Source organism: Manacus candei, unplaced genomic scaffold, assembly GCF_025592945.1.
Source record: "Manacus candei isolate 608988 ecotype Guabito, Panama unplaced genomic scaffold, ASM2559294v1 h1tg000043l, whole genome shotgun sequence".
NCBI lineage: Eukaryota > Metazoa > Chordata > Aves > Passeriformes > Pipridae > Manacus > Manacus candei.
The window spans coordinates 18,041,065-18,245,900 of NW_026138091.1; the positions used below are offsets into that span (position 1 = coordinate 18,041,065).

Sequence of the window (204,836 nt, forward strand, 5' to 3'; positions counted from 1 at the left end):
ATATTCCGCCGCTCCAGCCCCTTCCCCCGCTGACCCTCCAGTTCCCAGGGATCACGCATCCCCTCCGCTTCCTGGCGCGGGGAGCAGCCAGTGAACGGCATCACCTTCCAGGCGGCTGCGGTCGCAGCCCCGACGATGCCCCGCGCCCGTTCCCACGGCAGCGCCGCGGTGGGGAGCCGCCCCGAGGCCATCGCTCCTGAACGGGGCTTCTTCCCCGGGGGGCTGCTGGGCTCCGCGTCCCCGGGGTCGCACCGACCAGCCCCGCACCTCGCTGACCTCCGAGACCCCAAGAACCCCACACTCCCCCTCCCCGCCTCCGCCTCGAAATAAACTTTTCTTCCCACGCCGAGGGGACGCTGGCGGTGTCCCGGGGGCTGTCCCCGCGCGGAGCCGCTCTCTCCCCGCCAACGCCGGAGCTGTGGTGGGGGTTCTCGATCCCGCGACCACGCTCTGGTCGCGGTGGCGTGAACCCCTCCCGGCCCCCATTCCCTCTCTCCAGCCGGTTGACGGGGCGGGAGGGGTCTGACCCTCCTGCCCTCGGGGCGCGCCGTCGCAGTAGCCCGCGCACAACACCCCTCCCGCACCCGCACACACACATCCGCACGCACACCCGCACACATACACCGCACCCGCACACACACACACCCGCACACACCGACACACACACACTGACACACACACACCGACACCCCGACACACACACACCGACACCCCGACACACACACCCCGACACACCGACACACACACACCCCGACACACACACCCCGACACACACATCCCAACACACACACACCCCGACACACACACCCCGATACACCGACACACACACACCCCGACACACACACCCCGACACACACACCCCGACACACACACACACCGACACACACACACCGACACCCCGATACACACACACACACACACCGACACACCGACACACACACACCGACACCCCGACACACACACACCCCGACACACACACCCCGACACACCGACACACACACCCCGACACACACATCCCGACACACCGACACACACACACACCGACACACACACACCGACACACCGACACACACACCCCGACACACACATCCCGACACACCGACACACACACACACCGACACACACTCCCCCCCTACACCACACACACGCGCGCGCGCGCGCACACGTGCGCGCCCGCCCAGCGCGGTCTCCGCCCCCCCGCGCACACACACACGACATACACACGATACACACACACACACACGCACACGATATACACACACGACATACACACACGCGCGACAGACACATCAAGCGGACACCCGCGCACACGCACCCGCACACCGGGCACACCGCAAGCCCCGCGCGCTCCCCCGCAGCCGCTCGCGGCCCTCGCCATGCGCTGAGGGAGCCGCGGCCCCCGTCAGCTCCCAGTGCCGCCGATCCTGCCAGCTCCCAGTGCCGCTCATCCCGCCCGCCCGCGGCGTGGGGGCGGCCGCCGGGCGCGGCCGCGGCGCGGAGCCGGCTCCCCGCGGGCGAGAGGTGCAGCAGCCCGCGGAGGCAGCGGGCGGGCAGGAGGCTGAGAGGCATCTGGGCAGGCAGACAGGCAGGCAGGCAGGCAGGCAGTCGGGAGGAGACGAGGAACGATTTGGACATGCTCATTCTCGGGCGCTTGGTTGCCTGCATCCACCTCGTCTGTATCCTCAGAGTGGGTGAGTGATCTTTGCATGAATTCATCTTTGGGCTTCGGAACAACTTTTCTCCTTGGGCTCCGGTGGGTTTTGCTCCTTCTCATCCCTTTTGCTTAGAGCTGCAGGCGCAGTCCTTGGCTGTTCAACATCGTGAAAACACGCTGTGGACACCACGGGTGGGAGCGTTTCCCCTACCCCTTTTACATCAGCCGCCGGGCTCCGCGGATGCGCGGTACCCCACGCCACCCCCGGCGGCGGCGGGCTGCTCGGGGGGGGCTCCCCAGCCCGCCCTGCCCCGGCTGCCCCAGCGCGCCCCGCCGAGCCGCTCCCCGCCGAGCCCTCGGCTGGGGTCCGGTCCCGCCAGACTGCCCGCACCGGCGGGGGAGGGAGCGGGTGTGCGCCGGTGACAGGAGAGAGAGAGAGAATCGCTGCCCAGCAGTGCTGACATCGAGCTTCTCCGGGGACGTGGGATGTGAGATGTTACTTTAGGCTCTCTCATGAGCAGTTCCGAAGAGAACCGGGGCTGGTGCAAAATTTCACTCCAAAAAAATACTCGTTCTCCGAGAACAGGCAACGTCGGTGATTGCTCTAAACCATGCGAAATACGAGTCGTTCATTCACGTGGGACCACGCATAGAGAATATGGATTCATATATAGATTTTAGTGGGACTGCTTACATAACCAAATTCATTTTCAGCTCATGCAGATCTGTGCAACTGGAATGCATCCTAAAAATCATGCAGTGCTCTGTTTTACATTATAAGCGGCATGAGTGAGTTGATGCTGTTATAAGTACTTTCTTCAGTACTTTCTCAAATACTAGGAGCTTCAGTGGTGGGGCTTGTATCTTACTGGATGATCGTTTTGAATTTATAAGGTTTTATCGAATAGATCACTAGATAATACTAGTTGGCTGCTTGTATTTCAATATGAGGAACTTGGGAGCTTCAGCTCCTTGTGTACAAAACCAGTCTTACAATAGGTCTGTGATGATAAAGTAGGCACTAACCTACATTTGTCACCCAATAGGTGGTGCTGCATCTGAAACCATGCATCTCTATAAACAAAGATCGGGGTTAGGTTACTCGGAGTGAAAACAATTTCGTACCAAGTTCTGCTAGTTAGCAAAAACTACTTTTTAAAATTTTATCACGTGAAAAATATTTTTACTTCCTTTCAGAAAATACCGTGGAATGGTTCCACTATAAATGCAATGACTGTAACTGACCTTCAGTTAAAATGTATGATCCTTGTAAGGGCATTAATAGCATTTTAATGTTGCTTTTAAACTAACCTATTTCTAAAAACAGGGTACTTAGTCCAATATAATTCTCTTATACTAGTTCGGCAAAGAATGGCCTGTCATAAAACTTTTGATAAGTTTTCATAATGTCTTTCTTACACTACCAACCTGTTTCCTAAAATCAAAGGTATTCCCAAGGCTGTCTAAAGGAAAAAAAATAGCAGGTGGTTTTATATGAGTTTGAGAACAGATCAAGTATACCATGATATGATATAATATCAAATAATATGATACAACTCAATTCAATTTTTAAAAGAACTTCGCTGTTCCAAGCCTATCACACTGGAAGCAATGCAAGATATAAACGTAACTTTTGTAATGAAATCTCTTTTTTAATAATTTCATGTATTAGAAATAAGATGATTTTATATGATGTGCATCTGTAGGTTATATTTATGAATTTAGAAGAATCTGGCAGGGTAGGAAAAGGTCTTTTACTCACACATGAGGTATAAATGTGTGGCTACTTTTTGTTTCTCTAGACTGATACATTATTGTTTTCAAACCTGACCTGAAGAGGACCCCTGTTCTAGATGTGATGGATTAATTGTTCTCAATGGTGCATCATTCTGAAGACTCATGAGCTAGACTGCTCGGTGTGTCCAAGAGCATGATTGTTCCCAAGCATGAATACCCTGTGCAGGTTATTAACTTAATTTGATCAGATTTCATTTTAATATGTTCCTCTTTGAGTATCTCTCCATAACTAAATATGCTATAATGTGATAGTGTTAGCTCATAGAAACAAATATTTTGTTAGAATTCTGATATTGTTTCCTTTTGTGGTTGGGTTCTTTTTCCCAGAAAGTAGAAAATAAATTATTGCATACTACCAGTGGATGGTTCCAGTGGCTTGGTGAGAGAGAAGAACTGGGTTGGACTGGTTTGGCTCTTACCATTAAGTATTTCTGGTAGAGAACAAATCAAACCCAGGGCTCTGTGAATGGATTTTTGCTGGAGAGCATGGCAATATCCCTTTGCATTCTGGAGCCTATACTTACTAGTATGAGGCTGGTCAACGTCTAGATCCTGGCCTCGTTTGCTTGTAGTTTCAAAAAATGTTGTTGAGTCTTCAGCTGGTCACGTTCAGAGCTCTATAGGTGGTCCTTTCTAATGAATCTGTTTGGGAGACTTGCTACTGCCTTTGGAAGATTCATCGGGAGAATCTGTCTCATGTTTGGAAAAGACAAAGCAGTCAAGTCAGCCTCACTGAAGAATGAACTATTAGAGCAGATGGATGCAAAAAGCTCGTGGGAATGACAAGACAGTGACAGTTCGTTCTCTCTTTTACTGAAGAAATGCTCAGGATCTCGATTCTAATATCCCTGCTGAGATATGAACAGCACCTTCCTTCACAGTGCTACTGAAGCCAAGTAACTTGATTACATCAAGTACTGATGTAATTGTTTATGGAACAGGGTATTATCTGAGTATTCTCAGTGAGTGCCATTCAGTGAAGTTCAATGGAGCTACTTGTGGAGTGAGATGCTATTCAATCACAAGTAAGGGCTTGTGAGAAATCCTATGCAATTGTTTGTGAATGCCGCTATAGTTAGAGAATTCTTATTAAGTTCTTTCTCTTATTAAGATTAAAGGGAAAAAGAAACCCTATGTGGACAACTCACTTGGTTTTTTACATTATTATTTTAAATGAGAAATTTATGAAGCTGTAATCTTCAGCCTGCATAAGTTTCAGGCTGGAGATATTCTTTGAAATTCTGCCCTGGCTTACTAATGTGTTCCATATAACCTAAAAGTCAATGGGGTGTGCCATTTTTGTGCCTTTTGTCTCATTGTGCCTACGGAAAAAATATCTGGAGTCTTTTCAGTAAGTAGACTATTTATGAATCTGTGTAGGCAAAAAAATGTTAATAGAAAAAGAAAGATGTTTTAACAAATTACACTGTAATTGTGGCTAAATTTGAGTCAAAGTGGTGTAAATATTTAGGCAAGAGTTAAAAATATTCCCTGCTCTCACTACTAGCAAAATATATGGGTAGTTTCTCCAAATAATCTAAAAATTGTCTCCAAAATTAGCTAGTCTTCATCTTACTGCTATCACTGTCTGACCTCAACCAGGGCTTTGCCTTTCAAAATGCAACTAATTAATGTATGAATTGTTTAATTAGTTGTGTCTCTGTTTAATTTCTCATTATCTAGAAAAGATCTCTCCCTCGTTTTTAGTTTGTTTCTGGCATCCCTGTACCATGACTTTATTTGCACAAAAGTAGTAACATTTCCCTAAATATTCTAATTTTTCTTATACAACTGGCATCAGGACTGTATTTCCAAGCTAGCAGACAGCATGCATCTCACTATCAACGTGAAAGCAACTTCTCTGCGCTCCTTACTGGATGGTCACAACTAATAACAATGAGAATCTAAAGGACAGCACCACTTTAGCTTCCTAAATCCAAACATGCTTTTTGTTCATTCTCAGGTCCACATGTTTAGATTCAGTAAGCCCTTAGACTGTTAAAGGACTATGGAATCAGATCCTTCTTTTTTTCACTAACCTCTTATTTTGACATTATTTTTGTAGGCCAGTTACTTGTCACACTCAAAACTGAATTACATCACAGTAGTATAACTGTATATTATTTCTAATGCTTTAGCACATTTTACACTTAAGATTACATATTCCTGTGAATGATGATACATAGCTCCTTAGGAGAAATTTAGTACTGCAATGTCTAAAACAAAAGAGCTAAAACAAAAAATAAGAATTTTAGGACCAATTAATTTTGTATTTTAACCATCTATATTATGACCATATATATGTTATGCATTTTTATACCACAGAGATTTATATATACCAAAATCTAAATATAAAGTATGGATTTATTTTAGGTTCAAATACTGGCAGGTATGAAAACTTGTGCAGAAATAAATGACATTTTGAAATTAATGTAAGTGAGCCAAATATTTACTCAGCACACTAGTCTGTAGGACATATCTAAAATAGTTAAAGCTGTAGTTTCCAGTGTTGAATCAATACAATTTGTTAGGAGAGTTTTCTCAACTGTATTTGTCCTTACTTCCCCTTTGAATGCACCCTTCTATCTGAATTCTTGGCGAGAAACTAAATAATATATGTAAAAAATAAGATGGCAATTTGAAACTATTATCATTAGAATTTGTATGGTAAATTAGGATGTTAATTTATGAATGTAGGCACTTGTCCATTTCTTAGAGAAGGTGATTTCCTTGATTTTCAGTGCTCATCACTTAAGTGGCCACTTCCCACTATGAGTTCTCTAATTAGGAATTTAAGGGTGAACAGATTCTGTTCTTTTGCTGAGAATTTCAATTCCTCTTCAAATGTGCTGTGGTTCTCAGTATTCCCTGTAAGGTTTGGAAGTCTGTGGCAGTTCCGGAGCCCTCCACTCCTATTTAACAGCTTGATTCTCACAGCTTCGTGCGCCATTTATGTGGCTTTCCTGTACGAGACATCCTTTGGCTATTCAGTAAGCTTCTTTTCCCATAAAGACAAAAGTCACCTTTTTGAATACGTGTCAAGCATTCTGTATTGGAAAGATGAATCTACAGGAAGAAAAGAACTTACAGTATTAAATAAACAGAACCCACTAAATGAAAGATAGCAAATATTTCAAAAAGACTGGGACTATAAATGAAACTTGGCTCCAGCAGGTTGTTGAGGAACTTTTGGCAGCAGAGTGCTTTTGTAGGAAGGTATGGTGCAGGTTGCTTGTTAAGTACAAATTACTAATGTTGGTCAATTCAGTCTTGAGGCTCAGCTGTAAATAAGTGGAGATTTTAGAAACAAGGTTTATTTTACTTATTTTGTATCACTATCTGATAGAGGTGAGATAATAGACTTTTTAAGTAACACAGACATTGTGTGAAAATGTCGCTCAAAAACTCACATTGCCTTCTACTTCTTGCCCATACTTGACTTCAGTTTTCTTTGATCCACCATAAGTCGCTATATTTTACCCTAAAAATCAGTATTTTTCATTAGTAATTGAAGACCCCAGGAGCTACTATTTCAGTTAGCTAATTTCAGAAATCGCTACTGTGGTAAAAGTCCTGTGGATGACAGAAGTACTGTCCTACATCTGATGAGGAAAGCTCAGCAGTGAAAGGAAAATGCCCATGTAACTTAGGTGTCCAAATCCAGAATTTTAGTCAAAAGATTCCCTGTCTCAGCTAATACCTTTCATGGCTTCCAGAGAAGCTTTCAGGCAGCTGTAGTTCCTCTTCTGCGTGTGCCTTACCTGATCTTATTATGTACATCTCAATGCCTCTTTACCACCAAAGTTTTATTGGGGTCCAAACCCAAATATTCTTTCAGATGACTTCACTGATCCTTAAGTCAGTAAGACTTCCCTGAATAGATGCTGACAGAATCAGGTGTCTTAATCTGACTGCTGCTGCTACTTCTGTTTAGGACAAAGGAGGAGGTGATGGCTGTGGCACCTTCTCAGGTTGTCGCCCAATGACTGAAGCGTTTTACCAACACAGTGTAGAGAGAAGACCTGTTCTGGGCTAAAGGGATTTGAAGCTGCATCTCCTGTCTCCAAGCATTAGGTTTTGTCAGATGAGAAAACTTTTCATGCTTTTTGTTTAATATGAAGCATTTTAGCTTAAATTTTTAAAAATTTTCTAAAAAAATATTTTGAGAATATACTGGACAGGATCTTGAAAAAGAAATCTACTGAGGTGCTGCTAAGCAGTCGGAAACCACATCTGTGTCAGGAATATTTGGAGCTGGAAATGGAACCCGAGAGAGTTTGCAAGAAAATTTTCCAGCGTATAAGTTTGCCTTTTTCTCACTGTTCCTTAAGCATCTTGTTCAGGCTTTTGGAGGCAGGACTCTGAATTGGTAGGATATTAAAGCAAGAGAGAAAATATGAGTTCTCATGCCTGCTCCTACTCAGTATTTCATTATCTACTTGCTATTTCATTATCTGTATCTACGTATTTTATTATCCACTGCCTTTTCTCTGGTTGTGCTCTAGAAAGAGCAGGTTTTACCCATTTCTTTAAAAGTCTGAGGTACTTATTTTCAAAAGGGAGTTCTAAGCTGCACTTCTGAAGAATCCAGCTCCCAAAGGTGGGTGAAACTCAAATGTGTTTCCACCAACTCATCATTTTACATCAGCTGTCCTGGGTAGCTGAGTACCATTTGGGCAAGCTGGTTGCTTGTTACTGCACTCAGCTGCCTAGATCATCTAAAGACAGTGGAGCAGCCTGAACTTCAAGCCTCTGGAGCCTAGTGCCTAACAGGTGGGTAATCCAACTAAATGCCATCTTGCACCTGGACTTTTGTCTAGGTCAGGGCTATTGAATACATCATTTGCAAACCACCTTTGAATTCAACCGCTAAAAACCAGACTAGATTTGGTTTGGCTATTTGCCATATAAAAAGCACTGTTTCTTTCTCTAGATTCTGACAGCATCCAATTAGACATACCAGGTAACGGGTTTTTCTCCTACTACCCTTTATGCTTCACTAAACTTAGAGACTGTAGTTACCTTGGAATTTTTCTCTGTGATATTGAAATATCAAAGATTCTACTGTGCAGATAGCATTCAGCAATTTACGTTTCTATATGAAGATATCAGGACAGCTCATCTGACTAGTGAGAGATTTCATTAAGAGTTTTCAGGAACAGTATATCTGTTAGTAATTTGGCTGTGAATTGTCATCCTCATTGCCGAAAGATTTCTGCTAAACATTGGATTGCCTGAAGGCAAAGTATAAAGTTGTTAGCATTTGAAAAGGTATCCATCTTCACTGCCTTAGATATCTGTATGATAAGATAGAATAACAGTAAAGCAGTGAAGAGTTATTTAAATGGTGACATTGAAAGGGCAAAATAAGAGACATCATAAGTACTTTTACTATGTTGAAATTGTGTTACAAAGATTTGTCTTCAAAATTAAGGACGTTGCATAAAAATAAATAAAATGTATTTTAGTGAAAGGAGACATATGTTTCTGTAAATTCCTTAACAGAATGTGACAAAGAATTCTCTACTCATTTAACATTTCCTTGGGAATCATGATAAGTTCTTTGATCAGGGCAGATTTTTTTGTTTTTTTAATAAGCTATCCAGGCCAAATTAGACTTTTCCTAAAGAAAATAGATGGTTTTATTGAATTTGTTGAGATTTAGACTGGTTTGTATCTTAATTCTTCAGAATACATTTTTCGAAAAATAATGCTATCTTTTAAAGCTATCAAATCCCTTGAAAAGATAAATTTGTAATGTTCTGCAGGGGCAGCTTATGCTGAAGAAACTGAAAGATTTTTGAAAGCTAAAGCAAATATTTTGAGGAAAAATTAGGTCTTTAAAATCAGTGTTTAAAAAAATACTTGATTCTTCAATTGCTTTAGATGCTGAACTCCATAATTTTAGCAGAAGTTCCCGAAAACAAAAACAACATCTTGCTCAGACTAAATAGTTAATGATCAGAGCAACAGCTGGATTTATAAAAGGGACCTGGTATAACTCCAGGCAGTTTGTCTTCTAGCTCCATCTGACCAATTACATTTCATGTATTTCTAGCCATTTGGAAAAGTCATTTTGTTCCAAGTGTATGCCAGTTATTTCTGTCATTTCCCTTTGTAACTCTTGTTCTGATAGGCATGTCTATCAAATACCTAACAAATTTGTCAGGCTGGGGCTTCCTGGGAGGCTCAGGAGCCTTCTGCCAGGTTCTTGGAGCACTCCAGTTATGTGTCTGGGAGATTTCATGTTGCATGGTGCATTTGCCACACAACCCATCCACCCATCATCTGCACAGAGATTGGAGTGAGTCTTCTGTGATCTGTGCCTACCTTTTCCACTGTAATCTTTGAGTTTTAGTCACTAGCTTTGCATTTTATGTATATGGCAAAGTTGCAGAAAAGCTTGTTTTGTTGTTTGGTAGTTTGTTTGGGGTTTTTTTTAACACACCTTACGTTTGTGTTAAAAACCCTTGTGTGTCACTGTAGATCCACAGTTCACAGTAGTTACTTCTGCCTCACGTGTGTGGAAATCCGTATGAATAAATCCTGGATAAGCATCAAGGAGAAAAAGTTGCAGAAGATCTGTTTTAAGTTTTAGGATAGCACTGACAAAAACCCAAATGGCTATAAACTGGCAATGTGCAAATTTAAGCTGAAAATTCGAAGAAAGTTCCTGGCCATTACAGCAGTGGAATTTTGAGAAATCTTTCCAATGGTAGTAATAGGAGCAAAAAGCCAACCTGATTTTTTTGTAATCATGGAGTACTATGTTTTTTGTAAGATCCTGTGGCACCTGCAACAGGAGAGTACTGCATCAATGATCTAGTGGTCCCTGTCAGTAAGTACCATGGCACAGTTTCAACTGTGCTGAGTAAGAAAACTGAGAAGTGTGCACCTGGCTGTGCCAGCCAGCTGCCTGCTGAATCAACATAAAACAGTCATTCCTCATGATTTGTAAGCTGAGGTACTGAGGACTGAGTGCTTGCTTAGCATCTCAAGTACCACTCAGCATTTCAAAATGCACCGTGTAGTAAAATTTCATAAACCTATACAGAAAAAGAAATAAATATAAATTATATAAATAGGAGACTGTATGTTGTAAATACAGTATAAAGTAGGGAGACTTAAAAATGTATATTTTGTGTTTAATTATGGTATTTTGAGGCTGTTGACTATGTGACTATTTTAAATAAGATTACTTGTACAAGAACAAGGTAAGAAACCTCCTTTAAAGAAAAGTATTTGAAATCTCCCATGGCATTGTGTGACTTTAGGGGCTAGGGGTATAGTTCAAATACTAGCCATTTGAAAATCTTTGAGAACTGGCAGTGCTCTCACTCTCTCACCTGAGTGACATAAATCTCAATTAATTGTATTTCAGTGTCAAATTTTGCATGGCTGAATTCTGAGAGTATTCTTAGGTTTGTCTGCCCATTTCTTGTTAATCCTTTCCATGTATCCCTCTCACATTCTCCTATAAATGGTTTGGCCTCTCTGACAGCCCCATGAACTCTTTTCTCACCACATGCACATTTCTCCAAAGACACAGGCAGTTACATTTTAGTCTACTCATATAAAATTTCTCCTGCAGCTTTGTAAGGGTTCTCTTTGTGCTTTCTGCACCCCTTTTAATGTGTAATTCTTATGTATCTGATACAATTCCTCTTCACTATTTCTTCCTCCTTCTTCATTTGGGATGAAGAAAAAGAGATTTGTGTTTTGCTTACTGCTTTATTTATATGGTAATAAAAATAAAAATAAAAAATAAATCAATATAATAGGTATTAGAACTAACCAAACAGGAGGTAAAAAATATAAATTCCTTATTTTGTTTCTCTGTGAATTCTGTTTTTTCTGTACTGTTGTCTAATCACTTTCAAAGGTTTAGTTTTTGATATCTCTTGATGAGAGACAGAAAAGAGATTTCTGTATTTACAATATATATATATTTGAGCAGAGATCAAGTCATTATTCAACAGAATTCATTCAGGAATACTTAGACTAGAAATTATTCTTTTAATCCATTAGTGAAAAATGCATCCATGAAGAATTCCCATTGATTATGCAAAACTATCCTTTAAACGGAGTCCTTTTCAGTCTTTTCTGGTTTGTACCATCCACTGTGGGATTTGTAACATGTGAATCAGAAGATAAAACATGTTTCCATGTGGCAGTGGTAATCACTGTCTATATGGGAAGTTCCAACCTTTTTGTGTGAGGTGATAAGACCGTAACACAAAATCTTCTAAAGGTTTGCATGAACAGTGGCTGTACTCATGCAAAAGGAGGTTTAGATTAGATATTAGGAAAAATGTCTTCACTTAAAGTGTGGTCAAGCCTGTGGCTGTCCAAGGAAGTGGCGGAATCATCGTCCCTGGAAGTGTTCAAATGAACATGTGGATGTTGCACTTGGGGACATGATGAAGTGGTGGACTTCATGGTTGGACTCAATACCTTTGAGGTCTAAGAAAAATGACAACAGGAACAGATATGCCCTGTTCATTAGGAATATGTGGACATCTTAAATGATCTGATTAGGTTTAGCAATTATTAGGGTGTTTACTGTAGGAAAGGAGAATCGTCATATTAAAACAAATTGAAAGTGCAATTTAGAGCAGATTAAAAATACTCTTATTGCCCTGGTGGATGGAAGAAAACAGGTTCAGCTAAATCAGGTAAAGCTAATAAGGCAATGATGCATAACAGATAGTTTCAGGCTACATGCAGTCAAGTGAAATACAGGAAAATGTATATGGAGCAGCCAGAAAATGTAGTCCTGATTTTGCTGAATAAGGTAATATCAGTTAATTGGCTTTTTCTAATATGATCTACCCATTCTATCATAATTGTAAATGGTGCATTTGAATAAAACTGTAATCCATGTTTGTTTCATTAGTTAAATAATTCCTTGAATGTGCAAGAACTTTTCTAAATGTGTGTAACTTAAATCTGCTATTCCCTTGAAAGCAACGGGAAATTCAACCAACTCAGGGTATCTTTGTGGTTAAATCAAAGCAGAGGTTTTTTCACCTTGCAGCGGAACTCAAAATGCTGTGTTAGGCGTCCCACTTGGCATGTATAGGCACCTAGATTGGGATTGATAGCAGCCAGCATGCCCTGTGCTGGACATGTGAGCTTGACTGGTAAAATACAGATCAGTGTGGATAATAAAGTGTGAAGAGATAGTTAACTGGGATGTGCCTCTCAGGGTCATGTATTGGGATAACTATGGTGAAACATCTTGTTTAGATGGCTAGACCTGACAAAAAAATGTTGTGGAATTCAGAATTGTTGATCTTACTACGCCTAAACCAACTATAAGATGTTGATACTAGAGATTTATCATCATCATCTAATAAACAACATTTGCCCAAGAAACAGGAGATGGCAATTCTAAACCTTTCCCAAGTACGGGGATTTGAACCACAGATGTGGAGAGCTATATGATCCACAGTCTGACAGAGCACAGCAGCTGAGGATGGGCAACACTGCTGCTCATACCCAGGCTGCAGATGGGAATAGTAGAAAAGTTTGAAAGAGAAAACCTAACTATCCAGTCTAGTGGCTGAGACAAGGTGGTCCAGCACAGCAATTCCAGGTTCTAGACTAGATTTTTGCCCTCCTTTCTTCACTGTGCCCTCACTACGCTGCTCTAGACCAGCAGCTGCCACTGTGTGTGAGCAGCAAATCCCTGGTCTCCTTCTTCTGCTGTTCCTTCCCACCATCTTCCGCCACCAGGCCCCCCCACATCATTGTCACCGTGGTGGCAATAGGGCATCTCTGCAGAGGGCATTTGGCTGCAGAGGCAGCCTATATTGCTGGAAGGGCCACTCTGTCTGTGACAGGCAATAGGAGTCAGGCCAGAAAATACGTTCTGTAAGTTAGTTTAAAGTTTTGGGTCAGCTGTTGGACCATGCTGCATTATGTTTTTCTGGGAAGGGAGTGAGACATGGGATTTCCGTGCCTGCTGGTTTGATTATTTCTTTTATCTAGCTGCTATCCAATGTAAAAAACACCAGGATTTCTATTGTCTCCTGTAGTTTTGAAACCTGCTGAAGGATGCTGCTGTATCTTCTGGAAGGTCAGTCTGGTGCTTATCTAGGTCTTCTGGGCATCTCTGAATAGTCACCTGCTTACCATGCGTCCAGGAAGTCTGTGCATCTTTCAGTCTTGGACCAGTTGCTGGTTTTTTTGTGTTGCAGAAAGTGAACCAGTTAGACACAAAAGTGCGCTTTATCTGTTCGAGAAAAGAACTGTGTTGCTGTATCATTAGTGCGTGTAAGAAATGTATGCATTTGCACCACCCCTGTTGGAATAGCAGGAGGTTTTCTACCACAGGCAGGTATGGCAACCGAGTGAACAAGAGCTGCAGTGTCCTGGAAGAAAATACAGCATGTGCTCCTTTTTGTAGAAAATCAGCTGCTTTAGATGGGATACAGACAACAAATGCATTTCCCCGGTGAGTCACCAAGCTTCCACAAAACCCCATATCTCCAAGGCTTTCAGCTGAGGTGGAGTATATTACGCTGCTTGCAATACAGTCAAAACCTTAAAGGCTTAGTCAAACCTATAATTAATTAATGCTTCTATAAGACTTAGAAGATATAACTCACTTGATGAGCACTAGGTCTGTTGCTAATGATTTTAAATCTACAAAGCAACTTCCTAAAACCCGTTGAAATTGGCAATTATAATGTTCTGTCTTACACAGGAAAGCTTTTATCACTCCAGAGCAGGAAATAAATGCATGACTTAAACTGGAGAGATGCAGTGACAGAACAGCGGCAAACTGTGAAACACACTGCATGGCAGAAGGCCAGAGGAGGATTTGCTGTTGCTTGTTCCAAAACTTGATTTGAAGTAATTTCAGTGTTTCTATGTTGCATAAATGACTGTGAAAGTCCCAGAAAGTCTGTAGTTGCATGTGCTTATGGTCTGAAGATAAGACTTAATTAAAAAATTTTACTTTGATGCCCTTCATTTTTTTTTAATCCTGTGCAATTACAAGGCTACATTCTGACAGACCACTAGAAGTGAACTGAATGAAAATATTCTGACTTGTTCTGTCACAGATACTTAAATATGATTTAAAAAAAAGAAAAAAGATAAGATTAAAAAAAGTTATTAAAATATGTCTGAAAACCTATTGTTTTTTGTTCAAGTGTAGGAATATTTTGTGGAGAAACTAATCAACTGCAGTCTAGAAGTTTGATTTTTGCCATGGTGCTTTCTGAGAGAAAAATGTGCGAAGCTATCTTCTGTGTTCGACTAGTGCTTGTTGTGAGTTCAGCAATGACAGCCACCAAACTGTTTCCCTAACTTATTCAATTTTTCATAAGGTCATTAAAATTTAAGAGGTTCTTTGGTATAAAGCAGTGTGGTGTTTGCTTGTAAACTTTCTAAACTTCCTCAAATAACTTCCAGTTATTAATGTGTAGAAAAAGGGAAATAAGAGCATTTTAAGAAAATAAAAAGGCATTAAAGAAAGACTCTGCTTTTAAGGATGTATGGATATTTTTAAGCAAGTGTAGTGCTGCCAGATGTAAATAATGTTGAAGACATTTTCAGAAACATTTTATTTACTTTGATTAATTGCATAATGAATTCTCCCTAGTAGATGTTTGATTAAGTGAAAAATACTTCAAGTTGCTTCTTGAAAGAGCAAATTTTATTGTAATGGTTTTATATCATAATAACAAAGTTACATCCAAGCAAAATGAGGGGAAAAAGGTCTATCTTACTACTTGTCCATAAGCTTTCCACTGAGTGATTAAAGTTAGCATTGTGCCCATTGGTGCAATGCTGATATACTTCAGAAATTTTACAGACATTTGGGAAATTTATAACTATTTATGGGAAATACAGCCATTTAAATTACACAATATACTTATTTCAATACATAGATAGATTAATCCTCTAAACAGGTTTTTACATGTCAGATATTTAAACAGAAATTAAATCGGCAGTTAAACTGTCATATGGAGATGCTGTATAATCAGGAAATTGCTATCATATATTATTTATGTATCGACATCTAAGTGCATCTGTCAGTGACCAGAGTTTCATTGCATAAGGTACTGTATAAACACAGAGCAGGAACATGACACTTGCTCAAAGGAATTTAGAAATAAAATAAAATACAGAAAGAGAAGCTGATAGGACAGTGAAGATGGGAGTTGCAGCTTAGAAAAAGTCATATATTAGTCAGTATGAAGAGCAGTTGAGTTGGTGAAGCAGCAGTTTGTCCCATCTTTTCTAGCTATTCCTGTGAGTGCTGGTTTTCAAAGAGGTATTGAACAGATCTGTCTCAGTTCCTCATCTGTAAACTAGAGGTAGTAATATTTTACTCAAAGGCATTTTGCGTGAACAAGAGCTTGTTCACCTTTCTAACACTCTTTCAAGAGTGGAAAAGTTAGCTCCAAGTCATATGTTATAGGGCAGTGTCCCACTGCAACAAAGTCATGCAGGGAGCCTTTGCAGCCTCTGTAGGACCCAGAGTGTGCGTGCGGACGGCTCCATTTGTAGTCACCTGGAGTCCCTGGTACAGCCCCTTGTGTGCCATATAAGACCTAGGCAAAACTTAGAGGTGAGGAGAAGCATTCACCTGGAGACCTTATGTGTCCTCGTGATTTTCATGATTCAATAGGAAACTGAAAATCATGAGACCTTGGAACTGAACCTGGCAGACAGTATCAACTCAAGCATGTACTTTTACTTTCTTTGCTTCAGTTTTCTGTCTGCAAAACTGAGACAATATACCCATACTTTCTGATGTCAGTTCAGGAACAAAAGTGCTGTGTAAATACTACGTGCACAGATAGTACAGTGTGAGCCCTGGCATGTGAGAAGCCGAGGTTGTGCTGCTCTAGATGACAAGAGAGCCCTTTAATATGAGCACAGCCTTCCTAATGGTGTATGACTTCATTTAGGTGAGACTGCATGTACATTTATTCCTGAAAACATGAGTCAAAACTGCTGATCCAAACATTTATCCTATGGTAGATCCTCTCTGGTCATAATCCTGAGCAGAGGTTCTTACCATCTGTGACCCACTGGTACGAGAAACCACGGGCTGCAATAAGCTTCATGGTCCCAACCTGAATGTCAGAATGGAGAACTGTAGCAAAATCAGGTAGGCATTTGCTGTATAAAACAAAGCTCTAACGTGTCACAAAAGGAACTATTATACTGAATGAGGATACCACTGATGTTATTTTATCTAATTGCTGTAATTTAGTGTTTATATGCTGTTTAGCTAGACGTGTGGTAGGACAGTCATAACATGCTAAAAAGTTAGGTTTTCCTCATGTGTAGCAGTCAGTAAAACTTGGACCCACGTCATGTTTGATGATAATAATAAAAATAATATTATCCTGTGTCATTCTTCTTCTTGCTACAAAGGCGGGCATATGAGCACAGGTATAGGTTTGGTGGGTGTTGGCAGCTATTTTCGATTAGCTGTCATCTCAGTTCTACAAGGTCTTGCAACGCACACTGTGTAGGTGCTGAATCAGTGGGTACGGCTTTTCCCTCTTATGCCCTACATACTGCCAGGTAAAAAGGGACATGGGTCACCATTCATGCTTCACTGTTTGCTGCCAGTTACCACAGTGCAGTGTCCTAATAAATTCTTCGTGTCTCCAGTTCTGACTGCAGGGACGTGGTGCTGTGTATCCGTTACTTGTAATTTAGATGTAAATACTGACTTTTAAGTTGTGACCACAAGGACAGGCAAGTACTGACATGGGCAAAAGCTTTAAATTGCACAAGTGAGCAGTGTATAACAACCTACATTGCTTTAACTTTCTCCTTAAAAAAAAGCATATGTTAAAAATGAGTTGAAGGACCATTCCAGATTTCTGTTGTCTTCTAGCAAATGATGACTTATATGGGCAAAAGCAGTAAAAAAATGATGGGTCCTACTGACAAGAGAAAAAGACTTGATGGTAGTTTCCAGAGTACTTCAGAGTTCATAGAAATCCCAGAGAGATTAAGAAAGAGGAAGAGAGCAAATGGAGGAAAAGAATAGGAAAAAAATAAAAAAAAGAAAGAGAAAGGGAGAAAGAGGAAGGAGGGAGTGAAGAAGGAGGGGAGGAAGGAAGAAGAAAATTTATAAGCGAGACGCATTTGGTGCTTGTGCAGCTTGTTTATCTCTTGTCTTTTAATTTTGGTGCTGCTGCATTCTGCAACTACTTGCCATTTGTAACTACTAGAAAAGGAGGCTGGGGAGTCAAATTACTCCTTCTGTAACTTTTACAGACATCGCATCACCAAACCCAGAGCGAAATGAAATGAAATAACTCAACTCCAAGCTTTCAATATCAGGGTTTTTTTACAACTCTTTTCCCCATAGTGAGGAAAACGAAGAGGGTAATGCTACCAAATGCAGTTAAGTGAAGTTTATTGCAGAACAATTTATGAGATGCTCATTTATCACAACAGAGAAAAAAGTAGCTCAGAACAAGAGTTGAGGAGTCTTAATATATTTTTTTTTAAACAGGAATTGTTTATGTAACTTCCTTGGCATCATCACCACAGTGATCTCTAAAAACACATAGGTATGTAATACTTCTAGCCAATACAAGATGAATCAGTTATAGAGAGATGCTTGTTGACACTTGAAAGGAGAAGTTAAGTGATGCAACAAGAAGAGCAGTGATGGGTTTGGGGAGGGAAGAGACACCACCGCCCTGCCCACTTACCCACACTTGCACACTGCCTTAGCCTTTGAGGCTCTCCCTCAACCCCTCCTTTCTTCTCCTGCTCATAGGGAACCTTATGTGCTCCTCTTCCCCTCCTTCTCTTCCTCAGTTCCACATCTGGATGTGACCCAGATTTCCCTTCAGAAAATCCTGCTCTTCTGGAGACATGGAGAATTCTTGTCTGACAGGGTAGAGGGAATACTGCAAAGCAGATTCTGAGTGATTGTTACTCACTGCCTATGACGAGCATCCATATCTGAGATTATTATATAAATTCTGTTTGTACAACATACAGTCTCCATGCAGCTTGAGTCCTGTGGATATTCTGGCAATATTACAAATAAATCATAATAATAGTTGTTAAAAAGTGAGCGCTGACACTGATATTCAGGCTGTAATGACCATTGTAACCTAAAAAACCCCAAGGAGCTTTATTGTTTTCAAAAGAGAAGTGTGTGTTCTTAGGCTGAAAGGTAATTTGGTTGTAACAGTACACTGAATTTATAGTGAATGCATCCCCACCTAGTGCTGCCTCCTTGCACAATACGCAACCCAGGATTTGATGGTAAAACTCTGCTCTTGAACATGGCACACTGCTGCCTCTCTGGATAGGATATAGGTGTGCATAATAGATCAGACAGGGACTGCTGGTTTTCACCAAAATGTATAGACCTTTGGTAATAACTGTCTTTGTAAGGGAACATCTGAAGGGATGGTAAAAGCCTTGGACTTGTAAGTTGGGAAGAGTTTTAGTGTGCAAAGGGAACAATCAAGCTGGCATGGCATGTAAGTCCTGTACATTTAAAGTTTTTTTTCAGGGAGAGAATATTTAGAAATGAGTTTGAGCTATATTTCACAATCATTTTAATTGGAGAAAACAACTCTAAATTCTTTTTGATGCAATAACTTTATTGAGTGCTATTTTAAGACGCCACCCTAGGCTCTAGTCGTGAAGGAACATGTGCTTGACTGGGCTGCAATCACTCTAGACAATAAAACTGATGTTATACTTGCAGCTCTAAAGAGATCTCTGTTCTTTTTCCTCCATGCCAAAATTCCATGATGACTGTGATGAGTATCCTACTTTTCTGGGGGAAAAAAAGAGAAAAAAGAGAAACAAGCTGTGATTCTCTATGGAAAAAAAAATAAGAAAGAAATTGGCAAGAAAAAAGCCATACTAGTGCAAATCCTGATCAAAACAAATTCTTCTGCTCAGTTCTAAAGCGTGTCCATAAAATTTTTGGTGTACATCTACAAGGCATTACAATTTTCTGACGTATAGTGTACAACAAATAAGTTTCTAAGAGCAAGGTAATATTAGGGTGTTGTGGTTTAACCCCAGCCAGAAACTAAGCACCCCACAGCCACCTACTCACTCCTCCACCAGCAGGATCAGGGAGAAAATTGGAAGGGTAAAAGTTAGAAAACTCATGGGTTTAATAGGGAAAACAAAAGCCACATGTCCGAACAGAGCAAAACAAGGAATTTTTCCTTCCCTTTTCAATGGGCAGGCAAGTGTTCAGCCATCTCCAGGAAAGCAGGGCTCCATCATGTGTAATGGTAACTTGGGAAGACAAATGCCATTGCTCCAAACATCCTCCCCTTCCTTCTTCCTACCACTTTCTATACTAAGAATGATACCATATGGTATGGAATACCCCTTTGGTCAGTTGGGGTCATCTGTCTCAGCTGTGTCTCCTCCCAATCTCTGCACCCCCAATTCCTTGATAGTGTGGCAGTATGAAAAGCATAAAAGGCCTTGGCTCTGTCTAAGTGCTGCTCAGCAATAGCAAAAACATTTCTATATTATCAACCCTGTATTCAGCACAAATCCAAAACACAGCCCCATACCAACCACTGTGAAGAAAATGAACTATACCCTAGCCAAAGCCAGCACATAGGGTAAGAAATAGTATCCAAGAGCTACTCTTGGATTTAAGTGACTCATGCACAGAAATAAGAAAAAAGTTAATTGCTAATGCAAATGACCATATAGCAAATTAAATTTGAAGGAAGGGATTGATTCGATTTATACATGATCCTCTTCCTTCTTTGATGTAGGAAGATGTCCAAAATATGGCCAAAAATGTGGAGTATTCAGTGCCTGCATGAGAACTGCCTATTATCATACATACACCAGTGTAGCCTCTCAAACAACATAAACATAAAAGCAGGTATTAAGATACCAATAAAACCAATAGAACCGTTTTTCCTACTGTTACATTCTTTCATTGCCTTTCCTTCCAGCATAGGAGGTAGTGGGGCTTGTTGACAGAGGTTTAAACTAGCTTGGAAGGGGGAAGGGAACAAAAAAAGGCTCATCAGTGATGAGCAATGGGATGGTGTGCCAAAACTTGAGAAAACGGGCACTCATGGGATCTCTCAATGTGCTTCATAAGGTATTGGCTACAATGTACCCCACCTGAAATGTTTCTATACCAACGCGCACAGCACAAGGAACAAATGAGGAGCTCGAAGCTTTGGCCCAGTCCCAGAGATGTGACATCATTGGCATAAGTGAAACCAGGTGGGATGAGACCTGGGACTGGAGTGCCCTGTTGGATGGTTACATGCTCTTCAGGAGGGATAGGCAGGGCTGAAGAGCAGGAGGGGTGGCACTGTATGTAATAGAAGGATTAGAATATATGGAGCTCACAGCTGGCAATGGCACAGTTGAGAGCCTCTGGGTAAGAATCAAGGGGCAAACAAATAATGTGGATGTCATGGGGGGAGTTTGCTAGACACTGGACAGGACAGGACGATGACACTGACAAACTATTCTTTGAGGAACTAGGGGACAGAAGATTCCTAAAAAACCTGGATGCCAACTTTATGGAACAGGTCCTAAGGGAACTGACTCAGAAAGGTGCTCTCCTTGATCTGCTGCTTGTCGACAGAGTGGATCTCATGAGTGAAGCGGAGATTGGTGGCCATCTTGGCCACAGTGGCCACAAAGCGATCAAGTTTAAAATTTCTGTTGACAGAAACAAAAGTGCCAGCAAAACCTCAATCCTGATATAAGCAGAGCAGACTTCAGGCTGCTCAGAGAATTAGTAAGTAAGGTCCCTTCGGAAAATGTTTTTGCAGCTGCTGGAGTCCATCAGTGCTGGTCTCTTTTCAAACATCACCTCCTAAGGGCACAGGAGCAGGCAATTCCCATTGTTGGAAGTCAAGCAGGTGAGGCAGAAGGCCACCTTGGCTAAGCAAGGATCTTCTCTTGGAGATAAGGCAAAAAAGGAAGGTGTATGGCCAGTGGTAGCAAAGTCAAGTGACATGGGAAGAATTCAGAGATGTTCCTTGCCACTCTAGGGAGAAAGTTCATGTGGCCAAAACTCAGCTGGAGTTGAAGCTGGCCAGAAATGTGGGGAACGATAAAAAGAGTATTTTCAAATACATTAATGGCAGTAGGCAGTATAGAAGTATCATCAACTTATTACAGAATGAGGATGGTCACCTCACAAACAGGGACAGAGACAAAGCAATAAGCCTGCTTTCTTTGCCACTGTGTTCAAAACAGATAACTGACCAAGGGGGTCCCAGTGCCCAGAGCTGGAGGACCATGACTGCAAGAATGATCAACTCCCAGTCAACCCTGAAATTCTGGGAAGCATTGAAAAACACCTGAAAGACAACACAGTCGTTGGTCACAGCCAGCTTGGCTTCATGAGAGGAAAGTCTTGCTTATCCAACCTGATTTCCTTCTATGACGAGGGAACTCACCTAGTTGATCAAGGGAAGCCAGTTGATGTAATCTTCTTGGATTTCAATAAAGCTTTTGATACAGTCTCTCACAGGATCCTTCTGGACAAACTGTCCAGCACACAGCTGGATAAACACATCATGTGGTGGGTGAGCAATTGGCTCACAGGTCAAGCACAGAGGGTAATAGTGAATGGGGTAACATCAGACTGGTGACCTGTCACTAGTGGGGTTCTGCAAGGCTTCGTCTTGGGCCCTGTGCCCTTCAACATCTTCATAAATAACTTAGATGCTGGACTGGAAGGGATACTGAAAAAGTTTGCAGATGACACAAAACTGGGAGGAGTCGTTGACTCCCTCAAAGGCGGGAAGGTCCTGCAGAGAGACCTGGACAAATTAATGAGGGCTGGGCAATCACCAACCATATGAAGTTCGACAAGTGCCAGATTCTGCACCTGGGATGGGGCAACCCTGGATGTAGGTACAGACTGGGGAATGAGATGCTGGAAAGCAGTGCCTGGGGGTCTTGGTTGACGGCAAGTTTGATATGAGTCAGCAGTGCCCTGGCAGCCAGGAGGACCAATTAATACTGATAGGATTTCTATTATTTACTCAAAAAAACTCTGAGTCACGTTAAAGTATTAGTTTGCAGTTACCTGGCATTCAGCATAGATAAGGTCTTCCTTCACCCTTAATCTGATTATGACAAAATGAATAATGACAAGCCTTGAGAAAATAAGTGCATGACAATTAATAAAAACGTAGGTTAGATATGAAGGAGTTTGCTTTGCTGATGATGGCAGGGCTCAGCCTATGAATCAGCAGTATAAGAGGAGTATGCTGAGAAAAGAAAAACGTGCAGATAAAGGTAAATTATGAAAAATAAATGGCACCCTGGGGACTATGAAGATAATGATGTAAATCAAATCTGAGATGTGGGCTGAGGCACAATTGTATAGGTGAGAAGCAGAGCTTCAATTTGATACAAGGAAAAAGAAATGTTTGAGAAATGATCTTTATGTTATATGTGGCCTCAGAGAACAATTCATCCATCATTCAGCCCATTGCTGACAGCTTGTTTTCCCTGGAGAGTTAATTTGATGGCAACAGCCTGCCCTTAGGTGTCATTTTTATGGGGACTGAGAAGCTTATTCCTATTGCAGTCAGGCTTATTGTCCTCACCTGACACCCAGCATGCACATCAATAGATGTTTGCCTGCTCTGGGAGAGAGATAACCACCAGGAGCAGGTCACAGCAATTAATGTGGCCATTAAAAAACTCTTGGTCTATTCCCAAGATGGTCCTAGGAAAAGGATCTGAATGCTTTGACAACTGCAGCCATCCCTCAGCCATTGCCAGTATTGATTCTTCAGTGACACAGGAGCCTGCCCTGGCAGCAGATGAAGTCATGAGACCTTTGCACAGGGTTGGCTTTTGTGTGGTAAAGTGTATGAGAAGAGGTTATTTAGCTCAGTCAAAATATTAGAAATCTAGGAAGAAGTGCATATGGAATGATAGCTGGCAGGAAGGTTAAATAGACAGCTTAAAGTTAGCAAAAACTAGATGAAAAGCCACTATCCCTTCATAATGCTACACTCTCTTATGAAAGCCAAGATACATTTACATGAAATTTGGAATTTAAAGTAGAAGGCTGGACTCTTCTTAGTTTTTTGGTTTTTTCTTTCTAATCTCAACTGTAAGATATATTTGATCAATGCTGCCATAGCTCCTCATCTTGTTGTGCCTCAGAGTACAAGAAATGAGAGAGTTAATGCTGATTCATAATTCTAACCATTAAAGGACGAAATACCTTACCACTTTGGGATGAAGATTAGAATTTCTTTTCTGATGTAGGCTTTGATACAGTTATCTATTTCTTGTTGAATTCAGTTAACTATAATACGTGTCTCCTGAGAACTTTCGAAAGGCACCATTCTCACAGGTTGTATGTAGCCAGCACACCACCAAGACATGTGCCTTACTTTTCCAAAGAGAGCACTTTCTTTCTGGTGCTTTCATATACCAGTCTTTTAGAGTGAGAAAAAAAAGTTTGATTTCTCTTTTTATTCTCTTATTTTACTTTGGTATACCTGTGCAAAAACCTATGCTTTGGAAAGAGGCAGTAGTCTTCATCATTGATTATATGTAACTTCACATAATCAACATTTGAAACTTGGAAAATTTTCATTTCCCTTAAATAAAACCATATGTAATTTATATATTGCTTTTTCCCGGGAAAGCTATTTTCTTTTTTGAAGAGACTTACTTTGATGTAAGTCCCTTGAACCTGATAGTAAAACTGAAGTAACAAGTTAATGATATGGATTACCAGAGAATATTATGTGAATTGCAGAAAGCTATGTGGATATATGAAATATAGTTGCTTTAGTGATAGGTATTTATGGTCTAAAGAAGGATTTTCCCAGTTTTTTCTCCCAACTATCATCTATTCTGTGCATGTCTTTGGTCAAAGATCACTTAGGAATGCAGGATTCATATCTTTTTCAGATGAGGGTTAAGATGCTCGATTTGTTTTCAGATTCCTTTTAAGAGTAGAATTTAAGGTACAACCTCAAGATTAGCTTTGAAGTCCCAGAGAGAGATTACTGCATATATGCATGCATGATTATTGATGCCAGCTTAAGGATTTTTACTTACTAGAATTCTCTCACTGAATAAAGGGTTGAATAATTTACTCAGCATAACTAGTGCTTTTTACTAAACTCCCTATTTTCCTTTTCTAAGATATGTATTTTGACTGGAAATAATTCTTAAACCCTGTATTAGGATGAGCAGATAACTTAAAGCATAAGGGCTACTTTGCTTTAAAGGAAAATAAGGTAAGGGAAAAATTTCTTCCAGTATATTTGTAGAAATTGTGTTCAAGCTAATGAATTGAGGACATTTTAGGTAATAATTTTCTTGTACTCTCAGATCATACCTGAATTTAATGATCTCAGCAAAATCACTGGCAAAACTTCCTGTTCCTTTAATGGAGCTACAGTTTCTCATGGAGAGGCTTGGGTGGGTAAGGGACACAAGAAGGAGCTTTGTTATTAAAATTGTTACATGATAGTTTGACTTAAAAGTAATTCCAGGCTTGTCAAAGAAACTAGTAATTAACTCTGAACCCTGTAAAATTTCCATCCTTGAATATAAAAGAGAAATATGTTCAATTTGTAATTATCTTTATGGACTATAAAAATAGGCTGCAGATAAAGAAAAGTATTTCATTAAACCCCATGAGGACTCTTAGATGGAAGGGGCTTTACTATGAAAAAATTGGTCAACGTAAAACCTCAGTGTGATTCTGTTAGGAAAAAAACCCCACAAATATATATTTCATTATTGAAAATTCCTTCACTTGTGCACAGCAGAGTCACAGGAAGGTTTTTGTAGGAGCAGAAGCTGCTGAAAAAGGCGTGGAAACCATCAGAGGAAGGGTTTTGTGGAGGGAAGCCCTAGATGAGCTGAGAGGGCTGGAAGACTAAAGATTAGATTGCAATAAACTGAGAAATATAAACTGAAACATTTGGGACATGCTGTGTATCCCTTGGTGCCTTTGGAGTAAGAGATTGTTCAAGTAAAGCACTGATCTTCATGCTATAACATACCTTTCACCAGAAGGTTAGCCTAACAGGACCAATCCAAATTCCTTAGAAAGATCTGTTTTTCTCCTCAAGAGGCATATTGTAACAGCAGGTGTATTGTTGCTTTTCAGGGAAACATTTTGAAAAGAATTCATGTCATTTAGGTACACAATATCCTACAGCAGAAGCATTTGAATTTGGGAGACTGGAATCTCCCAAGGTCTTTTTTTTTTAATTAATTCCTAATAATGATATATAAACATAGTTACAGTAAATCCAGTAGCCGGGAGACCTCATCCTGGCCTCTCCTCTTTCAGAGTCCTTGAATGCAAAATTGCAGGGATGTCTTATGGACCAAAACTGATTTCAGTGACATTAAAAAAAAAAAAAATGGGTCTGAGGAGAATAGATGTACCTTCCTTAGATTTGTAGGAGTCTAGTTACGTCAAAGTCAGCAAAGCCAGACTGCATTGAGTACATCTTATTGGTCAAGTGAAGGTGTTATAACTTTGTTTTGATTTATATGTGAGAGATGCACTGATGTAACTTGCAGAGGGATTTTTTCGCCATAAAAAAGTTCACTATTATGGCACAACTGAGAAGCATTTTTATTGTACATAGGATATTTCCAAAGTATTTTGATTTTGCAGCATTTGATTTTGATTTTGCAGCTAATTAACCTAAGGTAGTTAGGTAGTGTTTATTTACTTTGAAAGACTATTTTAAACAGTTATCTAAAATATTCTTTCCTTTCTGTTTAACTAATTTGCAGTTTTTTACTGTAAACTGTATTTTAGGAGACAAGAGTATGTATTGTTTGAAAGTTTCATCACAATATTCATGAAAGTGAAAGCTTGACTGCCTGTTTTCTCTGCGGATTTATGTAAATTTTCAGGGACCTTGTGAATGGAAGGAGTCTGAATTGTGTCCATGGTAATCTGTTCAATGTGTAGAGGAAGTTACAATGGCCTTAACCCATGAAAAGGATCAGTTGTTTTCATGGAAAGCAGTCAAGACATGCTTTGAATTCAGATAGTCGACTTAATCAGAGCTGGACTTTGTTTTTTAAGGGTTTCTCTTTGAAAGAACTGAATGCTGGTCACCTGCTACAATCAAAATACATCATTCATCTGTAAAGGGGCATAAAAATTTAACAGTTAGATGAAGAATGGATACATCCCTGAAACAAAGGGGAAAAAAAAGTCCTTCAGTTATTTACAATCTCTACTTGGACATGTAGAAGCATGAAAACACCATAGTCATCTCGGCTCATTACCTGCCTACAGCACTGGGAGCCGAGTGAATTCATACCAAGCTTCTATAGGACTGGGAATTTAGCAGCATCAGTCCTCACTGCCTTCCTGGGTATGATGGGAGTCTTGCCTGGGCAGGAATGGCCAGCACACCTGAAAGGCAAGACACAGAGCGGCTTGAGCAAGCATGGTAAGTCAGAGTTGTACATCTGCCATCACTGGACACAAAAAGAATTCAAGTCTAGTCCTCCAACTCATTTTTCCTCAGGCAAAATTATTCTGCTGGTGCAGCTCACAACCCTGATAAGAATAAAGTAATTGAAACAATATTCCTCTTTTACCTTTACCAAAATAAATCATACATAGCGTCTTCATTTGGATTTTTTTCCTGCATTTAAATGAAATTACAGTGCAAACATTAGGAGGAGTAGCAATAGGCAAACCGTGTTTATTTGGCTATTCAGTAGAAGTTTAATTTGCAAGATTGAATAATACCTGTCTCAGCTTTGTCTGTTTCAGCTAGGGAAAGTAAAAGATCCTTCCGCTCCATATCTTAATTAATTTGCTGCAGGATATTTCCACAGTTTAATGGTAGATTTGTATTAGGGATGGCTTGCTTTTGATGATGATGAGTATGACAAGGTTAAAAATAATAAATACAATAATGTAAGAAATTAAACAGTTCACTGGCTATAGCTTAAGCACGGGTTTTTTGCAGTATCCATCTAGTGCTAGTTGAACATTTTATACCACTGTTAGCTAAATGAATTTGCTAAATTGCCGCACAAAGCTGCATTTAGAGAGCATTGTAACTACATTTCCTGACCTTCCTTGAAAATGGCATTACCCAACAACTTTCCAGTGGGAAGAGGCAGATCTTTCAATGCAGAGCTCTGAATTAACATGGCAAGAATAGCTGGTATTCGCCCCTAACTGAATTTAAGTAAGACCTACTGTGCCCTGTGTATGTTCACTAGTGGAGATGTTTGGACATTAAAACTATGATGGGAAATATGGTAACTGCTCAAGGCGTAAGGAAGAGGAACATTGACGGATGGATGATCACAGTGCAAGCAACAACATAATCTCATCCAGATGGAGGAAAAACAGTCAAGTACTGTAATGTCTGGGAGTTTTACCGGGCATTTAAGTTGTCTTTCTCCATGGGAGTGGACAATTACAGCAAGGATTTCCTTACAAGTTGCAACAAAAGATAAGAGCATAGGCAAAGGTGTATCTCAAGTGTCTTTACAGGAGGCAAAAGGACCAATGGCGAGATGAGACTATTCTCCTGGTTCTCTAGGTCAAAGACAGTTGGATAAAGCAGAATGTCTAGAAACTGTCTGGAGGAATAAAGCAGTATTAATGATAGCAGTAGTCACCTAAATAAGCCTTTCTAGAGTAGTTGGGATTTGAGGGTGAAATGTGCAGTGAGGAGTCACAGAACTGGGCCATTTGAAAATACCATTGCTCACAACATAAAGTGTACTCTGCAGTGTTGGTTAGGCCAAAATCTGCTCAATCCTATTCTCTTACAAACGCAATAAAATCATCATCATGGCTAGGCTTCACGAATGAAGATTTGAGAAGGATTCTATCCACGCTTGCTACAAGCACGCTGGTGGCTAAAAAGGCCAATACGAGATAGACAAGTCTGGTTGCAAAAGGCACAGCGGAATGTTTCCTTGGGTGGTATCGGCAGGACACGGTTCTTTCTGCGTTGTCTTTTCTCCTCAAGAATGATTCTGCGTGTGTTCTCAAAAGCAGCAGCGTTATGTATAGTGTGTCTCCATGTCTCCCATTTGGAGGCCAGAGTAGACCAAGGATGATGATCAATATGGCCAAAGCCGAGATGTTGTTTCAGGTAGTCCTTGTATCTCCTCTTCAGGGCTCCTCTCTTGCAGCAGCCGGTGGCAAGTTCACCATAGAGCACGATCTTAGGGAGGCAGTGGTCCTTCATCCTTGAGACGTGCCCTGTCCAACACAGCTGTGTTCTCAGCAACATGACCTCAATACTTGAAACTGCTGCCTGTTCAAGAACAGACACATTAGTCACACAATGAGTCCAGTGGATGTTTAGGATCGTATGGAGGCAGCGCTGATGGATGCATTCTAAGAGTCGCAAGTGGTGGCGGTAAATGACCCATGATTCAGACCCATATAAGAGAGCAGACAGCACAATGGCTCTGTAAACACTGATCTTTTTACTTTTCTTCAGGTGTTTATTACACCAAACTCTTTTATGGAGTTTTCCGAAAGCTCTATATGCTTTTGCTAACCTGTTGGCAGTAAAATACAGTACTGGCTAAAACCTGCATTTACTCTTTGAACGAGATGGATATTGCAACACAAAAGTAAGAGTAATGTAATCCCCAGTTCTATGAGGTAGCTGCAAATGATAGATCTGAGATTTTTCCATTTATTAGATATATTAGTTCTCAGTCATGTTTTGCTTCCCTGACAGAATTTCAGAGTCTTAAGGGAGACATTGCTATAAAAAGCATCTATAGACACATTCTCGTCAAATGAAGCAAGGGAAGAGTCAGTCATATCACTTGCTCCAGCGAACTTCTCGAAGTTAACTTTTTTGTTTGCCTGGATGCAAGTAGAGTGTCTATCACAGAACAGGAAGTAACATTTATTTTTAGTTTTAATAGAAGTTACATTTCATCTAGGACAAGTACTGCCACTGTTTTAAACACCGTGGTATGGTATGCAAATAGTGGGAATAGCCATGTTGGGTCATCCCTAAATTTAGTATTGTCCAACAGAGGCCAGTGCAGATGTTTCAGAAGAATGGGCATGAAATCCCACAGCAGGTAGAAGTGAAATATTCCCCAGTCTTTTCTCATTCATCTCATCTATGCCAGGTACCTTTCTACATGTATTGTGATAACTCTAAATAGTCTTGATATCTTTATAGCTATTTCAATCTTCATTTAGCTGTTTTCCTGAGCAGTTTCTTGCAGTGATAATTGCCTAGGCAGATGTGAAAAAAGTGTATCCTTTTACTGATTTTCTTCCTTTCAGCTTTCACATTCATGCCCCCGGGTGTTCTTGTTCTTCCAAAGAGAGGGGAACAAAAGTTCCCAGTCTTCATCTTAGCAACATTCATTATTCTTTATGTTTGTTTTCTTTACAAAATAAGCATTCTTAACGTTTTCTGTCTCGCTTTACTTGGAACTTTTCCCAGATCACTTTCATCAGTGTTCCTTCTCACCCATGTTATTGTGCTTAATTGTTTTCGAAAAGGCAAGATCAGCACAGAATGCAGTTTTCCAGATGAAACCACACTGGTGATTTGTGTTAAGGGGCAATAATATTTTTTCTTCACTATTTCTCACACATTTCCAAATTTCTGCTTGAACTCCAACTGTACACTGAATTAAGAACTTGATTTAGATGTCCAGGGATGCCCTGGTCTTTTCTATCAGCTACTAAAGTTAATTGAAAACCTGACAAAGTAAAAGTAGGAGTTTTTTTCAGTGCCTTTTTTTTTCAATTAGTTTTTGCTGCTATGCCTGTCAAAGCTAAACATCATTTGGCATTGTTACATGTTTGCCTTGATTGTTATAGCTCTTCAAACTTCCTTGAAACCATAGTTTTACCCAATCTAATTAAGTGAGTCATCAATGCATTGCAACATTTTGCCATATTCTCTTGGATCTTTTAACCAACCGTTTCCTTTTCTGGAAAACTACTAGACATTTTGAAGACTTCTGAAAAGTGGCATTGCTATCTAAACTGGGAGTATTTTTATTTTAGGGAACTTTAAAAAAAAATTGTGCATTTTAATTGCTAAAAGTTGGTGTCAGTGTACTAATTTGCCACCCTTGCTGTCCCTTGAATGTCAGTTTGAATTATGGTGCAGTCATCACTCTTTAATGGCTCATCTGCTGTTCACTGGGTGACCTGTCAGCTGTGCATGTTGGAAGAAAGGCTTTGGCTTGTTTGTGTTCAAGAGGTGCTTTTCAGATTTGCACCTGCAGTATTTCTCTAAGCTTTGTCCTCTTGGGCCATTTGGCCATTTTAGATGTGGTCATTAAAGTGTTACTGGTTTGTTTCATTGTGCTGGTTATTTCATCTTGCCACCCCTTAGGAATTCAATTTGCTTTTCTTTGCATTTGCTTTTCAATTTGCTTCTCTGTGACATAGCCAGATATAAATACATATGCATATAGTATTTATGTATGTATATTTATATGTATAAAACTCTCCAGTTTATTAAGACCCTCTGATTACTATCTGCTATTGGTTGTTCAAACTGGCAGCGAAGAAATAACAAAGAGAAGTCTGAGGGCAACCAAAAGAAACTTCAGAACCCTGTGAGGATTGGTAGACGGTTCGGAAGCACGGATAGTGATTTCCTCAATTCTTCTGGTAATGAGGAATAAAATTTATAGGAATAGGCAGATCCATCAGGTCAATGAGTGGCTCCAAGGTTGGCGTAATTGGAAACTTTTTTGCAGGTGCTGGGGTCCATCAGTGCTGGTCAGAGAGGCCTCACAGAGAGACCTCAACAAATTAGAGGACTGGGCAATCACTAACCATATAAAGTTCAGCAAGGGAAGGAGCCAGATTCTGCACCTGGGGTGGGACAACCCTGGATGTCTGTACAAACTGGGCAATGAGATGCTGGACAGCAGTGCTGTAGAAAGAGACCTGGGGGTCCTGGTCAGTGGCAAGTTGAATATGAGTCAGCAGTGCCCTGGCAACCAGGAGGGCCAGCTGTGTCCTGGGGGGTATCAGGCAAAGTATTGCCAGCCAGTTGAGGGAGGGGATTGCCCTACTCTTCTCTGCACTGGGGTAGCCTCACCTTGAATATTGTGTGCAGTGTTGAGCACCACAATGTGAGAAAGATATTAAGCTATTAGAGAGCATCCAAAGGAGATGGTGAAAGGCCTTGAGGAGAAGCTGTATGAGTAGCGGCTGAGATCACTTGGTCTGTTCATCCTGGAGGAGACTGAGTGGAGACCTCATTGCAGTTGTCCTGAGGGAAGGAGGAGGGGCAGGTACTGATCTCTTCTCTGTGGTGACCACTGACAGGACCTGAGGGAATGGCCTGAAGTTGTGTCAGGGAAGGTTTAGGTTGGATAATAGAAAGAGGTTCTTCACCCGGAGGGTGGTTTGGTGCTGGAACAGTCTCCCCAGGGAAGTGGTCGCAGCACCAACAAAGTTGGTGTTGAACAATACTCTCAGACATATGGTGTGACTCTTGGGTATGGTCCTGTGCAGGGCCAGGAATTGGACTCAATGATCCTTGTGAGTCTCTTCCAACTCAGCATATTCTGGGATTCTGTGCTGTATATTATTGGGACTCACACCTTGTTCTGGTATAAAGTAAGTTGTATGTTCCTTTCAGCAGTTTTATTTTCCCCAACGCAGTCCCCAGTGCCTTTAAGTTTAAACTCTCCTTGCTTACTTAAAGAAGGGAGTTTTAGTACTCTGTTCATTTTGTCTGTTTGGGCCTGCACCCTTAATTGGAAGCATTTATAAGAGAACAGGCAGTGAGAGGCTGCTTTTAAGTCTATATGGAAACTTTCTGGCCATCCCCTGTTCATAACTCTGCAATACTAGGCATGATATGTAAGTCAGGCTTCCTCCTTAACACAATGGCAGAAGTGTCTAAATGGCCCTAGGACAAAATGCCCCAATTATGTGCCCAAAGGATATTCACAGAAGACACTCTGGATCCCACCTATTGAACTTTTTCCCCATACCATAAAACCTTTATATAAATATTCATAAGAGAGAAGGAGACAGGCAGACACACTTCACAAGCTGCTAATTAATGCCTTTACCCAGGGTTTTATTGCTCTACAGCTAGACTGAGGACAGGATGTGTGTATCAAGGGCTTTGAGGATTTTGGGAGCCTGGAGTATGAGTTCAGTGTTAAAATCTCTTTCTGGAATTAATTCTTCATCACTGAAGAGTCCAAATCCCTTAGTTCTGCTGGGAGTTAAGATCTGAACCAGCAAAGAGTTTAGGTAGGTGGATTCCCAATGTAGGAATGACTTCACAAGATGCTTTAGGTGCCTTGAAATCTAATTACAAGATTCAGGCATGCTTATGCCATTAACTCACTATGCATTTTTAGATAATGTTTTTCTGATTCTGGTTGCTCTTAATTGATGGAACAATTCATTACTTTATTAATTGGCTATAAAAATAATTCAATCTTAGTATATGAGTCATTACAAATAAATGAAAACAAATTTAATAGTTAGGTACATAGTAATTAATTTCTTCATGTTGCAGTGTTTAGTACAAATTTGCCTATGAATCATGGTGACATTCTCAGGCTTCCAGATTTTCATTTCAAAGATTTAATTTCTTACTATTAGAAAGTCACAGTCAATTTGCAGTTCGTTATGCAGTGTTGACAGCTGACTGCCACCATGTATGACCTTTCAGTTGTATTGAACTAATCTGATCCTAGGAGGATTGATGCAATAAGGTTCTCAGTTCAAACTGTGTTAAACATTCAGTGTAGGATTGGAAGTAACAAGAGGTCAGAACCTCCATTTTGTGGTTCAGTGCACAAATTAAGGCTTTTTATGGAGTGCCACCACCACCTGAGACCTGGGAAAAGGCTTTTTACTGCCTTAGTGAAAGGTTGGATTACATGAGGAAATAATTATTGCAGTAAGGTGAAATTTCATGTTTGCAGTGATTGATTAAACCATGTATCTATCATCTTATGGGGTTGTTATTTCCACATTTTGGGTCAAACCTTGTTCAACTTAGTTTATGTCTGCTGATAGAATTCAACAGAGGTTAGAGCTGAAAGAATATGAACTAACAAAACAATGTTGTAGAGTTTTTTTTGTTTGGTTTTTTGGTTTTTTTTTCTGAAATCACAAATCTATATCCTGTCTCCTATTACTGTTATGTAAAATGTACATAAGGTAGGCATTAGGAGGATGGGTAGGTGACGTTTCTATACCTATATGGTGGGTTTGTATTTTGTCTGCCTTCACATGGGCCTTATATGGCTTCCCAGTCAGATTTACCTTCTCCCTCCAAGATGAAGAGCATATTCATTGAATACAAAGGAGCAAGATACATGACTATATAGATCATGCAAAATATCTGATCAAAAAGTCTCGGTCTGTACTTCCAAATATTATTAGTATTTGAATTCCAAAATTGTCTGTGAAGTTTCAGTTTTGTGGATAATTGGCTCAGGACTAGGATGAGATTCCCATTTCCCTCATGTTACTCTCTTGGGCATACATAAACCATGAAACCGAATTTGACATTAAAACTATATGAAATGGTAGATACAGTATAGATAACAAGCTACTGAAAAGAATTAAAGTCAAGAAAGGCAATGTGAAGAAAATAGTAGTGACCTTATTTTATTTGATATCCTTTTTTTTATGAAATCTGCATAAGAAAAAAAAAAAGTGTCAATAAACAATCACCTCCAAGAGCGATCAGTACACCGTGTAGTTTTCAGCAGTCTGTAAAAGTAACAATATTGTTCTATAGAATAATATACCATATTTTTATATATTGATGAAGCAGGGGACAAGATACTGAGCATTTGATTTTCAAAACGAGTAAAACATGCTGGTCAGCAAGAGTCTAGTGTGAGCACTAGGTACCTGAATTGTATGAAAATACAGCTGTGGTGTGGCAATCTACTTACATGGCACAGCAGTTGGCAAAATATGGAGGAAAGCCCAGATCTTCCACTGGAACTTCAAACCATCTCCCTTTTTCGTTACTCTTTTATTTTTATGTGACTTTTTTCCCAAACTAATAATAGGAAGCTGAAACAATGTCATTCATTCTGTTCATATTGACTTAAAAATTTTTGAAATCGACTTCAAAATAATTGGACTGAAATGCTGAAATGATATCCCACCAAAAGCGGAGGCCTTACTAATTAAACTTGGGGTGCTGTTTGTCTTTGGTAGCTGTAAGATCTGGATAAGGATTATGGGAACCTCAGCTCCATCCAACAGCACCAGACTCCCAACTAACAGACAGCCCCTTCCCACTGCCACTGTCTCTGAGTAAAGCTCAAAGACCTGGGAAAAACTCTGGCTGAGTGCATTAGAATTTATTTTTTATTGAACCTATGTGACACATACTTCTTTTTCCAATAATTTCTGGTTTTAGGTTGTGCCATAAAGGTTAAATTAGATATACATTCCAAATATATCATGGTGAGATCTCTATTAGTATTAAGCTGTATTTAGAACCAACAGGTATGATTCAGCCTATTCAACAATTTCCAAAGGCTTTTGTCATTTTATACGGCAAGAGTCAGAGTGAAAAGTGACACTTAGGCAGAAGTCAGACACCCAAGCCCAAAATTACTCAAGTCCTGAAAATGCTGAGAAATAATTGCCTGACTTCACAGATACCTCAGTTCTTCACCTGAAAGTCTCTTGAATGCTTAAAATTCTGCTTTAGGGTTTGCTGAGAATTTCTTGGTCTGGATATCATGAAGCAGCCTGGAGCCTATTTCATATCTAAGAAGTGTTTCTAATTTAAAAAATAATTGATCTTTCAGGCACCCTTTCAAAATTAAACGTTGTCAGAACAGTTTAAAATATACGTTTGTAATGTTAGCTCCATGTAAGGTATTACTGACACTAATTCTCCCTTTCACTACATCCTGCTGGTTTGAAAACTTCATGAACATCAGGAGACAGGTTCACTTCTTCCTCTGCCTGGGGAGATGTGTATCTATGGGGCAGTTGGTCCTTGAGAGCACCTTGAGAGAGGCAAATACAAGCCATCTGCAACGACAGGAGGGAAGGTACTGCCTTGTGCTCGTGGTGAAGAGAACCTGAGTGGAGTGGGAAAAAACATAAGTGGCCCCATGACTCTCTAGTCCCACAGTCAGATGACCTGTAGGATAGCAGGTAGCATAGATTTTGGCTCCTCACCTCAGTGTATTGTGAAATACTGTATGATGAATTAATTTTAAAGTAATTGCATTATTCTGATTATTTTTTCTGTGATCTCCCTTATGGCACTATATTAATAATTCTACTCTTCTATTAAAAAAGAAAACTATTTTAAAAAATCAAAAATGAACACAAAAGCATAAATTAGATGTGTTTGTTTTGACTTTGGTTTGTGTTTCTGCTATGCCAGTGCCATTTTTCTCTGCAGTCGTGAGCCACTGTTTTCTTTTCCAAATGATATATTTATGTGATGAGTTGCAATAAAGAAATGGCTAAAGGAAGAGAGTAAACATGAGATTTAAAACATGTTGTAATCATAAGAATTTGCAATATATATGTGTATATATATTTTTATACCTCTTTTTGACAAATCCTTATAGATAGACATTTATCTGGACATACTGATGCATATATATAATATTGTTAGTATTTGTCAAAAAATACCAGGTTCTAGCTATGTTTACAAGTTTTTAGTTGTATTGTTTTTATTATGTTCATATATTTTGTATGAAACAGAGGAGATAATTTTATAGATGTGCAGTTGTTACTGAGTGTTCATGATGAGCTTTGGAATTTTTCAGTCTTGATGTTGTGAGTATAGTTTCCTCAAGGGAGTAGAATGATGTTGGTATGGTTCTATAAAAGGTGTGTGGCATAATCCCTAGATTTATTTGAATACTTATAAGAAAATCATCCAGGGCAACCTCTCTCTTCCCCTCTGTTATTGAAAAATAATTTCACTGAGACATTTCAAGTAAATACCACCCTGAAGCAAAAGGAGATATTGTTATTTAAAGAGCCACCTTTCAGGAAACTTGCTGTAACATGACTGGAGGAGTAGTGGTTGAGTAGAATTTGCAATTCCAGCATCAAATAAACGGGAAAGGAAAAAATAATTAAAGACTTCCACCTTTAAAGAATATATTTCTCTTAATACCCCTCTGCCAACACCTTCATAGGACCCAGTATAAGGCTGTTCATTAGGGCCAACAAGATTATTTAAACTATTTAAATAGTTTGCAAAAGGGAAAGTTTCTGACAACTTGACTTCACAGTCCGTACTGTGCTAAAAAAGCATTTATTTCAGTAAATGCTCCTTTGAGATTACTTGCATAAGGTCTATTCTCTAGAGTTTTAGATAGATGTTACCAAAGCTGTAGAGCTTTACTGGTCTGTAGCTTTTAATATTAACAAGCAGAAAAGCATTGAAGAAACATAGTAAAGTTTTGTTAAAAAACTTTCCAAAAGCCAGTTAAATGTGAACCTTTCCTATTACTTTGCTTGTAGTCAGTGAAGGTGACAGTAGATAACTTAAGCACATTGAATCGTACCCCATAGTATCCCTCCCAATTTCCGCTTGGCATGCTCAGACATTTAAAATTCCAGAGGGGTGTAACTTAAATTGTTCAAACTGGAGTCCTTGTTACATTTGCATATACAAATGCACTAGAAAATCGTGGTTAAATGTGATTTATAAGCTTTAGCTGATGCTATGGGGATTACACTTTTAATTCATGGCACTATTCACTGTAGAGTTGTGATAGGTGAAGTAAACAGAGTGCCTATTAATACTCTGGTGCTTATTAATAACTACTTTTAAATTAAAAAAATCAATCTTCTTCTTTTTTCTTTTTTTTTTAATAAGATTTCAACACAATTTATGTTAGTGAATACACACAACAACTGCCAAATTGTAAGAACAGGGTTTTTTGGCTTTATATTTAGTGCAGGAAAAGTCTCACTTGTCAATCTGTACTGGAAAGAGCAGCCTACACTCAAGCATAATGAAGGGAATTGACTCTCTTTATATACACCTGAGCACATACCATTGTCTGAAATAAGGCTACACAGAAGAAACTGTGGGAAAAAAAAAAAAGGATTTTTAAATTTCCCTAAGAGTGTGAGTTCTCAGACACATCTGGACAAAAGATTTAGACACTTCAACTTTCAGGGAGAAAGAATATATGAAATTGTAGAGGTGGGTTATTAAAGCATTTTTGTGTTTTTAAAGAATTTTACAGATGGCATTACAAAATTAAATAAATTTGTAAAAGAGAGACCTTACTCAGGCAAATGTAGATCATTCGGTTAAAGGGATAGCTACTGTCTGTTAGAACTTTAAGGCTACTAGCAGGTTGTGCTCTGAATCTTTTCATTACCTCCATTGGTATAAACCAAGAGTTATTTCACTGGAGGCAATGAAGCTACACCATCATAAGATCGATGAAAGGTATAGAAGTGGATCCTGTGATCTTCCTGTCAATGGAAGAGACTAAAATAAGGACATTACAATTGTTGAAGAAACAATTCATTTGTCATCAGAGGTGATTTCGTGCAGTTTTAACTCTTTTTAAGGTTCTCAGAAGCAGAACATGTGTAATGAAACTCTCCCTGATCTATTTAGTTGTATTCTTTTTGTATTTGAAAAGCACCAAGTATCTCTTTTTTTAATCATGTGTAACTTCTTTTTTTGAATTTATTATTATGCCATTTCTATGGTTCGTCTTGCTCTCTTTGACTTCTTTGCAGCAACTTTGTCTGGTGTCCTACTTCTTAGCCACTAGCCATGTGCAGATTTTCTTTCAGGTACTTTGTATAAGCATTGCTACTGTCATACCCTTTCAGTTTGTTCTAAATTCCTAATTCTTTTCCAGTGAAGAGGCGTGTATCTTAAACTACAGATAAGCCTGCCTGATAACCTGTCTCTGAACAGAACCAGTAACAACTGCCTAGGAGAGTGCATTAAAATAGGGCAAATATATTATGAGAATTTCCCAGTATAATCCTTCCAATTTCATCAGTGGACTTAGTGAGCCAAAAGTGGTGTCACTGTGTTTAAGAGGTATTTGTGGATTTCTCCTCCACGGATTTTTAAATCACTTCCAAACTTGTGTAAGCTTCTGATATTCCTTGCTTCCTCTTTCTGCAGTCAGTAATATACACTGCTATATCAGTGTATATAGCAGAGATCTCATGAGACACGGTTTGTTTAAAACAAGAGCTTCTGTATTTCTCAAAGAGAAAATTACCACATTTTTCAGTGACTTCTCACGTCCTTGCTGGTATCTCGAGAGTTCCTGTGCACTTTTGTGGCCTAAGAACCATGAGCTGAATCTTGCCCATGTAAACTGGAATTCCCATTGGTTTTAATACCAACACAGCCTTTATCTCCATGACTGTAACCACTGCCATTATCCACTTAAGGCTTTAGAAACTATCCTCTTTGCTCTCAGTTTAGATTTTAGGACAGGAGGAAAATATTGAATGATACCTGACTTCCCAGGACCAAATGGTGTTTGTAATGTCAATGCGTAGTGCCTACCCATACTGTACATGCAGAACATCAGTGCCCTGTTTGTAGATCCCACAAACGCTGACATTACTTAATGTGTCCCAGTTCCCATAAGGAAGTCATTCTGATGTCAGAATCTCATACATGCCAGCTCCACTGAAGGTGCAACTCACAAGTTCAGGCTGAGTGGAGGTAAAACCGTAAGGATGTTGTCTCCTTTTCCTCTTGAGTCTCGCAGCTGGTATGTCTTGACACTGCTGTGGCACAAAGGACATAAAGGACAAAACAGAATTCAGAGGTTTAAGGTCCCATTCCCTCTTTTCTTACTCATTTTCCTGGCACAGAGTATCAAATCAAGAGGATCTCCCTCATAGACAATTCTTTCTGTTAATCATTAAAGCTATTCATTTTTCACCTTTAGTTACGCATAACTATGCATTGAGAATCAGAATGTTTCATTCACAGGAAAATCAAAAGCAACTCAGTCAAGATCGGTAAGTGCAAAAGGAATATCAGACTCATGTCAGAAGGAAGAAAACCTGAGTATTTATACCTTTTAAACAGGAAAATAAATCTACAAGGATCTTATTACTCCTATTAGTACTATGCTTTAACCAGAGATCATCTTCTCTGTTTGTGGCTGAACATGTGACAGATTCCGTCACAAATCAGTCGGTCCTGCTACCTGTCATGAGCAGGAGAGGATTTGTCACATTATTCCTGACTTTGTGGGCCTTGGGCACTGGGGTGCACAGTCTTTGGACAGAATATAAAAGGAAACAAATCTCACATCCTCAGATAGAAAAGTTTGTCTTTGAATGAGGGTAGAAAAAGGAGAACGAAAGCATTTAATGATATCTTGCATGTTTCTTTAACAGGCATAGAAAGATAACTGTAAAACTGTTTAAAACATGATACTGAAACCCAACTGCCCTATTCTATAAATAAATCAACAATCTATGGAAATGTGTTCAACAACTTCCTGGAAACAAAAGAGAACATTAAGGATTTTTTGCTTTATAAAGCAGCACCTCATTCAATAAAATTCAGACTATTTCGGACACTGGCTGGAGATGTCAGTCAGTATGGCAGGAGTCATGCAGATTCTCAAGCTTATCCAGATTAGTAAGTATCATAGATTTACATAAAAACCCACAAATTTGGCATCAGTTTTGCCTTCTTTTTCATGAAGATGTTCTTACTATTATCGTATTCATTTAATTAAATGCAAGGAATTTAAATACAATATTTAAGCAGGGGTACCTGCTGTCATATACCATCAGCAAAATTTGTAAATATGTCAATTTTTAAACTAAAATAAAATTTAAAAATGAAATAAAATAATTTTCTTTCAGCTGATCTCTGCAGCTGGTTAACACTGACAGTTTACACAGCAATAGAATGCACGATTGAGTTTCCCAGGGCAGTTTACACAAGCAGCTCAAGGGAACAATTGCTGAATGGCTCATCCTCCCACAATCACACAGAACTTTCCTCTGCTACCTCTGCTGCTAGCTTCGTGCTAGCTATGAATCTTCAGTCCATTCCCAGATGAAATTTGCTTTTCTTCCCTGGTTTTGTCACAAATTTATAGTGTAAAGAGACAAGACTGACAGTCCGTGCAGATACAAGAAGGTTCATGCTGTGAGTGTGCTGTGAAGAGGCTATGGGCATATGGTGAACAACAGAGGAAAGAAGGTGCATGAACTCCTGACACCTCGTGGAATTTTTAAAGACTTTCCATGAGATTTACTGAGTCTATAAGTGTGTAATGCACCAAAAAAGTGAACCTTGCCCTTTTTTTTCTTGTTCATTGAAACTATCACTCTGTGTCCATCAGAACTCGTGGAATTAAAAAAGTGGTGGGAAGCTCTCACGCCCAGCCTCTGCTTAGTTTGCATGTGAATGCTCAACTGATTGTGCAAAGTAACAATTGGGACAGTGGATAAAGAAGGAAACTGGAGACATCAACACCTGTGAATCACAACTTACACAGCTTTCTTTTCCATAATTAATTGAAGAAACAGGCATAATGCACATTGACTTGGAAATGTGGGCCAAAGATAACGTTGATGCATGTAAATCCCTTTTCAGTGCCGGTATCTATATGTGAGGTTTGATCTTTGTCACTAAGTGAATGTCGTGAACTGTTGCAAGGGGTATTTTTTTGGCAGGGAGGGAGAATGAAAAGAGAAAAACTTTTAAGGGCAAGTGCATTGAGGAGGCAGAAGTCTGATGAAGTTAATAAAACATGGACTTCAGATAGGTAGCAGAAAGTCATTGTAAGACACATAAACGTGTAACCTTGCAAATAGCAATTATAATTTAACATCCTGTAATCAGGACTACATACTTTCTGCATTAAAGAAAAAGAAGTGGATGTTATGAAACTGTTTCATTAAATTATTTATTGCAGAATGTAAGGAGAACTCTATGGCACATTCTCAAGGAAGCAATCCATATGTGTTCTCAGCATGCTTATATGCAACTATTTCTTAAATAGGTTGTATTGTACTTCTGTAGAACAGTAATGAAGCTAGTTAACATTATGACTCTTGAAGTGACAGTCTCAAAAAACCTATATATCTGCAATTTACATATATTAATAATTATTAGTGAGCATAGTTGTCTATTTGTCCATATCACTGGTGTTGCTAGAATTGTCCTGGCATAAAAATAACAAGGTTATTCAGTAGTCAGAATAAGTTGATGAGTATTTATACAGACAGATTTTTTTCTCTAGAAAAATATAACATGATTTAAAAGTATCTGGTGCCTAACATTCTGTCTCCATAAAGTTTATGGAGATATAAGTAATTTCACATACTTGACCTTCAATAATGCTGATGATAGTCCACAATGAAATTATATTTTAGAACATTTCTTTCATTATCCTTAAATGGTATCAGTACAAAGTCAGAGAAAATATGTAAAGTCATGACCACACTGAAGCAAAAGTTTAACTCATTGAATTCCTAGTTATCTAGAATAGTTCTTTCTAAAGGACAAAGGACATAAAAAAACATAGTTTCTTCATGGGGGAGTTGTATTAGTTTTAAAAGGTGAAGAATGAAAGAATGGTTGTGATGAGATAGGGATGGAAGGAAGGAGGGAGGGAGGGAAGGAAGGAACAAAGGAACGAAGGATGGAAGGATAGAAAAGCACTTCTGTTTGATTTATGTCCTTAATATGCTACAATATTGATGGTATTTATATTCTGTTTAGCCACTACTTAGCATTTGGGGTCCAAGATAAGGACAAAGTAAATTATTCATCAGTAATTAAAACAGTGATTATCTTGTATGTCATCAACACTTCAAGTTCCTGTTAGAGTTCTGGTTTTAATATTGTAAATTCATTACTATTTTGCAGATTTGGTGTATGGATACTACAGACAACAGCGGAAATTGATTGAAGAGATTGATTGGTCATATACAGGTAGGCAAAACTGTCTATTGAGGAACTTATTTGACTTTGATATTTTCATGTTCATTGTTATGACTTTAAGAGCCTCATATGCCTGTATACCACACCATATGCCTAAACAATTGCTAAAGTAAAAATGTAGGAAATGGAATCTGAAAAAATACAGGCACTTTACAATAGGAGAGTGTTTTCATGTCTTACATTTATTACTTTTGGAAAGAGAAAGTCCTCATCCTTAAAACTTTAACTTGAGACCTGACTTATTTCATGAAGGCTGAGCCAATAAATTGTTAGGTCTGAGTATTACTGTTCTAGCAAGTCTGAAAAGCAGACAAAAAGGCTGAAACAAGGCACAGAAAAGAAATTATCTATACACTGCATATGAACTTCTGCACTTAGCTTCTGAGCACTCGAGCATACTTTCCAGGTCCCACCCTGACTCTCCTAAAACCTCAGTCATTTTGGCTCTCTCGTTTGCATAAGTAATAAAGATATACCCTGAAATTTTGCATGGCCATTGCCTCATCAAAGAGGGACTTTGTGAAATTCACAACTAGTCTCTTAGGTTCTTATGTATGTCAAGCACTTTCAATAATACCGAAAAGGTAATTTTGCCCTAAGTGATAGGTATCTTTCACCCAACATGTAGGAAGTGGCTTCTTGAGGATGTGCATAGACTCTTACATTTTAAATTATTTAAATTCCTGTTTCTAAAATACCAATCTATGAAAAATAAGGACTGTCAAATACCAGTTCTTTCATAAATTTGATTCAAAATGTGTTTCCTGTTACAGAAAATTACACCATTCTTTTTATTTCTCTCACTCATTTTCAAGACAGTTTTTATCTTCCAGCATAAAACATATCTAACAAGTTTTAAGTCTAGAGGGAATTGAAACAGGTTAGCCATAAACCCTTCAAAATGAGATTTATAATGAAAACTCACACAGATTGTACAGCAAAATTCAAGCATAAGATCAATCAATACAGTATTTCATGTTCAAAATTGATCCATTTTTTAATATTGCAGTTTGAAGACTGCAGGGATTCCAGGATTCCAGGTGACCAGAGGACAATCTTTAAAGAATAGCAAATGAGGTTTGTTTAGGATATGAGAGGATAGAGCTCTTCCCTAGGCTGCACAGAGCACCCATGTGCTGTGCAGCTGCTGCAGTAGCTGCAGGTCACCCTTGAAGGATATTTTGTGTGGAAAATTAGCACAGACTCTGCAAGCCAGAAGATCCAGACCTGTTGTTTCTCTCCCTTAATGGGTGAGATACCTGTGTGTAGTCATCTCAATTCATATGCTTTGCCCTAGTGACTCCACTGTTGGCAAAGCCTTTCTCCCCGTCCAGACCTATATTCGAGCCCTGCTCAGCACTGTGGGCCTTGCCTACCATCCTGCTGCTCCTGCAGCCTCCTGTCCAAGACACATCCTGCCCCTGCTCCTGCTGCCTCACCAGGCGCCCTTCTGCACAGGCTGTGTGTCCCCAGCATTCTTAACAGAGCTGACTCCATGAGTGGTCAAAAAAGGATTTTTCAAAGCTTTTGGAGAAGGCTTTATGCAAATTAGGTACTCAAGAATCTAGGGCTAGCAATGGTATTGAGAGCTGTGTAATATGTGATGCTTTCCTGAAAAACTAGGTAATTGGTTCATAGCATAAGGGGAATACACAAATTCAGCTTTCACTTATAAAAAGACAGTCTTCTTGAATATGAAGAAAAATTACAGATTTTAACATTGTGTTTTGGAGGCACAGAAATCTAGAGACTGAAGCATATTTGTTTTCATCTCATTCATTTATAATTACTTATTTATTTTATTCCTGCAGCAAGTGATATCAGATACTGTATGTGTAACCACTATACCTAGCTCAGACTTGTGGTTTTGAGGCATAGACCAACATGCACATTTCTGAATGGATGTACTATGCTTTCTCAATACATCTCTTCCTCAGACACCAGTTATATTCTTCTGTCTTATAATCTGCTCACTGAAAGACCTGAAAAATTAGACTTGGTGTGCCAATGAAGTCTTATGAGTGGGCCTGGGGATCCTGCAACCATAGAGTTTAGTCCACCATGGGTAAGAAAAGTGCATGTGGCTTGGTACATTGGCCTGAGTTTGAGCAGATGTTATTCTCTATATCAAATAAATTTCAGATACATTAGCTGCAGTGGGTCAATACACTCCTTTACTGGGATAGTGCTGTGAGATGAAAGTAAAATGGAACTAGAGAATCCAACCTGCTAAAATTATCCAATTTCTGAAGGTGAAGTTTCATAATAAAGCAATTGCACATACTGGAAATTATTGTGAGTCAGCATCAGATTTTGACTTTTGGATAAATGTATAATGAAGTCATAAATGTTACTGAAAAGATTTTGTAGTACTTTCAAGAGCTCTGCTTTAAGCCATAGACAGAGTCTGGATTTGCAAGCATTAATTTAATTTTTTGTGTTTTGACTTTGCCTGTATTTGCATAAACAAATACAGTGTTAAAGAACTGAAAGGTGCAAGTGCTTGTTACAGATGCATCCAATTTGTTAAGGAATAACTGGATCCTGAAGTTAGTCCTATTCCTAAAAATTACTTAACATTTCTTTCTATTTTTCATTAAAACAGTCATGGAAATAAAAAATTTATATAATTAATATTTTCAAATGGTATCATATGCTAAAAGTGAATCCAACCATTTTTGGTGTACAAAAACCAAGTGTACAGCAAAAGTTCAGTTTCCTTAAATCAGTCATATACTGATTGATGAGCAAAGATAATTTAGACAATATTTAACTGCACCACTAAGTTTAGTCATTCACATATTATTTCAAAGCATAAAGCAAGTAAGATGAATTTCAGTTATTTTCTGTCAGCGAGGTGGAAGATTAATTTTTATTGATGCTTTGTCTATCTGCATTGTTTTTGGCAGAAGGAATGACATAATGCTGTTTTCTGTTTTGATTTTTTTTTTTAATGTGGCTGGTTGATAGTAGTCCATGAAAATTCCAAGTCTGAAAGGTCACACGTAAAACTGGCAAATGATACCACAAAGATTTTTTTCCCAGTGAAATTTCTTTCTGTTGAGTTTTACTGTTGGGATTTTCGTTCTTGTTCACAACAAACAAGTTATTTAGTTTAAGGAAAAAAAAAAAAACAGCTGAATTTTTTTAAAAGCAAGAGATTCTAAACAGTCTTCTGGGAATTACAAAAACTGGTTTTGAACATTTTTAAAAAATGAATGTACTATGTAAATGTATGGCACAGTCAGATCAGTGTTCTTTGTCTCACCATTCAGGAGTGTTATGTTCAGCCTATGCTGCCATTTATTATGTGATACGCTGTTACACAATTACCATATAAGTACTTGCAATTCTGATCTTGAGGGAAGTGTGATTTTAATACAAATTGTTAGGTCTCCAGGTATTCGGGATTAGCTCAGGTTAAAACTTGGCGCCAAGGTCATGGGGTCAATCCCCTATATGGGTCATTCACTTAAAAGCTGGACTTGATGATCCTTGTGGATCCCTTCTCACTCAGAATACTCTGTGATTCTGATTTTTGTTGTTTGCAAGCAGAATGTGAATCATATTTCCTTTTTCCTGGGGAGAAGCATCATGAATCACAGAATCACAGTACAATTTAGGTTTAAAGGGGGCCTTGGAGATCAGGTGGTCCCAGCACCAGCTCAAAGCAGAGCAAACTTCAAAGCTGAAGCAGGTTGCTCAGACCTTGTCTAGCAGAGTATTGAAGATCTCCAAAGAAGGAGATGGTGCAGTCTGGGCAGTGTGTTCCAGAAATGTTTTGAAAGCATTTTTTCATTTACCCAACTGCTATATGTTTTATTGCAACTTGTCACCATTGCCTCTTGCCCTTTTCTTGTGCTCTACTCTGTAGATTGCCTTTACAGAGCAAAGACTTCATCTAACCTCACCCTCTCAGCTTCAGTTTCAGCATACTCAAGTGCCTCAGCCTTTCCTTGTACATCATGTGCTCCAACCCCCAGATCATCTCAGTGGCCCTTAGTTTGTAAATACCCATCTCATACTGGGTTGGGGAAGAAATCAAGGCTGGACTCTGCATTCTTGATGTCACCTCATTGGTGTGCAATAGAGGGAAACAGTCACTTCCCTTGTCCTGTTGACTCCTTTTTTTGCTAAGGTAGCCCAGTAGAGTCTTTGTCTTCATGGCTGCAAAGGCACACTGCTGATGCTGACTCACACACCACTCATTGTTCATCAGGATTATTAATTATGACATTTCCAGATAATTTTTAATATCTGGTGTATCTCAGTAGTAATCTACAGTGATGATGCTCCAATACTTCCTTCAATAACAATGGCTAAGTGTAATGATTTCTTTAATTTGCTCCATGTTGAACATTGAACTAATATTATTAAAACTAAAATTGCTACCTTTTTGTGTCCGATTCAACACCCCACTCAAGATAATCCCCTAGTTTATCATTCCCCATTACTATTGCCAAAACTTCAGTTGTCATTTGAAAAGCCATGTCTGCCACCCTGAGTCCTGGAAATTTGCAGTTATTGCTTCAAATGTTCATGCCTCTAGCTTGGCTCAGAAATTAAAATTAAAATGGCCTTGTTTTCAGAGGTAGTGAGAAAATGTAATTCTCTTTCTTGCTCAAACAAGATCTAATGTTTCAATTTCAAATGTTCTGTAATATTTCAGTACTGGGGAGATTGTATTTTCAAAGTCACTGCTCATAAAGTTTATGGGAAATTATGTTGTTGCTTATATCCTTAATAACATACAGGTGTATTTTGCTTTTCACTTTTCACTTACCCTAACAAGTGATCAAGGATCTGCACTATCTCAGCTGTGGCTAAAGAGAATATTTTAACATTGGTAGCTAATTCTGCTTATTCTGTTAAACACCTGCTGCATCTGCTACCCCCCAGTTTGATCCAGGTATACTGGATAATTTGAGGCTTTCCCCTCAACTTCACTCTGTCTCCTTGTTCAGCAGCCATCTGCTGGAAGGATGGACAAGGTCGAGCATGCAGGTGCTCCTCCCTGCCCTGCAGCTACGGTGAAGGAGAAGCTGTGCTGAGGAGTGTTTATGTGAGTGTGGGCATGGTGCATGCTCCCTGTGAGACAGCCCTAGGAGCAGGGCAAAGGGAGTCAGGAGGTAAAAGCAGGGGTCTGGGTCCTAGCCATCACTGCCCAGGATGCAATATGATAGATGAGCCATTTTGTGAGCCAAATACTGACAGTTGGACTGTGTAGAAGAGTGGGAGGCACTAGCAGGAGCCTGCTGGACGTGGAACCCAGGAACTACCTCCTGAACTGACTGCTTTAATGGACAGTTCTACCAGACCAGACTTAAATGTCTCCACGAAAGCCCTGGCAAAAAACTGATGAAATCTCCTGCCTTCATTGGTTTGGTAAAACTGTGTTCTGGGGAGATGATGCATACCAAATTAAGTTGAATTCTTTTGCTTGATAAGTAACTACCATGGCGGTATCAGTATAACTTTGTGAGAAGATCTGGTCTTTTTATCAACTCCTATGAAATAAATCACTTTGTTTTATATTCACCAGGTATAATCATGTCCGATGTATCAATTGTGGGTAATAAAGAAAAGCCTGTACTCTTGGGCTCTGTAGGTTCCTTCAGTAAAGGGTACAGGATAAGAAATGAAAATAACAAACATTCTTTTATTAACTCATAAAAATAGCTCTGCAGAGGGTCTTTTCTTTTTTAGTAGACCTTATGCTTCAGAGGCTGTCGTACCCCTTCTTGCATGATAACTCATTACATGTATTTACGTTCCCCAGATCACACAGTCACTCATGGTTTAGTGTTTTGTCACTAAATTCACAGGCTTACTAATTAAAAAGTCTATTAAATTATTATGGTTTTTTGGAAGGCTGATGATTCAGCAACAGAAATTACATTGTTATGCATCTGTTCATATCAGAGAGACAAGGTATCCTCAAGTGAGAAGCTACATGCTGGCATTTCTGGCCAGAGAGAAATTCTTTTTAAAATATCTCAACAACACAATCAACAACACAAAGCATGTTGCTCAACACAAATAAGATATCTATTCAGTATATTTGTGAATTTTGAATTCATATACAGTGATATGTATAGTCTGTTTCCTACAAGCTTTCTTTTCAATGAGGAAGGCTTATCTTTGAGCTGTAGAAAGCTGTTGGCAGCAAAGTGCAATTTGTTTAACTTTTATTCAGTCAATATTTGCAGGATAAGCTGAGTGGAAAACCATTTCAAGAGGTGTGGGGAGAGGAGGTAAGACAATTGGACCTCAAATTCATGGAATTTTCAAAGTTGGATGCTTTTAGGACAGGTGTGAAGAACCACATGGTATTCATATTTGGCTCATCACTTCTAAATTACAGCATTTTTATTTCAATTAATATTTAAGTGATCTGTTTGCCAAAGTTTCCTTATAAGGAAGTCAGATAAGACCTCTTACTTTCCCCATTTCACTCCTTTAGTGCTATAAACAAAGTAAACCACTGGATCATCTTTAGAAAGTGCACAGCATGTCTTTCTGAGCATCATCTAGATTATTGAAATGATGGAAAGTTGGTTTCTAAAATACAGAAGTCAAAGTGTGAGGTATTTGCATAGTGTGTGACTGCTGTTATGATAAGATCTGTCCAGGGATCAGAAAGATGTAGAAAGCATTGGAACTTAAAAGCTTTGTTAGGAGTGCTGTCTTCAGGTCTTCAGGAGTAACCCAAAGTAAAATGAAAAAAGTAGACTGTGAATATCTCACAGTAAACTGAAGCCTCTGGTCAAGCCTCTTTGCCCTTCAAAACAATTGTAAAAGTGTCCTCATGTGCATACTGCTGAATGATTTCTCATTTACAAGTACATTCAATCTGTACTACAGTAGGAAGGTTATGTTCTTGAGAACTACTGCTTACTAAATGCACAGATGGTTACTTTGAGATCATCATCCCTCCATATCAAGATGATTTATGTATTTGTGAGGTTTAGAGCCCAGCAAATAATTCTCCAATTGCTTATGTTTCCAAAAGGCCTTATTTAATCACCTGTTACATCCTATTTGTTTAGGACTTTGTTACCAACATTTTTTCCCTAATGAATTCAAACCCCACTCATTTCAGTATGCACAGTTTGATAATACCTAATAACTAATTCAATGCAAGAATAGAATTTGAAGCCATTCCTGATCTTGCTGTATCTCAGTAATTCAATAGAAATCAAACCCTTCTAGATAGATTTTCCAAGTTATGTTCTTTAACCCAATAAGCATTAAAGCAGTCCTCCAAAGGTCATGGTTACACAAGGCTGTGAGAGGAGGAAAATGAAGGGTACAAGGAAGGATCCTGAGGAGGAGGGGACAGTAGGGTGTGGCCTCTCTGTTGACAGCAGAAAGCTCTCATGTAGGCTCAGGTGTCCCTGGGCACTGAGATAGGCTCCCAAGGGAAGTGGTCACAGCACCAAGCCTATCTGAGTTCAAGAAGCATTTGGACAATACTGTTGGGCTCATTGTGTGATTCTCGGAGTGTCCTGCACAGGGCCAGGAGTTTGACTCAATGATCCTGATGGGTGCTTTCAACTCGGCATATTCTGTGAAACCACAGGCTTTGCAAGCTTAGGGAGCGATGTGAGCTTAGCATTGTGCTTGACTTAGTTGAGGAGAGCATAGGAGGGGCAGCATCTACTGTTTCAGTTTCTAAATTTTGGATGCTAAGTTACTGCAAATTACTGTAAATGAACCTAACCCACGTTTTTGTGCTGTACTGTGGAATTTCATATTCAAATATTACAATATGACTTTTTCCCACAAATAGTAACTTTTCCAAAACTTTTCAATTTGAGAAACTAGGAAAACCCATCAGAATTTCTACTTTGAAAGAATCAGCATTTGCCACTAGATGTATCAATTGAACTGTTCCCTCAATTACGTGATTACCAGAATCAAAGAATTTCAGCTCTGAGCATCTCTTTCATCTGTGAAAGGTGCACAAAGTCCTTTCTGTCAGAAGCCGAGTCAGGGGATCACTCTGCATACATATTTAGCTAGTTCTTGCTATGCTTCAACAGCTTTGCTTGCAACAAACTCCATATAGGAGCTGTGGCAGCCTCTTTCTGCTCTCTTCCAAGAGCTTTCTATATAAGAGAGTAAACTGTGGCTTGATCTGATATTGCCTGGTGTCAATCCTATTTTAGGAGCCACAGACAAATAACCGTCTTCTTTCATCCTTTATTATAGATGCTGCATTTGAGAGTTAAGCTGTTTTTCCTCTGTCAGGGACTCCTCTGTCAGTGCACTTTAACTGATGAAAACTGTTAACCAGAGAAGTTTTTAAAAAGCAGTTAAGAAAATTAAGATAGTAAAAATGTAAAAGCAGAGAGAAAGACAATGTGCTAGAATAGAGAAAGAATCATTCACATGTAAGGATTTGGAAATTTGTTACCCACCTTCTTGTATTTCCCTAGCTATGTAAGGAGCCAACTCAGGGCGTGGGTGCGTGGTCATCGGCAGACTACAATTATTTTTAGTGGGTTAATGGCATAAACAAGCCCACAACAACAAAAAGCCAGTTTTGAATTACCCTGCCTGAGTAGCTGAAAGGGAAAAACAAAAAAAATATTGTTGCTGGAGTATTTAGGAATACTGGGTAGATGATTCATAAATTCTTTTCTCCTGTTTCAGAACAGAGTGGATTTTCTGCCTGCTTGTACACGTTCTGACCACTTTGCATATACGCAGCACAGTATGATCAATCTCTTTGTTGTTCAGCTACATTTGTTCTGTTGTTTTTCATAAAAGCAAATATTTATGGCTGAAGTTCTAGTCAGTGAAAATTTACAGGGCGAGAGGTTTTTTTATTATTATTATTCAGCTGTATCTTCTTGAAAGCTAGCTTTACAGTAGGGCTGTGGTGTGTGTGAACAGAGCTCTCTAAATACAAGCACTAGCACATTACCTCTTAAATCTGCATTTTACTTGCTTTCTGAATGTCCAAAACAGATGGAAGGTGACCAGCACAGACAGGCAATAGGCAACATGTAATATTTGTTTTTGGGAAGTGGGACCGTACTTAAATAAGGCAAGCATACATTTTTTCGCTTTAAGTGCCTACTTCAAACAGATTCAGTACATTATCATGGCTAATCTTTACGAACACACTTCACCACCAAGAAGAGATCCGTACACCTGCCACTCCCAATGTGACATGTATCTGATCAAAATGAGAACAGTACTTGTTCTTTTCTCTGTTAAAGGGACTGATGATAATCTGTTGCAGTGGCTTGATCACACATCTGAAATACCCTTTGTAATAATTTGTTTTTTTCTTAGAGAAGCTGTGGAGCATGTGCTAAAAAGAGCTTTTCTGAATGACTTCCCTTGTCTCCTCCCTCCATCCCTTTCTCAAGAGAAATCTTCCTACCCTTTCCATTTGACACTTTTTGTCATATTGTTTTATTTCCTCTCTTAGAGTGCAGACATGACTTGTTTCCCTTTTGCATTATAAAATTCCTCTTTTACCCACTATCAAATGATTATGTAGGGTTTTGTTGCCTACTTCTCCCTAACATTTATTAATGGCTGCATGTCAGTTTGCCACTTAATCTCCTGTGTTGCCAGGCAAAAGTCTTTCTCCTCCCAAGTAACTAATGGAGAAAGATCTGGCTGAATGTTTCCTGACTATCTTGCAGTACCTCCCAGCTGCCTTTTCCTCAGTGTCAGAGACAGTCTCCAGTGTGGTTACCATGGTGCATTGAGCTGGCATGCCTGCAAGGGTTCACAAGAGCCAGCACACCCACTGCACGTTTTATAGGAATGTACGAGGAGGGAAAGCTCTTACCTGCTGTGTCACAGTTACATAGAACGTATCAAAAGGTGCTTTTTGGTGCATATTCTGTGTAAGATTGGCCTAATTTAGTAGCATAAAACCCATCTGTCAATTAAGAATATTCTCTTTGTTCCTCCCTATGTGAAGGTGCTAGTGCATCTATAGATGTGTTACAAGTTACATACATAAACCTGCTGATGAGCTTGCCAACTCAACAGGTCAGTACATAAATGTAAATGCTGATGGAAAAGAGAGAGGTTTACAATGTGCTATACTCATTAACTACCTTCTATAAAAAGATTTTAAGGTGTTTTTTCTCATAATTTGTTATTCAATCTGAAACATTGTTATTAGCAAAAAAGCTTTTCATCAATATAGTTTCCTGATGTGAAAGTCAATACAAATAAAGTCCATCCTGTATCCAGCCATTGGAAAACATGATTTTTTTAAAACTTGAGTTTGTAACTAGCAACCCGTAGATTTGTAGCTGAAATAACAAAATCTTTTTTAAGATGCTGACAGATTTAAAAGTTCACTTTGAAATGTCAAGCAACTGAGTCATATTGTTGTCTCTAAAATATGTAATTCACTTCCCTAGTGGATTTCAAACATAAACATGAATAAATGCCTTTGTTCCAAATAATAATTTACCAGTAAGTTTTGTTCCAGTCACTTGTTTCAGGTTAAATTGGTCATATTCTCTTCAACAAATGGTTGGGTAGGCTGGAAACACATTGCAGCAGATTCAGTGATCATAGCGAGAAGAGCTCTGAACTACAGTGTACTTTGATCTCTCTCCTTGATAAATGTTTCATAGAAACAAAATACTCTTCTCTCAGTTGCTCAACTTTAGTCCTTGTGAATGAAGTAGGTGGGATTTTCCAGTCTGATTAAACTCCTTTCACTGAACTTTCAGGTTTTTCTTATTGGTATCATATATGAACCTCCCAACTCAAACACTGCCAGTACAGGCAATCATGCCATCTAAGTCTTGCATAAAATTAATTGAATGCTGTTTTAAAAGTAGGTGTGATATTTTGCTTCATAGTTCCCCTGAAAGTCTGCCTCAGAAACTCATTCTTGACTTTTCAAAGAATCATAGAATTATTTAGATTGGAAAAGACCCTTAATCATTGAGACCAGATGTTAACCTAATACTGCCAAGTCCACCACTAAACCATGTTCTTAAGCAACAAATCTTTTAAATACATCCAGGGATGGTGTGGTGGCACAGCCACTTCCTGGGCAGCCTTTTCTAGTGCTTAATACCCTTTGTGATGAGGCAGTTATTTCTATTATCCAATCTACATCTCCCCTGATGCAACTTGAAGCCATTTCCTCTTGTCCTGTCACTTGTTACCTGGAAGAAGAGACCAACCTCCACCTCACTACAACCTCCTTTCAGATAGTTGCAGAGAATGATAAAGTCTCCTTTCAGCCTCCTTTTCTCCAGGCTAAACAACCCCACCTCCCTCAACTGCTCTTCATAGGACTTGTGCTTCAGACCCTTCACCAACTTCATTGTCCTTCTCTGGACACACTTCAGCACCTCAGTGTACTTCCTCCTGTACTGGGGGACCCAAAACTGGACACAGGATTCAAGGTGCAGCCCCCTCCAGTGGCAAGTCCCTTCCCTAGTCCTTCTGGGCACACTATTTCTGATCCAGGCCAGGATGCCGTTGGCCTTCTTGGCCACCTGGGCACACTGCTGGCTCGCGTTCAGCCATCTGTCAATCAGCACCTCCAGATCCTATTCCACTGGGCCACTTTCCAACCACTCTTCCCCAAGCCTGGAACATTGCATGGGGTTGTCGTGACCCAGGGGCAGGACTCGGCACTTCGCCTTGTTGAACCTCAGCCAATTGGCCTTGACCCATCAATGCAGCTTCTCCAGATTCCTCTGCCCTCCTGCCCTCCTGCAGATCAACAGTCTGGCCCAGTTTGGTATCATCTGCAAACTGACTGAGGGTGCACATGATCCCCTCATCCAGATCATTGGTAAAGATTTTAAACAGAACTGGCCCCAGTACTGAGCCCTGGGGAACACCACTTGTGACCGACTGCCAACTGGGTTTAGCTCCTTTTACCACCACTTGTTGTACTGGGCCAGCCAACCAGACTTATTTGGATTTCCAAGCTAGCAGTATTAGTAGACCATTGAGGTAATCTGGTTCTTCTGATAGAATTGGTTTGTTTGTTCTTTGGAGAGTTTTTTTCTCTTGGCAAAATTTACCTGCACTGACATCCCTCTCCTGTTTGTTTTTCAAGTTAAACCATGACAGTCTAATCTCTTGACCCCCTTTGATCTAGCTTTCTCTGCTCATTCATGGCTCAGCTAAGATTATTTCGTCTTCAACATGGCTGACCAGCATCTGATACACTTATCCTAGATGAGCTGTCTGCAGGGCTTTGTGCAGAGACATTAATACTTTACTGTCTTTACTAGGGGTTGCATGATTAGAGCTTCAGTGCACATCTACCTTTCCATCATACTGTTTACAGCCCTCTGAGATATCAGACATGGTCTGATTCTCCTCCTCCCCTGTGTTTTTCCTATGGTGAGATTCTTATTAGTAACAAAAACTTCCACTAGTAGTCTAAATGTATCTTTTTTTCAAATTGCATTGTTGAATTTCATGCTGTATTCGCTACTGTTGTTCTCAAGGTCAGCTGTTTTTCCCATATGCTATACTGGACCTCCTTGTGATGGCATGTTTTCACATCATGCCATCAGTAGGTGTAATTGTCAGAACTGAGAACGTCCAGAGTCTCCTGCACATACACAACCTAGTACCTCCCATTTACTACTGCTATTTTTCTTGTTTTCTTGTTTTCTCATAGCAAAAAGTACTGGGTTATTAGATACTGCGGTAACAGGAACAAGATACTATGGTAACAACATGCAGCATTTTTTGCACAATTACAGGATTTCTAGTTTTTTAACACTTTTAGTAATCCTTCCTTCCTTTCTTTCTTTCTCTCTCCCTTCCTTTTCTTTTCCTTTCTTCACTTCCTTTCTTTCTTTCCTTTCTTCCAATCTATCTCAACTTGGATACCCCCTAAAGAGCTGTCTATGTTCTCATTCAAATTCTATAGGCAAATTCAACCTCATTTCAACTCCATTGACTTTATGATCATGAGTCCTTATAAGGTAGTTGGCTCATAAAATGTTCTATATCCTAGGCAAAATATCTCTTATGTTGAAAGTTTATTTCCTGATCAAGCATTGTTATGTTGCAATGGTTTATAGTCTTAAAATAAATGCTTGTATGAATATTAAATATTCAATTAGTAGCTCTGTTATGCTATCACCCAGATAAATCCAGTTTGTTAAATTCCTAGTTAAATAATATTTTAATTATTTCTGTGTAAGTACCAAATTTTACAACCACTACTCATTGCCTATATTCAAATTTCAAACTTTAGTCTTATAGCCTGAACTAAAGCTAACTGAAATCAGTGAAAAGATATCCCTTAAAACTGAACTTCAAATCAATCCTACCTTATAGTTATGACCAATTTGTATCACATTAATGATGGAGTATGTTTCTAAACAAAATTTAAATGTATGGATTTTAGCAGTGATGGAATGGGTAACAAAAATACTGAGAAATGAAGTGAGAATATTTATTCTACTTTCAGTGTGTAAAAATTACCAAATTATTTTTAAAATTATCATAGCAAAACTAAGTGTATTTGGCAATTAGGTGAGGAATCACTGTAATAGCTGATAGGCAATTAGCTGTTCCCATGCGGATCCCTCATTATTTTACATTGTAAGAGAAATTACAAGCATATTAGCTTGCTTCTGCAAAGTTGATCATCAGTGAAAATTAAAGCTGACATTTGATTGTCCTGAAACTTCATATTTAATATCTCTCTAAGGTGAATGGCTCAGTTTACAGTTAGCAGAGCTATTGTTTCAGTCTGTGGTAGTACCAGATCTAAATTAATGCAAGCAAGTACAGCTGTTTCTGCACAACAAAATTAATTGTCATGTGAAAATATAAAATAGTTTCATAAAGCCTTTCAAGATATATTCAGGATAGCTTCTCCCTGGATGTGATGTTCTTCACTGTTTTCACTAATACCTCAGATGAAAGAAGAGAGGGCATTTGCAAATTCATGGAAGATGCCATGCTGGAAGTTGCAAGAATTTTGGGTGACATAAGAAGAATTCAAAATGAGCTTGAGGAATTGGAGAAATGTTCTGAAATCTATCAAATAGAATTTGTCGATACAGTGGTAACAGTAAGCACAAATTAATCTCACCAAGAAAGAAAATCAAGCATGTAGATGCAAAATGAGAATTAGCTGGTTAGGTGGCTGTATGGCAGTTAGCTGTAATTACATCTGAATTAACAATATGTAATTGTTACAGAAAACGAAATCCCATTTTGAGATGAATTAGAAGAAATTATGTATCAGGCATGGGAGGCAATTATTCTGCTCTAGTTGTCACTAGGAAGGTCTCAGCTGTAGTTCTGTATTTATCACTGGGCTGCACACTTGTAGAAAAGACAGCGACAGACTGAGAGAAGATCCAGAGAAGAAGCAAAAGGAATAACTGGTGTCTAAGAAAGCCCCAAATCCTTGGAAAATAACTGAAGGAAATAAGTGTAGAAAAGGGAGTTATGATAATAGTTTTCAAATATTTAAAAGTTGTTACTCAATTACTAGTTGCTCTCCATTCCACTGAAGTGATAAGGATGAATCAGTTTAATTTGCAGAAGTAAAGGCCTAGGTGCAGTAATAGGAAAATCTGTGAGAATAGCGCAGTTCAGGTTGCTTCCAAAGACTGTAGAATCCCTCTCATTGAAATTCTTTCAAAAAAATGGGAAAGACAAGCATTAGTGAGGGATAGTCTGATTATACTTGATTCTGTAATGAAGGAAAGGACTCAGATGACCTCTCAGTCTTGCACGTCTGTGAGGCTTTGGGGCAATGTAAGACCCTATTTAATCATCTTTCGAACAGACCTCATGTATATGTTATTGCATAGACGAAGACAATACTACCAACCATTCCTGAAGTTACTCAGATTTTCAGTCCTTTACTACTTTGTTAATCATCAAACATTTGTCTAAGAAAATTATTTTCTATGCTAGGTCATTTCCTAATGTTTGGCTGTTTGAGGCTGTGAGTGGAAGGACTGCAGGGAATATTTCAGGCCAAAATATGTTTTTTATATGGACACTCAGAAAAATGTGTAAGTTCTCCCTTCTGAAAAAAAAGAATAAAGCAGTATTTTCTGTGTAAGCCTAATATGTCCTCATTTTGGATCTGGAACCTGAAAGGATAAGTAGCTTTTATTTTATCAGCTCAATTTCTGTCTAAGGCAAGTGTTTCTTGGTCAAGCTCTTGACACAGTGCCCTGACATAAAATATGTGTTAAATAAATTTAATATTATTTGGGTGATTTAGACTACTGTAATTATTTTCAATGGAATTGTAGTAGGATTCAATGAGACGGAAACCTTTGTGTGAGAACAATAACTTCTTAAGTCACTCAGACTTGTTTCTAGGGCTTGTCTAATGTTAAATTCAAATTTAACATGGAAGATTTCTTGTAACTCTTAAGTTCATAACTTTTTGTGGGTTTTACCAATCACTTACTCTTCCAGAACTCCTGGATTGCATTTTGAAATCCAAATTCATTTACTCTGCATAGACATTAAAAAGTATTTTGCTTTTCTTTGGACATTGCTGCAGATAATGTGAGATTAAATTAATTTCATTTTCTGTTTCTCAGTCTCAGACCTGCAGTCATGCGTGCTTATTGCTTCTGTCTGAGGGAAAAGCTCTTTATGGTAGAGCACTGAGAGCAGGCAGTGTTTTCTTTCTTGTGCTGCTGAGCAGCTCTGATCATCTGGACTGTCAGCAGCTGGAATATTCTGATTTCACTGTAGGAGGAGCCCAAGGGTCGAGTATTCTGCATTTGTACTGCTTTTATCCTGCTCTGTATTAGTGGGCACTGTGGACTAGCAGAGCCTGTTGTTCCATCAAACCTCCTGCAGTCCTGCCGGACCAACGCAGCTACACAGCATCACCCATTAACCCAACTAATGGCTTCTAGTGAATGCTTTGTATTTGTTCTAGCATTCACATTTTATGTTAATGTGATAATATGAGAAATCAGTTTTGCCAACGTGCTGTCTCAGAACACCTCCACAGCTTACTTCAGCAGCACAGTGCATCACTGATGCTCACGCATTTATCGTTGGTGAATCACTTTCCTTCGTGTCACACTCTTTTGCTTTCTGTCTAGCTGATATGTTCTTTATAATATTCCCAGAGATGACTGCACTGTGGTGTATGATGAATCTGTGCCCCTATGAGGATAATGTTAGGTTTCTTTTATGTGTCATGATGATAGTGCATAATGGAGCCAGAACCTATGCCTGGAGATGGAATAGTTACAAACAAAACCAACCCAACAATAGGAAATCTAGAAAAAACAATTTTAATAGCTCTTTAAAGTGTCAGGCTTGCACCTGCATATCCTCAGAAACTTTTTGTGTGTGTTCTTTAAAACACAAACTACTTTCTATTTGCTGAGCAGCCCAGAGCAGTAACACAACTCTAAGTTTTGTGCATGCTTTTATAATAAACTGACACATTATAGGAGTGATTTAGGCAGATGCTCTTTCAACGTAAGATACATTAATACACACATTTAAGCTAAGCAGTCCCTTGTGGTTACTGGGAACTGAAGACACTGCAATTTACAGGCCTATGCACTTGGTTGATTTAAAGACAGAGGTACGGTCAGGAAAAAAATGTCTCTGTCACTTCCTAAACATCTTTCTTCTTTCCTTTGACGTATTTCTATAACCCATGAAGTGGCTATTCTAGTTGTCAGGAATCACCGGGGGTTTTTTTGGCAGCAGAGCACGGAAGTGCTGGCGTATATGAGTAGCAAGGCTGTCTGTCTCTGCATAAGGGCATTATGTTCATCAGGCTCAAGTATCATTAGTCTTTTTTATTTTCAAATTAAGCATCCACTGCTATTAATTAGTTAAAGTGAAATGAAATACACAGTCCAACAATACTTTTCCATTAAAAATTTCCAGTATGTACAGGGATGAGAACCATAAAAATTATAAAGCAGAGGATGGAAATTCTTCATCCTAAATGGCCATTTAAGTAGCACATCTGGAGAAAGGCAACTGCCAAATTTTTAGCAATCAGCAATAGCATTAACAAGGGAACCATTGTGCTATGTGTATTGGGAATGTTTATTTTAAGCAACTAAGAGTTGTTCTAATACCAAATTAAATTATGTACCAAATTAAAGGAAGATCATGATTTACAGTCTTTCAGTGGGCTCTACTTTTTATTGAACAGGGACTTGTCATACCTAATCTAAAGAGGTGAGTTTATGCAGATATACAGCTGCAACCAAGTCAAATGGCACAGGACTGCAGAGTGGGCAAGGGCAAGGAGTAAAGCTCCCTTAGCACCCTGTGCCTGCAAGCTGAGGATTATTTGAACAATGATCAAGTGTTCTCAGGGGACATGTTTTAATTAAATTCTACTCAGCTAAGAAGTTGGACAAGGATACAATACTGTCAACAAAAATCCCTCCCTGATGTGACACTGAATGCCAGCATCATGAGACCCCCTCAGTGTCCCTCAGTATTTTGCTTTGGTGGACTGGCAATAATATTACAGGTTGACAGTGCAGAAGCTGGCAAGAACAGAGCTCTTCAGGCTGTGCTTACTGACACTGATTTTCCAACCTGTGGAATAGTATGCACAACTCATCTCATAAATGAGAGGGGGTGCCCAGGATGGCCATACAGAACACTTGTAATGCATCAGGAGCTCTTAGCCCTGATAAAGTTTATGTAGCTCTGGTGAAGAGATATTCTTTCTGATTTGACTTCGCAAGTTGTCTCAGTTTGAAGAGACTGGAATGTTTGTTAAAGAGGATGAGTTATGAGACAGACCAAACTCCTCTCTTTCAGCAATTATAAATTCAAAAATTAAGGGGCTTTAATCGAGGAAGTGTGGAAGAAAAGAAGAAAATAGCAACCCTTTATTAAAAGATATATGTATATTGGCAAGAACAGTAACAGAACATAAAAACAGCTAAACAATAGTTCTGTACCCAGGAGTTCCCTTCAAACAAAAGAAAAAGTCTGAATACTTCTCTGTCTTCAGTGCAGTTCTAATCGTGGCCTGCAGGGGGCGCTGTTGGATCACTGGAGATGTAGAGCCTGCAGTACCCGTCATGGCCTGCAGGGGGCGCTGTTGGATCACTGGCAGTCACCACACGGGGAGAGGGGTCCGGGGGTTGGTCTCGGGTCACAGGAGGAGCCGAAAAGAAGATGGGGGACCCTTCCCCCAGTGGAAGGAAGGGGAAAATAAAGCAGTTCACCCCCAACAGGACTCACTGTTGTTCTCAGTTGATGGCACCCCAAAAGGTCCTTCTTTTTTCCCAGTGAGCACAGAGACTCTCCGATGAAAAGCAGGTCCAGGCTAGAGACAAAAGACAGCTCGCAGGCAAGTTGAGGCCAGCAGTCAGGGCTGACTAGAACGAGAAGCCAGAAAGACAGGTTTCCAGGCCTTCTCTCCAAACGCACCGAACACAGACCCTGTCTCAGTCCCTGGAAGAGAACCCAGCAGTCTGACCCTCTCCACTTCGAGCAGAGCCAACCACCCCCTCCCAAAACTCCTCCCCTCTCCCCCCAACCTCTGATGGGCCATCAGCGAGGAATGTGGCCTGGCTAGCTAGTTCTTTTGTAAGGCTAATTAACTCCCTTCCCCCTTTCCATTTAAACTCTGTGGGGGGGCAGGGGAAAGAAAAATTCTTCTGAATTTCTAACCTATAACACAAGTCCAAATTATTTTTTTCTTTACAAGGGCAAATAATGGGAAAACAGTAATACTGTATATCTTTGTCAGTGATCTAGATGATGGGGCAGACTATACCCTCAGTAAGTTTACTGATGATATAAAACTAGGAGGAGTGCTGAGGGACCTCAGCTCACTGGAGAAATGGGCTGACAGGGACCTCATGAACCCATGAGGTTAAACATGGGAAAGTGCAAAGTCCTGCACATGGGAATGAACAACCTCAGACACCGGCACATAGTGGGGGTCAACCTGCTGGAAAGCAACTTTGCAGAAAAGGAGCTGGGAGTCATGGTGTACACCAAGCTGAACATGAGCCAACAATGTGTCCTTGCAGCAAAAAAAGAGGTTAATGTTTACCTAAGCTGCATTAGGAGGAGTAATGCAGCAGGCAGAGGGAGGTAATCCTTCCTCTCTACTCAACCCTGGTGTGGGGTTGGAATACCCCTGGAGTACACCTGGAGTACTGCTCTGGGCTCCTCAGTACAGGATTCATGGATGTATTGATGGGGCTCTGAGCAATCTGGTCTAGTGAAAGGTGTTCCAGCCCGTGGCAGGGGCATTGGAACTATGTGATCTTTGAGGTTGCTTCCAACCCAAACCATTCTGATTCTATGATTCTGTGATTCTGTGATTAGAGAGAGTCCAGTGAAGATGGCAGGCACAAAGTGAAACACAGGAGGTTCCCTCTACATATCAGGAAACACTTTTTTTCCTGTGAGGGAGACTGAGCAATGGCTCAGGTTGCTCAGAGAAGTTGTGGAGTGTCCATGCTTGGAGATATTCAAAAGCCATTTGGACATGGTCCTAGGCAACTGGCTGTAGATGACCTAGTTTGAGCAGAGGGGTTATATAAATGAGCCCCAGAGGTCCGTTCCGCCCTCAACCATTCTGTGGTTCTGAGATTCTAGTAAGAGTCTCACACAAAAAAAGGATCATGACCAAACTGGAGAAATAAGGAAATACAAGAACATGGCAAGCTAAGAGGTGACAAGGGTGTGAGTCTCAATAGAAGTTTGCAATGGCAAATCTCCGCAGAATAAGAGTTTCAAAGACAACCATGAGTCAAGGAACTGTTTATGAGAACTGGAGTGTGACAAGATATTAGCAGAAGTACAGGCAATATAGAAAAAAAAAATCTTTTTCAACAGATCTCCTGTGACTCACAGTCACAGACTGGCAGTATTTTCTGGGAAGTCAAAAACATCTTTTCTTTGCAGAAACAATTCCATGGAAACTCCACTCACTGAGTCTTCTAGATTTGATTTTACCCTACAGGGAGGTAGGCTATACTGGAAACAAGAGATTCTGGGTATTATTCCAAGATAAAGCTCATTCTCAAGAACTGAAAAGCTGTTGTTGCCTACAGCAGAGTGAAATTATCTTTAAAGACTTCACAATTATATATGCAAGAATCTGTCTCTTCGTTTTCTCAGACACTTTCATTTACACAGTTCTTTTGCCTTGCTTTCACACCCCTGAGCTCCCACCCTTTTCTAATGTAATACATTACTATTTTAAAATTGATGCAGAAGAATCATATAATTAATCTACAGGGTTTTTTGATGAATGCCTCAGACTGAAATCTTTGTGTAAATGTCATGCAAGTTGTTCAAGAGTGAGACTAACTTTTTCCTGTCTTCAAAACCATGCCAAGAGATAGATTCAGTACTTGGGCCTTAGTATGCCTTGCCTGCAGGATATGCCTTAGCTAGAAACTCAGGCTTGTTATCTGCTCTTTAACATTCATAATCCTTTGCCACACTTTCCACCCCAATTTTAATCAATGCATACATTGGTCATTCACATCCTGATTAGGCAGAAGTCATACACAGGTCCTCAAAGAATCAGAGCACTAGGAGACTGATACATACACTGTGATGTAGAGTGCACATGGTAAGGACGAGAGAAGTTCTTACAGAAAAAAAAAGAGCATTTTAAAACAGTAGCTGCTTGGTTTATACTTCGCATGAATTAGGTGAGGTTTCTTTTCTGATTTCCCTTATTATTTTTCATGAGTCCTGGTTTTGGCTTGGATACAGTTAATCTTCTGCTTAGTACCTGGTACAGTGTCGACTGTGTTTTGAATTTAGTATGAGAATAATGTTAATAACACACTGATGTTTCAGTTGTTGCTAAGTACGGCTTACCCTATGTCAAAGGCTTTTCAGTTTCCCATGCTCTGACAGTGAGGACGTGCACAGTACACAAGAAGCTGTGAAGGAGCACAGCCAGAAAGGTGACCCAAACTAGCCAAAGAGATATTCCATACCATAGAGCATCAGCCTCAGTAATACAGTGATGAGAGTTGGCTGGGAGCCACTGATTGCTGCTGGGGATCAGGGCAGCAGTCAGTGGGTGGATCGGTTGTGTTGTGCATCACTTATTTCTCTTGGGTTTTATTCCTCTCTGTCTCCTTTTCCATTATTATTATTATTAATATTATTAATATTGCTATTGTAATTTACTGTAATTTCCAGTTATTGAACTGTTCATCTCTCAACCCATGAGTTTTACTCTTTTTTTAATTATCCTCCCCATCCCACTGGGATGGTGGGAGTGAGTGGCTGCGTGGTACCTGGTTGCTGGTTAGGGTTTAGTCGTGACAGTGTGCAGTCTGAGCTTCATGTTTGAAAATGCAGGAATTAGACGTCATTGTTTGATGCAGACTTAGGCCAATAGAGGATTTTTTACTTTGGTCACAAGACAAAACTTTTCCACAATGAGAATGATCAGGCATTGAAATAATCTGGGAAGTGGTACATTTTTAAGATTCAGCTGGACAGGGTACTGGGCCACCTTTTCTGGACTGTGCTTTTGGTAAGAAAGGTTGGATCAGATGATCATTGAGGCCTCTTGCAACCTGGTATTTTGTGGTTCTATGATTCAATAGTCATGGAACTATGTCAGAAAACTCTTAATGCATGCCGTGCTACTTGTTGCCAAAAACCATATTACATACATTAGATATTGTGCTGGAATAGCAAGTTTAAAATGACTAGAAATTGATTATGTTTGTCAGTTTATAACAATTGTTTGCTCTAATTGCTTTAATAACAGAGGAGTTTGATTTGCTACAGAAATATGATCTATTTATATGAACAAAGTAATGATACACAAGGGGTTTTGTGGCCATCAGTACATTCTGTGACCAGAATAGCTGACTGTGCATATGGATCTAATTCAAATGAGAACCAAAACGCCAGAGAAATACTGTAGAATAATTCGACCATGATTTAGGGTTATGTGTGCCAGTTGGAGCTACATGAGGAATAATCTAAGGTGCGAATTTGAAAATCTTATTTTGCAGCAAGTTGTTGTGTACACTTCTCAAGTGCACAAAGGTTTAGCATGTCCCATTGTAATAATGCTGGTGGTAAGGAATGTATATTCTCTTTTAAGTTCACAATTCAAGGTTTGGCACCTACGTTAGGCACATAAATAGCACAAGAGGGAGTTATTTTCTTCAGAATCCACCAATTTGTGGAAAGGTGCCTGTCTCAGTACTTTTGTGTTATCCCTGCCCTTTCCCTGCTGAATGCTCCAGCTTCTGCTCTACAAAATCAGCCTTCCCTCTCCTTATCTTCTTGTGGACCAATGATGCTTGAATTTTTAGCCTCACCATGTCACAGCACTGGCAGGGTGAGTGAAGAGGACTTGTTCTCCTTCCATTTTAAATATTCTCAGGCCTTTTCATGGGAAATGCAAAATATGGATGATGAATAATTTTCTTTTGGCTGAGGAAGGTACTCAACTCATCTTGTGCCAAATACACTGTCTGTCTGTAGCTACTGGAATATTGTATTAAAATGGGCATCACTTTGAATGGTCTTGCAGGGCAGGAGTCGCTGCTGCAGGGCTTTGCTTTCATCTTGATGCTGTTGGCTGCGTGGTCTGAGGGTCACTAGGTGCACACCAGCTGGGTCTGTGCCTTGGAAGATCGTGGCAAGGGATGACAATTCTTTGAATCCAAAATGGGCTTTGATTTTGGTTCCTCAGCTTAGGCAAACTGACAGTGCCTTAGGGCACAGGCAGTAATAGTAATATTTAGGGAGCTTTTGGTGAAAATTTCGGTATCTATCAACTCTAATGTGGCTTGGTCTGTTAACCTTAATTAACAGCAGTTCAGTTAGGTGAACAGTAGGTATGTATCGGGGAGATTTTGTCCTAACATCTTACGGGTTCAGTTATAGCTGTCCAGTTCTTTGCAGACTGAACAGAGAAGATTCTTGTCAGAAAATTTTTACTCTAGAGCAATTCAGTAAATGTAAGTGTGTTTTCAAAAAAACATTTACATTCAAGATAACATGTTTAGGGTAGCATAATTTTTTTCCTGAGTATAAAATTGATACTTTCCACCAAGATGGAAAATGAAAGGAAGAGCAAAAGTAGAAAAAATTTCACTAAAATTTAATCTGCCCTCTACAAATCTAAAAGTGTTGGAATTCTTGAATATTTGGGATTACTTGGTACTGAAGTCACTTGTGTGCATTCAGTTCCCTCTGAGCACTGGATAATTTCCTTTATGTGAATGATAGTATAACTCTGTGGCAGAAGATAATTGCTCCTCTGCCCTGGGCAGATGCTTGATGGTTAGATGATGTTAGTGTGTGAGGAATACCATATTTTCCTCTTGATCCTGCTAGAGTAACTTCTTGCTTAAAATGGATAAATGGACCAAGAACCATTCCTTTAATTAATTCCACTGTGATAAAATACGCTAGATCTCTTCCTCCTTGAATGATTTTACTAAGTAAAAAGAAACAAATTGTATATTTGCCAGTGTAAAAAGTACCTTACATATTTGATTCCTGGGTGACAAAATTAAGAAACACATTCTTCAGAACCTCTTCTACTTTTATATGTGGAAATTAAAGATTATTTTTTCTCCACAGAGAAAAGAGAAAGAAAAAGGATGACACTAATCTTCGTGGGAGAAGATTGTGTATTAGACTGTGTAATTCTGTGTATTAACCATGGATTAAAAAAAAAAAGTATTAAGCCATTAAAGAGTTTAGTGAATTTAAATTTAATATTGATATGAAAACTTTCCCACTATGAACTTCTGTCTCAGAAGTAGTAGGTTGGGTGAGAATTTCTATTTGTTTTTCAATACAAGCAGTGCACTGAAGTCTTCATTTCAGAAAATATGAAGTAAAAAGCTGTACTTCTAAGAGCAGTAAGACATTTTAGGCAGTTTTGTCACAAGACTAGAAAAGGTACGAGAACTTAACAGCTGATTGAGATAGATGTAAGAACACAATTGCTGAGAGATGCATGAATTGTGTGCTTCTGTTGCAGTTGGTCATTTCAATTTTCACTGTCTATGTAGGTAAATGCTGTTAATGGCAGTGAGTTCCCAATCTGAGGTGAGTTACACCTACTGCTCAATAGCTTTTAGCTATGCACTCATGAGAATAACTACTCAGCCCTGAAAGTGATTTTGAGAGTCCTTAATACTGAAACATTTTAAAAGCTAGTTAGGCCTTTTTATACATTTTCAAAGGAAAAACAGAGATATGCACAACTTGTCTATGCAAAAAATACTTAGGAGAAATATCTACTGTGTAATTTATGTAATGCTGTTATCACATCAAGGTTGGTTAAAACATCTCTCCGTGGAAGAGTTGATAAAGAGTGTTTTTGAGGATATGATAATCTCAAAAAATCTAATCAGATAATAGTGTTATTTAAACTTAACATGGAATTTTATTAGAGGAAGAGTTGTGTACATCCACTGACATTGCTGTGGCGTTTCTGAAAGTGTCTGTTACAAAGTTGGAAATGTAATGGTAATGCTGAAATTATGAAATTAGTCCAAATAAAATAGTGCCATTAGTGAGGGAAGGTCTGTGGAATTCTAGGAGGGGCTTAGTTTTTAACATTTTTTCAAGGATTTTCTTTTATTTTAGGGAGGTAAAGGAAGGAGAATTTAAGTCTTTGCTATTGTTGTCAAAATCCTTGCTAAAGGGCCATTTTATGAACTAGAATTGTCTTTCTAAAGTGAAAAATAAAGTGTGCTAAGAAATTGTGTAGATAAGTACACATACAGCTATGGCTCTGTGTAAAAAAACCATATGGTTCAATGTAATACTGTATAACAAATTCCTGCCCATCACCTTCTCTTATCCTTACCATTTTGTAAACATAATATGTATTGAAATTCTCATAGAAATACACAAAATACAAAATCCTGCTAAAATATGCTGAAAAGTAATCCAAATTTCCTGTGGTATTATATTCTTCCAGAGATATATAGGAACCTCATTTTGTAAAAATTGAAACTCTGCGAAAATGAGAACCTAGGGATCAAAAAACCAGAATTACTGGTACATCCTTTTGACATTAGGGTAGTTTATCTGCTGGGAACTAGTGGGACCAACTGGCCAGTGATGTAATTCAGTAGTCTTATGTCCTTATATTTGTCTTACTTTGGTTTATATCTGTCTAGTCCTTGCTTTTAAAGATGTTTATGCTATTCTTTACAGTTGAAAGAAATACCTTTTTGCTATTCAGAGGTAAATACTGACCTTTTTCATATCTTTTTGTGTGACTTTTTCTAGTTCCGCTAGTGTTGTTCAATAGTGATTTTGTGTATTTGCAGCCAATCTGATCCAAAGCCCAGAGAACGTAGTCATGATTTGTTTATATAATTCAGCAGGCTTTGGATCAGAACTTACGGCTGTGGCTTTTATGAAATGTATTATTCTTTTAGATAGGCTAGTGCTGACAGAAGTTATTTTCCTAGGTGTTAGCAGCACAGTAATGCATGTGTTTGATAACAAAAAAAAGTGTCCCTGTGCTGTGCCCCCACAGGACTTCTCAAGGAACTAAACAAACTGCTCATTAACATTTATTGGTCCAGGAGGGAGGGAAGGATGGAGGTCATACCGCAATAGAAGAGAAAAGGAAACCGTATTGATTTGCTCAGTGAAAACCAATATTGTTAGATCTGTTGAGAAGATTATATGCTCTCTTTTAAAATATATCATTGCATTTTGTTTCTCTAATAAGTACCTCGTTCTGTCACCCAAGATAATTTCTAAAATACAACAGAGTCTACTTTGTAGTAATGAAGAGTGAAAAGTGAAGACTGACATAGTGCCATAGTGCAAATCATTAGATTTAGATGGTGAACTGTACTCTGGCAAAAATGAAGTTTCTTGCTGCTGAAGATGAATTTCATTTTGCTCATCTTCTGGAACTACATCAACTATCACTTAGCAGACAGCTGCTAAATGCTGCACTTGTAGCAGATTATAACTTCCTCTTTCTTGCTTCAGCTGAGAGTCCTTTAAAGTGCATTTTTTTGGTCAGTTTAAAATTGGTGCTAGCTTTGAGTCTACAAAATTTTTGTACTGTGTATGTGTTTCATATGCAGCCATTCCATTTGTGATAGAATGGTAGTTACATGATATGGGGCAGAGGGAGATATGACCATAAGCTTCATTTACACCCCTGTTCACCAACAGAAAGACGATATACATCTGTGCAGTAGTCATAAGTTTAGGAGTAAGCTTTACTTCCAGGAGGCACAACTAAACTGTTCATGGGAGTGCACCATGTTAAAAATGTTGCTTTTACGTTGCAAATCAAGGGTGGCTTTAGGTGACAAAGCTTCTGATTATCCTGTTTTATTCTTCCTTCCTTCCTTGCTAGCAGCATGTGAAACAGCGGAAGAACAGGTAGGGAATCCTCTTCTTGTGGAAGACCGAGCAAGCCTTTGACATTGCCATGATACACTGGTAACTAATTAAAAAGTGCAACTGCACAGTATATGAAATGAAGCCATAGGCCATGTTCCTTGGTGCTAGCCAAAAGGCATTCACTGCTTATTTCTTTGCCTAAAAGTGAGTCAGTTCTATAAATTCCAGTTCTACTTTTGGCTCTGGTTAGTCGTAATCTTGGAATTATCTTTGTCACTCAACAGTGTTGTATTCAATTTCACTATCTATTAAGTATTACTAAAGGTAAAGGAAATAATTGCTGCAATCTGAATTGCTTGGAGCAAGGTCAGAAATACTCAGGGCTTCCAATTAAGGCCTCATATATTGTCAAGAATGAAATAAAGCAGGAGGAAGAATGTGTTTCTTTTTACTGGACATATTTTCATTTGGCACTGTACCAAATTTCTTTCCTTAATACTTAGTTGAAAAAAAGTATAACTTAGATCTTAACACTACAGTAATTGTAAAAAATTACATGGGAAGTTTTCATTATATATCACTACATGATTCTTTAGTTGCAATTATATGCAAATTCAGGAGCAATGGAATGAGAATAATAGAAAAAAGGTACCTTAAAAGGTTGTCAGAGTTTCTCCCATAATCCTTCTTCTGGTCTAAACAACCATGAAAAAGCAAAAAAATTTTCTTGGTTGCTTTTTGACTATTTTATTGATCCATGTCTCAGTGACTGTAGATGTGAAGAAAGCATAAAAAGTTTATGTTCAAAAAATAAGCAAGCAGAAGATGAAAGAAAGAGCCATAGTCTGAAGATACAAAATGTTTCATCAGAATTTTCCTGACACATTTTCTGTGATAGATTTTAGTAAGAGGTAAGTGGTGCAGCAAATTTTAAATGAAGAACAGAGAAGATTAACATAATAGGGTTCAGCTGAAGACAGGTTAGTGCTGTGACATCTTTCAGGGTATTCTCAGAAAGAGTCCATATTTGTGTGCAAATAGACATGATCCAAAGAATAAAGTCTAGGCATGCTGATACTTAGATACCAAAATGACAAGTCACTAAATGGAATAATAGATTAGATGTTTTGGCTTGCCTGAATGCATCCGGTTGCAAAGCAATTAAGTGCTATTAAATGTTTTTGTAGGGGACAACCATTTACTCTGTGGGCTGACTCTCTTTGACCAAACCAGTACAATTTAATTTTTGAACACTTGACCTACACATTGGCAAGAAATCCATTCTTGGAAAACCTGCAAGCAATTAAATCACTGAGACCATCATAGTAAGTGGCTAAGCCCAAACCTGGAAGCCAAAACTCCTTCTCTCTAGCTATGACTCTTTTCAGACAAGTAATTTCATCCATTAAATTCAGGGATTTTCCAATCTGAAGAATTTTTACAAACTTTATGAGACTGATCACAATAAGGCTGTGGGGATAGTTGGGACTTTTGGAGGGGAAAAACACAAACCCAAAAATCCTTACAGTGAAGATCAAGCACGATAAAGCAGACATGTTGTCTTCTACTCAATAATATGCAAAATTTAAGCCATCCATTTTTTTATGACCATAATGTTTCCCTAGAATGCAATTTTATGCCACAGCCTCGGGAGTATGAGGTACAGTAAGATTCACAAGATTTATATTGGCAGAACTTCTCTTTTTGGGCCAGTGGTGCACTTACCCAGACTGAGAACTGAAATCATTCTTCTGCATTGTGCAACTTTTGGTAATAAGCTAAATGCGGTAGTTATTAATGGTATGAAACATCCTGAGATTCGCTGATCTCCGTCTCCTCTGTTCATACAGTTTGGATGCGCTGTCTAAATAATGACACAGAAATAAAGAGGGAAGGAAAGAATGATCTCTGTAGTTTGATGTTTGGAGAGGTATTGATTTGGCATCTAAATTTAAATTTTGTCCCCTTATAAGTACCCCCATCTTTTCATGACCTTATTTCTAATTTCCCATACCTTAGATAAAATGTGTTTGCTTAAAAAAAAATTGGAACCACTTAACACTTCAAAGTGATGAGTCAACAACATTTTTGGTAAGGACAATCCATTATTAACAGTCCATACGGAGGGGTTATCTTTAATATCCTATATGTGTCCAATCTGCATTTATAAAAGTAATTTTAACATCATGAAAAAAAAAAAACTGATGAAAAATGGAGAGGAAGAAATTAAGTGGAGGTAAAGAATCCATCTCTCTTTTCTGCTGCCTTTCATCTATAACATAAAACCTAGGGTTCACAACCATATAAGTTATTAAAGGTCTTCCCTGAGCATCGTTTTCTCCAGACTAAACAGCCTCAGCCTCAGCTCCCTCAGCTGCTCCTCATAAGACTCGTGTTCCAGATTCTTCACCAACTTTGTTGCCCTTCTCTGGACGCACTCCAGTTAACTCGATGTCTTTTCTCTAGTGAGGACCAAAGTGAAGGCCAAAAGGAGAACTGGATGCTCATTGTAAGGGTGGAATGATTGGGACTAAGGTTAAGGAGCAGAGTTAGGTATGAACATTTCCTACAAAGAAAGGGTAGGAAAATTTTCTTTAGGCATTCTGCCCTCGGCAAGAGTGGCAAAGGTTATAATTCCTTCATTAACTTGTAATCTGCTGTGTTTGGGTTTATTTTCCTTCTTTGTGAATTGTCGGTTACTTCTTCAGAGCTGACAGCTTTGACAAACATTGCTTCCTCTGTGCACTCTTCAAGATATATTGTGCACATTTTTATTCTCCTCAGATTTCCAAAGCACGGTGTGGGGGAATTCATTTTCAAAGCTCATTTTCGACAATATTTTTTAAAATGGCTGGCACAGCTTTGATTTATGATTTCCATCATAACACTATAGTAAAACAATCTGTTCTTGTTTAAAAACATTCAGTTCTTTTGCTTTTATTTTGGCTTTCAGCAAGTTATGTAAACTGCAGCAGTTTCACCACCTGCTACCTACACCAGATGCATTAATGTTAACATTTTAGTTCGGATCAGGAGTGGACTTTTAAAGCAAATCTCCTGTCTACACCCCACTTGCCAAGCTTTGATTCACAAGGTAGAGTTGTCTCACAGTGTGTGACGTGGGTCCATCTTAACTGATACTAAACAGGAGATGTACTGCAGGAGAGTACCTTTTACCCTTCAGCAGCTGATGGGCATTCAGCCCATGGGACCAGACAGAGCTAGTCTGAGGTAAAAACCTTCTGAAAAACATATGGTATGGACATCTGGTCCTCAACCTCAACTGTTTCGCTCTATAAATCTACTCATATTGTTCAGCACTATTTGCTAATATAGACACAACCACTATCTGCTCCAACACTTGCAGAATTCATACCTAAATATATATTTTGCTGCTCAAATGTAATTTGGATTATCATTAGCAGACTCCAGTTCTCCATTCCTTCTCAGACTCCATTCCTTATGATATTCCCCATATTGTGTTCTTGTACCAGACCAGAGCCTGCCATTGATTCCCTGTACATTTTAATCCATAGTTTTTTATCCATGCTAGGGCTTCACACTGTCTTCTGTGTTGAGCAAAGATTCCTATTGTTATCACTAACTTCATGCTAGGAATTTATTTATTACACATTGAGCCACAGGTAATAAATATCAAGTTGAAGAACTTAAGTTCTACATACAAAACCACAAAATACAAAACTAGGAAGTTGGAAGGAGATTATAGTTTCTCTAATTTTAATTTATTTGTTTTTATTGAACTTGATAGTGGAAAGTAGGGAACGTAAAAATTAGTAGGGACGATAGTACGGAATTTAAAGAGAAGATGCAAAAATGTCATAATGGCATTCAACAAAAGAAGCGTGGAAGAAAGTACCCAAAAGCACACTAGCAGGAGAGAGAAAAGAGTAGTGTTTTCAGTCAGTTCTAATGTCAATGGTGGAAAGAGTAGAATAAGGGAAATGCATGTTGGAAAACAATTTGTGATGATGTTCTGAAGGAGAGACTGCAGGTGGGCAATGGGATTGGGTATGTCAGTGGAAAGAGAATGGAGATTTACACTGCCTTGGGGCAACAGTAGGAGTCTTGAGAAGTCTTCAGCTGTGGCAAAAGGAGCAAAAGAAATAGAGCATGGAGCAGGGACTGCAACCTAACTCCAGGGGATGGCCATTGGCAACCAGCTTGGCACAAATTGGCAGAAACTTGCCAGGCAGGGCTCTAAAGACTTTGCTGCAACTTGGAAAGTCACTGAGCTGTCTCAAAGCAGACCTGGTGTAGTGGGTTTCCATGGCTGGGTTTTGGCGGGGGGGGGGTGTGCCTACAGGGATGGCTTCTGTTAGAAGCTGATAGAAGCTTCCCCTGTTCCCTGGAGCCAAAGCCAGCTGGCTCCAGGATGGACTTCCTGCCACTGGCCAAGGCCAAGACAATCAGGAGTGATAGTAACACCTCTCTGATAACATATTTAAGAACAGAAGGTTGTTGCGCAGAAAAAATTCCAGCCAGGGAATAGTAGAGTGAGAACACGGGAATAACAACGTAGACACCAAGGTCAGTGTAGAACGAGGGGCAGGAGGTGCTCCAGGTGCCAGAGCTGTGGTCCCTGCAGCCCGTGGTACAGACCATGGTGGAGCAGCTGTGCCCCTGCAGCCCATGGAGGAGCCCATGTTGGAGCAGGTGGATGCATGAAGGGGAGGCTGTGACCCCGTGGGAGGCCCAGGATGGAGTGGGGTTGTGCTGGAGACCTGCAGCCTGTGGAGAGGGAAGCCCACGCTGGAGCAAGTTTTTCCTGGGTAGGACTTGTGGCCCCTGTGGGGGACCCACATTGGTACAGCTCATTCGTGAAGGACTGCACCACATGGAGGAGTGACCCACGGCACAGCAGTTTGGGAAGAGCTGCTGCCCGAGGGATGGACTCACGCCGGAGAGGTCCATCAAGGACTGTCTCCCGTGGGAGGGACCCCACAGGAGCCAGGGGAAGGACTCCTCTCCCTGAGAAGCAGCAGAAACAACAACTGACCGTAATCCCCATTTCCCCATCCCCCTGCACCGCTGGGGGGAGGAGGGAGAACATGGAAGGAAGGAGGGATGGGGGGAAGGTGTTTTTAAGACTGTTTTATTTCTCACTCTTTGGCTCTTATCCTGTTAGTAATAAATATAAGTACTATCCCCACTTTGAGTCTTGTTTTACCCATGAAGGTAATCAGTCACTGACCTCTCCCAGCTCTTATCTCTACTCATGAATTCTTAGCTGGTTTTTTTTTCTCTCTCCTCTGTCCAGTTGCAGAGGGAGAGTGAGAGAGCGGCTTTAGTGAATACCTGTTATCTGGTCAGGGTCAACCCACTACACCTGGTAACAAGAGCCTGTCTGCAGGGATGCATGGGGCAAGCTAAGAATTGTTATTTCTGTCCATTTTGACCCTGTTTGGAAGCTTAACTATTCTAGTTTATATTTACATAAAATTGGCTTGCTTGGTTTTAAAAGCCTTCAATATTTTTTAGAAAATTCACTATAGAAGACCTGAGTAGATTCATCTTTGAGTATTGGTTGACTTGAGCTCAGAATTTCTTAAGGGAAGCTTTAGAGAGAGGTGAAATATTAACTACTCTTTTCTTATCAAAGTACATTAGAAATCAGAATACTGCATTATTTTCCCAGGTGATAAATTATAACTAACAGGTAATGTCCAGGACAAGTGTGACTTGAGGAGGAGCTGCAAGCTTACTCTGTGTGCCATTCCCAATGTGCTTGCTTGGTACAGGGTGCTAATGCCCACCTGCAGGATATTCACATTCATAACCCTGTAACTTGAACTCACTTTGGATTGCTTGGCTGTTGTGCCTAACAGTTTCTTCTGATGCTGTTTGCAAGAAGTAGATGTGTTTGTCTCCCATCTGACCTGCAGTAATTCTGATGCAACAAGGTGATCCTGGTAACTAGCTTGACTTGTACTTGTTGAATAATTTAGCTCAGGTTTGTTTCTGGGTAGCTGGCTATCCAGATTAGGCATCTTATATTACTACCTATTGTCATGGTGACAGAGCTGGCTGCTCTCTTCTCCCCTCTCTGAATTTTCTGAGTGCAATATGAGGGCTGTCCTTGCTTGGGGTACAGTATAGCAAATCTTCACTGACAGACTTGGATGTGGCACAGTGGCCTGTATATGAGTGTTGTTTCGTTTATGTAATAGAATTCAAATATATGCACTGGATGCACTAATATTAGCTCTTAACTACTAGCAAGTGGGAAGCTAACTGAAGCAATTATGTTTTCTTAGGTCTGTGCAGTTAACTCTTGGTTTTAATTAGCCTGTTGAAGTGTTACCAGAATTCCCTGTCAGGAAAAATATCTGTATGTTTGCAAACACATAAACATACACAAAATACCGTCTTATTTATATTGGGATGTTATGTAAACAAAAGATTGTCAGAGCAGCTGCTAACGCATCATACTGCTTAGTGGAGTACTTGTGCATTTCTTATGAAAAATAATCAAGTCTTTGTTGAAGGACATGGTGCCTGTGTCCATATGATCTGTGTTTGACCTGGTCCCAGTGAAGTGCTGTGCAGCCCCTGTGCCCTGGAGAAGGGGTCTTGCTGCAGTGCAGGACCTCCCAGCTGCTCTGCCCAGCAGCAGCAAAGGGAGAAGGGTGGTTGGAGTAAGAGCACACAGGCCTCCCTGGGCAAAGCCAGGCTGTACAGCCAGGCTCTCCAGACACAACATTGCTAATCTGTTTTCTTTTTCAGGGTAAAATCGCTTTACCTTTTCTCCTCTGTGTAAGGAAATTTTTTAAACATCTTGCTGGAGAGCCGACTTCATTTGGCAGAATGAACATTAATGACATTGGCATGATTAAAAGTTATTTGGAGCGGATAGTTTTGCAGCAGTTCCCAAGTTTTTTTGAATGCTGATTTCTTTCACCTAGAAAGTTGGGTTTTCTTAATTTATGCATATTGTGTGTGAGGGTTTTGATGTTGGTTTATATTTTCCTTAGAGATTCATAGGAATGCGTATATGATGTCTAAAGTGGTCAAAGTGTGGCTAACTGTCAAAGGTAGGATGCAATGGTAGGTGTGGTAAATATTGCTACAAAGTCTAAAAGAAGGGCAAATACTCTGATCTCAGGTTGCAAATTGTGTTTTAACTTTACCACAGTAAAAAATATATGGATACTACTTTGAGTTTTAAATGTATTTACCTAAAATGTTTTGATTTCTAGGAACTTTGAACCAAAAGAACTGGGGCAAGAAATATTCAACCTGTAATGGTGCCAAACAATCGCCTATTAATATAGATGAAGATCTTACCCAAGTAAATGTGAATCTGAAGAAACTTAAATTCCATGGATGGGAAAAGGAAACTCTGGAAGATACTTTCATTCGCAACACTGGCAAAACAGGTAAAAAGACAGATTTCCTGTTTGGAGCTAAATGAGGTCAGAAAAGTGGACAGATGGACAACTAACCAAAGACTTGTAATGGATCATTTTCATTTCACTCTTCCTTAGCTGATGCATTCTGAACTTACCTATTCAATAAACAAACAAACAAACAAACAAACAAATAAATAAATAAGAACAGTGATGACAATAGTTAAACATAACAGAAAAATCACACAAATAAAAATTATGTGCATGGATAGATATAGCCAAAACAATCACATTGTTACTATCATCCCATCATGGGCACTTCATAGAAGCTAAACAGTAATTTGGCATTTGCTATGAAATAATGGTAATTATTACTACATATGTAGACTCTAATGAATATGCAAAAATTATTTTTTAAAAGTATGAATAAATTACCTACCCATCTGAAAGCACTTCATGAATGAGTTGAGGTTTCAAAAAACTCAGTGAGATGGGATTCATCTCACTTACACATAGACACATACAATGTAGAAACTTGCATCTGAATTACTCTTGTAGACTTCTAACAGTCATAGAAGAGAATTAGGTGCTTTTATGGTCTGATTTGTCTTACCAATTTTAGAATTGTATTTTAGAAAAAAAGTGATTTATAACTACAAGTTCCTATTTCTCCCAACCATAAAAGAAGCTTATGGTGGTATTTAAATTGTCAGACAAATCTTTTTGCAACCCCTTATAAATTCAGGATAGCAGTAACTAAAAGCTGCTTGTTAGAAATACTGTTTCTGGTTTTGGGCATAAGTGTAGAGCAAGGAATCTCCAAACAATGTTCTTTGCCTTCTACCAGTTCCCGTGAGACCCCTAGACCAGCCTGTTTAGTTTAGTTTAGTTTAGTTTAGTGCAGTTTAATGCAGTTTAGTTTAGATCGTTGTTCCTAATTTCTGTTCTTGGCCCCGTCTTGTTTTTCCTACATACTACTCACAAATCACTTACTTCCCTCTTGCCCTACTAGCGGAGATAAGAAGTGCATTTGTCTTTTCAAGATGCCCCTGAGAAAACATTCTTTAAAGTCCTTGAAAGTGAACTGAGCTCTTCCTCATCTACAGAAATTCAGACATTATACAAGGAACTGCTAAGCTCACTAAAATTGTCTTCAAGGTTTTGAGGAAAGTAATGTAATGAAACTGAACTCTACTAGTGGTCTTTTCAGCAAGAGGTGAAGCAATTCTCAATAGCTGGAGATGGGAAAGCCAAAATGTATGGCTTCAGTCTGCTCCATGCTGCTCCTTCTCTCCAGAAGACAAATGCTTAGACTCATCTACAGTTTGTGTGCAACTATGTCCAGCTGAAGACCTGTTATCATGTTTTCCTGTGGGAGACAGCTCCACAGCTAAGGGGTCTCATAGTCGGGACAGTCCCCCTAAGAACTGGATAAAATTTTCTTTTCCCATGTTGCTTCATGATTTGTATTTGGTAAAAATGGCATGCAGGTGTGTATTTTCCCTTTTGTTAAAAAACCGGGTGCTTTCAGGAAGTTATGTGTTCGGGAATTTCCTTTCTTAGACAACCAGCATGGTGGTTGTCAGTTGTCTGAGCTTTTTAATGTAGTTCTATGTCTAGTTTCAGTTAATAGGAGACCAAGTGCACTTCATTAAATGATTATTTTATGAATTTCAGCATGAAATGAAACATTTTCTCCATGATAAGAGTGAATTACCACACTTCTTACTTAGTTTAAATAACCAATTTCCTGTCAAATTACTTACGAAATACAGAGAAATATGTGTATCATATTACCTTCTAGCACCTAATACTGAAATATGAGAGTTATAGCTGCCTTGGCTGGTGTTTACCTTGACACTCCTTATTTTCTCTCTTTCTCAATTTGTTCAGTGGAAATTAATCTGACAAGTGATTATTACGTAAGTGGAGGTGGGTTAGACACCATATTCAAAGCAAGCAAGATCACTTTTCACTGGGGAAAATGCAACGCATCATCAGATGGATCAGAACATAGTTTAGAAGGACAAAAATTTCCTCTTGAGGTAAAGTACAGAATTGATTTTGATTATTTCGATGATTTGACAATCTGAAAAATTAATATTCTTTACTAAATACCTTTGTTTATCTCTTGATTTAAGTCTATTTGCAAATATAATCATTCACTTAAATCCAAATTAATAATATCTAAATTATGCATTTTAGAAGGGCAGTGTAAAGTGTTAGTCCATGGCATGTTGGGAATGTCTAAACTTTGTTTTCACACATCTTTTAAGATGATATGAGATGTCAGTTCTGCTAATCTGACGAAGTTCAAGCTCCCACTAACAGTTAAGCTCGTATGAGTTTGACCTATCATATTCCACATCAGTTCATTGTTTATAGTGTAAATGGACTTCTCAAAGCTAGGACTTTGCTGAGAGCCCATTGGAGCTGCTGGACCTCACAGAGACAAAGCACGGCCCATGTCACTGGGCAGGAAAGAGCTGGTAGTGGTGTGCCAAGAGCCATGTGAGAGCAGGTCCTGGGTGCAGCCACATTCACAGGTAGCCAGGCCAGCATACCCCGGCTGGTTTGGCAGAATAGTTTGCAGCAGCATGGGGATGGAGCAGCTCTCGCTGAGATACACAAAGGCACGCTGCAGGCCAAACTTTCTACCCTCAACATGACATTGTGGTCATTTTCCAGTTAAAAAGATGTAGTTGTGGCAAGCAACTGTGCTGCTCCTCATTCCAAGTACTTTGGGCTTCTATGTAAGAGCAAAGCAATAGCGCCAAGAATGACCTATACGCAGGGGAGAGCTGTGAGCCAGGAGCTTTCCCTGGGCAGTGTCGTTTCCTTCGCCTCATTAGCCATTCGGAAATACCCACTCACGCTCCACCTGTCCTGCCATTGAAGAGAATGTTCTCTTCCATCATCATCTCCTAGAAAGCTGGTCACAACAGAACACTGTCCCATTTATGTTGGTGGCCCAGTGCTGGAGATTTCCCAGCTGCAGTCAGATGTGGGCACAGCATCCAGTAATCTTACATTACCAATGCTTCTCTACACTTACTGCAAGGCAGATGCAGTAGGCACATCTTGAAGTATTATTCATGTTTTATCACTGATTTCAAGATTCATCTCGCCTGCGTCCTCTAGATCGTGTGTCCAGAAGAGGAGAACTCCTGCGTTCTTAATACTTTTCCAGGAGAGGTTGTTTTTAGATAGCCAATTGCTGATGAATTCCATTCTTTATCTTCAGATAATGCATGTAAGATAGATTAAAAAAATCTATATATTTGTATTGAAATTTTTTGTTTGGATGTTTTTTTTCTCCAAATGGTAGTATAAGTAACTGCATTTTTAAATTTTTTAATATATATATGACATTTGAATGTATTTTTACTTGCAGATGCAAATCTACTGCTATGATGCAGATCAGTTTACAGATTTTGAAGAGGCAGTTAAAGGAAATGGAAAATTAAGAGCTTTATCAATTTTGTTTGAGGTAAACAAAGTATATCTTTGTGTCATTTAACAAGCCTTAAAACACACCAAATGTTCAAACTGAATTTAAGTGGTTCCGTTGTGTGACCACTGAGCTAAAAAAATTGCATGTCTCTTTCTAATTTATTCTTACAGAAAAGCAAATGGACAAAACATGTTTGCTTGGCTTTAAGTCATCTATAATTTTGGTGGTAAACTGTAACTTTCAAATTTTTTTCATGAAGCGTGCACTGTTAAAATACACAATTTCTTTTTAACAGGTTGGACTAGAAGATAATCCAGATTATAATGCAATCATTAATGGAGTAGATAGCGTTAGTCGTTTTGGTAAGTTTGCCTCCATGTTTTATTGATTACTGATTAGACTAAATTCCATTTCAGTGTGATTAAGAAACCTTTAAGACATTGAGGAGCACAGTATTGTATTGCTCAGCCGTGTCTGTTTTGTTAGAAATTACAAAAGTTATCTGAATAGACTGGAGAGCTCACAATCACCAACCACTTGAAATTTAACATAGGCAAGTGCCAGAGACCGGGTAGTCCTTATTATTTGTACAAACTGGGGAATGAGAGTCTGGAGAGAATCCCTTTGGAAAGAGAGCTGGGGGTTTGATTTGATGGCAAGTTAAATATGAGTCATCAGTGCCCTGGCAGCCAGGAGGGCCAACCATGTCCTAGGGAGCATCAGGCAAAGCATCACCTGCCAGTCGAGGGAGGGGATTGTCCCACTCTGCTCTGCACTGGGGCAGCCTCACCCTGGGTCCTGCATGCAGTTCTGGGTGCCACAATGTAAGAAGCTATTAGAGAGCGTCCAGAGAAGGGCAACCAAGATTGAGAAAGGTCTTGAAGACAAGACACACAAGGGGTGTCTGAGGTGACTTATTTTGTTCAGCTTGGAGAAGGGGTGCCTCATCACAGTCTACAACTTCCTTAAGGGGTGCAGCAGAGGGGGATTTGCTGATCTCTCTGTGGTGACCAGTGATAGGACCTGAGGACATGGAATGAAGCTATGTCAGGGGAAGTTCAGATTGGACATCAGAAAAGGTCCTTCACTGAGATGGTGATCTGTCACTGGAACAGGCTCCCCACAGAAGTAAGTGGTCATGGCACCAAGCATCTGGATGATGCTTAGTCGTATCATTTAGTTTTAGATAGTCCTGTGAGAAGTAAGGAGTTGGACTTATGATCCTCATGGGTCTCTCTTCCAACTTGAGATATGATTTTCTGTGATTTATTTACCCCAAGACTGAGTATTTGTAACAACAGAACTAAGTGTAAATGAATAAATCTAACTATCAGGAGAAATTTGCAACTGTTTAAATGCTAAACCCAGGTAAATCTGGATTTATTATGTGAGTCTTTTTAATCATACATTTAAGCATTTTTATATCTGGTTGGAAGCCGGATAGTGCTGTTGCAGCTATCCAGGATGGGTCTTACAGGAGTGAGACTATATGAATATCAGCATTCAGTAGGCTCAGAGGAGAGGAATCCTTTTTTTCAGTAGTTCCTGTGAAAATCTGAAATAATCCAATTATATTGTATTTGTAGTAGCATTATTAAGACCAATTGTTAACAATTTTGTCTTTAAGAAGTGCTCTGACATTGTTGCTTATTGGAACACATTGGAATTTAGTGTGGTACATGAAGAGATCTGGGCTCAGTCTCTAACTCGGTTTCACAGTGGCTTTGCAGAAGAATAAACATGAACGAGCATGGTCTTGAACAGGAATATTTTCTTACATCATGTCCATAACCTTAAGTAAACCGTCTCAGATTTCCTTTATGTAATGATGCTAGATTTTGTAAAGGTCCTTTAGATTGATAGGTTGAAAGTGTACAGAGCTGTTTTTAAAGCTTTCAAAAGTATGATGCTAAAATCAAGATTTTCTTTTCTCTGGGAAACAAACACTATTCAACAAATATAAAAGGGAGCAACTTTCATGAATTATAAAGACAGAGGAGGTGAAAATGTAAAGCAGTTAAGATTCATTACTTTTGTGTACCATCTTCTATGAAACAAAAAGGGGAACGAGTAATACATCAAGGCAGATGCCATCCTACAGCCTTGGAAGGAGCTGTAAAACTATCGGTAGCAAGATTCAAGTCAGTCACTACATGGCACTTCAACAATGAATAGAATATCATTTTCTTGAAAAAATTGCAAATGAGCTCAGAAAATTCAGGTCATGAATAATCAAGTTGTTTCTTCTGAAGAAAGGGGAATAGCACACAATCTGTCTTTGTCTGTGATGTACATGAATTGTTCTTGTCAGTCATATCTATATTGTGCTTATTTGAATCCGAATTGCTGAGTTCTCAAGCTCTGCAGAGGAGCACTCCTGTTTCTTCTGGATGAACTCTCTGTTTTTCATTATTCTTTGTACATGTTTTATTTTGAAATCCAGGCTGTCAACAAAATTTTAAAATTTTATTTTAAAATCTAGACTGCCATTAAAGGACATTCTAAAATCCAAAGCTGTGAAATGTATGGCAAGATTCTTACTATGAATGAGAAGTTTCATGTCCCCATGTCAAGCATCTACATAAAATGGACTGGCATTCTTTTTTCCTGAGGCAGGGATATGTTAACTAGACATACCAGATAGCAATAATAGCTTCTGTCTGAAGGCCGATTAATGTTTCGACAGGAGAAACAGAAGGATGGGCTTTGCTTGGCACTGCCAAATGTTCCCTTTTCACGACACATGGAAAAGAGAGGGGGAAGAGCCAGCTCCTAAACCTTAACTCAGTAGAGCAGTCACTCTACAGAAGAAAGGCACCAATCACTTGTAATAAACTGTTCATGTAATGTCACCAAATTTGTAAAGAATTATGAAGACAAAGACAGTTCAAAAATCTGTACAGGGTTCAAGTAACAGACATCTAAAACCACAAGTAAATGCAGGGTCTGAAAATTCATTAGATATTTAGAAGGGAATATTTACCAAATAGGAAGAAATTTAAAATCAGTAACTTTCAATTGAAATAAGGTATATAAGGATCTATGCTATTCCAAGCTGTGAAAAACAGCATTAATTTGGATGCACTAGACAATAAGGCATATAATTGTCACAGACTAAATAAGTCTGCCTTGTTGAAGTTGGCACCATTTATGCCAATTTCTGTTGCTGGACCCTACTGCCATACCAGTAGAAACTTAGCCTTCTGAGGATGGACTTTCAGCAGTTCCTCATGCTTACTAACAGTTGACAATGTACCAGGTAAACTGCTGACCTGAAAGATGTGATATTGTTTTCACAGGACAATAAACAGGGTGGTCACACTCTCCCAGAGGACATCTTTGCATTCTTTGCTGCTTTGTGTTACAGTTTTTTGCTGTATTATCACCATTTTAAAAAAACCTGATCCACAGAAATTCTGCTTCCACTTTCACAAGTTGTATTAACTCTCGAGTCTAACATGGTAACAGCTCCCCAGTCAGTGATTTTCTGCAGCAGTTTGGATCCTGCAAGGAACTCAACAACTTGATTAATTTCAGGGAGAATTTGAAGCCATGTAATGAAACGTAGAACAAAGATTTAACGTATTTTTTTTTTCTTTGAAGTTCAAGAGTGGGACAAAGATTTGGCATCTTGAGCGTTTATGAGTAAGCTTACAGATGAACAAATTCTTGTGAACCAATGTACTGATTACTCTATTTATTACTGGAGTAACTCAGTACACCTTCCCAAATAAACAGAGTTGGTTTTGAAGTATGCTTATTCAAACTAAATAAAAAAGGCCCTGCAATTTATTTGTATGTTAGTCTCTCTGGAGATTAGATTTTGAATAACCTCAAAATTAGCACGTTCTTATAATGGTAACTCTTTTAGACAGTGAGATTTCTATTTATTCATTGCTTCTGTAGTATTTTAACCATCTGACTACTTTTTTTTTTTCAGGAAAACAGGCTGCCTTAGAACCATTTATTTTGCTGAATCTTTTGCCGAATGCAACAGACAAATATTACACTTATAATGGATCTTTATCAGCTCCTCCATGCTCTGAAACAGTTGAATGGATTGTGTTTAAAGATACCATAAGTATTTCTGAAAACCAGGTAATTTGTGTAATGTTGTAAAACCAAAATATTATACATAATACCAAAGAAAAGTATTTGCCATGTACGGCATTCATTGCCAGCCCAACAACATAGCTTTTCTTCTATCTAGTTAGAAGTTTTTCATGCAGCCTTTAAATTAGAAAGCATATATATTACTGGAGTGTGTTATCTTTTCCTTTTTTTTTTAGTTTAGGACTAGAATCTGAGTCATTTCTTGTCTTAAAATGGGTAAGAACATACTCCAGGCTGTCTGGACTTTGAACTCAGATAAACAGGAGTACAAAACACTCTTCCCAGCCAAATGGTGGTGCTTGGCAGAGCACAGCTCCAACAGCAGAGTAATTGAGAAATACTGGTGGAGTAAACCATTAGATTTATTGATGGTACAGAAGAACAAAAGTTCAGTGTCATGCTGGATAGCTCAACTGTGAGACTTTAACCAGCAGCTTCTCCCCAGAGTTTTTGCCTGCTGGCAGTATCTGCTCAATTTATTTTGACTTTTGACTTCTTTTTTTTCCTCACCTCTTCTAGTTAGCTGTATTCTGTGAAGTCCTTACAATGCAGCAGTCTGGCTATGTTATGCTGATGGACTACCTACAAAACAACTTTAGAGAACAGCAATATAAGTTCTTTGGGCAAGTGTTTTCCTCTTACACTGGACAAGAAGAAATTCATGAAGCAGGTACTTACTGACCAATCATTCCTCTCTTCACAAGTTGAAAGGCAATTTTCGGTAAAAGATTCATCCAAGTATGAAGATACTCATTTTAAACCGTGCAGAACACAGCACACTGTATTATTACTCATAAATCTATCACTTCAGAGAAAAAAACTAGCAATCAAAAAACATGTCAGATTAAATGGAGTGGAAAATTAAATGCTTGTCTTGACCAAGCATTCAGTGAAGATCACGTCAGTTCAGGCTTTCTTGCACTGCCCTTTTAATGTGTTTCAGACCTAAACAATGCTGCCTTTTCAGGGACTGCAGGAGAATTTTATTTTACAAACCCATTTGGTTCCTTGTCATATAGTGTGAATGCTTTTACAACAGAGACTGAAGTGAGGTCACCTAACTAATTTCGTGTAGTCTGCTTAGAAATTGATAGATAAAGGGAATCCTAGAAGCCAGATTCTAAAACTTCAGGGAAGTTTATGAAGGTTATATGACCAAAATAGTACATTATGTAATGGGAAACAAGATCTAGCACTAAATATGGAAGTCAATGATTTCTATACTTAAAAGCACAGAAGAATATAGAGTAAACCTTTAAACTGAGGGCATTATGTTGCCACTTGGGTGGGGATACCTGTAGATTCTTAAACTCAATTGTGCTGAACTGTGCTTAATTAGACATAAACAGCTGACTGAAGCACATGGCGTAGGTGTTCTACAGATTTAAAAGAAGTGTGGTTTCATAAATATACTTATTTATATTTATGTACATACATATATATATGCACAAAAATGCAGCTATAGATTTTGTTTAATGTAGAACATTAGAGAAGCATTTATATTTTCACCTCCATTTTAAGAGAAGGTAAATAAGAACCCCTAGGAATCATTAAATTCAAATGTCCAGATGTAAAAGCTGTAACATGAATGCCAAGGTCTCCAAGAGTGAAAAGGCTTATGCATTTCATGTTTAATAATGCATAGTAGTCAACAGAAGAAAAATAGTCTTTTTAATCCCTTTACAGGATGCGAGAAAAATTACAAGAGTGGGTCTTAGTAAGGTAGACAATTGAAAAATTATTTTGCATTGTGAAACCTAGAATCCTAATTTTCTCCTGCTGCTTTCAGTGTACATTCTCATTAGGCAGTAGGATTAAATGTTTGATTTATTGCTGTTCTTAATACATGACATTTCTTAAGTAGAACTAAGTTTCATTGGAAGAGCTAAAAGAATATTTATATTCCATTTTAAACTAATTTCAGCCAAATATTGTCAGAATTGTTTTCACAGTGACATCCTCAATGTTCTTGGTGTACTAGCACTGTCTTACTGTGTACATGGAGATGCTTTGTTCCCCAAGCCTGACTAGTAATACATGTAGTTTCCCTATATGATATATATGTATGTATGTATTTAAGCAGATTAGAAGAGCTAATCCTTACAACCATATTTTAGGATTCAACTAAAGAAGTGTTTTGAAATTGTAATGTTTTACCTCCACCAACTTCAGCTGTCATGCAAATCTATTTATAATAGAAATCATTATTTATTCCTGTAAACCTGAGAACCATCGTGGTGGCTGCTGAGCCCATTACATGACTTCCCACCCACCCCACCCTTCTGGTGAGGCCCCTGGTGTAAGGGCAGAAACCTGACTCTTGTTAATCTTCCTGGAATTAGTACAGGTATAAAAAACAGTGGGTTGTTAAAATTTAAGACTGACAATATATAGTGATGAAAAATATTTTTCAGCCTGTTTTCCCATGAGAAATACAACTGTATGAAGTTCAGCAGTTGTCTTAGTTAAATTCTCTTGTGAGACAAGGGGTCATGCCTTTACCCTTTCACATTCCTCAGTCGACATGAATAACCATTCTCAGATTCTATCCAAATATTTGTGTGGGACACTTTGCACTGGCACAGTGCGTGGTGTGCAGGTGCCCAGGTGCTGGCAGTGGTGGGTACATGGGTGGCCTCTGTGAAGAGAGCCTGGGGCTGCCCTGAGCCAGACACAGACAGTTCCAGCTGGCTCCAACCCACCCACCTCAGGGCACAGCTGAGCCCCTTGGCCATGGTGGTGGCTCTGGGAAAACAAAGCTGCACAGCAGTGAGGAGTGAGGAAAAAAGTGTGAGAAGCAGCCCTCTGACACCTAGGTGAGAGAAGGAGGATGTGCTCCAGGAGCAGAGACTCCCTTGCAGCCTATGGTGAAGATAAGCTGTCCTGTGGCACACTTTGGAGACTCCATGCAGGAGCAGGCTCCTGGCTGGAGCTGTGGCTTGTGGAGAGAAGCCCATGCAGGAGCAGATTATCTAGCAGGTCTGTGACCCCGTGGGGGACACAAAGTATAACAGTCTGTTCCTGAAAGACTAAGCAAACTGGAAGAATTTATGAAGGACTGTATCCTGTGGGTGGGACCCAATGCTGGTGCAGGGGAACAGCATGAGGAGGAAGGAGCAGCAGAGGGCAAAGCATTATAACTGACCAAAATCCCCATTCTTTATCCCCCTGTGCCACTGGGAGTGGGGAAGTGGAAGAGTCGGAATTGAAGTTGAGCCTGGGAAGAAGGAAAGGGGGGGGAGATGTTTGTGGGTTTGGTTTTGTTTCTCACTATTCTACTCTATTTATTTTTTGATAAATTAAATTTCCGTAAGTCGAGTCTGTTTTTCCCATGATGGTTACTGGTGAGCGATCTCCCTGTCTTTATCTTGACCCATGAGCTTTTTCATCTTACTTTTTATCCCTGCCCTGCTGAAGAGGAGGAGTTGGAGAGCAGCTGGGTGGGTACCTGGTGACCAGCCAACATCAGCCTGGTACACATCTACTGTCCTGCTCCGCCTCCATCACAGAGAGAGAGTAGACTGGGAATACTGATGAACTACTTTTTGCCATATACTGTGTCAGGGATCTGCAAAGCCCCTGAATATCTTAATGTAAATGAAGTGATTTCATGACCTCAACAATTGAAAAGCTGCATTTAAAAAGATAAAAAATCTCAAACCTAGATTCAGCTAAAAGTAGAAGAAAGCAACAAATGTGGGTGGAAAACAGCCAAATGTGGGCAGCTTATAAAGGTCTTCTGGTCAAAAATACAGTCCAGGCAGTTTTTGACAATGATTGGGCTAATGTACCCTGTCGTTCCCCATGATGCAAATGAGTTTAGATGAAAATTTTTTAAGTTACATGAGTACCATTTTATTCCACGGAAGAATAAACAGAGATAGGTGCATTATCATGATGTGCAGTGCTGGTTTTGCATATGATATGCAAAACCAGCATCTAAGTACTCATCTGGGGAAAGCAGGGACTTGAGTTCAAGCCCAGCAGGGGTTTGAATAGGCCTCTGACTTCTGTGAATTTTTTGCTCTTTTGTATTTTACTGCTTGAGACTTGTAATCCAATTTAATATCTGTGACTTCAGATTAGTAACAGACTTGAGAACTCCCTTTCTTGCTCAGATTTTCCAAAAGTCGGTATCAGAGCAGAAGTATTTAATTAGGTAAGTTGTTATGTTCCTTTCTTTTCCTAGTCTCTGGAGAAGGAAAATGGGAAAAAGCAGGAGCAAAGTATCTCTGTGTTGCTAAGACTGGCAGGAAAGAAAGGGAAACAGAACAGGTAGAATGACTTACAAAGTGACATCAGAAGAAGGGCAAGAGAACACCTTGGGAAGGAATGGAGGTGAAATAATAGGTAGATGATTGTCATGTAGCAATATTGTTGGTCACTGCTGAGATGAACATCAAAAGATGGAGAACAAAACAGAAGACAACTTTTTTTCTTGGGGAAAAATAGAAGAACCATCTGGAAAAGGAAAAAATCCCAAAGAACTAACATTGGAGACACCAATCTTGTATCTTTAGAAGTTCTATAATACTGCTCTGTTACTCTGAATACAGTCAGAGATTTCAGAACCAAATTCACTCACAGACAAGAAAGATGAAAGGAGGAAGAAGAGAGAGAAAAAAAAGAAAAGTGTTTGGAACACAGAGAAACTTGGTGTTTACATTATAAAAAAGCATTTTGAGAGTAATTTTAAACACCTTCAAAAATTAATAACTGTGGAGTCTTTAGAATCATTGAAAAAAAATTAAATCAGTTTAAGTCATCTGTCTTAATACTCAGAATTGGAAAGGGTGGTCTAGTGGTTTGCTTTTGCCATCTGGTGGAAATGGTGTGAAATGAAAAATTTTAGTAATGGAATAGAATGTACACAACTTGAGATTTTTTTTTTAATTTGCTCATTCAGTGTCCTGAATAAAATGGCATATCAGTTACATAGCATAGTAGATTAAAAACTTGGCAAGCTATTGAATTCAGCTAATTTACACAGACTAATACTACCTCTATCATTAGCTTACACTCGCAAACAAAAAAATTAAAAAAGCCTTGATGCTTATTTTCCATTGACTAGGTCAGACCAAAGCTGCTCAGAACTGCCGACCTGCGTACAGAACGAAAGTAGTTTTTACAAATATTTTTGAGAAGTTTGAGTGCCCTCTTGTGTTCACTTGGCAAAATGCAAAGCTAATGGACTTCTTTCTTTCAAAATGCAGTATTTTCCACCAAAGCATTGTGGCATCATGGTGTTTGCTTCCTTTAAGAGGACTCCAAAGGATCTGCACTTGTTTTCTTAGTTAGCTAGATAGGTTTTTTACTTGTTTTTGCTCGATATTCACATTTTGTTTTAAACAGATTATGAGATATAAAAAATGTTTCCTCATTTATTCCATATTGGGAATGACTATGTATATACCTCTCCAGTACCTATGGAAGTGCACATAAATGTAATTTCAGTACCTGAGACAAGCAATTCCCAAAAGCTAGTGCAGGGCCAGATAGCCACTCTGAGCATTTCAAACCAAAGTTCCAAACCACGTAATTTCAAAAAGATAAGAAAAGGGATTTCTAACAGGAAGTATCAGGGACCCCTGCCTTCATTCTGAGACATCAGAACAGATCTAGTTGCTGTGCTCTCGAGTTGGGAACCAAAGTTGGTGAACACTTTTGTGTTCTCCATTCTTCACTTCTGTGTCTGTAGACACAGTTCCCCCGCAAGCAGAAGGGACGATGAGAGCAAGCAAGGAGAATGAAGTCTCAATACAAATCCAAACCATCCATTTATGATGCACCTCTGTATGATACTGCTTTATTTTTGTTTGTATATCCTAACTCCCTAGACATTTTTTCAGTGAGCTTCAACTAAATAATTTACATTTTCTGCTAATGTAGTTTTTTCATCTGGGTTAATCTACATTTGACCTTTTATATTATTTTTAAGCCACACACAATTGTACTTGTACAATTTTAAGAACAAATGTCAGAGTCTCAGCAAATTTCTTGTGTACTGATAATCAGTACGTCTGTGTATACATATGTATATGAAAATATCAAAATGTTCAGCTTATTTGAATAAGATGCAGAGATTGGAGGATAAAACATGGGAGACTGGCGAGGGTCGCTACCTGACCAAGCTCTCCTCTGGTGTGCAGGTTCCAGGCACACAAAGAAGGTGTGTGTGAGCCAGGCCCAGGATTGCAATGGCCTGACCAGACTTCTTCAGCAAATACTTGCTAATATAATAATTTCTTAGCTGCTTCCTATGTGCCTTTTGTCTCTCCTTTAGGTACTATAAAAAGATTCAAACATCACAGAGGGGAAGTTCAAGTGTAATAGGTTTACCTTTAACATTTAAATATTTAAAAATCTACTCTAGATTACAGTCTATTATAGGTGGTGAGTGTGCAGGTCTTCTAATACTACTCTGATAGACCCATAAAGACAGAATAATAGAATTTTTTTTCCTTGCAAGGACAGATATATGAATCTTTATGTTGTGTGGTTTATATATTATTTCTTAGGAACTGGATATTACATTTCACAAAATATAGTGTAAGAGTGAGGGAGATGAGGCTCAGTCCACAAATTGCCTTGCTTTTGAAAATCTGGTGTTAACATACTGGTTCTGTTTATAGTGCATGACATCTGAAATATTTTAATGGAAGGCTAAAAACGAGACACATGAAAGACTTGCATTGATTTTCTCAGGAGGTAGCTCAAGATCTTAGTAGAGTCACTTGTACAATTTAATAAATACCATATTCTTTCCTCTTTTAATAAATACCATATTCTTTCCTCTTTTCTTTCTTCCAGTTTGCAGCTCAGAACCTGAAAATGTTCAGTCCGATCCAAAGAATTATACTAGTCTTCTAGTTACGTGGGAAAGACCTCGGGTTGTATATGACACCACAATTGAGAGATTTGCTGTCTTTTATCAACAGTTGGATGGAGAAGACCAAACTAAGCATGAGTTTCTGACAGATGGGTATCAGGACTTGGTAACTTACTCTTCAAGTTTCATAAAAAGGAGTGATGGCATAACAACTCTCTGTTAATTACCTTAAGGGATTAAACTCTATCTGGGAGCCAATTCCATAAAAAATTCCTTCTTTGGCTCCAGCTGACAGAAGCTGTAGTTCATTTTTCGGCCATAAAGCCACAAAGACAATTTAAAAAAAAGTAAAAGCCCTCTTACCCAGAAGAGGGAAAACCTCTGCAGGGAAAACCTCTGGCTTGCCTATACTGGGTCCAAATGTTTATGACCATGTCAATTACAGAGCTTGGCCATAAACCTGTTAGTCAATTAATAGTGATCTGTACTTCATTGCTCACGGATGTGAAAGAATTACCTACACAGACATCTAATAAGATTCAATTCAATCATACTGCTATAAGTATTAAGTTACTGATTACAGCTTCATGTTATTTTACTGATATGTTCCTGTAACCCTCTTTAAAGACTCATAACTTATCACACATAATGTTACCTAAGCTTGTGTTGAGCACTAAATAATTATATAGTTTGGTATCCTCCATATTAAAAGTTACAAGATTTTTTTTTAAGTTGACTGAAGAACATTTGTGACAATAAAATATAAAAAAGCATACATTAGAATACTAGAAGAAAGGAGCTTTATGGTTCATATGAAAAATGCGTTATTAAAAATTAATATTTTCAAATATCTTATACTTATTTGCAAGTAAATTATTAAACATGTTTTTTTTTTCTTTTAGGGGGCTATTCTAAATAATCTGCTGCCCAATACAAGTTATGTTCTTCAGATAGTTGCTGTTTGCTCTAATGGTCTATATGGAAAATACAGTGACCAAGTCATTGTGGATATGCCTTTAGAGGACCCAGGTAAGTGGTCTTTTAAGCTTAGTGATCTCTTTTAGCTGAAAATCTGTATTTGAAGTAGTAGTTTGTTTGCAAACCAGTTAAAATGCGTGACTATCAAATTATGCTAAAATGAAATTTCAAAATCACTGCAGTTAACCCTCAGCATGTTCCTTGCTACTGATATTTTACATGATGTAATTCCTTTTAAGCATTACCTATAAAAGACTGCATGTTAATTTTTTTAACTCTAAGAATATTCTGAAAAACACCTATCTGATTTCAAATCTCACAAGTGTATCTTTTATCAATATAATGTAGGGAAATAAAACTCTGTTTGGTATTATTTCTCTATGGCTCAAGCCCAAAATTAATCCACACAGCTAAATTATTAAGGTAACAAGTAATACAACCCCAATATATTATTTATAAGTCTGTATTAATGATTTTGAAATTTTATTTCTTATGAATACTTGGAGTTTGATTTCAAAAGACTTGTGGCGATGGAATTCCCTTGCTTCTTAATGCTGCCTTGCAAAAAATCAAAAGTCCTAACAAATAAATCTTAATGATTTCACAGCCAGATTTACTTCTTTTGTCTGCTGGTAAATATGAAATAATTTGAAACTATAGCATGAAGCTTGATTTTGTCCATAATAATTCCTTAAATTCTGTGAAAGTTTTAGTATCAGACCCAGCTCTTATGAAAGTGAGAGCTATGTTTTTAACTAAGAACCCTGTAATTATTCATATTAAAAAATCAAAGACTTTCTAATCATGCAAGGAACCATTTTTTATCTAAGGGCCTGGATTTTGTTGTTTATTTATATATTCTGTAAGTTCAGTTTTACACTTACATAAGTCTGTTTGGCTACAGCAAAGTTCTTAGTGATGTTGTGGTGTACTTGGGAAAACAGGTCAGTTTTTCATTTCAAGGGAGCCACATTCCTTTACAGTGAAAAAGAATATGATTCTCAACGATCTCTACTGCATGAATTATGGACTAACAATGGTAACAGGCTTGTAATAGTGTGTTTTTGCCTGTAGGAGGAGGACACAGCATCTGGTATAGTACATACAATTTTTCAATAAACATTTAACTTGTCTTTCAAACACAATACATTAAGAAGAATGCATTTTTGGAGTCTTATGCTGATATCTACCAGAATTTTCCTATTTCTCTTTAGTTTTCTAAGAATTCCACAAAAAAGTTGTGACATTCTGCCTGTCATTTCACTTTTCTGCTTATCCTTTATCCATCTCTTAAATACTATATTCCTCCACTTACTTTCCAGAATTCACTGGGTTTGTGTTTGAATAATTTTCTCAGATAAGTTCATCTACACACCCCACATCCATTTCTATATGGAATGGCAAATAAGCAGAGTAGTGTTGTCATTATTAAACAGTAGTTCAACCAATCAAGTCAGTGCAGTGCTGCCATCAGAGCTGTAAGATTTCTGAAAATAGATACCGCAAAACAAAATCCAGTATAGGTGGTATCCACAGGATAAACCATCCTTCTGCTGCTACTGCTGTAACCCTGCTCTGAGGATGAGTTGCATACCACCCTGCTGTGTGCCTCCCTTTGGCAGGAAAGGCTAATGCAGAGGCAAGGAGAGAGACAGGAGTGCTGGGTAAGCACTGCCCACTACACCTGCAGTGCAAGCAGATAGTCCTGGGGAACAAACTCAGCAAGAGGACAACGGGACATTTGGCAGCCTGCAGCTGGCCAGCAGTACAGTCACTGAGCACAGCATCCACATATTGCTGCTGAAGTCATGCAAAGCAGTGGCTTTGCATTCATTCCAGTAGAAGAAAGAGTGAGGGTCTTGCTTTGGAAATACGTACTGGAAAATTAAATTCACCTTCCAGTATGTCAGCAGAAATTTCTCTTGAGCTTTGTATGCAGTTCTGACTGTAAGTCTGATAGTCTCAAGCCTTTTTATGCAGATGCACCATTAATTTCTTTGTTGATATTTTAAATTCTACAAAATATAAATAAAAATAGGGGGAAATTTTTAAATAAAAATGAAATACCAAAATACAAAAAATATTTCTTTGGTATGCTTCCTATCTGAAATGAACACCAGATTATTCAATCTACTTTGGTTCTTTTATTTTGACACTTCCACAATGGCACCTCTCAAAGTGTTGGATGAAAAAATTCAGGGGAAAATTCCTTCCATGTAACTAGTATGATTCCTAAGGGTGGACATTGCTCTATAAATTTCTAAATCTCTAATATTAATGTTTATTTGCATACTTAATTTTGCTAATTATTTACATCTGAATTAAGTGCTGCAAATATTGCAAATATTTTTGTATTTAATTTTAAATATTCCTAATATTAAACAAGAGATATATGAGAATGTAGATACCTAATGAGAAAAATTTGTTCAGAGCAACTTGCTGTTTTCAACAGTAACATCAAATTGGTTTTGTGATCTGCTTTATAGATCTGGAGGCAAAAGGGGATTTCTTGGAGCTCCTGCTTGTGAATTTCTGAAAGAAAAGTTATCTTCACCATGAAGACATGAAATAAAGTTGACTCACATAAAACATAAATTAAATCTTTCGTTTTCAAGAATTACTCTGAGTAAGCCAGTTTAATTAAGATGAAATTCACTGCAATCACCTCCAGATCAATTAATATTCATGTTAAGAGCTAGAGCAAGGCATGAGTCATGCAGAGGCATCAGAATGGCCTTTCCAGGAGGAATTCTGCCTTTGGAGTGACCACTTCTAATGAGGGAAGTTTCAGTACACAAATCTGATATTTAAAAAGCTCAAGACCATTGTTTTAGACTTTTCCTTGTGAGACACTTGCAAGAAAGTGTTTCTCATGCCTTCTTCCCATGCAGTCTGTGTGCCTCCCTTATGGGGTTAGTGAGGGCTCTGCAGCCTCTGGTGATCCACAGACAAGGTTTAAACCCTGTTATTCTCAGCAGTGCTTTGTAAGAGAGAGAACCTCTCTCAGGCCATGCTCGCTGCCTCAGTTTGTGGAAGCCTCAGAAGCAATGATGTGACACTGGGCAAACCACCATAGTGGAGATCTCTGCTCTTTGGGATTTCCCTTATCTCTTGAGAGTGGCAGCCTTTCATCTTGTAATACAGTATGTGCGCACCTTAAAATTGTTTCCAATTAGGCTCCACTTAGTGAAAATCACCAGATACACTATGTCATGTAGCTACACAACCTCCATTGAAAACTAAGGGAATCATGTATAGAGTGTTTTAGTAAGCTTTGATAGAAATCCAACCTTTTTTTTACAAATTTTTCATTTGCTGTTAGAATTGGATTTAGAATAACTGTTTAAATGTGTTCTTTGACTCTCTAAATAACATCTGTATAGCTCTGAAGGTTCTGCAATAGTTTGTTGTGTAGCTAATACTGATGTTACTTATATGCATTTGCTGATACAGGAAAGGGAAAACAAGAATATTGCTCCCTGCTCATCCTCCTTTGTATCGACTTCAGATAGTGTTTATCAAAAAACTCTGTGCCATCTCCTGCATGGCAGCTCATGCCGTCAGCAATGCTTTGCGAGGGTCTAACTATGCAATTTCTTTGTAACCTGTCTTTGTGATTTTAGTCCTAAAAACCGCTGTGCATATATTAAATGTCTAATTTAGGGGATGCTTTTTTCTAATTTTGTACTGATACAAGTAGAAATCTGAAAACTAATTTAATCAAAAGAAACAGGCTCTAGTTTTGTTCTTGCCATGCCATTTATTACAAAAGTCAGTACAGAAATGAAAACAGCTTATGTTGTTCATATTATTCTACAATTACAAATCAAACTCTTTAAAGAGATTTTTTTGAAGATTTGCATTGAACATAAATGTAGGGAAATGGTTAACTTTTTTGTTTTTTCTATCATTTCTTCATCTGTTGTTGAAACGGACTATGAAAAGACCTCTACAAAACTTTCTAACTAATGATTTAATTATTTTATTGAAAAGTATAGAATAATCAATTTATGTTCCAGAAAAAATAAACAAGCTTGTTCATCAACCTACATCCATGGATTGTATTTGGAGGTTGCAGTTCTTTTTGTTGGGGAATGTTAGTATATTTCTAAAATCTCCTGTAAATCAAAAGCTCAGTAACAGGATTAACAGAACTTCTGTAGGTGTGTGTCTCTAATACTTTTGACAAATAAATTTCTTATGACCAACTAAATTTAAACAGGCTTTATAAAATTCCTTAAGATTTACTGGTTTTTTTATATAGTTTTTATATAAATGTATGGTAATGCCTCTCTGTGGAGAAAATAGCAAGAAACTACTTTTATCTGGTGGAATTTGAGAGCAGGTACCCTACTGTTTACTCCAGCACATTCAGAACAGTTTATTTTTCTAATCAGCTCAAGAATAGAGACCACAAAAAGAATGGATAGCATTTCTCTGTATTATAAACATTTTTCAGAGAAGTCTGTTGAGTATAGAATACATGGCATGGGTCTACTGTGGGAAGACTTTCACACTAATGTCTACAATACTGATTTATGTCATTGAGAAGCCAGGGAATATCGTTATCTCGTCTACCCCCTCCTTCCCTCCACTCCCCTCCCCATCCTGCCCTGGAGCCTTCTGGGCTTCCAGGAGTCAGAGGTAAGATAATTTTTATATATCTTGCTAATGAGAGGTCAATTCAGTACTTGGTAATTTATAAATGTTTGTTACAAAAGAAAAATTTATGAAGATTTTGTGCAGCATTGTTTAGTCATAATTTGTTTGCACACTTTACTTTAGAAATGAAACTGTCTAAGCTTATTATTTGGATAAACTTCATCCAGTGTATGTTGCCTGTAGCACGTCTCAATTTGTTTTGAAAGGTAAATATGGACAGACCAAAGAGAATACAAATTAAGTTGTAGATCCCCATCTGACTTTGCAGAAATGAGAAATATGAAGATGACAACTTTATACTAGTGTATTGAGGAAGCTTCATTTGGGAATTGTGGAGGAAATGCCGACATGGAGCTGTGTGCGATGCTATTGTTCAAATCGCTCCCCAGGCTGAGACCGGCATTTTCACTTAGTGCAAATGAGCCCTCAGACTATGTACTAGCATTTGTGTACAGACAGAGTGCTAGAACATTTCTTAGGAAAAAGCCCTAGAAAGGTTCAGAACAGGAATGGGCCTTTCTGTGTACCAAAGGAACAGTAGGATGCATTAGCACTGTGGAAAGGTTTAAATTCTCTCACTGTAGACTGTGCCACTTCCTACCAGAGATTTGTACATTTCTTTCAACCTACTTTGAAGCTTTTCTTGCTGATCACCACCAGAAGTACACTATTGGATTTGGCCAAAAAGACAGAGAGAAAGAAGGCAAGAGACTACCTCTGAATTTGGAGAGAAGGACTTTCACCTGGGCTGTAGGAGATGAATGTCTTCATCCTGTTTCAGCTGTTATTTATTTATGAAAAGTGGGGATGACTCAAAAGCCTTTAGAGGAGTTCTTCAGAGAATGCCCAGTACACGTTTATTAGGGTCTTTTGTGGGATGTGATACAACTGGCTTCATGTCCTTAAATTAAATCAAGTGGAGTGTGAATTTGAAAAAGGCCATAAGCAGTGGCATCAAGGAAAGATGGGTCTCTTTGGTCTGCCCTGACAGAGGCAGGCAGCCTGCTGCACGTTGAGTATGATGGCATGGCTGTTGCTCTAGTACCTAACTCCAAGCCTGGGTGCATAAATAAAAAATTTGCTGCATGAAAACTATAGAACAGATCATTTTACAAGAATATCTTCCAAGCTTTCAGGTTAAATGCAGAGAACTAGTTCAGATCATTTTACAAGAATATCTTCCAAGCTTTCAGGTTAAATGCAGAGAACTATTTGGTTCTCAAACTTATCATTTTTCTCTCTTCTGTATTTCTGCATTAAACTGTACTTTCTTATGGAAAATGTTCTCATAAACTTGCCTTTCCCTCACCAACATGTTGTTCCTCAGTGCAAATCCAACATGGGCTGCAGTATCAAATTAGAGCCAGCAAAACTGCTGTGGCTGAATATGACCTGTCTAGATGCATTAGCATTGCTACCCTCAGTTCTCAACCCTGATGTTGGCCACTCCTCCAAACACAGTCCTATAAAACATCTTATACATGGTCTCAATAAACATATTAACTACTCTGTTGAGTCCTTCCAGAATTAATAATTCTGTCAATTTAAAATGTTCGATGATACGGTGTGTATTTTTGTTTTGTAGAGGCTGACCTCATTCCTGAACTGAATGAAACTGAAGAATATGAGGTATAGCATTCATTTGTTTTTAAGAGAGAATTTCAAATAAATGCATTTCAACTAAATTGAAATCATATTCTGTGAAAATTCACAAAAATATGTCACCAGCTGAGTGTATTGTCTGCATTTATATATACATACATATATATGCACATAAACAACCTTTGAGCTATATTTCTTCCTAGATAACTATAGAGATACCTCACTATTTAGTTCTCTGGGGCTGGAGTTAGATGGTGAAGCAAGGGATATCACACAATCGAGTTACAATCACCTGACAGAATTGTTCATTTAGCAGAATCAAACTGTTACCCAGTGTTAGGCTTTTTAGTTTGTTTAAAGAGAAGTTGACTTGCTTATGATGGTCTTATCACATAGTAAACTAAAGTAAGGGAGAAAGGCAATTGTGAAGAGTGAGATTTATGTGTCTGCTATCAGTGTGTTATTGGTTGAATAGTCACTCCAAAATTCTTGGGGGGGGTCATTTGCTTCTTGAACTCAAGTTAGACTTTACAATATAGCTCTGTTTTACACAATTTTTTATGACTTTATGATAATCTTTGAAGGCTTTATGTTCGGTAACTAGGTTTCTGGTGTCCCAGCAAGGAGAGAGGTAAAAATACACAAGATTTCAACAGTCTCTAATTTTGCAACATGGGCAGTTCCTGCAATAAGACCTATATTGGTATCAAGTAATCCCTCAGAATTTGTAAGGAGGTCTATGACATCAATATTTTCACTGTGTGACCCTGAGATTAGCTCAGTTGGTTAGAGCATGGTGCTAATAACACCAACTTCATGGGTATGATCCCTGTATGGGCCATTCATTTAAGAGTTGGACTCGATAATCCTTGTGGGTCCTTTCCAGAATATTCTGTGATTTGACATGATTTAATCAAGTCCTTGCAGTTAAGTAGGCAGTCTGTGCTTATCTGTCTATATCTTTACTCTCCCTTGCATTTGTGGACACTAAGTAACCAATAATATAGTCATTTCTCTGATATAAGCTTGTGGGAGGCGTGTCTAAAGGCACAGAGGATGTGCCCAGGTACAGAGCCCAAGGAGCATGCCCCAGAGTTGGTAAACTGGTTGGTTAAGAAAGTCACATGATATGTAAGGATAAAAGAGCGCGCGAGTTTGAATAAATCCTCTTTGTCTCACCACCCACGAGGAGCATCATTCATTTCCTTGTTATACAAGGGCCTCACTGCAACATAAGCTATGTGTCTAGATTATTATACTGTACCTGTCAGATTAGTAACTGAGTGCCAGTGGACCTCAATTGATTTTTACTTGAATCAAGAAAGTATAAAAGTGCAGGCATCACCCTACAGAAAGTAGATTTTCAGAAACAAGTTTGAGGACACAGAGTCTAGGTACTACTGTCCCTACATTTTAGATATTTAGTCCATAAAATGAAATCCAAACCTGAGTCATGTATGAGCTACCTGATACTGTGTGAGTGCACTCGTACTAGCTCCTGGTACAAAAAGGAACTGCAGTGTGAAGCACAGCTCTAGCCTAGTGGGTAAAGCCCTTGTTCTGGTGAGGCTGGGTAAAAGCAAACAACTCCTATTCACTGAGTGCTTCAGTTGGTAATGTATTCAGCAGGTGTTTATCTTGGGCACTTTCTTTCAAAGGCTTTTTTGATTTTTTAAATTTTTTACATTTTTCTCCCTGCTGTGCCCTCTTCAGTGCAGGAGTGGATGATCTACTCAACCTAAACTATAGTGGAAGATGAGAAGTTGTTAGATTGATAACTGTGCCCCAATCTCCAGTCTCCTCGATGTTTTCTCTCAACATTATGCTTTTGAATAAAAACAGGAGGCATTGCCACCACATCACCAAGCCAGATCTTAAAAAAAAAAAAAAAAAAAGGAGTTGGGGCTGTATTTTGCAAGAGGCTCTGTGCTGTGTGTGCCTGTCAAATCAACTCCCCTCAGAAAGTGAAGGTGTCCTTCAATCTAGTCTGCAGAGTTGTGCTTGGACAGGTTTGATTGTGATGCAGGTCTAGATGGGGGCACAGCACAGAGCTGCAGGTGCTGCTGTGTCTGGGTCAAAGCAAAAATGCTTGCTCAGTGATTTAGATGCTTCCACATTATGTTTTTTGATTTGGTGTATGTAAAATGGGAGAGAAGATAAAAGGTTTTGAACTTAGATCCTCAAGGAATGCCTAAATCCTGATATTTGGGCGTGTAATTTTTTTTTCTTTTCAATCTGTCCTTAAAAGTCAAAACTCTTACACAGATTTTGCACAAAGTATCATTATTCATTGTTATTCCTGTTCAGCAAACAAAGGGTCATAAGAGGGACTAGAGGATATCACTCACAACACTTGTGAAACACAGTCATGCTGACCATCCTGAAATCTTTTTCAGAAAACTCAGAAGATTCAGCAGATTTGAGGGCAGGTCATAAATATATTTTACAAATTCCATTATTATTACAATTAAATCAACATCAGGATATTAGTGCAAATCTCTAAGACGTTCTGATAGCAAACTCATTTTTTCGTGTGTATACATCATCATCATCATGGCTAGGCTTCATGAACGAAGATTTGGGAATATTTGTGTATACAATATACACTGTATATTGCATATACAATTACATTTTATTAGGAAAGAGGTAGAGGTTTTTTTAATAAAGTAAATACTATGACTGATTTTTGTTTCTCAAACCCAATAAAAGTATCACAATATTTAGGAAGGTGTTTAGACAAAGGATTTTTTTTGTTTGTATTGCAAATAATTGATATTTTTCAAGAGAGAAGAGGATACCTGTTCTTTGCAGAAATACTTTCTTAAGTATGCTTAATACTTTTTTTAAGACCAGCAGTTTTCTCAAGTATTGTCTTGCTTTGCCCCTCTTATTTTATGGAGCCAGGAAAATATATTGTTGCAGTTTTAGTTTTCATTTGGGTACAGAGTCTATAAACATTTTTAATTGTCTTCGGCTATGATATTTTTTCAAAGGATGAAGTTGATGAAAAGGAAACAGAGGTGGATGAAGAAACTGCAATGGTTCCTAGCACTGACAGTACAATAAACCAGTTGAGGAGAGATTTCCAGGTGATTACATCCAGCTACAGTCAAGAAAAAATGGGGACAAATCTCCATGAAGCTAAAACAAATAGATACTTAACAAGAGAGGAAGAATTGCATAGCAAGGATAATGTTTTCAAAGCAGTTTATTATGCTACTTCTCCACCTGTTGGTGAAATTTCTGAAGAGGAAGATCATTTTTTGGAGTCCCAAACAATTACTGGAATTCCTCCTCAGCTCATCGACTCCACCAAAGGCGTAGAAGAAGAATACATATACCTTTCTTCAGGCACTGAACCAACAAGAATAGCCACTACTGGCCACAGTGATGAAGATTTCTTACTGCCTCCTTTTAAACCTGATGAGGAATCTGATGACTTTTGGAGTTCAGTTCCTACCACTTCTTCAGCACAGCTGGTTACGGAGGAGACCTCCCAAGAAGATACCCTTCCTTCAGGAAGTCCAGATATAAGTGTGCATGATGTTCTTTCCCAAGGCTCCATTAAGTATGTTTCAGAAGGTGCAGCACCCTCAAGCTCTGATGAGCCTCCAAAGCATACTTCAACTGATGGATATTTATGGCTTCATAATGCTACAGGTCCAACAACTCAATCTGTTGATACATCAGCTAGTAGGCAATTGTCTCAGATCAGTTACACTGATGCTTATGTAGAGGCATTAAAGCCAACTACATTGCCCTCTTCCAGCAGCCCAGTGATTTCACAAGACACTTCAGATGCGGATTTAGAATTGCCACATTATTCTACCTTTGCTTTCTCCTCTGCTGAATTATCACCTCACTCTATCTCTTCAAGCTCTGGAGAATTTGGTTCTGCTTCTGCTGCCAGTGAGGTACTCTCTCAGACAACTCAGCCAGTCTATAATGGTGAGATACCTCTTCAACCTTCCTACAGTAGTGAAGTGTTTCCTCTAGTCACCCCTTTATTGTTTGACTCTCAGATGCTCGACTCTACCCCTGCTACATCAGATAGTGATGTGACCTTGCATGCTACACCTGTATTTCCCAGTGTTGATGTGTCATTTGAACCCACCCTGTCTTCCTATGATGATGTACCTTTGCTTACATTTTCCTCTGCTTCCTCCAGTAGTAAAATGTTTCACCGTTTGTATACAGTTTCTCAAATGTTTCCACAAAGTGCTACTCCAGCTGTTGCAAGTGATAAGGTGTCCCTGCATGCTTCTTTGACGTTGGCAGAGGGTGATACATTAATACAGCCAAGCCTTGCTGAATATGCTGATGTGGTGTCACATCAGACCACTCATGCTGCTTCAGAGACACTGATATTTGGTCATAATAGAACTCACATATTTTCTCAAGTTGAACCATCCAGCAGTGATTTAAATGTGCATGTACTATCTACAATGTCTGAACTTCCTTATGCTTTGTCTGGTAATGTGGGCTCCCTCCAAAGCTTTACTGTTTCATATGACTCTTCAGAATTTGTGCATGATTCTGTTGACATATTTCATCAAGATCCTTTATTTAGCAGCTATAACAATGTACTGGTGCATAAACCTTCTTCTGTAATATCACAAGCTGATACTTTGCTGCAGCCTACACACTCTCTATCTAGTGACATGGATTGGTCTGAAGCATACTCTGGTAGTGAGTCCCTTTTGCCTGATACAGATACTTTGATGATACTTAATGTTTCTTCCTCTGATTCTGTAGATGAGATTCTATATGAATCGTCTGGGTTTAGTGATGTTAATAACATGCTTCAAAAAGGTGATGTTATAAATGGAGATGAGAGAGAACTGAAAATTTCCTCCTCCTTAAGTGAAGTGTCCTCCAGTGCTCAAAGTAAAGTGATACATGAACTTTCTGCATCTGTTTCTAATAATGATGTAATTAAGCAGAATACATCTCTGCAAGAAAGCCCGCTTCCTGTTTCTAGCACAAAGGGAATACTTCCAGTCTCTTTTGCTTTTCCCACTACTAAGATATTTGATGATGATATTAGTAAACTTACAGAAAATCACCTTTCTGTTCAGCCTTTGCATGTTACAACTCCGGCCTTTGATGACACTTTGCTTAAACCTATGCTTAGTGCAAGCTCAGATCAAGCTCTCTCTGCCCCTGCTTATAGCAAAATGTTATCCTCGACTCAGCTGTACTTTTATGAGACCTCAGCTACCTTAAATAATGAAGCATTACTGCAGTCCTCCTTCCAATCTTCTGACGATGGCACTCTGCTTAACACAGTTGCGGTTGTGCCTAGTGATCCGGTATTGGCTGAAAGTTCAAAGGTTCATAAAGATAGTTCTACATTTGACCAAATATTGCATCAAATGGCACCAGGTTCTGCTACAACTGAAATCAAGCTGCATCCTACATCTCCACCTTCTGTTGCTGATATGATGTCAAACACTTTTAGTAAACCCACAGCGTCACTTCAAGGTTTAACTGTTTCTTATGCGAGTGAGGAGTATGTTTCATCCAGTTTGTTTAACAGTGAAGTTTTTCAGAAGGTTATGCCTTCATTGTACAGTAGTGATGTTTCATTCCAGCTGACCAGTTTAGAAAATACAAATGCCTTTCCCCTCCAAGCAGCAAATGCCGTAACAACTCCCTTCCTAAGAGGTGATACATTACCACACATAGCTACTCCTACAGACAGCCGTATCTCTTCAAGTGTTTTTGAAACAAGTGAGGCTGCCAGTGTCTCTTCAAGTTCCACACTTGGTTTTGATCCTGTTCATATGCCTGCAGTTGTTTCTGTTTCTGATGTGTCTGTTCATCACACTCTTCCTTTACCAAATGTACATATTTCAGTTACGGGTGTTCCTTCCAAAAGTGAGATCCCCGTAACTTTGAGTAGTTTGCTGATTCCTTCTAGAGAATCCTCTGGGTTGTCTCCCAGTATCATGTCCAGTACCGATTTTTGGCCTCCTGTAGTTGAGGATGACTACGATGAATATGATGATGGCTTCCCTGTAAGTAACTGTATCTCATGCACTTCCCATAGAGAAGATGAGGATATGGTAGTAGAGGATCAAAATACAAAGGTAAACAATAACGAGGATCAGAGTAACCTAATTATAAGCTCACATTCTGAGAAACCTGAAGAAGATAAATTTTCAGCTGCTGCATCAGACAGTCAGATAAACCATGCCATGGACAGACGTAATTATTCATCCATACCAACTTTGACAGCAAGTGTGATACCTAAGAAGCACAACGACCCAACAGTTTTGGAGAACCACTTTCAGACTTCTAGTGTCCAGTTGCAAAACACATCAGAGTCTAAGTCTTGGGCTGTTTTTACAAGTGATGAAGAAAGTGGTTCTGGCCAAGGTACCTCAGATAGCCTTAATGATAATGAAACTTCAACAGATTTCAGTTTTCCTGACTTTAATGAGAGAGACACTGAAGGGGCAGTTGAAGCAGGTAACTCAGAATTAACTCCTGGATCATCACAGTCATCAGCCTCATCTGTTACTAGTGATCACTCATCAGTATTCAACATCTCTGAGGCAGGTTAGTTATGGATAAGTCTAATGAATACCGTGGGATGCTGTGAGGGGATATTTTTGTGCTGTAGAAAATGAGGTTTATCTACAGATAATAAAAAGAGAACATAACAGTGCCAGTAAGTGTGATTAAGGAAGCATTGGGGAACGAGGTGAATGCTGACCTGGATATCTTGTGAATGCTACTTTTGGCTACTTAAAACTGCACCTGAAATATTCTGCAGTAAGAAGATTCATATTCTGCTTTTGGATAGATGCATTCTGTCAGCAGAAATTGAGTGGTGCAAAATCTAAAACCAGAATTTTTGCGGTGCTAATTGTTTCATTTTAGTTTTAAAAGTTTGAGAGGGACTTAGGTTCTCTGTTAAGTTCTCTGTACAAAGACAACTGCTGCCCTTATGGAAATAACACAAGAGGAAAACATGCTTCCTCTGCCAGAGGAAACGTACCTCTGAGATTCTGTTTTAAACTTACAGCAGCACATTGTTTTTTGTTTTCTAAAAGGTATTGAACAGGGAAGAAGATACTTGCCTGATTCTGATTCAACTTAATTTTTAAAAATATTAATTTTTATTCTTACTGCATATGCCACTTTCATATTTCAGTGAGATGCAGAATTTTTTGTCAGATTTGCATATTCCCAAAATAGAGCCAGATTCTCCTCTATCTGTTTATATTCAGTGCTATTTTCCAATTTATTCCTCTAAAAGTCAGCAAGAGTGTTTGTGACCGGTGCTTCCAAGGATAAAGTCAGAAGGCAAAACTGATAACACATTTCCTTTGTATTTAAAAACACACTGTGGAAAATCTGAAGTATTCGGACACGTGTTTTACACTGCTTCTTGTTAGAGAATTGAAAATCCGAGAGTCAAGTTAAAAACCATCTATGATGTATGGGGGAAAAAAAAAAGAAAAAAAAAACCAGAAAAAAACTAAATCAACCAACCAAAGAACAAACCAAGAAACAAGACTGAATTTGTATTTTAGAAAATAAATTGAACTTCCATTGAGTACTCACGGCACCTGTAGAGGGCAGTATCATTCAACTAAACCCACTAAGGAATGGAATCCACAAAGCAGGGAAAGTGTCGGCCCAGTCCTACAAGTAAATACACAGTTATGTCACATGACGTCATATTACTTGTAAACAACAGTATCCTAATATGAAAAGGTGGCAAATTGGCACTCTGTATAGCTAGGGTTAGTAGAATGTGAAAAATAGAAAATAAAAGAAAATAGAAAATATATTTAAATTAGTAGGAATCCTAACAAGATAGCTGTTACAGGACTAAATCAATAAGTGAATTAGTTCAGTGAATAGTTACCACTTTGTGTAAAATACATAACATTTCTTTAAAAATACGCAAGAATACCATCAATATTTCAAAACCTATGTTACTAGTATGAATGAGTGTTACCATAAGATACTTTGAGTTTATATAATCGGTCTCATTTGAATTGTTCTCAGAAGTAACTCAAAAAGGCTTATACAATGCTGGAGGAGGAGGAGTACAACAGACTTAGTTTTTCTTCTAGATACTCCTGAAAGACACTAGAGAGTATCATTTCATGTACATTATTTTTTCCAATAAACAATGCCAAATACTGTCTTTTAATAAACTGAAAAATTAATTTGAGAATGTCTAACATGGTCTACTGTAAATCAAAGACATACTGGCTTAATTAAATTATAAAGAAATGAAACAAAAACAAACAAAAAAGAACCTCTCAGCTGAGAACTTATTTCTATGTTACAGTGGATTTACCGGAAATTGGTGAAATGTCTTCTTGTTGTGACCATTGCAGAAAAAAGTTTTCATTTAAACTTCTGTCAGTCTTGTAGTTGTTGATGCATAATTATGCTTGTTCTGAACTAAGACTCTATCCGTAAGACCTCTGTGGCTACTTAAACCTTTCAACTTCGGTTGAAAAACTAGGAGAAGTTAATAGAAAGAAATATATGAAGGATCCACACACATCAGTTATTAGAAATAAATCTACCATAGATGAGAGTGCCTTTTCAGCTGCCATCATTGGAATGATGTCCAAACAGACAAGAAACCCTGTGTTACAGGAGAAGCCTGCCCTTAATTAACCACAGGAGGAATCCTAATAGGGTTGGTTATGCAGTTTGAAGGAGTCCTGTCATTATACAGATAAGATTGGGTTTTGTGCTGTGAATTGGTCCACAGCTGGATAATCTAGTATGACTGTTTCAGTGGGATCATATTATGTTCTCTCATGCATACGTATAGTTTTTTCTGAAATCAATAAGAAGTACTGATTTTAACCCACTCACTGGAAACTCAGGGACAGATTTTTTCAGAAGTAACTTGTGCCTTAATTACTTTGTCTACTGAGCTGCAGGATTTAAAAAGTAGTGATTGATGTGGGTGTTAAGAGTGCTTTGAATTAAAACCAAGATGTCTGCAAGATCAGAGCCTAGACCTTTTTGCATATGAAGTTCTGAAAGCCCCTAAACTCAAGGAAATGCAAGCAACCAGAGAGCTGCCTGGAAATCTGTACAGGGTGAAGCCATTTGTTTTTTGACATCCTATTTAGAACACACTGCTTGCTGTCTTTTTTTTTTTTTTCCAGATCCAACTCCATTCCTTCCTCCATTTTGTGTGAGAGCTTTTTATTCTTGTCGAATTGGTCTCTTGAAATCCCAGTGCAGTGTAGCTGATTTCTAGACAGCAAAATTCTGCTCCTATACAGAAAATTCATTGAATTAGGACTATTCACAAAAGTAGAAAACATTCCAGAGGTTTAATCCTAACAAGTGCAAAAAGTGCTTATTTCTGCCTTTTAACTCACATAATGGTCACAGATCACAGTAAACTGCACAGATTGAAAAAAAAAATTAGTTATTGTTAGTCAAAGTCACAGCTTTAAAGTGTTTACTTTTTAAGGTATGACCAAAGTTAAAAATGCAGGATTGATGTCATCCACCATTGTGTTTTCTTCTTTAATGAAATTATAGAATATATTGTTTTAATTTTCGTACAGATTCCTATGCTCAAATATTTTGTTCAACCAGCATTACATGGCTCACAGAAACATGAAATCTAAGCAATATCTAAATAATAATTCAGATTATTACCTCCACCTGTAAAGATGGAGGTAGGAAATTTAATTCTGGCTCCAGTATAGTTGAAGGAGGAGGTGCACCAGTTGGATTCAAAGGAAGCAGGATGTATCTATAAGACAAGTTACAGAATGGGCAATGGATTAAAATAAAGAAAGATTAACTGCAATGCAGCAAGCACATGAGAACTATTGCAAGAAAATTTTCCTATTAAACTATTAGCCAGAGAAGTGATTTGCATTATATGAGTGACAGATTAATATCAATTCCAATGCACATTCCAATATTACATTTTCAGATTTTTAACTCACTTGGCTTTCAGCTAATAAACAGATGAAAATAAAAAACTTTCTTCTATATTTTAACAACAATCTGCTATTCTTACAAAGAGAAGTCTCCACTGCTGGAAAGCTTAGTCACATGATCTTGAATACTTTGCTTTACCCTCTATCTGCTTATTTTCTGTAAGCTGGTTTGCAAATGTATACACTTTCTGCAGTATGTAGTAAAAAACAGAGGTAAGTGGTATTAAGTAGGCTCATTATAAGACACATTCACTCGTACTGTGCATTTCTCAGAATTTAAACATGGACTGTTTCAATTTTCTCTGACTGCAGAGGCAAGTAATATTAGCCATGAGTCTCGTATTGGTCTAGCTGAGAGTCTGGAATCAGAGAAGAAGACAGTTATACCACTTGTGGTCGTATCAGCCCTGACTTTTATCTGTCTAGTGGTTCTTGTGGGTATTCTCATTTACTGGAGGTAAGTTGTTTTTTGGTTGATCTTTTTTTCAATTCTAAAGAGCTCTGATTTGAAAACTGTGACTGGCATTATTGAGCTGGTTTATAGGACAGAGACTGGATCTTGTCTCTCACAATGTCTTCATATTGCTTTCAGTGCCATAAAGAAGACAAAATAAGGTGGTTTCTGTCCAAAGCACTCAACTGCAATTCTTTTTGTTTACAGAGGGTTTAACCACTGCAAATAGTTTATTTCCATATTGAGAGATTTTAGTAAACAGTTACTTATGATTATTAATCACCCAGAAGCCAAGTGACTTAGAGCACTGGGAAGAGCAAGAGGGAGAAGAAAAATAAATAGCATGGCATGGGGTTTTTTCTATCTTTCCAATCCATTAACAGTTAAAAAAGGTAGTTGTTGATTCAGAATGAGAATCCATGGTCCTCAATAGGACTGTGTGAATAAGCAATTCATAGACTACTGTAGGAGTTTCTGTAGCTGACATTATATACAAGGTAGAAATGGAAGAGTTTAGTGATACTATAATAGTGTAACTGTTTGAAGATCACTTACTGAGTAGCTGTTATGATGTTCTGTGATTAAAAAGTTGTTCTACTTTGTGATTCTGCCAAACCAAAATTAACCCACCAGCCTTTCCAACCTTTTAGCAGGTAACTAAGGATGTGTTTCTTGTGCACACGCATACTCAGGTTTCTTCATGGACATGTTTTTCTAACTTAATAAATTGATATGCCAGTAAGAAAAAGAGATAGGATAAAGAGAATTTATAAGTATAAGAAGTCATGATAACATAATCAGTGAGAGTGTGAAAATGCTCTGTGTGTAATCAGTGAATGTGTAAATACTGCAAGTTGGCCTGAGCTAAAAGCATATCAGGAATCTAGTTGGCAGTATGTAGCTCTGATCCCAGCCTTTGGCACTCTTTTGTTGGTTCTAAAGCCAGTCTTCCTAGGGACATGTATGCTTAAGCTCTCAAAACCCATGCACTTTTTCCAGTGTGGAAATTCTCAGGGACGAAGTGCAGTGGTGGACCAGAAGAGGGAACTAAGTTGCAAAAACTTCCTGCCATGGAGGTTTTTGCTGTTCAGTGATTGCCTGGAACCTGATCCTGTCACTGCTTCTGCTGTGCTAACACAGAAACCAGCAGTCAGAAACAGGACCTTGTTCTTACAAGAACTGTACAAAGAAGGGGGAAGACACTTAAAAATCTCACAGAAGCTTCCAGAGCTTGTTTCTTCTTCCCCAACCCCCACTAATCCCGCTTAATCTAAAATGCAAAAATATGGTTGAGAACAAGTAGAGACTCAGACTACACTTTCCAAGGTACTGACTACTGTAGTCTCCGTATGTGATGTCCAAGTTGTGCTTACTGACTTTTCTTCTAGTCTCCTGACACTGGTTTTCTGTTGGCCTATCAGGATATGTCCTACATGGGGACAGAACACATTCCGTCCCTGAACAGACTAGGCTTGAGAAATTGAGTTCAAGCTTCGTTTTTTCCAGGCAAGTGTGCTAGTGAGTCAGTCAGCAATTACCATGGTTAAGGACACTTCTGAAAATGAATTTTGATAAATATTTCTTCTGTTTTCCCAAGTAGAAGTTAATTGTCATAATAATTACAGAACTCATTTCTTAGTTTATGTGTATTTGGATAATTATACTGTCCATGCCAGGATTTCCAGCTAACCACTTGCATACTGAGAATCTTTTCGTGTCTGTCATGTTATGCAACGTGAATGTTCATATTTATCTTCCAAAGGGGTTCATCCCTGATGCTGAACAGTATTTGAAATCTCTTCTATTTGCCAAAGAACACCATCCATTTAAAGACCCAGATTGTACAATTCAGTTCTAGTAATCCTACACATTACAAGCTTGTTTTTGTTGAATAACATGGTGTTCATTTTGTATTCTTTTTCTGAGAATGAACAACTCTGTAAAGCGGGTCTTTCAGAATACGATAAAAATCCCGTTAGCAATAATATCTTCTTGAATGGAATTTAATCTTTTCTGTATTTCTTGTGTACTACAAAATAAAATATGGAGCTCTTTTATTGATAATCCTCAACAAAATTCTCTTGGCATTATGATAACACCAGTAACTATTTCTTATTTCAGGGGAATGAAACATAAGAAGTATGTATTGTAGGTAGGACTTGGTAACCCTCTTTCAAAGTTACCAAAACCCTCACCTCTTTGTAAAGCCTGGAAAAAACCAAGATATTAAATAACTTCATTGCTATGCAGTTTTTATTAAGCCTGGAAAATATTACTAGAAAGTCTGTAATATTTTTTGTGGTTAGATTTATATTATTTTGAAATAATTGAGGTAAGCTGTCAATGTTTCTTTCTGTAATGCTCTTTTATTTTTTTTTAATTTGGACCAATTATTTTCACTTATTAAAGTTCATAAAAATTTTATGTTTTCAAGAAGTTATCCTATATTCCATTTTCAATAGTAGTCAGTTAAAAAAGCATTGGTATATCCTAGCTGGTTATTTGAGTGAATAATACTTTGGGTTGTTTCCACTATTAACTCCTAATATGAATCTGCAGAAGGTGTGTTATTTGGTTTAGAAAACCAATAACTACAAAGAGCAACAAGTTCTAATCTCTCCAGGTTAAAGAAAGGCAAAATTATTTTGTTCTTCACTTGAATGACTTGTATTAGAAAAATAATTCTATACCATCTGTTGTTTGGGTTTTGGTTTGGGGTTTTTTTTACATGAAATTGTTAATCAGCACTTGAGGAAATTCCTCAATCTCTTCCCTATGCCATTAGGCACAGTTTCAATCTTTTTTTGGTAAAATATTAATTCCTCTAACAGGGTTGAAAACTTCTAATGGCAAAATTGTCTAAAGATTGACTAATTGCCAGTAGGAAAATACGCAATTTTGAACTACTCTGTTTCTGTGTATCTTTTGTGATTCAAGCAATTTTCAAGTAATTTCATTTTCCTTTAATTTCTTACGCATGTGTAAGATTACAGGGGAATAAACAAGGAGATTCTTTTGCCTGTTTAATGGTCTTGTTGTCCAGATAGACTTTTTTTAAAGCTTTAGAGAGAATTTTATGTCCAATTCTAGAATTTATCCATCTTTCTCAGTATCTGTCTACTTGACTGAGTCCTTGCAGCAGAGATGCAGGAGGAGTATTTGAAAGTACTTGCTCTGTTCTATTCTGGATGGCTTCATTATTACCATTTTTCTTAATTAATCGTATTTGTGCAGATCAGTTTTATAATAGTCACTGTAAGAAGAGCTTGGAGAATAGTAAAACGGTAGCAGTTGTCAGCTGTGGGAGTTGTACCATTCAAAATTCTTTTCCAGTGAATATATGTGAACTCTAGTAAAAGACTGGCTGTAATAACCCGAACCGCAAACTGCTAATGCCTTCCAGCTACATTTGTATCTGTAGACTTACTGAATATCAGCTGACTGTCATGCAGGCTCTTACACATCTCATGACAGCAACACATCAGAAATTACCAACCTGATGGCAGACAACACCCTGAGTAGCCATTTAACTTTTAACTTTCCTCTACGACCTCATATCTTTGAAACAGAACTGTCAGGAAATGTTCATTTCCTTATTCATTATTTGAACTGATGCCTTGAGTCCTGTGATAAGTTTATGGGAACAGAGTTGAGAACCCTCTCTAAGGATCGTTAAACTTGCACATGGAGAAACACTAAAATCAGATTTAAATTCACAAAGGCCACACTCATTCATCCATGAAGGAAAAACTTTTCAACAGTGTGACATCAAATTATAAATGAAAGTGTTGTAAAATCTGACAAAATTCCAGCTGACAAGCACATAAAAATTAATTGTAGTCATTTAAAAATTGAATAATTGGCATCATTGGATCCATTGAAGATCCATTTGAAGATCCTTTGACTGTATCAGATCTTTAAATTATCTGAAGCTTTTAAAAGTAAATTCAAATAAGTGTTTGAGAATGCTTATTGGTACATAATCTTATGAGCTCAAAAGAAGTTCTCAGAGAAGTAACTATGCCTCTAAGACCATTCTTGGCAAGCAGGGGATGTGCAAACACATCCTCTCACAGATGCCTCTTGACTTCCAAGGTTCCACTCCCTTCCTCAGTCCGTGCAGCAGCAAACACCATGCACATATGCACGTTCCCATGCACACACAGTGTCGTGCTCTTTGTCTGCCTCAGTGACAATCCCAGTTAAGCTCTGAGCAATCCCTGCCCTGGGGGAGAAGTAGGCAGATATCCGCAGCCAAGGTCAAGGGGCCCAAATTCTGGAAAAACAGTCTGAGGCTTAGTCTTGTCCAAAGTTCCCATTGAAGTGCTCATTCAGATCTAGTGTCCCTCCTGTTAGACAGAAGCACTGCTGCTGCTGTATGCCTTCCTATACAGATCCAGACACTGTAATTAATTCAATGGCTTAGCACCATCTCCATATATAAAGTGTGTGATCGAAGAAGTGCTGTGTCTAAATTACAAATTACAGTTTTAGGTTGAAGATCTAAATTCTGTGATGAAAGGTGTAAATTAAATAATCAGTTTAACATTGAGTGATGGGACCTTTGTCTGGAAGTTTGAAATAGTCATCACTTTTTTCATTAACAACAAGTGATAATTAACGATATGTGGATATTAGCATTAGGTTTAATCATGAAGGCTTTCACTGCTGATGCAGAAGCAGATGGAGTGCCTATTTGTGAGTCTTATTACAGGTTAAGTCAACTGCTATGAATTTGTCTCTCAAATGTGCTAAGGGTGTAATTTATTTTCAGTCACAATTAACTTGTTAAAGATTAAAAATACATTGGTTCAGTGACAGATAATGAGTGTATGGTATATTATGGGGACATTTTAAGTACTACTTTAGATGTGAAAGCAATTATGCTAATTAAATTCTTTATAGCTCAATCTTTTCTCAAGCAAGGAGGTGACAAAACTCTGTAATGTTAGTCCATAAACTTTAGGTATGATCATTGTTCACAAGCAGTAGATATTTGGGGAAGGACACTTTTTGGGTTTGGAGCTTTAGCATCAGGCTGGTTGGCATGTTTGGTTGGTGCTGTTTTTGATAAGCATAGTACAGGATTCACTGTGCCCGGCAGGCAGAGCCGGACTTTCCAAAGTGTTTGATGATTTCAAGTACTTTGGCACTTGCCTACATTTTGGACATACACAGACAGTCCTGAGACTAACTCTTGAGTCTTATGCTAGCAGTGAGACAGCCTCTCTCACCTCATCAACCATTAACTAACTGTAAGGTGGTAGACTCTAAAAATTAGAAAGGTGTTCCCAGGCACATCCTGAATGTGTTCTTGGTCTGCATCCAAAATTGCCATTTCTAAGTAAAACCAGCTACATAACAGATAGCATTGCTCCAAACTTCTCATGCAAAGCCAAAGCTTCTCTGTAAACATCACAAATATGCTTTGAGAAGATTCTAATTTCAAATTAATTTGTCCTGTGAATCACCAGAACTGTTTTGTGTGCCACAGTTTTCCCTTTGATGTAGCTGTCCACTTTTTCTTGTGTTTTAAGAGAATCTGTATTGTACACAGATCGAAAATTCCCAACAAATTCCGAGATTATGGGCATGTTTCCCGGAGGCTTAATTCAAATAAACTTACCAAAGTCTTTATTATCTTCATTAATGTTCTGAAAAGGATTACAACAGCCACATATTCCCTATCTATTTTTCAAAATATCTTCAAAATTTATGTTTTTTTATAACAATTATGTCACTGCAATGATATAGGAATGGTACAGAATTAAAAATTACAATGATTACACAAAGTAGCAATCATACAACAGCTTCAGCTTTGAAGAAGCAGAATCTCATAAATATAAAATGAGATTAATATTTTTGTTATGCATATATTTCTTTTTAAATTTAACGATTAGTGAATAATATTTCAAAAAGATTAAGTGACCCAAAGTAAAGATTGTTATTAGTATGTCTAATCATATGGAGATTTTTTAATTAAAGAGGCTTTGCAAAGCTTACAGCAGCAGTTGATTACTCATTCCCTTGAATAGCTTGGACTGTTAACAGATGCTATTCCTATTATCTTCGCATCTGGATTACAACACAGATACAAATAACATTGTGGGTCATAGTTGAAGTTGATTCCATTTGTATTCATACTTCAATGTTTTTGCAACAAAGCCAGCATCTCCTGGAGTTAGAAATTCCCCCGTTTCTGTCTGTCAACTTTGGGAAGTCCTCCTTGGTTAAAGTTCCCTCAGTGTTGCGATTACATTATGAAAATAATGTTTAACCCCAGTCATAGTAGTTCTAGAGCCACTGTTAAGCTGTTACAGGGCACGTTGTCTTTTACTGCATTTCCATATCTGCAGTAGGATCTATCAATGAGTTACCACGACTGATCTCATACACTGCTCCATCTTCAGGCTAGCATAATCACGTAAAAGGGAACAGTAACTGTGTGTGGGAATTTGAATAAGCCAGGAAGACAGTAGCATTTTTTGTACTTGGAGTTGCACAGCGTCTACAATAGCTCCTGATGCAGAGTTCCTCTTTCAGCTGTCACTATGTCTGATGCGTGCTCTATCCTCTGCCTCTGGTATAGGTACAGTTGCATGAACTATGTATTATACTGAGGTAATGTATCGTCAAGTTGTATGTATAATTTGGTGGTGTGCTGGGGGAATATTTATATTGTAGCAGTAATATTTGACAGTCAATGAAAAATGGTTTTCAAAACCAAGATTTTCCTTTCTGACTCAATAATGCCAGAATTCCAAAAGATCTTAGATAATGTTTTGTTGGGTTTTTTTGTTTGGCTCATTTGTTTGTTTTGCAATATTTATTTATGTTTCTTCCCCTCCAGGAAATGTTTCCAGACTGCTCACTTTTATTTAGAAGATAATACATCACCTCGAGTGATTTCTGCTCCCCCAGCTCCAATCTTCCCAGTCTCAGGTATTTCTGGCAACTACTCTGTGGATTGGTGTTAGCTGTCAGAAGATACTGTTTTATATGTGTCAATATGAATTCTTCACGTACTGTAACATCTGTAAACCAGAGATTTGTAGCTTCTTGTACAAATCTATGTAAACACAGGTGCACTTGATGTTGGCAGAGACTAGTGTTCCTAATACTCTCTCCTGTAGGTAACAAAGAAGAGAAATATTTTCACCTTACAGAGTTGTCTCAAAGATACGCTGTGCCTTCTAGCCATTTGAGGTGTAACCTCCCTAGAGTGGCTGCTGCTAGTGTAGCCATCTGAGCTATGCTAAATAGCTCTAGTTCACTGTCTCAAGATGGAGCAACATATTCTGCTATATTTCTGCCTTTAATTGGGTTTGTCACCATTGTATAGAACATTTCCTATTCTTTTTACCAGCAAGATGAGCATATGTCTCATCTGTCTGCATTTCATTTCAATTATGTGTTCTTAAACTTATGTATTTTACTAGAATAGTTACTATGGTAAAGTTCTCTGGGATCCTTTCATAAAAATGGTACAGAAGTTCAGAACCTTATTGGTGTCTTCTGGTTCTATATCCACCACATTTATTTGGAGAAATTCTATCTTTTCCTTCCTCCTGAAAGGGTATCAGAGGAGCACATGCAGCCCTCCCAACTTTTTCAATCTGTGTAGAATGAAAGTACTCTAAATAGATTAATTCTGAAGCAGATCCTAAGCCACATTTTCACCTGTGAGACGAGGATATCTTGTTCCACAAGTAATGTTTTTACAAACTGCTATTACACAAGGCGATGTATTCCCATGGAATGAATAAGGGAAGAAAATCAGCCCTTGGGTAGATAACTAGTAAACACACTTAATTAAATAAATCCCAGACATTAGGCTTCTGTTGTAACTGAATTGTAGACATCTTTAAATTATCTTTAAATGCCTTTTGTATTGATTGCCACTGTTAGGAGTTGCATAACCTTTTACTAAATGAGTTCAGAGTTCTTAAAATATGTGTTTTGAAGCTGGAGGTTTTCCTTCTGAAATGCTGATAAATATTAAAGAGAAAAGTTTTGCCAAGTGACTGAAGATACATAAAACATTTTATGGAAAAAGCTGCAAGCACCGAGGAAATAGTTCATTTTATTTTGCATGCAACAGATGTCAAGTGAGCAGGTTTTGAGTTTTCTATTGTACAAGTGTTGCAGCAGTGTAATTTTACAATTGAGTTTAACTGCAACATAATACCTTCAAAGAGTGTAGGCAGGAAGAGCATTTTGTAACTGCTAAGTTTAATTCCTATGGATATGACCAAAAGCACACTCCACAGATCTCATTATATATTAAGTCTTTCTTTTGAAGGGTTTCATTGGCAGAGAGAGGAGTTCAGTTATTCACAGAAAATGCCATGGCACTTTGCAGAACAATTCAAAGATGCATTCAAATAATAATCAATTACAGGGTAGTATTTGGACCCACTATCAAACTCTAAGTAGTTTGAAGTGGTATCTGCCATCCAGATATGAAATACATTCCTGGTTCAGAAGTGATTGAGTTGGGAGATTAGCTCTGGCAATGAAACAAAACCTGAGATCTCTTTCTCCCATGTTGTCCTCACTCTTAGGGTCATTTGCCTACCCTTCTGGTTCTGTGTTTGCATATCTTTAGGATAAACACTTTATACCAGATTTTATCTCTGAAGTGTGAAGATAATGTTACATGGTTGTTCAACTTCTCTTAGGCTTGACTGGATAAATTCACTTTTTTATTAGGGTCCAGTCATGTAAGTAGAAGACCAGATAGATCTTACTACAAATCAAAAAAATCTTGGTAACTGAAAGCTAAAATTATTAGGTGGGCTAAATGCTGAACATCGGTTGATGTAAATAACAGGTCCTTGTTCAATGTTTTTGATGTTTTGTTCTCATATGAAATAGTGATGAAATTACAGATTGTGAAATAAACATATTTTTAGTCCATGAAAGGCTTTAAAAAAAAACCAAAAAAAACAAAACAACAAAATTATTCTTCAGAACCAACACTCTGTGAAAGAATATCCTCCTTTAACGGATAATTAACAAGCAGATGACTTTGTTTGCGTGGCATCTTTGCAGGAAAGAGAAGATTAAAAGTCCCAAAGATTTTTGGCATGATCTCTGATGAATGTTCTACACAAGAGTGTTTTTCTATATTTGTATAAAGTAAAATGAAGATGTCCTGAAATATAAATATCAGATGGAAAATTCAGACTCAGTATCAGAACCCCAAAGTTACATGAATCACGGTTATTCCTTGAGAATGTAGATCTTTTCTTTGTGAGTATCCAGAAAGTCTTAAACATAAATCTTTCACTGAAATCTTGAAATACAAGACCTGGTATGAAAATTTGCAGTCAGTACTGCCAGGATCAGACTTATTATTCATAAATAATTGTAGAATCATGAGGAGAATGGGGGGGAAATTCTGGACTGGACGTAGTCGCTGATGCAGTAAAAGATTAAAAAAAAGATTCCTTTGGATACCAATGCAAACATGCAACATGTCAGTTAATATTAAACTACTGGTATAATGCTGCTTTAATTTAGTAGGCTTGGGACTATGCGGCCAGTCCATATACTGGATCAGAATTCCAGTGCAACACTAATCAGCATAAAACACCCACACAACTCTGCTGAATCATTCATTCTTGCTTTATCAGTATTTTTCAGAGCTGTGCTCCTACATTCTCCCTTTGAACATCTTGTAGCAAACAGATAATCTTCCCATTTCTCCTTGACTTCACAGGGAATTCTGTGTGTTCTTCTATTTACAGACAAGCTCAGCGTCTTGCAGAATCAGCACCTTGATTTGGGGGGCTTAAAGACAGAGCAAGATCTAGCAAGGCATTTTCTTTATTTTCTTCCTAAATATTTGTTTAGAAATGTACAAGTGTTAGATAATTATTTTAGAAATGTTAATGATGTTAAAGAATGTTTCATTTTTGTGGGAGTTGTATATCCAAAGTTCATGCCAAAATTTTATTTCAGGATGTTGTGTGGATTGCCTACATATAAACTTCTTTATATGTCACTAGCTTTTTATTCTTCATAAATATATTTTTTGTCTTTTCCCACCCCTAAGATGATGTTGGAGCAATTCCAATAAAGCATTTTCCAAAACATGTTGCAGATTTACATGCAAGTAATGGTTTTTCTGAAGAATTTGAGGTATGGCTCTATGACGTCGTCTTTCTTCTTAGTACATACAGATAATGTTAAGTTTAATTGCCTGGAAACAAAAAACAGGGGATTACATTCTGACTTGGGCACCAATTTCAGGAATGCATGTAAATACAAGTGCTGTGAGCCCAGTAAGGAGTTCATGCATAAAGACTAGGGAGATTTATAAAAGCTAACAGGACTGGAATGAAAACGGCAATATTTATTACTGTGATAAAATACTAAATGATTGTGTGAATAAACTGTGCAAAGATAATGCAATGTATATGACTTATCAGATACAGTGGTAGATCTAAAGCTTTGCCAATACTAATGAAAATTTAATTTTGCAGAAGCTACCCACATTTGCTTGCTCCATTTACAGGGAAAATAAAATGGAAGTAATAATGAGTACGCGTGGCAAGACTTCTGATTAACAGGGGAGCTAATGTAGTCTTCATATGTGATAGTAAAAGATTTACAGTTCCTTTCCCAAAGTATATAGTTCATAAAAGGTATTTCGAAATGTTGAAACATATGCTCTAATCATATAATGTTATTATCACCATATGTAACTAATGAACTTCATCTTTTTTTCACATTCGTGTGTATTGCAATCAATTTAAAGATAGATATGTTCTTACTTAATTCACATAAACATTAAAACCCCAAATACTTTAATTAAAGATATTAACATTTTTTACAAGGGATTTCTAAGCAAATCAGTCAGTTGGGATGGAAAAAAATTTTTTAATTGACCTATATTAATTTAAATATGATTGTAATATTCCTGCTGCAAAAACAATAATGAAAGTAAACAATTCATAGTTTTGCATCATTTGATTTTGCTTTTGTTTCTCCAGCCAATGTATTGTGATCTAATGGACCAAAAATTCCACGTCCTTCACATAACCTACTTCATCAACATTTCTTCTTCAATTCATTTAACATTCAGAACATCCATTTGATTTTTGGACCAAACTTGTAAATACTTGTGAATGTCCAGTTCAATATTCATATATTACACATGTGCATATGCACTGGCGGGACTGGACTCCAGCCAGACTGGCTATTAGTAAGAGCAGATGTTGAAGGACAGTCTGTAAATACAATGGTTCCAAAGCTCTTTCACCATTAGTGAGTACAGCAATACAGAAATCAGACTGTTTGTCTTAAATTGATCTTTTCCTACAATTGTACTTTTCCTAAATTACAGCAGTGATCCAAAGACCAAATATGCTACACCTCACTGAGGTGTATCCAGATGCTGCCCTATCTGGAGTATTTCATGCTAATCTTAACTATCTTGGAGATCCTTCTTGACTTTACAGAGTACTCCAGAATTAGTGTCCTGTTCTTTTCTGTACTGATGGAGAACTTAGAAGATTGGGAAAAACTGAAATACAGTCATTGTCTTTGCAGAGTTAACATACATTTGAAGAGTACAGGGGTCGTTCAGGTTTTGGGGTTTTTTTAATTTTTTTTTTATATTACTATAAGACAACTGATTTAAAATCTAATTTTTATACTTGTAGCCATTTTTCATATCTATATTTAAATAGGTGAAGGTGATTTATATTAAAAGGAATTATCAAAAGTGTTGGGAAACCTTATTATAGTACTTTTAGCAATGACAACTTATTTCCTACTTAACGATGTGGACCTTATAAATGCTTGAGTTTCCTGTCATCTAAAGTAATAAATAAAATAAAATAATTTTGTGAGTCTTGCAGACTTTGTGCCTGTCTTTTCAAGCCTTTCTCTCTCTTTATAACATTGTTGGCTTCACTGTGAGACTGCTGGCAGCCTGAGTGAGAGCTGTAACTCTGTCCTTCACCAGAGTGCCATGAGGCTGACAGAGTGGCACACAGTCCTGCTTCAGTGAAGGTTTTGCAGCTGAATGTGAAGAGAGCAAAAGTATTCCACAGAGAAACTCATGCACTTATAAGGACCAAGAAAAAAATCCAGTGAAAGTTAAAGATATAGAGAATCTGGCTAAAGTCTGTGATGTTACTCATATGTATAAGCTTTCACTGACCTAAGGTCTAACATTAAAGCTAAAGATAGGAAAACAGATGCCAGCATTTTAACTGGAAAATTACCTCGTTTCCTTTAGGAGTTATGTAAAAATATTCAGTTTTGTTGTTGTTATTATGGAGATATATATTGCATGACCATAACTGTTTTCCATATAGTAATTGTAATTTATATAAACACTTATCCATTTGTTCTGTGCTGTGGAATTTGATTTTTTTTACTTTTTTTGCATTCATTCCCTCATTAGACACTGAAAGAGTTTTATCAGGTAAGGAATTATTTCACTGCATTTTTTTGTTTTTAGCAATGAAGTAGTTGTAAAATATCATAGATAATTGGGTATAAGGTTGTGGTTCTTTTCATGATTACTTACTGTATTTTAAGACATTTTATGAATCTTAATACTTACTAAAATATAACATAATTTTTTTTCAGGAAATCCAGAGCTGTACTGTAGATCTAGGTATTACATCAGACAGCTCTAATCACCCTGACAACAAGAATAAGAATCGATACATAAACATTGTTGCTTGTAAGTAAAAGCATCATTTGGTGTTTTGTTTAAGAAATAATTATAGACAAGTATAGGTTTATATGTTTTTGAAGGGACTAAAAATACCTCTACACTGAAAGCAGAAGAAAGGCAGTCTAGGAGATTCCTAGAGTGTATAGAAGATAATTTCCTGCACCAGTTGGTAAATGAGCCTACTAGGGATGGGGCCCCACTAGACCTGCTGTTCACAAACAGAGAGGGGCTGGTGGGAGATATGATAGTCAGAGGCCATCTGTGGCACAGTGACCATGAAATAATAGAGTTTTCAATGTTCAGGGATGCAAAGAGGGCCATCAATAAAACTTCTGCCCTGGGCTTCCAGAGGGCAGATTTCGGCCTATTCAGAAAACTGGTTCAGAGGCTACCTTGGGAAACAAACCTTGAAAACAAAGGAGTCCAGGAGGGATGGACATGCTTCAAGAAGGAAGTCTTGAATGCACAGGAGCAGGCTGTCCCAGTGTGCTGAAAGGCAAGCTGGTAGGGAAGATGACCAGCCTGGCTGAACAGGGAGATTTTGAAGGAAATTAGGGGAAAAAAGAGAGCTTACCAACTATGGAAAAAAGGGCTGGCTACTCCTGAAGAGTATAAGAATATAGTTAGGTCATGTAGAAAGAAAATTAGAGAGACAAAGGCACAATTTGAACTCAATCTAGCCACTTCTGTTAGGGACAACCTCCATTCTTTATTGGACGTGGGGGGGAACATAATCACCAAAGATGAGGAAAAGGCTGAGGTACTTAACACCTTCTTTACCTCAGTTTTCAACAGTAAGACAGGTTGTCCTCAGGACAAGTGGCCTCTGGAGCTGGTAGACAGAGACAGGAAGCCGAATAGCCTCCCTGTAATCCAGGAGGAAACAGTCAGCAACCTGCTGAGCCACTTGGATCCTCACAAATTTTTGGGACCAGATGGGATCCATCCTAGGGTGATGAAGGAGCTGGCGGAAGAGCTCACCAAGCCGCTCTCCATCATCTACCAACAGTCCTGGCTCACTGGGGAGGTCCCAGATGATTCAAAGTTGGCAAATGTCACACCGATCCACAGAAAGGGCTGCAAAGGAGGACCCGGGAAACTACAGGCCTGTCAGCCTGACCTCAATGCCTGGCAAGGTTATGAAGTAGATCATCCTAAGTGCAATCCCACAACACCTACAGGATGGACAAGGGATCAGACCCAGCCAGTATGGGTTTAGGAAGGGCAGGTCCTGTCACACCAACCTGATCTCCTTATATGATCAGGTGACCCATCTGGTGGATGAGGGGAAGGCTGTGGATGTGGTCTGTGTGGACTTCAGCAAAGCCTTTGGCATCATCTCCCATAGCATATTCCTGGAAAAGCTGGCAGCCCACGGCTTGGACAGGGGCACTCTTTGCTGGGTTAAGAACTGGCTGGGCCCAGAGAGTGGTGGGGAATGATGCTGCATCCAGTCACTAGTGGTGTCCCCCAGGGATCAGTGTTGGGTCCAGTTCTATTTAATATCTTTATTGATGATCTGGATGAGGGGATTGAGTCCACCATTAGCAGATTTGCAGATAACACCAAGCTGGGGGGGGAGTGTTGATCTGCTGGAAGGCAGGAGGGCTCTGCAGAAGGACCTGGACAAGCTGGAGAGATGGTCTGATTCCAACAGGATGAGGTTCAACAAGGCCAAGTGCCGGGTCCTGCACTTTGGCCACAACAACCCCATGCAGCACTACAGGCTGGGGACAGAGTGTCTGGAGAGCAGCCAGGCAGAAAGGGACCTGGGAGTTTGGATTGACAGGAAGCTGAACATGAGCCAGCAGTGTGCCCAGGTGGCCAAGAAGGCCAATGGCATCCTGGCCTGTATCAGGAACAGTGTGGCCAGCAGGACCAGGGAAGTGATTCTTCCCCTGTACTCAGCACTGGTGAGGCCACACCTCGAGTACTGTGTCCAGTTCTGGGCCCCTCAGTTCAGGAAGGATATTGAGGTGCTGGAGCAGGTCCAGAGAAGAGCAATGAGGCTGGTGAAGGGACTCAAGCACAAGTCCTATGAGGAGAGGCTGAGGGAGCTGAGGTTGTTTAGCCTGGAGAAGAGGAGGCTCAGAGGAGACCTCATCACTCTCTACAACTCCCTGAAAGGAGGTTGTAGCCAGGTGGGCACTGGTCTCTTCTCCCAGGCAACCAGCAGTAGGACAAGAAAACACGGTCTTAAGCTGTGCCAGGGGAGGTTTAGGTTGTATATTAGGAAGAAATTTTTTACAGCAAGAGTAATCAACCATTGGAATGGGCTGTCCAGGGAGGTGGTGGATTCACTGTCCCTGGAGGTATTGAAGATGAGACTGGATGTGGCACTTAGTGCCATGGTCTAGTAACCACGACAGTGTTGGATCAAAGGTTGGACTTGATGATCTTGGAGGTCTTTTCCAACCCCGTTGATTCTATGATTCTGTGATTCTCCAGCTCCTCTTTAACAAAATGCTTGGAGAGGAGTAGCATGAGATTTCACATCTCTTCAGGTTAGTCCTCTGACATTCTTCTACTTTGATGAGCATGTGTCATGGTTTGAGAGCCCCAAAAATCCAATTCCCTATCTTCAAACCCCCTCCCACATCTCAACTCAATGTGAGATGGTTTTTTTTCCAGACAACCACACGAGACTCAAAATGGGGGAAAGGGAATATATTACAATGACTATACAAATAAATACTACAATGCATTATTTACAGTCTTAATTATCTCTACCATGACATAAATATTTACAATGGATCAAATATCTTCTCCCCTCCAAATAAAAGTCCAGGAGGGAAGAAGGAAAGATCCCTTCTTCAGAGCAGCAATGTCTCTAAGGCAGCAGGTTTATCTGTTTCACTCTTCTTCTCATGCAGCAGCTGGATCTCTGCCAGCACACACGAGGGATATCCAAGCCCCTCGGCCACCCGTCTTCAAACAAGGGTCTTCCTCCGTGGGCTGTGTAGCAGGGACAAAACTCGCTTCACCACGGTCATATCATGAAGTGCAGGGGCATCTTCATGAAAGTCCCTTCCTCAGAGGGTTCACCCCTGAGTCAGAATATCTTGGGCAGCTTTCAGTTGAAAGCCTTTGCCTCAAGAGTTCTACCAGAGCTCCTGTGCTCTGTCTCAGGCTGCTAGCTTAGCTTGGCAGCAGCAGCGAGGAGGACCAAGGTCACCCCCTCCACATTCTGTTGGCCGTCCCAGTCCAGTGTCAGGACGCCTGAGCTTCTCAGCTCCTCTCTCTCCGGTGCTGCAGCACTCTACGACTCCTCTCAAGCCGGAGTCCATCTCCCTCCTTTCTCGGAGGTCTCAGAGGGGTATGGGGTTCTTATTTCAGTTCTTACCCCAACTTCCTCTCTCTCTGCCGCTCTCTCTCTCTCTCGGCTCTCTCAGACAACTCTGTGCCTTCCTTGGCTGCATACTGTTGCTTTCTTATCTTTTGGCTCTTTGCCAGTCTCTGGACGCTGCTTCTGCCGCTGCTCTGTCTCTGCTCACTCACAGTGGAGAAAACTTTTTTAGCTTTGAGCCACAGGTACTTAGCCCAGCATTACGCTGTTCCAAGTCCCTGCAGCCCCCACCTGGGGGCTGGGGGGGGCCCAGAGGCCCCAAGGGGCTCCGAGCCCCTTACTCTTGGCATTCACAGCATGGCTACCACTTCTACTACCAACTACAACCAAGCTTCTCTTCCGTTTGCTTGTGATATGTTTATATTTTGCAGAAGCGCTCATTGGATAAAACCTCAAAACTTCAAGGGTCACCACCCCCTGGGGTTTTACCATTTTATAACTTCAGGGGGAAAAATTGTTTCCCCCCACCACAGCATGTTTTTCAAGACATTTGTGTCTTCTGCAATGACCCAAAGGAAGTTGGGAGGTTTCATTATAATGCCATTATAAAGCCAAAGAAGCTGTATTTTGATTACCAGAATTAATCCATCTTTGATCTAGAATAATGATGATTTATCCTCTCTAGGATCTACACAATCCCTGGATATATTTACTGACACATATAAACACGAATGTACTGGGTTTATGTTGTATTGTGCCCTGCAACAGTGGAATAGAACAGCTTCATTAGCCAGCACATTATTGCATCACTCTCCCAGATTTTTCTTCTCTGAAATACATCTATTCAGTTTTGTTAATCTCTCTTTGAAGCTTTTGCCTCTGGGTTTTTGATTATTTTGGTGGCTCAAAACATTCGTTTTAACTCTCTATAGCATTTCAACTTTGTTCTGATTACAAGAAGTTCTAAATTAAATCTATGTTCAGCATTCGGCAGAAGGCAATGTAAACCAGCAGCAAGAAATTCCATTCCACCTTGTTAAAGATACCTCTAGATGGACAAAATATCAGGGATTCTCCTCTGCCACTGTGTTTGTAGCAGATCGTACAAAAGGTGCCAGCCCAGCAACTTTTTTAGCAAAGGGCAGTGCGTAGGGAGCTTAGGGCAGCTGAAGCAGCAAGAATTGTCCTCTGTAACTGACTCAAGTCTAGTTCTTACAATCAGTGCAGGCTGCAGAAAGTTTCAGCTCGCCCTGAAGTTGCCACTGCTGAAGTTCTTCAGCTGACCAGTGTTTCTTCAAGGTCCCATTGTTCTCTGGTGTCCGCTCTTTTAACTTGGAATTATTGTGCCTCAATACTGGTGCCTGCTGTCATTTTGAGACATCCTACTTTGCAGATTTGGCAGTCATGACACAGGACTTAGGAAACACCCACACACCTCCATAGGTAGCAGATAGAGGCTGTAGGGGAAATACATCACAGTGCCTAAAATGACCCAAGGTGCTGGTGTTCAGGACACTAAATTATGAATCCCTTCAAACTTTGGATTAATAGTTTATTTTTCTACAACTAGAATTTTGAATCTGATTCATACCTAAGCAGAGGATGTTTGCATGTGTGATTGTTCCTGCATTAATCTTATGTATTGTAAAATATATTTCAATATTTTTAAGGGCATTTCTTGCAGAAAGAATATAATTCTTATAGAAACTGCTTATTTTCTCCCTTGTTTTACTACAGATGATCATACTAGGGTTAAATTAGCCCAGCTTGCAGAAAAGGATGGAAAACTGACTGATTACATTAATGCCAACTACGTCGATGTAAGTGTCTTTTTCTGTCTGCCGGCCTATTCATTTGTTAGACTTTTCTGTAAGAAAATTATCTATGGAGATGAATAGATTTAATTTTTAAAAAGGATCACAATGCTACAGATTTTATTAAAAAAAATTTTTCATGGTCCAAGTTAAGCCTAGAAAGTTAAAGCATAGGTAAAACTCCAAATCTTTTTTGAATCCATCTTGATATTGTAGCAGCTGCAGCTTAGTTAAGGGCATTTTGAAACAAAAAATGTTCTGTTACTGAGTCATTTTAGAAGTATTTTTCATCTGAGTGGTTAATTCTTCTGTCTGAGATAATCTCATGAGAAGATGCTATTTGGCTAAGAGCCTCACCAAGGCACCATTACCAGTTTTCATTACCTAGTTATTTACATGTTAATGGTCTTGATTCATTTTTTAAACCACTATTGTAACAGATGTCTCATAATCATTATCATGTCGACATTCTCCCAGAACATGGGCACTTGAACGTGTGTATCCTATTTGTTGGAATGATAAACATTGACATAGCAGTTGTATTCATATGTCATCTGGTACCACAGAGTTTCTGTGATTTGGATAGTTACAAATTTAAAAATGCTTAAAAGCTTTTGTGAGTCTTTAAAAATAGATATATAAAATGTCATGTACTCCTCCCAACCTCCTTTTGCTCATGGACAGTGATTTGACAAGTGTCGTTTGTTATATTTCAATTTAGGGCTACAACAAGCCAAAAGCCTACATTGCAGCTCAAGGGCCACTAAAATCGACAGCAGAAGATTTCTGGAGAATGATATGGGAACATAACGTAGAAGTTATTGTGATGATAACTAATCTCGTTGAGAAAGGAAGGGTATAAGTACCTTTGTCTGTTATTTATTTATCGGATGTTGATAGATTTACCTGTAGCAAACTCCTGACTCTCTTTAAAAAAACTGATTTAGGCATTTATTGAGCAAAGAGCAATAGTTTGTAGTAGCTGCTTGTGCTAGGATTGGCTCTAGAAGTATAAAGTTGAGGATTTGTAGAATGAAACTTAAGAATAGATTCAATAACTCCTTGAAAATACCATGTTTTAACTAAAAAAAAAAGTCTTATACTGAAAAAAGACTTTTCTTATATATGAGTGAAACCTTGTCCCACGTTTGCTAGCAATCGGCTTGCCATAGTTCTCTTTCTCAGGGTTTCTGAGAAAGATCCTGGAAAGGAGAAGAACATAGTGCAGGTGAACTTTTGTGGATGTTCAGTAGCAGCTCCCTGTTAACATCCCGTGGGACCCACAGTTGCTGTCCTACTACATGACTAGATACATGTTTGTCCAGTGAGACAAAATGAGGTCAAACCCCATCACAAGGTGTGTGTTCCTGTGGTCATGTGATGGAAGTACCTTGGGATCACATTAGGAGACATTGCATCACACTTGCCAAACACTGGCAGCAATGCCTAAAATGAATGTAAATCTTGTCATACAACCTATAAAGCATCTATCAGATGATACAGACAGCAATTGCAGAACAAGGGCTGCACTCAAGAGTACCACTTCATTTATAACAGCATGCAATAAACATGCACTCTTCTATTTGACTACCCAACCAAAACACTGGACATCACAGCGCTCTACTCTATATTCTGATCATACAGAGGCTCACTCTCAGCCTTACTGATCATATAGATATATACTCTGCCCATACTATAAACTAATCAAAAGCCACATACAATTCTACTGACTTGAATGTCGTCCTGGTTTTCCTACAGATCATGTTAGTTTCTTTGGTTTTTAGAGTGCCTATAGAATGGCAAGTTCCACATTATTAGAGCCCTTTAATTCTGATAGCATGATTTAAACCTCTTTTTTTTGAGTATTCCAAATAAAGAGCATCTTTGCACAGCCATCTCTCTTTACAACACAAAATAATGTTATTTGTTCTGTACAGAAGATTGTGTCTATTATAAACTGGGTATATTGAGAGTCCCTATATGGTTTTATGCTTGACTATGCTTGACTTAAATTGGAACATTTCAGTTTACTAGTTTGACATTTTGTTTTCTTTTTCTCTGGTTTTCATTTGCTTTCTAACAGAGAAAATGTGACCAGTACTGGCCTGCCGAAGGCAGTGAAGAATATGGGAACTTCTTGGTTACTCAGAAGAGTGTTCATGTACTTGCCTATTACACTGTGAGGAATTTTACTCTTAGAAACACCAAAATCAAAAAGGTTTGTGGCATTCTGAAAACACAAGTGGGCAAAAGGAAATGTTAAAAGGTGCTCAGAATCTTTTTAAGGAAGTTGGTAGCTCTTTGCTGCTGTCTATGTAAAGCTGAGTTCTGTAGGTCTCAGCTGGCCAAGTTGCTTGTCCACTTCAGTTAATTTGACGAGATCAACAAAATGAAAAGACACTGGCCTGTAGTACTGGTGTGATGTAGGACCATCAGGGAAAAAGCACTGTAGAGCTGATGTGGACTTTGCCTGCCTGGTGAGCAGGATGATACATTTGCAGAAAGAGAGTAGCTGGAAGAAAATCTTGTATGAATTGAATTATCTACCTCAGCTCTCCATTTTCCTTTTTAAGGACAGGTGAATCCAGACCTTGTTTTATTGTAATCAGAATCAGCATGCTCTCAGCTCAGCACTGTGATGTTGGTTACTTTGAGGGGGATTCTGAAAACTAAATTTATTCTGGCCACATAAATGTCTGAGGCATTTAGTCTCTCACTTTCCCTGTATAATTAATACATAACATGCAGCATTTACTATCAATGAATTTATTCTGCCTATTTTAGGAAACAATATTTGAATGAGATGACCTACTTTCTGAATGCATCCCTGCCTCTGAGTTGCCATTGAGGGAGGGAGCTTAGAAAAGCAGCCTACACAAGGCTATTTGCCTTATAGATCACTAAAGCTGGGTGAAGTGAATCTTATTCCTTCTGTTCAGCCAACAGAGGAGCAGAGTGGCAGAAAGAGCTGGTGACTCTTAAGAGCGTCTGTAGTTTGTTATCCCTCCATTGCTCTTAATCTTTCTCTGTGGCTTTCTAAGGGACAGTGCCAGGTCATTTCTCCAGTCAGTGGGCAAGTTAATGGGACAGAAGCATAAGCCCTTCCTCTTCTCTTTGAAAGCTGGAATATTCAGAGCCAGGTGGCATGCTTTTAGCTAAACAGGGACAGTTCTAGTTCAACAACTATCAGGTACGGAAATAAAACTATGACAATGTGGGCTGCTTACATGTGGAATTATTTTTCTGTTGCAGGGTTCCCAGAAAGGGAGGTCTAGTGGACGTATAGTAACTCAGTACCATTATACCCAGTGGCCTGACATGGGTGTTCCAGAATATACATTGCCTGTTCTCACCTTTGTGCGGAAGGCGTCACATGCAAAGCGCCACGCCATCGGGCCTGTTGTGGTTCATTGCAGGTGTGGTTTTTACTGCTGTAAGGTTCACTCCACTTTTGTTTTGCAGAAAAAAAGAATTTTTCAGTGGTGGGCTAAGCAAATTTCACTCTCGCATTTAGCAATTCCTGACAGAATAAGATTAATTTCTTAGCAGATATTTTTCTCCTTGGTAAGGCCAACTAATCAACTGTCTGTGCCACTTCTATAACTCTCTGTAAACAAGATGAGGCTGCTCTGCACTGTATTCTTTTTTTTTTTTGCAAAAATGCTTTTACTTTTTTGCACATTTCTATACTACTCTCTTGAATGCTATAAGCTTACCAGATACATATATAGCAAAAATTGTTACCTTTCTGGAAATACATTGTTAGGATGCTTTTGGCTCATGCTTTCTTTGGTGCAGGGATAGTCTGTAATCCTAAGAGGAGCTCTGTCCACAAGAGAAGACTCACTGTATTCCTGTCTGAACTACAACTCTGCTGTTTTTAACATTACTTTGGGCTGTAGCAGTCATTGGAGGAGCATTCTGGGGAATGGTTTGAGGTCTGCATGTGCTGCAGTGTGCAGGCAGGTGTCCTGTCAGTGCTCACTAAAACTGGAAACTCAGGGAGAATTGGTTAAAAAGGGTTTGTAGGTCCTGGAATGACTTCACAATGCCCGTGAAGGACCAGGTTATTGTAAAATATATAAGCAGGTTCTGGTTTTCCACTGTAGTACCTCACCTTTGATGGAACATTTGGAAAGAGAACCTCCTCATGAATTCTGTCCTTCTGGAGCTGACTCTGAGGAAGCCAACAGGTAAAGTCTCCTCACAAATGCTGCAAATGAAGATATTTTATTTGTGGTATGATCTAATCTGACTGAAATCTGTTTTTAGCTTGGAAAATGAAAATTCCACATTTTGTTGTTCTGCTGCTATCTACATCCTGCTTTTTCATGTGAAATTCAAAATAGCCCAAAATGTCAAGTCTGAGATTGCTGAGAGATCAGCAATACATTATGAGTCAATTAAATTGAGTTTTTAAAAAATGAACATTGGTAAGTTGTGTGGCTTCAGTCAGACCTCTCCACTGGGTCATAGGTGTAATTCATCTCCGTCTGTACAGCTTTTAGCTAACCTGATCCCATGCACTATGGAATTTCAAAGGAGTGATCTCATGTTAGAAATGTGACTTTTATTTATCTTTACAGGCTCTATTGAAGACACAGATGATGAGCTTCATTAAACTTATTTTAGCTATTTTTATGTTTTAGTGCTCTCCATGTTTTGTCTTTCATAACAAGTACGGATGGTATCTGGTAATCTTCTTTGTGCCTAACAGTGTATTAATAACCTGGACCTTCCAGTTTCATATAATGTTTATTTAGACAGTTCAATACTGCAATTTGAGCTCACCCTACCTATGCTATGTGCTGCATCTGTGGAAGAAATGAGATGATTGAATTAGCATGTATGGAGTGAGCTTGGATCTGCCTGTAAGGAACCATGCAGACTCTCAAGTTACGTGTACCAGTATACATAACACTCCTTCATAACTTAGAGGGGAATTACAATTGACTAATTCCCACAAATGAATAGATCACAAAAACTGACCTCTTGACCTTGTACTTCCTACCCAGATATTTTATGAAAGTAAAAGGTGGGTTTTAATCTTACAATACAGCTGGTTTTATGCTAAATCAATCAGAGTTCATAACAGGAATAAGTTTATTAACCCTTTCTTTTCCATTTTACCTTTTTAAGAAGACTTTAAACCATTGCTTGCCATCTCTTAGCTGTATCTGGAGAGCACTTAGGCTTTATCCTTTTACAGATATACTCAGCAGCTCTTCCATTTCCTGGGGTTTTCTTCAGTCCAGATCTTTGAAATCTCCTTTATTTGTAATGGGAGGCATAATGCAACTTTCCTTTTAAATTGTGGTTTCAGCACAGAAGAATTTGAGCACATTAACTGTGCCCAAATGCTGACATATGCCACACTTTCTAGGTATACTTGACAAAGTATCCTAAGGAATATCAGAAGTTTGAAAATTGCAGACCTGCAGGAAACCACTTCATTCTATTTCAACCAATAGTTTAAACATCATTTGAGAAAATTATCTTTAGACCTATTCTTGCACAGTGAAAAATATTATTATCAGCCTTGAAGTTTTCACAAAGTATCTATAGAGCAAAATAAATTCATTTGTAAAGGAAAATCTTCCCTACGCAGCAGTTTGTTGAAAAAGCTATGTGTAAGGACCAGTTCTTTTCATTAGTGTTTTACTTCAGGCTCAAGACTATTTTTTTGTTTTATAGTGCTGGCGTTGGAAGGACAGGCACATACATAGTGTTAGACAGCATGCTGCAGCAAATTCAGCATGAAGGGACAATCAACATATTTGGATTCTTAAAACACATACGTACCCAAAGGAACTACTTGGTGCAGACTGAGGTAAGGATGAAATATAAATAGCATGAGATTATTACAAACTATTTCTGTTTGCAGAAGGAGAGATGATGCAGTCTTCTTTTTGGCACCACCAGACAGACTGGCAACCAGTCACCAGGCTGGATTTTCCCGTTTGTTTCCCATGGTTTTATAGAGACATCCTTCTAGGCTTGCTTAGAGCAATGCACTAGAAATTACCTATCTGTTGGTTCTTGTCTGTTTATTAGGAAGGACTCAGAAGGAAGTCTATATAAATCATGCTTCTTGAAGTAGTGCTTTCTTGGCAAGACTTGCATTTTTGCCATGGAGTTTTTTAAGGAAACACCATTGTCAGGTGTTCATCAAACAGTTTACATTAGGGAATAAAACATAGGACAAAAGCTGTTTTAGACAGAAAATTATCTATAGATGCTTTAAACTGAAGATTATATATAGAACAGTGAAAGACCAAGAGAAAACAATAAGGGCAACAGCAGGGCATTTGAAAGTCTGCTTCAGGGTTCAAGAATAGGTGGTTAGATTCCCCAGTGCCTTTCAATAGAATAAAAGGTAATCAACAGCTAGGACACCTGTTCCAAAGGATGTGAGAGAGGAAACAGAGGATAGCTATAGAAACTAGGGGTAGGACTAACTTGAAAATTTGACTCAAGGCTGTGCTTGCATTTTTAATTCTATTCTGTTAACATGAGATATCACAGGTGGTGGGGATTTGGTACTGTATTATATGATATATATATATATGTGTATACATATATATTGCAAGTGTAATTGTCAGTTGTGCTTTTAAATGTGTACTGTCACTGCAAAGGGACAGTTATCACTCTAGGGGATAACATTTGAGAAAGCTCCCCCGTGAAGAAACACTGACCACATCAGAAGTGGCAGCTTAAGCAGAGGTAACCAGCGGAATCTGCAAATGATGAGAGCTCATGTTTGGATTCCTTTTCCTAGGAGCAATACATCTTCATTCACGATGCATTGGTTGAAGCAATACTCAGTAAAGAAACAGAAGTCCTTGAGACCCACATTCATGCCTATGTTAATGCTCTCTTGATACCTGGACCAACGGGAAAGACCAGACTGGAGAAACAATTCAAGGTGAGCTCTCTCAGATAGTAACACAAAAATCTTTATGTTTGCAAGCCTGAATTACTTAAAAGTAGGTATCTCAACACAACTTCCATTAGCTTTCTGAACACAACTTTCATTAGCTGCTGAACCTAAATTCAGATTAATTTAACAAATGCATGCAGTCAGTCGTGACAGAAGAATTATTTGCTTACTCTTAAACAAAGGATCTACAAAAAAAATAGGCCAATAAGTAGATTTTGGAAGATCTAACTATGTACCTTTGCAGGAAGATCTTAAAGGTAAAACAACAGTCTGGAACGATGTCATTGTAGCAATAATGTCATGAGCTATATTGATCAATCAGTGTATTCCCCTCAGTGTACATCACTGGTTAAAGACAGACTCCACCTTCAAAGACATTTTCATTATCTAAGATTCAGGAGTCATTTGAACTGCTAAGAACAGTGAAGAAAAAAATTCTGATGACTTTCTAAGTTGTTTAGCCAGATAACTAGATATCTGTGATAAACAAAGTCTTAAGTTTCTATAAGTTTTTGAATAGGAGTTTATTATATGGTAAAAGCAAGCAGCCGGCTGGGTGACAGAAGTGGGGACAAGTTTCCCAAATCTGCACCCCTACTACAGTGTATATTTGGCATTTATCTTAGCTACTTCTTGCATATTAATTATATCATATACATATACATTTTACAGTTTTTTGCTAAGTATTTAATATATGGGTTTTCTTACAGCTAAAGCTAAATGGTTATCTTTACAAGCGGTCATAATTCATGCATTCTTGGACAAACAGGCGCCTAAAAGATTTAAAGTTCTACCATATTTTATTCTTAGGATAGTAGGGAGGTTTTAGGGCCCCTTGACCTTGTAAGGGTCTGTTTTATTTCTTTATGGGGGTGTAATTAAGTTTTACAATCCGCTTGTTTTATTTTGATGTAATCACTCATTTGTTTCATGAATCACAATTATTTATCACAATACCTAAAGTTAAGAGAGACACTGAACCTGCAATATGTGCACCCTTCTGTTTAGTGCAACCTGTGAAAGAATGGCTTTTATCTAGTTACCTGAGTTCTTTTACATTTCATTGTTTCAGCTACTGAGCCAGTCTAACACACAGCAGTGTGATTATTCAACTGCACTCAAACAGTGTAACAGAGAAAAGAACCGAACTTCATCCATTATTCCTGGTAAGTTTGTTCAAATTGTCTTCTCTGGGTGGCAAAATATTTATGAACCTCGTGTGTCAAACCTTCAAAATTTCCTCAACAAGAACTGAAGACATTTGCATTTGTGTGGAACAATGTTCTGTAAAGTACTTATAATGAAGAAGTGATTTAGGAATTACACATAGAAAAACAAAATAGATGGCTGGATAGCACTTCAGTGTTGAAGATTGATGGAGCTTAGTGTTATCATCGCTGTGAGATATGTGAAATAATCGCTGTAATGTTATAAGAGTCATTGCAACATACTTACTGATTCATAACTTTTTTTTACAGTGGAAAGATCTAGAGTGGGTATCTCATCACTGTCTGGTGAAGGGACAGACTACATCAATGCTTCCTATATTATGGTAAGTCAGTTAACATATTGGTGAAAAATAATGCATAGCTGTTTTCAGAGCTGCCATGTGTCTGAGTTAGGGTGGCACAATCCTGATTTTGAAAGCTCCTTTCTTCCATTATTCACTCTGCCTGAAAGAGTTACTTCCCCCAGGAAATACTATTACCATTATTACTGGGTTTAAGTTTTGTTAAGTGCATTGCATTTTAACAATCTGTAGAAATAGAAATCCCATCATAGTTTTAAAACCTGGTAAAGCTAAATGCCGCCTATGGAAGGATCTTGTGAGATAAACTAAAAGTGTTAACTAACAAGTTAGTTTTTAATGGCTGTACTGTGATTTGCCTTCCTACCTGCTCATCTTACAGAGCCTTTGCAACTAGCATAGCCCAAGACACCATAGCTCATCAGCTTTCCATTATCTTTTGTTCTCTGGGTTTTCTTCAACATTTTGCCCTTCATTAGGTGAGAGGGAGGAGTTAATGCCTCCTGGACATTCAGGAAAGAGATGGGAAAGCTCTCTGCAGTGGTATATGTACATGATCCTTCATCAGGTGCATTAATGCAAAGGAACTCTCTTTTGTGGTAAGAAGTTAATTTGAGACATCTGTACAAATTAAGAAACTGCTTGGAATTTTTGCAGATCTTTCATGTATTCTTATATTTGTTTCAGGTAGTCAGCTCCTCTGAGTTGGCCATTCGAGTCTCCTCTGCCTCTTTTATCCTTTTTTTTTATATTTTTTTTTTAGGTTTTAAAAATTATTTCAGTGTAATTGAATTTATTCCTTTCATGTGGAAAACACTGCAATGGAAATTTTTTTTCCTAATATTTGCAGGAAGCCAAAGAAGACAAAATTATGCAACGTATTTTCTAGACTTCTGGTCCACTAGAAGCTTCCTTTAAGCATTAATAGTTGGGCATCAATTCTGAGCCTGTTGATTTTTTTTTTTTGCAGGGTTATTATCAAAGTAATGAATTCATTATTACCCAGCATCCCTTACTACACACTATCAAGGATTTCTGGAGAATGATATGGGACCATAATGCCCAGCTAATAGTCATGCTTCCTGATAGCCAGAATATGGTGAGTTTCGTGGCTGACGGTTATGAGTTTATGCATGAATTTTACTAGTATTACCATTTTGAAATATGCAAGACATGAGAAAACAACTTGGATTTTGAAAAAAAAAAACAATTAAAAATTAGCAATATTGAATTGAGTGTAAAATCCCCAAGCAATCTAGTGGAAATCTAGGGATCCTTATCTGGGCAGATTGTGATTGGCACGAGAGCCAGGAGCAATGGTGGCCAAGCATTCCCTCACATATGAAAGAAGCCCCTGGGGAGCGTGAGTGGCCAGGACCGCTGCCAGCAGTGTGGGCACACAGGGCCTGGGGTGGCAGTTCATGCAGAAGAGTGTGCAGGAAGGGCACTGAAGCCCTGCCAGCTTGACCAGGGAGCAGTGGTATCAACCTAGCATACAACTGTTGTCTTTCTGAGCTCTGCATTCACCTCGACTGGAATCCTACTCTACCCTCCCTGAAACACATCTGACAGGCAGACAGGACACATGGCAGGGAGGTTTCCCTATCCATCTGACCATTTTGGTCATTCAAACTATTATAGGATTTTCTTAAATAAAAAACAACTCTTTTCATCATTTCTGCTGTCAAACAGAAAGGATGCTCTTATGGGAACTTCAGTCTGCACTTTCAGATAATCCCAAGACCACTCAAGTGCTGCCTGCAGGCTCCTATGTTACAGTATACCAGCTAAGTTTATCCTGTGGCCATGGCCTGTGCACTGCACAGCAAAGCACAGGACAGCCTGAAGGCCAGGCTGGATGCATGGCACAGTGTAGCACAGCAAGTTGACTGCTATGTGGATCCACAGTTGGTCTTTGGTCAGGATCACTACAGAGATGTCTGAAAACCATCACTTGCCATGATTGTAATCCTGATCAAGTTTTGATTTGTTGGTTTAAATCTAGTTGGCTGGATTGATAATATATGACACAGTATTTATTATGATGGATTTTGTATTTTAAGAGCTCAACATTACTTATCTTTGTGTCTCCTTTTTCTTTTTTTCTGGAGGCTGAAGATGAATTTGTATACTGGCCAAACAAAGATGAGCCTATAAACTGTGAGACTTTCAAAGTCACTATGATTGCTGAAGAACACAAGTGTCTGTCTAACGAGGAGAAGCTCATAATCCAAGACTTTATTTTAGAAGCTACACAGGTAACACTGTCATAAACATATAACTTGATTTGTTAAAGATAAGGCCTACATTTTGTTACATTTTCTATGGTAAATGAGTGATAAAAACCCATGCCCTAGAAACACCCCTGGGGGAAGTAACCTCTGTAGGTAATATGATCACATTCCAACTTCCACAGCAGCGGGATTCTGTATCTGGAGGCGGGAGCCAGTCTTGACCAGGGTGAAGGAAAAGAATAAAGACAATAGTTTACAAAATTGATTTATGTTTGTTGTTTTTTTTCTCGTTTAGGATGACTATGTACTTGAAGTGAGGCATTTTCAGTGTCCAAAATGGCCAAATCCTGATAGTCCTATTAGTAAAACTTTTGAACTGATCAGCATCATCAAAGAGGAAACTTCCAACCGTGATGGGCCCATGATTGTACATGATGAGTAAGAACTGCAGCTTTCTGTTTGTTTTTCTGTAGAACCATCATTTCACCTCATTTAGAGTGAAAGCTGCTGAAACAAGGCATGAAGTCTGCACTTAACAGCAGTGCTGCTGCTTCTGTTTCAGCTGCATCAAAAAGAGAAACATTTTTATTGCATCATACTTCATTTCAATTTTATTATTGCCATACTTTGGATAGTTATCAGGTAGGACATTGGAAAGGAAATCAGTCAGGACCTCATTTTCTTACTAAAAGAAGTAAGGCTGTTTAGATGAGGCACCTTACCTTTCTCCAGCTGTTCAATAATGGCAAAAAATACTGAAATGTTGAAATACTGAAGGACCCAAGGCCTTCAAGATTTGGTTAGAAGGGGATTGTAGAAAAATAACTCTAAGAAATTGTAGCCAGGTGCCATGAAAGTTTTGTTAAGCCACTGCTGGGCAGACCTATTTCAGAAATTGCAAAGATCACATGACAGAAATTCATCTTATCTGTTTACCCTGGATTTTGTATTTTCTCCATCTGTAAAACTTGATTCAGTGTCTAGAGATTTCTGGTTTTTTACTTTACAAAGGCATGGAGGGGTGACAGCAGGAACTTTCTGTGCATTGACAACTCTGATGCATCAACTGGAAAATGAGAATTCAGTGGATGTTTACCATGTAGCGAAGATGATAAATTTGATGAGGCCTGGAGTCTTTACAGACATTGTAAGTAATAGGCAAAATGTGTGCATTTTTTCCCTATATGTGACATTTTTAGTTCTAGATCTTAGAGCAACATTACTGAACCACTAACATCTTAGTTTCTGCATGAGTTATTCAAAACTGTCTTCCAGAGGTGCTGTAGTGGACCTGCTGCCTATTCAAAACAAAAAATTTCCTGTGAAAACCTATTTTGTGGTTATCAAGTGGTGATATTCAAAATGTGCAGAGCTGCTACCATGATCATAAAATCTGTATTATGTCATGTAAACTAAGGTTTTAATTTATCAGGAATAAATCTGTGCTCCAGGTAGACCCTAAAGTAGTTACCTTAGTTTTCCACTTCAGGATGGACCTTGATCTTTCATGATCTGTTGAATTGTCACTTGACACCATTGTCACTGTGCCTGCAGGAAGGAAAAAAAATGTGAGAAGAATAAAGTATAGTACATAAGAATTACTTGCTAAGGCAGTGTCCTACAAATTAAAATTCATCACAGAAATAAAAATTATGAATCCCACCTCTTTGGTCATATCATTACACACCCGACTGCTAGAGTTACAAATGAGTGTAATAAGGAGAACACCTTAGGAGTAAAATGTTTGGGTTAGCATTATCCAATTTTTGACAGCAAAAACAGAACATAACACAGGATTGACAAATGTGTCCACACCTTGCCCTGCCTGGGTAGCCCAGAGTGAGGAGACTGGCAGACAATGGAGTGAAAGTGGAACTCTTTCCACCTCAGAAGAACCATCAGGACATTTCACTCCTTTTTCCCCAGGATCCTAGAGCAAATACCTAGGTCCTTTATCTTAGATTCCAGATTCCCATCCTCTTACTGCAAATTTTCAAATTTGTGGCTCTTTCTACCCCATATCTCTCAACCCAAGCTAATAGTTCAGACCCCAAATCCCACGCTATTTAGTCTGTCTTACTGTTCCACACTTCTTCCCTCACAGAAATTCTTTATCCTTATATACCCAAAATATTCCTCTGCCCTTTCAGAGCATCCACTGCCAGCACAGCCTTTGCTGTGCCTGCTCTCCCTGCACAGACCATCCCAACTGTTTCCTCATTCCCAGCCCACACTGCAGTCCAGCTGGCTTCTGGCACTCCCCATTTCCCATGCATCCAACTGAGATCCTCTGCCCCTTCTTGGACAGTGGCCTCCTTGATGAATCTTCTCACAGTCTTGTCTGTCTTTCTACTTCTTATTCCTGGCAGGATCTTCAAAAACAGGAACAGTAACTGCAAGCACCAAAAAGAAAAAAGAAAAGAAAAAATCTTCCTGGATAGAATTCAGATGACAAAAAATTACAAAAAAAGCCAACAGGCAAACAGTAGCCCAAATTCTTACCCCAGATTTGTAACTGACTTTAACAAGGATCAGATTCAGCATATAATATTTCTTTAAAAATACAGCTTTCTCCCCTACCTGTACTATATTCCCATCATGTACAGGGGGAATCATTAGTCATAAAATCAATAAAGCTGCTAAGTAAGTAACATAATAAATTGTGGAGCACAGTTGTGCTCCATGTGCACAGATGTGTGACTGATACATCAGCTGTTAATTAATTTTGACTGTATCCTCTTTTCTTCTCCAGGAACAGTACCAGTTTCTGTACAAAGCTATTCTCAGCCTTGTCAGCACAAGGCAAGAAGAAAACCCTTCAGCATCTATGGACAGTAATGGCTCAGCTTTACCTGATGGAAATGCAGCTGAAAGTTTAGAATCTTTAGTTTAATTAACACATCAAATTAAATGTACACATCAATACATCACACCAGTCACACCTGTAGTTTACCATTATTATTTTCAGTTTTATACTTTGGGTGGGGAAAATCTGTGCAGTCTCTCTATATATAATCACATCCCAACCGTTGCTCAAACCAACAATCTTTTCTGTTACATACAACTTTACTGTGGAACTCTTATCATTAACAATGTGTGCCTTTTCTTGAAAGATTACTTGTAATACATTGTTATGTCTGGACTAACTTTTACAGTGTTTCTAAGAATTGAATTGTGGTATGATTTTTTCAGTATTAGTTTTTTGATTTATCTGGCTTTACTTTTAACTTAAAATTATCATATTTATAGATGTTAGGGAATCCTCAATTACAAACATGCAATGGGTTTAGTATTTGATCTATTTGCTGTATTTATAACAATTTACATTTGCTAGAAATATAACTTTTAATATAGTAGAATGTAAATAAAATACTGTTCTACATAACATTCAGCATTTTAAGACTTCTATTAGACATTTAGAATAGTAATCTGATACTTACTGTAAATACTGCTACTTCTGTAGTGATCCATGGACCAAATTTATATTTATAATTGTAGATTTTTATATTTTACTACAGAGTCAGTTTTCTAGTTCTGTGTAATTGCCTTGTTAAAAAGTTGTAGTCAGTATGTTTTTATTTTAACAAAGTCTTCTGATATATAATTGTGCATCTTAAGCAATTTACCTTCATATAGCTGCATGTGATTTTAACTTTTTGTGGGAACTAGAAACCACTTGTTTTGAAATGAGAAGTTTTTATGAGAATAACACTGTATTTGGCATTGTTAAATTGTTTTTACCTATGGCATTGCAAAAAATAAATATAAATATTACAGTCTGTGCTGAGCAGTCTTTCATGTACAGTACAGTACACTATACTTCCACACAGTCTTCACTGTCATGTAGGAGAGCTTTTACTTACAAGAATAAGGACTTATCACTGACCTGCAGGCGGCTGCACTTCCCATGGAATCTGCAAGTTCAGGAGACACTTATGGAAAACTTTCATATTATTTAATCTCTGCTCCACTCCCACCTGTACCCTCAGTGCCCACATTAGCTCCTTCTTTGGCCTCTCCTTGCTCATCTCCCAGTCTGGTCACTCACAGGTTAATGGGCTATCCCAGGCCTCCCGATTGCCTTAGCTGCCCCCTCCCAAGACTTCTCCATGCTGACTGTTTCAGATCATTCATTCAGCTGCTGAGCTCTTTGCTGCCTCCTTTGGCAAGGCAACAGTCAAACTCTGGGAAGCAATAGAGCAAGTAGTCACTGAAAGAACAAAAAATGTTTCAAGTTGGCCACTCAATTATTTTCTGTAAGCTTCTGAACTCAGAAAAGATAGTTGATTGTACTGAAGGTTGCAGCACCGAGGAGGCTGGAGGAGAATAACATATCTCTTTGTAGATAAACAACCTTCTTACCTAATTACCTTCATGGGTCTTAGTTTTCTTACAGCCATATCCAAATGTGTAATGTCAGATGCTGCCACTTAGATCATCTCAGCCATACATGGTACTACCAACAGTTCCCTAGTATTTCTGGCCTTTCAAGCTTTTCTTTCCAGAATGTCTCCAGCAGAGCTTGGCCTTCCCTCACATAACTCCCCATGAACCACCTGTGTGGTGTCATTCTTCTTAAAACCTGCCAGCTGCTTGCTCTTGCCTCTCCAGCAGCTTCCCCTCTGATGCCCAGCAGTTTCTCAGGATCTGTGCAGGTGGTTCAGCCTCAGGTCAGGGGGTCTAAGCCACGTGCCTGCAGATAGCAGTACTCATCTCTTTAGTTCAAAGCCATAATTAGTTCATGGAATAACTCAGAGGGAACCTACTTTTCTGAGGCAGGACATCTTTATTCAAAATATAAAATATAAAAATTTTACAACTTTTTTTTCCCTGTGGTCCTTGCCATGCCTGCATATTTGCCAATTCTGAAGTTCAGGAAGAACAGGCTGATATATGACTCCTAAGTGCAAGCAAACATGTGATGTATCCCTAGCTGAGTTAAATGCCTTTGAAGAATAGGATCTAGAATTATTTTCTTATAATATTTGTGGGGTTGGAGGGGGTGACAAGAGTTAAAAATGTACAGAATGGGTGCATTGTCCCAAATGATACACATTTTTGTAAGACTGTTGAATTACACATACACATTCTTCACAGTGTTCAGGCACAAAGTTGGTGCAGACAAAGGTGTTTAATGGTTGTGCTTTGAGAAAGGGAGTATCTTCTTTTTCCAAGTGGCCTGAGGGTTCTTTACCAGTTCCTTTACAGCACTTAGGTTGGCTGACACACTCCATTTGCACATCTGGTCTAACAGGGACAGTGATATTATACAGATTTGCTTTCTCATTCAAAAATTATACAATTTTTGATTTCCTAATCCCTAGGGGTGCCTGTACGAGAGAAATTATTTGTGATTTTATGGCTATTTTCAAATCATATTCCATAACCTTATTAGCAGATACTATACTTCTGCATGTTAGCACACAACAAGAGGGACTATAGTGATCATGTGCTATTTCTTCAGCCTTTTCTTTTAAAGAAAACTGGCTTGTTGCCTCACATATCAAAATAAAAAGCATGAAATTATTTTCTATTAATGTATTTACAGTTTCATACAGGTGTATATAAAAAGTAAATTTTAGGCAAATTAATTCTACTATGTTTTTCAAGCCACTATGGACCAAAAGCAAAAAAGGCCTCCTCCTTCCTAAAATCCAATCTTGATATAACTGTTCCTTTCAACCTAAATATTTTGCAGACATTTTAAATTTATAATCCAAGGAATCAGCTGTCAGTCAAGGTTTCTTCTAGATGTTTGTAATCACATTCATCATCTTAGCATGCTGACAAGTTATTTAAAACATAAGTGCTTAGGATAATCTCTTTACTCACACATATTGGTTCTGATCTAGAAAAAAATAAGAATCGTAAAAAAAAATCTTCTATAATCTTCAACTGTGATGGATTACAGATTTTAATAAATGCGTGTCAGTTCGTCTCTCAGACAAAAGCCATATTCTAATTAATTTTTTTTCTTGTAATCCAAGCTACAGACTCAAAAGACACATAGTCCGCCTTTTCAAACTGGGTCAAGTGTGGAGAAGATGTTATGTATCTCCTGCAAGAAGTAAGATATTAATAAACAACATCAGTTTAAGATCTATTTTTTTTTTTACAAAGCTCCAAGTCATGTGTGACAAGGAAAACTTGATTAGTGGGCTTTCTCCTAAGAAATCATAGGTGAGTAGAGGCTAAAAAAAAGATAAAAAAAAGAAAACAAGTAATTTACTAATACCAAACATCACCAACTTTTTAGTGATTGTGATGTTGAGATTTAATACTTGTGGAAAAGCCTTACAATGATCAGTAATAAGTGATCAACAGGAGTCATACAAACTCATTGCTATCAGTACAACAAATTAGCTAAAGACCTTAGTATGGACTTCGAAGATCAGTTGACAAAATTAGTTAGCAATGTTTATCACAGTTTTTTTATCACAGTGCTAGGACAATGAGTAATTTCAGATGGGTTGAAATTTTCTGTGGTAAACACTTACTCCAAGATGAGTTTAGGAAAGTTAAACTTGTTCCTCTCTTAATTGTTCTGAAGCATAAGCAAAGCAGGGCTGGGGAGAAGAGGAGCAATATTGTGTTGTTGTGGTTAAAAACAGAAACAAAGACACAACTACTAGCTGGGTCTCAAGTGTCTTGTGTTACAGTCTTAGTTTTCACTATTTCCCTGCAGCAAGCCTCAGGTCTGACCATCCACTTCTCACAGGTTTGTGCTTTGTTGGATTAGGATCTTTCAAAGGGACAAGAGGGAAGACAAATCTCTCTCAGAACATTTGACCACGTTATGACTACTCCCTCTGTTTCCAAATTGCACTCTTTCCTTCCAGAGCTAAACTAAGTGGGCAATAAAACCTTTTGGTTTATGGAATTTATTTTCTTTTTTCAGGAAAGTCACAACTCTTACACTGTAATTTATACAGAGTGTATTTGAGATGATCTGATTTGCCTTGATAAATTCTGCTGGACACTCAAAGCTAAATTTCTTTTTTTTTCCCCTCCTCTTCTTAGTTTTCCAGCATAATCAATTATTTGATTGATTTTTTTCCACCTTAAACTATAGCCCATTTTTTTCCACCTTAAACAGCTACTGTGCTATGAGCTTACTCCCTTTGTCCAGCAGTGCCACTTTCGTACTCCAGTCCCTCAAAGGGATATAATTCTCCCCTGTAGGAATATCTGAGGCTGACAGAGTGTGAAACAGAGGCAAGAAAGGCAGCCTGAGTGTAATGGGGCTCGAGCACCTCATCTCAGGAAGAAACTGGGATCTTACATGTCATGAAGAGCTGGCACTAGCATAAATTCCAAAATGAAAAAATGACAGACAACCTGTCCCTTGGAGCCTGATGTGAACAAAGATCTTAAGAGCCTTTTGGCCCAGGCAGTGATAGTGAAGCCACGTATTCAGCTAAGCAAGGCCCTCAAGCTGAGACAGGCTGTGAGACACCACGCTTTCATGCCTTCCTGGGGCACAGGGAGATATCATACATCTACTGTTCTGCAGCTTTCCAGTTTAGTAGTTGTCCTTGTGCCCAAGAACAAAACTTACTAAGCAAAATTAATCTATTAAGATTATAGCTGAAAATGATGTCTATATACAGGTATACCTATGTATATATGTATATAATTATATAGATGGGGATGCTTAAACAATTCCTGAAGAATCTTCTCCTGTGTGTCTAGCAAGAAGTATGCCAACATATTTCATGCACATAGAAAATGTGTAGACATCCTTTCAATATAACCATCTATGTGAAAAACCAAATCCCATTCATGTACATCTCATTAGACTGTAAAGATGACATGACAACAAAACAGAGGATTTCAAATTTATTTTTCAAGCAATCTTGTGTATTAGATATAATTATCTTTCCAATAATATGCAAAGAGAACTGAGAAGTATAATCTTCATACAAAAAGAAGAATAATAAATTCATTTAAGTCTAAATGTAGAAAACAAAATGCAGCATTGCACTGGGAAACAGAAATATACTTCGATACAAAATGTTTCAAAAATAGTAGCAGTGTTTCTTGAGGGAAACACTGTAGTGCTCATTCTTTAGTGCTCTAAAAATATTAGATACTTCTAAAATTCCAATTTTCTTTGCATACTGCATTTCCAAGGCAGAAAAGCAAGTACAGTGCATGCACATATACAGAGTCACAACTCCATGGTTGTGTATTTGGGAGCTAAGGGGGGATCAGAGAATTCTAAAGTAAAATCCTGGTCTGACCAAGCACTGGGTTGGAAGGGACCAGCAGATACAAGTATAACTTTAATCCTTAGCTGTAGGTCTTTAATCTACGTGGAGCTGCCTACACCATCCATACAACAGACCAACAGCCTGTAAGGTCAGTGAGAAGTGAAACAACTTTGTGGGGCCAGGATTTCGTCCAGTATATGCATGGCACTGTAACGGAATTTCATCTGATATATGCATGGCACTTTAACAGAATCCAAATTTGACATGACAAAAGCATTCAATGGTTCAGTATTCTCTTTGAGAATAATACTCTGCCCTTCATTCTTCCTTCTCCCTTTGGATCCTTTCACCTAACTATTGCAGCTGCTACTTCATTGCATTTACACAAAGAAAATCCAAATCCTGAGTAGCAAAATTTGGAGATCAAAACTTGAATTATTGTTATGGCTGCTTTTCCTACTGTGCAAAACAACACCTGGAATTCCATCACCTCAGAACTGTAATTACAGCACTATGGTTCTCAGGAGGTAAAAGGCTGTGCTTTTATCAGCAAAGTGCACTTGTGAGCAAAGTTGAAAGCAGACAGCTTCCAGCATCAGTATTCAGCTTTAGAAAAGGGAAGTTCTAGGCAGCTGCACAGGTACCAGTGCAAATACTATCTGCCCCCAGCATTACACCTCACAGACCTAACTGTGAAGTTTAGGCCATGCTTGCATTGCAAGGTGGTATAGAAATCCCTAAGCAAAAGCCAGAGAAGCAGCCCTGAACTGGAAGGAGGCAACTGCTGCTTTGTTACAGAGAAGCTGCACTTGGGCTAAAGTTCAATTCTGGACTGATGTGACTAAACTGCAGCTAGAGGGGGGCAGACACATCTGTGCAGCACAGCACTCAGCAGCAAGTGAGCTGGCCCACCAGCAAACTCCCATCAGTCTAAAGTGGCACTGTACTGAGTAGTATGCAAAGGCTCCCAAATGAATACTTGAAAAGCCTGATAGCAGAAGGGCAGAAGCTAACTTAAAATGTGGCAATTAAAAATTCTAAGCCTATTGCATTTCAAAGCTGCATATACAACACAATCTATTCCCTTTGTAACAGTACTTAACCTGGACAAGGCACATAGTGTAAGTGGAAGGACTAAACATCATTTGGAGCAGCTTCTAACCACATTAACTGTTGTATTTCTGTATTAACTGTAGAATGCCCTTCCTAGCTGCCTAGCTAAATGTTAATGTCCTCTCTCCACAGCACAAGGCAACACAAAACAGCAGGTATTTCAACATATTGCAACCAGCTTCCACCCTGTAACAGGAAAGGGTATGGGGAGGAAGCTTGCTTTAAACTTCCTCCCTCCTCCAATTAATTTAAATTTACACTCATTATAAATGGATTAAAAAAATATTAAGATCTAGGTTTGAAATATTTAAGAACTGAACATTTTTAAGATTTAACAGGTTCTTATTTGCTAGTAGTGCAGAATTTCTAAACTATTTCTTGCATATTGTTATTGTGAAAATATTCAAAAATACTGTTAAAGGGGAAGGAACAATCAGACTTAAAATTTTAAATATCACTTTCATCTCCATTATTCTGAAAAATTTTTACCACATGAACAAGCAAACTTCATCAATGGAATTCATTAACTAGAATTTTCCACCAAAAGAGAACCCACTAATAGATACATCTTTCAGCTTAAATTTGTCTTAATAACCCTATACAGCTGGAAGATACACTATAACCAAAAAAAAAAAGAAAAAACAAACCCAACCCTTCCAAGATATTTTAGAAAAAGATCTAAGGAAAGATCTGATCGATGCTGAAACGCGTACATGAAAGCTTATCAATTTTCAGAAGAAAATACCAAAATTCATGAGTATCTACAGTTTCTACATCAAAGCAGGTTTTATGGAAGGCAACATCTGTATATGAAACGGCAGGTGCTGCCTTTAGCTGGTTCAAATTGAGATTCTTAAAGGGGTGGCAGAGGTTGGAACCAAACAAAGCCAAGACCTGGTTAAATCCACTGCTTCCAGTTACTGTTTGATAACACTGTGAGTACTGTACACAATGCCTTCTGCCCGAACACGTTCAAGTATTGGTCCATAAACATTCTTCGTCAAGGGTATAACCATGCCTTTGGCAACTATTTCACCTGAAATAAAGGTAGAAAAAACCCAGTGAGTTAGCCCAGAGTTAGGGCTCTACTAGGTTTACTCAGCAAGGCTTTGGTAACTTCAGCGTGGGGCTTCTGAGGGCAAGATCAGGGTTGCTGTGCTGGACTTGGCCAGCTCCAACCGCAGGGCACAGCTGAGCCCCTCAGCCACAGATACAGGGAAAATGTATTTAAGAAAGAGCAAGACACTGAACAGCAGTGAGGAAAGAAGTGTGAGAAACAGCCTTGCAACACCAATGTCAGATCATGAGTGGGAGGAGGTGCTCCAGACACTGGATCAGAGTGTGATGAAGACTCTGCTGGAGCAGAGGAAAAGTAAGAGGAAGGAGCAGCAGAGAGAAGCAGTTATGGACTGATCACAGTCCCCATTTCGCAGCTCCCTGCACTGCTCAGGAGAGAGAGAAGAAGTTGAGAAGTGAATGGAAAAGTGAATTTGAGCCTGGGAAAAGCAAGTTGTTGTTTTAATTTGTCTCTTTTTTTGCATTATTGAAACCCATTTAATTGGAAATAAATTTTCTCCCAAGTTGAGCCTGTTTTGCCTATGACAGTAAAGAGTAAGTCATCTCTGTCTTCATCTCAACTTACGAGCTTTTTCATCTTGTTTCCTCCCCATACTGTTGAGAAGGAGGAATGACAGAGTGGCTGAGTCTGGCGGTCAGTCAAGGGCAACCCAAATGCAAAGATTAATATGCAATTATATAAATTTTCATTTTTTTTCTTTTTGCATATATTTAAACATGCAGATCTATCAATCCTGGCATTAGATTCTCACACAGCATCACTACTGTATCAAAAATAAGGAAAAAAAGTTTGGAACACATTGTGGCATACACAGCTTGAACTTAATTCATAGAGCTGTGACACAGCAGTTAGGTGAAAAGCATCTAAACCTTAAAAATTTGAGTTGCTGGGACTTTTTAAAATAAGAACAACAACAAAAAACCCATAGTTTTGCTCATTTTGGTTAGCCATGAGAGGAGCAATGTTCTAAAGATTAAATGCAAGCACAGGGAAATAATATTATTTCTTTCAACACAGTAATGACTAGGAAGTTTTCTTGTTTATATATATACAACATGATCAGATAAGCTTCAAATTTTGTCAATCCCGAAACTAGCTAGTTTGTTCAGCACAGGTGTATGTTAACCTGTTTCACTGTGGCATAATCAATTGTAATTTATCATGCTAAAGGTTTCCTCTACACCAGTTTAAGATTAAATTGCTTAAAATCTTTATGGATTAAGTAGGAAATTAAGACTTGTCACTGAACAACCAAACATGCAGATTAAAAATTCCTGTAAAGAAGACAGGAAGATTCTGATAAATTTAAAAAAAATATACATGTATACACTTCAGAAAGACTATATATCTGCTTTTTACAGCAGAAAGATACAGAGGGTTGCAATACTGTTACTGAAGTCAGAATAGCCACTTACCATCTAGAACCATCTTCGCAGCAATAGCCGTGGGGTATCCTACTGTTTTAGCCATTGCAGAATGTCCTTTGTTATCGCCATAGACAACCAGATCAACAAATTTGTCTTCCAAATGACCAGAAGGATGCCTGAGACCTATTTCATTTCTCATAATAATCATATCTCTCTCTCCAGTACCTAAGAGAAAAGCGCACAAACTGTATTTCAGGTACATCAAGATGAGATTCCTGAGGAGCCAGGCACTACACATGGACAGCATGTGTATCAAGGAAGTGACTGAAGGCAAGGACTATTAAGGAGGACAGAATACTAAGATGAAACTGAAAACATAACAGGGAAAGAAAAGGATAAATTGGAGAAGTAAAGAACATCACAATACATTAAAAACCCTAACATGAAGGTTTATTGATGAAGGTGAGCAAACTAATCTAACTATGGCTGATAAAAGATATGGACTTGCTCCACTCAAACACATGAGAATAATTTCTCACATACCAAAGGGCAACTTCATCTCCATATGCTTTGCAAGAGCCCCCACAATGGAATCTGCTGCTGGAACTTGTTCATCTCCCAATAAACCTAGCCTGGCAGAAAAAATGAGAAAGGCTTATATCATTGCCTATCAACAGCTTCATCTCAGTTTTATAATTTCCAGCTTGTTCAGCATACCAGTTTAAGTCTCAACATGAACCAAAATGACTAGAATTGCAAACATTTTATTTTTTTTTAAAACATCAAAAATCACTGGAACATTTTTACCATTCTACTGCCTCCAGCTGACTTTTGTCCTTTTCCAGTTTGCTAAATACAGCTTCTTTAAGAACATGGTGCTCAACAGGAGACTTAATTCCAACCAGTTTGCACATGAGCTCTTTCTGCATTAAAAAAAAAAAAAAACAGTTCATGAAGATATTTGTTCCCACCCCTTTTCAGTCAAGGTTTTGGGAACCCACTGCTCCACTAAGCTCAGTTAAAATTCAGGACTTCTGACAAGACAGGTTATGTGTAAGGGAAAGTGAGAAAGTGTGAAAATCTTAATCACGGCAGGTGAGAATAGGGCCTATCTTTTTGTAAAACACTTTGTACCCCACCCCTCAGCTGCTTCCCCCTACTTTTTAGTCTTATCAGTTCCTCTGGCAGTACAGAAAGAACATAGAAATCTGCATAAACAAGGAACAGTGGGAGGATGTAACGATGAAAAAGAAGACACCTGGAGACTGCCAGGAACTTAAGGATATGATATCTTTCAGTTGGATTAGAAATGAAAAACGTCCCTCTCAAAATGAAGGAAACAGACTGATGAGATGAACAAGGCTCTGGAAATCCTGGAAGTATTACCAAAGAGCTTTCTTAAGATTTTTTGCATATCTGAAGGCCATTACTTAGATGTTAATTAATGCTTCCTTCATTCACAGCAAGACAGATAATAAAGAGAGCTATAAGCAAGATATGAAGCAAGAAAGAACTGCAGAGTCTCTTTAGAAGCTCAGGTTGGCCTGAGCTTCCCAGGCAGAGGAGATAAAGGGAAACTACCAAAATGTAAAAACCTTGCTAAGTCAATGTTTGCAGTGAGAGTAATGAGTTTATAGTTATTTTCACAGATTACATAACACTGTATACTTATTCACTGAGGCTAGAAAGACTAGCCTCAAACTGAACCCTAAAATTCAAACTGGACAAAAATTATCAAAAAAAAAAGGTAATTCTCATATGGCTGTCCAAAAACTCCTTGAGTTTGGGAAAATGAGAACTACTGTAAGTTAGTCAGAGACAAGGAAGACTTTGCCCTCTTGAACTTCTGCTTTCTTGGTTCCGAGAACAATCAAGACATTCTTAACTGGAAATAATGACGTCATTGGAAAAATACTGTGTTGTCCTCAGACCATTACACAGCACAAGCCTGGTGTCTTTTTTCAGATTAGTGCTTAAAAAAGCACAAAGATGAAGACAGATCTGAATTTTGTTCACCTGAGTAATGAACAGTTATTCTCTCAGGGGCTTGCAAAAGGGAAGACAATTTTTCTCAGAAGGCAGACAAACAGACCTGGTAAGTAATAAGTTCTCTTTACCCCATATTGAAATATGAAATTCCCTGCTTTCTCCACAGAGCCAACCAAAATGTTGATTGTTGTCAAACGTAACAGCAGCACATCAGAGTCATGCCTTGGCTGCGATAAAGATGAAGGCAACCAAAATCAAGACAGAAAAGCAGCATAACAGAAGACATAAAAAATGCTGTATAGAGTTTTAACAGAAAAATAATATTTTAATATACTCCTTTATGCATGATCTCTTATTTCTTGATGCCCTAAAACATACTTTTACACTGAAGATCATGTGCCAGTACTGATATGGACACTGCAAACTCACAGCGCTGAGGGCTAGACTCTGAGTAACAGAAAATTTAAGATAATTCATAAAGACATGGCCATGGTTTTGTCTAGCTAAGTCCTGAAAGCCCCCAATGTCAGAGATTCCAAAGTCTCTCAGGGAACCTGTTCCAGCACTATATTACATTCCTACTGAAGAAAGTCTTCGAATTTCCAGGAACAAAAATCAGAGAAGACCAGGATGCAATACAAGATTCAGAAATGCTAAGTACATCCAAGCCTAGCAGTAAGAAAACTATGGATAAAATAGAGGAAAGGCAGAGTAATCAGAGTAACTTACCCAGGTTAGAGGTGGTGTGGTTGAGCTTAGCAAAGGGTAAGGATCTGGGTTAATTAATCCTAGTTTTACAAAGCCTCCCATAGTTTTGGAGTATCCCTGAAATAAAAAAATAACATTGTTAAATATAATAAACACTCGAAAATGAGGTATTTCTCCTTCGTTTGAATGTAATGATAGACAAAACCATGGCAGTGTTAAGTGTTATTCTCTTGGCAAGTTAGCCACAAAAAGTCAGTGCCAGTGGGGTTACTGCCTTTTCCAGGCCCTCTCCACCCCTTCCCTACTTTTCAATACCCTCTTTAATGACTTATTCTGTCATAAATACTTCCATGGCAAGTACCATTGGTTCCTGAGATCAAAGGGCTCAGCTGGCCAGCACTAGTTCAAAGTCCAGCACATCATTATAGGCAGGGTTGTATCAGCCAGTTGGCCCATAAACAAGCTACAATGCTGAACTCTGCTCACTCCAGTCTTACACCACTGTGATTGTATCACAGATCAAATCAGATATAATGATTTTAAAGATAAGAATCCTGTGTGTTTGTTTCTCTCCTTCAGGAATATCAGAGAGACTACCAGGATGGCAGTAGAATGGTATTTAAAAGGATTTGACAGCAGTGGAATGATACTGCAAAAGCAGCAATAGGCTGCACAATAAAAGAAGTCTCAATGGATTTCTGCTTACTTTTGTTTGTATCCCCTTAACACTGCCACACCTCTGCTGCATACCTGAAAACACTTACATACAAGTGACTAGAAACACTAAAAAAGCAGAATGGTGGAAATAAAGCACTCTGAAAGAGGGCTAATTATAATTAGGAGCCACTTCCATCAGCACTAGGTTATCAGCTCAGATGGCCTTGCAGTGAGATCCTTCTGTGTGACACCTGTTTTTAAAGTGAGTCCATTATCTTTCTAAACCTATTCTTTAAAAGGCACTTTGAGAAGATGATTGCTTCTGCGCTGAACAGATTGCTTCCTGCTCTGCAGAACAGCAGCATGCGCAAAGGGCCAACAATACCTTCTGCCCTGCTCAGCACCACGTGCTGGGATGCAGGTACCATGCAGGTAGAGGTATGGCAAGCTCTTCCACACACCCCTACCAACATCACCCCAACCCAAAGTGCTTGGGCCTGCTTTGGGCATTAAGAAAGGAGCACAAACAATAGAAACAGCACTCTTGCAGCACACTGACAACCACTCGTCATGTCACTCTGACATTTTTGCAGTTCCTTGTGCTAACACTTTTACAAAAGAAAAAAATTTTACCAGGCACCAAATGGAAGAGTAGATACTGTCATATTAAGACTCCATTATGAGATAGATGCCTTCCACATATTTTTAGCTTCTGAACAAGAGATTGTATCTCGACTGACAATAAGAGAGCTAGTGCAATTTGTAACTCTTATTCTCCCACACTGGCCTTACATCTTCTTTTGTTAAGCAAACCTCTCTCCCTCCCAGAAATAAAGAAAAAATCCTGTTGTATTGCAACGAAGGAATTACGACAGAAAGGACATACACATTCCTCAGGCCGTGGACAAATAACAGTAACTTAAACCCTGGCATAAACCATCATTCCAAAGACATGTTATGACATCCATAAAAGCTTTGTCAAACCTTCAATATGGCTTTAGATTTATTCCTTCATAATGTATATTGACTGACAATATAATTTAAAAAAAGGAAATCTGAAAGAAAAAAGATTCTGTTTTGATTCTGCTTTATGCACCTAACAAATGAAAGAAAAAGAGTTTATCAGCTAGAAGGCAAACACATTTATCTCTTAATATTTTACTTAGCTGGCCAAAACTATAAAGCTTCTGAAATTCAAGATGCCTAGTCACTTAATGAAAAACTTTCTCAGCTTCATGGAAAACCATAATTTTCTGGAAGATCTTTACATTATGTTTTTCATGGGAATATAACCATCAAAACTGTAAGTTCAAATTTTTATCAAATAAAGAGAATAGATCAGTTCTTAAAACCACTTAAACCATCACATAAACCCACCAGAATTACTTAATTTTTTTTAAATCTTCTATTGATCTGACACCAAATACAGAGCCAGAATAAAAAAACCCACAGATACAGACTATGCAAAGCCCACTGACTAGTTGCTTAAAATGAGTAAAACTTTTTTTCTTGTTTGCAACAAATACCTGTTAAATACAGCAAGTAAAGCCATATCAAAAAAAATGAGATACGTGCTTTGAGTTATCTCAACTGGAATAGTGAAGAGCTCATAAATAGCAAGTGCAGAGCTATAAAAGGCTGAGTTTTAAATACACAGTTTTCTTGAAATTACAACATTCATCTCTTGAGGAAAACAATAATTGCTAATAATAACACCAACAACTTACTTTGTATCTTAAGGTGCCTCTCAATAAAGTGCGAGCTGTCTGAATACCATATGGCTCAGCATATTTTGTACTATCTCTGTTAGGAAAACCTTCAAGATTTAATCCTGGGAAAAAATCCATTGGAGTGACAGAATCCAGTAATGCTCCTCCAGCTGGAATATTGATAATCTAAAGTTTTTGAAAGAGTAAATAAGCAAGTATGAATATACTTAATAATTAATATAATATTAAATAATTACTATAATATTAACAAGGGTAAATAAGCAAGTATTCTTTTGGGGTACTATTCAATTTATTTCAGAACACAAAAGATAAAGTATGCTCAAAAATAGAAGAAACATGCTTAGTGTTTCAGGTGCAAACAAAGGCCCAATCTAAATTGTGAAGGGAGACTCTGCCCCATATGCTCCCTGCTTTTTGGTCAAATCATTTATTATCTTGGGGTTTTTTATGCAGGAGGAGAAGGCAAATATAAACAGCATGGTGGGGGTGGTTTCTTCTCTTTTTAAAGATTAAAATAAAGATACGAAATTGCTGCCCATGTGTATCTTTACTTGAGGCTCAAAGCACAGAGAGAATACACTATTGAAGGGAAACAAAAAAAGACATTGACTAGGTCTATTATCACTCCCAGCCACAGCCTTGAACCCTGCTTCCTTCAAGCAGCTAATGCCCAGATCTGCTGTGCAGCATCAATGAAAACTCATTTTCTGACTTCTGAGCAAAGGGGCAAGGTATACTTCTAGAAGAAATACTAAAGCAATGAAGCCTGTAGCTATGCCAAAAGATCATCTTGTGTTTGCCAGACAAGACAGGTGTGTGAAAGAATCCTACACAATGGTCAGACAGATAAGTATTTAGTGGCAAGGAGAAAAAAATTGCAGAATTTACTGACAAGCTTTCCTAGTGCTCTCATAATGAATCATTCACATGCATGATCTAATTTTTCCTAGCAATAGGTGAACCAGATCAGAATTAAATCAGAAACATTTTCACATTTTCCATGAAACCCTTTCGTCTTAAACTTTTAACTATGTGGTTTTACTTTTGAAATAATGATCCAATGTACAATCCTTGAATTTCTCCTTCCTTACAGTAGAGCACCAGAATGTCATGATAAAACATCTCAAAAGATTTCTAAGTTTTGCAGATAAAAGAGTTTAGGTAATTAGCTAAACTTTACAGTGGTTATACAAGGCAGTATTGTAGTAACTACTCTGAGCAAGTGACAGTAGAAACACAGTACTAGAAACAGGAACTGTGATAATGGCTTGCAGTAGCTTTGCACAAATCAGTTACAATCTTTCCATAAAACAGATGTAGTGCCATTTGAGAGGTTGCACAAACAGTAAAACAGATCATATATAAAACACATAAAAAACCACTTCACGAAACCCACTCAGTACTACAGGTTGCACCAAAAGAAAAAGAAATCAAGAATTCTGCTATACACTGCACAATTACAAAATGAAGCTGTTTGGTTTACAAACGTGACTAGATAGAAAAGCAAGTAGAAGGATGCACTCTCACCTTTGTTTCACAGGGCCAAAGACAGGGTAATTAAGTGGTAAAAGCAACACCCAACAGGTCTGGAAGTTGAACCCAGAAAACCAACTCCAAGCCAGTGCTTTAGTTATTAGAACACCTTCCCTCCTTGCAATCAGTTTCCATGTAGTACGTAAGAATTAAGCTGATAGCAGTCAGTCACCATCATGCTCTAAATATGGGACTAAGTCATGTATGCAACTGGCTTAGGCACCTGACTGACACTGGCTTGAAAGTAAATAGCACCTTACAAATTCCAATTCCCTTCTTAGCCCAATACCACCTTCTTTGTCTGGCTTTAAATAAAAATATTCACATTATTTCACCTCTCCATCTTTTAAATATGTGGCAGACTGAACTGTATTCAGCAACACTCCTTGTGGACTCCAGCTGAACTTGTATCTCAGAGGATTGTCAGAGTGCTCCGGAGCTGGCAGGCCACCGCAGAAAGAAGTGTAGGATATAACCTGTCAGATTTATCCACAGGAAAGAAACAGTGAAGACAAGACAGACCAGGACGCAAATGGCACAGAGCTACGCTGCAGAATCCCCATTAGTTCTTAAAATTTCTGTTGACATTATCCCCTAAATGGGCCAAATCAGAAGAATCTACAGTAAAAAGGGGAAAACAAAACAATTTCACTGAGCAACAGTGTCAAGCTGTCCCGCTGCAGACACTGTCCATAAAGGAGAGGAAACCAAAACATACATTGGGGCATGGACATCTTAGTTGAAAAAGCAAAATGTCCAGCATCTGTCACATATCAGTTACACATTAGTTGCTACCAAATTCCAAGCACCAGAAAAAGTAAAATGTCCAGAGTCTATTATACCTCAGCTGGAGTTAAAAAACCAACTTTACTAATAGAAATTTGGCAGAACTACCTGCTAACCTTACCGTAGCACCAACTTCTTTTGCCTTGTCAATGCATTCCATTGCCAACATATGGTCAAGACCAGGATCCAAACCCATTTCACTGACAACTGTAATACCAGCAGCTTCTACACTAAAAATAACAGAAACACAGAGCCGTCAGAATATTCATTATTACTGGCCTTTTATTCGGTAAATCTGTCCAACAAAGGCCTAGTGAATCTTCCCCACAGTAAATTCTGGTCTGTATGTGCAGCTTGTGGAAAATGAAAAAACCAAAAGCAGATGTTGAAACCTGAACAATGACAACTGTCTGAGAGCTTTCTAACTTTTGATTCTCTTACTTCACTGCAAGACCTAAGGGCTGGTGGAAAAAGAAATTCCTCACAGCTACTCCACATCCTGCACTCTCCTGGACAGTGCCATAATGCAGGAAGGTAGTAATGCAGAGGGCAGCACAGAGATAGTCCTAATTGTCCTGAAGAGGTCCTGCAGGTGAGAGGGGTTGAAAGGCCTACTTTCCCAAATTAAAAGTATTAGAGTTTTCTTTTTTTTTTTTCTAATAGGTGCCGACACTCCCAGAGGAGCTCATTTATCACCACAAACTGAGGATCTATTTTATTTTCAGAATCACTTTGTGTTTTGATAAATGAGAAGTGCCTTTTCTTTTTTTTTTTTTCTGAAAGCATGCCATGACGTCAGCAAGAAGGGGGAGAGGGCCCCTAAATCTCCCTCCTTGTCTGCAACACTGGTTCTCTACCTGTCTAGCTTTTTCCGTTTTATCTTTTGTAAAGACACAGCATGTACAGTTCTCATCTCACTTGAATGTGCTTCAGATTTTCTGGTATCACGACTGAGAGGAGCACCTAGATGAAGCCCCATGCCAAAACAACTCCCAAGCACATAGTAAGTAGGACAACAGAAACATTACAATAGTTAGAGCTGTCACCAATTTGAGAATAATACAGTGTGCCTATCCAAAAGAAGGGCACGAAGAAGGAGATTACTGTAGATACAATAAGCCAAGAATGAGGTTTTTATTAGGGGAAGGCAAAGGAGGACAAACAAGCTTGCTGTTAGAATAGGACAGCCCAGCTGCTCAACTTGAACATCAGATGATCCTGACAGGTCTGAGGGGAGAGAAAAAGGAACATTAACATGAAATAAGACGATGCATCCAGGAAAGTACATTTCAGTGTTTAGAGCACTAGTATAATGAGGTTGGGGTATGCACTCATTGCTCCTCTCTGCCACATGCACCTTTGGGGAAAAGTACTCAGTCTTCCAGTACAGAAAGGAAAGGAGAAAAAAACACAGAAAACACTAATTCACACCAAGCATTGCAGGTGTAACAGCCTGCAAAATATTCAGAAAATGCTAAAAAAGAAAGCAAAACCAGGGAGATGCTACTGTCACACCTACCTCTCCTGGAGTTCTTTCATAGCTGGTGTTAAGTAGCTGGCTGTTACCAAGTTCACTTTGTTCTCAATACATTTCTTAGCAACAAAAGGATGTGCTGAATAAGGTAGCAAACTACAAATGAAGAATTATGCAACATCAAAATTCAACCAGTTACTTATGCTGTCACTAGAAAGACACTCACAAATGTTTTTCGTATGCCTACAAAAGAGCTCAAGTAATAGCTCAAAAAAAACCAGTCATACCCTGAGCAGTTTCATACCTACATAATTGAAATACTACCCTATCAGGCCAGCATTGTTATATGCACTCAGAACAGGGCACCAAATAGTAGGGGAGTCATTCTTGAAACAGCATCTTTTGTCACACTTCTCTGTAAAATGCAAACCACTGACCTCTTTCCAAAGCCACCTTCTAAACAGGTACGGCTGCAAAACCACACCTGTGAAAGTTTGCATTACAAAGCTCTTGGTGAAGTACTTTGTGAAAAGCATGCTCTACATGGAATGAAAACAACACTCATGACATCCACGGCAAAAGAAACAGGAAGGTAAGGACTATGAAGTTATTTCCTTCCCTGTATCAATACCTGGAATTAATTCTTTCTTAATGGGATATTCAGGAGGAATGACCAAGGTGTCAGAATTTTGCCTCCTCTTGTGAACATGCACATTTGATCCCAGGGACACATATATTTGTGGATGCAACCGGCCCCTCACACAAATGCCTGTGGAAGGGAGTCCACGTAACTAGTGAACACTTCAGAAGAGATGTTGCAGACAAAACCCCTTCTAAAGTCCTGATGCCATGGTACACGAGAAGGCACTGGCCAGTTACAACTACTTACATTTATAAATACGACCCCAGTTCTTGGCCATTAAAAAAAAAGTTACTGTATTGATTTAGATCAGTCAACTAGGAAAAAGAAGCAGCATGACTTAGTTTTGAGCCTATCACGTTTTACACAGAATTCTGACCTGATCACGAGGTCATGTTTCTTCACCAGAGAGGACAGCTTTTCCTCACGCTTAAGGACATCCATATGAACCGAAGTAACATTGTTGTATTTTTTTGTCAGTTGCTCAAGTTGCTCCTTCATGACAGACACTGTTTTAAAAGTAAAATGCATAAACCGTTACCTAAAGACAAAGCTAAGTCCTAAGCACACCCACATATAATTGCGCTATATTTCCCAAAGACAAACAGTTGCATGGACGTTTTCCTTCACTAATAGTTGAAGAGAAATCAGGTATAAAGCACTTTACTTCCCCTAAATAGTCAATCTTATTATCAATTGCCAGTGTCAAACCAGTTATAACTCAAGAATAAGAATCTACAAGGATTACTTACTCTCAGAAGTAAAGAACCACTCACTGCTAAATTGCGTAATGAGAACAGACTTGCAACTTACTAGCAGCTTTGTTGGAGTACTTGACAAAAGTTTTAGCTGCAGTTTTCCTATCAGCAGACTAAGTCAACACAAATTATTCACACAAAACCAGAAGTTATCTCCCTTCTTTTCCACTTTAATGAAATATTGTATTGCACTGACTCTTGAGGGAAGATTGCAGCAGAAAAATTGTATGCCCAATATGTTTTAAAAGTAAACCATGTTTGGATTAGCATCATCCTGCTGAAAAACAACCATTTTCAATTAGTGTAACAATTTATCCTGAGACCTAAAGTATTTTAGGTCACTATGTAGTACATATCTTTGCCTGGTTCTAAAATAGTTACTTCTCTAACCTGGCCAATTCAATTCAGAGGTGAAGTATTCAATCAGTTTTTGATGGTAGCATCTATTTCTGCAAAAGCTCAGACTACTTCACTGAAAAGCAAGAAGCTGACTAGAAGTCCAGGAGGGAAAAAAGCCTAAAAAGGAAAATTTATTTTTCTTTTTCAGGCTCTGTTTGGCTTAAGTGAGACAAGAAAACCTTAGCTAGTTTCAAGGTCTAGATGAACATGCAAGTTCAACACCGCTAACTAACAGATTTAGTAAATAAACACATGCTTAGAAAAACTTACTCCATCCCTCATTCTACATAGTCGTACATTTATAGATAAATATGGTTTAAAAAGAAATCTTTCAAACACTCCATTTTAATACACTTTAACAGAATTCCTATTTACAATGAAGAATAGTTTAATAGTTTAAAGCAAAAACAATTCACATCATTCACCACTTTTAATGTAACAAAGACAGAAGCATTATGCTTTAGCTTAGGTCAAATGTTACTAAAAGGCCCAGATTCAATCTGATTAGTTTTAATATTTCCCTATGGCTTACTCCTACCAATCATGCATACGATAATATTAAAACTAAAGGGGATAAATCCAGTGTTTGCCTGCCTTCACTTCCCTACCATTATAAGGAACACAGAACTGAAAAAGAGATCCATGATAATGCAGCTAGTATTTGCCACATCTCGCTGGTTTCCTGCCCCATCTCACCATGGCTGCCAGCACAAAACAGAGGGAACTCAGCCAGGAATAAGGAGTGGCCAAAGAAGGAAGCAGGTGGGGCACAGGGTTATGGAGAATTAAAAGCATCTGTGCCCCTAAGTTAGGGCCTTATTTCCTTATGACCTTTCCACACTCAATGGGAAATAAAGATTGCTGGACTGTGATTCTCCGCACTCTACTAGTAAAATTGTGCTGAGAAAAAGTGCTAGGCAATATCATCCACAAATTCAAACTAAGAGAAGTTGATTACATGAAGGTTTCCCAATTAAGGTTTCCAACATTTGGATTTAAAGTGGTGAAGCCTGACAGTAGGAAACCAAACATGGCACTGTGATGTGCATTTCGCGCTTTCTGCACCTACTTGCCTCCTGTCAAATATTAAACAAGTAATATCTTTGTGTCTCTTTCCTTCCGAGTGTGAGCTGTAGAAATTGCATGTTTTTTAGCTACCCAGATAAGAGGCACCTGCTATGTTTGCTCAGTGCTTGGCAAAACACATCTTCCAGTTCACCTAGTTTCCCTTCCCGCTACTGTATTGCAGGAACTAGATGCAGCCTCTGTACTGATGAGGGGATGTTCACTGCACATTGCTGTAATCCTTCCCTGTTCACCACCTCAGGCAGTACTGATAACCAGAGTGCAGCTTTCCTAGAGTTCCCCACTTCTTCCTGGTAAATCTTCTCCCGGGGTTAAAAGTACTATGGTTATCACCATGAAGGGTACCAAAAGCAGCCAAGTATGAAAATAGCATGAAGGGAAAAACACAAGCCAAAGCAACAACAAAAATCAACAGAAATATAACTGTAAGTTTTAAGTGAAACCACTTCCCATTAAAGTATCTTTCAGGCAATACAGCCTTTGTTTTAAATCTGAAGTCACAGAATCAGGATAGTCATCATTAAGAGTACAGAAAACAGCTACTGAGATCCCCAGCCTGAAACATGCTACAGATAAAACTAAAACAGAGGAATAAAGAAGCAGGCATGTGGGGCTCATGGGAAGGTCAGAGAAGTTTTACCACCAGGGCACTGGTTATAAAAACAGCAGAGACTTCACTCATACAGATGTCCATAAAAACATTTTCATCTTCTTGTTGTTTGAGGCTGAAAACACAGCCAAACACCAGCTGACTAACTAGCTACAAAAACAATCCCAAGCCTCAAACAGGAAAAAATACCTCTAATTTCCCTACAGATTACACATGCAAACAGTAAACTTTTAACGTGGCTATGTAATTTTCAAATCAATTATATAAACCCAAAATGCTCACAAAGCTACAAAATCCTTTTCTGCTGTGCATCATAACAAAGATTTTCTTTATCTGTTCTCAGTACAGCATCCATTTATTATTTATGAGAAAGGTTCTGCCACATTAGCAGGTTTCAGTAAGACACAATCTTGTAATGAAAATAAACAAATTCTTACGTACCAACTGTGATGCCAATGTTGGAATCTCTAGTGAGATATTCAAGTACAGGGCCAGAAACATAGCCCGATCCGAGCAATAAAACCCTCTTCTTTTCACCCATCTTTAGCGACTGAGCCTGTTCCCTAGAAGGTGTTACAGGCAAAATTAAAAACCACACAGAAGGAAACTGTAAGCTGCTAAGGTTAACAGAAGTATATTTTAGTAAGTCTACAAACCAAGAGCTCTATTCAGACCGAGAGTTGTTCCTAATTAACTGATCCAGCACCATTTAGTACTGCTTCCATTCTTCTGCTGCGTAACTTCTAATTTCTTTTCTCTAACATAAACATGACCAATCCAACAACATCTCTGCTGCTTCTTGAATTGTTAGTGGCTGTTCATCAAAATTTTCCTCAGTTGCATCTTTTCCAATGGCCAAATTCCTGTAACCTGATCACGGGAGGACCACCAAGCTGTCTATGTCATGCTGGGCTATCAGAAAGGGATTTCAGTCTCTATCTAGCTCCCTTTACATCACAGGTAACTCTTAAAGTACGCAAAACCATTCTGGTGAAAGTGTATTTTGTGTAAGTTATACTAGGCTCATATTAGTCCATCATAGGAACATGATACTCAATAAAAGTCAAATAAAAGTTAATGCCCAATTAAGAAATCATCATTGCAGACAAGGACTCAGATTTGAAAATCATCATACAGTGTTTCAACCAAACTACTAGTACTCTCATAAATAAATTTAAGTAGATCTCCTGATGACTTTCAATATAAAATATATTCACATCAGATTTTGCATTTTATTTGCCAACTAGAATAATTTAATGCTGCAGTTGTTTAAATATGCTCTCAGAAACACATAAATTATAGTAGGAAAACACATTTTGGTTGTTTATAATTATTTTTCCTTTTAGCTTAAATTTGCATTGTTGTAAAACTTTCTAATCTATCTAAATTATTACTATGGATTACTGTAAATTTTTACCTTCATAAAAGTTTTACAGATTTTATTCTTTTTATAGAAAGTCAAGTCATGATTTAATACATTCGCAGAAAGTCTTCTAAGCCCATCACCCAAGGACTTTCCTCCTCCTACTACCTATTCTAATAGAATATCTTCCACAGCTACACACTCGTGGGCAGAGCAAGAGAAAAATACTTCTCTACCCTTTCGAGAGCAGAAGTGTCTAGAATGAGGTCACACTTGGACCAAACACAGCATGTCTATCCTAGGACAGTCAAAAATGTGAGCTGCCAAATGACTCATCAATTATGGGAACAGAATCTACATGGGTCCAGAAAAAAACATTTCAGACTATGCCTATTCTCTATATATGAGCTTAAATAATTCAGTTATGTTGATCTATGAACAAATAACAGTAATACTGGAGGCCCACATGGTGATATGCCATTGCAGCTGTGGATGGGAAACCAGTAGGAGTTAAGAAGCAAGTAAAGGTGTAAAGATGAAAATGAATTTGGTAAATCAAAATGCTTCTGCATTCTAGTGGTACCCAAGGCAGTTCAGCTCATACAGTCTGACTGTCCTATGTCTGAAATGCTCATGGACTTGAAAGGGTATTAGCAATTAGTCTAAATAGAGCCCTCAAAAACTGAACTGGACACAGCATCATACTATGTTACAGTAATAACAAGGCACATCATTCCTATAGGCTTTAAACAAGAGCCTATCTCTACCTAAACCATCACACCTCAAGCAGTAAAACCCTGCTTTCATCTGCATCATCCCCAAAGTTTGCAAAGTAAAGGAGGGTATTGTTAGCAGGTTCTGCTTTTCCAACAGGTAAGTGTACAATACCAATGAACAAATGAACATGACATACAATACACACACAGATCTGCAGAAATATAAAAAATCTACCCACAAAAACCCCCTTTGGAATGAAGTCTCCAGATTCTCAGGGTAGTTTGCACAAGACCATGCAAGGGATTATAGAGGAAGCAAAAAATTTAGATCATTAGGTTGTGTGAGGAATAAGAAAATTTGCTATTGAGACAATATCTTGAGGGGGTCTCTCAAATAGCACATAACAAAAATCACTCTGAACTGAAGCCTCTGAGAAGCAAACAGCATGTTACTTTGTGTGGAAAATGCACCTACAGTACATCATGCATGTGTACATGACCACAAATCTCAAAGTTCCCCAAGGAAAGTGGAGAGGTTTGGGATGCAGAAGTCAACACACTATGTTTTTAGTGCATAATGCATGCAGTGCTTATGGTCAGACCAATTTAAACTTTTATATCATGTACAGTGCAGCTCTCATTGACCATGAACGTGAAGCCAGAGGTCAAATTAACATTTTTCATAGGTAAATTATAGATGCTTGTTAATAGCAGGGAGCAAGGGGAAGGGAAGGGACGTCCATGTTGTTTATGTTTTTGTTAGCTTAATCCACTCAATGCTACCACTGGCAGATAACTACTGAGACAGGGTTTGGACGAAGTGGTAGCTAAAGTTGTAGCTGCAGGAATACAGTGAAAATCTGAGAGTCTCACAGAATCTCCTGAGTACATTCAGTCACAGAACAACACTACACAGCACAGCACTTGAGCCATACAAGATGTAACTAGATTCAAGGTATATTTAAGAGCCTTTTGCTTTCAGCCATTCCTTTCAAATGACTATATGTTACATCCATTTCAAAAGGACGAGTTACAGAGTAATACCGGCATGTGGCTGTTTTCTGCCTCTCTCTGGTAAAAAAGTTTTCATAACTCAAGAAAGAGAAAAATGATATCTTTCTCAACTTCAATATAAGTTATCAACACATGTTAATGATTTGGGCAATGTGCATGAAGAAGTAGGGAAATCATCAAGCATCAAATTTAGACACAGTGCAATATAGATGTATTCCACTAAACCACAAGAGTAAATAAATACAAAAGAGGAGACAGAATGCAGAAAGGGGGGGGGTGGGGTGTAAAAAGCTATACATTACCTGCTCTCTCTCAGTTTCTGGATATATTGATACTTAGGTGTCAGTGAGCCATTGGATGCAATCACTGCCTGAAAGTGTATGAAACAAATTTTGAGGGGTTTATGTATCTATGTATTTCAAAGCAGAAGAAGACAAGAAGAGCGCCAAATTGAAAAACTTACATCTCGAACAACAGGTGAGTAATTCTGTTTTTCAAGAGGTTCTGAGCCTTCTGATGACAGCTGTGGAGATAAGTTATTTCAAATCAGGTCATTTATTACACATTACATTTTCAAAATAAAACATCAAGATTTCAAGCAACATTTAAATGCATGCAACAATACCAATATCTTATAAATTTGAAATTCTTCTGGCCATACTCATGTCACTTGACTTTTAGGAAAATACAGGAATTCAAACAGCAGTCTGACTGTAAGTGAATGTTGAGTGCCCAAGAAAATCAGACTTAGACATTTACTGCAGGGTCCAGAAGCAATGAACTACCTGCCAGAGCCTGTTTCCTGCCTACAGAAAGTGTACTTGACAAATCCCTAAGACATCCAGGTCATTAATGTCTCGTTCATATTGTGTTTGAAAGGATTGACTTCAAAACCTTTTTTCTTTTTTTGAAGTACAATGTCAGTTATGTTCTACAGCAGATTCCATTTGAATGTATACAGGAGACCAGAAAAGTAACAAACAACCAGACCAAAGTGCAAGTCTTTTACCTTCTTGTTGGACACATAAGACCTTACCATCTCTTCAATATATGGGAAAAGCATATCGCCAAAGTACTCTGTTGCTTCTATAGGAAGCTGAGCTGGCAGATTGTCAATGGAACACATTAGAATCCCCGAGCCTTCAACACTGAAAGAGAGAACACAGCTCTTCTAAACTACTTCTCAGTACCTGAAAGGTACCACCTTTCAGAAGTGTTCTAAGCACATGATTTTTCAATATAATATTTCACTGTAAAAATTACATTGGAAAGCAATAATAAGTAAGGGCTCTCCCACCTGTCATGAGTGATATGCTGGTCAGCATCATACATACAAAATGGATTCTCAATTGTTGTACACTCTGTCATAAATTCTATAGATCCTCCAGTGTCTGCTGAAATGTCACATATTGCCAGAAGTCTAAGTGATTAAACAAAAAAGACAATGGAATACAGCATTATACGAATTACTAAGAAAGATAGGTATAAAAGGCCACAAGTGAACAGGAAATAAAAGAAATGTGAGAAAATGTATCTGACTTGTAGCTTCATTCATCTTAACCAATTTAGAAGTCAACAAAACACAAACAATGATATCTGGAAATGTAATGGAAATCTGGCCCTACTGTAGTCATCAGATTTGCATTCACATCAACAGCACTCATATTTCATGTGTAACTTCTCAAAGACTGGGAGAATCTGTTCATCCACCATTTTTTCTCTCTACTCCATGTACTGCCAACACCTCTCATTCATTATCCACCTGCCAAATCCCTCGAGCTGTCTCTGAGAAAGAAAGGCATCAAGAGTGGGCAGACAAGAGACAAAGACATGATTCCTCACCAGAATACATTTATATGTCCTCCCCAATTCCATGACTGAGCCAGTCTCCCAAAGAACTATTACACAGGGCTATTAGACAAAGGGTGGCTCTCACCCCCAGTGAAAGGAGACTAACCCTTGATTTGCACCCCACACTCCAGTCTCAGGTTTGTGAACATTTCCACTATCTGCTGCAGAAATAAGAGGTGTTAAGGAACAGTTGATTGGACTTGTACAAGCTAAATGACACGGTAGGAAGAACTTTCCCAAAAACTCTGCTTGGGCAGAGAAACTTCTAGCAATATTGGAGCAGTAGGTACATTCCCAGATACCACACTGTTTATATTGGATTATGTACGCAGATCAAGGGCAGAACTATCTCTGCAGAAAGACAGCTGATGCCTGCGAATCATTTGTACTACGATGTTTTCAAAAACTCCAAACTGTGAAAACAAGACTGCAAAGCACAAAAGAACAAAAGCACAGTCAATGGGGCACTGTAAAACATGCAAGAGGAACAATGTAAGAAACATAATAATTTACTAGAAACTGTGGTGAAATTGCCTAACATTACAACTTAATCATGGTGCTGCATGATGAAATGAGGTGTCTTACTTATGTGGTAACTCAGGACAGCCCTCTGTTGAACCATCAGCAGATATAACTGGCACCAGCAGCTTCTGAGCATCCTGTCGACTTAGCAAGCGAGGAGTATGTTGCTCCCAGTATATGCCATTAATTAAACAAGTTGTGTAGGGTGCAACCTGTAAAGAAAATTACAGATGCCTGATGTTCTTATTTAGTACTTTAAGAATCTGAAAGCCCCCGGTCTAGTATTTTAAGTTAATGTTCTCTCAAATGATGAATATGCAAAAGTTTAGTAACTACTAACACTCTCTGGAAAACCTTTCATAAAAGAACACAAGAGATGCTCACATCAATATGAAAGCGAGAAGTGTAATTTTCTGGATGTTTTTCGTAGTCTACTGGATCATATATTCCATCATGTTTTCTTACAAGATGATGGTGACGACTTAACACTGTCCCATAGACTTTTCTGAGGTCTGAAGTTAAAAAAAAATAAAATAGCTGTTATACTTGCACAAAAAGCGTTCCAGTGTTTTCAAACACTTTATTGTCACAGCATACCTCCAGATCTGGAAACTTCCTTTAATTCATGTGGTTCCACAAACTCACATGGGAGGGCATTGAACATTTCTTGAGCGCCCTGAAACCATGAAGTATGATTTAGAATAAGCAGAACATAAATGTAATGTAACACCACTTATTTGGTATTTGAAAACATATATAAAAATGTCACACACAGTTTGACAGTCCTGACAGAGAACATCTTCAGAGATGGACACAGTGTTTAACATACACCCCTGCTTACCCAAAACCAAGCTGCCAAGGAAGCAAGAAATTTACATCATTCCACACTACTGCAGACTGCCTAATACACAATCCAATGCCTGGTTCATGCTTCTAATGGCTGAGCTGGGAGGCCTCAACTCAGCCACAACAGATAGCTTAACTGCACTCTGAGGAGCAGTTTCTCTTTAGGGAAGACCTCTGAAGCCACTCCTCATCAACCAGGCCAAGAACTACCACATGACTTCCCCAGTGAGCTGTGATCACAAACATAAGCCTTTCAAACACACCATCTTTTTGTGTAGAAAGAATGCATTTATGTGGTCAGTGATTTCACTTTATAGATGGAGCCTTGTTAACTGATCTTTGTTGCCAAAGCCAGGAATAAGCCTTTTCCCCATGTCACAGAAAATAGCTCTAAAGTCCACCAAGCCAATTCAATGCTATACAGATATAAAAACTCAACAAATATTAGAAAAAATAACTCTTTCCCCCATACTTTATTAGGGTGCTTCAACATACCTTGTGAGACCAGAGTCAACAGTGGGAAGAAAGTGAGACCAAAATCATGCAGGGGGGAAAGGAGAGAGAAGCAGTAAGATTTAATCCATTTTTCATGATAAGAAGTTAGTGTGTCAGCCTTGTCAGGCATGATCTCACCTTAAACATTTTAGTCTATGTTACTTAAAAATTCTTGCTAGAAAAGGAAAATGTGAAGTCCGAGCAATCAAAACGAACCCATCAGCCCATTTAACCTGACACTTATCAAATGCCAAGGATTTCTATTAACAATAATATAGCATTTCATTTTGAAGCCAATTCTTACCTTAGAAACATTACCAGTGCCTGTAAACACAAATGTTAAGGGCCCCACTGACTTTGGCATCAATCCCAGTGATATTTCATATCCAGCATCCCGTACTGCCTGCACAGCCTGACTGCTATTCCTGTAGTTGTGTGCCATCCCAATGTGCTGAAATCAAAGGCACAGAACCATCAAGATATTTTCCACATTCAAATACAGATAATTAGCAGATGCCCAAATGTCATTTTGCTAAAGACAAAAATATACACATATACTCTTACCATGAAGGGAGTGTGATGTCCCAGGGCTAAAAATCGTAAACCCAATCCATGTAGAATGTTGATCATTCCTGTTGTTAAAAAAAAAAATAAAAATCAGACCATCAGTGTTACTTACGAGTATGCAGTTAGAAACTGAAGAGACTGACTGAAGCCTAAAATCATCCTGGATCTTTTTCCCATGTTTTAATACTATACTTCTAAAGAAAGTCTAATAAAACCAGAGGAGAAATTCAGTAGCAGCCCGTGACCTTAAACCTGCTCTTGGTCCACTTTATGCATTTCAGCACCATTTAATACTCAGATATACTTTTATGAGATGCATCCACATCACCAGATTCCAAAGGAGATAAGAGTCTTCTGAAGAAACAGAGTTAACGTTCAGTAGAAAGGAATGAGAACCATGCCCCACAAAAATAAGTGTAAATGTATATCAGAGTGACAAACATGCTGTTAAAGCTCTCAGGACTGACAGCAGCCTTTTTTTCCCAAAAAACCTAGTAAGTTGATCTCTTGGTATTTCATCTGCTTCAGATTAGTTCAGTGGACAAACAGGACTTCAAGACAACATAAAATATCAGATTTGTCAGGAATCCACAGGACTATTTGACATGTAGTCTCATGAAAGGAGGAGGAACAAATCAGAGTGGAAAAAAGTTGTTAAAAGCAAGAATTAAAAATGTAATTAAAAACACACTGCAAGCCTCAACTTTTAGGAAACAGAGCAACCAGAAGTATTACAAGAAGTTACTTGTTGCAAGCCTGCCTTTACTTTATGCACTATACCTGCTACACCGGCCCACTTTCCAAAGGCCACAACTCGCATTCCTTTATGATCAACCATTTTTTCATAGTCAAACAGTCGAATTTCCTGAAAATACACAGTAAACTGAGTATCAAATTTTTCAGTGAATGCAGTCAGTGGCACATTGCTCTCCCAGGAACTACCTTTTCACATGCTTTTGTCATCCTTCGTGATAGAGGTTGATGGGTAATATAAGAAAGGCAACTAAATCATAACAAGATTTAAGTATAAAAATAAAAACATAATGGTTGTGTTGAATTCTTATTTTAAAGAATCTCTGCACTTCCCGTGCCCTCTGGCACGGAGCTTGCCAATGTGCCACTCCAGATGCTGCAGGCCCATTCATACCCTCTGCCAAAGGACTACTCTTTTCTGAGTGAACTGTCTGCCTTCCTCTGTAATGACCAATACACACTCCAGCTTAGTAACTTTCCAACAACTCTTATTGCTCAGATAGAAAGAGCCTCTCTTGAGCACACCATGCTCACAACTCACCTGCCTTATGTGCATGAACAGAGTAACACTGCAAGCACAAGATTCTCTGAGCAAGAAATACTCAGCTCCAGGAAAGGATACTAAAAACAGTCTTCATTAGCCAAATGACTACTGGAACACGCGTCCTGAAAGTAAGTGGACTAGGTAGCAAGCTCCTGATCACACTGAAGCACTAGGTTCAGTTTCCACCTCATAATAACTGTCAAGGGTCTTTACTATGGCACAATTTACCTGTCTTAAAATCTCATCCAAAAGGGGCATGTTTGCCTCTTGGGCTTTAATAGTGTGAGAGAAGAAGGCATAGTTCTTTTTAGGGATTAATTTTTCCTCTGGAGGTCTCTTCACACCTATTATCAGAGAAGCCTCAGAAATATCTTCTTGAATAATGGCACCTGCTTTGATGTACTCCTAGGAAAGAGAAAAATCAAAGTAAATTTTTCTGGGCTTTTTCATATTCAGATCTCAGCAACTAAAACAGAGGAAAAGTTGATAATTTTACAAAGCATAAACAAGTAACTGCATGTGCTATACTCATAAATCTCTTTGATAAAGAGGTATCAAGTATCAAATTGAAATACCATGCTATTATCCTATTATACAAGGCCAAAACATAATTATGTGTAATTAAAATCCTTCATCTTAAATGTAAAAAATACTACGAAAATGATATTTTACTAAATTTAAAGTATCCTGTAGCACTGCAATAATGAAGAGTCTTTTATAATGTGCTGAAATACTTGGAAATAATTTAGAGAAATATGACAAATTAATCTGAAGACTGATGACACATGATTTTATAAAATTGTATAAGGCTAAGTCCAAGCTGAAGAGCAACTTCTGAAGGAATATTTTTGCATAGTATGATCTGTGCTTTGGTGAAAACTAGCACTGTGCCTTAATTAAAAGGTGATATGTGCAAGTGATCACTAATTCCCTACTTATGTTTCAATTTTTGTTTTCTCAGATATCTTACAACAGAGTATTACCGCTGCTACAAGAACTGTAAAAGCTCTCTGTCCTCAAGTTCAAGAAAAAAACCCCTCTCTTCTCATTTTACATGAGGAATGGGATTGAAGCGAGAACAGGATTCACCAAATTTGTTCTTTTAAAAAAAATGAGGTTTTTTAGAGCTGTTGCCTTCGTACAAACACAAGACAAAAGCACCAATATTAAATGAATTCCCAAGTTTCTACTTCAAGAACAACTAGAACGTCTATGGAGATTGATGACAGGACAAGAAATCAATAAAAACAACTCCAAAACCCCACCACTCTGTCAACATTATATTAAAAGGTTAAACAAACTACTCCTTTTTCTTTCTACTAGCACATAATTACTCCTCATTTAACAACGTTTACATGTTTATGTTTTATTTCTTTATATGTTTTCTCATTAATAGCCTCTATTATTTTTCCTGTACTATGGTTAATAACTGAACTATGGTTTTCCTTCTCACTCTCAAAATGGGACCTTACCTTTTCATGGATGGCTCTCCGGTTTGACGGCTGCACCAAGACCTTATATCCCATCTTTGTCAACTCCTTAACATGTTTTGGTGCTAGAGGTGCTCTTCTTTCCCATGCATTAACATCTTCCCTCCTGATTGCCAGCACAGACTTACGATGATGCCAACACTTAGTATGGTGGAACATGCACCTACCATTTGTGTGACTAAAGGCTCGGAGCATTGTAAAGCCTGATGGCAGCAAAGACAAAGTAATAAAATAATACATGTACATGTATGATTCAAATATTTTTTTGTGCAAAAATTCTGGTCTCCTTTAGCATCTGCTGTAAAACATAAACCAGATACTTTATACTCTATTTACACCCTACTTTTGTGAGACATGAATTTACTTTCAGTGTGCTTTGTTGCATCTTGGTCTGGTGGGGTGTCCTTACAGACAAATTTTCAATTTCACTAATTGTTTTTACTACTGCAAAGGAAGGCTTTTAATGTGTTCAATTAATCAAGTTTTTAATTACAAGGCTTAAAAAGAATGCTGGAAACTTAAAGTTACCAATTATATTGGTACCATAATATGCCACCATAACATGCAAAGGTCAAATACTTATCAAAGGTTTGTATCACAAACAGTCAGAAGTAACAACCACACAGAAAGAAAGCAGGACACAGGCTATAATGCATGCAGTTGATTAAAAGAGAAAACCCAATATGTAAGACCAACACTAAGTATTTTTACATAACTAATTCTTACATGAGCCAAAAATGGAAGACAAGATCAAGACCTTAACTATTGCTCAGCAGTCACCATATGTGTGCCCAGGAGCCCTAATACAAATTTTATGCAAAATGGAAAACCTTCATTAGGATGGATTCCCATGCAGAGGAATATCCTTTTATTTTCTGTCTCCTCCTCTTCACTACCAGTGAAACATATGTGCCACTACTTAGCTCTGTTGTAAATAGCAGGGACTCTGCTCAGGTCCAGCACCAAATATCCAGGAGCCTAAGGACTTAAAATACTTATGCAATTAAAAGATGTGGATGTCAAAGATAGAGGCTTCAAAAATGTGAACTTTGTTTCCAACTCAATCTTAACTGATAATTACATTAATCTCTGTATCCAAATCGCTTGGAAAATCCTGTTCGTCCTCATGCCTCAAATTTGTAAAATCTCTATACACCTGAAGATTTAAGAGGTCCTATTTAACTCCAGGCTTGCTGAAACAGAAAAACTGGCACACAAAGGAAGGCATGAACAGAGGTACAGAGTCATCTACATTAGCTCCAAGTGTGGTCTTCCTAGGATTGCTAGATATGTCTACCAGCAGAGGTTACCATACAGAAGTTGGAGTTATTTTGTGACACTGCTTTTCAGCATAATAGGAGGATCCTCAAAAAGCATGTCAATACCTCTCAAAAACGAGGAAGCCTTGACATGCCATGTCACTGTAACTGCACACTAAAATGTAACAATAAGAGTAGCTTATAATCAACACACTGCATCTCATACCCAAACTTGCAGTGAAGCAAATTTCCCGCACACAGAGGCGTCCCACAAGAATAGAAGCGCCTCTTTTCAGCGGGAGTGCACTGCCCTGCCCTGAGACAGTGGGAGTCGGGGCAGTGAGCAAACAGCCGGGTGACCTCTGGCAGGCCAGAAGCTCGTCTACATACCTCCCGGTGTGTGCTCAGGCTCAACCACAGAGATACCCATATCCCGTAGTAAAAGTGAAAGTAACTTCAGCATTCCAAGCCTGCAGCGCTGGGGAACTCTCCCCGGCCTCCCCAGCACGCCGGGTGACGGCGGGGCCGCAGCGCCCGTGCCGGGTGCGCTTCACATCACTCCGAGCATCACTGGGGCTGAGCCAGCGCCGAGTAGCACAGCGAGGGGCCTCCCGCCAGCAGGGACCACGCGTGGGACGGAAACAAATCCCACGGAGAGCGGCAGGGAAAGGCAAGGGAGTGGACTCGGGCAGCGGGAGAAGCGGTGTGAGCGGGCGGCACCGGTCGCGGGAGGGCGGCAGGCACCGGGAAGCGCTCGCTGACACCGGGAGCGCCAGGCAGCGCCGTACCTACCTCGGGCAGCCGGGCAGCGGGAGGCACGGCCGGACAGTCCCGACCCCTCCTCCGGCCGATGTCCAGCGGCGCCACCGCCCCGCGCGGCAGCCAACCGCGAGCCGGCCGCGGGATACACCTCCCGCACCGCCAATGGCCGGGACACGGCGGCGTCATTTTCGCCGCAGCCACGCCCGCCCGGCGCCCCCCGTTCCTGCAAGGCCCAGCGCTTCAAGGAAATGCATGGAGAGGTAAGATATTTACGGGAACTGAGCAGGAACCATGCCGGCAGCTCGGAGGAACATGCCGAGGAGTAGGAGGCGCTGCGCCTGAACTTAATGCTGCTCAGATCATGCTAGGAGGAAGCATTGTGCCTGAACTTAATGCTGCTCGGAAAGAAGAGGACTTCTTTTGCCAAGAGTGTCAGCTGTGAACATTCCCTGGGACTTTGGAACCTTTGCCAGGCCATGTACCTTTCAAATGGGAATGTTACACAGATACCCTCCCCTATGTTGCATATTCTGGTTTGGCCACTAACCAAATGCTTCGAGCACTCTACTAGTAACTTGAGGACTGTTTTGAAAGTTGCAGTGTCATTCAGAACACTGATTTTAAAAGCACGTCTGAAGTGTAAGCACTAGCAAATTGGGGTTTCTAAGGTGAGCCTCTTTCAGCTATGTTGGAAGTTACTCTCTGTAAATGACTACTTATAACTGAAGGGTCTCATATCTGAGTCACCACTGAATACCCTAACTACTGTGATGGTAATTAAAAACTTTGTACAAGTTCCTGCTGTCCTTTTTGAGTCCCGTGACATGATCTAGACATCTACAGGATTGGTTCCTGTAGATGAGAAGGATAGGTTGATTCCTAATCATAGTGTTGTGTGGATATGTGCAGAATTGAAGCTCCAGTCAGCTCTGCAAGCACAGAGCTGGATTTTAAAAAACAGTAGCTAAAACCTTTTTTTAACACCAAAGCATTTCACTTTCAAAACATTTCTGTTTGAAAGAATTCTATTTTGAGATTCCTTCATGACTATATAAGAGTATCTTTTGTATAATTTGAAATTCTTGAGGTCTGTACATTTTAATTTACATTTTAGAATGTTCTTCTAGGGAAATGAAGTTCCAGGCTGCGCCAAAACAATCAGCAAACCAATGATCAACCATCTTTATTCAAAGAGATGTACTTGGTGACTCTGGTTTTATCCAGCAGCACAACTCTAAGTGCAAGCAGGAGGAGCAGAATGAATAAGGATGTGACTTAGATACTCTACCAAAGTACCATTCGGAGAGTTGATTTCTGCCACGGATTTGCCATCCCTCTGAAGGCAGATCAAGAGTTTTATTGGCATAATTTGATTCTCTTCCTGCATCTAAAACAGACCAGGTGAACTGCACTCTGAAAGTGCCTACTGTGCTTCATAGAGAAAAAGGCAGCCTAAGTAACCAGCATGGACTCATGCTGTGATAATGTAAAGCCAGGTAAGATGAATCCCACCTGCACTGTACTGAGTTCCAGATAGGGAATGCAGAATGGCTTAAAAGGAATAAAACAAATCTGGAATTTGGAGTTTACAAAACATGCTAATGTGGAATTAGAGCTGTTTTCTGTGATAAATACCTCCTGGTTTGGGTGGACTGTGATTCCATCTGCCTGAAAAACCCTATTTATAAGGTCTAATTCTTACCCAGCTGGAATGCTTTTTACTCTGCACTGTGGGGGAAGTGCTGACTTCCATTATGGTAACAATAAACTCAGAACACCTAGAGAGAGGTGGACTTCACAGATTTTATTCTTAGAATATCAAGGATAAATCTTGAATCTGTTGAAGTCAATGAAAAACTCACACCAACTTCTGCTGAGCTAGGGCTTCTCCCCAGGTCTTAAGTGAACCGGGGAATTGGCATCCTGAAGAGATTTTTACGGACTGTGTATCTACCTGTCGAACTCCCGTTTCTCATTTAATTCTGATTTTATACTGCAGAGATCAAGAAGTTCCAAGAAGCTTTCAGGCTTTCAGTCAGAATAAGGCTGTTGAAAAACATGACCTTTTATTCAAAAGCCACTACCTGCAGTGGCTGTTGACTGCTACTGTGAATACTGACCAGCAGAATACTAGACATCACTGAACAGCACAATGTTGTGTTCCTACAGTCATGTAGAGAATATATTTACATTCCTATTGCCGGTGGAGGAACTGCCTTCTCAGCATTCCCAAAGAAAGACCTTCTAATTTTAGTAACACCTAAGATGTGGGGTATATCTGTTCACATTTGTACATGCTAGAATTCACAGCAGCATCATACATGTTCATGTTCACTGTAAAATTGGTACTTCTGTCTTCACAGGGCATGCTCGGATGGTTGCATCAAATTGAGATGCCTTTTTAAGTCATTCTCATAATCCTGAAGACCGCACATAAGTATTTTGTGCAAATCAACCTAAACACAGAGTATTACAGCCTGTGATATCAAATTAGTGAACTGACTCATTACAAGTACTAGGTTCATTGCAAGAAACTGCAGCAGCTCAGCTAAAATAACCTGTCTGAAACATACTTCCATAAAAATCTTATTTGTGTCTTATTAATTAGACTTACTGATGTTCACACTAGTAGGGCTTTCAAATCAATAACAATTTACCACTAAGTATGGATCCATGGTATGCATAAAATCAAAACTGGGGCCTTCTTTTGAGAGAATCAGGATTTAGTGCTTAAAGAGTCCATTAAAGCAATTATGCCATAGCTGCATTAAAAGTGCAACCTTGCTTCTTAAGTTCCTTCAGTAAATAATGGCTGTCACTGCCTTAGCTCCTGCATCTGAAGTTTGTCAGAAAGTGTTGACATTCTTCTGAAAAAAATCACACAAAACCCAACAGATTTTTGCATTTATTTAGCACTTTACATTTCTGTACCACTAGTGTCTTTATCAATTTGCCAGTAGGAGAATGTATATTTTTCACATTTTAAAGCTGAGAAAAATGGCACAAAATTATGGTCCAGCCCATGATTCATATTCAGATCAGTGTCAGCACAGTAGCTCAGGACTTCTTCACTAATGTTACTTTTGCAAGAGTTCATGATTTTCAATGGATCTTTAAAATCAGAGATATAAAAATTATTTGAACAAAACCATGAAAATAGTAGGAAATATGTAACATGTAGTGACAGGTTCTAGACCAGCACAACTATCTCTATAGCCATGAAATAAAACAAAACTGAACTAGTAAAAAAAAAAAAAGGTATTTCTCTATTTCTTTAATGAGGATACTTGTCATTGTCCAGTACAACTCAGCAGACTTAAACAACTGAAGATGTGTGCAGGCATGAGAACAAAGTGGAATAGGGATGGGAGGACAGAAAGGAGATATCTGCTTAAGCCACAATTGCTGATTTAAAAAGAGAAAAGCATGTTAGGCTATTGTCTCAGGATGGTGGGGTTTGACTTCCATTGAGAAGTACATGTGGGAGCAGGTCCTGAAGCACAGGATGTAAGCAAAATTTTACCCAGTAACAGGCAGATGTCCCAAACTAGATCCCTCATGTGCTGTTGGATGTGATCAGAGTGACAGTACATCTAGGGCCAGCTGGCTTTCAAATCATATGTTATTTCTGGGTGTCGTAAAAAGGCAGTTTGGGAACATCTTTGGAAAAGATTAGTCAAAACATTTCTTTGAATGTGTTTCTTCTTTATCTCAATTTGTATGCATACTGAAATGCAGAAATTACTCTTTAAATCTGGTTTTCAGCTTTGTTCAGTGTCTCAGCTGTAGATTGGACTGTGGTTAAATTAGAAGGAAAATTCTTACATCACCAGAAGCTATGTGTAAAAATCAGGACATCATCTAATGAGTCGTTTGCATTCCTTATTTCTGTGGTGCACTAAAAAAGAACAAACAAGGATGTAAATGGATGAAAAGAGGCATATCATGAATTATCATGCTTCTATTGTTTTCTTTGTCTAGTAGGAAAATGTCAGGGACAAAGCATAATTGCAGTACTTTTACTGGAATCACCATTGTGGTAGAATTACGGATATCCACATTACCATCATACTAACTACTTCGCTCTACCAGATCAAAATCTTTAAAGGTTTTGAGCACTTTTCAACTTGAACTACATGCCACTTCTGTGACTGGATGGAAATACACTAATGGAAACCATGGTAATTTCTACATCCCTTCTGAGATAGTCAGAGGAGCTAGCTAGACATTTTGTGAACCCAAGATGAAAACAGGAATTCAGAAAGCCTTTGTGAAGAGTGGAATACTGCTTGAAACCTGCCTGAAAGTAAATCTTTGCACCTGAGTAAGATTAGACATAGAAAGATGCATGCATTTGTCCCAGTTGCAAGTCTGTCAGTGTCTTGTTTCTTCTACCGTTGGCAACTCTGGAAGCCCTGCACTTTCTACAGATAGGCAGAACATTACAGCCTCACCTTTCCTCAGCACCAGCACCCTCAGAGATACCCACTGTGTCATTGCCCTGCATTAACAAAATGTATTGGAGCTGGCTGCCCTTTGTTGTGTGCTGGGAACTGGCCAATTTACTTGCCTGTTTCTGTTGTTATATCTATAAAACTAAAGCCTTAGCCAGAGAGGTAGACAGTGAAACCATCTACATTCAGCGTGACCAAAATTGTCTTCTCTACAGTCAGTGCTTCTGGCTTTAACAGAAGCTAGTGGATGGAGACTTGAGCCACTTGTACATCCTGGACTGAAAGGTAATCTTCAGGAAACTGGGTATTACGCTGCCCTTGGATGGTTCAAGAATCACATTTTCAAATTAGCAGCATAAACACCATCCAAAGCATTTGTCTGGTATTTGTGTCACCAGATTACCAAGGGTACTCTCTATCCATCCTTCCTCCATCATATAATTATGACCATACTGCATTTTCATCTACCTTTTACCTCTTGGTCTAAATATTAATTTTGATGGCTTTTTCCAATCATCAAGCTGCTTCTGTTTCAGTTTCAGCCACTTGGAATAGCAAATCTTCCAGCTTAAGCAAGAAGGGTTTTTACCAAGTGGAGGTTTGGTTTAGAACAATCTCCCAGAAATAGGGCCACCTAGTATGTTCCACCAGCTCACTAACGCAGTTCCTTTCGACATCTTTCTCCTCTGATACCACTGGCTACTGTTTCCCCCACCTACTACTTCTCACTCACAAGCTTTCGGTCAAACCAGTCTGATGTGGTGCAATTCCCTGCTTGCTCATCTCAGTATAGCAGAACAAGTATTCGAACCTGGTCCAGATTTTTTGAGTATAGCCTCTTTCTTTGCATGTCTACACAGACTGCATTTCATAATTTGCCTTGCTGCACGTCTTCTTTCTCTGTGCAGAAAGATCCCCAATTGTCTTTGCTAGTTTGGGCAGTACTTCCTTTTCACTGAAAGCCTTTTGCCTCAAGCCTGGTGTCCCCAGCCTACAACAGCTGAAGGACAAGTTTCATTTGGATACAGACCTGCACACGCACTTCCTCTCAAGCTCACAGTGCAGGGTGCAGGCTTGGCTTTCCAGTTAATATCTTCTCCATTATAGTCTCTTAGTATTTTTCCTTGTTGAGATCTTATCCCTGGCATTGTTTTATTTCCTCCTTGCTCTGCCTTAAGCTTGCTTTTATTTATCACAGTGGTATTGTTAAGCTGAGGTAGATACTAAGACAAATTAATAAATCAATCATACTTTCTTCACAATGTGAACTTTACACCCCCAAAATTGTCACCTGATGAAGCTTGGACTGATGTATTATTTTTCTTTGTTCTTCTCCAAAATAATAACTGTTCTTACACAAGTGTTAACTGTAAATTAATGTATATTAGGGTAAGATCCTAATAGTCTTTAAGTGCAACAAAGCTTGCTCTGCCTTCCCATTAATTAAATACAGATTCCTTTCACTCCACCATCTGTAAGAATCCAATGCAGATGAAAAACAGCTTTCCACTGAGGGCCATAAGCAGGATCTAGACTAAAAAATTAAATGCCATGAAGATTTTTCCCATCTTTTTAATCCTACTATTTGCTATGTGAATTTTATGACCTGCTTCCTTTTACCTTGCAGACAGTTCCACATGCCCAGGAATCTGCCCAGGTGCCCGAGACAAAAACCGGTTCCTTCGTGATACCCCTAAAAATACATGTGAGGACTTACAGTTTACATATTTGTTACTATATGCATAAAAAACAACTACATGCTTTCCTTACAGCAATATCCCTGAAGACTTCAATAAGTAAGACACTGAAGGCAAGGATAAATAATAAATACACAGTTAAATACATTTCATATGAGATCTTTGAAGCATTTGATCATGTCCTATCTGCTCTTTTTCCTTAAATACCTACATACAGTTAGTTTCTGCTCCACATACAACACTCGAAATGCTTAAGTAAATTAGTGTTTCAAGTACAGTCATACTGTTCCCTTGAGATCCAAGTTTTATCTACATCCTTTTAACCACTTTGCAATGTAGTGGACTTCTAAAACCCTTCAAATGTATATAAACAGCCCCTCTGAGAGCAACCTTTGTCTAAGGAGTTTCTTTTTCTGATACAGTACTGTGATATGGCATCCCTCTCCCCAGAGCCCTGTGCCAGGAAACAGAGCAGGAGCATTCCAGGAGCTTACCTGGCATCTGGTGATCTAGAACTATGTTCTGGTTTCCAGGCCTCACGCAGAGTGCTTTATACATTTACGACATCCACAAAAATCACTGAGAAATAAAAAAAGCAGGAGCTAAACTTTATGGTGACAAAAGCATCAGTGATACCCTTATCCATGAGTCGACCCCTTTGCTATGTGTCTGAGGGGATGAAAACATGGCAATGACACACTAGAGTTTGTTTTCCAGAGCAGAATATAACATAATATTCTGGCCTACATCTGATGGAATATTGTAATGCTTCAGGAGAGCACTTTGCCAGGCTTCCCAAACTGTGGTGAGAATATTTTTTTAATAAATACATACATGTGTGTATGTATGTATAGTGTGTGCACTGTGCATACAGAGAGACCGTCTTCTGAATTTCATTAAAATAATACAATCCACCAATTTTACTTTCCTGGAAGACATATGGTAGTTGACAACAGAATCAAAGAATCATTTAGGGTGGAAAAGACCCTTACGATCTTCAAGTCCAACCATTAAAAATACATTATACTTTATATGCAATAACTGATGGCAAGAGTGGTCTCCTTGAACATAACAGAAACAACATACTTTGGCATAATAACGGTTCAGAAATTGAAAAAAAAATTTGCCAAAGTGAAAGCTATATTCCAGTATTTCATTTACCAAAACAGTTCAAAGACTTTGATCATTCAGTTTGAGATAATCTTGGTTCAGCAAAAGTGAAAATTATTTTTTTATTTTGAATTATTATTAACATTCCAAAATAAAATTACTTGATTTTATAAATGAAAGTTTTTAAAATAACAAATATCTAAAAGTTTGGGTTTTAAAAAATTTGGGGTAGCCATGGAAAAACTCAGTAAAAATAACACGTGAGTTAGGTTAATCCAGATGTCTTGATATTGAAAAAGAAGCCTCCAGAGGGCAGGAAATGAATGTATTTTTAAGTGGCACAGGTCTCTGAAACCTCTGACCATGCTGATCTGAAGTTTATCCTGTGCAATTCCTCTCTAAAATGGAGACGAGGGATTTCATTGGTGTTCAGTGAATAAGCAGCTGAGGCTATAACATGCATTATCCATCTCCAAGGGGTGCTATGCTCTGCCAATTCCAGTGTGAAAGTAGGGTACTTCCAGAACAGCAGTGAAACAATAAGGACCACTGCAAGGGGACTTGTCAGAGAGAGTTTCAATTCTGTCAGGTTATCTTGCATTTAAAGAAAAATGTCTACCATGAAAAATTTAGAAATGCAAAGGAATGTGACATTAGAACAAATTCAACACATGGCATTGACTGCTGGCTGGCTCTGCAGAAGAGCTTCCTCAGAGCGACCACTGTGCTCTTGCAACAGGCAACGTTCTTGCCAGCAGCACAGTGCTACATGACAGCAGGAAAATCACAAACCCAGGGAGGAATAGCCTTTAGTGACAGCCATAAATGGGATTTGTCAAAAACCAAGATATTTTTGCCATGCATAAGAGAGGAGGATGCGAACTCCTAAAACATGTGAACAGGTGGGATTTCTTGCCAATTTGAGACCAGAATATAAACGTGTATGATAGGGAAAACATTTCCACTGCAATAGTTTAAAGCGCTGGTATGTATGTCTAATGAAATCCATGCACTGCCACACTGCCAGCTCTTCTCAGCAATACAGAATATTTCCACTTGATGGCACCAAATTTTTTTTTTACCCTCAACTCGAAACAATTCTCTAACAAGAGATGCTGACTTTTGAGGAGATAATCAGGGAAAAAAATGTGTTTCTTTCTGAGCACATTTCTTTTCTTAAAAATCTGGACTTATAGATAAGAATTACAGTGAATCTGTTACAGTGGCTTTGTCTCCTCTATTTGACCATGACAGTCATTCAAACTACCTATTTTTTTTCCAATGCTTAGAGTATCACCTTTCAGCAAAATAGAGGTTGTTATATTTTTATGAGTCAGCTCCTGAATGCGGTTGAATAATGCATTTTAAGATAAATTTTGTATATGGCCACATCCTGGAAACTCCAAATGCATTTGCTTATTTTAAAAAAGGCACCCATGCAGACCATAGCAAAATAAGAGGCAATTTTTTTAAGGGCTGAGTATCCATTTTGATTCTTACCCTAAATTACCTGTTACTTAGGAATACTAATTACTGACGAATGTTTCTCCAATAGCCTTAACTACTTTAAAAACTACTTTTAAACCTAGCTTAGTTGTTCTATTTAGGCACTAAGAATGTAAGCAAACAAAACTGTAGTCTCAATAGTTGTCCAGTTCTTGGAGATTTCGCAAGCTTTAGACAATGGTCAGCATCACATACAATGTACCAGATAATAACAGATTATATACTAAATAAAATTAGATTACAGTAGCTATCCATTTATTGTTTCTCATCTCCTCTTTCATCAATAAGCTGGGTAAGGCAGGGCTGAGTCCTGTGTCTATGCGGTACCTGCATAGGGAAGGGAGGATGACATGGCTGATGACTTAGCCTCCTATATACTACAGTAACACAAATGATGTACAGAACCACCTGTTGAGGTTCTACAACTACAAATGAGCATTTTAGCCACATAATGAGAACTGTAACATTTCTATCCACAAAACAGAGTGGTGCAGCACTGGGGTTTGGAAGGATGAGGGGCATAGTCTTCTCCGGGGAAAGGATCAGGAAGCCAGGACAGTTTTGTGTATGTCCTCATCCAAAATTAGGGCATTCAAGGCAAAAGGTAATACCAGAAGTTTTCTGCCAGAAGTTGTATTTTTAGGTTTTGTAGGAGTAGACTCTCCAATGTGTGTTCTGCATGGACATTGTGCATATGTGCAGTAGAAGAGCACTTAGAATGTGCTGTATTTATTGTGCAGGTGCAAATCAACTGCTTAGTGTGTAAAGCACATCACATTTACTGTGTGTCCATGACAGAGCTTCTCTGTATATGCATATGTATTGTCACTTAGATGTTCAGATACACAATAAGATTAAAGCTACTGTTGCTGCCATGAGCAGGCTGCCAGATATCCAAAGGTCTCACTTAACCTACACGAAAGAGGACTTCTTTGGAAAAGCGTAGATATAGTTTTCTTTCATCTACAAATCACCTCCTCTCCTGCTACCTGTTCTTTTTTCCTGCTCTAAAGGTCCAAAATTCCCGGTTGAGTCCTGAGTCCACCTCTAAAGGACTCTTCTGATGTGCAAATTTTAAGGATTATCCAATACAGCTTATCCATCTACCTCCAGTTCACAAATCTATAATGAGACTTCCTATCTTGTTCAGAGGTAACTTTCAAATCTAATTTCCACAAGATTTCTCTCTCTTCTGTGAGAATGTAAGTCATTTTCCCAGTCCTGGTTCCCATCGGGAAGATTTCCACACAATCTTATCTCCATTTGAGACCTGCTCTTGAGGTCAAACCTCTCTCCTTAAGGATGTGAACATTTCAGGTATCTGGGCTTCTTGGACCAGGAACTGAAGTCAGTCGCTAAGATCAGTGTCTGTCATGGGCTGGCTTTTCTCCTTTGTAGAAGAACAACGTGGAAGAAAGCCCAGGCTTACAAACATGTAAGGACAGAACAATTAATTGACATTCAGTTATTGTTTTAAGCAAGTGATCTTTTATCATTTCTGTCTAATAACATCAGTCATTGCAATTAACTACCAAAAAAAAAAGCTTTTCATTTTTTCATTTTACTTTATGTTCTTCTGTTATTTCTTCTCTGCACATTACTGTTATTCAATTACTACATGACATTTATGGTGTTTCATTTTCTGTTAGAACCTGAAAAAATGGTGAGGAAATCCAAGAGCCTGTGAAAAGAGCAGGAGCCTCCTTTCTGGCTCTGGAAAATACAAAGAGCATTCGTTACCAGCTCAAACTTTATTAGAGATGAAAAATAGCAGCTGAAAGCAATATTTCTCTTTTCCTCACACAAAGGAAGGAAACTCCTGGCACCATGACATCTTTCCAAGCCACTTCAGCCATCTAGAGTCCAGCCCAAAGCAGCTTCTCTGGGAGCAGAGATCCTGCTAAGGCACATCAGTCCCAGCACACACTCCAGTTCTGCTGCAGGACTGCCATTCTGCTGAACTATGTGGGGTTTAATTAACAGATGTACGTCCCCTAGGACAGAGATCTGACAACCAAATACATTTTTCATGGGCAAGTTAATCTCAGTTAAATCCTTCATTTTCCCTATTTAATAGAGGTTAGTCATGTTAGTCTTAACTCACAATTAAACCAGAAGTTACTAATGTCACAAAAAAACCCCCAATTCTTAATTACTCTTTCCCCTCCTATATTCCAACAGTTACTTTTGTGTGAGTAGTGTCCTGACAACATACCCATGATTTAGCTCTAATGTGTTAGCAATCATTTGCTGTTGTTCCACACAAATCCTGCATCATCTCATTTATATTACTGAAAATTATTTTAAATTAGAAATGGATTCATGGAGCAAAGAGAAAAGATGCATGCCAATGCCAAATAATTCTGCAAGCATCCGACGCGTATGCCTCCATAGCCTCTTTTTTTTGTCACATGGGCTTTGTGTTTAATTGTGCTTATGAAGTTATTAGGAAATTACTGTCTCTGTGCTTGGTTTCTGTCTTATTCTGGCTGTAAGACACTGCTTTGCTCACTTTTTTTTTTATAGGTAAATAAACCAAATCAAAATATAGCAGCAATTTTTATTACAAGATTTATATAAAGTGCAAATAAGCAAATCAGCACGCTGGGCGGCCTGGAGAGACCTCTGCTCCTCCAACGGCCCGCAAGCTCAACAGAGACAAACAGTAACTTTTATACTTTTTTCAACTCCCCTCCCACAGTCACTTGTTAGCTCTTCATTGGGCTTGAGTTCGCGGGCTTCCTTCTGGTTGGTTCTGTTGTAGGCCCATTTTAATTGCCAGGTACTTCCCATCAGTAGTTTTAATTAGCTCTAATGTCCTTGGAGCTGGGTATGGGAATGGTATCCAGATGTTCTCTTTGGCTCTTCTTTATCATCTTTGTCCTTGACTCCCTGATCCTTGTTCTCTTCTTCCTTTTCTAATGAGTACACTTAGACAATATTTTTAGAAAAACAGGATATAGTATACGTGCTCAGCAAAGCAGAATACTTTATCTTGCCAACTAGGGAACTGCCAGTTGCAGGATAGTCAACTTATAATAGTAACACAGCAGTTAACTATTCCGCAGCTAACAACTCCCCAGTCCCAACAAAGCATTAGCTATAATATACGGAAAGTACAATATATGTATTTTGACGAGTAAATTATTTTATCATTGCTTACTCATTACAGTTCCCCCCTTTTTATTTATTCATAAATTTGCTCGTCAAATCTTGCGACAACTTCTCTCGCTGCTTCTAACATGGGAGACTGTTCTCTCTTTATATTGCTATTCATATTTTCGTTGAAAAATTTTACAATGAGTCTGTACTTCTTTTACTAGTTCACAATTGTTCAATTGAAATTTAGGGGTACCTGTAGTTACCAATTCCTTAATAATCTTCATGTCATCTAACCGGATAATGCTCCATTTCCACGGTTGGTGAGAACTTCCCACCGTAATTCTCACAAATATCAGGATCGCGACAAAGACAGGGAGTTTGGCCATTTTAATCTTTCAATATCAGTGGTATCAATTACAGGCAAATCAACTCCACCATATTACCTCTCTGCCTTCCCTTCGTCTACTCCTTTGCAAGGAGCAACGGGGTATTAGATCTTCTTGGCAGCAGAGATATTCTTCAGGAGTGTGCCTGTAATATTTCTCTGCCACTGATTAGAACTTGAAATGCTAGTTTATTTGCCAAACTTACTGCAACTGGGAATAGAAGTTTTGTATTTTAATGTGTGAGTTAGGAAATTAAGGTCTCGCTATTCGGGCATCAGTAATGTACCACTTTTCCCACTGATCATGTTCCCAGACTGGAGCCCACCTAAGAAAATCTTATATTACTAAAGGCTTATATCCTAACTCTATACCTTTTTCTTCTAATTCCTTTATGAAACCCCTTATATGGTATTCTATTATAGCAAGCAATTCTTGTCTCTGAACTTGGGCTTCAATTTCTAATCAGCTAAACTTCCACTAATATCTTCTAATTGAGTAGCCTTTGGTATGCCTGTGAAATGTACCTCAATTTCAAATACTTCCCGTATTCTATTCCACCGTCTCAGGCTATTTCTTGGTTTATTCCATATTTTTATGCATGCATTGCCCATGTGTTTTATTTCTTAAAAAAAAATTGGAACTTCTCCTACGCTTAGGAGGAGATTTTATAATTATTAAATTTGTCAAGCACCCCTTGCAACCCTAAATATCTTCTCCAGCCTGATTTTCCTAATTTCCAGGAAAACCTTGAACGACACCTTTCTAATATTGCCTCCCAATCGGCTTCATATATTTCCCATGTCTCAGGTACTAATAATTCCCACCCACAAAATATTTTGTGGTCTTTTGCTTTGGCTAACAATTCTCTGCCAGATCCATTCCAATCTATATCTTCAGTTCTATTTCTTCTACAGCATGGGCAATGTGGATTTCCCTTAAGTGAAACACAACGCCACTGCCTATTACACTTTATGCATTCACAAATCAAACAACTAAAATGACCAAGATAGGGATGTTTAACACAAGGTATTTCGAGGGGACTAGGAGGTTCTGGGAAATCAACTTCTAGTTCACAACAAAAGGGTAATACAATAGGTGTCCCAATTATTTTATATAGTCCAGATCCTCCAGTTTGATTAGGAATTCTTTCCTCTCTCCACGATGAATAATGAACTTTCGGTAGCTTTTGTTCGGGGGGTATCTGGAAGAATTGATACAGACTAGATTTTACATCACTTTCATAGTCATTCATTTACTGGCCTTGTCCTTTGTATTGTCATTCGGAGGTCCTCTGGCGTTGAAGTCACTGTCCACTTGGGAGCATTTACTGGTCCCTTGACCTGCGAGGTGTGAGTCCACCCTCTTTCGGTCGTTCGGACTGCCGTGTCTGTGGTTAAGAGAAGGATAAAAAGTCCTTCCCAGCAAGGGGTTAATGAGGACTCTTTCCACGTTTTAATTAATACCCAGTCACCAGGCTGAAACGTATGTATTGTCATATCTAAAGGGGGTCTCTGTACCACCATCCCTTTCTTTCTCAATTCTTTTCTCCTTTTCATTAATTCAATAATATATTCTCTTAAAAGAGTATCTTCTGTTTTTGGATTTTCTATGGGAGTCCCAAAGTCATATGGCATTCCATACATCATTTCAAAAGGAGAAATTCCTGTATCTGTCCGTGGCTGGGTTTGAATATGTAATAAAGCTAAAGGCAAACACTTTACCCAATTCATTTTTGTTTCTATCATTAATTTGGTCAAATGCCTTTTTATTTCTCCATTCATTTTCTCTACTCTGCCAGAACTCTGTGGATGCCAAGGGGTATGGTAATCCCATTTGGTTCCAAAAAGTTCCATCACTTCTTTAATTATTTTAGAGGTAAAGTGTGTTCCCCTATCTGAATCCACCACTGCCACAATACCATATCTTGGGATAATTTCTTCCAACAGAATTTTTATTACTGTTTTGGCTGTGCACGGTGCAACAGAAAAAGCCTCAACAAAATGAGTACGATGATCGACTAAAACCAATAAATATTGCTATCTCCCTACCTTGGGTAATTCAGTAAAATCTGCTTGTATCTTTTCAAAAGGTCTTTTAGCCAATTCTCGTACTCCCTGGACTTTTTCTCTCAATTGTCTTTTATTTTAATTTTTGACAAGTTAAACATCCCTCAAGAATTCTTTTTGCTATTCCTATGAGAGTCAGGGTCTTCCCATTCAAAAGCAAAATAATCTCTGCTGTCCTCTTTAAGAGGACATGCCCAAAAAGCATCCTTCAAGTCAATTACACTATACCATTTATGTTGAGGGGATAGCTGATTTAATAAAGTATAGGGGTTGGCTACTACTGGGAACCGGATAATTGTCCGTTTATTTACTTCTCTTAGATCTTGCACTAATCGGTAAGACCCATCTGGTTTCTTTACTGGCAAAATAGATGTATTATGTATGGGGTGACATACATGGTTCCAACAATCCTTGCATTAAAAGTCGTTCTATGGTGGGCTTAAGTCCAACTCTCCCTTCATTTGGGATAGGATATTGCTTCACTCTTATAGGTTCCCCTGGATTCCGAATAGAGACTTCAAACGGTTTTATATCTAATTTTCCCACAGAATCGGAGGTATACCATACCTCAGGATTTATTCTCTTTTCATCTTCCTCTGTGAGGGAGTATATTTTAACTTGTATTTTCTGCTCTTTTACTTCGAGATTTATTCCCAATTCTATTATCAGATCTTTTCCTAATAAATTATACGCAGCCTCAGGAACTAACAAAAATGTTCCTAACGCGTATTTGTTTTGGGCCTCTATTTCCACATTTTTAATAAGAGGCACTTTAAAAGGTTCTCCTTTAGCCCCTACCACTAGGACTGTGTCTGATGAAGCCATACAGCCCCAGGGTAGTTTTTGAACAGTTGATCTTTCTGCCCCCGAGTCCACTAGGAACTCGAGTTCTTGTTGCTGGGGACCTATCTTAAGTTTTATCAAGGGCTCGGTGTTCTTTTGGGTCCCCAGCAGGTAGAGCCCCTGACTTCTTCATTCTTCCTTAAAAATTTACTCATCCTGCAGCCTTTTTCTGCAGTTTCTTCTTATGTGTCCTTTTTCCCCACAGTAATGGCACTCTAATTCACTTAGAGGTTGTCTTTCACATTCTCTTGAGAACTCACGTCTGTTGGGAGGAATGAAGATGAATGGCAAAGATACGAAGCCTGGAGGAAAATCTACAATCCATAAATGGACACTTATATGCTGGACTTGACTCATTTATACCGAATGTGACACCCCACGAATGTGACAATTTCACCCCAGTTCTCCCCAGTTTATTGTTATATTGTAGTATGTTTCTGTATACCCCCAGTTGTTGTTTTTTAAATTGTCCTCCATGTTGTCTTCTTCTTCTCCCCTCAGTTTTCCCGCCTTTTCCCTGTTTTCCCGCTCCTCTGCCTGCCATTGGTCAGTATTTGGTGCAGTGCAGAGGTAGCTGTCATTGGTCCATTCCCTTAAGTCACACCCAAACTCCTCCCCTCTTTACCCAGTTATCCAATCACCTTTATCCCCAAGTTGTCAGTCTCTTGCTCCTCCCTAGTCCAAACTCCACCCTCAAACCTACCCTATATAAGTTGTTGTTCCCTCAATAAACTTTGGCATTGCACCTCGACCTCCACTGTGTCAAGAACCCTTCTTTGCAGTGCTCGACCCCATTCCTTTTTCCCCGCGGGTCGTGGCAAGTGGCGCCCAACGTGGGGCACAGTGGAGGTCTCTTGAATCAAGAGAACTCCTGTGTCACCATCTGGGCTCAGGCATCTCCAAGACGGGAGACTGCTCCGCCGACCCTCCCCTGTGAAGCAGACGACTGTGGACTCCTTCGGTCGCACGAGTCGCATACCGGACAAGGTGAGCCGCAGGGGACATTCCCACTACCTTCACCCCACACCACATCCCCGTAACGAAAAATTTAAAAAGGGAGGAGTAACATCTGAGAGTGTGACTCGATTAACACCATGGGTCTGACACTCTCGACCTCCCAAAAATTCGTGTACCGTCGCCTAAAGGACTTCGTCATAGAACACGGCCACCCACTTGACAAGAAGTCCGCTAAAGCATTAGCTAGGTGGCTGGACCGCCAAGGCTGCCCTATAGCAGATGACATCAAGCTAGAAAAATGGCAAGCCTTAGGTTATAACCTATGGCGGGATGCAGATAAAGGCGACAGACTAGCCAAGCAAGCTTTGATTGCATGGAGGCTTGTTCTGATGGTGCTACAGCACCAAATGATGAACAAGAATATCAGCCTCCCCACAGAAGACACTGAAAACACCAAGCAGGACATGGACACTAAAGGCACACAAAATGGCGGGAGGGAGACGGAGACAGACAGCACATCACAAGATGGCGGGAGGGCTCCGAGGAGGAGATCGCGTCGAACGCAAAATGGCGTCTAGGAGGAGGGACCCCGGGATCGCCAAGAGAGAAGGGGGGAGGGTGAAGCGCGCGAAAGACCAGCGCGGGAAAAGAGGAGGCGGGCCCCTGTAGCTCCACCCCTCGGGCCGCCTCCCTCTCCTCCCACACGTGGCGCAAGAAGTCCTTCCCCCAACACGCCTCCGTCTACACCTACTTCCGCCACTCCCGTCTCCTCCCCTGATGTTTTGCCCATCCAGAAGGGACAGGAAGTGGTGGGCGGGGCAAGGGCAAAGGCCAAACTCTCCTTCCGCAAAAATGGCCGCGCCCATAGGCCACCTAACACCAAGGCCTACCCCGCCTGCCGCGAACTAGATTCGGACTATGATTGGGCGCCACGCTCCCCTGAGAGGCAACCCTCTGTCCCGGACATTTGGGAAGCCTTTAGGGAGGAGGCTGCGTGCGCAAAGGACGTTGAATTTTTAAAAGCCTTTCCAGTATATTACGAGGAGGGAAAGCCCCCTGAGTGGCGGCCGGTTTCCTACCCTATGTTAAAAGATATCAAAAAGGCGATTGTTGAGTACGGGTTAGGGGCTCCTTTTACCATCGGTCTGTTGGATTCCTTCTTCCTAGCATACACCCTCATTCCATATGACATCCGAGCGGTTATTGGGGGGTTGTTTACTACAGTTCAAGCCTCCGTATTCGAAGCGGAGTGGAAAAAACGTATTGTGACCTTTGTAAACGAAAAAATGGAAAGAAGGGGGATTCCTATCAGACAAGCCGTAGACATGCTTTATGGGGAAGGGAACTATTCCAGCAGAGGGGATCAGACACGTCTTGACCCCAAATTGTTAAATGTGACAAAAGAATTGGCATTGGAAGCGGTAAAAAGAGTGGCAGACGCCTATGTACAAGCGCCCTCTTTTACGCTAATTAATCAGGGTATTAAGGAGCCATTTGTTGATTTTATAACTAGGCTCAAAGAAGCAATTGCTCGGCAGGTACATCAAAAAGAAAGTCAGGAGATCCTATTCAATAAATTGGTCATAGAAAAAGCAAACGAAGACTGCCAGAGAGTTTTAAAAATGTTAAAAGATCCCACGCTGCTGGAAATGATAGAGGTGTGTAAAAACGTAGGTTCCAATGCCCATAAAGCACGTATAATGGCCGCTGCTCTCTCAGGTCCCCAACGATGCTTCGAATGTGGTGAGAAGGGACATTTTAAAAAGCATTGCCCCATGTTTAAATCAGAGCCAAATCTGCCTAATACTCTGTGTCGTAGATGCGGAAAGGGACGTCACTGGACCTCAAGTTGTCGTTCAGTAACCAACATCAATGGCGAACCCCTTTCCCCCAAGAGATCACCAAAGCTCCAAAAATGAGTCACCTTTTCATCTATGCCGGACTTGAGGCAGTGTTCATGTGAACCGTCGGGAAACGGGGAGCTGAGCACCCGGGGGGGCGCGACGACACAAGTTGCCCCCCACTTGCGCTCCATTTTGCGCCAAACACCGCGCCCAGCTACCCCGTAGTCCGGCTACCTCCGGCAGACCCGGTTCCCATGGGGGAACAATGCAAACCCCTAAATTGGAACATCCTAAGCATTATCCACCCTTCTACTCACCTCAGTTCTTACAAACAATTGGCCAGGGTCACACCATCGGCCCCGGTCGATCCAGACCTGACGTATTTAGTAACATCTCATTTCTCGGCAGTTGGTAAAGGCATCGTAGTGGTGCCTACTCTCCTGATGGGGTTGACACATTCTAATATTGCAATATGTCTAACTGTTCATCTTCCCCCCGTGCAGTTGGAGGACCGCTTCCCCGTGGCGAAGATGGTCTCCACTGAAGACCTGCTGTGCGTGCTGTCCGCGGACGAGGAGCAGAGGCAAAAATCACAGAAGGAGGTCCTCTGGACCACGACGGTTAAAACCTCTCGCCCTCTCCTAACATGTTTCATCTACTTTTCACAGCCAAGGAAGCCGCAGCGGGTCAAAGTGGAGGGTCTCCTCAACACGGGGGCGGATGTCACGATCATAGCCTCCAGGGACTGGCCACACGGGTGGCCAGCCCAAACTGCGTACGTCCGAGTCAGTGGCGTGGGGGGAACCCAGTACCCCGTCAGGAGCAGGGAGGTACTTACCATCTATGGGCCGGAGGGCAGACCAGCGACGCTCCAACCGTATGTACTCAATATACCGGTTACACTTTGGGGACGGAACGCAATGGAGCAGTGGGAACTGAAGTTAGGAACCCTGTCTCCAGAAGAAAATTTTTAGGTGGGGTCACTGAAGTTCTGCAGCTCCCCAGACTGAGCTGGAAGACAGATACGCCAGTCTGGGTTGATCAGTGGCCCCTACCATACAAAAAGCTGCAAATTTTGAACGAATTAGTGAATCAAGAATTGGCAAAAGGACACCTGGAGTCTTCCACCAGCCCCTGGAACACTCCAGTGTTTGTCATCCAAAAATCCTCAGGTTCCTGGAGATTTCTCCAGGACCTGCGAAAAGTCAACGAGGTCCTTGAACCAATGGGAGCCCTCCAGCAGGGAATGCCTTCACCATCCATGCTCCCTGCTGAATGGCCCCTAGTGGTCATTGATATTAAGGACTGCTTCTTCCATATTTTTCTCAATCCGGCTGATTCGGTCAGATTCGCTTTCTCTGTCCCTGCAGTCAACGCTTGTGAACCTCACCGCAGGTTCCAGTGGCGGGTGCTTCCCCAGGGGATGAAAAATTCCCCAACACTCTGCCAGATGTTCGTGGCAGAGGTGTTGAGACCCATTCGGCAGAAGTATCCGCAGTCAATCATCTTCCATTATATGGATGATGTATTGATCTGCGCCAAATCCCAATCGGCAGTAGACAAAACTCTAAATTCAACAATTTCGGCCCTAAAAGACAAAGGATTGGAGATATCCCCTGAAAAAGTGCAAAGGGAAGCACCTTGGAGGTATCTAGGACTCCAAATTACCAAGAAGGCCATAAAGCCTCAGACAGTTGAGATTGACCGACGAGTCCGCACTTTAAATGACCTCCAAAAGCTGCTGGGTTCGATCAATTGGATCCGACCTGTACTGGGGATCACAACAGGAGATTTGCACCCCCTTTTCAAGCTGCTGAAAGGAGACGCTGATCTGTCCTCCCCCAGAATTTTAACATCAGATGCAATAAAAGCCCTTACCACTGTCGAGAAAAAGATAACAGAGAGACAAACATTCCAGAAGATGGAGGGGCTACCATCTTCTTTAGTTGTACTCAGAGAACAACGTCAACCCTTAGCCCTTCTGGGCCAATTTACAGGCGACTATAGAGACTTTTGCTTATGGGAGTGGATGTTCCTCCCTCACCAATTTGGCAAAACCATCACCACTATGGTTGAAATGATTGGCAAAATAATATCCAAAGGTCGCACTAGGTGTTTAGAGCTCAGTGGAGAAGAACCAAATTTCATCTATCTCCCACTGACCTCTGAACATCTAGATCAACTGCTGCAGACCTCTATTGATTTTCAAATTGCCATCGGGGCATACCCAGGAGAAATCAGACTACACCTCCCGGCGTGCCTGTTCATACAGAGATTAGTCCAGATTCCGATAAAATTGAAAGTTATGCAATCAGAGTTACCTATTAAAAATGCAAAAATGATTTTTACCAATGGCTCGGAGAGGACAGGCAATGCAGTAATAGTTTGGAAAGAAAAAGATGATTGGCACCAAGACATCCATAAAGTACAGGGTTTTCCCCAAATAATAGAACTCTCAGCAGTTGTGCGGGCCTTTGAAATTTTCAGTGGTGAACCAATAAATATAATTTCAGATTCGGCTTATGTAGTGGGTGTGGTCAAAAGAATTGAAAATTCATATCTAAAAGATGTAACTAATCAGATTCTATTTAGTTTATTAACCAAATTACTGTTTCTTATAGAGAGAAGAGAATTTGAATACTACATTGTCCACACCCGGTCACACACAGCTCTACCCGGTCCTGTAGCAGAGGGGAACCAAATCGCCGACCATCTGGCAGGTATGGCTGTAACCCCCAATTTGTATCAACAGGCAAAACTTTCACATGAATTTTTTCACCAGAATGCGCGGTCACTACAAAAGCAATTTGGCTTAAAATTGTCACAAGCAAAAGAAATCTTAAAATCGTGCTCTGATTGCCAAACATTTACACCTGTTATTCTGGAGGGAACAAACCCAAGAGGTTTATCACCCCTGGAAATCTGGCAATCAGATGTCACCCATGTGGCCGAATTCGGAAAGCTAAAATATGTGCACGTGTCTATTGACACATTTTCTAAAATGATTGTAGCCACCGCGCATCCTGGAGAAAGGAGTAGCCATGTCAAAAAACACTTCCTGTCTGCATTCACAAGGATGGGAGTCCCCAAACAGATCAAAACAGATAATGGACCCTCCTATGTGTCTGCAGACACGAAGAAGTTTTTTGAACAATGGGGGATACAACATACCACCGGGATCCCTCATAACCCCACAGGGCAGGGTATAGTGGAGCGTGCACACCAAAATGTAAAAAATTTGCTTAAAAAACAAAAAGGGGGGAGTATTGGCCTGTCCCCCCAAGAAAAGTTAGAAAAAGTAATGTATGTTTTAAATTTTTTAAATATGATGGAGGAAACGGACACTCACTTAAGCAAAAGTCCTGTAGATCGCCACTTCAGAACAATCTCTTCAGCTTTATCAGAACAAAAAGCAAGAGTAATGTATCGAGATCCATTAACAGAGAAATGGACGGGCCCTTTCCCCTTAATTACCTGGGGGAAGGGCTACGTGTGTATTGCAGGCTCCGAAGGACCGAAGTGGGTCCCCGCTCGACGGATCAAAATCTACCAAGGCTAAGAGAAGAAAAACGCAGAAAAGAACATCCATGCTGCCATTTCGCCATCTCCTCCTGATTCTCTTGGTTGAATTCGTCCATCAAACTACAGCCGTGCCATTAAAGGAATGGATGAACCAACCAGCAGAAAATTTGTGGGTAACGCTGGCCAAGGCCACTGGCACAGACACCCTGTGCCTGGCCTTGACCAGCACGGGAAATCCATTTAAAACATGCCTGGTAGGGATCCCCATGACCCCACCCAAATGGAGCGCATTTGTGTCCCAAACGCGGATAAAGGGACCCCTACCGCTCAACTCCCCCAATTTAGCGCAAACCATCTCCGCGCTCACTTTCGTAGACATCCCCTTTCAAGAAATTGACCTTCTTGGTTCGTTACCCTCCACAACCTGTGTTATTTTCCATAGATACACCAAACCAGTTTTGTTTACACCCCTTGATGTAACCCCGTACAAGCCCATCTATAGAGGGACCGCTTCGCCGTGGTGCAATAGCTCGATAGCGACCACCATTCCAACAGAGCATATTCCAAGAAACATGAAACTCCCAAAGGGATATTTCCTGCTGTGTGGGGATCGGGCGTGGCCCGGAATTCGAGCCTACCCGGAAGGGGGTCCCTGCACAGTAGGAAAGTTAGCCCTTTTTAACCCAGTGAAGTTCCACTTAGAAAATCAATTGGTACTTTCTAAAGATCGAGTTAAAAGATCCCTCTCGTTTGCGATGGGTGCTCCCCTCCGGTTTCCTGGATCCAAACCCGCTGTCCCAAAACCCCCATTGGAACCTAAAATCACTCCCCAACCAATTCGGCTCCAAAATTCTCTCCCTGCGCCACATCTGAATATTGGAAAACCTCAGTACTGGCCCACACCTCTGCCCTTCCCAGAGGATTGTGATTCCAATATCCATATCTGGTCTAGGGTCAAAAACTTTTGGGCGTCTTTTCCTGTCCCCAGGATAGGGACCGCGCATGCCCTCTCTCTCCTGACACATCTGGGTTGCTGGTTGACCAAGGAGGCAAATGCCACCACTTGGGCGATTGAGGGCCTGCTCGAAGACACCCAAAAGTTAAAAGAGGTTAGTTTACAGAATCGAGCTGCCATTGATTTCCTTCTCTTGGCACACGGCCATGGGTGCCAAGAATTTGAAGGAATGTGCTGTATGAATTTCTCCGATCATTCTGAGTCAATTCACCAAAGTATCAACCAGTTGAAAAGTTTGGTCGGAGAAATTCATCGGGACAAAGAAGGAAGCCTCGACAGCCTCTTTGATTGGATACAATTACCAAATTTACCCAGTTGGTCTAAAAAACTTATTATGTTATGTATTTTATCCCTTTTCGGTTTGATCTCTCTTTGTACCATTTTACCATGTTTAGTTTTACGTCTACGGAAGTTGCTACTAAATTCCATCCAAGCCAATACCGCTGCTCTTCAACAAAATAAAGAAGGGGGAGATGTTGGGAGGAATGAAGATGAATGGCAAAGATACGAAGCCTAGAGGAAAATCTACAATCCATAAATGGACACTTATATGCTGGACTTGACTCATTTATACCGAATGTGACACCCCACGAATGTGACAGTTTCACCCCAGTTCTCCCCAGTTTATTGTTATATTGTAGTATGTTTCTGTATACCCCCAGTTGTTGTTTTTTAAATTGTCCTCCATGTTGTCTTCTTCTCCTCCCCTCAGTTTTCCCGCCTTTTCCCTGTTTTCCCGCTCCTCTGCCTGCCATTGGTCAGTATTTGGTGCAGTGCAGAGGTAGCTGTCATTGGTCCATTCCCTTAAGTCACACCCAAACTCCTCCCCTCTTTACCCAGTTATCCAATCACCTTTATCCCCAAGTTGTCAGTCTCTTGCTCCTCCCTAGCCCAAACTCCACCCTCAAACCTACCCTAAATAAGTTGTTGTTCCCTCAATAAACTTTGGCATTGCACCTCGACCTCCACTGTGTCAAGAACCCTTCTTTGCAGTGCTCGACCCCATTCCTTTTTCCCCGTGGGTCGTGGCACACGTCTATCGGACCCACGAGAGATCCTTCGTCTCTGGTCTCTGTTTTCCCTCTGTCCATCTCTTATAGCTGCCACTAAAATCTTTGTCTGCCTCCTCTGCATTTCCATTTGCTTTTTCTGCATCTCTTCCTGCATCTCCATCTGCTTTTTCTGCATTTCTTCCTGCCTTCTTTGTAATTCCTCTTCCCTCCTTTGCCTTTCCTCCTCCTTTTCTTCATCCCTTCTTACATACACCTGCTGAGCTTCTCTTAACAACTCATCCAAACCTTTAGCCTGCCAATCCCTATTCTTTTCCAACTTTCTTCTAATATCCTCCCACAATCCCTGCACAAACCGACAGATTTAAAGCCTGACATATCCAGTCCTCAAAGTAACCATATACTGGCCAATACAGGTGATCCTGCCTTATTTGCTTCCCTCTCCATATTTCCATACAATAATACACCATTTTTTTTTTCTCTTGATTTTCCTTTTCTGGAGGGATGTTCATTCCAATACTTAATCATGATCCCTAAAGGACTATCTGGAGGTATGCTCGGTAACCTTGGCACTAACTCATTTTCTGACCTTTTCCTATCCTGCGGAGTACCCTGTGACTTTTCTTTATGAGCGCTTACTTCAGCCCTCTCTTCGGGTTTTTCCTCAACCTTAGGACTGTCCTGAGTAATTTTACAGTCACCCATGGGAACAGAAGATTTATTCTTCTTCTGTCCCATCTTCCGGAATGCCTTCACACACACACGTTCACTCAATTCACTCGCTTCCCCTCGTTCGTGACTCGCTCCCTCGCGGGCTACAAGAACTGCACTACTAGAGGGCCCGCACTCACCTCGTCCAACTAGACGTCTCAATCATTCACACTCCGGGATCCCCTCCCAACCAAAAGGGGCTAAAAATACTTACCTTCCTTCCTCAGGTAAGTCTTCGTTCAGTTCCTGTTGGAGGAGGAGAGACGGACTGGGAAAAATATGAAGCTTGGAGAAAGATTTATGACCCCTAAATGGACACTTTTATACCAGAATGGACACTTTTACACCAGATTGGACATTCTTATACTGGATATGACATTCCCTGGACTTGACAGTTTTACCCCAGTTTTCCCCAGTTTATTATTGTATTGTTATATGGTTGTGTGTACCCCCAGTTGTTGTTTTTAAATTTATCCTCCATATTGTCTCCTTCTTCCCCTCACAGTTTTCCCGCCTTAACCCTGTTTTCCCGCTCCTCTGCCTGCCATTGGCTGATCTTTGGTGCAGTGCAGAGGCAGCTACCATTGGCCCATTTCCCCAGCTACACCCAAAACTCCTCCCCTCCTTACCCAGTTACCCAATCACATTTATCCCTGAGTTGCCAGTCCTATGCTCCTCCCTAGCCCAAACTCCACCCCTAAACCTACCCCTTATAAGTTACTGTTTCCCTAATAAAGTTTGGCATTGCTTCCCCAGACTTCTACTGTGTCAAGACCCTGATTTGCAGTGCCCGATCCCATTCCTTTCCCCGCGGGTCGTGGCAAGTTCCTCACTGAACGGTCCCTGACCGGACAAAACAACCCCACGTCCGGGCCTGTGCACAGAGATTATGGAGAACTGCAGTACTTTATTTGCTTATTTGCCTTTTCTCAATCTTTTCAGTTGGAATTTCAGAGCCGGTGTCGTAGGACTCCCTCCAGGACCGTTCAAAAGGGACAGGGCGCCCGCCCCAGAGGGGGTCCCACTGCCCCAGAAGCTCAGATCCAAGTCACGGCACCAAAACTGTTATAGGTAAATAAACCAAATCAAAATATAGCAGCAATTTTTATTACAAGATTTATATAAAGTGCAAATAAGCAAATCAGCACGCTGGGCGGCCTGGAGAGACCTCTGCTCCTCCAACGGCCCGCAAGCTCAACAGAGACAAACAGTAACTTTTATACTTTTTTCAACTCCCCTCCCACAGTCACTTGTTAGCTCTTCATTGGGCTTGAGTTCGCGGGCTTCCTTCTGGTTGGTTCTGTTGTAGGCCCATTTTAATTGCCAGGTACTTCCCATCAGTAGTTTTAATTAGCTCTAATGTCCTTGGAGCTGGGTATGGGAATGGTATCCAGATGTTCTCTTTGGCTCTTCTTTATCATCTTTGTCCTTGACTCCCTGATCCTTGTTCTCTTCTTCCTTTTCTAATGAGTACACTTAGACAATATTTTTAGAAAAACAGGATATAGTATACGTGCTCAGCAAAGCAGAATACTTTATCTTGCCAACTAGGGAACTGCCAGTTGCAGGATAGTCAACTTATAATAGTAACACAGCAGTTAACTATTCCGCAGCTAACAACTCCCCAGTCCCAACAAAGCATTAGCTATAATATACGGAAAGTACAATATATGTATTTTGACGAGTAAATTATTTTATCATTGCTTACTCATTACATTTTTAAGGATGTTTCTGACATAGTTCTTATAACCACACTGGCATCTAGGTGCCACATGCCACATGTCTCTGTTTTCAGAGACATGGAGTCTGGGCCATTTTGCATCCATATTACTTATAGTGGAAAAGCTCAAGCATGACCCAGGACTCCCCACGTTTCACCTTTCCCAGATGGGAATCTAGCTGACCCTCTCCAGGGGAGGTGTAGAAGATGCCCAACATGTAGGCAATCTGGAAAAGCTGAGATTTTGGGCTCCAGTAGGAGTTTAAGCCCTGAAGTACCATGACAGTCATGAACTGGGGTCCAAGAATACATATTTTTAATGGTTGGACTCAGTGATCTTAGAGATCTTTTCCAACCTTAATGATTCTATGATTCTATGATGTTGAAATTGCTGTTTATTCACAGCCCTTCCAGTGTACCTGTCTATAGTTCTCCATTGCTGTAACTGGTCTCACCAAGATAGCATAGTAGAAAAAAATTAACTGACCATGGCTGTTGTGCAGACTAGTGCCAGAAATATGTTCTGCAAGGACTAAAATAAACAGAAGCTACTAAAGAGAGCTGAACTAGGTGGAAAGAGCTAATGGTGTTAATGGTGTGCAGGATCTGAAGCAGCTAAGTGGTCTGCAATCCAAGAAGCTGCTCATTTCCGAATAGTATTGGGCAAAAAGACAGAAATATCAGCAGAGCAAGGGTTTCAAGTGGCAAGCTCACTAAAGCGGAGAGGGAAAAAATCTGATAGGTTGTTTATGCCATTTGAGTCTTACTGTTTTGTCAACAAAAAGGCCCTTCATACAAAGAAGTGTGTTCTGTGAGAGAAATCAGGAACACGCAGAGGCAGCTAGTGAGTGGGTAACCCAGTTATACCTGTTAATACAAGATAGCTATTTCACTGATAAATGTGACATGGTGATGAAAAAGATCACAAGAGGATGACACTCAAAAGAAATACAAAAGAAATCTGTATCACAGGACAACTTCATATTAGAAAAAATGATCATTGGAAAGCCAGAAAAAGCTATTCAGAAGAGCAGAGAGAAATACTCACTAGCACCAATGGAATACATACTATAAAACAGAAAAGTAGTGCCAGCAAATAATTGCACGCACACAAAATACAGCAATATGGCATCAGATACTCCAGTTTAGAAACTGAACCAAGAAGCAAAGGTAAAGATGTTGTAGATTTTTGTCAGATGTGGATTATATCATGCAGGACAGGAATCAGTATGATTATGGAAAGTACGAAATGACACAAAGTAAAACATTTATATTAGCACCCTGCACAGACAAACAGAAAAACAGGTCATACTGGACGACTTCCCAAAAAAAAGTAACATAGCAGCAGTGAAACTATCTTCCCTTTGGCTACTATACAAACTAGCATTTCTGGAACTGCATTGTGGTAAAATATATGCAAATATCTAAACAGATCCAGTAAAAAAAAAAACAAAAGACATTTAAAATAGATGTTGAAATGCAAATAAGCTGCATCTCTTGAGAAACAAGGTAAATAAACTTTAACTCATACCATGAGACTATTATATTTTTGAAATTTTGATTAACAGGATATACAATACAGAAGGCACAGAAGGAAAATACCACCAAAGGAAATGCATTGGTCTGTCCATGCAGGAGCACATGCTTGCAAATGGAAGCACATGAAGGCTGATATGTTTGCTAAAGCACCTACTGGTAAAGGGTGTCTCACAGCTGGGAAAAAAAAAAGATTAAAAAAGAGGGTATTGCTGGTTTTAGCAAGAATAGTTAGTCATGGCATTTCTGAGTGCCACCTATTTTCTGAAGAATGCACAGTATGTGGGTGGAATTAGGTAACTGGTGCATGTGACCACCAGAAAGGCACAGGAAGGTGTTATTCAACCAGCTTAGCAATGGGTTCTTTCAACCCAAGATGATTATCACTACTCCTTCTATATGCAATAAAAGCAATAACAACTACAAAGGAAAAAAGCACATCTAAAGCACAGTTCATACAAACAGTTTTAGAACAGATAGAAATGCTTATTTCTCTGCAGTGACTTTAACAGGAGTTTGGACAATTAGATTGTGAACAGCTTCTATTAAGAAAGATTAATGTTAGACAAAGCACCAAAAAAAATGTTTTCCAAAGATTCTCTGTATCTTTTGTACAGAATACCTGGAAAAATGCATGTATTTTGAAGTCTTGCTTGCAGTGCTTGAATATTTCTAGGTCGTTTTCCCTTGCTGTGAGCACTTTGACCCAGGACAATATGTTAAGTCAGGCTCATCACTTTTTGTAGAATTAGTGACACTAAATACTGAGAAGTGAAGGCATTGAAAAATAAATACAACAATCTTCTAAAAGCTGCTTCAGGCCTGTATCATCACACCAGACACCAGCAAAAACTTTGTCCCATGTCTTTGTGAACCATATGGTTGCAGAAACCCTACTACTTCTTAATATTTCCAGTCCGTCCTTCCTTCCTCCCTTCAGCACTCCTCAGAAAATGAGGGAATGGACTGCTGCCTTAGACATGCTCTATATGCTCAGCACAGAATTTTCTTCCTGTGGAAAAAAAAGTGCAATCCATGAGCCCTTCTATGGAAACACCAGCTGAATTGCTTAAGCACAAGCATACACAATAGCTGCCTCTATGTTAGTAAATAAAACATGCACTGGACTGGTTTGCAGGCACTTAACCTAGCTGGCAAAAAAAGCCCCAACTTGTATTTATATTATTCAATTTTCTTACTCTTCAGAGTGGCTACATCCAACCTGCCCAATGGGAATAGTCTCTGACTAATGTTAATCCTTAACTGGGCTTGGGAATTGTTTTATCTGGCCCTCACTAAACCATGCTAGTGACTGGACTAACTAGTTTGACAGTACATACAACTGAGTTTCCCCAGCTCTATTTAGTTGACTATTTTGGAATTAGTAAATATAAGTCACATGGTTGTGTGCAAAACCTGTAAAGTCTTCCTTCTGCTAAAGCAGAATCCGTGGCTCCATGACAGTGTTATTTATGAACAGCTGCCATTGTGATCCTGCATTGAATAGGACTTCATGCCAGTCAAGTGCTCATGTGCAGGGCTACATGAGAGAACCAGGGATTCAGGCTGGGGTGGTCACTAAGACATAGGTACCTGCTCTCTACAGGAATTTGTAAAGCCCCAGACCAAAATGAGTGTACAGTTACATATTTGAATGAGTATACACGAAGTACTTTTCTCCTCTGCAGAATGTGTGAGGGAGAGTGGGGGAAGGGGAGTAAAAATTAACTACTTATGTAAAGGGAAATTATCAGAAAAACAAGTTTCTATTCTTGGGTTTTCCCCAAAACCTCCTACTGAATTTCCACTGTTTGTTTTCAGTTACCAGCCACAGAAAACAATTGCTTAAATCTCTGCCCTTCACAGCTGAATCACCAAGCAAAGATTTAGTTCAATTGGATTTCACAGAGATGACAGGATCTGTCAGTAACCTTAACAATGAAGATTTTCTCCTATGTCTGGTTTTACATGTCAAGTTTCTTTCTGCTTAGCTACAGTCTTAGACATGATCAGTGTAATTCCAGTGCAAAAGCCTAACACAGACTGTTTCTTCAAAGCAGGGAGGGGTCTGTTTTGTATTACAGAGTTTTATAGCCATAACAGGTGCTCTAGACACCCACCTCATCATCATGAGGAGCATGCTTCCCTTAATTAAGATAGTCTATAATTCAAGGATATTTTGTTATGACCCACTTTTGTCTTTAATATGGACAAATATAAAATTATAGCATTAGTGGTCAGATTGGGATTTAAAAAAAACCCCACAGTTTTGGATTCCATCTGTCTTCCTTGACAACAGGTTCCTTCACTGGCATGATGAAGACTCAGGACAGATAGAGCCAATAACAAAATACCTTCTGAATCCTTGCATCTTCCCTTATGGCAAAGACCAGGAAAATGCCCTGGCTTGGGATAACAAAGAAACAAAGCAAATGGACATGATACTGCCTCCCAAGGATCACGTGAGGGCTCCGCCTTGATGCTGGCCACCAAAAAACTTGAATACTGTGGAATTTATCCTCAGAAAGCTCAAAGACCTGAATTAGATTCCTAAGCATCGAGTCACATTTCAAACACTCCCCTTTACTGGATAATAACCTGTACAATATATCACAAGAAAATTAGCAATCCCTTTACCATTCTATTAGTATTAACAGTTAATGAACTATAAAGGCAACTGATGGTTGTGGGTTAGGGTTTTTCTCTGATTGATTCATTTAAATTTAACCTTATTTATGTCTCACTGAGAAGCTGCTACCTTATTCTGAGCTACAACTGTGGCAATTAGCAGCAGTATCCCACTGTGAGTATAATTCTGATTGTGTGGTATACATCTGCAGTGGAATGACACTGCCCAGATATCTATTGAAGAGATCAGACTACTAACCCCAAAAATGCAAGATTATCTGCAAACATTTATTTGGCAGCACATTTTGAAATAGACTATAGCATGATAACATTTTATAGGTGGGAAATATTGTATGCCTTACTTACTATACCCACCATTGTTGATGCCCAAATATTTTTACAGATATACATGGAATATTTAGATTTTTGGGATAGACTTCTGTCTTGCTCTCTTTCTATCTTCAGAATGCTTATATTTGGATTCTAACATAATATTTTCACAAAATAATTACATACCAAAGTGGATAATATTTCAGCATATCCATATTATCATCTTCCAAATACCCATGTCTCATGCCAATTCTACTGAAGTTAGAGGCAAAATCTAAGTTCTATGAAGCTTCTGTCTAAACTATTGATACAAATAAGTTACTTTATTAGAAACTGCACAGCACTTTTCATTATTGAATAAAACCTGAGAAGTGGATTTAAAAAATCTGTATCTAAATTGTGAAGATTTTTCTGCTGCTTATACTGAATAATTAATTTTAAAATAACACAGAAGACTATAGTATGTCACCAGATTTTTAAAAACAGCAACAAGGTAAAACTATAAAATACTTGAGAACATCCAGATCAACTAGGATATGGTGTTCCTGAAAGCTTGGAAAGCCCCTCAGAAATGGAAAATTATTAGTTACAAACTGAGGTACCATAAACTATTTTTTACTCTTTTAGGTTGCTGATAACACAGAATAATTTTCTTCAAAAAACTGTCTTATCTGAGTAGTTGGGTTCAAAGGAGAAAGGGGTTTGGGCTTTTTCCGTTCAATCTAATAGGATTTAAAGTCCGCTCTTGAGGGGGGCGGGGGAAGCCAATCTTCAACACAAAAAAACCCCTCACTCAAACTCCAGAGACCCTCAGTGGGATCAGCATAGTATAATTTTTTGTTGCCTTTTCAATACCACAGACTGGTAGGAGCCTTAGTGCTTGAGATCGAGTGCCTCAAATACAGTCCTTCATTGCGAGGGGAGCACCCAGCCTACAAATGCAACTGCCACACTGAGGAGATGTCAGATGACTTACAGTGAGTTTACTCTGGCACATGGGCTGCCAGTTAATTCAGGTCCCCAGTGCAGGGAAGAGACAAGAAAGCAGGAGTGTGTCTGCAGTCGTTTCCACCAGCTCATCTCAGTCTCAGCTGCACATCTGATCCAGCCTCAGCAGTCTTGGGGCCACTGTGAGACTCCCGCTAGCACTTTCTCTCCTCTTGGCTTCCCAGGTATAAGGTATGGGTATGATGGCTCTCAAACATTTGAAGAGATTGATAGGTATCCAAGTGTCAAGAAGGTTGTCTGCACTTGTTGCAAATGTTTCACACATAAAGTGAGAAGCATTCCCTTTTATGTGACTTCATACAAAACAAAGTGTTATATGTGAGTGGGAAACATGGGGAAGTTTATATAGTCAGATAATCTTTATGCTAGCTTTCACTAGGTAAATACACTTATATTCCAGTGCTATTATTTTCAAATACTATTTTTTGTTGGAAGGGTGCAGATATTCAAAAGAAATACTTTTTCAAAAGCAAACCAAGAACAGGTT

The 204,836-nt window shown here is 39.1% G+C and overlaps 3 protein-coding genes across 14 annotated transcripts; 2 read left to right on the forward strand and 1 right to left on the reverse strand.

Annotated features, from left to right (window-relative positions):
* The first annotated feature begins 1,510 nt into the window (after positions 1–1,510).
* PTPRZ1 (protein tyrosine phosphatase receptor type Z1) lies at positions 1,511–140,360 on the forward strand. 5 transcript variants are annotated; one of them, XM_051795349.1, is made up of 31 exons: positions 1,511–1,691; positions 42,289–42,354; positions 75,888–76,067; positions 77,931–78,082; positions 79,432–79,527; positions 79,787–79,853; positions 83,432–83,589; positions 84,124–84,274; positions 90,415–90,599; positions 91,336–91,462; positions 97,659–97,702; positions 100,669–104,239; positions 107,938–108,082; positions 114,930–115,021; positions 118,140–118,225; positions 120,501–120,521; positions 120,689–120,785; positions 125,803–125,885; positions 126,601–126,735; positions 127,963–128,097; positions 129,132–129,295; positions 129,989–130,072; positions 131,574–131,709; positions 132,658–132,804; positions 133,892–133,985; positions 134,298–134,371; positions 135,318–135,446; positions 136,459–136,605; positions 136,877–137,019; positions 137,593–137,728; positions 139,334–140,360. In XM_051795349.1, the coding sequence occupies exons 1-31, from the start codon at positions 1,634–1,636 to the stop codon at positions 139,472–139,474; spliced, it is 7,044 nt and encodes a 2,347-aa protein (XP_051651309.1). In that variant the 5' UTR covers positions 1,511–1,633; the 3' UTR covers positions 139,475–140,360. The 5 variants fall into 5 exon arrangements, with proteins under 5 accessions (XP_051651309.1, XP_051651311.1, XP_051651310.1 ...); XM_051795351.1 differs by lacking the exon at positions 129,989–130,072; XM_051795350.1 differs by lacking the exon at positions 120,501–120,521.
* Positions 123,426–173,048, reverse strand: AASS (aminoadipate-semialdehyde synthase). Of its 8 annotated transcripts, none has more exons than XR_007905884.1 (24): positions 172,533–172,607; positions 170,866–171,086; positions 169,622–169,798; positions 168,877–168,961; positions 168,094–168,161; positions 167,834–167,980; positions 166,786–166,864; positions 166,573–166,700; positions 166,252–166,400; positions 165,113–165,235; positions 164,852–164,963; positions 164,279–164,338; positions 164,118–164,185; positions 161,164–161,285; positions 158,249–158,378; positions 157,275–157,385; positions 155,877–155,985; positions 155,305–155,445; positions 153,434–153,601; positions 151,071–151,166; positions 140,468–140,495; positions 138,935–138,974; positions 138,053–138,129; positions 136,440–137,143 (listed from the first exon to the last, which is right to left on the reverse strand). XR_007905884.1 is itself a non-coding variant. In XM_051795436.1 (24 exons), exons 2-24 carry the CDS (start codon positions 171,076–171,078, stop codon positions 146,825–146,827), a joined length of 2,787 nt encoding a protein of 928 aa, XP_051651396.1. In that variant the 5' UTR covers positions 171,079–171,086; positions 172,935–173,048; the 3' UTR covers positions 144,890–146,824. The 8 variants fall into 8 exon arrangements, 7 of the variants coding, with proteins under 7 accessions (XP_051651391.1, XP_051651395.1, XP_051651392.1 ...); XM_051795436.1 differs by lacking the exons at positions 136,440–137,143; positions 138,053–138,129; positions 138,935–138,974; positions 140,468–140,495; positions 172,533–172,607 and adding exons at positions 144,890–146,943; positions 148,401–148,577; positions 148,896–148,984; positions 149,160–149,275; positions 172,935–173,048; XM_051795429.1 differs by lacking the exons at positions 136,440–137,143; positions 138,053–138,129; positions 138,935–138,974; positions 140,468–140,495 and adding exons at positions 144,890–146,943; positions 148,401–148,577; positions 148,896–148,984; positions 149,160–149,275 and having other exon boundaries at positions 172,533–172,587.
* Positions 173,049–194,925: 21,877 nt separating this feature from the next.
* LOC127474573 (uncharacterized) lies at positions 194,926–197,996 on the forward strand. Its single transcript, XM_051795574.1, has 2 exons — positions 194,926–196,187; positions 197,702–197,996. Exon 1 carries the CDS (start codon positions 194,964–194,966, stop codon positions 195,921–195,923), a length of 960 nt encoding a protein of 319 aa, XP_051651534.1. The 5' UTR covers positions 194,926–194,963; the 3' UTR covers positions 195,924–196,187; positions 197,702–197,996.
* The last annotated feature ends 6,840 nt before the right edge of the window (positions 197,997–204,836 follow it).

What these genes read in the sequence shown, in the direction of transcription:
- PTPRZ1 (XM_051795349.1), top strand. Translation starts at nt 1,634, where the DNA reads ATGCTCATTCTCGGGCGCTTGGTTGCCTGCATCCACCTCGTCTGTATC. An exon ending in CGTCTGTATCCTCAGAGTGG is followed by an intron (nt 1,692 to 42,288) that starts GTGAGTGATCTT and finishes ACTATTTTGCAG; the next exon opens with ATTTGGTGTATGGATACTAC. An exon ending in TCAATGCTTCCTATATTATG is followed by an intron (nt 134,372 to 135,317) that starts GTAAGTCAGTTA and finishes TTTTTTTTGCAG; the next exon opens with GGTTATTATCAAAGTAATGA.
- AASS (XM_051795429.1), bottom strand. Translation starts at nt 172,572, where the DNA reads ATGGGTATCTCTGTGGTTGAGCCTGAGCACACACCGGGAG. An exon ending in CTTCTCGCTTTCATATTGAT is followed by an intron (nt 166,401 to 166,572) that starts GTGAGCATCTCT and finishes TTTTCTTTACAG; the next exon opens with GTTGCACCCTACACAACTTG. An exon ending in CAGCATATCACTCATGACAG is followed by an intron (nt 164,964 to 165,112) that starts GTGGGAGAGCCC and finishes TCTCTCTTTCAG; the next exon opens with TGTTGAAGGCTCGGGGATTC.
- LOC127474573 (XM_051795574.1), top strand. Translation starts at nt 194,964, where the DNA reads ATGAAACTCCCAAAGGGATATTTCCTGCTGTGTGGGGATCGGGCGTGG.